The following is a 281,209-nucleotide window of genomic DNA, read 5'->3' as shown; positions in this document are numbered from 1 at the left end:
AATCTCCCCACCTCCAGCTTCATTCCATTCCCCCTAGTCCTATCACTACCTGAGATCCTGAGCAGTCCCTCCCCAGCCTTCCTGTAGGCCCCCTTCAGATACTGGAAGGCCACAATGAGGTCACCTGGGAGCCTTCTCTTCTGCAGACTGAACAGCCCCAACTCCTTCAGTCTGTCCTCACAGCAGAGCTGCTCCAGCCCTCTGCTCATCCTCCTGGCCCTTCTCTGGACACCTTCCAGCACCTCCAGATCCCTCTTGGAATAGGGGCTCCAGAACTGGAGGCAGTACTCCAGGTGGGGTCTCAGCAGAGCTGAGCAGAGGGGGAGAATCACCTCCCTTGCCCTGCTGGCCACACTTCTCCTGATGCAGCCCAGGAGCTGATTGGCTTTCTGGGCTGCAAGTGCACACTGAGAGCTCCTGTTGAGCTTCTCCTCCACCAGCACCCCCAAGTCTCTCTCCTCAGGGCTGCTTTCCAGCCAGTCACTGCCCAGCCTGGATTTGTGCCTGGGATTGCCTCCACCCAGATGCAGGACCCTGCACTTGGTCTTGTTGAAGCTCATGAGGTTGGCTTGTGCCCACCTCTCCAGCCTGTCCAGGTCCCTCTGGATGGCCTCCCTTCCCTCCAGCCTGTCTGCTGCACCACACAGCTTGGTGTCATCAGCAAACCTGCTGAGGGTGCACTCAATGCCACTGTCCATGGCACCCACAAAGATGTTGAGCAAGCCTGGTCCCAGGACTGATCCCTGAGTGACTCTGCTTGTCCCTGGCCTCCACTGGGACATGGAGCCATTGACAGCCACTCTTTGGGTGCGGCCATCAAGCCAGTTCCTTATCCATCTAGTGGTCACCCATCACACCCATGTGTCACCAGCCTGGAGACCAGGATGTGGTGCGGGACAGTGTGGAAGGCTTTGCTCAGGTCCAGGTAAACGACAGCAGTTGCTCGCCCCTCAGCTATTAATTTTGTCACCTAATGGGTGGCATTCTAAGGGGTTGTGGCTGGGCGTCCTCTGCAGGGAAGGAACAGATACCTAAGCATCGTCTCAGAGGGCAGGGTTTATTGTCCATCGTCAGTCACAGCATGATGGTTACTTGAAAAAGTCCAATAAAAAGAGTATAAAAATGAGTATTAGAAACACAGCTAACCCATTTCAGGCTCCTGTGGCACCAAAGGGAGCACGCTTCAGCACGCAGCAGCTGGGGACTCCGATTTCAGCTGCCACCAGGCACTTTGTCTCGCAGTTTCTAAAGCCTCAGTGTTATCTACCTGGGGTATCAGATGCTTGTTTGCCTGGCTGAGTTTATAACCTTGTGTAAGGCTGAGGTGGTGACACGGTGGAGTGTCACAGCAGCACGTGCCCTGCAGAAGCACGTTCCCAGGACACTCCATAGTGGCCTGCGTGGCACAAATACAACAGGCCTGTGAAGCTGACATGAAAGCAGTGCACATACATCTGCAGAGGGGGGCTATTGTGGTACATAAAAATCATGGTTGGAAGAAAAAATGAGATGTGAGTGCATCTTCCTTCACATAACGTGCATGGACAATGCAAACCAACCTTCTTCTTTGTGCTTTTCCACCTGCAAAAGAAGAAACCAGCTGACAGTCGTACATCACAACCTTCCCACAGACATGCGAGCTAGTGCTGGCTTAGGCAGGAGTGCTGTGTGTCAATTTAGAATCAGAGAATCAATAAGGTTGGAAAAGACCTCAGAGATCATCAAGTCCAACCTGTCACAATATCACCAAGGTTGGAAGAGACCTCAAAGATCATCAAGTCCAACCTGTCACCACAGACCTCATGACTAAACCATGGCACCAAGTGGCACATCCAATCCCCTCTTGAACACCTCCAGGGATGGTGACTCCACCACCTCCCTGGGCAGCACATCCCAATGGCCAATCTCTCTTGCTGGGAAGAACTTTCTCCTCACCTCCACCACCTTCCCCTGCCACAGCTTGAGACTTAACTCTGTCTCATGATTTCTCAGTCTTACCTTTGGTCTTTGGCTGACAGAAGTTAATTTCATGTTTTCTGACATGGCACTTAAGGGTGAACAAGGTTTGCTAGAGTCTCCTGCAGACCTGGGGACATTCAAAAAGAGACTGATAAAGTGAAAAATAGAAGTGCCTATTAGAACCATGTCTCAGATCCTGATTTGGCACTCCTTATTGATAGTCTTCAACAACACCCCCCCTGCCTTATAGAATAGAATAGAATTAACCAGGTTGGAAAAGACCTTTGAGATCATTGAGTCCAACCTATCACCCAACACCATCTAATCAACTAAACCATGGCACCAAGCACCCCAAACAGCCTCTTCCTAAACACCTCCAGGGATGGTGACTCCACCACCTCCCTGGGCAGCACATTCCAATGGCCAAACTCTCTTTCTGGGAAGAACTTCTTCCTCACCTCCAGCCTAAACCTCCCCTGGCACAGATTGAGACTATGTCCTCTTGTTCTGGTGCTGGTTGCCTGGGAGAAGAGACCAACACCCTCCTGGCTACAACCTCCCTTCAGGGAGTTGGAGACAGCAATAAGGTCTCCCCTGAGCCTCCTCTTCTCCAGGCTAAGCAACCCCAGCTCCCTCAGCCTCTCCTCACAGGGCTGTGCTCCAGACCCCTCTCCAGCTTTGTTGCCCTTCTCTGGACACCTTCCAGCAACTCAACATCTTTCCTAAACTGAGGAGCCCAGAACTGGACACAGGACTCAAGGTGTGGCCCAGCCAGTGCTGAGCACAGGGGCACATTGCAGGTATTTCAAATACCAACAATGGAAATTGTGAAAGAGCTACTGGACCTCTGTTCCATTTCCACAGAGTTAAGCATAATAAAGTCAGGGAAAGTCCACGAAGCCAAAGAAAAACACAGCAAATTTTCCACTGTATTTATCTTCCACTCTGTGGGGAGTCAAGACACTGCAGAAATTAAGTAGTAAAGGCTTAACTTTTACCTTCTTAAACTGGTCATGCTGGCAGGGGAACCACAATCTTCTTTAGAGCTGTCAGCTGCCACAGGAACAGACACTGCAATTGCTCTCCTTGCATTTTCTAGGCAATAAACAATAGCTTGATTCTGATGAGAACACAGCAACACTGCACAACATTCATTTGGGTTTTCCACTTTTTGAGAGACATTAACGCTTCCCAATTGCACAGAATATTCAGAGTGGACAGAAAACACCAGGCTGAACAGCAACCCCATATCCACTCTCTGAAAATAATGTTGAAAGATTCTTAGACCATGGACACTGTGCACAGACACAGAACATTTTTCCAGGGATAAACCTGGGGCTTGGCAATTACAGGCTTGGACTCCTCTGATTTCTCTACTTTGTTCTTTGAAGACTTTACCTGTTGTGCTGAAATCATAGTACACCAGAAACACAAGTGTTAAAAATGTTCCCACTGAACAAGTCACACCATGTCTACCTACATGGTCTCTCCTCCCCCTCCTTCCTCTCATAGAATCTTAGAATCAATAAGGTTGGAAGAGACCTCAGAGATCAAGTCCAACCTGTCACCCAAGACCTCAGGACTAACTAAACCATGGCACCAAGTGCCACATCCATCTTGAATATCTCCAGGGATGGTGACTCCACCACCTCCCTGGGCAGCACATTCCAATGGCCAACAACTCTCTCTGTGAAGAACTTTCTCCTCACCTCCAGCCTAAACTTCCCCTGGCACAGCTTGAGACTGTGTCCTCTTGTTCTGGTGCTGCTTGCCTGGGAGAAGAGACCAACCCCCACCTGGCTACAACCTCCCTTCAGGTAGTTGTAGAGAGCAAGAAGGTCTCCCCTGAGCCTCCTCTTCTCCAGGCTAAGCAACCCCAGCTCCCTCAGCCTCTCCTCACAGGGCTGTGCTCCAAACCCTTCCCCAGCTTTGTTGCCCTTCTCTGGACACCTTCCAGCCACTCAACATCTTTCCTAAACTGAAGGGCCCAGAACTGGACACAGGACTCAAGTTGTGGCCTAACCAGTGCTGAGCACAGGCCAGAATGAATTCCCTGTTCCTGCTGGCCACACTGTTCCTGATGCAGGCCCCTCAAGTCAACAGGATGCTGGGTTGTATCAACAAAAGCATCACTATCAGAGATAAAGAAGTCATTATCCCCACTCTAATCAGCTCTTGTCCAGCCACACCCGGAGCACTGCATGAAGTTTTGGTCCCTACTATACAAAAAAGATGTGGACAGCCTGGAAAGCCTCCAGGGAAGTGTGACAAGAATGATCAGAGGACTGGAAGCTGTATTGGGGAAAGGCTGAGAGAATTGGGTTTGTTCAGCCTTGAGAAGAGAAGGCTTAGGGGAGACCTTATTACCATGTACCACTACATAAAGGCCAAGAGGATGGAGACTCCCTTTTTGTGAGGAGTCACATGGAAAAGGCAAGGGGTAATGGGTACAAGTTAATCCTGGTGAGATTCAGTTTGGCCCCAGAAGAGAAGTTTTCACCATGAGAATTTAGACACAGGAATAATCTTCCAAGGAAAGCAGTGGATTCCCCTACATTGGGCAGTTTGAAGACTCAGCTTGAGAGAGTGCTGGGCCATCTCATTTAAACTATACTGTTACCTGGAAACATTGGACCAGATGATTCTTGGGGTCCCTTCCAAACCGGCATTCTATGGAGTCCTTCCCTTTATACATCAGCTGTGGTTTAGGGAAGGTGAAAGCACATGTGTACATGCTCATATATAGTTCTGCCTGTAATTACATAGGCTCCATGAGAAGATATAGCAACCATCCCCAGATGGAAAGTATTTTTGTTCAGAGCAACAGATGGCAGTTAATCTATGAATCCTGAATCAGTGAGGATATACCACTTGCAATTTAAGGACATTGAGAGGGAGCTGGGGTTGTTTAGCCTGGAGAAGAGGAGGCTCAGGGGAGACCTGCTTGCTGTCTACAACTACCTCAAAAGAGGTTGTAGCCAGGTGGGGGTTGGTCTCTTCTCCCAGGCAACCAGCATCAGAACAAGAGGACACAGTCTCAAGCTGTGCCAGGGGAAGTTTAGGCTGGAGGTGAGGAGGAAGTTCTATACAGAGAGAGTGATTGCCCATTGGAACGGGCTGCCTGGGGAGGTGGTGGAATCACCGTCCCTGGAGATGTTCAAGATGGATGTGGCACTTGGTGCCATGGTTTAGTAGTCATGAAGTCTTGGGTGACAGGTTGGACTTGATGATCCTTGAGGTCTTTTCCAACCTTATTGATTCTATGAGAGGAAGAAGGGGGAGGAGAGACCATGTAGGTACACATGGTGTGACTTGTTCAGTGGGAACATTTGTAACACTTGTGTGTCTGGTGTAATAGGATTTCAGTACAACAGGTAAAATCTTAAAGGAACAAAGCAAAGAAATCAGAGGAGTCCAAGCCTGTAATTGCCAAGCCCCAGGTTTATCCATGGAAAAATGTTCTGTGTCTGTGCACACTGTCCATGGTCTAAGAATCTTTCAAGAGAGGATTGGATATGGCACTTGAAACCATGGTTTAGTTAGTCATGAAGTGTTGGGTGACAGGTTGGACTTGATGATCTCTGAGGTCTTTTCCAACCTTATTGATTCTATGATTCTGTGACTGGAAGTCTGGCACTAACAATAATTCAGAAAGGCAGTCTGATGGAAAGAGCACCCACGAGAGCAACAACTGAAGTGTGGTTGATAACTGCATAATCCCTCTGCCAGGAATTTATGGAGCATGACATCAATACTTAAGTCTTTTTATAAAAGATTCTCCATCAGAGAGGACTGACTGAAAAGCCCAGTTCTGCCCATCGGGGCCTATGTAACAGAACTCTCTCCTGCAGCCAAAGAAATAGCAAAGAAGAGCTTTACCATGAAGCATGGTAGTTGCAGAAGACTAATTGTTAAAGAAACTAACTTTAGGAGAAGTTTGCCTGGCGTATTTTCAGCTCTCTGAAGTAAGGAGTACTTGTACCAAACAGTTATTAACAGCAAGTGTAGAATCATAGAATCATTTGAGTTGGAAAAGATCTTTGAGTGCAACCATTATTTAACTCTACCAAGGCTGATGCTAAACCACGTCCCTCAGCACCACATCGCTGCATCTTTGAATCACCCCCAGAGATGAGGATTCAAGCACCTTCCTGGGGAGCCAGTTCCAGTGTTTGAGAACCCTCTCAGTTGAGAAGTTTCTTCTAATAGCCAACCTAAACCTCCCCTGGTGCCACTTGAGGCCATTTCCTCTCCTTTCTATCACTTGTTACTCTTACTGCTGACCCCAACCACTGATAAGTCAGATACGGACAGAGAAGTCTCAAAGGCAGAAAAACGTTGTATTGGGTTTTGCTTCTCCTGAAGCTGGGTACTTACCAGTACAATTTAGGGATGAAGAGAGACCAGGAGATACCATGGGACGGACTGCAGCAGTGGCAGCTAGTTTCTGCTGGTCTATTAGCTGCAAGAGTTTATCACGTGCTTCTGTGCTCTGCCGGTTCAGCTCTGCTATTCTCTCCTCCAAGCTCTTCGACACCATGAGATGAGGCTACTTGGATAATTACTTCCAATTAGAAACTTACATTTTGCACCTTCCAAGGAGAGCATTTCAAGAAATTCTAGGCACTTAATTTTCAAACTGAAAGTAAACTTAACTGTACCTCACCTCCTGTGAAAACACTGATTTTAGCTCTTGGACCGTCCTGTACCGAGGCCCTTAGCTGACTGAACACAACACTATTTGAAACTGGATTTCCCACAAATGGGAAGAGCCATCTATTTTCTGTATCATTTAAGGCAAACAAACTCAATCCTAACCATCCAGTGATTTAATACTTGATAGGGTGCTTGGTGCCTTGGTTTAGTGGTGGCATTGGATGATAGGATGGACACGATGATCTTGAAGGTCTCTTCCAACCTGGTATATTCCACTCCCACTCCACTCTCCACTCCACTCTCCACTCCACTCTCCACTCCACTCTCCACTCATAGAATCAGTAAGGTTAGAAAAGACCTCAGAGATCATCAAGTCCAACCTGTCACCCAACACCTCATGACCACTAAACCATAGCAGCAAGTGCCACGTCCAACCCCTTCTTGAACACCTCCAGGGATGGTGACTCCACCACCTCCCTGGGCAGCACATCATAATTAAGAAAATAGTCAGAGTGTGGGGAAGACAGAGCAGACTTCTAGCAGAAATATCATAGAACAGTTTGGGTTGGAAAAAGCCTTAAAGATCATCTAGTTCCAACCCGGCTGCCATGGGCAGGGACACCTCCTACTCTAGATTAGGTTGCTCAACATCGCACCCAACCTGCTGTTGGGAGACTCCCAGGCTTGCAGCCTACAACACATCTTTAAACCAGGATTTTTAACCACTTGGAGCTCATCCCATCTCCCTTCAGTAACTACTTCCACAAAAACACTTTAAAAAGTTTGCATCATCTTGACTAAATATGGCACAACTCAATGGGGAAAGTGTCAACACTCTCAGCCAACATTTGGCATGAGGAAAGCTGAAAACCTTAAGGACCCTTAACTGGACAGTAATTCAGCCACTGTGATGGAATAAAAGCAAGCAAACAGCAGCAAGGGCAGGGATAAGGTAATTGTGTGGTGCTCACTCACTTGGGTGCCACTGAAGAGCTGCCTAGTTGCAGATTCAAGTTTTTCTGTGTGAACTGAAGCCTTCAAGTGGTCTCCAACCCAGAGACTGTAGGATCTATTCTCTCCCCTCTCCCCTCCCCTCTCCTCTCCCCTCCCCTCCCCTCTCCTCTCCCCTCCCCTCTCCTCTCTCCTCTCCTCTCCCCTCCTCTCCTCTCCCCTCCTCTCCTCTCCCCTCTCCCCTCCTCTCCCCTCTCCCCTCCTCTCCCCTCTCCCCTCCTCTCCTCTCCCCTCTCTCCTCTCCTCTCCCCTCTCTCCTCTCCTCTCCCCTCTCTCCTCTCCTCTCTATTCTATTCTCACCACACAGCAGGACTGACATGCCAGACCCAACTAGCACATACACTATTAATCAAGTATTCGCAAGAGATGTACCTGCACTTTAATCTCAGGGGGTTTGGGGTGACAGTAGCAGAAGAGATGTATGGTATCAGTTTAAATATGTATTTTACATGCATGACAGGAACCTGTGGCACTTGGTGCCATGGTCTAGTCATGAGGTCTGTGGTGACAGGTTGGACTTGATGATCTTTGAAGTCTCTTCCAACCTTGGTGATACTGTGATACGTTTTCCCTCCTCTATGTGTTGAGTGCATGCAAGGACTGGAGTAGGCTGTATAACATTAGCTGATCTATACAGTTGTGTATTTGACCCTTGCTGCCTGGTTGTGCTCTCTGTAATTCTGCAGGCCTCTGCATCTAAACAGGAACTAATTGCAGAGTTGAACTGTGTGTTCTTACAGAAGAGGTTCGGTTCGGTTAGGTTCGGAGAGGAGAGGAGAGGAGAAGAGTAGAACAGAACAGGCTGGAAAAGACCTTCGAGATCATCAAGTCCAACCTAGCACCCAACACCATCTGATCAACTAAACCATGGCACCAAGTGCCTCATCCAGGCTCTTCCTAAACACCTCCAGGGATGGTGACTCCACCACCTCCCTGGGCAGCACATTCCAATGGCCAGTCTCTCTTTACTGAAGAATTTCAGCCTCTTCTCACAGGGCTGTGCTCCAGACCAGGGGGCTGTCCTCCCCAGCTTGGTTGCCCTTCCCTGGACATGTTTGACATTCTGTGATACTGTGTGGGTTGGTGCAGTGCTTTCACTGTAGGCACTATCTAAGCTACAAGAGATATCCTAGATCATATTGCAACCACATCCCTCTTTGCAGTATACCTTTATTCTAAACTTACAAATGTGCTGCACACTTCTCAGGAGGTTGTATAGAACATAGGCCCAATACAAGGAACTACTGTTGAGCCCCCCAGGGAATGATAACTATCACAAGCCTCCAAGCAAATGAATGGCAAGGTAGTGATTTTGCTACTCCTTTCCTTACAACAACTGGAGAGAAAGCATTAGCAAGCTGTGGGAAAGCAGATCAGCAGAAGGGGGACAGCAGCCTTCCCTTCCTGTTAAACTCTCACCTGTCCGTGTGAAGAGGCTGGACTAGGACTGGCATTTCGTAACGAGTCTGGCTGATGTAGGCAGTCACTTGTGTCATCAGAGAAGCCTCTGAATTTGCTCAGCTGAGCTTGAATTAGAGAGTTCTGCTGTGTAAGCTCAGCTATCTGTCCCAGCACATCACTGTTATGAAATATCTCTTCAGCTGTGCTGTTTTTCCTAGTGTCACCTGCACAGGACAGGCTGACTTTCTCGTGGGAACTCTCCAAGCCTTGATCTGCAGGAAGAATTGGTTGCCTTTGAGGGATGAGAGTCTTCTTCTCAGTTGTGCTCTGTGTTCTCAGGGAGGAAGATGAGCTCCTTTCCTTGCATGGCTCTCTTTCAATGTTTTCAGGAGACTGAGAAGTGGCTGTGAACATGGCAAGAAATGAAAGAACAGTAAGGAAAGAGATGTGATCCACATTAAGGACAACAGCAATGACTTTATTGCATCAGGCTAGGAGTAACCCAGTCTGAATTGTAACATCTAGTCTGAATGGTGCTCTGGCAGGGGGGTTTGGAGAAGATGATCTTTTGAGGTCCCTTTTGACCCCTAACATTCCCTCTGTGTGCTACTGATCAAAACACTCTCTGCAAGATCCTGCTGCAAGAACTCTCCAGGTTTAGTATTTCCTACTGCAGTCTTACATTTAAATGATTTCAGTAAAGGTCAAGAGACAAGTCAGAGAGAAGAAGAGAAACAGTTTTGAATGTCTCAGCTGATCACAGTGTCACAAAGGTTGGAAGAGACCTCAAGGATCATCGAGTCCAACCTGTCACCACAGACCTCATGACTAGACCATGGCACCAAGTGCCACATCCAATCCCCTCTTGAACACCTCCAGGGATGGTGACTCCACCACCTCCCTGGGCAGCACACTCCAATGACGAATGACTCTCTCGGTGAAGAACCCTCTCCTCACCTCCAGTCTAAACCTCCCCTGGCACAGCTTGAGACTCTGGAGAGCTTGAGCCTCTCCCCAGCCTCGTTGCCCCTCCCTGGACACGTTCAAGTGTCTCGATGTCCTTCTTAAACTGAGGGGCCCAGAACTGGACACAGGACTCAAGGTGTGGCCTAACCAGTGCTGAGTACAGGGCAGAATGACTTCCCTGCTCCTGCTGGCCACACTATTCCTGATGCAGGCCAGGATGCCATTGGCCTTCTTGGCCACCTGGGCACACTGCTGGCTCATGTTCAGCCAAAGAGATCTCACCATGCTGGAGCAGAGGCAATTCCTGACTGCTCTTCTGCCGGGGGGGTGACAACAGCACAGCTGGCTGGAAGATGTGAGATGGCAAGCTTCTGCTGGTTCCCACATCACCTGAAGCATCTGACCTCTGGAGAAAATGGAAAGGAATTTCTTCCTGTGGGAATTTCAGCACACCTTCCCTGTTGCCTGTGCCAGCTCTAGGCTCAAAAGAACTCAAATCATGTTTTTCTAAAGAAAAGAGACAAAGCAGGTATAGAATTTAGAAAGGTTTTAGTGCAATAGGGAATGCTCTTAATAACAACTCTTATGTTTAGGTAGCTGAAGAGACAGAGCACAGTATGATTCCTGCACATTGCTACCTTCCTTTTGATCCCCAGGTACAGAATAGTATAGAATTAACCAGGTTGGAAGAGACCTTTGAGATCATCAGGTCCAACCTAGCACCCAACACCATCTAATCAACTAAACCATGGCACCAAGCACCCCATCCAGTCTCTTCCTAAACACCTCCAGTGATGGTGACTCCACCACCTCCCTGGGCAGCACATTCCAATAGCAAATCTCTCTTTCTGGAAAGAACTTCTTCCTAACATCCAGCCTAAACCTCCCCTGGCACAGCTTGAAACTGTGTCCTCTTGTTCTGGTGCTGGTTGCCTGGGAGAAGAGACCAACCCCCACCTGGCTACAACCTCCCTTCAGGTAGTTGTAGACAGCAATGAGGTCTCCCCTGAGCCTCCTCTTCTCCAGGCTAAGCAACCCCAGCATATGTCTGTGTTACACATCACTCAACTGGTTATTGATCTCTGCTACAGTCACAAACATCAAGCATCAGGCTAGTGTCTGATTACTTAATGAGCCTCAGCAACTACTGTTTCTGGACAGCAGCGACCTCACGTGTCTGATGGAAGGATCGATCGCAGACTGTCAGGGTGCCTCAGGCACAGACAGGTGGGGATCTTGATTCAGTTGGGCTTGTGGAGCTTTCTCAGGACCCTCAGAATGAGCCTGACTTTGTAAGCCATCTTAATCGGGGAAGGTTACTCCCCTCTTCCCTCCTCCCTTTTTTATTTTTAGTATAACACATTACATATCACTTAAAGCTCAAGCCCAGGACGTGAGTAGGAAGTTAATCCTTGGAAGCCCTAATTCAGCAGAAGGATGCCGGGGGGGATGGAATACAACCTATAATATTGTTAACAAATAACCTGTAGCAAAGCAGGTGTGCTCACAGCAGGACCCATATGAATTTCCAGGAGTTAAGATTCACACTCACGCAAGAAACATTTATTTGAGCAGTCATCTATTAAACACCAGCTTTTCCACTACAAGGGATAAGCTCTAACCATAACTCCCCTGCTTCATGGTTCACACATGCACACACACACCTTGGCCATTTGCTGGACCTTTGCTTTCAATTCCAACATTACTTGGACTTTGTTCTCTTCTAGGTTCTACCAAAGGGAGGCCTTTAAATGCTTCTGTGAGGGAGCTCAGCTGTTCATCTGTAACCATCATGTACTGGTGAAGCTTCTCCTAAAGGAGGAAGGAAAATAGAAAGGTCCAGATATTTGTATTCCAGCAGCATGAGTCAGAAAAATTCACAGAATCACCAAGGTTGGAAGAGACCTCAAAGATCATCAAGTCCAACCTGTCACCACAGACCTCATGACTAGACCATGGCACCTCCCTGGGCAGCACATTACAATGGCGAACGACTCTCTGGGAAGAACTTTCTCCTCACCTCCAGCCTAAACCTCCCCTGGCACAGCTTGAGACTGTGTCCTCTTGTTCTGGTGCTGGTTGCTAGAGAGAAGAGACCAACCCCCTCCTAGCTACAACCTCCCTTCAGGTAGTTGTAGAGAGCAAGAAGGTCTCCCCTGAGCCTCCTCTTCTCCAGGCTAAGCAACCCCAGCTCCCTCAGCCTCTCCTCACAGGGCTGTGCTCCAAACCCCTCCACAGCCTCGTTGCCTTTCTCTGGACATGTTCAAGTGTCTCAATGTCCTTCTTAAACTGAGGGACCCAGAACTGGACACAGGACTCAAGGTGTGGCCTAACCAGTGCTGACTACAGGGGCACAATGACCTCCCTGCTCCTGCTGGCCACACTATTTCTGATGCAGGCCAGGATGCCATTGGCCTTCCTGGCCACACTGCAGGCTCACATTTAGGTGGCTGTCAATCAGCACCCCCAGGTCCCTTTCTGTTTGGCAGAATTGTATACCACAAGTAGTCCTGAGAATAAATTTGACCTCTTAATAGCACTGAAAGGAACCTGTAGGATCCCAGTGAAGTATTGAGCATCAGTGTCTCCATGCTTCTCATGTATTTTCTCTCTTGACTCATATAAATTCTTTGGGTTGGATTTTCCTAAGACATGACCCCACTTCCTCTCATATGGCTGCCTTGTTGTTTCATTCCTAAACAGAAAGATTGAACAAATCTTCCTCCACGGCAAATGGAAAAAAAGAAAACTTAGTCTTGGGTTGAAGAGGGGACTGGATGTGGCACTTGGTGCCATGGCCTAGTCCTGAGGTCTGTGGTGACAGGTTGGACTTGATGATCTTTGGTCTCTTCCAACCCTGGTGATACTGTGATACTCCATTGCTCCAGTAATGTTGTAATGTTAACCAGCATAAAAGTATGGAAGAAGGTGCTTAAACATTTGTATTTTTCTAAGGTTTTGAAGATAAACATCATAAATGGTGATTGAAATGACTTTCCAAACATTCCTTTCCTCCCTCCTTGAACCTGCTATTGTAATTCTCAGGCTCCTCATTCAGTTTTGTCATTTTCTGTCTATTAAGTGTGTTGACCATGAGACAATGCATATCAGTCCATATTTGCAACCCAGCTCAGTCCCTTAACAAGTCATCCAGATGGGTAAGGAGGAAGGGGGGCTCAGTACCTGCATAGTCTGGTTTTCTTCCCTCACTAGAAGTATTTCTGCAGTCAGAGCATCAATCAGCTCTCTGTGTTCATTCAACATCTCCTCATGCTGCTGCCTCATCAGCTCTTTCTCACGCAGCTGCATTTCACTCTAGCAGGGGAGAAAGTTAAAAGCCAACACACACCAAAAAGTTAAAACACACCACGAACCAATATGCAGAAACAAAACCAGGTCCATGTGACATCATACTGCAACACTACTGCTGTAGGAAAGCAGAAAGTATCTATGGAAGGTGTCAGGACAAGAAAGAACAACAGGCCACTGATACTGGAAGGATGGCTTGATGATAAAGAAGAGCTGACTGTGGTAAACAACCTGACGTGCCAGACAAGAGGACGCTTGCCTCCATGCTGGAGAAGACCAACCTGATGTGGGATGAAGATAACAATGGACAGCTGCATATCAAAGGAGAAAACCCAATTAGCAGCAGTGGTGCAAGAATGTCAGGGAATTGCTTACCCTGCTCGATTTTTCCTACATAAGCTGCTTGTTCTGTACCAATAAACAATTCCTGCCTCACCAACATGGGAGTCCCTGCATGCTCTCCGAAATACTGCTACACTGACTTCCTTACTCTCATGACAAAAGTCCCATTTTCAGGCCTTGAGAATGGTCAGTGTTCACTGTTCTTCATTTGTTACTGCAGAATCCTACATATCTCTGTTGTTCTACCTGTGCAGTTCTTCAAGGCTCTAACTACAAGCATTTTCTCTCTGGGTGGATACTGTAGACTCTTGAATGTGTCCAGAGAAGTGCAACGAGGCTGGGGAGAGGCCTCGAGCACAGCTCTGTAAGGAGAGGCTGAGGGAACTGGGGTTGCTTAGTCTGGAGAAGAGGAGGCTCAGGGGAGACCTTACTGCTCTCTACAACTACCTCAAAGGAGGTTGTAGCCAGGTAGGGGTTGGTCTCTTCTCCCAGGCAACCACCAACAGAACAAGAGGACACAGTCTCAAGCTGCACCAGGGGAGGTTAGGCTGGAGGTGAGGAGAAAGTTCTTCCCAGAAAGAGTAACTGGCCATTGGAATGTGCTGCCCAGGGAGGTGATGGAGTCACTGTCCCTGAAGGTGTTCAAAAAGAGACTGGAGCCATGGTTTAGTAGTCATGAGGTGTAGGGTGACAGGTTGGACTTGATGATCTCTGAGGTCTTTTCCAACCTTATTGATTCTATGTAGTAAACAGGTCACTCCAACTATCCTGATGCTCATCAGTACCCTTTGCTACTTGCGCCTACTCTTCAGTTCCCTTAATTCATTAATGAAGAAAATGTGACTAAATAAAGGAGCAAATATGACTAAATAAAGGAGAAAATACTTGCTTTCTAATATTTACCCTCAGAGAGGGAAAAAGTTCTAGAGGTTTTTGGTTTCTAAATGCTTTATGAAGGGCAATGAAGCTGGTGAAGGGTCTGGAGAACAGGTCTTGTGACCTTGTGAGGAGTGGCTGAGGGAATTGGAGTTGTTTGGAGTAAAGAAGGCTGAGGGGAGATCTTTTAGGCTGGATGTCAGGAAGAAGTTCTTCACAGAGTGATTTGCCATTGGCATGTGCTGCCCAGGGAGGTGGTGGAGTCACCATCACTGGAGGTGTTTAGGAAGAGACTGGATGGGGCACTTGGTGCCATGGTTTAGTTGATCAGATGGTGTTGGGTGATAGGTTGGACACAATGATCTCAAAGGTCTCTTCCAACCTGGTTAATCCTATCCTATCCTATCCTATCCTATCCTATCCTATCCTATCCTATCCTATCCTATCCTATCCTATCCTATCCTATCCTATCCTATCCTATCCTATCCTATCCTATCTCTCTCTACAACTTCCTGAAAGGAGGTTGGCATGAAGTGAGTGCTGGTCTTTTCTCCCTAGTAACAAGTGATAGGATGAGAGAAAATGGCCTCAGGTTTAGTGGAAGGTGTCCCTCCCTGCCCATGGCTGGGGGCTTGGAACTATATGATCTTTAAGGTCCCTTCAATCTAACCCATTCTATGAATCTATGAAGTTGTGCTGAGGAAGGTTTAGGATTGCTGTTAGAAGACACTTCTGCACTAAAAGGGTTCTCAAACACCAGAACAAGGAGGTCATTGAATCCCCATCCCTGAGGGTGTTTCAAAGAGCAGAGATGTGGTGCTGATGGACGTGGTTTAGCATCAGACTCATGAGAGTTTGAGAATGGTTGGACTGGATGATCTTAAAGGTCTTTTTCAACTGGAACAACTCTGTGGTTCATTCTTACTTTTTTTAAGACAAGCAAAAGGCTTGTTAAATAGCCTACTTGAACATGAGGCAAAAGACCTTACTGTGAAGAACCTCTTTCCCTCCAAAGTTATTAACAATCTATTACATTAAGACAGACCACTGCAGTAGGCAGGCTCCCTGTACAAGACACCAAAGACTCCACTTTGCCTCTTATGGGTAAATGGAATGCACAACTGTCACTTTCTGGACCATCATGCCTAAAAAAGCAAATCACATCACATATACAGCTCACAATTAGCAGATGGAGCCCTTTCCCAGATGGTTGCCTGCAGTTACTCAAAGGGATCTGTGACCAGGAGAAACACATCCCATCTCCAAAGCACAGGGGAGCTGAATAGCCATTTGGGTCACTCTTTCCTGCTACACAGACAGAATTCAACCATGAGCTACCCATAACATACCACAGACAATAATCATAGAATCAATAAGGTTGGAAAAGATCATCAAATCCAACCTCTCACCCAACACCTCATGACTAATTAAACTGTGGCACAAAGTGCCATGTCCAATCCCTTTTTGAACAGCTGCAGGGATGGTGACTCCACCACCTCCCTGGGCAGCACATCCCATGGCCAATTCCTCTTTCTGGGAAGAACTTTCTCCTCGCCTCTAGCCTAAACTTGCCCTGCTGCAGCTTGAGACTGTGTGCTCTTGTCCTGGTGCTGGTTGCCTGGGAGAAGAGACCAAGCCCCACCTGGCTACAACCTCCCTTCAGGTAGTTGTAGAGGGCAATAAAGTCTCCCCTGAGCCTCCTCTTCTCCAGGCTAACCAACCCCAGCTCCCTCAGCCTCTCCTCACAGGGCTGTGCTCAAGGCCTCTCCCCAGCCTTGTTGCCCTTCTCTGGACACATTCAAGTGTCTCAAAGTCCTTCTTAAACTGAGGGGCCCAGAACTGGACACAGGACTCAAGGTGTGGCCTAACCAGTGCTGAGCACAGGGGCACAACAAAAACGTTTAACCCCCTAACTGCATGCAATCCAAATAATAAGCAGTGATCAGCAGGCCTCAAAGCAAACTGAGTGGGAGTCAGGAACTACAGGTTCATACCTGTAAAGTAACTTAGTAAAGTAAGTGCAGAAGTACCCTGCAGCTTTCTCACCTCTTTGAGGTAGCGCATCAAACGACAGAGAGTGTTCACCAGTGACAACGTGAAACCACCGAGGCCTTCGCTCCTCTCAGCTTTCTGAACCTCACGACCCGTACAGCGCTCATATTCCTCCAGTTCACGCTCCACTTCATGTATCATGCGGCTCAGAACATCTAGGCTGCATTTGTTGGCCCTCTGAAGGTCCGTGGGGACTGACCTGACTGGAGAATCATCTCTCCTCTGCCTTGCAGAGTTCTGTGCAGCTTGTTTTCTTTTCACTGAGGGCAGGAAAAACAACAACTGTCATTGGAATTTGAACTTGCACAGAAAGCTTTGCAGTACCAATCAAATGTCATTGTTTATTGTAGTTATTCAAAGGAAATAAGTCTCTCTTGCCCTGAGCTGAAAGGGACCATCAAAGAAGATCCCCAGTCATTTCAGATCATCACAACCCACACTTGCTGCCGCCACCACACTGGTACCTCTCAAGTATGACTGTTCAGTGCTTTTATCTTAGATACCTGTTTATACTTCCATCTCACTTAAAAGCACAGAAACATTTGCCCTGGGAACAGCCAGTGAAAAACACCAGCTGTTTTCAGGGCTGGTGTTTAGTAAGCAGCCCCTTCACAACAACCCTTTGATGTCAGCCTCCACATGCAGATGTGTCTGAAACACAGCATATGTCTGCACAGCACAGAACACAAACAGAAAGGTCCTGAACTCCATGTGTAGCAAGGCAATGTACAGCATCAAAGGGCCATGTTGATAGTTCCCAGGTTCCTATGGACTTTGCTTTGATGATGAACAGAACAGAACAAACCAGGTTGGAAGAGACCTTCAAGATCATCATGTCCAACCTATCATCCAACACCACCTAAACAACTAACCCATGGCAACAAGCACCCTGTCAAGTCTCCTCCTGAACACCTCCAGTGATGGTGACTCCACCACCTCCCCAGGCAGCCCATTCCAATGGAAAACCACTCTCTCTGTGTAAAACTTCCTCCTGACCTCCAGCCTAAACCTCCCCTGGCGCAGCCTGAGACTGTGCCCTCTTGTTCTGGTGCTGGTTGCCTGGGAGAAGAGACCAACCTCTGCCTGTCTACAACCTCCCTTCAGGTAGTTGTAGATAGCAATAAGGTCTCCCCTGAGCCTCCTCCTCTCCAGGCTAAGCAACCCCAGCTCCCTCAGCCTCTCTTTATAGGGCTTGTGTTCCAAGCCCTATGAACCTTGTGTTCCAAGGTGTCCCTTCTCTGGACACCTTCCAGCAACTCAAAATCTTTCCTAAACTGAGGAGCCCAGAGCTGCACACAGGACTCAAGGTGTGGCCTAACCAGTGCTGAGTACAGGGGCAGAATGACCTCCCTGTTCCTGCTGGCCACACTGTTCCTGATGCAGGCCAGGATGCCATTGGCCCTCTTGGCTGCCTGGGCACACTGCTGGCTCATGTTCAGCCTACCATCGACCAGTACCCCCAGGTGCCTCCCTACCTGGCTGCTCTCCAGCCACTCTGACCCCAGCCTGTAGCACTGCATGGGGTTGCTGTGGCCAATGTGCAGAACCTGGCACTTGGATGTGTTCAATCTCCTGCCCTTGGCCTCTGCCCATCTGTCCAGCCTGTCGAGATCCCTCTGCAGAGCCTCTCTACCCTCCAGCAGATCAACTCCTGCCCCCAGCTTGCTGTCATCTGCAAATCTACTGATGATGGACTCAATGCCCTCATCCAGATGATCATCATGAACAATCCTATGATTCTATGAATACATCACACTGTAGTGTGGGGAATGTCCACCCTTAGAGATGCTCAAAACTTGGCTGGAAGAGGCTCCTCTCAATCTAACTTGGAGTTAAGCCCTGTGATGACTTCCAAAGATCCCTTTCAACCTACATTTTCTTAAGATATGAGAGACCATAGCCCAAAGGAGATATGTTATGTGAAAAATTACTGAACTTTTTGCTGCAATTTGCCTTGGTTTCCTCGAGTTTGGGTTCAGCACTTGTCTCACACTGTAATTGGGGTCTCCAGCCTCTTCTTCATCTTCATTCTGCAGTCTTGAATGGATTCTCCTGACTACATCAGTAGCATTGAGAGCTGATTTAAAGACAAAACAAAAATTATATGCATGAAATATTTTAGGGGTGTTACTAATAGGTTATGAATTAATTGTATTAGAAGAGCTGGCTCTTTAGTCTGGAAATTCAGCTGAGTCATCTCTCTCTCTCTCACACCCCCACTCAGAAAAGGAATTGCACAGAGAGAGGATCCTATCAACAGCCTAGCTACTGTTAAGAAGCTGTGATTTGGCAAATCCAACCTGATTGGTCCAGTGATGGGGAAACAGTTGGAGTCAAAGGCACATTTGATGCCTGAGATAAGGCAGTTTTCCTCATATCCTTTTCAGTCTGCAACTGAGAATTCACCAAGGATTCTTCTCTCAATAACCGAAGTAGCCTACATCCAAAGCAAGCGTAAGAGTCAATCATAGAATCAGTAAGGTTAGAAAAGACCTCAGAGATCATCAAGTCCAACCTGCCACCCAACACCTCATGACTAACTAAACCATGCCTCAAGTGCCACATTCAATCCCCTCTTGAACACCTCCAGGGATGGTGACTTCACCACCTTCCTGGGCAGCACATTCCAATGACAAATCACTCTCTCATTGAAGAACTTTCTCCTCACCTCCAGCCTAAACTTCCCCTGGTGCAGCTTGAGACTGTGTCCTCTTGTTCTGGTGCTGGTTGCTTGAGAGAAGAGACCAACCCCTTCCTGGCTACAACCACCTTTAAGGTAGTTGTAGAGAGCAATGAGGTCACCCCTGAGCCTCCTCTTCTCCAAGGCTAAACAACCCCAGCTCCCTCAGCCTCTCCTCACAGGGCTGTGCGCAAGACCTCTCCCCAGCCTCGTTGCCCTTCTCTGGACACCTTCCATCAACTCAACATCTTTCTTAAACTGAGGGGCCCAGAACTGGACACAGGACTCAAGGTGTGGCCTAACCAGTGCTGAGTACAGGGCACAATGACTTCCCTGCTCCTGCTGGCCACACTGTTCCTATTTCCGCTGTTAAAAAGGTAGAAACCTGAACAGATATTTGCACTGACCTGTCAGAACTGATACTGGATTTGAATTTTGGAGAGTCATGGTGTTCATCTTCTGACTGAGAGAATGATAATGCTTCCTCTTCTACTTCATGAAGAGCCTTTTTAGGAGACAAATAAAACATAAGAGACTTCCCTGCTCCTGCTGGCCATGCTATTCTTGATGCAGGCCAGGATGCCATTGGCCTTCTTGGCCACCTGGGCACACTGCTGGCTCATGTTCAGCCTACTATCAACCAGTACCCCCAGGTCCCTTTCTGCCTGGCCTCCCTCCAGCCACTCTGACCTACAGTTAACTCTGGATAGTAAGAAAACAAACCAAATAAACAAGCATCACAGCAAAATGCATGAAAGAAGTACTGCAAGTCCAATTGCAGATGTCTGTGGACAGCAGCAGGAAACAGGCTTAGAGAACCATGAGAGTGTGACACTATCCCTTTCACACCCACAGCCCTTTTGGTCTTCATCAGTGAGCTGCTTTCCAGCAGGGCCATATGCCTGCTCTCAACCCACAGCAAGCATTCCTGGTACCACTCATGTTATGAAATGAAAACAGAATGCAAAGGCAATCTGCAGGAAATCCTAAACAACTTTTAAACAAAGCTTAATCACTATCAAAGTATGTGAAACACTGAAAGTTATACTTGGAGAACTAATCAAGGCTGTGGAGTTAGCTGGGGTACACTTAGATGTGTGTTAGCAGAAATACAGTGGAGCCCAACTGGCTGTGTTCCCACATATGCAGGAGATAATTAGAAAAGGCAGATTTTGAGACACAGCAATTAATTGACTCAAGAGTTGTTTTCCTAGTCCATAATTAATTTGTTCTCTTGCTGATAATTCCAGAGTTTAAAAGAGAGGGCCTGTGAATATCAGCAAGCTTCCATGAGACATGGTTGTTTCTCCTCTCCAAAGGAGAAGAAATCAAAACCCAATGATTCTCCAGTCCACAAAATCAACTCACCCTCATTGAGCAGCACTTTCCACACATGCCAGCAAGATGTAGAATTATCATAGTATCATAGAATCAGTCAGGGTTGGAAGGGACCACAAGGAACATCTAGTTCCAACCCTCCTGCCATGGGCAGGGACACCCCACACTACATCAGCCTGGCCACAGCCTCAGCCAGCCTGGGCTTAAACACCTCCAGGGACAGGGCCTCAACCACCTCCCTGGACAACCCATTCCAGGGCTTCACCACTCTCCTGGGGAAGAACTTCCTCCTCACCTCCAGCCTGAATCTCCCCACCTCCAGCTTCATTCCATTCCCCCTAGTCCTATCACTACCTGAGATCCTGAGAAGCCCCTCCCCAGCCAATTAGAAGTCCCTCCCCTAGCCAACAGAATTAGATAATGGTTGGACTCAATGACCATTCTATGATTTTATGGTACACAATACACCAAAGACAACTCTAGGTTTGCTGAGAAATTCTACCTTTGAACATTCTTATTTTGGCTACCCCAAAAAGTCCAAGGCCATGCATGGAACAGAACATACATTACCTGGGAATCCATGACAGACTCACTGAGGATGGAATGCTGAGTGGCAGGATCACATTTCTGTGCAATGGGTCTTTGAGATGATTCCAGGTCACAGTTAGGAGCCATTGTCACATTAGGGAAACCTAGAGGAATCAGACCAAACAGGGAAGAACACAGAGGTCTGTAGAATGGTCTGTAGTATGTCACAGAACTTTGTACCTAAAAGCAGGTTCCTGTACTTCGCATAAAAAGTGTCACAGGGATGTATGCCACTTTAAACAACTGCCACAGGCCAAGCACAGGCCAGGTCCTGCCTCTCCAACCTGATCTCCTTCTATGATCAGGTAACAGCCTGGTGGATGTGGGGAGGGCTGTGGATGTAGTCTACCTGGACCTCAGCAAGGCCTTTGACACCGTCCCCCACAGCAAACTCCTGGCCAAGCTGTCAGCCCCTGGTTTGGACAACTGCACTCTGAGCTGGGTTAGGAACTGGCTGGAGGCTGAGCCCAGAGAGTGGTGGTGAATGGTGCCACATCCAGCTGGCTGACACAGGACTCAAGGTGAGGCCTAACCAGGGCTGAGTACAGAGGCACAATGACCTCCCTGCTCCTGCTGGCCACACTATTCCTAATGCAGGCCAGGATGCCATTGGCCTTTTTGGCCACCTGGGCACACTGCAGGCTCATATTCAGGCAGCTGTCAATCAGCACCCCCAGGTCCCTCTCTGTTTGGGAGCTCTCAGCCACTCTGACCCCAGCCTGTAGCTCTGCATGGGGTTGTTGTGGCCAAAGTGCAGCACCTGGCACTTGGATGTGTTGGAATGCCATCCTGTTGGACTCTGCCCATCTGTCCAGTCTGTCAAGGTCCCTCTGCAGAGCCTTTCTACCCTCTAACTGACCAGCACCTGCTCCCAACTTGGTGTCATCTGCAAACTTGCTGATGACTGACTCAATCCCCTCATCCAGATTATCAATAAAGATATTGAACAGGATGGGGCCCAGCACTGACACCTGGGGCACACCACTGGTGCCTGGCTGCCAGCTGGCTGTGGCACCATTCACCACCACTCTGTGGGCTCAGCCTCCAGCCAGTTCCTAACCCAGCTCAGAGTGCTGCTGTCCAAGCCACAAGCTGACAGCTTAGCCAGCAGTTTGCTGTGGGGGATGGTGTCAAAGGCCTGATACAGCAGAATAACCAGCCATGGGTGGCTCACCCCCTGCCATGGGGAGTACTATCTTCATCTGAGTTTCACCCATGTCCTGAGAGACTGCTGTGCCAGGTGGAAATCCACAATCATGGACTAGATAAACTTAAACTTCTGTGCAAAAAGATAAATCCTAAGCTAGCAATAGTTATGATGCAAATGGTATGGGGTAAGGGATGGAATGTCCAGGTTTGAGCTTGAACAGAACCAGTGCTCCTTTCAGTGAGTTTACTTTCCTGCTCTTTCTATAATTAATGGCAGACTTCAGCAAGGCCTTTCACACAGCAAACTGCTGGCTAAGCTGTCAGCTCATGGCTTGGACCGCTACACTTTGTGCTGGGTTAGGAACTGGCTGGATGCTGACCCCAGAGAGTGGTAGTGAATGGTGCCACAGCCAGCTGGCAGCCAGGCACCAGTGGTGTCCCCCAGGGATCAGTGCTGGGCCCTGTCCACTTCAACATCTTCATTGATGATCTGGATGAGGGAGTTGAGTCAGTCATCAGCAAGTTTGCAGGTGACACCAAGTTAGGAGCAGATGTTAGTCAGTTAGAGGGTGGAGAGGCTCTGCAGAGGGACCTTGACAGACTGGACAGATGGGCAGAGTCCAATGGGATGGCATTTAACAAGTCCAAGTGCCAGGGGCTGCACTTTGGCCACAACAACCCCATGCAGAGCTACAGGCTGCGGTAAGAGTGGCTGGAGAGCTGCCAAACAGAGAGGGACCTGAGGGTGCTGATCGACAGCCACCTGAATATGAGCCTGCAGTGTGCCCAGGTGGCCAAGAAGGCCAATGGCATCCTGGCCTGCATTAGGAATAGTGTGGCCAGCAGGAACAGGGAAGTCATTGTGCCCTGTACTCTGCTTTGGTTAGGCCACACCTTGAGTACTGTGTCCAGTTCTGGGCCCCTCAGTTTAGGAAGGACATTGAGACACTTGAATGTGTCCAGAGAAGGGCAACAAGGCTGGGGAGAGGCTTTGAACACAAGCCCTGTGAGGAGAGGCTGAGGGAGCTGGGGTTGTTTAGCCTGGAAAAGAGGAGGCTCAGGGGAGACCTTATTGCCCTCTACAACTACCTGAAAGGTGGTTGTAGCCAGGAAGGGGTTGGTCTCTTCTCCCAGTCAACTAGCACCAGAACAAGAGGACACAGTCTCAAGCTGCACCAGGGGAGGTTTAGACTCGAGGTGAGGAGGAAGTTCTTCACTGAGAGAGTTGTTAGCCGTTGGAATGTGCTGCCGAGGGAGGTGGTGGAGTCACCATCCCTGGAGGTGTTCAAGAGGGGATTGGATGTGGCACTTGGTGCCATGGTCTAGTCATGGGGTCTGTGGTGATAGGTTGGACTCGATGATCCTCGAGGTCCTTTCCAACCTAAGTTATACTGTGATCTCTTTTAGATGCAGACACTGAAAAAATAACACCTGATGTTTATAGTTACTACTAAGGGATAGTATGCAAAAAAGTCTTGCTTACACTTGCTCCCATAGAAACCAAGGTCTCTGCTAAATCTTGTGTGCCACACTGCTGTCAGTGCAAAGTCCTAAGTGAAAAGGTTGTACTTGTGAGGAGAAGCTAACAGGACAGGTGACCCAAACCTGACCAAAGCATTCCAGTCCACATACATCTTATTCAGTCTAAAGCTGAGAGAAGAGTCTGGAGAAGAGAAGGCTCCAAGGTGACCTAATTGTGGCCTTCCAGTATGTGAAGGGGGCCTACAGGAAGGCTGGGGAGGGACTGCTCAGGATCTCAGGTAGTGATAGGACTAGGGGGAATGGAATGAAGCTGGAGGTGGGGAGATTCAGGCTGGAGGTGAGGAGGAAGTTCTTCCCCATGAGAGTGGTAAAGCCCTGGAATGGGTTGTCCAGGGAGGTGGTTGAGGCCCCATCCCTGGAGGTGTTTAAGAGCAGGCTGGATGAGGCTGTGGCCAGGCTGATCTGGTGTGTGGTGTCCCTGCCCATGGCAGGGGGGTTGGAACTAGATGATCCTTGTGGTCCCTTCCAACCCTGACTGATACTATGATACTATGACCTGCAAAAGATCACAAGGGTCAAGCTCTATGGCCAATGGCCAATGTCTGAGGAGGACTCCATCTGTTCTGCTGCCTTTGGTCCCAATCCATGTGTTCCTGAATCCCTGAGTTCCTGAATCCAGCTCCTGCATGCCACTGAGTCCAGTCTGGACTCTGGGGCAGTTCAATATTGCTTTTGTATTTATTATTTTCTTATTAATACTATTAACTTTTTATTGCTACTGCTTCACTAAAGCTATTTTAATGGACCTTTTTATCCAAGCTCTAAGTCTCTCTCCCTCACTCCCCCTTCCTTCACATTCTGACAAAGGGGCTTAAGAGAGAGCATCTGTCATTACGAGCAGCCCAGCCTTCACCCCTGATAATCCAACATGAATAGGATGAACAACACTATGTTAGAGGGTAAGATGAGAACAGCTAAAAAGAACACTGTGCAAAGCAAGGCTATTTATGCAAAGCAAGGGTATTGCCTCAAAGCTACTACCAAAAGGAAACAAGGAGGCCTACCTGTTCGTGTGCGAGGAGCACCCACAGGCAAGCCTTTAGCCACAGCCATAACCTGATCAGATCGCTCCAGAACATCCTGCAAGGGGGACTGGTCAGACAGAACCTGAAAGTATAGCATGTAAGGAAATATTTCATGTAGAGCAGACTGGTTTTAACTTTGTGAAATGTTTCACTCAAAGCAGAACAATTTTTCCTTCCCTTTTTGTTTTTTTTAATGATTTCTTTAAATGAGGGAGCTGGGGTTGCTTAGCCTGGAGAAGAGGAGGCTCAGGGGAGACCTCATTGCTCTCTACAACTACCTGAAGGGAGCTGCCAAGCAGAGAGGGACCTGGGGGTGCTGATTGACAGCCGCCTAAACATGAGCCAGCAGTGTGCCCAGGTGGTCAAGAAGGCCAATGGCATCCTGGCCTGCATTAGGAATAGTGTGGCCAGCAGGAGCAGGGAGGTCATTGTGCCCCTGTAGTCAGCACTGGTTAGGCCACACCTTGAGTCCTGTGTCCAGTTCTGGGCTCCTCAGTTTAAGAAGGACATCGAAACACTTGAAGGTGTCCAGAGAAGGGCAACAAGACTGGGGAGAGGCCTTGAGCACAGCCCTGTGAGGAGAGGCTGAGGGAGCTGGGGTTGTTTAGCCTGGAGAAGAGGAGGCTCAGGGGAGACCTCACTGCTCTCTACAACTACCTGAAAGGTGGTTGTAGCCAGGAGGGGGTTGGTCTCTTCTCTGTAGCAACCAGCACCAGAACAAGAGGACACAGTCTCAAGCTGTGCCAGGGGAAGTTTAGGCTGGAGGTGAGGAGAAAGTTCTTCACTGAGAGAGTTGTTAGCCATTGGGATGTGCGGCAGTCACCATCCCTGGAGGTGTTCAAGAGGGGACTGGATGTGGCACTTGGTGCCATGGTCTAGTCATGAGGTCTGTAGTTACAGGTTGGACTTGATGATCTTTGAGGTCTCTTCCAACCTTGGTGATTCTGTGATTCTTTGTGATTCTGTGATTAATCTAAACAGTTCAAGAGAGAACAGCCAACCAGACAATGTTTGCAAAGCTGGTACCATGCATTTAGATCCTAATTAAGACAGATCAGAAACCTTCTCCTTATAACCAATTTAGCACATCAGTGAATACTCACCTTTCAATCATAGAATCACAGAACTGTTGAGGTTGGAAGAGATCTTTGAGGTCAAGTCCAACTGCTCACCTACACCTCACAATGCCACTATTACTGCTGAGGCACTACCACATTCAAGCATCATCTAAATGCATCCAGGGATGGTAACTCCACTGCCCTCCTGGCCAGCCTGCTCCATGCCTGACAGCCTGTTCTGTGAAGACATAGGGAAGACTTTCCTGTCTCCACATTTCCACATCCACCCAAGAAGGCAAATGGCATCCTGGCCTGTATCAGGAATAGTGTGGCCAGCAGGAGCAGGGAGGTCATTGTGCCCTGTACTCAGCACTGATTAGGCCACACCTTGAGTCCTGTGTCCAGTTCTGGGCCCCTCAGTTTAGGAAAGATGTTGAGCTGCTGGAATGTGTCCAGAGAAGGGCAACAAAGATGGGGAGGAGAGCCCCCTGGTCTGGAGCACAGCCCTGTGAGGAGAGCCTGAAATTCTTCAGAAAAGAGAGACTGGCCATTGGAATGTGCTGCCCAGGGAGGTTGTGGAGTCCCCATCACTGGAGGTGTTTAGGAAGAGACTGGATGAGGCACTTGGTGCCATGGTTTAGTTGATTAGATGGTGTTGGGTGATGGGTTGGACTTGATGATCTCGAAGATCTTTTCCAACCTGCCTATTCTATTCTATTCTGTAAGAACACACAGTTCAACCCTGCAATTAGTTCCTGTTTAGATGCAGAGGCCTGCAGAATTACAGAGAGCACAACCAGGCAGCAAGGGTCAAATACACAACTGTATAGATCAGCTAATGTTATACAGCCCACTCCAGTCCTTGCATGCACTCAACACATAGAGGAGGGAAAACATATCACAGTATCACCAAGGTTGGAAGAGACCTCAAAGATCATCAAGTCCAACCTGTCACCACAGACCTCATGACTAAACCATGGCACCAAGTGCCACATCCAATCCCCTCTTGAACACCTCCAGGGATGGTGACTCCACCACCTCCCTGGGCAGCACATTCCAATGACGAATGACTCTCTTTATTAGAATAAACCTTTATTAGAATAAACCAAACCAGGTTGGAAGGGACCTTCAAGATCATTGTGTCCAACCCATCAACCAATCCAACCCACCCAAACAGCTAACCCATGGCACCAAGCACCCCATCAAGTCACCTCCTGAACACCTCCAATGATGGCGACTCCACCACCTCCCCAGGCAGCACATTCCAATGGGCAATCACTCTCTCTGTGTAGAACTTCTTCCTAACATCCAACCTGAACCTCCCCTGGTGCAGCCTGAGACTGTGTCCTCTTGTTCTGGTACTGGCTGCCTGGCAGAAGAGACCAACCTCTGCCTGTCTACAACCTCCCTTCAGGTAGTTGTAGAGAGTGATAAGGTCAGCCCTGAGTCTCCTCTTCTCCAGGCTGAGCAACCCCAGCTCCCTCAGTCTCTCCTCACAGGGCTGTGTTCCAAACCCCTCACCAACTTTGTTGCTCTTCTCTGGACTCGTTCCAGCAAGTCAACCTCCTTCCTAAACTGAGGGGCCCAGAACTGGACACAGGACTCAAGGTGTGGCCTAACCAGTGCAGTGTACAGGAGCAGAATGACCTCCCTGCTCCTGCTGGCCACACTGCTCCTGATGCAGGCCAGGATGCCATTGGCCTTCTTGGATGCCTGGGCACACTGCAGGCTCATGTTCAGCCTACCATCGACCAGCAACCCCAGGTCCCTCTCTGCCTGGCTGCTCTCCAGCCACTCTGACCCCAGCCTGTAGCACTGCTCTCTTGGTGAAGAACTTTCTCCTCACCCCCAGCCTAAACTTCCCCTGGTGCAGCTTGAGATTGTGTCCTCTTGTTCTGGTGCTGGCTGCATAGATAAAGTCAAACTATCCAGTAAGTACTGCAAATGTTGGTCTTTGTGTAGGAGCAGTTTTCTGGTACTGCAGCAGTTGTCTACTACTGCTGCAAATGACCTGCAGCAGGCTTAAGGTGCCTGTTTAGCTCTTACCTCACGCATCAGAGTCAGTTTCCTTTTCTCCAAGGAATCACCAGCCAGTTGTTTTTGTTTCTTCCACCTTCTCTTCAGTGCTTTCTCTTGCAGTTCCAGGTGTGCCAGGGCTTTGTTTTTTGATTTGTGTATCTCATGGCGCCGAAGCTATGTAACCACGACAGAAAACACTTCCTTTTAAACCAAAGGACAACCTAGAGCAAACTTTGCAGGGTAACGCTAACAGGTGCTGCTGGGTTTTATCACTCACTTGCTGAATGCTTCATGGCAGTCCTAATGACAGCCTCACAAACACCCAGCAATGTAAACTGCCATCAACAGCAGTCAAATCTAAAGTAGCTCCAAAGGGGAATGGGGAAGTTGCACTACTTCCCTCTCCCCTACACCACCTTCTAAGAGTTTTCTCAGCTGCAGAATGAGGGGAAAAGCCCTAAACACCACCACTATGATATGCATAAAAAGACATACTGCATTTCCCTGATTTATCACAAATGTCAATCAGCAGGGATATGCTCAGGCATCTTCTAATAGCGACACATATTCATTTTAGATACAAATTAAACATGGGAGGTGCTTGCTGGAGTGTCAGGAGGCTATCAGGACAACTACTTATGGACTCAAGATTCTCTTTGCTACTGTGCCCATCTGTCCTGACTAACCTGTCAAGATTTCATAGTATCATAGTATCAGTCAGGGTTGGAAGGGACCACAAGGATCATCTAGTTCCAACCCCCCTGCCATGGGCAGGGACACCCCACACTACATCAGCCTGGCCACAGCCTCAGCCAGCCTGGCCTTAAACACCTCCAGGGATGGGGCCTCAACCACCTCCCTGGACAACCCATTCCAGGGCTTCACCACTCTCATGGGGAAGAACTTCCTCCTCACCTCCAGCCTCAATCTCCCCACCTCCAGCTTCATTCCATTCCCCCTAGTCCTATCACTACCTGAGATCCTGAGCAGTCCCTCCCCAGCCTTCCTGTAGCCCCCTTCAGATACTGGAAGGCCACAATTAGGTCACCTCAGAGCCTTCTCTTCTCCAGACTGAACAGCCCCAACTCCTTCACTCTGTCCTCACAGCAGAGCAGCTCCAGCCCTCTGCTCATCCTTGTGGCCCTTCTCTGGACACCTTCCAGCACCTCCAGATCCCTCTTGGAATAGGGGCTCCAGAACTGGAGGCAGTACTGCAGGTGGGGTCTCAGCAGAGCTGAGCAGAGGGGGAGAATCACCTCCCTTGCCCTGCTGGCCACACTTCTCCTGATGCAGCTCAGGAGCTGATTGGCTTTCTGGGCTGCAAGTGCACACTGAGAGCTCCTGGTGAGCTTCTCCTCCATCAGCACCCCCAAGTCTCTCTCCTCAGGGCTGCTTTTCAGCCAGTCCCTGCCCAGCCTGGATTTGTGCCTGGGGTTGCCGCGACTCAGATGCAGGACCCTGCACTTGCTCTTGTTGAACCTCATGAGGTTGGCTTTCAATGAAGTCGATGAAGTTATGTTTCCTCTCTGCTGGAAGGACTAAAACAAAAACATAACTTCATTGACTTCATTGAAACAAAAGCTCCATTGAGATTTTAAGCTTTTATGTTGGGATAGACTTTACAGTAGTAACAACTACAGCTATGGATTCCCAAGGGAAACAGAGAAGTGAAAATTACCACTTGCTAGAGTTGCAGATGATGTCATAAACAAAGAAACAACACTGAAGAGTGTAACACTAAAGAAGCTTTTAAAAAGGAGATGAATCATTAGCAGAAAATATCCCCTAAGTATGGCAGATGCTTGTGTCAGATAATCAACTAAATCTGGGTACAAAGGAGCTGTGGTTGTATTAAACTTACAATATCATCAGGAGTTGCACGGTGGACTGTCAAATCCTGGACTGTGCTCTGCAAACAGGAACCAGAGACCACATCAATATCCAGAAGTGAGGATGAGCTGGAATTATTTCCAAGTTTCATTTAGAAAAACCAAACCTCCCTCTAAATTACTACATAATTACCAGAAAACTATACACTAGTGTGTAAGAAGTCATAGAATCACTAAGGTTGGAAAAGACCTCAGAGATCATTAAGGCCAACCTGTCACCCAGCACCTCATGACTAACTCAACCATGGCTTCAAGTGCCACATCCAATCCCCTCTTGAACACCTCCAGGGACTCCACCACCTCCCTGGGCAGCACATTCCAATGGCCAATTACTCTTTCTGGGAAGAACTTTCTCCTCACCTCAAGCCTAAACTTCCCCTGGCACAGCTTGAGACTGTGTCCTCTTGTTCTGATGCTGGTTGCCTGGGAGAAGAGACCAACCCCCACCTGGCTACAACCTCCTTTCAGATAGTTATAGAGAGCAATAAGGTCTCCCCTGAGCCTCCTCTTCTCCAGGCTAAGCAACCCCAGCTCCCTCAACCTCCCCTCATAGAGCTTGTGCTCCAAATCCCTCCCCAGCTTCATTGCCCTTTTCTGGACATGTTCAAGTGTCTCAATATCCTTCTTAAATTGAGGAGCCCAGAACTGGAAATATATCATTAAAGTTGGAAAAGGTCTTTTGATGATCTTAGATCATCAGGTTCAAATGCTAACCCAACACCATTAAACCATGGTCCCAAGTGTCACATCTCCACGTTTTTTGAACACCTCCATGAATGGAATAGAAGGGAGGTGGTCGAGGCCCCATCCCTGGGGGTGTTTAAGAGCAGGCTGGCTGAGGCTCTGTCCAGCCTGATCTAGTGTGGGGTGTCCCTGCCCATGGCAGGGGGGTTGGAACTAGATGATCCTTGTGGTCCCTTCCAACCCTGAATGAAACTATGAAACTAAGAATAGAGCAGACCAGGTTGGAAGAGACCTTCAAGATCATCGCGTCCAACCCACCAACCAACACCACCCAACCAACTAAACCATGCAACCAAGCACCCTGTCAAGTCTCTTCCTGAACACCTCCAGCGATGGTGACCCCACCACCTCCTTGGGCAGCCCATTCCAATGCTGACTACCATCTCCCTGTGCAGCCTGTCCCAATGCCTGACCATTTTGTCAATAAAATGGTACCACTTACCAGGACCACCCCTATTCTTCAGCCTCAGGAACGGGCTGCCAGCTGAGGGACCTAGCCAGGTGGGGGTTGGTCTCTTCTCCCAGGCAACCACCAACAGCACAAAAGGACAGACTCTCAAGCTGCACCAGGGGAAGTTTAGGCTGGATGTTAGAACGTTCTTCCCAGAAAGAGAGATTGGCCACTGGGATGTACTGCCCAGGGAGGTGGTGGAGTCACCATCACTGCAGGTGTTTAAAAAGAGACTGGACGAGACACTTGGTGCCATGATGCAGTTAATTAGATGTTGTTGGGTGATGGGTTGGACTTAGAATAGAATAGAATTAACCAGGTTAGTTCGAGATGATCTCGAACGTCTTTTCCAACCTGTTTAACTCTATGCTATATAGAGGAGATGCGAGGGACCGCATCCACTCTACGCACCTACAACTCCCAAGCACGGCATCCCTCCCCGCAGAAACACACGCACGAACCAGCCACCGCCAAACGTGAGCCCCGCACAGAGGACGGGGTCTTCTGGAGGCTTCCAAACTCCCCTTCCCCGACGGCGAAAAATCCACGGGGCGATCTATGCGTGCGCCAGCCCGGCGAAGCAGTGCCGCCGGCGGGCCCGCCGCGCTGCCTGCAGGGCGGAGGAGGGGCGGGCAGAAGCGCGGCGGCCGGAGCAGGCCCGGGCCCCGGCTCGCCACCCAGCAGGGGGAAGCAACTTACGTCCCAGTCTCGCTTCGCCGCCGCCGCCGGCTTCCTGGGGCCCTTTTTGCTAGCCCCGCGGGGCCGCGGCCCCCGCAACAGCGACATGGCCGAGGGAATCAGGTGGAACCGGCCCCACCACACAAACTCGAAAGCACGGCCCCGCCGCCCTACCGTTGCGGGGCGGCGCGGCCGGGCTGACTTTTCCCCGCCCTAGGGGCGGGGCGTAGCAACGGCCCCTCCTCCCCCGCCCGCTCCCGCGCCTCCCTCTAGGGCGCTCCGAACTGCCGCTGGGGAGAGCCCTGGTGCCCCCTCCTGGCCTCAAATGTCCGCCCCATTAACCACCCCCGCTCCTCAACGTCGTTCACACCGCGCCTCCCTCCGCACGGGTACATAACGCTGGGCCCTGCAGCTCTCAGGCCTCTGTCTGCCTCTGGCAGACACTTCAGGGGTGCAGGTTGGAGCCAGGTCAGGGGCGGTCTTCTTTAGAATAGAATAGAATAGAATAGAATAGAATAGAATAGAATAGAATAGAATAGAATAGAATAGAATAGAATAGAATAGAATAGAATAGATAATAGAATAGAGACTAGACTAGACTAGAATAGAATATAGAATAGATCAGACCAGGTTGGAAAAGACCTTCAAGATCACCAAGTCCAACCTATCATCCAGCACCATCTAATCAACTAAACCATGGCACCAAGCACCCCATCCAGTCTCTTCCTAAACACCTCCAGTGATAGTGACTCCACCACCTCCCTGGGCAGCACATTCCAATGGCCAGTCTCTCTTTCTGGGAAAAATTTCTTCCTAACATCCAGCCTAAACCTCCCCTGCAGGGGAGGTTTAACTTGATGTTGGAAGAAACTTCTTCTCTGAAAGAGTTCTCAAACGCTGGAATGGGCTCCAGGAGGTGGTTAAATCCACATCCCCGGAGGTGGTTCAAAGATGCAGAGATCTGGTGCTAAGGGACATGGTTTAGCACCAGCCTTGCTAGAGTCAGATAATGCTTGGACTCAATGATCTTAAAGGTCTCCTCTATCCAAAACAACTCTATGATTGTTGGTTTTCCCTATCTTCCACCCCTCAGCTTAATTTTTCATCTCACTCATTCAATTAATGTCCCCACTGCAAATGCCCTCCCAAGCCATTTCTCATTGTCCCTCTGAGGAAGCCCTGGGAATTTGCCCCATGTGAAAATGTACTTCAGATCCTATTAAGGGTGACCAAGAGCAAAATATCACATGAACTATTAAATTAAGGTGACATCAAATTAAAGAGTGGCACTTGACTGTGAATTAACAAACATCTCATTAGCTATGCCACTGAGGGTGTACCCACCTACCCACAAGGAATTTCTAGCTTCCACAAAGCAACTGGTTGTCCTGAAATGAGTCATTTAACTTACACTCCAGTGTAATATATTTCCTATAAACATGCCCCAAGAATATGCCACAGATCCTCCACTTCCCTGTCACATACCTGGTGACAAGATGTAAGCTACCCTGAAGGTTGACAGTTAGCATCCTGCAGTATAAAGTGAGCTTAGTATTTCATCTGTAGGAGCTGGAAACTGAAGACAAAGAGTTTATGACCACTGTAAGAAGGTCTGCAGGAGACTCTAGGAAACCTTGTTCACCCTTAAGTGCCATGTCAGAAAACATGAAATTAACTTCTGTCAGCCAAAGACCAAAGGTAAGACTGAGAAATCATGAGACAGAGTTCACTCTCAAGCTGTGCCAGGGGAGGTTTAGGCTGGAGGTGAGGAGAAAGTTCTTCCCAGAAAGAGTAATTTGCCTTTGGAATGTGCTGCCCAGGGAGGTGGTGGAGTCACCATCCCGGGAGGTGTTCAAGAGGGGACTGGATGTGGCACTTGAAGCCATAGCTTAGTTAGTCATGAGGTGTTGGGTGTTAGGTTGGACTTGATGCTCTCTGAGGTCTTTTCCAACCTTACTGATTCTATGATTCTCTGATTCTGTAAAATCAGCCTCTTAGTCAAAAGTCCTTCCTTACTTAAAGAGGAAAAATTCCCTTTCACCAAGTTTTCCTGGTGCTCATCAATCTAATTATGGCTCTACCAACATCACTGTAAAAAGATTTTGGTGAAGGCGCATTCTGTAGCTGTTAATGTGCTGAGAGAAGGAATTGGGGTTTGTGTGATACACAAAGAAAACACTGGATTTACTAAGAGAGAAAAACCATGACAGGAAAGTACTATCAGCAGCTGTCTTTGCTGAAGTGCTGCAAATGTGGCTAAGTGTTTTTGTTTCTTCCCCCCCCCCCCCCCAATACTAGAAGTTGCACCTGAACTTCAGTTTCCATCTGGGCACTAAACATAGATAGCATATGCAACTTGAAACTCAACATCAGAGTTCAGCCTGTGTTAAAACAAATCCTTGTTCTCACTCACATGTGGAAGGCAATGCATTCATTACTCTCTCTTTATCTGAACATTTGGAACCCAAAAGCACAAATTAAGGGCTCATCTGGAAGATGGCTTTATATTGTCTTGGAGAAGAAGGTCCAAGGTCTGCTGAAGAAGAAAGAGAGGAAGGCACAGTTAGATCAATACATTGTTCACTCTGAAGCCTCTTAAAACACTCCATTATTAATTACAATCAAATATAACTGTTAAATCATAGAATCAGAGAACTGCCAAGGTTGGAAGGGACCTCAAAGATCATTTAGTTCCAATCCCCCCTGCCACGTACAGGAACACCTCAACCTAGATCACATTGCTCAGAGCCCCATCCAGATGGGCCTTAAAAACCTCCAGGGATGGGGCTTCTACCACCTCCCTGGGCAACCTGTGCCAGTGTCTCACCACCCCCATGGGGAAGAATTTCTTCCTAACATCCAATCTGAATCCACCCATTTCTATTTTTGCTCCGTTCCCCCTAGTCCTATCACTACCCAACATCCTAAACAGTCCCTCCCCAGCTTTCTAACACAGCTCAGAGACTCATCTCATTCAAGCAGCCCATCGTCAGACACTTAAGCCACCTACAAGAAAATGGGGAGCTGGTTCTATCAGATGTCTTCAAAACCTGTTGACCTTTCAGTTCTTGCTGTTCTTCACACTGCGTTCACAGCAGAGTCTGAAAACACTGCGTTATCTCTGCAGAAGCCAGCTGAGCATCTACAGCATCAGTTAACTCACAGTGAAGCTTACATAAGATGGAGACTAAATGCTCAAACAGCAGTGATTTAAAACCATCAGGTTTTCAAACAATTTGCTCTGTAACACATGTATAGTCTTCAGCCTTCCAAGCTAGTATGATTTGGGGAATTCCTTTGTAATGAAGATCTTTCTTCTCTCCTGGATGTTTTTGCAGCCCTGGTTACCAGGAGAAATGAGATTTCTTCACCATGTGGGATTTTGTTCCCCCAATAACAATTAGAATATCCAAACAACAACAACAACAATACCCCAAACAATAAAACCAACCAAGCAATCAACAAAAAACCTGCCACACTCTTCTGGGCCTCTGGTTCAGCACACTTCCTCCTTCCCCTGAGACACATCCCTGGGCTTTGCTTATACTGGAAAAATGGATCATGTTAGGAGATATGTGCCTCTCACAGACAGAGGCAAGGGCCCTGAGACCATTATCTCTCTTTCTGGAGGTCTGGCATCCTGGGCTTGCTGCCAGCCTAGAGAGCACAGCTGAGGGCTGTCACCCTTCCCCCTGGTGACTTTGGAGGCAGGGCTGTGGGGGGATCTGTCTGTAGGAGCTACCTTTCAGCTGAGGCTCTAGTGCTTGGCTCTGCCTGAGCTACAGTTGTGTGACAGCCATGCCCGTATCCTGTTGACCTGGACCTGCTGACCAACCACCCACCAAGGCCTCAGATCTGCCCAATGCTACAGAGCTGCCTGCTGATCATGGGGTTGTGTCCATCTCCACTTGCCAGCAGCAGACCAGACTCACTAACTTATGATCCCAGATTTACCTCAGACATCCCCTTGTCATGGGCTTGTCAAGCGGTCTGGACTGCCTGTTGACACCAGCTGCCATCTCCAGGTCTGCCCTGCTTACCTTGCTCAAATCATGTGGGATGGGACCCTGACCAGTGAGATGCCTGCTCTGCTGGCTCTATTATGTCACTTGGCTCTCTGTCCCAGAGGGAGCACCTGGTCCTTGCCATCCCCTGACGCCAATGTACTGTGGCACAAAGAAGAATATCAGACTACTTCCACTGACCCAGACTCATGGTCTATCTGCATTAGCATCTTATCTCTTACAGGGACTGGTTCCTTCTTCCAAAATACATGCTGCCATTCAAGAACAAGATCCAGGTGGAAATGAAGAGAGACATTCAAGATCAGACTTGATGTAGCCCTAGCAGCCTGATTAATAGATGAGGGGAGAGCAATTGATGTCGTGTACCTAGACCTGAGCAAAGCCTTTGACACTGTCCGGCACCACATCCTGGTCTCCAGGCTGGTGACACATGGGTGTGATGGGTGACCACTAGATGGATAAGGAACTGGCTTGATGGCTGCACCCAGAGAGTGGCTGTCAATGGCTCCATGTGCCAGTGGAGGCCAGGGACAAGCAGAGTCCCTCAGGGATCAGTCCTGGGCCCAGGCTTGTTCAACATCTTTGTGGGTGCCATGGACAGTGGCATTGAGTGCACCCTCAGCAAGTTTGCTGATGACACCAAGCTGTGTGGTGCAGCAGACAGCTGGAGGGAAGGGAGGCCATCCAGAGGGACCTGGACAGGCTGGAGAGGTGGGCACAAGCCAACCTCATGAGCTTCAACAAGAGCAAGGGCAGGGTCCTGCATCTGGGTGGAGGCAATCCCAGGCACAAATCCAGGCTGGGCAGGGACTGGCTGGAAAGCAGCCCTGAGGAGAGAGACTTGGGGGTGCTGGGGGAGGAGAAGCTCAACAGGAGCTCTCAGTGTGCACTTGCAGCCCACAAAGCCAATCAGATCTTGGGCTGCATCAGGAGAAGTGTGGCCAGCAGGGCAAGGGAGGTGATTCTCCCCCTCTGCTCAGCCCTGGTGAGACCCCACCTGGAGTACTGCCTCCAGTTCTGGAGCCCCTATTCCAAGAGGGATCTGGAGGTGCTGGATGGTGTCCAGAGAAGGGCCAGGAGGATGAGCAGAGGGCTGGAGCTGCTCTGCTATGAGGACAGACTAAAGGAGTTGGGGCTGTTCAGTCTGCAGAAGAGAAGGCTCCCAGGTGACCTCATTGTGGCCTTCCAGTATCTGAAGGGGGCTACAAGAAGGCTGGGGAGGGACTGCTCAGGATCTGAGGTAGTGATAGGACTAGGGGGAATGGAATGAAGCTGGAGGTGGGGAGATTCAGGCTGGATGTAAGGAGAAGGTTCTTCCCCATGAGAGTGGTGAAGCCCTGGAATGGGTTGTCCAGGGAGATGGTTGGGGCCCCGTCCCTGGAGGTGTTTAAGGCCAGGCTGGCTGAGGCTGTGGCCAGGCTGATCTAGTGTGGGGTGTCCCTGCCCATGGCAGGGGGGTTGGAACTAGATGATCCTTGTGGTCCCTTCCAACCCTGACTGATACTATGATACTATGATACTATGATCTATTATAGTTGGAGGTGTCCCTGCTGACTGCAGCAGGGTTGGACATGATGACCTTGGAGGGTCCCTTCCAACCCAGTGCAATCTGTGAGTCTGTGTATCAGATTAAGAGATCTGATCTGTCTGCTAGGACTCATTAGTTTAATCAGTGACTTGAGTGGTGAAATTGATCTTTGACTTCACACTTCTGCAAGTAACACTCTGTCCAGCGGTACAACACTTCGGAGGCAAAGAGGTTGTAGCAAGATGGGTATCAGTCTCTTCTACCTAGTAACAAATAATAGGACAAGAGAAAATGTCCTCAAGTTGCATCAGGGAAGGTTCAGATTGGTTATGAAAAGAAACTGCTTCACTGAAAGGGTTCTCAAACACTGGAACAAGCTTCCCAGGGAGGTGATTGAATCCCTATCTCTGGAGGTGCTTGAAAGAGGCAGAGATGTGGTACTGAGGGACATGGTTTTGCACCAGCCTTGGCAGAGTTAATGGTTGGATTTATGATTACTTAGAGGTCTTTCTCAACCAAAAAGATTCTATGGTTTGAAGAAAGGTTTAACAGAAAGAGCCTCAAATCAGTGAGCTAGAATTCAGCAAGGAACATTGAAAACTTGAATTCCCAAATTCAAAATGAGGGGGAAACTTGTAGTCTTTGATAAGATACCAAAACATACATCCACTCAGGGCAAGCACTTCAAGAAATCCTTAACTCTGCATGGGAAAGCATGGACTATGTGAAGAGGCACATCTTTGTCATGAAAATGTGATTAGGGAAGGACAATGCAACAACACCATGCCTACCTCCAGATTTGAAATACCTGTGGCACCAAATAACAAACATTATTTGCAGCTGTCAGAGCTACCTTGGTTTGCAGAATGCTGACTTTGGGCTGTCAGTTTGCTCTGACCAACCACATGCAGCTGGCAGCCAGTCACTAGTGGTGTGCCCCAGGGATCAGTGCTGGGCCCTGTGCTCTTTAACATCTTTAGTGCTGATCTGGGTGAGGGCATTGAGTCCATCATCAGTACATTTGCAGATGGCACCAAGCTGGGGGCAGGAGTTGATGTGCTGGAGGGTGGAGAGGCTCTGCAGAGGGATCTCGACAGGCTGGACAGATGGGCAGAGGCCAAGGGCAGGAGATTGAACACATCCAAGTGCCAGGTTCTGCACATTGGCCACAACAACCCCATGCAGTGCTACAGGCTGGGGTCAGAGTGGCTGGAGAGCAGCCAGGCAGAGAGGGACCTGGGGGTACTGGTCGATGGTAGGCTGAACATGAGCCAGCAGTGTGCCCAGGCAGCCAAGAAGGCCAATAGCATCCTGGCCTGCATCAGGAACAGTGTGGCCAGCAGGAGCAGGGAGGTCATTGTGCCCTGTACTCAGCACTGGTTAGGCCACACCTTGAGTCCTGTGTCCAGTTCTGGGCCACTCAGTTTAGGAAAGATGTTGACTTGCTGGAAGGTGTCCAGAGAAGGGCAACGAAGCTGGGGAGGGGTTTGGAACACCGACCTGTGAGGAGAGACTGAGGGAGCTGGGGTTGCTTTGCCTGGAGAAGAGGAGGCTCAGGGGAGACCTTATTGCTGTCTACAACTCCCTGAATGGAGGTTGTAGCCAGGTGGGGGTTGGTCTCTTCTCCCAGGCAACCAGCACCAGAACAAGAGGACACAGTCTCAAGCTGTGCCAGGGGAGGTTTAGGCTGGAGGTTAGGAAGAAGTTCTTCACAGAGAGAGTGATTGCCCATTGGAATGTGCTGCCTGGGGAGGTAGTGGAGTCACCATCATTGGAGGTGTTCAAGAGGAGACTTGGTGGGGTGCTTGTTGCCATGGGTTAGTTGATTAGGTGGTGTTGGATAATAGGCTGGATGAGATGCTCTTGAAGGTCTCTTCCAACCTGGTCTATTCTTATTCTTATTCCTATTCTATTCTATTCTATTCTATTCTATTCTATTCTATTCTATTCTATTCTATTCTATTCTATTCTATTCTATTCTATTCTATTCTATTCTATTCTATTCTACTCTATTCTAACCTGGCATGGCCCTGACACGCTTTTGCTTTGTCTACGGACTGTATGCCTCTGGAAGATGTGTTCCCCAGTCCCCTCCCTCTACTGGCCCTGCCACAGGGATCTGTGGGTCTGTAGAGGGCAGCAGATGAGCAAGGAGCTGTAGGATGCAGGAGCCGTGGGCTCTACAGTGTGGTGCGAGTAAGCCACAAGTCTCCCAGGTACTGCTTGAAGTCTCCCAGGACAGGTCACACTGTGTCCTAGCATCAAGAAAGTTAAAGCCACAACAGTCCAGAGGTGACATTACACAGGTCTCCTGGCAAACTTTGTGTGTTGAAGTGCCCATCTTCCAACACACCTCAAATGAGGGTCTTTTTTTCCCTTAGTGCTACTTCTTGGGACTCTGCCAAAAGGCAGGGTGAATTGAACAGGAGCCTGCTTCAAGATCAATGCAGAAATCACTGACAACTTTTTTTAGTGGGTTTTGTGCTGTGGTGTTGTGTTTTGGTTTTCCCTTTTGATAGGGATCACACACAGACCCAAGGATCAAGATGACAGCACAATGCACCCTAGCTCATTTTGCTGATCTTTGCAGCTTTTCCTCCAAAGACCACAGCTGACCCCAGGAAATCTCTTGAGTTTGAAAACAGAACCCACAACTTGGAAAGCTTCCCTGGCCAGGGTCACCACAGTTGGAGACTGCAGGCTGGCTTTTTCAAACTGCAGCTCTTACCAGCTCATCTTCAGCCTGAAAAACCTTTCCAGTTACTTTCTAGTACAACTCTATCTTTGACATAAAAGTGCATCCCTCCACATGGGATCTGGCACATTTTCCACATGTGTTTTAAGCAGAAGAACAAAGGAGGATTAAGCCATGAAGTAAAGATTCCTGCCTGACCCTTTCACAGAGCAGTAATAGCACTCTCATCTTGCCAAAAAAAAAGAGTAAGAGTGTTTGTAGTAGTTTCATGAACAACTCACATGAATAGAAGATGGAAGGCCATGTTTGAATTAATTAAATGACATTTTGCTGCAGCCTCTCACACCTTCAGCTGAGCTAAAAGATGAAGGCATTTATCCCAATGTTATGAGCAGCCAAAAATCAAGGTTGGGGATGGTTCTTTGCAAGAACATTGCAGATGATGAGGGGACTGGAACATCTGCCTTACAAGGAAAGGCTGAGAGAGCTGGGGCTGTTTAACCTGGAGGAGACTCAGGGTGGGATCTCATTAATCTCTGGTTTGGTTTATTCTAAATAAATAAAGTTTATTGGTTTATTCTAATGCTTATAAATATTATAATAATAATAATAATAATAATAATAATAATAATAATAATAATAATAATAATAATAATAATAAACCAAGTTGGAAGATACCTTCAAGATCATCGTGTCCAACCCATCAACCAATCCAACCCACCTAAACAACTAACCCATGGCACCAAGCACCCCATCAAGTCTCCTCCTGAACACCTCCAGTGATGGTGACTCCACCACCTCCCCGGGCAGCACATTCCAATGGGCAATCACTCTCTCTGTATAGAACTTCTTCCTAACATCCAGCCTATACCTCCCCTGGCACAGCCTGAGACTGTGTCCTCTTGTTCTGGTGATGGCTGCCTGGGAGAAGAGACCAACCCCCGCCTGGCTACAACCTCCCTTCAGGGAGTTGTAGAGAGCAAGAAGGTCTCCCCTGACCCTCCTCTTCTCCAGGCTAAGCAACCCCAGCTCCTTCAGCCTCTCCTCATAGGGCTTGTGTTCCAAACCCCTCACCAACTTCATTGCCCTTCTCTGGACACCGTCCAGCAACTCAACATCTTTCCTAAACTGAGGAGCCCAGAACTGGACACAGGAATCAAGGTGTGGCCTAACCAGTGCTGAGTACAGGGCACAATGACCTCCCTGCTCCTGCTGGCCACACTGTTCCTGATGCAGGCCAGGATGCCATTGGCCCTCCTGGCTGCCTGGGCACACTGCAGGCTCATGTTCAGCCTACCATCAACCAGTACCCCCAGGTCCCTCTCTGTCTGGCCGCTCTCCAGCCACTCTGACCCCAGCCTGTAGCACTGCATGGGGTTGCTGTGGCCAATGTGTAGAACCTGGCACTTGTGTTCAATCTCCTGCCCTTGGCCTCTGCCCATCTGTCCAGCCTGTCAAGGTCCCTCTGCAGAGCCTCTCAACCCTCCAGCAGATCAACTCCTGCCCCCAGCTTGGTGTCGTCAGCAAATGTACTGATGATAGACTCAATGCCCTTATCCAGATCAAGAGGATGGAGCCAGATTCTTCTCAGTGGTGTTTAGTGACACAAGAGGTAATGGACACAAACTAGAACCCAGGAGGCTCCACATAAACATAAGGAAGAAAATTTTTCACCTGAAGGGTGGCAAAGTACTGGACCAGACTGCCCAGAGAGGCTATGGAGTCTCTGAAGGCATTCCAAACCTGCCTGGACGTGTTCCTGTGTGGTTTACTCTAGGTGATCTTGCTTTATTGGGCAGGCTCATAGATTCATAGAATAGGTTGGGTTGGAAGGGACCTTAAAGATCACCTAGTTCCAACCCCCCTGCCACAGGCAGGGACACCTTCCACTAGACAGGTTGCTTGAGGCCTCGTTCAACCTGGCCTTGAACACGTCCAGGGAGAGGGCATCTATGAGCTCTCTGGGCAACGTGTTCCAGTGTCTCACCATCCTCGCTGTGAATAATTTCTTCCTAATGTCGAGCCTAAATCTACCCTCCTCAAACTTAAATCCATTCTCTCTCTTGTCCTGTCACTAGTAGCCCTTGTAAAAAGTCCCTTCCCGGCTTTCTTGCAGACCCCCTTCAGGTACTGGAAGGCCACCGCCAGGTCCCGCCCCTCCCAAGCCTTCTTTCCTACAGGCTGAACAGCCCCAACTCTTGCAGCTTGTGCCCATGGGGGAGGTGAGGGCTGGACGAGATGATCTCCGCAGGTCCCTTGCAATCCCCACGGGGCCACGATGCTGTGTGCCCTGGCTCCAGAGGCCGGTAGGGCGCGGGAGGAGGACGGCTCTGACTCGTTGAGCCAGGGGTGTCTGAGCGCTGCTGATGCCGTCCGATGTCCCTGACGTGCCCCGCAGCTCACAGCCCGAGGGCAAAAGCTCTATAAAACCGTCACCCCAAACCCTGTTTGAGGCCGAACACAGGGAGGGGACTCTCTTCCCCGGTGCCTTCCAGCCTGCCTGCCCTTTGCCTTCCTTCTCCATCCGCTCCCCTTCCCGCTGCCTGGCCGACGGAGGCTCCTTCCCCGGGGGAAAGTTGCTCGGCATCCGCCGGGAGAGGGGCGGGGGTGTCCGGGGCTGCCTCCCCGCCTCCTGTGCGTGTCGCCGAGCAAATTATTTAAATTGCAAATAAATCGCCTCAGCGCCCGCCCTGTCGGGGACAAGCGCTCCCGGAGCTGCGCCGGGCGGGCCAGAGGCTGCCCCGCAGGGACGAGCTCATGGCCAGGCTGGCGATAGCCGCGGCCCCCGGGGCTCTGCTCAGCGCCCTGCTCTGGGCGGCGGCAGCGGCGGCGGCGGCAGGGGCCGGCCCCGGGGGCAGCCCAACGCCCGGCGCCTTCAACCGCCTTTACCGGGGAGCCGTCAACATCAGCGCGGAGCGGGTCTACGCCTTCGCCTACCGCAGAGAGCCCGGGCAGGTAGGAGCGTCCCCCGGAGCGGGGAAATTCACCGCCTCCCTCCCTTCTCTCCGCCGGTGTGGTTTGGGGGTGGTGGTGAAGGCGAACTGCTGGTGCCGCGGCCGCTGCGGCTCAGGGCTGTGCGGGAGCGGGCCGGGCTCTTCCTCCACCACCGCCGTCCTGCTCTCATTCTCCTGTGCGGTGCACCTGCAGGCTTCGCTCCCCGCGGGCTTCCCCTGCACGGCCTGGGCATGCCCGAGGTTGGAGGGGAGGCGAGGGGGTGGTGGCGTCCTAGAGGTGACGGGGTGGGCAGTCTGTTTGGTGCACCCCCTCGCCCGGGACGAGGGCTTGGTAGCCAGCGCTTCCAGCAGCAATATGGGGTTAAAGTCTAGAAGGGGATTAGGAGGAGAGTAGCACTACCTAAGAAAATAAATAAAGGGGGGTGGGGGTGGTGGCATGAGCACTTTAATAAGCCTTTTCTAATATCATTTTTCACACGAGTACTTCTCTACGATCAGGATCCTCTTTGGGAGGTGAGGAGGCTGTGGGATAGCACCACTAAAGCCGTGGCTGCTTGATGGAGAAAGAAAACCTGCCATTTCTGTGTGCCTAGCTATTGCGGGTTACCCCCCCACTTCCCTCCTCTTTTAATGCCATGTTTATCACCAGTAACTAGGTGGTACCTTGGAAACTGCCCCCGTTGTTTGGATTGGGTGTTAATTGCTGAGTAAGATGTTCTGATGTACCAAAAGATGGTGAACTGGGCAAATGAGTCTTCCCTTCTGGTTCTCAGGGCAAGAGAAAATGGAAAACATTGCTTTTTCTATATTATAGGTCTAATGTTTCACTGTGGGGGGAATTGGCAGAAAGCCTGTTAAAAGATGAGGGGGAAAGCAGGAGGAGATGGTGTTTATCAGCCCCTTGCCTTACTCTGACATTCCAAACTAGCCAGACCTTTAAATGGACTCTTGTATTATGTGTGCTACTATGTAATAAAATGCACCTGGTATTTATGGGGCAGGAGTTGTGTGTTGAGGCTATGATGCAACTGAGCCCAGCATTCATTAACTGTTGGGTGCCACCACTGAGCCCAGGAGGTCAAAAGCACTCTTTGGCCATGAGCCTCCCTGTAGAAGCTGGTGGTGATGTAAGCTAGGCGTCTTCAGGTGTAACATTGGCTGTTGTGGTGAGGGCCTGCTGGCAGACCAGCTGTTGTCTGGGGTTTGTGAGCAGAGATAGCAGGTGTGTTTACTTCAGTTAAATGAATTTAGTTCCTTCAGTCTTATGCACTCCTTGAAGACATGTGCTTTGCCTTCCAGACCTTCCACAAAGATGTTTTATCTCCTGAAGGACTAAGGTAATAATGAAGTGGGAGTAGGCAGGGAGAGAGTACACGGATGCTTGGTGGTACTTTTGGGTGTCTGACTGTGTCTTCTTCTCAATGGCTGCTTTCAGATGCTGGGCCATTCTTATGGTGTGGAGAGCCACCCAGTTCAGGCTACCTCAGCATTTCAATGGGAATTTTATTGCCATAATCTCCATGTTCTTGTATGCCAGAATATGGAGTCTCTGCAGGGATACCAAGCTGGTCATGAGCTAAGAGGAGAAACTTCAGGCTTGAGGCTTAATGTTTTGTAATACAGAACTCTTCAAGCACTGCTGTAAATGTGCTTTAAAAAGGCCATAAGAATTGCTCCTGCTATGAAAACTAACTTGGAAGAGCAAAAAACCACACTTGCATAGAGATGGACTGTCTTAGGAGGCTTTCTGGTGAAGGCTTTCTGAGGACAGAGAAGGCTTTATGGGGGAGAAGGCTCCTGGGAGGTCTTGCAGTGGCCTTTCAATAAGCAAAGAGGACTTAAAAGAAAGATAAAGAGGTTCTTCACAATGGACTACAGGAAAAAGAACAAGGGGCAACAGTTTTAAACTAAAAGAAGGTAGATGTGAGTTGGACATCAGAGAGAATTATTTTTTTATCATGAGGGTGGTGAGACGCTGGAGCAAGTTGCTGAGAAGTTATGGCTGACCTGGAATTGGAAGTGTTCAAAGTCAAGTTGGAAAGGGCTTTGAGCACCCTGATCTAATGATAGATGTTCCTGCCCATGGTAGGGTGTTTGGACTAGATGGTCTCTTCAAACCCTTCCATGATTCTTTGGTGAGAAGCCCTACAGATGCTCTTCCTGAGCTGAACTAGCAAAAAGCCTGCAAGGAGGTGCCTGACCTAATTAGGATAATTGGCTGTGGGTGTTCACAGTCCCCTCCCCAGCTGCAGCCCTCAACTGAAGCAAACGTGGCTGAGGCTTCTCTTGCCAGCCTGGTCATAGGCAGAGGTTGATCTATTCTGATGGTCCTGCATCTCCCTGTTGAGGTTTGCTCAAAGTTTAGAAGCTTGGTAGTCGAAATGTTGACTTCAATTTGGGATCATACTCTTCTTGCAGGCAAGTTTTACTTCGGCAAGTGTTGTGAACGTACTTAGGGGCATGATGTCTTTTGGGTGGTTTTTATATCCTCTAGAGGAATGCAAAAACTCAAGTGTACTAGGCTCTGCCTTTCACTGCAGCCTTTAGCCTTGAACTCCTAGCAAGTGGAGCATCAGCCAGCTTTTACCAGTTGCCTGCCATGTGTGAGCTCTCTGCTCTTCCTGATCTTTTTAGTCTCCTCTGGTCTCTGTGCTGATGGCAGGTCAGCCAGAAGACTCTGATACCTCGAGGCAGATGCCACATGGACCATTAAGCTTAGTTACAGGAAATGTAATTGAATAAAGAGAACATTTTGCATGTGGAAGGGCTGCAGTATGGAAGTTTAGCTGTTTTCCCTGTGAAGCAAAGCCAGGTTTGGAGTGGTCTGGCTCTGAAACAGGGATTTGTTTTCCTCATGCCGTAAACCTGCTGTTTTCCCCTCTCTGCTGCCCTCTCTCACGAGGGCAGGCCTACAAAGCAAAGGACAGTTTAGAGCCAAGGATGAGGTGTGAGAGCTGCCTTGTGACCCATCAGACCCTTGTAAATGTTCTGCTTGCTCATGTGCCATGGCTGCCTGGGCATATCTTGAAATGCAGCTGTACAGAGCAAATATTTGAATGGTGCTGACAGAAAGAAGGGAACAAGACTGTTAGTCTGGTTTGATCCTTTAGAATCACAGAATAGTAGGGGTTGGAAGGGACATCTGAAGATCATCTAGTGCTATTCTCCTGCTGCAACAGGATCACCTAGAGTAAGTAGCACAGGAACACCTCCAGGCAGGTTTGCAGTGCTTCCAGGGTCAAGACACTTCACAAACTCTCTGGGCAGCCTGTTCCAGTGCTCTGCCACCCTCAAAGGGAAGAAGTTTTTCCTGGTGTTTGCATGGAACCTCTTGTGTTCTAGTTTGTCTTTTGGCCCTTGTCCTGTCAATGGACACCACTGAAAGACTTCCCACTTTCTCTGGAAAGTGCTGTACTTGCTTGCTCTCAGAGGATGTTCTTCATCCATATGATCTTCCTCACTCCATGGGAAACAGGTATGCATGCACAAGGGAAGGGGAAAAGTGAGTCCTGTGAGATTGAGGAGCAGATGTATAAACAAGAGGAAGACAGTACAGCCTGGGCTCTGAGCAGAGCTGCTTTGAGGCAGGCAAGTAATTTCCCTTCTGTGCAGCTCCTGGGTGTATAAAATGAAATTAAGGGTGCTTACATACTGAGCAAATCACCTAGCAGAAACTTGCATACATTGCTAGGTCTCTTCTCTGTGTGGAATGGGGAAAAAGCCTCTTTATGTGCTGTGTAGAAATACTTCACCTCGTGTCCTGAGGCAGGGGTTTTTTGGTACTTAATGGCTAGAATTTAGGCCTTAATTCCTGAAGTGCAGCTGTAAAAGTATCACAGTATGGCCAAGGTTGGAAGAGACCTCGAGGATCATCGAGTCCAACCTGTCACCACAGACCCATGGCTAGACCATGGCACCAAGTGCCACGTCCAATCTCCTCTTGGACACCTCGAGGGATGGTGACTCCACCATCCTTGGTGACTCCACCATGTGAAGCTCTGCTGAGGAAAGCACAGCCACCTCTGCTTCTATGCTCCACTAGAGCTGGGCTGTGAACAAAGAGATGTGCTAAGCTCCTTTCTTAGAGCAGAAGGTCTCGATTTACTTAAGAGGCAGTCTTAGTCTTACTGCTTTTCTAGTTCCCTTTTCCTCCTGCTAAGCTGCAGATTGATTTTTTCCCTTCCACACAGCTGCTTGTGTAATGGTTAACTGTGAGTGTAAAACAAGACCCAAACACACACCAAACAATTAAAAACCTCTCAATAAAACCCAGCTGTTGCACTTGTTAGAGCATGGGTGCATAGTAACAGCAAAGGCAAATGTGCATCATAAGTCTGATGAATTGGGCAAACAAGAGGATCTTGTTTTAGGTTTAAACCAGAGGCATCCAGGATGGGGATGAAAAATTGAAGGTGCTCCTGAGCATTTCAAATTCCACTAGTCAACATGGGAAGTGAGGAAGGCTTTGCTGTAGCTGCCTGTGCAGCGTGTTCTTCCACAGAGGGTTGAGCAAGAGTTGTAAAACATTCCTGCTGGATTTACTATTAACTGGAGAAGGCTTAATGTGACAAGTGAGAGAACCTGCTTACTTCCATGATTGCAATAACACCAGGGTTGCCAAAAATGAAAACAAAGGTTTGTGGGAGTAGTGAGGGAACTCAAAGTAAACAACTCTTCCAAACCCCTCCAAGCTCTGGCAGTTAATGGTTAATTTGTTGGGAACACAAGTGGCAGCAGTATCATGCATGTGGGTGTCTTCTCCTGGTGTAGGAGAGCGTCATGAGGGAGATGACTGTGGGAGACAATAAAAGTTCTTCCAAACTGGAGCTCAGGTCAGCTGAATGCATGCTTTGGGAGAGAACTGTATATAGAATCTCTCAGAAGAACAAGTTTCCAGCCTCCCATTTGTGGGCAGAGCTGCTGCAATCCATACGCAGCTCTTGGATGTTCGTGCCGTGTGCCTTGGTTGCAAGGAGCCCAAAAGCTGAGCAGTGGGCTGCACCTATTTTAGGGGGAAAAGTGGGTGATATTTTCCTCCTCCTTCTCTCTTGCTAGGGCTAGGAACAGAGCCCTAGTCCCAGTCTCCATATGGCCCAGTCTTCCTGTAAGTTGTGATTGGCAGTAGATGAAGCTGCAGCTTCTCTGTTGGGCGTTGTGCCATGTGAGGATGCGAAGACCTGGAGTGAAATGTTTCCTAAGTGGAGTCTGTCAGAGGGGTAAAAATTGCCCTTAGTGAATGAATGTGCCTCAGTGGCTGTGTACCACCATGGTGGGTTGCTAACATCATTACCCTTTGTCCTTTCATGGCTGCAGATGAGAAAAAGTTGGCTGACCTAAGGGAAGAGGGGAATCAACACTAGCAAGAAGAGCAGAAGCCTTTCAATTACATGGCTTAAACTTTGTTGCCTTCTAACAGAGACCAAGTGCCTTTTGCAGCCCCAAAAGTGTGATACATTTGGGTTCCTCCAACCTCTAGTGAATGAGTCTCTTGTCTCTTAGGTGTGGATGGCAGTTGCATCTGCTTTGCTCTAGGCAAGGAGCCAGTGCTGGAATTCACCACTACGTTCCTCAGGGATTGTGTGATGAGTCACTTGCTCAGACCAAAGCCATCTGTCCTAGCTGCAGGGAAACTCCTTGTTCTGCTACACAGGACAACCAGGTTTAATAAGTGGTCAAATCTGTCTTGCTCTTCTCTGCTGTTTCCTGTGTGAATGTAGGTCCCACTCCAGTAGCACCTATGTCTAATGACTCCAGCAGCTATTTGTTCACCTTTTGCTTCTGAGGTGGTTTTGGGCTTCACATACAGAACTCTTCAAACTGAAACTAAACTACGTTAAAATATTCCCTTGCCCTCTGTTAGCCTTGGCTCTGGCCCAAGTTTCAGCCTGCTGCTGCGCCATGCATGCAATAAAACCTGTCTCTTGTGTGGAGATGGCCAAACCTGAGCTATAGTGGAGGGAAAAGGTTAGGTTCTGTCTTTCCTTAGTGCTGAGTGGAAGCTCACCATTTTGGCCACAAAGATGCAGTGAAAAATGAAGGGGGAATACTACACATGTTTGAATGAGAGGATCTCTTAAGGTCATTAGAGCTCTTGTTATTGCAGGATCTCCAGGGCCTGAACACTGTTGCTTTTGAGTTGCTGGCTCTAGTCTGCTCACCACAGGACACTGAAAGGGCCTCAGCACACCATTGCTGTAAATTCCTGATGAAGTAAAAATGCAGGCACAGTGTCAAATCAAACCAAGCTCTTGTATACGTTGTCCAAAGCTAAGCAAGGTTCAACAGCATCCCTTTGGAATAACTTTTGTATGTACAATTTATCTTTTGAAAACAAAACAAGCAACCCTAGGAGGTGACAGTGTGGGCAGTGTACAACACACAGCATTTGGAATGCTTTTCCCCCTTCTCAGTTGGGTCACTTGGCCACTCCACATTCTACACAGGGCTACATGAAACGGTCTTGCTTACAGGAGAATCCAAAAGTAAACTATGAGAGAAATGGTGTGGGCACCTGCTGAAAACATGAGCTTGACCATTTTTATATGCAGCAGTCTTGAAAACTTTATCTCTGGGGAAAAAAGAAAAGGAATAAAAGCAATATCCTAAGTGCCAGGTTCTACACACTGGCCACAACAACCCCATGCAGTGCTACAGGCTGGGGTCAGAGTGGCTGGAGAGCAGCCAGGCAGAGAGGGACCTGGGGGTGCTGGTTGATAGTAGGCTGAACATGAGCCTGCAGTGTGCCCAGGTGGCCAAGAAGGCAAATGGCATCCTGACCTGCATCAGGAATAGTGTGGCCAGCAGGAGCAGGGAAGTCATTGTGCCCTGTACTCAGCACTGGTTAGGCCACACCTTGAGTCCTGTGTCCAGTTCTGGGCTCATCAGTTTAGGAAGGAGGTTGAGTTGCTGGAATGTGCCTGGTGAGGGGTCTGGAGCACAGCCCTGTGAGGAGAGGCTGAGGGAGCTGGGGTTGCTTAGCCTGGAGAAGAGGAGGCTCAGGGGTGACCTTCTTGCTGTCTACAACTCCCTGAAGGGAGGTTGTAGCCAGGTTGGGGCTGGTCTCTTCTCCCAGACAACCAGCACCAGAACAAGAGGACACAGTCTCAAGCTGCACCAGGGGAGGTTCAGGCTGGAGATTAGAATGAAATTCTTTCTGGAAAGAGAGATTGGCCATTGGAATGTGCTGCCCAGGGAGATGGCAGAGTCACCATCACTGGAGGTGTTTAGGAAGAGCCTGGGTGAGGCAGTTGTTGCCATGGTTTAGTTGATTAGGTGGTGTTGGGTGATAGGTTGGGCTCAATGATCTCAAAGATCTTTTCCAACCTGGTTAATTCTATTCTATTAGAAGTGAGAGAATGGTATGGGAGGTGCTTTGCTTTGTGTTGGGGATGGGGTCATGTGCCCACCTGAGATCTCTTCAAACTTAAATTATTCTTTTGACATTCTAGGTTTGTGTGTGGTGGTGGGGTTTGGTTTGGTTTGGGTTTTTTGAGTTTCCCAACTTAGAAGGGCAAGGAAAGTACATTTTCAAGGACGCTATCAATTTAGAGGCTTTAGGAAAAAATGCCTGAGAACTCTGCTCTGTTTTTCTGCAGGGTGGCCCCAGAGGTCTTCCAATGGTGAATTTGGTGCTGGCAAGAATTTTGATCTTTCACTTCTAATGTATAAGCTAATGCTGCTGAGCCACATAACTTGTTGGTGAACTAAAGCATCTCATTGGACTTTGGACATTGGTCTAAATCACAAAACTGTTCTCCTCATTGGGCTGTCCTGGTTAGGTTTTAGAATAGAATAAGCCAAGTTGGAAGAGACCTTTGAGATCATTGAGTCCAACCTATCACCCAACACCACCTAATCAACTAAACCATGGCACCAAGCATCCTATCAAGCCAAGAAGGCCAATGGCATCCTGGCGTGCATTAGGAATGGTGTGGTGAGCAGGAAAGTTATTGTGCCCCTGTACTCAGCACTGGTTAGGCCACACCTTGAGTCCTGTGTCCAGTTCTGGGCCCCTCAGTTTAGGAAGGAGGTTGACTTGCTGGAAGTTGTCCAGAGAAGGGCAACAAAGCTGGGGAGGGTTTTGAAACACAGCCCTGTGAGGAGAGGCTGAGGGAGCTGGGGTTGCTCAGCCTGGAGAAGAGGAGGCTCAGGGGTGACCTCGTTGCCCTCTACAACTACCTGACAGGTGGTTGTAGCCAGATGGGGGTTAGTCTCTTCTCTGTAGCAACCAGCACCAGAACAAGAGGACACAGTCTCAAGCTGTGCCAGCAGAGGTTTAGGCTGGAGGTGAGGAAAAAGTTCTTCACGGAGAGAGTAATTTGTCATTGGAATGTGCTGCCCAGGGAGGTGGTGGAGTCACTGCCCCTGGAGGTGTTCAAGAGGGGACTGGATGTGACACTTGGTGCCATGGTTTAGTTAGTCATGAGGTGTTGGGTGACAGGTTGGACTTGATGATCTTTGAGGTCTCTTCCAACCTTAGTGATACTGTGATACCTCCCTGGGCAGCACATTCCAATGGGCAATCACTCTCTCTGTGAAGAACTTCTTCCTAACCTCTAGCCTAAACCTCCCCTGGTGCAGCTTGAGACTGTGTCCTCTTGTTCTGGTGCTGCTTGCCTGGGAGAAGAGACCAACCCCCACCTGGCTACAACCTCCGTTCAGGGAGTTGTAGACAGCAAGAAGGTCTCCCCTGAGCCTCCTCTTCTCCAGGCTAAGCAACCCCAGCTCCCTCAGCCTCTCCTCACAGGGCTGTGCTCCAGACCCCTCCCCAGCTTTGTTGCCCTTCTTTGGACACCTTCCAGCAAGTCAACATCTTTCCTAAGCTGAGAGGCCCAGAACTGGACATCCCTCTGCCATCTCTGCCCAAGTTTAAAAGATTTAAATTTCCTTTAAAATTCTGACTGAAAGTAACTCCATCACAATTTCCCCCTCTTGGTCTGAACTCTTTCCAAGAGCAGTGCAGCAGTTTGTGACAGAAACATTTGTGCTGTGAGTGCAGGCTGAAACGTCCTTAGATAACTTGTGCAGAAATTGTTGGGTGGGAAGGTATGCTTTTCCTTTACAGACCTCATCTGCTGTGTTCAGGAGATATTTAGGGAATGAAAGTGCAGCCTGTGAAAGTTGTATTGCAAGGGTGTGCCATCTGCTCCAGTTGAAAATATAGTTTAGTGTGTTTGCGTAAGCAAACCTGATTTCCTGTTCTGTGTGCTTGGAGAAACACAGAGGATTGCAGACACAGCCTTCCTCACTCTCTTTATCCTGATGTTTTCCTCTGGGCATAGGAATAGCTGCTTCACTGTGGGTGAAAACATATGAACAATGGCCTTAAAAAATAAGGAAGAAGAAAAGAAAATGGCATAGAGTGTGTAATTCAATCCACATCTGAAGTGCCACTGAGGTGAAGAACTTGGCAGCCAAGAAAGAGCCAGGTATTTGTGTTGTGACAGTAATCCCTGGGGTTAATCCTGTGAGCTTGGGGTGGTGGCAAAAGCCAGCCTCATGAGGTTCAACAAGAGCAAGTGCAGAGTCCTGCATCTGGGTCAAGGCAATCCCAGGAACAAATCCAGGCTGGGCAGTGTCTGGCTGGAAAGCAGCCCTGAGGAGAGAGACTTGGAGGTGCTGGGGGAGGAGAAGCTCACCAGGAGCTCTCAGTGTGCACTTGCAGCCCAGAAAGCCAATCAGATCCTGGGCTGCAGCAGGAGAAGTGTGGCCAGCAGGGCAAGGGAGGTGATTCTCCCCCTCTGCTCAGCTCTGCTGAGACCCCACCTGGAGTACTGCCTCCAGTTCTGGAGCCCCTATTCCAAGAGGGATCTGGAGGTGCTGGAAGGTGTCCAGAGAAGGGCCAGGAGGATGATCAGAGGGCTGGAGCACCTCTCCTGTGAGGACAGACTGAAGGAGTTGGGGCTGTTCAGTCTGGAGAAGAGAAGGCTCCCAGGTGACCTCATTGTGGCCTTCCAGTATCTGAAGGGGGCTACAGGAAGGCTGGGGAGGGACTGCTCAGGCTCTCAGGTAGTGATAGGACTAGGGGGAATGGAATGAAGCTGGAGGTGGGGAGATTGAGGCTGGAGGTGAGGAGGAAGTTCTTCCCCATGAGAGTGGTGAAGGCCTAGAATGGGTTGTCCAGGGAGGTGGTTGAGGCCCCATACCCAGAGGTAAGAGCAGGCTGGCTGAGGCTGTGGCCAGGCTGATCTAGTGTGGGGTGTCCCTGCCCATGGCAGGGGGGTTGGAACTAGATGATCCTTGTGGTCCCTTCCAACCCCGACTGATACCATGATACTATGATAAGCCCTTTTGTTTCAAGGGTTGCCCTAGCTTGGAGTCCCAGCTGCTGTGGGTTAGGAAGGCATTATTTATTACAGAGCAGTTTGTATTTTGACTAGCTGTTTGAAGAAAGGACTTACTTGTTCTATCCCCCCCTGAAGTCTGAGGTGGTCAGAATCAGGTACCTATTTCATCCAGCATAGTAACTCCCTAGTTTTTCCTTCTGGCTGCCCTAGAGATTGCCTAGTGACATTGGTTAGAGGACAGATCTCCAAAAAGGGAAAAGATAAATATTGACATGCTTTGTATTTGTCTTGCTTCCATTTTATGCTGCACAGATACTGTTGGAAACAAGTGAACTCATGGGAATGCCCAGGGCAGACTGTAAATCCACACAGCATATTTACACCCAGTGGAACTTGTAAATGAAAAATATTACCCCTGAAACAATCATGTTAATGTCAATATGACTGTGCTTGAGGTACCCAGGGTCTGTCACTTCATTGATGCTGCTTTGGACATTTAATACCCCTGCCAGAGATGATGGAAGTAAACTGTGGGGCTTTTGTCAATTAAGGCTGACTGACATTAGGGCACAGTGCCAGACAGAAAAGCTGAAAGGGAATGCTTCTCTGAGCCCCATTTGTTTTGTTGTCAGAAGTGGTGCTTATGAGAGCACAGGTAAGAGATTCTGTCAATGTCTTGGAGCTATTTTCCCTCAGAGTCTCAGCTTCCCCCTGTTGTGTGGGCAGTGGGAAGAGCAGCCAAGTTCAGCACTGACAGGTATGTGCTTCATGTGCTCTGGTCAACCTGGCTGAGATCTGCTTTACTTTATATTGAGGGCTAGATCAAAATCAAACCCCTCTTTCTTGTGCAAGAGCAGAGAGGAGCAGTTCAGGGGCCTTTGCAGACATATCCTGCACTGAGACCTTCCATTGTAACTGGCAGGCTGCGTGTTTGCTTGCCGGATGTGTTCCCTGCCCACTGCCTTGGCTGGGTGCCTTGCCAGGCCCATGACCAAGTGCTGTTGCAACGTGGACCAATAATGCCCAATGGTCTCGCAAGGAGTGGTTTGTGTGTGGGTGTGGTGGAGAAGCATGCTGGAGCCCTGGTGTGAGTTGAAGGCTTTGCTTAGCGTGAGGTGGTGGAAAGGAATCCGTAGTAAAGATCTCTTGAAACCTTTTCCTTGAAGCAGAAAGTGTTGTTGCAACCTCCTGCCTGCCCTTAAATTCACACCCCTACAGTCTTAAGCCAATGTGTAATCTCAGGGAGAAATGCACAAAGTAGTAATCAATCCAAGGAAACTCTTGAGTCAATGAGAGCCTGGCTAATTTTGATTCATGTTTGCAGCCATGTCAGTCCTGTTCAAGTGTGTGAATCTGGGACCAGCTCCTGCTGCCTGTTCCCATATAGAGAATGGACTTTTTTTATTCCTTCCCTTCCCCCCTTCCTCCCTCCCTTTATCTCCAGAGTGGTGATAGAACTGAAGTACAAATATTTGTCTTTCCTGGACTAACACGTTTTTATATAGTGCTGAGAGCTCTGTCTTTATTCAGCTGACTGCTCTATCCACCTTGAAATACAGAAAAAAGCTCAAGGGCAGTCAGGCACCTGAGAAACAAAACTGTCCTGAGCTTGGCTGTTGAGCAGAGATGCACATGGCAGAGGCTTGACCATGAGAAGGAACATGAGGAGTAGAGTTTTCTGAAACAGTCCCAACTCTGCCTCAACCCCAAAGTTCAAAGGGCAGCAGTATGGTTACTGCCATTAAATGTTGATGTAGGACCTGACTGCCAAAGGGAGCATGGGAGCATTTGGTACATGAAGTTGTTTATCAAGCTGGAGGCCAGTCACTAGTGGTGTCCCCCAGGGATCTGTTCTGGGCCCCATCCTGTTCAATATCTTTATTGATGATTGAGTCAGTCATCAGTAAATTTGCAGATGACACCAAGCTGGGGGCAGGAGTTGATCTGTTAGCGGGTAGAAGGGCTCTGCAGAGAGACCTTGCCAGGCTGGACAGATGGGCAGAGTCCAACAGGATGGCATTCAACAAGTCCAAGTGCTGGGTGCTGCACTTTGGTCACAACAACCTCATGCAGTGCTACAGGCTGGGGTCAGAGTGGCTGGAAAACAGCCAGGCAAAAAGGGACCTGGGGGTACTGGTTGATGGTAGGCTGAACATGAGCCTGCAGTGTGCCCAGGTGGCCAAGAAGGCCAATGGCATCCTGGCCTGCATCAAGAACAGTGTGGCCAGCAGGAGCAGGGAAGTCATTGTGCCCTGTACTCAGCACTGGTTAGGCCACACCTTGAGTCCTGTGTCCAGTTCTGGGCCCCTCAGTTTAAGAAGGACATTGAGACACTTGAACATGTCCAGAGAAGGGCAACAAGGCTGGGGAGAGGCCTTGAGCACAGCCCTGTGAGGAGAGGCTGAGGGAGGTGGGGTTGCTTAGCCTGGAGAAGAGGAGGCTCAGGGGTGACCTCATTTCTCTCTACAACTACCTGAAGGGAGGTTGTAGGAAGGAGGAGGTTGGTCTCTTCTCCCAGACAGCCAGCACCAGAAGAAGAGGACACAGTCTGAAGCTGTGCCAGGGGAAGTTTAGGCTAGAGGTGAGGAGAAAGTTCTTCACTGAGAGAGTTGTTAGCCATTGGAATGTGCTGCCCAAGGAGATGGCAGAATCACCTGGAGGTGTTCAGGAGGGGATTGGATGTGGCACTTGGTGCCATGGTTTAGTAGTCATGAGGTGTTGGGTGACAGGTTGGACTTGATGATCTCTGAGGTCTCTTCCAACCTTATTGATTCTATGATTCTGTGATTTTAAGATCCAGCCTGAACTGTCTCACCTCCAGCAGAACCTTAGGTATCTGCAGGAGGTGAGGGTCCCAGCTTGGAAGGTACAGATGAAATAGATATAGGTAGATAGAGAGCAGTTCTGAGGAGAAGGACTTGGGGGTGCTGCTTGAGAAGCTTAATATGAGCTGGCAATGTGTACTTGCAGCCCACAAGCCACCCATATCCTGGGCTGCATGGAAAGAAGTGTGGGTATCACATCAAAGGAGAAGATTCTGCTCTTGTAAGACCATACCTGGAGTACTGTGTCAAGTTGAGAGCCCCTAGCACAAGAAGGACATGAATGTATTAGGGCAGGGCCAGAGAAGGCCATGAAGGTGATCTGAGAGCTAGAATGCTTTTGTTTTTCCTATGAAGACAAGCTGAGAGACTTGAGATTCTTCAGCCTGAAGAGAAGGCTCCTTGCAGCAGCCTTCCTTTATTTGAAGGGCACCTCCTGGGTAGCTGGAGAAGGACTTTCAACAAAGACATGCAGTGATGGGCTGAGGGATAATGGCTTCAAACGGGAAGATGCTCAATTTAGATTTCACATTAGGAAGAAATTCTCCACCATGAGTGTGGTGAGGCACTGGAACAGTTTACCCAGAGAAGGTGTGGAGGCTCCAGTGCTGGAAGCGCTAAAAGCCAACTTGGATGGGACCTGGTCTAGAAGGAGGCGTTCCTGCCTGTGGCCTGTGCCTATGGGAACTAGATGATCTTTAAGGTCCCTTCCAACCCAAAGTTTTCCATGACTCTAAGAAATAGAGTCACCATCACTACAGGTCTTTAGAAAGAGACTGGATGGGGTGCTTGGTGCCATGGTTTAGTTGATTAGATGACGTTGGCTGATAGGTTGGACTAAATGATCTCAAAGGTCTCTTCCAACCTGGTTAATTCTATTCTATCATTGTATTACAGTAGCAATATAGACAGCCTCCTTCTGTGTGTTTACAAGGAAGGGCAAGGGAGAGGTGCAAGTATCACAGTATTGCCAAGGTTGGAAGAGACCTCGAGGATCATCGAGTCCAACCTGTCACCACAGACCTCATGACTAGACCATGGTACCAAGTGCCACATCCAATCCCCTCTTGAACACCTTCAGGGATGGTGACTCCACCACCTCCCCAGGCAGCACATTCCAATGGCTAATGACTCTGTCTGTGAAGAACGTTCTCCTCACCTCAAGCCTAAACTTCCCCTGGCGCAGCTTGAGACTCTGTCCCCTTGTTCTGGTGCTGGCTGCCTGGGAGAAGAGACCAACCCCCACCTGGCTACAACCTCCCTTCAGGGAGTTGTAGAGGGCAATGAGGTCACCCCTGAGCCTCCTCTTCTCCAGGCTAACCAACCCCAGCTCCCTCAGCCTCTCCTCACAGGGCTGTGCTCAAGGCCTCTCCCCAGCCTTGTTGCCCTTCTCTGGACACCTTCCAGCAACTCAACCTCCTTCCTAAACTGAGGGGCCCAGAACTGGACACAGGACTCAAGGTGTGGCCTAACCAGTGCTGAGCACAGGGCACAATGACCTCCCTGCTCCTGGTGGCCACACTGTTCCTAATGCAGGCCAGGATGCCATTGGCCTTCTTGGCCACCTGGGCACACTGCTGACTCATATTCAGGCGTCTGTCAGTCAGCACCCCCAGGTCCCTCTCTGTTTGGGAGCTCTCAGCCACTCTGACCCCAGCCTGTAGCTCTGCATGGGGTTGTTGTGGCCAAAGTGCAGCACCTGGCACTTGGACTCGTTGAATGCCATCCTGTTGGACTCTGCCCATCTGTCCAGTTGGTAGTTCATTGTGGTGCTGGAAATGGTTAAGAGCCAAGTGAAGGCCCTCAGCAGTGGTGGCTTTGCAGGGCTGACAACAGCTTGGTTGACCTTCTCACTCCCCAGGCAAAACTTCATCCAGCCAATGCTAGTTGTGTAGGGGTGGATGCAGAGGAAGCTAATAGTTTTTTGTTCTCATGTGTGTGATTGTTGTTATTTAAATACTGTGATTTTTTTAGCCTGAGTTCCTCTTGTCTCTACATGCAACATCATTGGGATCTTATTTCTGTGTTGGGAGGGAGGGGTGTGACAGGAGCAGTAGTTGTGGGGCAGGGAGAAGTTCCTGTGTCAGAACTGTTTGTTTTCAAAATGAAATCCTCTTTGTGAAGGTGTGGAGGAAGCATGAACTAAGTAAACCAACTTGTTTGTTTGTTTGGACTTCACCTCCTCCTTTTTTCCCCCTATTCTTCTTAAAATACTTTGTTGGAGATGATGCCCTTGAGGCAAAGGGAAGGATGGTACTACTAGTGCTGGCTTAGTGGTGAATTAATTACATCTGTTGCTTGAAGGTGTGTATGTTGTCTATGTCAAGGCTGCAGAATCTAGAAGCCAAACACAGATGAAAAGTTTAAGGCAGGTGAATTGGAACGAGCCCAAGCCCTGGTTTGTAGGAGCTATGTTGTTACCCCTGTTGCTTCTGCCAGACAGTTCACCCTGCTAAGCAAAAGGTCTTTCTTCGAGATACTGGCCTGCATTAGGAACAGTGTGGCCAGCAGGAGCAGGGAAGTCGTTGTGCCCTGTACTCTGCATTGGTTAGGCCACACCTTGAGTCCTGTGTCCAGTTCTGGGCCCCTCAGTTTAGGAAGGACATTGAAACACTTGAAGGTGTCCAGAGAAGGGCAGCAAGGCTGGGGAGAGGCCTTGAGCACAGCCCTGTGAGGAGAGGCTGAGGGAGCTGGGGTTGCTTAGCCTGGAGAAGAGGAGGCTCAGGGGAGACCTCATTGCCCTCTACAACTACCTGAAAGGTGGTTGTAGCCTGGGGGTTGGTCTCTTCTCTCAGGCAACCAGCACCAGAACAAGAGGACACAGTCTCAAGCTGCATCAGGGGAAGTTTAGGCTGGAGGTGAGGAGAAAGTTCTTCCCAGAGAGAGTTGTTCACCATTGGGATGTGCTGCCCAGGGAGGTGTTGGAGTCGCCATCCCTGAAGGTGTTAAAGAGGGGATTGGATGTGGCACTTGGTGCCATGGTCTAGTCATGAGGTCTGTGGTGACAGGTTGGACTTGATGATCTTTGAGGTCTCTTCCAACCTTGGTGATTCTGTGATACTAATTAGGGTTCCTTCACTCTGCAGCACAAAATCAGTGATTAACAGCAGATGAGAGAAGCCCTGCTTACAGTTACATGCTAATCCTCTCTCAGGTCTCCCAAGCTTCCTCAAAACTGCATCTAGATTCTCCTGAACTTTATTGCTCTGCAATGTCCAAGCTCATTTGCAAGTAATGAGGAGGATCTGGAGGGACTGTTAGTGAGGAGCTTTTTGAGTGGGTCTGGGCCACAGGCACATTGCTCTTGTTCTATTGTCACGTTTTGGAGGAATATCTGTTATGTCGGGCAGAGGCACATCGACCAAAGCGTTGTGCTACTGGGAGCTACTGCTGTATCCCTGAGCTGTGTGAGGGGTAGAGTGGAGCTGCATCCTGGGTCTGGGATTTGGCCCCTCTGCTGGAAGTGCAGGCTCTGCAGAGGGACCTGGACAGATGGGCAGGGTCCAAGGGCAGGAGATTGAACACATCCAAGTGCCAGGTTTTGCACATTGGCCACAGCAACCCCATGCAGTGCTGCAGGCTGGGGTCAGAGTGGCTGAGAGCAGCCAGGCAGAGAGGGACCTGGGGGTGCTGGTTGATGGTAGGCTGAACATGAGCCAGCAGTGTGCCCAAGCAGCCAAGAGGGCCAATGGCATCCTGGCCTGCATCAAGAATAATGTGGCCAGCAGGAGCAGGGAGGTCATTGTGCCCTGTACTCAGCACTGGTTAGGCCACACCTTGAGTCCTGTGTCCAGTTCTGGGCCCCTCAGTTTAGGAAGGAGGTTGACTTGCTGGAATGAGTCCAGAGAAGGGTAACGAAGTTGGTGAGGGGTTTAGAACACAGCCCTGTGAGGAGAGGCTGAGGGAGCTGGGGTTGCTTAGCCTGGAGAAGAGGAGGCTCAGGGGTGATCTTATTGCTGTCTACCACTACCTGAAGGGAGGTTGTAGCCAGGTGGGGGTTGGTCTCTTCTCCCAGGCAGCCATCACCAGAACAAGAGGACACAGTCTCAGGCTGCACCAGGGGAAGATTAGGCTGGAGGTTAGGAGGAAGTTTTACACAGGGAGAGAGATTGTCCTTTGGAATGTGCTGCCTGGGGAGGTGGTGGAGTCACCACCATTGGAGGTGTTCAGGAGGAGACTTGATGGGGTGCTTGGTGCCATGGTTTAGTTGTTTAGGTGGGTTGGATTGGTTGATGGGTTGGATGCGATGATCTTAAAGGTCTCTTCCAACCTGGTTTATTCTATTCTATAATTCTATAATCTGGCTGCATGAGGCCTTGCATTACTGTGTGGTGATAGCTGTAGGGTCAATAACTAGATGGGCTGGAATATCAGTTGCCATCTGTCCAACTTCTTAATAAAACTCCAGGAAAAGTAAATTAAAGTGATTATAAGTTTTATTATAAGAACTTCTGATGGGACTAGATGCTGTGATGTTCCTGATTGATCAGGGCTATGTCCAATTACTGGAAGAGCAGAGATGTTAACTGCAAGTGAATTGTTAATACATTGAGGTGAAATTTTCAAGTACATGTTAATGAGCTGCTCTGTAAATGTTGCTTCTGACTCTTTGATGTTCCTTTGTCTGAAGCACCCTGTTTGAATATGGCCTGGGGAAGCAGCTTTGCCTGTGGAGAGTGCAGAGACATGAGAGGGATGAAGGAAGTGTATGGGGATCACACCTGTGAGCACATACTCTCTCCCCAGCCTCGTTGCCCTTCTCTGGACCCATTCGAGAGTCTCAATGTCCTTCTTAAACTGAGGGGCCCAGAACTGGACACAGGACTCAAGGTGTGGCCTAACCACTGCTGAGTACAGGGCAGAATGACTTCCCTGCTCCTGCTGGCCACACTATTGCTGATGCAGGCAAGGATGCTATTGGCCTTCTTGGCCACCTGGGCACCCTGCTGGCTCATGTTCAGCCTGCTGTCAACCAGCACCCACAGGCTGTTCTCTGTGTGGATGTTGCCAGCATCTAGGGAAACAGGCTTCTCCCACCCAGATTTGGGGCTGTCTGGTTCTTTGTTGCTGTCTAACACCTCTCCATGCTCTCCCTTCTCTTTCTGCAGGTAGATGCAGTGCGTGTCTATGTGAACAGCAGCTCTGAGGACCTCCAATATCCTGTCCTGTTTGTGGTTCGCCAGCAGAAGGGAGTGCTCTCGTGGCAGGTCCCACTCATTTTTCGAGGCCTGTAAGTACTGGAGTCTTCTCCTTGTAACACTCTTGTTTGCCATAGAATCATAGAATGAAAAAGGTTGGAAAAGACCTCAAAGATCAAGTCCAACCTGCCACCCAACACCTCATGGCTGTATTTATCATCAGCCTTTCTCAAGTGCTCGATCTCGATACCTGTGTAGAGCGCAGGGCTAGGATGCAGAGTCCAGTGGACAGGAGAGCCCTTATTCCCCAGCTGCACTGGAACTCAGCAGTGAGGTGTGGTAGTTTTAGGCTATGCCTCTTAAACTTAGCTGCAGATTTCAGGCAGAAAGGTAGAAAAGCATAAGTAAATCACTCTTGGGTGTAAAAAGGAAAACAAAAGATTGCTCTAAGCAAACTCAGTGGATAAAGGTCTGGGGTAAACGGAGCTCTACCATAACAATTCTTCGCTTTTCATTCCTTTTCTCTTCTCTGATCTTGGCTCTTCTGCTTTGCCTGGGAGAAGATAATGCTTCTGGCTGACCTTGAGATAAGACCTACCCACTGCTTTTCTCTCAGCTTCTCTCTGTCTTGATGCAGGGGGGTTTGGGAGGTTTGGTGCAGGGGAGAGGGGGGCAGTGGAGCAGCTTCCCTGCTCTCCCTGACCAGGGTGGGGTTTGTATTGTTTGCTGATTGTAAATGCCTGTATAATACTGTACCTCCTGTATATTTTGTACACATTCATTGCATTCCATGGTAGAGTGTAGTTTCTGCTTGTAAATGCAGCTTCATTTGCTTCTAACTGAGTTGGTCTGGCTTAAAAGTTAATGCTGGGGGGAAACTTCAACCCACCACATTAGGGTTCAAACAGCAGCTGTGGAAATAGCAGCAATGCCATTTGGTAGACTTGCTGTCTTGGTGACCCAGGCAGATCCAGTGTGTGACACTTGGCTCAGTGTCAGCTGAGTGTAGGAAGAGCAGGATTTGGTAGGTAATCTCTTACTTGGCAGCGTGCTCTTGTCTCTTAGCTTCTCAGGTATGTGCACAGAGTACCAGGAGGCTTGTGTGCTGGGGACCTGCCTGTGTCACTGTCATGGATTGAGTTGAACCTGCTGCTGTTATTCACACCATGCCAACTGGAGCAAAGTATTATGGGGCTTGAAATTCAGACTGTAACATGGGAGGCTTCCAGTTCTGGTTGTTGCTTCTGGGTTCTGGCTGTGGGCTCTTTTCTGCAGGCAATGGCAGCAGAAAGAGTGGGAGTCAGGTAGCTGCTGGGTTTGGGTTTGTGTTTTATGCTGGGGTTCTCCCCATGCATTGCACTGCATTTCTTCTGCAGGTAGGCTAAGGTAAGGTAGTCATGCATTGTGGTTTGAATTAGCTTATTAGCTAAGGGAATTACACATTGTGCTTCTGGTATCTTATGTTACATTAAACTCTTACCTCTTTCTGAGCCCTGAGTTGTGTGTGTCACTCTTCCCCTTGCTTTTGTGCTGGGGGAGCAGGCAGGTTAGCCCTTGTGCTAAACCATTACAGTCACTAAGACTGACTCTACCACATGGCATTGCTGTCACTTCTGCAGTTGCTTATGGTGCATGTAAGTAGGCTTTGAACAAGCTCTGGGAAGAGCACCCTGACTGCTGGGTTACAGTGCATTTGAGGAACAGGGGCTCTCCTCTGTTTCTCACCCTGGGTACACCTAAGTTGAGTCTATTTTAGAGGGGTGTTTTGTGAGTGTTTTGTTTCTGAAAGTGCCACTCCATTGTATCTTCAGCAGCCTTAGCTAGTTAGGCTGCAAGTACTGAGGCTTTGCAGGAGCCTTAGACCATCTGAGATGTGAAGCTTCAGCCTGTGACTGAAATTATGGGGCTGGGCAACATCTTGCCTGCTGCAGTGCCTTGGCTGATGCAGATGATGGTTACAGCAGTGTCTGTTCTGGGTTGTCATTGCTTCCCTCTACCTCCAGCAAGTGGCAGATGTGCAGATGGCACAGGCAGCCCCAAGGGAAGTGGAGTGCTGGGGATGGCCAGTCCCTTGTGCACACCACGAGAGGCAACAGAAGTGGAGTTTGAGCTCTGAATAAAAGACTAAATGGTTTAGGGCTCTCAGTTTAGCATTTCAGTTATGCAAGGAGGGAAAAAAATGATGTTGTTATTACCAAACAACTTCTTAACTACCCATTTTCCCCTCTTTTCCCTGGCTGGTATAGCTATCAGAGGACCTACAATTATCAAGAAGTGAGTCGGACCCTTTGTCCCTCTGAGCCAGCTCCTGAGGGAGGACCTTCTGACCAGGTTATATTTGTGGATGTTGCTTCCATGGCACCATTTAATATTGCCTATGAGCTCCTAGTCACAAGGCTCAAGAGCTTCCAACTTGAGTAAGTTGAGATGTGAGAACACAAATGTAATTTCTTGGGGTATCTGCTGTGTAGGGGTTTGGTCCATCTGTCTGCCCTGCCCTCCTTTTTCCTTCCCAGAGGGAGAAAACAAATATTTTTTTCTTCTGACATTTCTTTTCCAGGACCAACAAAGCCTTTAACTTCACTGCCAGCCCTTCCCAGCCCCAGGTAAGGAGGAATCCTCTGGGGTGTTGATTGAGTGTCATGCTACATCCAAATGGTTGATGTGAGCCTTTGCTAGATATGGCAAAAACCTTTTAATAACTAGGCCTTCCCCTCTTGGTATGCAGGGAAGCTTCCTGACTCTTGAGTTTTCTGTGGATAAAGTGAATAGATAGCAGTACCTCAGCCCCTCTACAGGCACATTTGGGTCCTCTTGCAAAGCACTTAATTCAACCCAAAGCCTTGACCACAGCAAATGAACAGTGTCTGCAGTTCAGGAAAGATCAGATAAATATAGAAGTCCAGAGACCACTGGACTGCTACACTTCATGGAAAGTATCACAGTGTCACTAAGGTTGGAAGAGACCTCAAAGATTGAGCCCAACCTGTCACCACAGACCTCATGACTAGACCATGGCACCAAGTGCCACGTCCAATCCCCTCTTCAACACCTCCAGGGATGGTGACTCCACCACCTCCCTGGGCAGCACATTCCAATGGCTAACAACTCTCTCAGTGAAGAACTTTCTCCTCACCTCCAGCCTAAACCTCCCCTGGTGCAGCTTGAGACTGTGTCCTCTTGTTCTGGTGCTGGTTGCCTGGGAGAAGAGACCAATCCCTTCCTGGCTACAACCTCCCTTCAGGTAGTTGTAGAGAGCAACGAGGTCACCCCTGAGCCTCCTCTTCTCCAGGCTAAACAACCCCAGCTCCCTCAGCCTCTCCTCACAGGGCTGTGCTCAAGGCCTCTCCCCAGCCTTGTTGCCCTTCTCTGGACACATTCAAGTGTCTCAATGTCCTTCTTAAACTGAGGGGCCCAGAACTGGACACAGGACTCAAGGTGTGGCCTAACCAATGCAGAGTACAGGGGCACAATGACTTCCCTGCTCTTGTTCCAGCCAGTGCTGGCTCAGTTGCTTGAGTATGACTTGCTCAGATGCAGTCTTTCTCAAGAAAAAAAACTTGAAACCACATGCAGTAAATGCACAGCAGAGCTCAGACTGCTACTCCTTGCTCAGGGCAGCAAGTCAAGTTGCAAGGTGTTAAATGAAATGCCTGATAATTGTGGTTATTAGCTCAGAAAAGAACAGGCAGTGTAGCACATCCAGCTGAGCAGCCTTGTTTAGGGCCTTGCAGATACTACAAGTCCCCTCTTGAATAAAAATGCTGTTGGCAGTAGCTATAGTGATGAAGGAGCTCATGGAGCTGGGAAGGTATGCAATTTAGCCAGGCTGTCTGGTACTCTGTTTTTGTTGTTGCTATCACTGCTAACACCACTTAATTTTAGGTTTCCTGTTACCAGTCATCCTAGCTGATCTTTCTTTGCTGTCATATATCTTAAGATGGTTTACAGATACAGACTATAAACCTTTGATGCTTAGAATCTTGTAACTGGAGTGTAAGGACTTTAGGATCTGGCTCAGAATCAGCTTTGTAACTTTGGTCTGTGTTTGTCACAATTAATTAATGGGAGTGGTGACTTTTAATTACAGACCAGACAGAGAGAGAGTGGAAGATGAGTGCTGCTTAATTGGTATAATGCTGAGGGTTTTGTGAATCACAGCTGGGGGAGCTGGGGTTGCTTGGCCTGGAGAGGAGGAGGCTCAGGGGAGACCTTATTGCTGGCTACAACTCCCTGAAGGGAGGTTGTAGCCAGGTGGGGGTTGGTCTCTTCTGCCAGGCAACCATCACCAGAACAAGAGGACACAGTCTCAAGCTGTGCCAGGGGAGGTTTAGGCTGGAGGTTAGGAAGAAGTTCTTCCCAGCAAGAGAGATTGGCCATTGGAATGTGCTGCCCAGGGAGGTGGTGGAGTCACCATCACTGGAGGTGTTTAAGAAGAGGCTGGATGGGATACTTAGTGCCATGGTTTAATTGATTAGATGGTGATGGGTTGGACTTGATGATATTGTAGGTCTTTTCCAGCCTGGTTAATTCAATTCTATTCTATTCAGAGCCAAAATCATTGCTGCCTTCCCCAGTGAGGCTGCACTGCACCTCATGAGCTTCCCTTTGAATATATACCTCCTGGGAGCAAGAGCAAAGGCAGATCCTAGCATGCTTCTATCACCTTTGCTCTTCATTCACCCAACCTGAGATTATTCTGAGATCATTCTATTCTTTTCTAAATCCTATAACTAATACCACACATTTATTTATGGAACTCTGAACAGTTTCAACCATTTGCCCTAATACATTTCACAGTCTGTCTTTGGTGCAACCCATCTGAGATTGACTCCATTATATGTTCCTTATATAAAGTGTGGCCAGCAGTATGAAAACAGCTGGAAACTGCTCACAGCAATGTAAAATGGAGCAGGGTGTGAAAATTAAGCTGCTTTATCTTGATGAAGTGGGGAGGGACTTCTCAGGATCTCAGGTAGTGCTAGGGGGAATGGAATGAAGCTGGAGGTGGGGAGATTGAGGCTGCAGGTGAGGAGGAAGTTCTTCCCCATGAGAGTGGTGAAGCCCTGGAATGGGTTGTCCAGGGAGGTGGTTGAGGCCCTGTCCCTGGAGGTGTTTAAGCTCAGGCTGGCTGAGGCTGTGGCCAGGCTGATGTAGTGTGGGGTGTCCCTGCCCATGGCAGGGGGGTTGGAACTAGATGATCCTTGTGGTCCCTTCCAACCCTGACTGATACTATGATACTATGAAAAAGCTTAAGGGGAACAGAAGCTCTGCTGTATCTTGCTTGTAATTTACCTGTTGAAGATGTCTGTGTCTAACAGTGTGCTGTGCAAGGGGGAGACTTCTCTGTATGTATTTCCTTTGCTCTTCTGTAGTGTAAGTTCCTAACACTTGAAATATGATTTTTTTTATGGAAGCCTTCCACATCCAGGCCCAAAGCCCAGATGGGATTGGTGACAGGACCTTAGGGGAGACTCTGAAACTAATGTCAGGGATGATTTCTGGACCATAACTCTTGGCACTCTGCTTTTCCCTGCAGTATTTCCTGTACAAATTTCCTCAGGATGTCGATTCAGTCATCATTAAAGTGGTGTCTGATGCAGTCTACCCATGCTCAGTTGTCTCTGTCCAGGATATTGTGGTAAGTCTGAGTAGGGGAGGGTGAGGAGGTGCCTTCTGAAGCTTTGTTTCCTGCTGTGAGGGGGTCTGTGTCCTAGTAGAGAGAGAAAAGCCCTAGGAAGTGCTTCCCCCTGGTGTAGTGGTGGTAAAGAGAACCCCTCAAAGAAGGATGAAAATACTGTGGGAAGGAGGCAAAGTTGGAGATGCTGAGTTCAGGCATCTCATACAGAGAATGTTGTTGCAAGAAGGTGAACAGGCTGTTCTTCTCCAGCCTGTCCATAGGGCATCTGCTGTGCTCCCCTCATGAGGTTTAGCACTCTCTTACCCTGTGATGTGAGCCTGCCTCTGCCCTGAGTGGTGTTGGCTGGCACACTGCTGGTGGCTGAAGGAGGGGACAGTGCCATTCCTCTTGTTCAAGGCAGCATGGGAAGCTTCTGATGTCCAGACATGAGGTCTCTCCTCCTTTCCAGTTTGATTTCCTCTCCATGGAATGACTCATCCCTTTTCTTTGAAAGGGGAGAGCAGCTGTTCCCTGTCATTGGAAGTTGGCTGTTGCTTGCAGCTAGGAAATAGCCCCATATTTATTCTCCTTTCCCACCTCCCCTAATGATGCAGGGAACTGCAGTGTGGGAGCAGCAAGATGGTGGCAGAGGTGCAAGGTGCCTTGGTTGCTGGCTCTGAAGTCCAGGCAGTTGCTTTTAATAGCTGGGGTGAGAGTAACATCAACTCTTGCCCCCATCCCTGTGTTAGAATGGTAGGACGGCAGGAGGCAGGGTGGACAGGCAATGTTCAAACTATCAGGTAGTAAGAGCAGTGGGAAAGAATGAGGGCAAGCACTACAGAATGCAAAGGATGACACAGTGTTCAGCTGAGGGTGTGCACTGCCCTGTGGGAATGGTGATCAGTTTGGTTGAATCCTCTTCTGGGACTGAACTGCAGACCAGCTGAGAGAATGCCACCATCAGCCAGTGAATGTAGGTGACAACTGATATCTTCAAGGGCAGAACTTCTGACTTCTGAATGTGTCCTGGTTGTTTTGTTGACTTTGTTCTGCACTGTCTGTTCTCCCCCTGTCTCCCTTTGAAATCAGTTTGGATATTATTCTCCTGGTTTAACCCTCAGTTGTGTCTTAGTGCCCAGTGTATGACCTGGACCACAACGTGGAGTTCAACGGCGTGTACCAATCCATGACTAAGCAGGCAGCCATCACAGTGCAGGTGAGATGATGGGTTTTGTCACAGTGCTTCTGGGGTTTTGGGTTGGTTGTGAGTCTTCTTTCTTTTTTTTTTTGGTTGTTTGGTGTTTGTGTTTTGGCCTTGTTTTGGGTTTTCATTTCTGTTTGGTTTGGATCTGTGGCTTCCCCTGTGTTTCACTGATTCTGGTATGGCTGTCAGGCTTTGTTTTTATTCAGTCAGCCCCTCTATTCAGCAATGCTGAGCTCACACCTTGAGCATTGGATTGTTTGGGGCATTGAGGTCCTGGAGCAGGTCCAGAGAAGGGCAACAAAGCTGGTGAAAGGTCTGGAGAGCAGGTCTTGTGAGGAGCAGCTCAGGGGACTGGGATTGTTTAGTCTGGAGGTGAGGAGAAAACTCTCTGTGAAGAACTGTTAGCTGTTGGAATGTGCTGCCCAGGGAGGTGGTGGAGTCCCCATCCCTGGAAGTGTTCAAGAGGGGATTGGATGTGGCACTTAGTGCCATGGTCTAGTAGTCATGAGGACTTGGGTGACAGGTTGGAATTGATGATCTTTGAGGTCTCTTCCAGCCTTATTGATTCTATGGAGAAAATGAGGCTGAGGGGAGACCTTCTCACTCTGCAACTGCCTAAAAGGAGGCTGTAGTGAGGTGAGGTTGGGTCTCTTCTCCCTACTGACAAGTAATAGCAGGAGAGGAAATGGCCTGCCCAGGATAGTGATTGAATAATAAACCAGGTTGGAAGAGACCTTCAAGATCATTGTGTCCAACCCATCAACCAATCCAACCCACCCAAACAGCTAACCCATGGCACCAAGCACCCCATCAAGTCTCCCCCAATGATGGTGACTCCACCACCTCCCTGGGTAGCACATTCCAATGGCCAATCTCTCTTTCTACAAAGAACTTCTTCCTAACATCCAGCCTAAACCTCCCCTGGTGCAGCCTGAGACTGTGTCCTCTTGTTCTGGTGCTGGCTGCCTGGGAGAAGAGACCAACATCCACCTGTCTACAACTTCCCTGCCGGTAGTTGTAGACAGCAATATGGTCTCCCCTGAGTCTCCAATCTGCAACCTTGGAGGTGTTTAAAACACAGAAGGACATGGTGCTGAGGGACATGGTTTAGCATCAGACTTGGTAGACTTAGATAATGGTTGGTCTTGATCTTAAAAGTCTTGGGGCTGTTCAGTCTGGAGAAGAGAAGGCTCCCAGGTGACCTCATTGTGGCCTTCCAGTATCTGAAGGGGGCCTAAAGGAAGGCTGGGGAGGGACTGCTCAGGATCTCAGGTAGTGATAGGACTAGGGGGAATGGAATGAAGCTGGAGGTGGGGAGATTGAGGCTGGAGGTGAGGAGGAAGTTCTTCCCCATGAGAGTGGTGAAGCCCTGGAATGGGTTGTCCAGGGAGGTGGTTGGGGCCCTGTCCCTGGAGGTGTTTAAGCCCAGGCTGGGTGAGGCTGTGGCCAGCCTGATGTAGTGTGGAGTGTCCCTGCCCATGGCAGGGGGGCTGGAACTAGATGATCCTTGTGGTCCCTTCCAACCCTGACTGATATTATGATACTATACTATGGTTACCCAACCAAAATGATTCTATAAATGGAAGAAGCAATGTTACCTTTGCTATCACTGCTTATATTTGCTTAGGTAGGTCTGTTATGTCTTAGGTGCTGAGACTCTAGATCAGAGTGGCTGCAGCCAAGTGTCTTCCCTTGGAACCTTGGCTGTTCTACCACCAAGTGGTGGTAGCAGGGCCTCTGCAATAAGCAAATATTGGGCAGATGGTTTGCAGTAATGAAAGTCAATTAAATGCGTTAGCATTGGTTTGCTTGTACTGAGGTGCTGCTGTACTGCATGGTGATGAACTCAGTTTATTGTCAGCAAGGATGAGCAGAGCAGAGAGGCTGGACAGATGGGCAGAGTCCAAAGGAATGAGGTTTAACACATCCAAGTGCCAGGTTCTACACATTGGTCACAACAACCCCATGCAGTACTACAGGCTGGGGTCAGAGTGGTTGGAGAGCAGCCAGGCAGAGAGGGACCTGGGGGTGCTGGTTGACAGCAGCTGAACATGAGCCAGCAGTGTGCCCAAATGGCCTAGAAGGTCAATGGCATCTTGGCCTGCATTAGGAACAGCGTGGCCATCAGGAGCAGGGAGGTCATTCTGCCCTGTGCTCAGCACTGGTTAGGCCACACCTTGAGTCCTGTGTCCAGTTCTGGGCCCCTCAGTTTAGGAAAGATGTTGAGTTGCTGGAAGGTGTCCAGAGAAGGGCAACAAAGCTGGGGAGGGGTTTGGAGCACAGCCCTGTGAGGAGAGGCTGAGGGAGCTGGGGTTGCTTAGCCTGGAGAAGAGGAGGCTCAGGGGAGACCTTCTTGCTGTCTAGAACTACCTGAAGGGAGGTTGTAGACAGGTGGGGGTTGGTCTCTTCTCCCAGGCAACCAGAACAAGAGGACACAGTCTTAAGCAGCACCAGGGAAGGTTTGGGCTGGATGTTAGGAAGAAATTCTTCCCAGCAAGAGAGATTGGCCATTGGAATGTGCTGCCCAGGGAGGTGGTGGAGTCACCATCACTGGAGGTGTTTAGGAAGAGCCTGGCTGAGGCACTTGGTGCCATGGTTTAGTTGATTAGATGGTGTTGGGTGATAGGTTGGACTCAATGATCTCCAAGGTCTCTTCCAACCTGGTTAATTCTGTTCTATTCTATCATCAGAAGCCCAGCTCTGTCCAGAACAGGCAGGTCTCTGAGTCTAATACCTGTATAGCAACTAAAACCTGGTCTCTGGCCTTTGAAGCACTGCCTCTTGAGGGAGAGGCTTCTTCATATCTCATGGATTTTATCCTCTTCCATGCAGAGAAAGGACTTCCCAGGTGAGCAGTTCTTTGTCGTGTTTGTCATCAAGCCAGAGGATTATGCCTGTGGTGGTTCTGTGCCTTCTTCCATGCATGGTAAGTTGTGCTGGGAGGTGGGTTTGGTTGCTGTGTCTGGGTGATGATGCAGCAGGGGTCATTTGAGCTCCTCCTGTGGGGTAGCCTGTGGTGGTTGTATAGCTCTGGCTTACCCAGGGAGCTGTGAGAAAGTGAAGTAGACATTTTATCTTGTCAGGTAGATTAAAAGTGTTTGATCTAGGAGGTGGCTGGCTAGTAGAGCATCTGGCTTGCTGGGGTTATGGGCTTTTTGGAGGAGTCATTGGTGTTTTGGTAGACACTGGAGGCATCCAGGTAATGCTGGTTACAGTTTTTTGGTTGGTGGTTTTACTCTGGGCTTTTTTTACCCCAGTGCTGCTATATTCTCCTCCTGCCTGCATGGAGGCCCAAAGAGCAGTTCCTGCAGGTAGCCCCACTGCTGTCTTGGGATTTATGACAGCCCTGGGCTTGCGGGGACAGGAAAAAGAATCATTTGGGGAGAATAATTTTACAAGAGAACTGTTCATAGTGCTGCTTCCAGCCAGCAAATCCTCTCTACTTCAAGGAGAGTGGTAAATGCAGACCCTCCACCACTCATGGTGTAGCTGTACCTGGAGTGGGGACACTCCTGTAGATGGGCAGAGTCCAAGGGCAGGAGATTGAGCACATCCAAGTGCCAGGTTCTGCACATTGGCCACAACAACCCCATGCAGTGCTACAGGCTGGGGGCAGAGTGGCTGAGAGCAGCCAGGCAGAGAGGGACCTGGGGGTGCTGTTTGATGGTAGGCTGAACATGAGCCTGCAGTGTGCCCAGGCAGCCAAGAGGGCCAATGGCATCGTGGCCTGCATCAGGAACAGTGTGGCCAGCAGGAGCAGGGAAGTCATTGTGCCCTGTACTCAGCACTGGTTAGGCCACACCTTGAGTCCTGTGTCCAGTTCTGGGCCCCTCAGTTTAGGAAGGAGGTTGAGCTGCTGGAAGGTGTCCAGAGAAGGGCAACAAAGTTGGTGAGGTGCTTGGAGCACAGCCCTGTGAGGAGAGGCTGAGGGAGCTGGGGTTGCTTAGCCTGGAGAAGAGGAGGCTCAGGGGAGATCTTCTTGCTCTCTACAACTACCTGAAGGGAGGTTGTAGACAGGCAGAGGTTGGTCTCTTCTCCAAGGCAACCAGCACCAGAACAAGAGGACACAGTCTCAGGCTGTGCCAGGGGAGGTTTAGGCTGGAGGTTAGGAGGAAGTTTTACACAGGGAGAGAGATTGGCCATTGGAATGGGCTGCCCAGGGAGGTGGTGGAGTCACCATCATTGGAGGAGACTTGATGGGGTGCTTGGTGCCATGGGTTAGCTGTTTAGGTGGGTTGGATTGGTTGATGGGTTGGAGGTGATGATCTTGCAGGTCTCTTCCAACCTGGCCTACTCTCTGTATATTCCCAGGGAACGTCAATCGCACCTGGAACCTGCAGCGGACCAAGAACCTTCAAGTGACAATTGTGCCTTCTATCAAAAGTCAGTGTTTGGGGGCAGGACTGTGCAACTTTACAGGGGGACTTGGCACATAGCAGGGCCTGGAAGCCCTCTGATGGGGCTGGTGCAGAAAGCACTAGCAAAGGAGTCCAAAGCAGCTGGAGTCCCTTCCAGGAGGTGCTGTGTGACGCAGGGTGGTCTCAGGGGCACACCAGCTAGCACTAGTGATGAGAATGGAGACAGGGACAACAGCACTCAATATGAGTGACAGAAATCATCCAACTTTATTGTTCCACACTTCATTATTGATAGTCTTATGCACAGTTAATTCTAGTCTAATTTAACACACACTATTGGCTTCTCTCTAAAAGGTTACATCACTGTTTTCACAACTCTGTGGATTTTTTTCTACTCAGTCTAATTGCTCTTTTTCCCAGATCTTGCCTCCTCCTTACCTTGTTTGCCTCTTCTCAGGGGCAGCTTGGCCTCAGCATACCAAAGCAATCAGCACTTCCCCACAGCTCCTACTCCATTGCTATATTATCAGGAGAGAATCCTTCAAGGTCTGAATTGCACAGGTGTTCCTGGGACTCGTGTCCCCTCTTGCTTAAACCAAACCCCAACACACTAGGGGTGAAGAAATGGGGTGAGACCTTGCAGCAGGTTCTGGGAATTCCTCTGGAAGCAAGCAGCTAAGTTTTGAAGGGCTGTTTGGGGCTGGGCATTGTCAGTAGATTGTGTCAGCAAGAGCAAGACAGGAGTGCTGGCTCTGAGAGGAGCTGTCCTTGCTCTCTGAGCTGACTGATGCCTTCTCTTTCCTCAGAGTCTGTGTATATCCAAGCCATGTTCTTCAGTTTCCTGAGTTTCCTCTCCTTTTATCTGGGCTCAGTGGTGGTTGCTTTTGTCCACTACATCAGGTGAGTTGAAGGGTTTTACAGGGAGAGCATTTCTGCTTCTCATCATCCTCAGAAATGCCTCACTCTGCACTACATTTAGGGCAAGCATTGAACAGAGCAGCCACAGAAGTCTGATTACTCAGTATGCTTCTACTGGCCATCAGCCAGAGAACATTTTCTTTCTCTGCTGTGGCTGTCATGACAGTGATGAAAACTTGAGGCTCTGCCCTACAGCTGTTGTAGTGCCCCAGCTCTGGGATTCCTTCCTGGACACTGGGTGGCAGGTGGTAATTGTGTTGGGGGCAGTGTGGGATATGGGGTACCAGAACATTGGGGAACCAAGGTACTTCCCAGAGTACTGAACCATAGTGAGTGGCAGTGACCCAAACAGAGCCTTGGAGTCCCAAGAGTGCTAGTTTCCTGTTTGATTTGCCCCCTCTGTCCCAGACTTTGGTGCCTGGGCTTATGTTGAGGAGAATATCTGTATCTGAGGTGAACTTGGGCAGCTACCATGTCTAAAAGGGTGATATGGTTTGCCCCTATAGGGTAGGTAACAGTGCAGGATGAGAGCCTTGATGGGGCAGTGGGCAGATGCTCTCAAGGTGGTGGGGGATGGTGGTTGGATGGTGTTCTTGCCCTCCTCTGCTCAGCATCTGTATTGAAGGATGTGGTACTGGCTGCTGAAGCATTGTGCTGATGTGTGCCTCTAGCTCCTGCTGCCCTTCCAGTAGATTCTTATGCACTTGATCCCCTGAGCAAGGGAGTTACACAGTCTCAGGCTGCACCAGGGGTGGTTTAGGTTGGATGTTAGGAAGAAGTTCTATGCAGAGAGAGTGATTGCCCATTGGAATGTGCTGCCCAGGGAGGTGGTGGAGTCACCATCACTGGAGGTGTTCAGGAGGAGACTTGATGGGGTGCTTGGTGCCATGGTTTAGTTGTTTAGGTGGGTTAGATTGGTTGATGGGTTGGACAGGATGATCATGAAGGTCCCTTCCAACCTGGTCTATTCTATTAGGAATTCTCCATGCAGTGCTACAGGCTGGGGACAGAGGGGCTGGAGAGCAGCCAGGCAGAAAGGGACCTGGGGGTACTGGGTGACAGTAGGCTGAACATGAGCCTGCAGTGTGCCCAGGTGGCCAAGAAGGCCAATGGCATCCTGGCCTGCATCAGGAACAGTGTGGCCAGCAGGAGCAGGGAAGTCATTGTGCCCTGTACTCAGCACTGGTTAGGCCACACCTTGAGTCCTGTGTCCAGTTCTGGGCCCCTCAGTTTAGGAAAGATGTTGACTTGCTGGAAGGTGTCCAGAGAAGGGCAACGAGGCTGGAGAAGGGTTTGGAGCACAGCCCTGTGAGGAGAGGCTGAGGGAGCTGGGGTTGCTTAGCCTGGAGAAGAGGAGGCTCAGGGGAGACCTTCTTGCTCTCTACAACTACCTGAAGGGAGGTTGTAGCCAGGTGGTGGTTGGTCTCTTCTCCCAGGCAACCAGAACAAGAGGACACAGTCTCAGGCTGTGCCAGGGGAAGTTTAGGCTCAAGGTGAGGAGAAAGTTCTTCCCAGCAAGAGAGATTGGCCATTGGAATGTGCTGCCCAGGGAGGTGGTGGAGTCACCATCCCTGGAGGTGTTCAAGAGGGGATTGGATGTGGCACTTGAAGCCATGGTTTAGTTGTCATGAGGTGCTGGGTGACAGGTTGGACTTGATGATCTCTGAGGTCTATTCCAACCTTATTGATTCTATGATTCTCTCTCAACAGCCTGAGCAGTGTAGGAAGGGACTGCTTATATGTAACTGCTTGTCCTGTATGGGCACTTGAGAGGGTAACAATCCCTCTGTTATGGAAATCAGGGAGGTAGACAGCAAGCAGTTGTGGCTGGGCCATGTCTAGTCCAAACAGTAGTTTTGTTGTTGCTTCTGTGTTTCTTTTGTGCTTTATTTGTGTTGGGTTTGGTTGGAGTCTACACCATACTTACTTATTTGTGCCCCAGATGATCCTGCCATGGCTGTCAGGTGGTGGTGTTTGTAGGTTATCTCATTGGTGCTGCCTGTTCTTTTTTCAGGGTTCAGAGGAAGGCTTCAGCTGGCAGATTGAGTCCTGAGGATGGTAAGGTCACTTTTCTGTTGTGTGACAGCTTTAGCTGGCCATCACAGATCCCTGGCCAGGCTGTCAGTCAAGTACTGTGTGTCTCTTCAGGCCTTCTTCCCTGCACATGTACCACATGGTCTCTGGTGCTGAAGAAATACGTTAGAGCTTCCTCTCTTCACTCACATGAGGGCATTTGAAGCAAGCTCCCTTGAACATGGTCCTGCCCCCTACCCTGGAGAGCTGGCTTTCAGAGAGGTGGAGGAAGGGCAAGCCTTGGCTAGACTTGGCTGCAGGCTGATGTTCCTGGTGCCAAGCCTGTTCATTTCTAAGCAAGGTTGTGCATGTTTGGAGGCCAGGCAGATCCTCCCTTGCCTCCCACCAGGGCAGAAGAAATGAGACTCAGACAAATGGATTGCAGTAGTGATGGAAAGTTTAAATGGAAAGCAGTGAGTGTTGTACAGAGAGCTACAAGCACAGTGACAAAAAGGAACCTAAAGCAGACAGAGTCCCTTACAGCACACCCAGAAGCCTCCCAGCATTTCCCTTCTCCCTGCCTGAAAGGAGGTTGTAGCCAGGTGGAGATTGGTCTCTTCTCCCAGGCAACCAGCACCAGAACAAGAGGACACAGTCTGAAGATGTGCCAGGGGAGGTTTAGGCTGGAGGTTAGGAAGAAATTCTTCCCAGAAAGAGAGATTGGCCATTGGAATGTGCTGCCCAGGGAGGTGGTGGAGTCACCATCCCTGGAGGTGTTTAGGAGGAGCCTGGATGAGGCACTTGGTGCCATGGCTTAGTTGATTAGATGGTGTTGGGTGATAGCTTGGATTTGATGATCTTGAAGGTCTCTTCCAACCTGGTCTGGTCTATTCTACTCTAAGAGGCCTTGAGTTAACTCCCCTTCCCTTACCAGTTAGGGAGCATCTCCCATGGGAGCAGTGAGGGAAGAAAGAGCAAGTGAGAGACTTTGCAGATAGATTTATAGGGCACAGGACATCATGGGTATGAAATACACAGCTTCCTGTGTTTAGGAAGAGACTGGCTGAGGCACTTGGTGCCATGGTTTAGTTGATTAGATGGTGTTGGGTGATAGGTTGGACTTGATCTCAAAGGTCTTTCCCCACCTGGTTAATTCTATTCCATAAGCATACTAGTATTCAGTGAGCTGTGCTTAAGTGGTCTGCAGTGGAACTTCACTCTGGCTTGGCATTACTTGGGTTAATATTTCTGCTGAGGGACTGGGGACATGTGGGTTGTCAGAGTGGCTTCTTCAGCCACTAAGGTCCACATGTGCCTCCCTCTGTGTGGAATGTGTGTGAAAGGTTTTCCTCACAACCAAACCATCAGGGGACTGTAAAAATGTGCTTTAAAAATACTCTTCTTTTAAGCCACTTGGTGTAGATCCAGCAGTAAGACAGCAGCAGGTCTTAGGGAACTGGAGGCATAGGAAGGGCCTGTGTGTTGGAGTTTGGGAAAGCTGAAGGGACTTGGCCAAGGCCCTGGAAGAGATCCATGGTGCTGACAAGGGATCACTGTATAAGGCAAGGAGGCCCAGTCTCCATCAGGTGAGACCAGAAGCCTCAAGAAGTTGGTTGTGCTGCAGCTGAGAGTTCATGTGGTGAAGGCAGCTTAGAAGCTGTTTTTCCACACTGCCCTGGGAATATGTAGGAGTTTAATTCTAGTGCTTGGGAAGTTTCCAAAGAGGCTGCAGGGCACAGATGCTGTGCTTGATGCAGACCTGGAGAGCAGAGACTCATGGAATGTACTCAAGGCCACTCCTTGAGTCCTGTGTCCAGTTCTGGGCCCCTCAGTTTAGGAAAGATGTTGAGGTGCTGGAAGGTGTCCAGAGAAGGGCAACAAAGTTGGGGAGGGGTTTGGAGCACAGCCCTGTGAGGAGAGGCTGAGGGAGCTGGGGTTGCTTAGCCTGGAGAAGAGGAGGCTCAGGGGAGACCTTCTTGCTCTCTACAACTACCTGCAGGGAGGTTGTAGCCAGGTGGGGGTTGGTCTCTTCTCCCAGGCCACCAGAACAAGAAGACACAGTCTCAAGCTGCACCAGGGGAGATTTAGGCTGGAGGTTAGGAAGTTCTTCATAGAGAGAGAGAGTAATTGGCCATTGGAATGTGCTGCCCAGGGAGGTGGTGGAGTCACCATCCCTGGAGGTGTTCAGGAGGAGACTGGATGGGGTGCTTGGTGCCATGGTTTACTTGATTAGGTGATGTTGGATGATAGGTTGGACTTGATGATCGTGAAGATCTCTTCCAGCCTGGTCTATTCTATTCTAATGGTAGGTTGGAAGGAACCCTCTGGAGATCACCTAGTCCAACTGTGCTGCTAAAGCAGGTTCACCTAGGGCAGGCTGCACAGGAACACATCCAGGCAGGTTTTCAGGGTCTCCAGAGAAGCCTTCTCTTTTCCAGACTAAACAGCCCTAGGTCTCTTAGCCTCTCCTACTAAGAGATGCTCCAGCCCCCTAATCATTTTTGTGGCCCTGTTGGACTCTCTTCAGTAGTTCCCTTGAACTGGGAAGCTCAGAACTGGACACAAGACTCCTGGTGTGGCCTCAAAAGGGCTGAGTAGAGGGGTAGGAGAATGTCCCTTGACCTGCTGGCCCCATTTTTAATGCACCCCAGGATATCATTGGCCTTCTTGGCCACAAGGGTGCATTGCTGTCTTATGGTCAGCTTGCTTCCAAGCCTTTCTCTGCAGAGCAGCCTTACAGCAGATCAACCCCTAACTGGTACTGGTGTATGGGGTTATTCTTCCCCAGGTGCAGGGCTCTACACTTGCTCTTGAGCTTCATGAGGTTCCTGGGTAGGGAGGATTGCTGAACAGCATCACTGTGAATGAACAGAGGAGCACAGTTCATTCACAGTTTACAGGGCTCCTCCCAGAGGCACTTGCTCCTTCTGTGACCTGTCCTCTCCCTTGTACTCTAAGCCACCTTCATATGCCACATCCTTCCCTCTGAGGAGGAGCCAAATCCTACCCACGTGTGTTCCTTTCTCTATTGTGTCTCTTCAGGGTGTGTGTCTGACTAATGCCTCTAAAATGGTAATTAGCATCTTCCCTGCCCTCCAGGTCACCCAGGGCATGCTGGCTTTTCTGCAGGTTTTGTTCCCCCCTTCCCACCCACTGGAATTTCTCTTCCTCCAAAGAACAGCTGGGTCTTGCCTTTTCCATCACCCCTGTTTCCTTTCCTCTTCCCCACCAAGACAGTGTGGATGAACTTGCTGATCAATCTATCCCTGTCCTTTGTCTCTGAATATCATAGTATCAGCCAGGGTTGGAAGGGACCACAAGGAGCATCTAGTTCCATCCCCCTGCCATGGGCAGGGACACCCCACACTAGATCAGCCTGGCCACAGCCTCATCCAGCCTGGCCTTAAACACCTCCAGGGCTGTGGCCTCAACCACCTCCCTGGACAACCCATTCCAGGGCTTCACCACTCTCATATCCTTGAACTCATGTCACTCTCTGCTCCTGGCACCTGTCTTACACCTAACTTCTGTGGTTACTTCTCTAAATCCCATGGCACATGTCCCATTCCACCTCATCATCATCAGGTGGAGGTAATAGCTAGAGGAACCACACCTGTTGTGGTACATTTACTTTGCTCCCTCACTTGGGACACTGGGAGGTGGGACAGAAATAAGTGGATGAGCTGGATCTGAAGTGGTTGTGAGGGACAGGGCAAAGCACCTTCTCTCCCTGGTGTCCCTGCTTTGTCCAGATCTAACTCTTCCCTTGGTTACTTGGGAGAGAAGATTGAGCTGTTTGTTAGCCTGTTGGAGGGGAGGAGCAGAGAGTAGAGAAGCTGAAATGGAGACTACTACTTAGCCCACTGCCCAACAAGCAAAGTGAACATGCCAAGGGAAAGCAGTAATGGCATTTAATGTTTCAAGTCCAGTTTGACTCAAGCAGGGCAAAGTTAGGGGAGCTTTTGACATATGTGGCTAATGGAAATGGTTTAAAAACCTGCGTAAGGTGTTACAGAAGTGCCCAGGATTGCAAGCTGGAGAGGGGAGTCTGTGCTTTAGTGTGGGAGAGATCAAGTACTGGGAAGGCAGAAATGCAGCTTGGGAAGCCAGGCCATTGCCAGGCTGCAGGAAAGTTGCTTGGCTTTACTGTACCCTATCCTGTCTCCCTTTGCTACTGATTAGCCACATGATGTTGCAAGAATGAGGCTTTACAAGCAGCTGAACCTGTTCTGCTGTTTGTCACCACTGAAAGGCTTGGTCCTGATCCTGCTGCTCTTGTTTCCTTCCTTTTTGGGGAGATGGTTGTTTGACAGCTGTGAGAGAATCCATCTGGTTTTGGGTCTTGCTCTGTTTGTATCTAGTCCAAACACACTGCTACAGCAGGTTCACCTAGGGCAGGTTGCACAGGAGCACATCCAGGTGGGTTTTGAGAATCTCCAGAGAAGGAGACTCCACAATCTCTCTGTGCAGCCTGCTCCAGGGCTCCATCCCCTTTACAGGAAAGAAGGTTTTCCTCAAGTTGAGGTAGAACTTCTTGTGTTCCAGTCTGTGCCTGTTACCCCTCCTATCACTGGGGACCATCTTCTTGACCCCCACCCTGAAGGTATTTGTAAGCATTGATTTAAAACCCCCTCTGAGTCATCTTTCCTCCAAGCTAAGCAGCCCCAGGTCTCTCAGCCTTTCCTCATGAGAGTGATGTTCTATTCTCTTAATCATCCTCGTAGCCCACTATTAGACTCTCTCCAGTAGTTCCCTGTCTCTCTGGAGCTGGACACAATACTCCAAAGGAGGCCTCACTATGGCTGATTAGAAGGGCAGGAGAACCTGCCTTAACTTGCTGACCACATTCTTACTGCCCCCCAGGATACCATTGGCCACCTTGGCTGCAAGGGCACATTTCCTGTCTTAGGGACAACTTAGTGTCCACCAGGACTTCCAGGTCTTTCTCCACAGAGCTTTTTTCCAGCAGGTCAACCTCCAACCTGTACAGGTGCCTGGAGCTATTCTTGCCCAGGTGCAGGACTCTACACTTGTCCTTGTTGAATTTTGTTGGGTTCTTCTCCACCCAACTCTCCAGAGGCAAAAGGAGTAGATGTGGAGGCAGGAGGGGAAAGGTCCAGTGCAGTCTGACTGGGAGGTGCAGCCCTCCTTGCCTCAGGTGTGTGAGCAGAAGGCAAGGTCTTCCTAGCCCTCAAAGGCTTGCCCTCCTTGTCAAGGGGAGGTTTAGGCTGGATGTTAGGAAGAAATTCTTTCCAGAAAGAGAGATTGGCCATTGGAATGTGCTGCCCAGGGAGGTGGTGGAGTCACCATCACTGGAGGTGTTTAGGAAGAGCCTGGATGAGGCACTTGGTGCCATGGTTTAGTTGATTAGATGGTGCTGGGTGATAGGTTGGACTCGATCTCAAAGGTCTTTTCCAACCTGGTTAATTCTATTCTATGCTATAAAAATGATCACCACTTTTTGCATGGAGCACTCTCTGCTTCCTCCTTGCTTGGTGAAAACTCTGTAGCAGCTGCCTTGCCAAAGGCTGCCTAGGGCTCCTCAGAGGATAGCTGGAGGGACAGTGTTTGAGTAGATCAGTGCATGAGGAGGGGAAGGAGAAGAACTGGAAGTTCAGAAGGTTGCTGTGAATATTGTGAGACTTGCACTGGAATTTGCCAGACTTCCAGCTCCATAATGTGATCTCCAAAGGGTGTGCAGGAGGGAGGCTCAGGATTTGTGAGTGGAAGCAGCAGCCTGGTGGGGGGGCTGAAGGGAAAGGTTTGCTTCACGTTTCAAAGCAAGGTTTTCCCTTGTGTGCAGTACTCTGGAGGGAGACTGCCATCTGTTTGGAGAAACATTGCTTTGCCCAAGCTCCTCCAGCTCTTCAAGCTGTTTGTATTGGGAATAGTGTGGCCAGCAGGAGCAGGGAAGTCATTGTGCCCTGGACTCAGCACTGGTTAGGCCACACCTTGAGTCCTATGTCCAGTTCTGGGCCCCTCAGTTTAGGAAGGACATTGAGACACTTGAAAGTGTCCAGAGAAGGGCAACAAGGCTGGGGAGAGGCCTTGAGCACAGCCCTGTGAGGAGAGGCTGAGGGAGCTGGGGTTATTTAGCCTGGAGAAGAGGAGGCTCAGGGGTGACCTCATTGCTCTCTACAACTACCTGAAGGGAGGTTGTAGCCAGGTGGGGGTTGGTCTCTTCTCCCAGGCAACCAGCACCAGAACAAGAGGACACAGTCTCAAGCTGTACCAGTGGAAGGTTTAGACTCGAGGTGAGGAGAAAGTTCTTCACTGAGAGAGTTGTTCACCATTGGAATGTGCTGCCCAGGGAGGTGGTGGAGTCCCCATCCCTGGAGGTGTTCAAGAGGGGATTGGATGTGGCACTTGGTGCCATGGTTCAGTCATGAGGTCTGTGGTGACAGGTTGGGCTTGATTATCTTTGAGGTCTCTTCCAACCTTGTGATACTGTATTCACAGCTGAGATGGATTTTGAAGCACTGACATGCAACTCACTGTCTCTTTTGGCTCTGTTTCTGTTTCAGGATCTGGGATTATGACTTCTTCTCACCCCATTACAGCCAGCACCCCCGAGGGAAGCAGCTATGGTGCTATTGGTACAGTATCTTCCACAAGTGGGGGGGGCACAGGAAATGCTCTGCCTGGGGCAGAGGAAGGCAGGTTAAAGCCAGAAGGGAATAAAGCAGCAAGCTGCTTCAGTAGCAGCTTCTAACTACTTGGGGGGCAAAAAATGCAGCTTGGGAGGTTCAGGTGACAGTTTAGGGCAGAACATCTATGTCAGAGAGGTGGCACACCTCTGGAAGAGGTGCACAGAGAATCTCTCTCATTGGAAATGTTTGTTTCAGCTAGATGGAGCCACAGACACCTGGTAAATGTTGATGGCAATGCTGCTTCAGGCAGGAGGTTGACTAGGGGCTGCTAAAGGTCCCTTTCAACCAAGCTTCTAAGAGGCTCTTTAGCTCATCAATTGAATTTGAATTAACCAGGTTGGAAGAGACCTTTGAGATCATCCAGTCCAACCTATCACCCAACACCATCTAATCAACTAAACCATGGCACCAAGTGCCTCAGCCAGTCTCTTGCTAAACACCTCCAGTGATGGTGACTCCACCACCTCCCTGGGCAGCACATCCCAATGGCCAATCTCTCTTGCTGGGAAGAATTTCTTCCTAACATCCAGCCTAAACCTCCCCTGGCACAGCTTGAGACTGTGTCCTAATGATGACACAGACTAGCAAAATCTGAGATGTGCCTTTAGCTTTCATAGTTGTGTAGCCCAAGAAGACCAGAAGGAACCTAGGAAGAACACACAGAGCACTGAAATGAAACAAAATAATAGAAGCTTGCCTTTAGAACAAAGCATGCCTGTCACTGGAAGGCTGAAGGGTTATGTGCCACAAGGCAGGACAGAATTGGAGCTTCTTTTGGCCCAGAGGTTTCATCACAGTTATAACTAAGGTTGGAAGAGACCTCAAGGATCATCGAGTAAAACACCTATCAACACAGACCCCATGACCAGACCATGGCACCAAGTGCCACGTCCAATCCCCTCCTGAACACCTCCAGGGACGGTGACTCCACCACCTCCCTGGGCAGCACATCCCAATGACAAATGACTCTCTCAGTGAAGAATTTTCTCCTCACCTCGAGTCTAAACCTCCCCTGGCACAGCTTGAGACTGTGTCCTCTTGTTCTGGTGCTGGTTGCCTGGGAGAAGAGACCAACCTCTGCCTGTCTACAACCTCCTTTCAGGTAGTTGTAGAGGGCAATGAGGTCACCCCTGAGCCTCCTCTTCTCCAGGCTAAGCAACCCCAGCTCCCTCAGCCTCTCCTCACAGGGCTGTGCTCAAGGCCTCTCCCCAGCCTTGTTGCCCTTCTCTGGACACCTTCAAGTGTTTCTATTTCCTTCTTAAACTGAGGGGCCCAGAACTGGACACAGGACTCAAGGTGAGGCCTAACCAAAGCAGAGTACAGGGGCACAATGACTTCCCTGCTGCTGCTGGCCACACTATTCCTAATGCAGGCCAGGATGCTATTGGCCCTCTTGGCCACCTGGGCAGTGGGGGAGAAACAATGTGATGCTCTCAACAGGTGAAGCATGCCCTGGCAGCAGAGGAGAAAAACCTCACAAAGGTCCTGCTCCTCTGAGATGATGGGAAGTGCCTGCCTTTGCCTCAGTGTTTCTCAATCACCTTACAACAGTTTCCCCTTCTGTGGAAGGATTGGTGTTGAACAGCTTGGTACTGTGGACTTTAGGGCATAATCTTGGGGACCCAGGGTGAGGCAGTGCAGGTGCAGGGCTGTTTGAGGCAGCTGCTCAAATGAGAGGGGAGAGCACCTCTACGTAATTTTTGGTCCCTGCTCAGGCTGCATTTCCTCACTGTGGTGTAAGACCAGCCCTGACACTTGGATATCACTCAGCTATAGGACTCTGCAGGCCTTATGCTGTCTACAGCTACCTGGAGGGAGGTTGTAGCCAGGAGGGGGCTGGTCTCTTCTCTGTAGCAGCCAGCACCAGAAGAAGAGGACTGAGTCTCAAGCTGTGCCAGGGGAAGTTTAGGCTGGAGGTGAGGAGAAAGTTCTTCTCAGAAAGAGAGATTGGGCATTGGAATGTGCTGCCCAGGGAGGTGGTGGAGTCACCATCACTGGAGGTGTTTAGGAAGAGGCTGAATGAGGCACTTGGTGCCATGGTTTAGTTGATTAGATGGTGTTGGGTGACAGGTTGGACTGGATGATCTCAAAGGTCCCTTCCAACCTGGTTAATTTGATTTGAACTCTAGTCTATTCTAACTCTCTCTGTTGTTTTTCCTTGCTCTGCTCCAGATGAATCCAGCTCCAGTGGTGGACACCAGTTGTGTTCCCCTGAGCTCAAGCCACCAGCTGGTTATGACACTGACAGCTCTGTGGAGGAGGAGAGTGACTTTGACACCATGCCAGAGATTGAAAGCGATAAGAACGTCATCCGCACTAAGGTATGGCCCTGGACAGGAGGCTGGGTCATGGACACACCTGGGCCACAACCACCACTGGTCACCTGCCAGGACTTTGAGTTTCTGCTTCTCTCTTAGGTGGATTTAATCTAACAGAACTAAATATGCTGCTTTGGTGGCTTTCTACAAAGCTTTTTCTTCCTGTGCTGAGCGTGCTGCTGAAATGAGTGATTTAATGTGGAAACCCAGGAGGTATTAGGCACTGTTGAGGAAGGAGCACAGAGTGTCCCAGGAAGCACAAGGACAATAGTGTAGGGAGAAATAATATGCAGCAGATAGTTATCTGTTATAAGCAGTGGACTTGTTGCTGGAACGTGTCCAGAGAAGGGCAACAAAGCTGGGCAGGTTTTTCAGAGCACAAACCCTATGAGGAGAGGCTGAGGGAGCTGGGGTTGCTTAGCCTGGAGAAGAGGAGGCTCAGAGGAGATCTTCTTGCTCTCTACAACTCCCTGAAGGGAGGTTGTAGCCAGGTGGGGGTTGGTCTCTTCTCCCAGGCAACCAGCACCAGAACAAGAGGACACAGTCTTGAGCTGTGCTAGGGGAGGTTTAGGCTGGAGGTGAGGAAGAAATACCTCATAGAAAGCGAGATTGGCCATTGGAATGTGCTGCCCAGGGAGGTGGTGGAGTCACCATCACTGGAGGTGTTTACGATGAGGCACTTGGTATCATAGTATCAGTCAGGGTTGGAAGGGACCTCAAGGATCATCCAGTTCCAACCCCCCTGCCATGGGCAGGGACACCCCACCCTGCATCAGCCTGGCCACAGCCTCAGCCAGCCTGGGCTTAAACACCTCCAGGGAGGGAGCCCCAACCACCTCCCTGGACAACCCATTCCAGGGCTTCACCACTCTCATGGGGAAAAACCTCCTCCTCACCTCCAGCCTCAATCTCCCCACCTCCAGCTTCATTCCATTCCCCCTAGTCCTATCACTACCTGAGATCCTGAGCAGTCCCTCCCCAGCCTTCCTGTAGCCCTCTTCAGATACTGGAAGGCCACAATGAGGTCACCTGGGAGCCTTCTCTTCTGCAGACTGAACAGCCCCAACTCCTTCAGTCTGTCCTCACAGGAGAGGTGCTCCAGCCCTCTGCTCATCCTCCTGGCCCTTCTCTGGACACCTTCCAGCACCTCCACATCCCTCTTGGAATAGGGGCTCCAGAACTGGAGGCAGTACTCCAGGTGGGGTCTCAGCAGAGCTGAGCAGAGGGGGAGAATCACCTCCCTTGCCCTGCTGGCCACACTTCTCCTGATGCAGCCCAGGAGCTGAGAGCTCATGTTGGTGCCATGGTTTAGTTGATTAGATGGTGTTGGGTGATAGGTTGGACTTGATGATCTCAAAGGTCTTTTCCAACCTGGCTAATTCTGTATTCTCCAGGGGGTGTACTTTAATGGGACTTTAAGCTAGCAGCTCTCAAACTACCTTTCCTTGTTGCCCCACATGGCATGTCAAAGCCATTCCTGGAGGCCAGAGGGGTTTGCAGAACTCATTTCCCCTAGATTCCAGGGACACAATGAGCTCACTGTGGGGAAAAAAATGATACAAATAGGACCAAGCTGCATGTTGTCCAAATGCATCAAGATCTTCTACTGGCTTCTGTAATCCTCATCAGTTCTTTTCTGTTCTCTCCCCTCTTTCCCCACCCACTCATGTTCCAGGTGTTCCTCTATCTGTCAGACTTGTCCAGGAAGGACAGAAGGATTGTCAGCAAGAAATACAAAATCTATTTCTGGTAAGGCCCAGGCTCTGGACCCAGCCTCTGCTTGTGCAGTCTGTCCTCATGCCCTGCTGAACTACACTTTAGACCTGACTGTGTTCTTTGAGCCATCCTCTTACACATTCTGAACCAGTTCCAACCACTAAGTACAGATAGCACATAGCTCATAACAAGGATATTTTGACACCGCCCCCCACAGCAAACTCCAGGCCAAGCTGTCAGCCCCTGGCTTGGACAGCAGCACTCTGAGCTGGGTTGGGAACTGGCTGGAGGCTGAGCCCAGAGAGTGGTGGTGAATGGTGCCACAGCCAGCTGGCAGCCAGGCACCAGTGGTGTGCCCCAGGGATCAGTGCTGGGCCCCATGCTCTTTATCTGCATCGATGATCTGGATGAGGGGATTGTCAGTCATCAGCAAATTTGCAGAGGACACCAAGTTGGGAGCAGATGTTGATCTGTTGGAGAGTAGAAGGGCTCTGCAGAGGGACCTCGACTGACTGGACAGAAGGACAGAGTCCAACAGGATGGCATTCAACAAGTCCAAGTGCCAGGTGCTGCACTTTGGCCACAACAACCCCATGCAGAGCTACAGGCTGGGGTCAGAGTGGCTGAGAGCTGCCAAACAGAGAGGGACCTGGGGGTGCTGATCGACAGCTGCCTGAATATGAGCCAGCAGTGTGCCCAGGTGGCCAAGAAGTTCAATGGCATCCTGGCCTGCATTAGGAATAGTGTGGCCAGCAGGAGCAGGGAAGTCATTGTGCCCTGTACTCTGCATTGGTTAGGCCACACCTTGAGTCCTGTGTCCAGTTCTGGACCCCTCAGGTTAGGAAGGACATTGAGAGACTTGAACATGTCCAGAGAAGGGCAACAAGGCTGGGGAGAGGCCTTGAGCACAGCCCTGTGAGGAGAGGCTGAGGGAGCTGGGGTTGCTTAGCCTGGAGAAGAGGAGGCTCAGGGGAGACCTCATTGCTCTCTACAACTACCTGGGGGGGGGTTGTAGCCAGGAGGGGGTTGGCCTCTTCTCCCAGGTGACCAGCACCAGAACAAGAGGACACAGTCTCAAGCTGTGCCAGGGGATGTTTAGGCTGGAGGTGAGGAGAAAGTTCTTCACAGAGAGAGTCATTCATCATTGGAATGTGCTGCCCAGGGAGGTGGTGGAGTCACCATCCCTGGAGGTGTTCCAGAGGGGATTGGATGTGGCACTTGGTGCCATGGTCTAGTCATGAGCTCTGTGTTGGTAGGTTGGACTTGATGATCTTTGAGGTCTTTTCCAACCTTGGTGATTCAGTGATATTTGTGAACCAGGGCACACGTGATCCTGGAAACAGGTTCTGGTGTGCATGCTTGCTGTCATGAGTGGTAACAACTGATCTGCTGGAACATACTGGGGAAGGGGAGAGATTGGCACTCAAATGCACAAGTTTGTGGTCCACATCCTGGCTTTTCTTGTGCCATTGGTACTTGCTTCTTGTTTTGTTACCCCATTTGCTCTTTTGCTTCAGCAGATCATCACCAGAGATTCAAAGCTCAAGGAGGGGGGGCCCAAGGTTTGTGCCCTTAGGCAGAGAGGTGCACACCTTTTTCCACAGCACTTAGGGTTCTGTCCTGGGTGTGCACCAGCTGTTCTGGTGTGTGTAACTGCTGTTTCTTGTGTCCTCTGCAGGAACATCATCACCATTGCAGTGTTTTATGCCCTGCCAGTCATCCAGCTCGTCATCACGTACCAGACGGTGTGTTGGGCTCGGAGGCTGTCTCCTGTGCTTGGGTCCTCTTGCCTTTAGACTTGCTCTGTGTGAGGATGACAGTTGTGGTGAGGCTGGGATCCCCCAGGTATCCTGTGCTGTGTGAAGGGCAGTTTACCTCAGCCACTCTCTTTGCACCATGTGTTGAGTGCTGCTGCTGGCTTGGCTCCCTGAGCTTGCAGTTCTGCACTTTGTTTTGCTTGGGAAGCAGCACTTGCTCTTTCCCTGCTCATCTGATGTCTCACTTGGGGCCTGTTTCATTTTAGAGACAGGAGGAATAAGCTCTTACCTCTAAAAGATAACTGGAAGCAAGTAGGGTTTGCTGTGGTATGAGTGACTTCTCCTCCCTTCTCCCCATCCTTGCTGCCCTGCTCTTAACTCAGGTACTTGCAAGCAGATCTGTTATTAGTGGGGCTGAGAGCACCCTCCTTGCTCTGCAGACTGTTGTCAGGTTTGTGGTCTTACAGCAATGTCTTAGCCCCTCCTAAAAGCTTCACTTGAAGATGTCATTACTTCCCTGTGCCAGTGCTGGCTCTAGAGGTGTCCTGGTACACCCTGTGTAGATGAAGTGTTTGCATGAAGCAGACCCCCCAGAACAGGGAGGATAACATAGAGTGGTCCAGGCCAGAAGGGACATCCAAAGGTCATCTAGTCCGACCTCCCTGCAGGCAGCAGGGACATCCCAAGCTGCCCAGGGCCTCGTTGGGTCACTGCTAATGCCAGATCTCCCATCTCCTCTCTGTCCAGGTAGTAAATGTGACAGGCAATCAAGACATCTGCTACTATAACTTTCTGTGTGCTCATCCCCTTGGAGTGCTGAGGTGAGTGAGGCCTGCAGTCACTGCATCATGCATGCCTTCTGAGTATTTGTGCTGTGCTCAAGTCAGGAGTTCATCCTTGCCAGCTCACAGTACCTGTGTCCATAACACCACTGAGACTTGGAACTCTTGAGCTTTCTGTTCTCCTCAGCACTGGATTGCAGAGAGGTGCAAGCAGCTGGGTTCCCCTGGTCAACTTATGGCACAGCAGTGAGGTGTCCTTGTGCTTTTCTTGGATACTCTCACTTGTATCCAAGGAGCAGGAAGCTCTTCAAAGGTGTTCAGATCAATCCTTCCAGTGCAGCATTTCTCTGAACTGAAGTGGGAGTGCAGAGGGAGGACTGACTTTTGGGGGGGGAGTCTGGCAGAGGAGGGACTGACCTTGGGGGGAGTCTGGCAGAGGAACAGAATAGAATAGATCAGGTGGGAGCCTGGTAGAGGAGGGACTGATCTTGGAGGGGGAGCCTGGCAGAGGAATGGAATAGAATAAACCAGGTTGGAGCCTGGCAGAGGGGGGACTGACCTTGGAGGGGAGCCTGGCACAGGAGGTTATAAGCCTACTGGGGCAGGTGAACTACTCCTCCTAAAATCATTATCCAGGGAGCAGTTAGCAAGTGTTTAGAAGTTGCTGAGGTGGAGAGTGGTGGAGGGGAAGAGCTGCATCAGAAGTGTAGCCAGCAGATCGAGGGAGGTGATCCTCCCCCTCTACTCAGCCCTGGTGAGACCCCACCTGGAGTACTGCCTCCAGTTCTGGAGCCCCTATTCCAAGAGGGATCTGGAGGTGCTGGAAGGTGTCCAGAGAGGGCCACAAGGATGATCAGAGGGCTGGAGCACCTCTCCTGTGAGGACAGACTGAAGGAGTTGGGGCTGTTCAGTCTGGAGAAGAGAAGGCTCCAAGGAGACCTAATTGTGGCTTTCCAGTATCTGAAGGGGGCTACAAGAAGGCTGGGGAGGGACTGCTCAGGATCTCAGGTAGTGATAGGAGTAGGGGGAATGGAATGAAGCTGGAGGTGGGGAGATTGAGGCTGGAGGTGAGGAGGAAGTTCTTCCCCATGAGAGTGGTGAAGCCCTGGAATGGGTTGTCCAGGGAGGTGGTCGAGGCCCTGTTCCTGGAGGTGTTTAAGCCCAGGCTGGCTGAGGCTGTGGCCAGCCTGATCTAGTGTGGGGTGTCCCTGCCCATGGCAGGGGGGTTGGAACTAGATGATCCTTGTGGTCCCTTCCAACCCTGACTGATACTATGATAAAATGGATTCAGCTTGTTGTGGTCAAGGGTTCAGCATCCTGCTGCTGTGCTGCCTTTGTCTTAAAGCTCCTCTTTGCCTGCAGTGCCTTCAACAACATCCTCAGCAATGTAGGCCACATGCTGCTGGGCTTTCTCTTCCTCCTCATTGTGCTGCGCAGGAACATCCTCCACCGCCGGGCCATGGAGATGAAAGACATCTATACCCTGGTAGGAAACATGGATGCATGGGGCTGGGAGGAGGGGGGAAACAAAGGAGAGCTTGAAAACCAGTGATACACAGTGGGCTTCCATTTGCCTTCCTTGCTGGAGGACTGAATCCTCCCCTTTCCCTCCACTGAGGAAGAGCCTAGGTGGGACACTCATGTATGATGACACAGCCCCAGGACATGGCTGCTTATGATGTGTCCATGGGTCTGTGTTACCACAGCCTGGGCTTCTGAACACCAGCAGATCCAGCAGATGAAGAGAGGAATGACTCAAATGGCTGTGGCTTTTCCTCCAGTGCTCACTGAGAAGGAAGTAAGACAATGGAAGTGTCCCAAGATTTATAGTGAGCTTAAATTTGTACTAGGAGTTTCTTCTTGGCACTCCTATTAGCACTCTGTGCTGGGTTAGGAACTGGCTGGAGGCTGAGCCCAGAGAGTGGTGGTGAATGGTGCCACAGCCAGCTGGCAGCCAGGCACCAGTGGTGTGCCCCAGGGATCAGTGCTGGGCCCCATCCTGTTCAATATCTTTAGTAAGGATCTGGATAAGGGCATTATCATAAGGAAATTTGCAGATGACACCGAGCTGGGGGCAGGAGTTGATCTGTTAGAGGGTTGGAGAGCTCTGCAGAGAGCCCTTGCCAGGCTGGGCAGATGGGCAGAGGCCAAGGGCAGGAGATTGAACACATCCAAGTGCCAGGTTCTGCACATTGGCCACAACAACCCCATGCAGTGCTACAGGCTGGGGTCAGAGTGGCTGAGAGCAGCCAGGCAGAGAGGGACCTGGAGGTGCTGGTTGATAGTAGGCTGAACATGAGCCTGCAGTGTGCCCAGGCAGCCAAGAGGGCCAATGGCATCCTGGCCTGCATCAGGAACAGTGTGGCCAGCAGGAGCAGGGAGGTCATTCTGCCTTGTACCCATCTCTGGTTAGGCCACACCTTGAGTCCTGTGTCCAGTTCTGGGCCCCTCAGTTTAGGAAAGATGTTGAGTTGCTGGAAGGTGTCCAGAGAAGGGCAACAAGGCTGGGGAGGGGTTTGGAGCACAGCCCTGTGAGGAGAGGCTGAGGGAGCTGGGGTTGCTTAGCCTGGAGAGGAGGAGGCTCAGGGGTGACCTCATTGCTCTCTACAACTTCCTGAAGGGAGGTTATAGCCAGGTGGGGGTTGGTCTCTTCTCCCAGGTAACCAGCACCAGAACAAGAGGACACAGTCTCAAGCTGCACCAGGGGAGGTTTAGGCTGGAGGTTAGGAAGAAATTCTTCCTAGACAGAGAGATTGGCCATTGGAATGTGCTGCCCAGGGAGGTGGTGGAGTCACCATCACTGGAGGTGTTCAGGAGGAGACTGGATGAGGCACTTGGTGCCATGGTTTAGTTGACCAGATGGTGTTGGGTGATAGGTTGGACCTGATGATCTCAAAGGTCTTTTCCAACCTGGTTACTTCTATTCTAAGAGGGAGTTGACCTGCCTGTGATAACCCAGAGGAAGTTGGCTGCCTCTGGCTTTGAAGCTGAGCTCCTTGTAGTCAGTTTCTGCAGTTATCCTGTGGGAGTAAATGGAGAAGTCTGTAGCCCTGTGGGCAATGGTGCTGGTGGCATCTGAAGACAAACAGCTGTTTCCACTGGCTTGGTATCAATTAAAGGCCTTAGCAGTTTTGAGGGTCTGCTGCTTATGGGTTTCAGATGAGAGCTCAGCCAGTTTGCAGCGGAGAAGCTTTCTCACCTAGCTGGTGGACTCTGTTCCTCAGATGCTTTTAACCCTCTGCTGATCACAAGCACAAAGCTGCTGTTTTGGCTCCCTGGTGCTCTCAGTTCTGGGCAGGATGTAGTGTGGCACAATGCACAGAGCAGAGTTTCAAGAGGTCAGTACCAAGGCACTGAGATCCTGAGGTCTGTACCCCAGAAGTCTGTGTGGTTAGCTTGGGTTTGCTGGCTGTGCAGCATGGCTACACACTGAGCCCCTGGCTGCACACAGTGTGCTGTGCTGCACTGATGACTGCAGGGCATGCTGCAGGTGTTAGCAGGGACAAGGTGCTGGAGAGGGGAAGCTTGCTTGTCACCAGAGCAGTGAGGGTACTTACTGTGCAGCTCTGCTCTCTTCCAGGACTATGGCATCCCAAAACATTTTGGCCTCTTTTATGCTATGGGAATTGCTCTGATGATGGAAGGGGTGCTCAGTGCCTGCTACCATGTCTGCCCTAACTACTCCAATTTCCAGTTTGGTAAGCTGAGTCTCCTTTCACCTTTTGAGCTGGAGGTAGGATTTGCCATGCTTTGTTTCCTCCTGCTGAGTTGTTAGCATTTCCCATCCCTCTATCCTTGCAACCCTCCTTGGAGTCTCTCTGTTCCAAGGCTCACTCAGGAGGCAGTGAGGTTTTGGATGCTGGGGAGTGACACATCTTAGTATCCTCTCCAGACCTTGGGACTCTGGTAGTGCACAGCTGGCAAGATCTGCCTTTGCTTTTGCAGCTCAGTGTTTGAAGTAAGAGTACAGCCTGACTGGCAGAGGGCTCAAGCCTAGGAAGCCTTTGTCTGCAGCCTCAGTGGAAACCCCTGGGTCCTTCACCTTCCTGGGAAAGAAGACATGGGCAGCATCTGTCTGTGTGGACAAATATGAGAGGGAATGAAGATGAGTGAGCCAGGGTCACCTCAGTGGCAGCACAAGAGGCAGTGGCCACAAATTGAAACAGAGTAAAGAGGGAAAACTTTATCTGAACAAAGGGAAAGAAGGGTTTTAAACTTCCAATTTTTTGTCTTTCTCACTCTGATTGTCAAAGACTGAGGAGTTTGCCCAAGGAAGTTGTGAGGTGCTTGCAGAGATACTTGCAGAGGGACCTTGCCAGGCTGGACAGATGGGCAGAGTCCAAGGACATGAGATTGAACACATCCAAGTGCCAGGTTCTGCACATTGGCCACAACAACCCCATGCAGTGCTACAGGCTGGGGTCAGAGTGGCTGAGAGTAGCCAGGCAGAGAGGGACCTGGGGGTGCTGGTTGATAGTAGTCTGAACATGAGCCTGCAGTGTGCCCAGGCAGCCAAGAAGGCCAATGGCATCCTGGCCTGCATCAGGAACAGTGTGGCCAGCAGGAGCAGGGAAGTCATTCTGCCCCTGTACACTGCACTGGTTAGGCCACACCTTGAGTCCTGTGTCCAGTTCTGGGCCCCTCAGTTTAGGAAAGATGTTGAGTTGCTGGAAGGTGTCCAGAGAAGGGCAACAAAGCTGGGGAGGGGTTTGGAGCACAGCCCTGTGAGGAGAGGCTGAGGGAGCTGGGGTTGCTTAGCCTGGAGAAGAGGAGGCTCAGGGGAGACCTTCTTGCTCTCTACAACTCCCTGAAGGGAGGTTGACAGGCAGAGGCTGGTCTCTTCTCCCAGGTAACCAGCACCAGACCAAGAGGACACAGTCTCAAGCTGTGCCAGGGGTGGTTCAGACTGGATGTTATGAAGAAGTTCTTCCCAGAAAGAGAGACTGGCCATTGGAATGTGCTGCTTGGGGAGGTGGTGGAGTCCACATCCCTGGAGGTGTTTAGGAAGAGCCTGGATGAGGCACTTGGTGCCATGGTTGAGTTGATTAGATGGTGTTGGATGATAGTTTGGACTTGATGATTTGAAGGCCTCTTCCAACCTGGTTAACTCTATTCTATGCTCCAAAAGCCTGTCTGGTTGTGGTCCTGAACAACCTTCTTACAGCTGACCCTACTTGAGCAGGACATGTTGGGACAATCTCCAGAGGTGCCTTTCAGCCTCAGCCACTCACTGATTCTCTTCCTGTTTCTGTGCTGCACTGTTAGGCACTTTGCCCTTTGTCCCTTTAGTTTCTGTTATGCCAGAGCATGGCAGATGTGCTGCAAGATGCCAAGCACAGAGTGCTGTACCATACAGTGCAGCAGCAGGCACTGGTGCCAGCCAGCCTTGGGTTTGACCCTACTGCTGTCCTACTTTATCTGCACTCAGAGCAGCTGTCTCAGCTTGCTAGGAGTACCTGTCCTCACTGGTTTTGTTGTGTCCCCTCCATAGACACCTCCTTCATGTACATGATTGCAGGACTGTGCATGCTGAAGCTCTACCAGACCCGACACCCAGACATCAATGCCAGCGCCTACTCCGCCTACGCCTCCTTCGCTGTGGTGATCTGCCTGGCTGTCCTTGGAGTGGTATGCCTCCCTCTTTAGCTACCTGCTCCTCTGGGAGGGTGATAGTTAGTCAGTTAGAGGGCAGAAAGGCTCTGCAGAGGGACCTCGACAGATGGGCAGAATCCAACAGGATGGCATTCAACAAGTCCAAGTGCCAGGGGCTGCACTTTGGCCACAACAACCCCATGCAGAGCTACAGGCTGGGGTCAGAGTGGTTGGAGAGCAGCCAGGCAGAGAGGGACCTGGGGGTGCTGATTGACAGCCACCTGAGTATGAGCCAGCAGTGTGCCCAGGCAGCCAAGAGGGCCAATGGCATCCTGGCCTGCATTAGGAATAGTGTGGCCAGCAGGAGCAGGGAAGTCATTGTGCCCTGTGCTCAGCACTGGTTAGGCCACACCTTGAGTCCTGTGTCCAGTTCTGGGCTCCTTAGTTTAGGAAGGACATTGAGACACTTGAAGGTGTCCAGAGAAGGGCAGCAAGGCTGGGGAGAGGCCTTGAGCACAGCCCTGTGAGGAGAGGCTGAGGGAGCTGGGGTTGTTTAGCCTGGAGAAGAGGAGGCTCAGGGGAGACCTCATTGCTCTCTACAACTACCTGAAGGGAGGCTGTAGCCAGGCAGAGGTTGGTCTCTTCTCCCAGGTGACCAGCACCAGAACAAGAGGACACAGTCTCAAGCTGCACCAGGGGAGGTTTAGACTCAAGGTGAGGAGAAAGTTCTTCCCAGAGAGTCATTTGTCATGGGAATGTGCTGCCCAGGGAGGTGGTGGAGTCACCATCCCTGAAGATGTTCAGGAAGAGCCTGGAGGAGGCACTTGGTGCCATGGTTTAGTTGATCAGATGGTGGTGGGTGATAGGTTAGACTCGATCTTGAAGGTCTCTTCCAACCTGGTTTATTCAATTCTATTCAACAGGTCTCAGTTTGCTTTTCATATGTCTTTGCTTTTAGGTGTTTGGGAAAAATGATGTGTGGTTTTGGGTGGTTTTCTCCATGATCCATGTTCTGGCCTCGCTGGCTCTCAGCACCCAGATCTACTACATGGGCCGCTTCAAGATAGGTGAGTACTGGCTGCACCCTCTTGCTTGGGGCAGTGCAGGGGTATCCCTGTCCTCACTTGTGTGAGCCACCTATGCAGTGCACCTGTGAGCACAGTCCCTTGTGCTTGTCTTCTGGTTTTCCTGTCCTCTCATCTGTCTGAGACTTTCTGGCCTCTCTGAAGACATCAATGTGCACTTGCAGCCCAGAAAGCCAATCAGAGCCTGGGCTGCAGCAGGAGAAGTGTGGCCAGCAGGGCAAGGGAGGTGATTCTCCCCCTCTGCTCAGCTCTGCTGAGACCCCACCTGGAGTACTGCCTCCAGTTCTGGAGCCCCTGTTACAAGAGGGATCTGGAGGTGCTGGAAGGTGTCCAGAGAAGGGCCATGAGGATGATCAGAGGGCTGGAGCACCTCTCCTGTGAGGACAGACTGAAGGAGTTGGGGCTGTTCAGTCTGGAGAAGAGAAGGCTCTGAGGTGACCTCATTGTGGCCTTCCAGTATCTGAAGAGGGCTACAGGAAGGCTGGGGAGGGACTGCTCAGGATCTCAGGTAGTGCTAGGACTAGGGGGAATGGAATGAAGCTGGAGGTGGGGAGATTGAGGCTGGAGGTGAGGAGGAAGTTCTTCCCCATGAGAGTGGTGAAGCCCTGGAATGGGTTGTCCAGGGAGGTGGTTGAGGCCCCATCCCTGGAGATGTTTAAGCCCAGGCTGGCTGAGGCTGTGGCCAGGCTGATCTAGTGTGGGGTGTCCCTGCCCATGGCAGGGGGGTTGGAACTAGATGATCCTTGCAGTCCCTTCCAACCCTGACTGATACTATGATCCTGCTGCTGCTGCTTCCCAGACCCATGGGAGTCAGCAGGAGCTGTCTGCTTTGTGGTGCCAGAACTGGACTCTGTGCCTGTCAGCTTCAGCTCTCCCTAGCACTGTGCTCAGAAGAGTGAACTCTGTAAAACTGCCATGGGGGTGAGGGGGCAGAGGGTCTGGTGAGGAGACTGGCTCCTATGCTCTGCTTACAAATGTGTTTCTCCTTCCTCTTCTGCTCTTGCCTGCCTCAGATGGCCCTGACTCAGGTAACTGTCAGCAGCTCTCAGTGTCTTCTGAAGTGACTGAGCAGCCTTGTGTGTGTGTGTATGTGTGGGGAGGCAGGCTTGTGTGCTGCCTAGCACTGGCCCTTAAGAGGAGAATTCAGTTTGTCAGTGGCACCAGCAGTTCTTTGGCAGGAAAGAGAGGTCCCAGTGCAGGGAGAGGTCCCAGTGCAGGGAAAGGTCCCAGTGCAGGGGGCTTTTCAAGCCCTACATCTGCTGCAGAAGAAGGAGGGGGGTGTGGTGTGGGTGTGTGCATGAGTGTCTGTCCATCTCCACAGTCAAGCTTCTGCAATGATTTTTGAAAGCAGGAGTGCCTTGAGTGTGCTCTGCCCCTTTAGGGCCCTCTGAGGGCTGCAGGATCTGTTCCTGCTGTCTCCTTGCTTGTTCCCTCAAAGGGGCTTCCTACACACACATCTTTCTCAGAGGTGTGGCTGCCAAGCCAGCCTGTCTGCCTCTACAGACAGGGCCTGTTTGACTTCTGGGCAGTGCTAGTGTTGAGAGGATTATTGGGTTTTTTCCCCCACCAATTTTAACCTGTTGCTCTGGCCAAGTGCCCTCCGTGGCTGCCCTTCTGCTCAGCACAGGCTGCTGCCAGAGGGCAAGGAAGGAGTGTTCACACCTGGACCATGCACAGGCTGGGTCCTCTGTCAGCTAGTGGGTGTCAATGTCTTCCCTTGTAGGCAGATGGATCTCACTGTGCTGGCAGTTGCATACAGAAACACTGTTGTGGCTTTTTCTCCTCCTCTTTGACAGACCTGGGGATGTTCCGGCGGGCAGCGATGGTGCTCTACACAGACTGCATCCAGCAGTGCAGTCGACCCATGTACATGGTAGGTGCTTCTCAGCCCAGCAGTGGCCCACTTCCTAGGCAGGGTGCAGAGGAAGCAAGTGGGACTGTTGGGGGGGGGGGGGGGAAAACCCGATTCTCCCTGCTTCCATCTCTCTACTGGAATAGTTTATACCCCCACCCTTAATCTCAGGTTGGGTGAATGAAGGGCAAAGGTGATAGAAGCATGCTAGGATCTGCCTTTGCTCTTGCTCCTAAAGGGAAGCACATGAGGTGCAGTGCAGCCTCACTGGGGAAGGCAGCAATGATTTTGGCTCTGAATAGAATAGAATTAACCAGGCTGGAAAAGACCTTCAAGATCATCAAGTCCAACCTATCACCCAGCACCACCCAATCATCTCAACTGTGGCACCAAGTCTCACAGAATCACCAAGGTTGGAAGAGACCTCAAGGTCACCACAGACCTCATGACTAGACCATGGCACCAAGTGCCACATCCAATCCCCTCTTGAACACCTCCAGGGATGGGGACTCCACCACCTCCCTGGGCAGCACATTCCAATGGGCAATCTCTCTCTCTGGGAAGAATTTCTTCCTAACATCCAGCCTAAACCTCCCCTGGCACAGCTTGAGACTATGTCCTCTTGTTCTGGTGCTGGTTGCCTGGGAGAAGAGACCAACCCCCACCTGGCTACAACCTCCCTTCAGGGAGTTGTAGAGAGTGATAAGGTCTCCCCTGAGCCTCCTCTTCTCCAGGCTAAGCAACCCCAGCTCCCTCAGCCTCTCCTCACAGGGCTGTGCTCCAAACCCCTCCCCAGCTTTGTTGCCCTTCTCTGGACACCTTCCAGCAACTCAACATCTTTCCTAAACTGAGGGGCCCAGAACTGGACACAGGACTCAAGTTGTGGCCTAACCAGTGCTGAGTACAGGGCACAATGACCTCCCTGCTCCTGCTGGCCACACTGTTCCTGATGCAGGCCAGGATGCCATTGGCCTTCTTGACTGCCTGGGCACACTGCAGGCTCATGTTCAGCCTACCATCAACCAGCACCCCCAGGTCCCTCTCTGCCTGGCTGCTCTCAGCCACTCTGACCCCAGCCTGTAGCACTGCATGGGGTTGTTGTGGCCAATGTGCAGAACCTGGCACTTGGATGTGTTCAATCTCCTGCCCTTGGCTCTGCCCATCTGTCCAGCCTGTCCAGGTCCCTCTGCAGAGCCTCTCTACCCTCCAGCAGATCAACTCCTGCCCCCAGCTTGGTGTCAGCTGCAAATGTACTGATGATGGACTCAATGCCCTCATCCAGATCATCAATAAAGATATTGAACAGGATGGGGTCATTTCCCAGCTGTGAGTAAAGTGTCTCCCTGTGCCAGGGGAGGTTTAGGTTGGAGGTGAGGAAAAAGTTCTACACAGAGAGAGTGATTGCCCATTGGAATGTGCTGCCTGGGGAGGTGGTGGAGTCACCATCACTGGAGGTGTTCAGGAGGAGACTTGATGGGGTGCTTGGTGCCATGGGTTAGTTTTTTAGGTGGTGTTGAATTGGTTGATGGGCTGGACTCGTTGATCTTGAAGGTCTCTTCCAACCTGGTCTGGTCTATTGACTTTCATCAAATTTGGGGGGGTCAGAGCATGGGTGCTGGCAGGAGCCAGACCTCACTCTCACATAATGACATCCTGAATCTCTGAGACAAAGGCCTGTCTTTGCATTTCCTTCTGTTGCATATGATCATCAGTGTCTTCTCTTCAGGACAGGATGGTGCTGCTCATTGTTGGAAACCTGGTCAACTGGTCCTTGTGAGTAGTGGAGTGTGTCTGTCTTGTGGGCTTGTGCATGTGGCCTGCAAGATTCACTCTTGCCACAGGTGGCCTGAAGTGCTGGGGGCACCCAGCAGTGTTTGTCCAAGAACCCTGTGCTGGGGTCCTTCTGACACATTTTGGCAAGGAGTTTGCTGAGCACTGATGGTAGGGAGGTCCATGGGCTGCAGTGCAACACTGTGTGAGGCATCCCTGAGTGCTTCAGCTAGTGCTGTCCCTGGTGGCTTGCCTCTGAGCAAGCTTGTGAAGAGCTGGCCTGCTGCTGTGGTGCTGGGGCAGTTGTGCTGTGCAAGTAGCTGGGAGCTCTGTGGCACAGCCAATGTTCAGGAGACTTGACAGATGCTCCTCAATTACAGAGCCTGGCTCAGCACTAGCTTCCTGGGTGGAGGGATCAGCTCCTGGATGATACCCATCCTCTGGGGTCTCTGCTCTCAGCAGCTGACTATGGCCAAGCTTTGCTTCTCAGCAGGGAGCAGCAGCAAGCAGTGCATTTTCTGCATGGAACTGGGGGGTTGTGGCAGTGCTGCTGTATTCTGTGGCCTGGGAAGAGCAGCAGGTGGCTGTCAGTGTTGAGGGGGGTACCTTGTCCCCCATGACCAAGGCTGTCTAATGTCCTTTCTTCCCTCTCCCTCAGTGCTGTCTTTGGGCTGGTGTATCGGCCCAGAGATTTCGCCTCCTACATCCTGGGGATCTTTATCTGTAACCTGCTGCTGTATCTGGCTTTCTACATCATCATGAAGGTAAAAGGAGGCAGCTGTAGCTGTCTTTGAGGTGCCTGTTTCCAAATGTGCCTCTCTTCTGGCCTGGGTTTGGAGGTTGGGTTCCTGTGGTGCTGCAGAGGGATGTGGAGGGGTCCGAGTGGGGCTCAGAGTGGGACAAGGTGTTGGTGCTGGGGAAGGATGCTGTGCAGACATCTCAGGGGTGCCTGGGCTGTGTCTCCCCTGGGGTGGACAGCCCTTCCCAAATGCAGATGGCATAGCCTGGTGTGTCAGCCCTGTGCATGGCTCTGACCTCTGGGATGAAATTGGAGCACATTGTGAGGCGGTGTCCCTGTCTGCAGCTCCGCAGCTCTGAGAAGCTCCTGCCCATCCCTCTCTTCTGCATTGTGGCCACAGCAGTGGTGTGGGCAGCTGCCCTCTACTTCTTCTTCCAGAACCTCAGCAGCTGGGAGGTAAAATTCCCCTTTCACTGTCCTTCTGTCCACCTCTTGTCATCTTTCCTATGGGGAAGAGTCTTGGGCTGCTTGTGGAGAGCTGAATGCACCTAACTCCTTAGGCAGACTGGGAAGGGAGTGTGGGAGGCTGTGCTGAGCCAAAAATGACTGTAAGCCTGCAGCTGCAGAGAGAGTACTGATGACCCAGGTGATGTGGCAGTGACTGGTGCTCACTAGGAGACAGAGAAGCTGGGGGTCTGAAAGGAAAAGCAGGCAAATCCTGAGCAGTGCTGAATAGAAGGCTTCTCCCTGGAGGAATAACCCACAGGGGGTTGTTAGGGCTCTCTTTAGCCTGGGAGGCTCTTAAAATCCTGACTGGGTGCCTTCAAACAAGATCCTGTGTCCATCTCCATGGAAGGGCCTTGCTGGAGGGTGGTCTGGTGGAGGCTGTGCCCAGCCCCAGATGTAGAGAGCAGAGGGCTCTCCCCAGATCTGTCTCTGGGTTTGGGTATGGTGTAATGTTCCTGTCCTACTCTCACTACGTGTCTGGCAAGCACAGCACTTTTTCTTGGCTCCTGCTTGGATGCTTAGGAGGACAACCTCCAGAGGGTCTAGTGTAGCCAGCAGGGGCCCTGTGTCAGTGGCTCCAGGTCCTGACCCCCTGCCTGCTTCCCTAGGAGACTCCAGCAGAGTCCCGGGAGAAGAACCGGCCCTGCATCCTGCTGGGCTTCTTTGATGACCATGATGTCTGGCACTTCCTCTCTGCAGCTGCCTTGTTCTTCTCCTTTCTGGTGAGTCCTGCTGAGCCTCTGGCCTTATGATCTCTTCTTCATCCTTGTTCTCTCTATCTGCCCAGAGGACCCCACAAGAGTTTCCCAGCTCCTCTGCCTCTAGACAGTCTTCACGGTGGGATGCTTCTTGTCAGTGGGTTCAGGGATTAGGCTTTCTCCTTCTGCCTTAGCTGCTCCCTGGGCCTCCTGGCCTCAAATTGTTGCTGGGGGAGTGGGTCACATAGCTGTTGTAGGGAACCTGAGGGGTTGCTAATGGGGCCAACCCTTTCATGAGTTTGTCCCCAGGAAGGAACCCTGCTCCCTTTGCCCCCTGCAGTAGGGTCACTGGTGTGGGGCTTGGCTCACTCCTGAGCTCTCCAGTATTTTGGTGGTTGACTCCTGCTCTCCTCTACTTGCTTCCTCTTTCCTGCTGTGTGTGGTGGCCAAGGGGGAGATGCCCCCAGCAATGGGGTCAGTGCATGGTGTTTTGGGGCAGTGAGGAGGCAGCTCAACCCTGGCTGTGCAAGGTGCAAGCTGCTTGTGAAGGAGCTGTGGGGCCACGGGCAATACCTGGAGCTGTGGCAAGCAATCTCCACCATGCTGCCTCCTGGGTGGCTTGTCAGAGGCCAGTGCTGGGGGAGCAGCTTACAAGCAGTGTCTTCATTGTGGCTGGGGCAGGGCTACCTGCTCAGCTCCTTGCAGCACTGCCTGTCAGCTATGACCTGCCAGAGTGACTGGCTTGGGAGCATGACAGAAACAAAGTTCACCTGGCACATCTCTGGGGGCTGCTGTTGTGATTCCTGTGCATGTGGCCCAGATGGAGCTCCTCTGTAAGGAGATGCCAGCAGGACTTGTTCATTCTTCCCACCCTTGGGCTGGCCAGTGAAAGCTGAAGCTGCCTGGTGCTTTCCTCCTCAGGTCCTGCTGACCCTGGACGATGACCTGGACACGGTGCGCAGGGACAAGATCCCAGTGTTCTGAGCCCCTGGGGGATGGGGACATAGGAGTGTCCCAAACTGCTCAGCCAAAGGCATCTGTGGGGAATGACCCTGCTTCTGTGGCCAACCACCTCCTGGGAGCCATGCAGCTGGACCCCACAGCAAGCATGAAGGGGTACAGTGGTAACTGAGGTGGGACTGGGAGGAAGGACAATGTTTGCTCCTTTCCCTTTCCTCTGGGGCAGGCATGACCCAGTGGCTGAGGCCAGTCTGCAGCCCTCTGGCTTGTAGGTGCAATGGGTGCTGAAGCCAGAGAAGAGGAAGGAAACAGGAGATGTGTTTGAGACTTCTGCTTCCCTTCCTCCCTGATGATGTGCTCCACTTCCTTTCTGGTGAGAGGTCTTGACAAGTGCAACACAGTTCCTCCTGCACTGGCAGCTGGCACCTGTACCCTGAGGGCTGCTGCTCTCAGAGCCCCTTCAGCAGCCATGAGGAGAGCCTTTGGTTCCTCTCCTGCAAGCTCTGAGTGAGCCCTGGGCTCCAGACTGAGGTGGCAGTGGGGGGACTGTATTCTTTGTTTGGTTTTCTGCTTTGTTTGTTTTGGCTTGTTTTGGACCAACTCTTCCTGCAGCTGGTGGGGAGTCACAGCAACACAGCAAAGGAGTCCAAGAGGCTGCAGTGGTGGAGGGTGATGGAGGGCTCGAGTTGCCCATGAGTGCTCTGCCAGAGGCAGAACCTCCTGGCTTGCTCCTGTGGCCTCCCTCACCCATCTTGCACAGCCTCACTTCCCTCTGGTGACTGCTGTACAGGCTCTTGGCAGTGATGGTCTTCATGGCACCAGAACTGCTGTCCTCAAGTGATGCTAAGAGACACTGTGGTGAAGCCACAGCCTTGTGCAGTGGCAGCTGCTTGGCTTCTGCTGTGTGGCCTTGCTAAATGGGCCAGGTGGAATGGGAAGGCTGCTCAGCAGCCTCAGACTGCCTCTGCCCACAAGTTTGCTTTGGGCAAGCTTGGCCAAGAAGATTCCCTGGTGGGCTGGGAGCCTGGAGGGGGTTTTGAGGCAGTTGGAGTTGAGCTCTCCATCTAAAGACCTGAACCAACCTTCTTTCCTCTCCCAACTTTTCTGCAGCTGAATTCAGTTGTTTCAAATACCTCCTGCACCTATTCCTGAATTCCTTAGTTATTTAAAACCCCCAGGAGTGAGGTGTGAATCACTGCAGGCCTTGCAGCTCCAGTGTTACATGTTTTGCAGATCCACCAATTAAAAAGTATTCTTTGAGGCCTGCTGTCCTTAGTCTTGTCATTGAGCTTTCCCCTTTGGTCTCTGTGCATGTGCCCACTGATGCAAGACCTCCAGGCCACTTTTGCTTATGAAAGCAGAAGACTCCTCTGCCTCAAGCCTGTCTCTCCTAGAAAGGTTTGGCACTAACTGTCTCTTAATTTTTCTAAGTTGGAGTCTGTCAAGATGGTCAATAAAATGGAATGTTCCTGGTTATCTGCTCTGCAGGCTGAGCCAAATTCCTCTTGCTCTACCTCTCAACAGTAGCAAAGAGAGCACCTGAGGCAGAGGGGTACCCAGTGGTGTCACACAGGACCTTCAAATCCTGAGTGGAGGTGCAGATGGCCTGCTTGTTCAGTAAGTTTGCAGATGACACCAAGCTGGGAGCAGGAGTTGATCTGTTAGAGGATGTAAGAGCTCTCCAGGGGACTGTGACAGGCAGGACAGATGGGCAGAGTCCAACAGGATGGCATTCAACAAGTCCAAGTGCCAGGTGCTGCACTTTGGCCACAACAACCCCATGCAGAGCTACAGGCTGGGGTCAGAGTGGCTGAGAGCAGCCAGGCAGAAAGGGACCTGGGGGTAGTACTGGGTGACAGCAGCTGAACACGAGCCAGCAGTGTGCCCTAGTGGCCAAGAAGGCCAATGGCATCCTGGCCTGCATCAGGAACAGTGTGGCCAGCAGGAGCAGGGAGGTCATTGTGCCGCTGTGCTCTGCATGGGTTAGGCCACACCTTGAGTCCTGTGTCCAGTTCTGGGCCCCTCAGTTTAGGAAAGATGTTGAGAGACTTGAAGGTGTCCAGAGAAGGGCAACAAGGCTGGGGAGAGGCCTTGAGCACAGCCCTGTGAGGAGAGGCTGAGGGAGCTGGGGTTGCTTAGCCTGGAGAAGAGGAGGCTCAGGGGTGACCTCATTGCCCTCTACAACTACCTGAAGGGAGGTTGTAGCCAGGTGGGGGTTGGTCTCTTCTCCCAGGCAACCAGCACCAGAACAAGAGGACACAGTCTCAAGCTGTGCCAGGGGAGGTTTAGGATGAAGGTGAGGAGAAAGTTCTTCACTGAGCGAGTCATTCGCCATTGGAATGTGCTGCCCAGGGAGGTGGTGGAGTCCCCATCCCTGGAGGTGTTCAAGAGGGGATTGGATGTGGCACTTGGTGCCATGGTCTAGTCATGAGGTCTGTGGTGACAGGTTGGACTTGATGATCCTCAAGGTCTCTTCCAGCCTTAGTTATACTGTGACACTGTGAGCTTGTCGAGGTGGGAGGCTCTGCTGGGGTGATTAGAAGTGTGGATACTGCCTTGCTGTTGCCTGAGGCCCACAGGTTAGAGCATCTGCCTCCTGTAGGAACTTCACTAGCCTTCATCTTTTAACTGCCAGGTTGCTCTGGTGGCCATGCTGCAGTCATGCCTTGCAGCTGCAATTTTACCATGTAAAGAAAGCATTCCATGAAGTGTCTGTGTGAATGGGGCATGCCAGGCCAGAGACTGCAGGGTGGTGTCTAACCACTGCTGCTTGCTAGAATTAGCAAGTGCTGCCTCCCTCAGTCCCCTTGAGCTGGAGAGATAAGGAGAAGAGGAACATCTTCCCAGCAAGAGAGATTGGCCATTGGGATGTGCTGCCCAGGGAGGTGGTGGAGTCACCATCCCTGGAGGTGTTTAGGAAGAGACTGGATGGGGTGCTTGGTGCCATGGTTGAGCTGATCAGATGGTGCTGGGTGATAGGTTGGACTTGATGATCTCAAAGGTATTTTCCAACCTGGTTAATTCTATCCTACCAGTTGAGGAATCTCTTGTCTTGGCACATCAAGACAAGAACTGGAGTACCTGCAGGTATTTGAGGGGGACTTAGAGCTGGAGGGTCCAGTGTTGGGTCCTGCTGTTTGTGAGTCTAATCTGAAGTCCTCTTCACTTGCTGTGCTGCCTTCCTGCTCCTGCTTAGGGTAACCTCTTGCCTGGCAGGACTGCCCTCACCCTGTGTTTAGGTGAACAGCTTTTCCTCTTGTACAAGTGTGTTCTGCTCTTGGTGTCTTTTGCGGTGTGTAGAAGGATCCAGGGCAAGGTGTTGGAGTAGGAGGAATGTTCCTTCTGTGGCAGACTGAAGAAGGGCTTGTGTGCCTTAAAGTCCAGCCACTTTGGGGCACACATTTTCCTTCTCTGCCTTCCTGTGTCTTTCCTAGCCTGTGGTGTCAGACCTTGTTCTGAGCTTGTTTCCTTCTAGCTAGGAAGCTGAGTGAGTGTCTTCTCTACATGGGAACCTGGGGAAGAAAATCCTAATGTTGGGAAGCAGTTGGAAGTCTCAGTGTGGGAGAGCAACATATGGGCCTGCTGAGCTGAGCAGAGATGAGCACAGTATGCACATGGCAAGGTGGTAGCAGACAGGAAGAGAGGGGTTGGAGAAGAGACAGAACAAGCAGGAAAATGTGAGAGAATTAAATTTACCTCAAGCCTAAGGAGATGGAAGGGTTGGAATAGGCTCCCTGCTGCTTCTGTGCCTCCAGCCTGAGGCATCAGGTCCTGACATTGCCTCTTAGCTGTGCCCTGCCTGCTGGTTTCTGTTCTTACTTCAGTTCTCCCACTGGGTGGCTGCAGGGGTGCCTTGATGAGAGACCTGGGGCTCTTCAGCCTGGAGAAGACTGAGGGGATCTTTGAGATGCTTAGCAATAGCTGAAGGGAGGAAAGAGACTTGGGGGTGCTGGTGGAGGAGAAGCTCAACAGGAGCTCTCAGTGTGCACTTGCAGCCCAGAAAGCCAATCAGATCCTGGGCTGCATCAGAAGTGTGGCCAGCAGGGCAAGGGAGGTGATTCTCCCCCTCTGCTCAGCTCTGCTGAGACCCCACCTGGAGTACTGCCTCCAGTTCTGGAGCCCCTATTCCAAGAGGGATCTGGAGGTGCTGGAAGGTGTCCAGAGAAGGGCCAGGAGGATGAGCAGAGGGCTGGAGCACCTCTCCTGTGAGGACAGACTGAAGGAGTTGGGGCTGTTCAGTCTGGAGAAGGCTCTGAGGTGACCTCATTGTGGCCTTCCAGGATCTGAAGGGGGCTACAAGAAGGCTGGGGAGGGACTGCTGAGGATCTCAGGGAGTGATAGGACTAGGGGGAATGGAATGAAGCTGGGGGTGGGGAGATTCAGGCTGGAGGTGAGGAGAAGGTTCTTCCCCATGAGAGTGGTGAAGCCCTGGAATGGGTTGTCCAGGGAGGTGGTTGAGGCCCCATCCCTGGAGGTGTTTAAGCCCAGGCTGGCTGAGGCTGTGGCCAGGCTGATGTAGTGTGGGGTGTCCCTGCCCATGGCAGGGGGGTTGGAACTAGATGCTCCTTGTGGTCCCTTCCAACCCTGACTGATACTATGATACTAAGCTGTACCTGCCCAGAACACCTGCCCTAAGCTTTCTGTATTTGGTCTTTAAATGCTCATCTCATGTCTTGGCAAGTGAGCCTGAGACTGCTGGGTTTATAAGCAAAATCACAACTGGCCCTTGGCCTGTGTCATTTGTGCCCTGCCTCCTGCACTGCCTTCCCCAGGCCTACAGCAGCCTGGGACTCTACAGTGTCCTGAGTGAAAGCCAGTGCAGTGCTGTGCTTGGGTCAAGCAATTTTGAGTGGTGCATGGCCAGGAAACTGCTGCCCTGCAGGCTCTGCTCTGCCTCCCCCCTAGCAGCATGATCTCTCTTGCCTCTTCTGTGCTCTTCTCATCATTGAGGTCTTCTCCAACCAAAAAGACTCATCTAACTCTACCAAAGCTGGTGCTGAATCATGTCCCTCAGCACCACCCCTCTGCATTTCTGAAACACCTCCAGGGATGAGGATTCAACCACCTCTCCAGGGACCCGCTTCCGGTTCTTGAGAACCCTTTCAGTGAAGTGTCTTCTACTATCCAAAGTAAACCTCTCCTGGTGCAACTTGAGGCCATGTCCTCTCACCCACACAGAAATAGAATAGAATAGAATTAACCAGGGTGGAAGAGACCTGTGAGAGCATCACATCCAACCTATCACCCAACACCATCTGATCAACTAAACCATGGCACCAAGTGCCTCATCCAGTCTCCTTCTAAACACCTCCAGTGATGGTGACTCCACCACCTCCCTGGGCAGCACATTCCAATGGCCAATCTCTTTTCCAGGCTAAGCAACCCCAGCTCCCTCAGCCTCTCCTCACAGGGCTGTGTTCCAAACCCCTCACCAACTTTGCCCTTCTCTGGACCCCTTCCAGTAACTCAACATCTTTCCTAAACTGAGGGGCCCAGAACTGGACACAGGACTCAAGGTGTGGCCTAACCAGTGCTGAGCACAGGGCACAATGACTTCCCTGCTCCTGCTGGCCACACTGTTCCTGATGCAGGCCAGGATGCCATTGGCCCTCTTGGCTGCCTTGGCACACTGCAGGCTCATGTTCAGCCTACCATCAACCAGCACCCCCAGGTCCCTCTCTGCCTGGCTGCTCTCAGCCACTCTGACCCCAGCCTGTATCTCTGCATGGGGTTGCTGTGGCCAATGTGCAGAACCTGGCACTTGGATGTGTTCAATCTCCTGCCCTTGGACTCTGCCCATCTGTCCAGCCTGTTGAGGTCCCTCTGCAGAGCCTCTCTACCCTCCAGCAGATCAACTCCTGCCCCCAGCTTGGTGTCATCTGCTAATGTACTGATGGTAGACTCAATGCCCTCGTCCAGATCATCAGTGAAGATGTTAAAGAGCACAGGGCCCAGCACTGATCCCTGGGGCACACCACTGGTGCCTGGCTGCCAGCTGGCTGTGGCACCATTCACCACCACTCTCTGGGCTCAGCCTCCAGCCAGTTCCTAACCCATCGCAGTGTGCTCCCATCCAAGCCATGGGCTGACAGCTTGGCCAGGAGTTTGCTGTGGGGGGTGGTGTCAAAGGCCTTGCTGAGGTCCAGGTAACTACATGCAGAGCCTGCCCCACATCCAGCAGGCAGGCAGCTGGGCATGGAAGGAGCTGGGGCTGGAGCCCTCCCAGGAAGCACACAGCAGGCAAGGAGCAGTTTTCTTCTTTTTTTTAATAAAATACTATCCTGTTTGTACAAATAATTATTACAACTGTTAAACAAAGTGTTACAGCCACCAGTAGAAATCTCAGCCCCCTGACCAGGACCATGGTTTGGGATATTTACACCTGGATGCAACACACTTGTAAAAAGATGCCAAAATAACTGGAGCAGGATCTTATTTACAGCTGGGAGGTGAGGTTCCTCTTCCTTCACTCTCCCTGCCCACTGCCTTTTGTCTTCCCCCTTACACAACAGCGAGGGCTCTCCCCTGGGGCTGTACCCAAGTGATTTACAGCTGTAGAACACAGAAGCACTCAGCAGCAACCTCTGGGCTGAATATAAATAATGGAGTGTGGAGGGCAGCAGTCTCTTTGAGTAATCATCTCCTCTGGCAGCAATCCATATTGGCTTCCCCTCTCACAGTGAGCCGGCAGGAGCAGGGCTACGCCACGCTGTGAGCTTGCTTGGTTTGCATATGTGACTGCAGACACAGCAGACTGGGAAACCTCCTTGTGAAAATGCTTTGGGTGAAGCAGAAAGAAATGCCCCCTCTTTTGTTTTGTTTTGTAAAGAAAATCCTCCTGTGAAAGCTGGCCTCAGCAACTAACCGATGGCTCCTGTGGGACTAAGCAGAGAGGGCAGGGGTTTGGAGCCTTCGCCTCAAACAGTCTCTGCTCTGTGTTTCACCACAGAAGAACTTGCTGAGTACAACTACAGGGAGTAAAGTGTTGGTGCTCTGAGGTGTGAGAGGGATCAGAGAGGTGGGAGGAGGTTGGAGACACCCTCAGCATGCAAACCTGGGTCTGCGCTGGCCTGGCCTGGCCGTGTGGCAGTTAGCCGTGCTGGGGCAGTGGCAGTGGGAGAAGGGAAGAGCAGTAGTAGGTAACTGAGGTTATGTGAGGATGAAGAACAGAGCTCCTTACAGCACTGCCTCAGCAAACAACACAAATGTTACCAATGTGGTATAAATAGATTTAATGCTTTCTCTCTTTCCACTCTAAGCAAGACTGTTACCCAAGGGATGAGCATGAAACTCAGCTGGGGAGTAACAACAGACCACAGCTGACTATGCTCAGCCATCCAGACTCAGCATGAGTTTTGTGACCAAGCCTTTGAGCCAGGACTGCACCCTGACCTTTGAGTAAGGTGAGCTACTCCTTTGAGTAAGGAGACAAGAAGAGATCAGAAATAATGCACCAAGTCCTTTTCTCCAGCCATGCCCTCTGGGGGTGCCCTGCCACAGGACTTGTTTCCTGCTGCAGCACCAGTCACCGACTGCAGCAGCAGCACATGTTTAAAGTGCAGTGGGAAGTCTGTGCAAAACTTCAGAAGGCTCTGTCCTAGCACAGCATAGTTGGATAGTTTTTCTTCCAGAGAGGTGTTCTTCCTTCCACCTGGGCAGCAGCAGAGTGACTGGAGGTGGAAGCAGGAGCTAGAAAACACATACCCAGTGAGGCCCAGCCCCTGGCTCAAAGCACTTCAGTGCTGTTTCCTTAGCTGTCCTTAAATGAGGCCCTTGATGACAAGGCATATAACAGTTAGGACATTACTGTTTTACTGTGTGCTTGTTCTGATTCTACTCTTACTCTCTGAGGCTTTGTAAGGGATTAACTAAGGACTACCCTGCCATGCATGCAGTCCAGCCCTAGACAGCTCACTGAAGTCATCTGGGGCGAGGTGAAAGCCACAACAGCTTAGAGGTAGTGGTGACTGTTTCCCTTCTGCTGCTCATTTGGCTAAATTGAACAGCACTGGCTATTTGTCCTTGCTTCAAAGCCCAAACAAACCCCTGCTTAGTCTAGGTAACCCTCAAAAAGGAGCAGGGAAGAGAAAAATGCCATTCTTGGCCTAGCAAACTGCCCCTTAAACTCACAACGAGGGCTCCAGGAAAAAAAGGGAACTGTTAATTGCTAGGGAAAGATAAAAGTGGTGGGGTCATAGATGTTGGCTGAAGAAAATGTAGCTGTTGAGGGGTCTTAACAAGTAAAACAGAATCATTTGAGCTGAAAAACTCAGAGAAGCCTCTTTTTCAAACTGCTTTCAATTCAAACCAAACCAAAGCAACAACAACCACCAGGAACCACCAACCCCAAATCCCCCCCCAGAGCAAAACCCCAACACACACAGACTGAGGTCAGGTGAGCCGCCTTTAGCATCTTAGCAGCCTGATACCTGAGGCCAACAGCTTCAGGGGAAAGGGCAAGAGAAAAAAGGCAGCAGTTTGCACTCAGTGACAAAGATGTTGCACTCACTCTTCATCCCCCAGCCCCGGGCAGGGGTCAGCAGCTGGGAGCTGAAACCCGCCAGAGCTGTCGCTGGCACCAGCCCACCTGCGAAGCTGAAGGCAGGGAGCGTGGTCAAGGTGGAACAGCAGGGCTGAGCAGTTTGTGGTGAAGAGAGAACCCCAACCCCTTTCATAAGTACAGACTGACAAAAAGGACCTAGCACACCATTTTGGTGTGAACTCTAACACCTCTTTGCCTCTCTTTTTGCCCACCCACTCTTCCTCCTAAAGGCGTAGCAGCATGAAGGTGCTCGAAGCTGAGCTCTGCAGCAAACCCACGAGGTGCTCTTCAGTCAGGGGAGCTGGACACATTCAGCACCCACAGACAGTCTTGGACAGTCAGGCAAAGGAACTGCTCAACAGAGCAGTGCAAATAGCAGAATTTGGAGCAGAGTGTTGATCTGAAGCTCTCACAGCTAGGTCTGCCTACTGTGCTGTTCATTGTGGTCTCCTGATCCCACACCCCTGCCATGGGATCATTCAGCATCACTTAGGCCACTGCTGTGTGGTTGAACTTTTGACAGACACTGCTGTGCTCAGGGAGGTTAACATTCTCTTCTCAGCTGGTGTCAGAGGAAGCCCTGAGGAGGACAACAAGGGGGCATGGTGACTATGCAGAAATCCCCACACTCGTTCACAACACTGCCAGGGACACGTCTCTGGGGAAGACTGAGGATTACATGGTCATCACTTTTGAGTGACACACCACAAAACTCTGCAGTTCCACCAAACCTGCAATAGTCTTTGTGTCACTAAAGGCTGTGCTGTCACTACCTGCACCACAGCTCTCCTGTGAACAAGGCTGGCATTTTTGGTCATCTTGGTAACCAGAGAGGGGCACATGAAGGCCACTGACATCGTGTCTCTTCAGAAAGTGAGGTACAGCGTTCAGAAACCCCCAGCAAACCAAACCACAAAATCATAGCTGACATCAGCTGTTGGGGACACTCAGGATCACTTTCAACCACAACAGGACACCAGTGAAATGAATAATGAAAGCAATAGGAAGGACTAAATAGACAGGACAAAATAGAACAGGAGTATTTCAGTTGCAAGGGACCCTCAGCCTCCAACTGCCTGACCACTTCAAGGCTGACCACAAGCTATGGTAGTAAGAGCACTGTCCAAATGCCCCAAGAGGGCACTGACCACCTCACTAGATAGCCTGCTGCAATGTCACTACCCTTTTGGCAAGGAAATGCTTCCCAATGTCCAGTCTGAACCTTCTCTGGTGCAGTTTTGAACCATTCCCACATGTTCTACCACTGGGTACCACAGAGAAGAGCTCAGCACTTCCCTCTCCACTTCCTCCCCTCAGGAAGCTGTGGAGAGCAAGCCCTCAGCCTTCTTTCCTTCAAACCAGACAAGACCAGAGTCTTAATCTGCCCCTCACAGGACCTTCCTTCCAGCTGTGTTGCCCTCCTCTGGATGCATTCAAGGCCCAGAACCGCACCCAGTGTTCCAGGTGAGGCCACACAGTGAGATGATCACCTCTTTTGACTGGCTCTTTGTGCTGTGTTTGATGCAGTTTGCCCTCCTGGCTTGCTAATGGTGCATTCAATTCCTGCATCCAGATCATTGATAAACATATTGACCAGACCTGGCCCTAGAATTAAGCCCCAAGGAACACCACTGGTGACCAGTCACCAGCCAGAAGTGGCCCTACTCACTACAACCCTTTAAGCTTTGCCCTTCAGCCACCATGAAGCCACACATCCCACAGCTGGACAACTTGTCCAGCAGGATGCTGTGAGGGTCAGCATCAAAAGCCTTACTAGAAAGGGGAGCTAGATCCTGCCTTCCCTTCACCCACTGGGTAGGTGACCTTATCATCCCATATATCAATGGTATCAAATTGGGACAGGAACCCATGCTGACCAGCAGTGAATTGTTCTTTAAATGCCTTTCTTCATAATATGTCCAGGACCAGAGCTCAGACTAACAGATCTGTAGTTCCCTGGACCTTCCCTCATGCTGGAGTAACACTGGCAAGCTTCCACTCAGCAGGGACCTCCCTAGACTCCCAAGGCCTTTGGTAGCTGATTGAGAGGGCTCCTACAACAACATCCACTAGCTCCTCTGGTACTCCCAGGTGGAAGAATCCCCTCAGGCCTCACAGACCTGTATGAACACTCAGCTCTTGCAACTGCTCTGTGTAGGTTTACAAGCTTGCTCCAGATTTCACAGACACCACAAACTTTCTATCCTAGCAGAGAAAAGTAACATGGTCCTGTATGGAATGATGAGTGAGATGAACACCTTTATATCCTGAAGTCCTGGAAGCCAGAGCTTAATTTTCACTACTTTGTCTTGAAAGCCACTGTGCACATGGTGCCACTTGAGGAGAGCAGGAAGGGCTTTTGTGCTTCCCTCTTCAAGGCCACAATGAGTTACACAGCAGCACACATCACAGCTGCAGACTCAATGCCTCTACCTCTATCATCCATACCCTACAGAGCCACCCATCCTCACAGAACTCATTCCACCACCACTCTGAGACCTCCTGTGTTAGGAGAATCAGTCTGATCAAGAGTCTCGCCAGGTAACACCCAGACCTGCAGGGCACTTAGCTGGAGGTGAGGACTGACCATCATTCCTCGCCCTCCAGCTCGGCCCAGGCCAGTTGCTGCCACTGGGTTGGCCTCTGTGCAATGGCAGCCCATTTCACAGTGCAGCTCAAGGCAAGCTGCCATGCTGGGAATATCCAATCTATTCCTTTTAAGAAGTGCAGAGGACTGATGCCCCACTTAGATTGGGTGTCCTGAGATAAGTGCCACCTGACTTAAGTGATTCCCTGTTTGAATCAGAACCCTTTGACTTAACTTTGCAGGAGGAAACCCATCAGACAGCAGGTCACAAGAGTGGGGACCACAGCAGGAGGGACTACAGGCACAGCCTTTCTCTTCTGCAATTCTAAGCCTCCCTACTTTCTTGGGTCAGTGTAAAAGGACTTAGCAGAAATGAGGCAGTCAAGCTGGGGAAAAATCATTCAGGTCCCTCTTTGTGGGGCCTGTTACTGGAGACAGAGCCACATCTTCCTTTCTGCCTTTCAAAGGAAAACCAAACAACAAACCTCACCAAAAAAAGCTACCAACCAAACAAACCAACCAAGCATAAAATCCCAAGGAGTCTGCTTCTCCCCATGCCCCCACTAGGAGAGGCACTGGGGAAGGAACTGTGAGGGGACCCTAGCAGCAGCAAGATGATGCACTGGTGGGCAAGACACAACTATGGCAAGTGTACACAGCCCAGAGAAGAGGCTCCTGGGGCGGTTTGAGCCACTGCCCACCTGGCTAAAATCTGAGGTCACACTGTTCCTGCGAGGAATCAAACCCAGAGTGGTATTTCCAAGCACATAAAAATTAAAGGCAAGTATTTCTGCCTTGCTTGAAGACAAGCACACTGCAGAGCCATTAAATACATAAAACTTACCTAGTTCTTCCCTTTCCTTTAGGAGAAATGAGATCAAAGTGAGTGGAAGTACAGGAGATGCACATTCACTCCATCTCTCATACACACACAGACGCAGGCCCCTCGCTTGCGGTGCTCCAAGCACCCTGCTGTCTCCAGCCCTGACACATTCACCTGCCTCCTCCAGCCACAATCTCATGGGTTTAGACAAAAGGTGCATTCAAGTGCAGAGTACTGATAGTAATTTGGGCTGGATCCTGTCAGCAAGGTCAAGTAAAAACTGTGCCCCCAGGGCTCCCCACGGGTTCTGTGGGACGCCGCAGGCTCGGTCTGCCTCGGGCAGCAGGTGCGCTGCCTGGCACAACAACAAAGGGCTGCCCTCTCAGAAAGCTGCCGTTTGAGCATGGTCCAAAGAAAGGAAGAGGGGGGAAAAAAAACCAACCCAAAGACATTAAGAAGGTGCTAAACAAGGTGCAAACCCCACCCTGAGGTAACTTGCAGCATATGAACAATGAAATGGCAATAAATACGATCGCTGTCTCTGCTGACTACACGAGGAGGAGTCGCAAGCTACACTAAAACACCAACCGAGTTCAGCAGTAACTGAAGTCACCATTCAAACAGATCCAGCCCCAAAAGTCTTCTCAGAAACAGAACATCATGGGTTAAAGAAACCTTACATTTTCTAAGCCAGTACTTTTAATTGCTGACCATGGGAACACACAGTGATCTTTGCCAGGTAAAGGCAGCCTTACGTCAAGTGCATGCGACAAGCTTCAGACAGATAAAAGCTGCACAACAGATGCCTTTATCAATGACTGCTGGGTTAACACAGACTTGACTTGTGTTGAGGCTCCTGAAGGTATTTCCCAAAGCAAAGAGAGGAACCCAAGCCACTTCAAGCTTGTGTGTAGGTTCAGCTAAATGCATCAGAAAGCAAACAGAACCTGTGGCCTTTGTTTCCTCTCTCCTATATGGATGCTCTCCCCTCCTTTCTTCACATCCAGCTATTACAGAGGGTGGCCCTTACCCTGGAACGACCAGGGCGGCAAACTCGATCGTTGGAAAATCAACAACCAACATTTGCACAGCTCTCAATGTTGCATCCTTACTGTTTACTAGTAAGTAAGCATTGCTATAGGCACTGGTGCTTTAGAGTCAGTAAGGTGGATGGAAACACAGCATTGTCTATAAATACCAGAAGTATCCTTACACATACGTTTAGCCAAACCAACAGTGGTGCTATGGGTGGTCTCTTCAGGGATGTGAGCAAGATCCACTTCCTTCTTTAAGCATACAAACACCACACTGGACTCATAGTCAGCCTACAGGTTTTCACACAGCCGAGCTGCAGTCGTGACCTAGAATATGGCTTATATTGTGGGCAGGTCGGTTTGAGGACTGCTTGGAAGAATCTGAAGCAGATGTGTTTGCAATGGAAAGCAAAGGAGACATTGCTGAACCATCTGGAGGAAGAGCTGTGGCTATCTCTGGAAACAAAGACGTCAAGTTAAAGTTGGATAAGTGCGACGTGTTGGTCATGTGCATCGGCGGCATGTCTGGAAGCAAAGGAAAGCTCGGCTGAGCGAACCCAACAGGCCTGGGAGGAGACAAAATGGATCCAAATCGATTGTTTAGACTTCCACCGCTTGGCTTCTCCGTGCTCGGGTTAGGAAACATTTGATTGGGAAAGTAAGGGATAGAAATGTCATTGGAAAGGGTAGGGTGGGCAGGAGAGTAAGGTGGGTAGAAGGACGGCAGCGTATTCTGAGGATCCACCGGGATGAGAGCTGGGGTCCGAGTGGCACTAGGCTGAGTGACCGGTGGGATGAAAGAGGCGTTGGCATTTATTGGTGGGTTCATGCCCCCCTCTGGAATGAAAGGGAATCCAAAATTCTGAGAGAGAGTATGCTGGTCGGGGGCCGCGTTGTCGTTGGAGACTTGGGGGCCATCGGCCATGAATCGGACGATGCTTCCTCTCTTTTCTATTGCAGACTGCTGGCGCCCAAGGATCATGCTGCTGCTGGTGGAGAGGGGAAGATGGGGAAGACTAGGGTCAAAGACATTGCCATGCCTTTGAGTCCCAGAGCGGTTCCTTTCAGGCTGACGTATTTTAGACCCGGCGTTGTCTTGCAGAGGGTGCCTCGACCGCTGAGTGACCGAGGAATTTGGCTGACGCACAGAGGGAGGCCCTGGCTCGCCATTGCCATGAGAAACCGCAGGGTGAGGGTGACTGGGCCTCACGACTCCATGCATGTTGCTAGAAACAGGCGGATTCATGTGGCTCTTGGTTCCGTGACTGTCCGTCATCCTCATGGGGTTGGATTTCTGCACAGAGATGTTTGGGCTTGTATTGCGACCCTGGATATCTCCTGAGGAAGAAGAACTTGAAAAGGGAATGGTCAGAGAAGTGTTCCTTGTGTTAATCGCACCAATAGACATGTCACAGCTCTCCCTGCTCTGGCCGTCACCCTCCCTTCGGATGTGGACACCTTCCCGTGCTGGGGGACAGTTGTACTCGATTGTGGAGGAGGCACCACACTGCGTGTTCCTTGGATGATCTGGGATCGATCTTTGGCTTCCACTGACTTGATCTCCCAGGTGAGGGGCGAGTAAACTCTGCATAAAGCTTTGGTGGCACGTGTTTTCATTTTCCCTTGGCGGCAGGGTGTTCCCTGTTGGAATACCCTGCACTGGCTGGTAGGGCAATCTCTTCTGCCTCTCTATGGACGGCCCAGCGTTTTGGCCGATCCGAAATGCTTGTGACTGCATGCCTCGGAGGGATGACACAGAATTACCAATCTCACTGTTTCTTGAAGCCTGCACATCGAAATTGCTGGTTGGCTGCTGGTTGGGTGCAGCTGGCTTAAATGTCTGACAATCGGAAAGACGCTGCACGTCCGAGCCAACCGGGTGGTCGACGGATAAGCGGCCCTGCATGTTGTGAATCACCAACCCTTTATTTCTAGAAACATCGAGATAGCTTCTCATTTCCAGCTGGTCAGAGATCCTAGAGCCTTGAAGAGAGAGTCCTATTCTCTGCTCTGAATTAGAGGGCGTCTTCCCAATGAGTGCCTCAGCAGAGTAGCTGGAGACTCTGTTCCTTTCCTGCCTGTGAGGGGTGCATGTCATGTCTGATGGCCTGGTTACGATACTTGCCTGGGACACCATTTGCTGCTCTAAGCCCCTTGAGGTCATAAGTCTTTGCATCTGATTGTGCCCTGACACATGCTCAGAGGCTGAACCTTGCTGTCTGCTGCTAACCTCTTGTTGCTGTTGATGCATGATATCCTGGCTTATATGGCTCTGAGGGTGGTTATGATGGTTTCTGCTGGTCGCAGGATTTTCACAGTTCTTTTCAGGCTGGGAAGCTCCAAAGTGCTGCTGCATCTGTTGCTGCATTTGCTGGTGGTGAGGATGAGGCTGACCACCTTTTTGCCGTGTTTGGTCGCTTCCGTGGTGTTTCTGCTGCAGAGAGAGTTGTGTGGCTTGCGTTCCCTGGATGAGATTTCGTTTCTTTTGCATCTGCACCTCCTGCTGTATGGTTCGCTGCTGGTGGACACTGTGGGGTTGAGAGTGGACCGAGTTTTCCCCGTGAGCGATGTGGTGCTGCAGCTGATACAAGTGGTGCCTTTCTCTTAACTGACCAGCCTGCTGCTGCTTTAAGTACGGATGATTACTGTGGAGGTGAGATATGCCTTGAGAAGGAACATGTTGAATTGGCTGCAGGTGCTGCCCTGCCTGGCCTTGCTGCTCTGAAATTGATGGCTGAGAACCGCACTGAACTTCAGTTTGTCTCAAAGCTGGTGGCACAAAGTTGCTGTTGGATGGGAATAATCTGTTAAGGCCATCGGCGTGCCCTTGATTGCTCACCGATGCCACTGAATTGGATGAATTAGGAGGAATCTGACTGACTAGCATTTGTGCTTGCTCAGCAATGCTCTCTGGTGTTCGGTTCATCAGTGCCATCCCTTCAAGCCTTATGGGTGTTGTCTGGCACTGCTTTTGCCTCTTGGCCGTAGAGAGCAGAAGGTCATCCTGCACAGCCCGCTTGGCGGAGTCTTTGCGGCCTTCGTGGCTCTGCTGCTTTAGGTGTGATTCCTGCAGCTGGGGAGCCTGCATGGTGCTTGCCCTGATAGCATTCAGTTGTTCCTGAGCATAGTCACTCATCATAGCAGGTGCTGGAGACTGATTGATGTATGTGCTAGATGGAAGGGAGAGGCTCACAGTTGCAGGGACACTGGCTGGCTCTGAGGACCGGGCTAAACTCGAGCAGCTGACAAGGGGATGGACAATGCGGCTCTGGTGGACTAGGTTGTTCACGCTTAAACTGGTTATGCTGGGTGACTGGGAAGCAGAAATCTGCAAAGAAGTGTTTGATGTTTCCACAGCTCCTATGGAGCAGCTTGGCTTTTCAACCTGTCTATCAACATTTGTCTGCACTGTATCTTGAGCACTGAATTTGTTTGTTGCTGCTTCCAATGGTCCTGCATTGCTTTCTTTCACTGGTTGAGGTTTAAAAGGCTGCTGCTCTCTCTCCAACGGTGCAACCTCAGCTGACTTAGAGATGGCATCCCTCATGTTCACCTGTATTCCTCCCCCACCTTTCTCAAGGTTTTCCTGATCAAAAATAGCTCTTGCTGCAAGAGCTACAATGTCAGTCTGTTCTGAAAAGGTGCAGCTGTTGCATGTACTGGTTGAGGTGCTGCTAGTAACATCTTCTCTGGTGGTATCTGGTAACATGGACGCAACCGAGAAGCTTCGACTGCTGCCAGAACTGGTTGACATCGGGGAGTCTGCCTGCCTGCTAGCGATAAGGGAAGCACTAACTACTTCCTGATCAGAAATGCAGGAGTGATGCTGGGAGAGACTATCACCTTCTGTGTTCATCAGCAAGAGTTCCTGCTTCTCAGGCAAATCAACATTCGATTCTGCTGATTTATTAGAGCTTTCCACAGGAAAATTAGAATGCTCCCTCTGAACAGCAAATGAAGAGGTTTTCTCCACAGTTGTTCTTTCTTTTGTGAGATCAGACAGCATTTTGGTTAGACCCTGTCCTTCTATCAAGTCTGTATCTTGCATTACCACTGAGGAATCCTGTGTGACATTGCAGGACTCTGGAACTGTTCTTGCTTTGGAAGCATGACCTGCTGTGCTGCTCTGTGCTGCTGCTGTCCCAGCAACCTGAGAATGTGCTTCTGTACAAGAGGATGTTAAGGTGCTGGGGGGCTCAGAGGGTTTGGGAGACTCTGACAAGGCAGAGCTGGCTGGTGGCTGGCTCTGAGGCCCGTGAGGCTGCTGGAGGGGAGCAGTATCTTTGGCACTCGGTGGGACGAGTGTCAGCTGCTCTGACACGATGGTCTCTGGCGGCAAGGAAGCAGGCACCTCTGCTGAGCTGGGCTCGGGGGCAGGGTGGGTTTTGGCTGCCTGTTCAGGGCTCGCAGTCTCTTTAGAATGACAGCCAGAAAGGCCAGCCCCACTCGGTGGCGCCACGCTGCTTTCCTGGGATGTCACCGAAGCCTGCGACACTGCCGGAGCGCTTTCAAGCGGCCTCTCACCGTTTGAATGCTTTGCCACCGTTTCCACGGGAGCAGAGTCCACCTTCCCAGCATCTTTGCAAGGAAGTGCTGGGCAGGACACTTTACTGCTGACTGCTTGGTGTTTCTTTGTACTTGGCTTTTTGTTAGTCCTCTTTGATTTTGCACTGGAGGGCAAGCCAGGAACTGCTTTTTTGGGGGAAGCGTTTATGGAATTAGATGTGCTCGTTAACACCGAAACCTCTGCCGGTACTGAAGAGGCCACAGAAGTTGGTAATGACACACAGTTGACTGTGGCAATGGGGTTATTGACAGTTGTGGGATTGGTAGGGTGGCTGAGAGACAATTGTAAGCAGCTCTGTCCTGCCATTTGGGATATGCTTTGATTGAGGTTAGCTAAAGCACCAAATGTATTGAGGGCAACATTGGTATTTGGATCTTCGCTGGTGGTGGGTTGGATAATTTGCATAGGGGCCTGATTTGAAGCTCCAGATGAAGATATCACAGGCTGCAATGCAAAAAGCTGCCCATTTAATGAGATAGTTTGAGGATGCTGTTGATTTGACATTGTAACTGAAAACGTTTGGGTAGAGCTAGAAGATGGCAAAGAGGATGGTCTTGGTAATATATGGACAAGGTGCTTCCCTCCAAAAGTCTGTGGAAGAGCAGCGTTTTGGACAGAGCTGCTAGAGTTGGCTACTGCAGTCGGCCCATTCACAGGAACTCTTACAGCAGCAGCAGAAGGCTGAGCGGAGAGGAGGGGAAGAGGTGGCTGATTAGCAGCTTGTATAATTACAATCTGCTGACTGACATTTTGGCTGGGAACTTCTGCTCTCACAATTGGAGGGCACGGAGCAGGGTTTGGAGGCTGGAGAATGATGACGTTCTGGTTAGGCGGTGCCCCTGTAACAGCCGACGCGACGGGCTGAGCCATGTGAATCACCTGCATAGCTGAATTCAAGGGAAGGATATTTCCTGCAGCCTGAGTTTTAACCTGTGGCTGGCTGATTAATGGCTGCATAGGTAAGGGTGGGCACGAGGGCAACGTAACTACAATGTGCTCAGCTGCCTGACCATCCCCAGGCAGAGAAGTATTCAAACTGATACTCGTAGTCAAAGGCCTGCTGTGAGCAGAAGACACGGTACCAGCACCATTAACTGGCTCCACCAGTGCGGTCATTATACTGGATGGCGTTTGGCTTAGAGGCTGAACAGTATTTCCTGCTAGCTGCAAAGTTGTCCATGTGGTCTGTGTGTTTCCAGCTGAAGGCATCCGTGTAAGGCTACTCATGTTTTTCAAGTCTGAAGTGCCAACTCCTGAAGAGCCTGCAAAAGACCAGCAGTTCTCCAAGGGACTGGCAGGCAGGGTGCTTATTGCCGTGGCAGCCTTCACACCTTCTGCTGCGCAAGTCACCAGCGTCCCAGCGCTGCTTACCAAGTCTGCACTTTTGAGGACATTTACAGAGGAAAAACTATCTGCAGTAGACACTCTTGCAGATGACACACAAGTAGCTGTGTTTGTGGTTGAAACGACAGGGCTTTCCTGAAGGTCACTCCTAGAACTGTGTCTGTTTGTACAAGTGGCATTTACCTGTTGAACTTGGGAGGCTTCCGTCGAGGCGTTGGAAGGAAGGCTGACTCCTGGCAGGAGCGTTTTCTTTGTTAGTTTAGTGCCCTCCTCTTCATTTTTACTTCTGGGGAGATTTTGCTTATTCTGTAGTGCATTACTTGAAGAACACTGTAGGTCCTGTTCTGTTCTGGATTGAGACGTGCTCTGTGAGCTGGTGGTAGCAGCAGCAAGCACGCCGCGCTCATTCTCTGGGGTGGAAAGCTCAACAACGTTCCCTGCTGGAGCTGTCTGAGCAGATGCCAGTGGAGAAACTGTGTTTTGTGACCATGGCTTGTTTTCTGTGGGTAAAATACCAGAAATAGTCACAGGAGTCACTAGGTTGCAAGCTCTCTGGACTGGCACAACATTGGCTGTTTGCTTCTGTAAATTATGACCAATGTTAAAGGTTATTCCCTGGACAGATGCTCCGTGGTTATTTCCATTGGGCTGACTCCCATTTGAATAGACAATGATGTTCTTTTGAACCTGATCACCAGGAATAACAACAGAGACCTTTGCATTTTTGAGATTTCCTTTCCAGTGGATGGTAGGGTCATCATACAGGCAAATATCATTGGCTTTCAGTAGCTCGATGTACCTCCCGTTCTCCTTCTGTAGTTCAGCCAGCTGTTTCCGGAGTTTTTTTATCTCTTCAGCTAGAAAAGAGTGGGAGCACTCAGTTACATCAGCACCAGCACAAAGACTAGGTAATGTTCACAGAATCATAGGATCAATAAGGTTGGAAAAGACCTCAGAGATGATCAAGTCCAACCTATCACCCAACACCTCATGACTAACTAAACCATGGCTTCAAGTGCCATGTCCAATCCCCTCTTGAACACCTCCAGGGACAGTGACTCCACCACCTCCCTGGGCAGCACATTCCAATGACGAATGACTCGCTCGGTGAAGAACTTTCTCCTCACCTTCAGCCTAAACTTCCCCTGGCACAGCTTGAGACTGTGTCCTCTTGTTCTGGTGCTAATTGCCTGGGAGAAGAGACCAACCCCCTCCTGGCTACAACCTCCCTTCAGGTAGTTGTAGCGAGCAGTAAGGTCTCCCCTAAGCCTCCTCTTCTCCAGGCTAAACAACCCCAGCTCCCTCAGCCTCTCCTCACAGGGCTGTGCTCCAGACCTCTCCCCAGCTTTGTTGCCCTTCTCTGGACACGTTCAAGTGTCTGAATATCCTTCTTAAATTCAGGGGCCCAGAACTGGACACAGGACTCAAGGTGTGGCCTAACCAGTGCTGAGCACAGGGCAGAATGACTTCCCTGCTCCTGCTGGCCACACTATTCCTGATGCAGGCCAGGATGCCACATCATTTGGAGAGTAAACACTATGCAGTACTGAAACAAGCTGTTCATAATGTATGCTTTCTTCAAATGGTTAACATAATAAAAATGAAGAGACTTATCCTGAGCAGCCTCTCTAGCAAGGGGGAAAGGCAATGAACGTCACAGACTATTCCGTTACCAAGAGCAGGCCCAATTATGTAGTTAGGAAAAAAAAGCACATCAGAACTAACTCAGGTGAAAATGAACACTAATGAAATTGTTTAATTACTGAAGGAAAGACAAGCACAGTTATCTTCCTCCTTGCTCTGCTTCTTTGTAAAGACTAACCCATTCTTTAATTAATTGATCATCTCATGCCTTTACAGGGCAATTAAGTTTCATTACCTCTAAAAATGAGATGCAAAATTAAATACAAAGCACAGGCTTAGGCTGTTGCTGTTCACTACTGAATCCAAACCTGTACTGCAGCCAAGTATCATAGTATCATTCAGGGTTGGAAGGGACCACAAGGATCATCTAGTTCCAACCCCCCTGCCATGGGCAGGGACACCCCACACTAGAGCAGGCTGGCCAGAGCCTCAGCCAGCCTGGGCTTAAACACCCCCAGGGACAGGGCCTCAACCACCTCCCTGGACAACCCATTCCAGGGTTTCACCACTCTCATGGTGAAGAACTTCCTCCTCACCTCCAGCCTGAATCTCCCCACCTCCAGCTTCATTCCATTCCCCCTAGTCCTATCACTACCTGAGATCCTGAGAAGTCCTTCCCCAGCCTTCTTAATGCCTTCATTCAAAAAAGGCTCTCAAATTGTTGTTATGTGAAACCACAAAACCCAGTGCTGCTCTTGGAGACTGCTCACCTCACTAGGAGAACCACCCACTTTTTTCCACCCCTAAATACATCAACAAGATAAGCTATTTAGAATTCCATTCTGTGGGGAGAAACAGAAGCATAGAATCACAGAATCAACAAGGCTGGAAAAGACCTCAGAGATCATCAAGTCCAACCTATTAGCCAACACCTCCTGACTAACTAAACCATGGCTCCAAATAAAAATCATAAACCACAACCCTCAGGTCTGAGATGATTTCTGTTACACCTGCATCACTGAATGTTGACACATCTGTGTAAAAACCTGTTGTGTGATGTGATGCTTTATGATGATGTTTTATAGCATTTGAAAGGGGGAGAGGGGGGAATAGCTGTATGCATGAAGGGAACTCCATGGTTTTGATAGGGAAAAAAATATCTAAGTGAAATTTATCAAGGATTGCTCTGGTAAAATAAATACCAGAATGCTACACTAGAATAAATCAGGAGAGAATTTGGTTTGGTTGGATCTTTAAGACTATCAAGTCCAGTCATTATCTAACTGGTTGGACATGATGATCTTGAAGGTCTCTTCCAACCCATTCCATTCCATTCCATTCCATTCCATTCCATTCCATTCCATTCCATTCCGTTCCATTCCACTCCACTCCACTCCATTCCACTCCACTCCATTCCAACTCTACCAAGGCTGGTGCTAAACCATGTCCCTCAGCACCACATCTCTGCGTCTCTGAAACACCTCCAGGCACGGCATGCATTATGAACAGCTTGCTTCAGAACTACATAGTGTTTACTCTCCAAAATGATGTGGCATCCTGGCCTGCATCTCCTTGGGGAGCCCCTTCCAGTGTTTGAGAACCCTTTCAGTCAAGAAGTTTCTTCTACCAGCCAACCTAAACCTTCCCTGGTGCAACCTGAGGCCATTTCCTCTCATCCTGTCACTTGTTACGAGGAAGAAGAGTCAGACACCCACATCACTACAACCTCCTTTTGGGGAGCTGTAGAGCAAGGTGGTGTCCCCTCAGCCTCCTTTTCTCCAGGGTAAACCACCCCAGTTCCTTCAGCTGCTCATCACTTATAAGGTCCACAATCACTTCACACCACAATGCAATCACTTCATTATCCCATAGCTATGTGCAAGAGCAGGCATTTGAGAATTCTCTTGGCTTCCTGTTTCAGTATAAGCAGCTGCAGTTTTCCTGCATGTGCATAATATCTTGGGATTCCCAAGTTTGTTGATCCAGACTTTGTTGCCAGTCAGTACTAATGGCCAGAGAGTGGAAATGGGACATTTTAGAGCCTCCAGCAGCATCTGTACTTACCCTGTTCATTGTTCCCTCCATTCAGCAGAAGTTCGTCATTCTGCCTTTTCATTTCTGTTATGTACTTAAAAGCCTGATCCAGGATCATGTTCTTGCTCTTTAAAACAAAACATACACATACTATTAGTACATTCATTTGTTAAGAGGTTGCACTTGGCTTCAAGAGGTCTTTATTTAAAAAACAGAATAGAAACAGAATAGAACTAGAATAGAATAGAACTAGAGCAAGAACAGAACAGAACTAGAGCAGAACTACAACAGAACAGAACTAGCATAGTACTAGAATAGAACTGGAATAGAGTAGAACTGGAATAGAGTAGAACTAGAATAGAGTAGAACTAGAATAGAATTAACCAGGCTGGAAAAAGCCTTTGAGATCATCAAGTCCAACCTATCACCCAACACCTCAGGACTAACTAAACCATGTCTTCAAGTGCCAAATCCAATCCCCTCTTGAACACCTCCAGTGATGGTGACTCCACCACCTCCCTGGGCAGCACATTCCAATGGCCAATCTCTCTCTCTGGGAAGAACTTCTTCCAAACACCCAGCTTAAACCTCCCCTGGCACAGCTTGAGGCTGTGTCCTCTTGGTCTGGTGCTGGTTGCCTGGGAGAAGAGACCAACCCCCACCTGGCTACAACCTCCCTTCAGGTAGCTGTAGAGAGCAAGAAGGTCTCCCCTGAGGCTCCTCTTCTCCAGGCTAAGCAACCCCAGCTCCCTCAGCCTCTCCTCACAGGGCTGTGCTCCAGACCCCTCCCCAGCTTTGTTGCCCTTCTCTGGACACCTTCCAGCAACTCAACATCTTTCCTAAACTGAGGGGCCCACAACTGGTAGCTGCAGTGAGCAGCAAGGTCTCCCCTGAGCCTCCTCCAGGCTCAGCCACCCCAGTGGTTCTGTGAGTGTTGCTGGGAAGGAGATTTTTGGGTTGGGTGGGATTTTTTTTCAAGATGAGCCACATGTTTCATGAGTGATATTCCCCCCCAAATGCCATGCAGCTTTGCAGAACAGTATTTTCAGTGCTGGAGCTGACACTTCCCAATGTCCAAAGCAAGACACTAAGGCCACAGAACCTGAACAGCAAGCACTGTATGCTGAGCAGCCTAAAATTCTTCTTCAGCAATGTACATATACATCACATGAAATTGCAAGATGCTGCCTTGTAAATATTTTATGAGGGAAGGAGCAAACACAGAATAATTACCAAGGGAGGAGTATGCATCATTTTGAAACTAATAATACTGGAGAATATGAAAAGGCAAAATCTGCTGTAACTCCTCCACCATCCTTCCCTCATGAAACTATGCTTATTCTCCCTGCAAAACCTCTTGTTTATCTCCTAATTCCTTCTCCTGCTGTTCTGCAGGAACAGCCTCTGCAATAGAATGCTCTGTCTCAAAAGAGATGCTGCTGTGCAACAGCCTCAAACCATTGGTTTCACCTGCTCCTTTCACAAGGACACTGTTCTGAAATTACTATTATTATTATTCCCCTTTCTGGATTGCTTTCATCTCATTACATGAAAGATGACAAAAAGCAGCATGCATGCAGTTCTGTCTGCATCACAGGGCATTTGGTGATCACCAGCAAAAGGCAAAGGAGGGATTGGAGAATGACTCAAAATAATGATCATAGTATCAGTCAGGGTTGGAAGGGACCACAAGGATCATCTAGTTCCAACCCCCCTGCCATGGGCAGGGACACCCCACACTAGATCAGCCTGGCCACAGCCTCATCCAGCCTGGTTCTAAACACCTCCAGGGCTGGGGCCTCAACCACCTCCCTGGACAACCCATTCCAGGGCTTCACCACTCTCATGGGGAAGAACTTCCTCCTCACCTCCAGCCTCAATCTCCCCACCTCCAGCTTCATTCCATTCCCCCTAGTCCTAGCACTACCTGAGATCCTGAGCAGTCCCTCCCCAGCCTTCTCGTAGCCCCCTTCAGATACTGGAAGGCCACAATGAGGTCACCTCAGAGCCTTCTCTTCTCCAGACTGAACAGCCCCAACTCCTTCAGTCTGTCCTCACAGCAGAGCAGCTCCAGCCCTCTGATCATCCTCCTGGCCCTTCTCTGGACACCTTCCAGCACCTCCAGATCCCTCTTGGAATAGGGGCTCCAGAACTGGAGGCAGTACTCCAGGTGGGGTCTGAGCAGAGCTGAGCAGAGGGGGAGAATCACCTCCCTTGCCCTGCTGGCCACACTTCTCCTGCTGCAGCCCAGGATCTGATTGGTTTTCCGGGCTGCAAGTGCACACTGAGAGCTCCTGGTGAGCTTCTCCTCCCCCAACACCCCCAAGTCTCTCTCCTCAGGGCTGCTTTGATCTTGCTTAACCCACAGCTTTCACCACTCAGGCATCACAGACTACATTAAACAGCATCAGTAGAAAATGACTTGGCAAACAGGAGTTGCACAACCTAAGCAGCAATCCACTGGCTAGAAACATCCTCCTTCTGCTTAGATTGCCCCTCCTCCTACAGAGGAAAGGCTGAACAACTGTCCATATGCTCAAGGTAACAGAGCAGGCAGCACTTAAGAGAAGATTTTGACCTTCTGTCTTTACCAATGTTCAGCACCCTGAACAAGACCTACCTGTGATTCAGCTGCAGGCAGATATCAATCTACCCAAGTGCCCAGGGGCAAATTAGTTTAGCTTACATTTGCTCAAAAATATTGCATGTATGAACTGAGGAGAAAATCAGTCACAAGTCCAACTCACAGTGTTTGATTTCTTCACATTCATACCCAACACCTTCAGATAAAAAGCTCCAAAGTGGCATAATTACATTCATGTGACCTTGCACTTCCAAAAGGAATTCTATTACAAATAACATTTTAATAATAAGATGTTTGAGCATATGCATTCAGAGAGGTTTGCCTTCTTCCTAAGACAAACAGCAAAATGAGTGTGTGTATTGCTACAGACAGCATCACAGTATCACCAAGGTTGGAAGAGACCTCAAAGATCATCAAGTCCAACCTGTCACCACAGACCTCATGACTAGACCATGGCACCAAGTGCCACATCCAATCCCCTCTTGAACACCGTCAGGGATGGTGACTCCACCACCTCCCTGGGCAGCACATTCCAATGATGAATGACTTGCTCGGTGAAGAACTCACCTCCAGCCTAAACCTCCCCTGGTGCAGCTTGAGACTGTGTCCTCTTGTTCTGGTGCTGGTTGCTACAGAGAAGAGACCAACCCCTTCCTGGCTACAACCTCCCTTCAGGAAGTTGTAGAGAGCAATGAGGTCTCCCCTGAGCCTCCTCTTCTCCAGGCTAAGCAACCCCAGCTCCCTCAGCCTCTCCTCACAGGGCTGTGCTCAAGGCCTCTCCTCAGCCTTGTTGCCCTTCTCTGGACACATTCAAGTCTCTCAATGTCCTTCTTAAACTGAGGGGCCCGGAACTGGACACGGGAGTCAAGATGTGGCCTAACCAGGGCTGAGCACAGGGCAGAATGACTTCCCTGCTCCTGCTGGCCACGCTATTCCTAATGCAGGCCAGGATGCCATTGGCCTTCTTGGCCACCTGGGCTCACTGCTGGCTCATGTTTAGGCAGCTGTCAATCAGCACCCCCAGGTCCCTCTCTGTTTGGCAGCTGTCAGCCACTCTGACCCCAGCCAGTAGCACTGCATGTTGTTGTGGCCAAAGTGCAGCACCTGGCACTTGGACTTTTTGAATGCCATCCTGTTGGCCTCTGCCCATCTGTCCAGCCTGGCAAGGTCCCTCTGCAGAGCCCTTCTGCCCTCTAACTGACCAACATCTGCTCCCACCTTGGTGTCATCTGCAAATTTGCTGATGATGGACTCAATCCCCTCATCCAGATTATCAATAAAGATATTGAACAGGATGGGGCCCAGCACTGATCCCTGGGGCACACCACTGGTGCCTGGCTGCCAGCTGGCTGTGGCACCATTCACCACCACTCTCTGGGCTCAGCCTCCAGCCAGTTCCTAACCCAGCTCAGAGTGCTGCTGTCCAAACCACGAGCTGACAGCTTAGTCAGCAGTTTGCTGTGGGGGATGACAAGGAAACACAGGAGCATTCTGCAGGTAGCTTGTATGCACCTCTGACAGGACACTCACCTGCTTAAGTGCTGGAGAGCAGGGAATGAGTTCTCCAATTCTGTTTATCCCAGCATTAATCTTCTTCTTTCGATGTCTTTCCACTACAGAAAAACAGCATGTGCTGTGACAGCTGGTTGGCAAGGTGGCAGTTGGCACAGCAGCAGCAGAACTCAGACCAGTGTAAGGGCTCATAAATGGATTCTCCTCCCCCAGCACCCCCAAGTCCCTCTCCTCAGGGCTGCTTTCCAGCCAGTCCCTGCCCAGCCTGGATTTGTGCCTGGGGCTGCCTCAGCCCAGAAGCAGACCACCCAGGAAGGCAGAGTGTGCTCCTACCTGCATTGTGTGTCTCCCGGTTTTTCTTTCTGTGAAACACAAAGAGAGAAGAGTGGTGGGAAACAGAAGGGAGAAAAACCTGCACATCAACAAATATGTCTTGCATTGTTTCCATTGCAGCTAACAACACCAAGCAATACTACATTCTGCTCTGTGAAGAAGAACACAGCAGATGTGACACCCACAAGGGTTTGTCTTAGACTTTGATATTAAATCACAGTCTCACAGTATCACCAAGGTTGGAAGAGACCTCAAAGTCCAACCTGTCACCACAGACCTCATGACTAGACCATGGCACCAAGTGTCACATCCAATCCCCTCTTGAACACCTCCAGTGATGGTGACTCCACCACCTCCCTGGGCAGCACATTCCAATGGCCAATCTCTCTCTGTGGGAAGAATTTCTTCTTAACATCCAGCCTAAACTTCCCCTGGCACAGCCTGAGACTGTGTCCTCTTGTTCTGCTGCTGGTTGCCTGGGAGAAGAGACCAACCCACACCTGGCTACAACCTCCCTTCAGGGAGTTCTAGAGGGCAATGAGGTCACCCCTGAGCCTCCTCTTCTCCAGGCTAAGCAACCCCAGCTCCCTCAGCCTCTCCTCACAGGGCTGTGCTCCAGACCCCTCCCCAGCTTTGTTGCCCTTCTCTGGACACCTTCCAGCAACTCAACATCTTTCCTAAACTGAGGGGCCCAGGACTGGACACAGGATGATACTATGAATAAAGGCTGGAGGGAGAGGCTCAGCTGCTCTTTGATTCCCATTATCAACACAGAATGCAAAATACTCTATCAGGAGGGGGAGAGAGAGTCATGAACTCCACAGAGACTGAAAACATTTCCACAGAAGAAATCAGTGTTCTCTCTGACCTTTCCTTACCCTACACAGCCACCTAGCTTAAGGTGGGTGTTGAATTTAAATAGGGAGGGAAAGATCTGGGGGGTTGACTAGATGACCAGAGGGGTTCAAGAGGGGATTGGATGTGGCACTTGGTGCCATGGTCTAGTCATGAGGTGCTGGGTGACAGGTTGGACTCAATGATCTTTGAGGGCTCTTCCAACCTTGGTGATTCTGTGACCTTTGGAGGTCCCTTCCAACCCAACCCATTCTATGATTCTATGATTCCCATGCCCCTCAGGCGTTAGATCAAGGACAAAAGATCAAAAACCTGGAAAACTTGTCATGAGCTCCAAGTCCCTTGGCTGCCAGTTTGGGTCAGTGTTGCTTTACAACCTCGAGATGCACTTGGTGTTTCAGCTGAGATTTGAGATGCAAAATCCAGATTCCACTGAGAGCTGAGGGAGAGCTCTGAATTACTTTGCCAAAATCTCAGGATGCCAGGCTCTCAGGGAGTGACAGGACTAGGGGGAATGGAATGAAGCTGGAGAGATTCAGGCTGGAGGTGAGGAGGAAGTTCTTCCCCATGAGAGTGGTGAAGCCCTGGAATGGGTTGTCCAGGGAGGTGGTTGGGGCCCCATCTCTCGAGGTGTTTAAGCCCAGGCTGGCTGAGGCTGTGGCCAGGCTGATCTAGTGTGGGGTGTCCCTGCCCATGGCAGGGGGGTTGGAACTAGATGATCCTTGTGGTCCCTTCCAACCCTGGCTGATACTATGATACTATGAAAATGCATGTAGTGACCTCCCAGTGTCTACCAGGACTCAGCAACAACACAGCCTGCACTCTGAGGTGATGACACAGCTTCATACACATTGGAGCAGTCACTGCAACAAAGACTCTCTGCTGCTTAGGTGGCCCAAGGAGGCAGGTCTTAGGCAAATAATTCAGCATACACAGGGCAGAGAGAGAAAGGGAGTTTTGGAACACAGTTCCCAAACCTTTAGATCAGTCCTGGGCCTCAGAACTTCTTGACAACAGCCTTGTTACCAAAGTTTCAGCTGGAAATTTCTCAACTGTGACATGCCCCCAGAGTGGCAAACCAGGCAGAGGGACTCACCGATGCTGCTTCTTCGTAGGTGTCTCATTCTCGGTCATCTCTGGCATGGTTTCAGAGGAGAAAGCCTGAAGAGGATTGTGGAAGCAATTAGCAACTTCTACACTCTTCTGAATTCAAAGTACACACAACATCTGCTACATCATTTTGCCTTTGACCACACAGCACAGTGAGTGCAGAGGTCCGAGAGTAGAACAGCAGGGTCATCTGAGCATTAGAAGTGAAGTCTCACAGTATCACCAAGGCTGGAAGAGACCTCAAGGATCATCAAGTCCAACCTGTCACCACAGACCTCATGACTAGACCATGGCACCAAGTGCCACATCCAATCCCCTCTTCAACACCTCCAGGGATGGTGACTCCACCACCTCCCTGGGCAGCACATTCCAATGGCCAACAACTCTCTCTGGGAAGAACTTTCTCCTCACCTCAAGCCTAAACCTCCCCTGGCACAGCTTGAGACTGTGTCCTCTTGTGCTGGTGCTGGTTGCCTGGGAGAAGAGACCAACCCCCACCTGGCTACAACCTCCCTTCAGGTAGTTGTAGAGAGCAAGAAGGTCTCCCCTGAGCCTCCTCTTCTCCAGGCTAAGCAACCCCAGCTCCCTCAGCCTCTCCTCACAGGGCTGTGCTCCAGACCCCTCCCCAGCTTTGTTGCCCTTCTCTGGACACATTCCAGCAACTCAACATCTTTCCTAAACTGAGGGGCCCAGAACTGGACACAGGACTCAAGGTGTGGCCTAACCAGTGCAGTGTACAGGGGCAGAATGACCTCCCTGCTCCTGCTGGCCACACTGTTCCTGATGCAGGCCAGGATGCCACTGGCCCTCCTGGCTGTCTGGGCACACTGCAGGCTCATGTTCAGCCTACCATCAACCAGCACCCCCAGGTCCCTCTCTGCCTGGCTGCTCTCAGCCACTCTGACCCCAGCCTGTAGCACTGCATGGGGTTGTTGTGGCCAGTGTGCAGAACCTGGCACTTGGATGTGTTCAATCTCCTGCCCTTGGACTCTGCCCATCTGTCCAGCCTGTCGAGGTCCCTCTACAGAGCCTCTCTACCCTCCAGCAGATCAACTCCTGCCCCCAGCTTGGTGTCATCAGCAAATGTACTGATGATGGACTCAATGCCCTCATCCAGATCATCAATAAAGATGTTAAAGAGCACAGGGCCCAGCACTGATCCTTGGGGCACACCACTGGTGCCTGGCTGCCAGCTGGCTGTGGCACCATTCACCACCACTCTCTGGGCTCAGCCTCCAGCCAGTTCCTAACCCAGCTCAGAGTGCTGCTGTCCAAGCCAGGGGCTGACAGCTTGGCCAGGAGTTTGCTGTGGGGGACAGTGTCAAAGGCCTTGCTGAAGTCCAGGTAGACTACATCCACAGCCTGCCCCACATCCAGCAGGCTGTCACCTGATCATAGAAGGAGATCAGGTTGGTCAGGCAGGGCCTGCCCTTCCTAAATCCATGCTGGCTGAGCCTGATCCCTTGGCCATCCTCTAAGTGCTGTGTGATTGCACTCAGGATGACCTGTTCCATCATCTTCACAGTATCACAGTATAACTAAGGTTGGAAATGACCTCAAAGATCATCGAGTCCAACCTATCAACACAGACCCCATGACTAGACCATGGCACCAAGTGCCACATCCAATCCCCTCCTGAACACCTCCAGGGATGGTGACTCCACCACCTCCCTGGGCAGCACATTCCAATGACGAATGACTCGCTCGGTGAAGAACTTTCTCCTCACCTCGAGTCTAAACCTCCCCTGGCACAGCTTGAGACTGTGTCCTCTTGTTCTGGTGCTGGTTGCCTGGGAGAAGAGACCAACCCCATTCCTATCCACAACCATCTTTCAGGTAGTTGTAGACAGCAAGGTCTCCCTGAGCCTCCTCTTCTCCAGGCTAAGCAACCCCAGCTCCCTCAGCCTCTCCTCACAGGGCTGTGCTCAAGGCCTCTCCCCAGCCTCGTTGCCCTTCTCTAGTCATGTTGAAGTCTCTCAATGTCCTTCTTAAACTGAGGAGCCCAGAACTGGACACAGGACTCAAGGTGTGGCCTAACCAAAGCAGAGTACAGGGCACAATGACCTCCCTGCTCCTGCTGGCCACACTATTCCTAATGCAGGCCAGGATGCCATTGGCCCTCTTGGCCAGCTGGGCACACTGCTGGCTCATATTCAGGTGGCTGTCAATCAGTACCCCCAGGTCCCTCTCTGTTTGGGAGCTCTCAGCCACTCTGACCCCAGCCTGTAGCTCTGCATGGGGTTGCTGGGGCCAAAGTGCAGCACTCGGCACTTGGACTTGTTGAAGGCCATCCCATTGGACTCTGCCCATAACCACCATAACTCTGCCCAGTGGAACTGAGGTAGACCTGAGTGGCCCTGAAGCACATCCAATACTAACCTAAAGCTGCTGGACAGCCTGTGGGGCTCGTACACACGGCGTGGCGGCGCCTGGCTTGCGGCATGCATGGAACGGTGTCGCTTGGAAGAGGCTCAGTGCCATAATCTGAAACATGTGGGCAGAAAAGGAAGAAAGAAGTGAGGAGTCTTTCAGAGGTGGCAATAGAAGCTTCCCATTTGCTGAGCATCCAAAAATGATTACAAACTGCAGCAATAAATTTCAGCACACACCTCCACTAAGGCCTGGCCTTGGCTTCCCTAGCACTGTGGACACTGTAGGGCTGGATCATTCAAGGTGTCTGCTGGGCAGGAAGAAAGAAGGCAACTGGAAATCTGTGTGGATGAGGACTTTTGGAGACAGGGATGCTGCTGTTAGCTTGAAGAAAGTTTGCAGCTGAGGGGGGACAGACCCTGGGCAGAAGCAGCAGCCTGGGAAGGGTATTTGTGGGCACCTGATTTCTTACAGCCTTTACCTTGACACAGTTGTGCCTCACCTGTAGCCTTGCATGGTAAATGGCCACCTAAAGGCACAGATTCTGCATGAAATACACTGCCATACAGAAACAATCCTCTGCTCCTGAAGTTGTATGCATTTCACACTATCACAGGATCACCAAGGCTGGAAGAGACCTCAAAGATCATCAGGTCCAACCTGTCACCACAGTATATTACAGGTTGGAAAGCACCCCAAGAGATCATCAGGTCCAACCCCCTGCCAAAGCAGGATCACTTAGGGTAGTCTGCACAGGAATGCATCCAGGTGGGGTTTGAGAGTCTCCAGAGAAGGAGACTCCACAACCTCCCTGGGCAGCCTGTTCCAGTGCTCTGTCACCCTCACTGTAAAGAAGCTTCTCCTCATGTTGAGGCGAAATCTGTGTTCAAGCTTGAACCTGTTGTTCCTTGTCTGATTACTGTGCAGGAGCCCCCTCCACTTGACCCCCACCCCTCAGATATACACCTTGATGAGATCCCCTCTCAGCCTTTGCACAAAATACACATTCCCAAGGGAAACCAGCTGGTAGGTTCCTAGGGCAGCCAGACTGTTCCCAGAGCTCCTGCAAGAGTTAAGACAACCAATGCCAGTAAGCTGAAACTTGTTCCACAACCCACTCTGTGTGGGGCATGCAAAAAACCAGCAGATGGAAAAAATAACATCACTGCTGATGGAATTGTTTTCTTTACCAACCTTGTCTGCACGGCCTGAACTCAAATACAAACACAGGGATGTTTGTCCTCCTCATGACTGAAAGCAATTACATCTCAGTAAGGCTGTCAGCATAGAATCACACAATCAGTGAGGTTGGAAAAGACCTCAGAGATCATCAAGTCCAGCCTATCACCCAACATCTCATGACTAACTAAACCATGGCTTCAAGTGCCACATCCAATCCCCTCTTGAACCCCTCCAGGGATGGTGACTCCACCACCTCCCTGGGCAGCACATTCCAATGGCTAACAACTCTCTCTGGGAAGAACTTTCTCCTCACCTCCAGCCTAAACTTCCCCTGGCACAGCTTGAGACTGTGTCCTCTTGTTCTGGTGCTGGTTGCCTGGGAGAAGAGACCAACCCCCTCCTGGCTACAACCTCCCTTCAGGTAGTTGTAGAGAGCAATTCTGCCCTGTACTCAGCATTGGTTAGGCCACACCTTAAGTCCTGTGTCCAGTTCTGGGCCCCTCAGTTTGGGAAGGACGTCGACTCGCTGGAGCATGTCCAGAGAAGGGTAACAAAGTCGGGGAGGGGTCTGGAGCACAGCCCTGTGAGGAGAGGCTGAGGGAGCTGGGGTTGCTTAGCCTGGAGAAGAGGAGGCCCAGGGGAGACCTTCTTGCTCTCTACAACTCCCTGAAGGGAGATTGTAGCCAGGTGGGGGTTGGTCTCTTCTCCCAGGCAGCCAGCACCAGAACAAGAGGACACAGTCTCAAGCTGCACCAGGGGAGGTTTAGGCTGGAGGTTATGAAGAAATTCTACACAGAGAGAGAGTAATTGGCCATTGGAATGTGCTGCCCAGGGAGGTGGTGAAGTCACCATCACTGGAGGTGTTCAGGAGGAGACTTGATGGGGTGCTTGTTGCCATGGGTTAGTTGATTAGATGGTGTTGGATTGGTTGATGGGTTGGATGCGATGATCTTGAAAGGTCTCTTCCAACCTGGTCTGGTCTTTTCTATTCTATTCTATTCAAGAAGGTTTCCCCTGAGCCTCCTCTTCTCCAGGCTAAGCAACCCCAGCTCCCTCAGCCTCTCCTCACAGGGCTGTGCTCAAGGCCTCTCCCCAGCCTCGTTGCCCTTCTCTGGACACGTTCAAGTGTCTCAATGTCCTTCCTAAACTGAGGGGCCCAGTTATGTAAGACATTGCAAGAGAACTAAAAAGAAATGACTGGTTTTTTAGTAACAGCACTGCAGGAAGCAGCAGGTTCTCTCCCAAGTGATGTTCCCCTCCTGTCTACATAAATTTTAGTTTTCATTTATAATTTTCATCCATGCCAAAGACATGATTGCTCACAGCCACTTTCTGACATGTGGTTTCAGGACAGCATAGTTGGAGGGTGATCCAGAGAGATCTTGAGCAGGTCTGCTCAGAAAACTTCAGGAAAAAAATTGAAAAGTAAACTTCCTCACCACAACCTACAAGTCCAGCTCCCGTGTTTGCACTACTTGCTCTACCACTGGTGCCCCTCGAGTTTTCCTAGGCTAACACAGCCTCATTTACAAACCTCAGAGGAGGGGCAAGAGAGAGACAGAGAGATCACAACTACCAAACCAAGTCTCTTACTTGCTGATGTATAGAATAGAATAGAATAGAATAGACCAGACCAGACCAGACCAGACCAGGTTGGAAGAGACCTTCAAGATCATCAAGTCAAACCTATCATCCAACACCACCTAATCAACTAACCCATGGCACCAAGCACCCTGTCAAGTCTACTCCTGAACACCTCCAGGGATGGTGACCCCACCACCTCCTGGGCAGCACATTCCAATGGCCAATCACTCTCTCTGTGTAGAATTTCTTCCTCACCTCCAGCCTAAGCTTCCCCTGGTGCAGCTTGAGACTGTGTCCTCTTGTTGCCTGGGTTAAGAGACCAACCCCCACCTGGCTACAACCTCCCTTCAGGTAGTTGTAGACAGCAAGAAGGTCTCCCCTGAGCCTCCTCTTCTCCAGGCTAAGCAACCCCAGCTCCCTCAGCCTCTCCTCACAGGGCTGTGCTCCAAACCCCTCCCCAGCTTTGTTACCCTTCTCTGGACACCATCCAGCAACTCAACATCTTTCCTAAACTGAGGGGCCCAGAACTGGACACAGGACTCAAGGTGTGGCCTAACCAGTGCAGTGTACAGGGGCAGAATGACTTCCCTGCTCCTGCTGGCCACACTGTTCCTGATGCAGGCCAGGATGCCATTGGCCCCCTTGGCTGCCTGGGCACACTGCAGGCTCATCTTCAGCCTACCATCGACTAGAATAGAATAAGCCAGGTTGGAAGAGACCTTCAAGATCATCATTGTGTCCAACCCAGCATCCAACACCACCTAATCAACTAACCCATGGCACCAAGCACCCTATCAAGTCTCCCCCTGAACACCTCCAGTGATGGTGACTCCACCACCTCCCTGGGCAGCACATTCCAATGGACAATCACTCTCTCTCTGTAGAATTCCCTCCTAACCTCCAGTCTTTTTAGGAGAGGTATCTTTGGACATTTTACATCCGGAGCTGAGATGCTGCCACCCTCACACACTGTGTGGATGAACTTGGTCCTACAGACTGAAGTGGTACATGGTGCTAGTAAAGGAAGATGCCTACAGGCAAACTATCTCCTGTGGTCTGGATGAGTTACATGGAAGCAAAGAGCTGTAATTACACAACCAAGTGCACAAACCAGAATGACAAAGACCAGAGCTGTTACCCTGAAGAGTATCTTCAGCTACTTCAGATAAAAAGAAGGGGAATGCAGTTCTTTCCTTTAGGAAAGCTAAAGCAATGAGCAGGGAGAGTCTCCTGACCTGCAATGTTCTTAATGTATTTTCATAGAATCATAGAATCAGTAAGGTTGGAAAAGACCTCAGAGATCATCAAGTTCAACATGTCACCCAACACCTCAGGACTATTAAACCATGGCACCAAGTGCCACATCCAATCCCCTCTTGAACACCTCCAGGGATGGTGATTCCACCACCTCCCTGGGCAGCACATTCCAGTGGTCAGTAACTCTTTCTGGGAAGAATTTTATCCTCACCTCCAGCCTAAACCTCCCCTGGCACAGCTTGAGACTGTGTCCTCTTGTTCTGGTGCTGGTTGCCTGGGAGAAGAGACCAACCCCCACCTGGCTACAGCCTCCCTCCAGGTAGTTGTAGACAGCAAGAAGGTCTCCCCTGAGCCTCCTCTTCTTTTGTTAAGATTCACCAGTCACCACACACCAATGTCATGAACAAAGTGAGGACATAGGAGGAAAGTGTCCTACATTGCAAGACAATACTCATCTCCCTGGCTTTCAACACCTGGTGATCCACAGTCCACTTCAAAACAAAGACTTCTTTGCTAAATAGAAGACAGATATGTGATTGTGCTATGCTTGACAAGAGAGTCAAAGAACCTGTTCTGATGGTGAAAGCCAAGTGAATACTAAGTGGATTGCAGACAACTTCCTGTACCAGGTCATAATCTCTGTGTGGGTTAGATGATGAGAATTGGATGCCAAAGGCATGGCTGGGGATGAATGTGTGCACACTCTGCTGCAAGCACGTCTGTGCTGAGCCAAGTGGGGCTTGCAGCATGTTGCCTAAACCACAAATAAACTGATTTTCCTGAAAAAAGCCTTAGTATCACAGTATCAGTCAGGGCTGGAAGGGACCACAAGGATCATCTAGTTCCAAGCCCCCTGCCATGGCCAGGGACACCCCACACTACATCAGCCTGGCCACAGCCTCAGCCAGCCTGGGCTTAAACACCTCCAGGGATGGGGCCTCAACCACCTCCCTGGACAACCCATTCCAGGGCTTCACCACTCTCATGGTGATGAACCTCCTCCTCACCTCCAGCCTGAATCTCCCCACCTCCAGCTTCATTCCATTCCCCCTAGTTCTATCACTCCCTGAGATCCTGAGCAGTCCCTCCCCAGCCTTCCTGTAGCCCCCTTCAGATACTGGAAGGCCACAATGAGGTCACCTCAGAGCCTTCTCTTCTCCAGACTGCACAGCCCCAACTCCTTCAGTCTGTCCTCACAGGAGAGGTGCTCCAGCCCTCTGCTCATCCTCCTGGCCCTTCTCTGGACACCTTCCAGCACCTCCAGATCCCTCTTGGAATAGGGGCTCCAGAACTGGAGGCAGTACTCCAGGTGGGGTCTCAGCAGAGCTGAGCAGAGGGGGAGAATCACCTCCCTTGCCCTGCTGGCCACACTTCTCCTGCTGCAGCCCAGGATCTGATTGGCTTTCTGGGCTGCAAGTGCACACTGAGAGCTCCTGTTGAGCTTCTCCTCCCCCAGCACCCCCAAGTCTCTCTCCTCAGGGCTGCTTTCCAGCCAGTCACTGCCCAGCCTGGATTTGTACTTGGGATTGCCTCAACCCAGATGTAGGACCCTGCCCTTGGTCATCATGGTCTTGAAATACTGTGACCAAGATTATTATTTATAGCTGAAGAAGGCATCCACACACAAAAGCTGTATTTGAAACACCAAAGTGGACAAGCACAGAAGCTACAGCTTCAAGCAAGAGCCAGTCTAATTCAGCATCCTAGTGTGACTTCACCTTCAAATGAAATCTCCACTCAAAGGACATTACATAGTCACAGGGCTTGAAAGCCAATTTAGAATCAAAACATGAAAGCATTCATTTTGGCCACAATACTATTCTCTACTTTGTTGTTTGAGATCTTAGGATAGGATAGGATAGGATAGGATAGGATAGGATAGGATAGGATAGGATAGGATAGGATAGGATAGGATAGGATAGGATAGGAATAGGAATAGGAATAGGAATAGGAATAGGAATAGACCAGGTTGGAAAAGACCTTTGAGATCATCAAGTCCAAGGAAAAAGGAAGCTACAGGCAAGGCTACACAGCAGTTACAAATGAGGGGGGGACAAGGTGAGAAATTAATCACTTGTTAATTTGGCTCTGCCTCCCTCATAACTTAATACAAAGGTCAGAATAGAATTAACCATGTTGGAAAAGATCTCAGAGATCATCAAGTCCAACCTATCACCCAACACCATCTAATCAACTAAACCATGGCACCAAGCACCCCATCCAGTCTCTTCCTAAACACCTCCAGTGATGGTGACTCCACCACCTCCCTGGGCAGCACATCCCAAGGGCCAATCTCTCTTTCTGGGAAGAATTTCTTCCTAACATCCAGCCTAAACCTCCCCTGGCACAGCTTGAGACTGTGTCCTCTTGTTCTGTTGGTGCTTCATGGTCTGTTATGTGTCTCTTAAGCCAACTACTCATGGCAGATTACAGATGCAGGCAGATGCCCCAAACAGGCAATGCTATTTTCACTTCAAATTTCAGTTACACACAGAAACACGAAATGGCAGGGGTTAGAGGGGAGCTCTGAATATCATCTATTCCAACCCTGGTCCAGATCATCTAGACTAAATATCTGTATTGATGATCAGGATGAGGGAATTGAGTCCATCATCAGTACATTTGCAGATGACACCAAGCTGGGGGCAGGAGTTGATCTGCTGGAGGGTAGAGAGGCTCTGCAGAAAGAACCTTGCCAGGCTGGACAGATGGGCAGAGTCCAAGGGCAGGAGATTGAACACATCCAAGTGCCAGGTTCTGCACATTGGCCACAACAACCCCATGCAGTGCTACAGGCTGGGGTCAGAGTGGCTGAGAGCAGCCAGGCAGAGAGGGACCTGGGGGTGCTGGTCGATAGTAGGCTGAACATGAGCCTGCAGTGTGCCCAGGTGGCCAAGAGGGCCAATGGCATCCTGGCCTGCATCAGGAACAGTGTGGCCAGCAGGAGCAGGGAGGTCATTGTGCCCCTGTACACTGCACTGGTTAGGCCACACCTTGAGTCCTGTGTCCAGTTCTGGGCCCCTCAGTTTAGGAAAGATGTTGAGTTGCTGGAAGGTGTCCAGAGAAGGGCAACAAAGCTGGGAAGGGGTCTGGAGCACAGCCCTGTGAGGAGAGGCTGAGGGAGCTGGGGTTGCTTAGCCTGAAGAAGAGGAGGCTCAGGGGAGACCTTATTGCTGTCTACCACTACCTGAAGGGAGGATGTAGCCAGGTGGGGGTTGGTCTCTTCTCCCAGGCAACCAGCATCAGAACAAGAGGACACAGTCTCAAGCTGTGCCAGGGGAGGTTTAGGCTGGAGGTTAGGAAGAAATTCTTCCCAGAAAGAGCAATTGGCCATTGGAATGTGCTGCCCAGGGAGGTGGTGGAGTCACCATCCCTGGAGGTGTTTAGGAAGAGGCTGGATGAGGCACTTGGTGCCATGGTTTAGTTGATCAGATGGTGTTGGGTGATAGGTTGGACTTGATGATCTCAAAGGTCTTTTCCAACCTGGTGTATTCCATTCTATTCTATTTGATTCGATTCTATTCCATTCCATTCCATTCCATATCACAGAAGAACACATCCAGGCAAGTCTGGAATGCCTCCAGAGTCAGAGACTCCACAACCTCTCCGGGCAGCCTGGTCCAGTGCTGTCACCCTCAAAACAAAGAGGAAACTTGGTTTTTTTAAGGTAAGCTTTCCATAATACCTTTATGGTGCTTTTAAGAGCAGCAGCAGCCTAAAGAGAAATGTTTTCAATAATCTCCTCATGGCACGGCCCATCAGAGCAATGACTTAGGTGCTCAAGTGGGGATAGGTGTTCAAGAGGGGATTGGATTTGGCACTTGGTGCCATGGTCTAGTCATTACAAGAGGGATCTGGAGGTGCTGGAAGGTGTCCAGAGAAAGGCCACAAGGATGAGCAGAGGGCTGGAGCACCTCTCCTGTGAGGACAGACTGAAGGAGTTGGGGCTGTGCAGTCTGGAGAAGAGAAGGCTCTGAGGTGACCTCATTGTGGCCTTCCAGTATCTGAAGGGGGCTACAGGAAGGCTGGGGAGGGACTGCTCAGGATCTCAGGGAGTGATAGGACTAGGGGGAATGGAATGAAGCTGGAGGTGGGGAGATTGAGGCTGGAGGTGAGGAGGAAGTTCTTCCCCATGAGAGTGGTGAAGCCCTGGAATGGGTTGTCCAGGGAGGTGGTCGAGGCCCCGTCCCTGGGGGTGTTTAAGCCCAGGCTGGCTGAGGCTGTGGCCAGGCTGATGTAGTGTGGGGTGTCCCTGGCCATGGCAGGGGGCTTGGAACTAGATGATCCTTGTGGTCCCTTCCAACCCTGACTGATACTATGATACTATGATACTGTGAGGTCTGTTTTGACAGGTTGGACTTGATGATCTTTGAGGTCTCTTGCAACCTTGGTGATACTGTGAGACTGTGACTTTCAGCTCACAAGATCAGAGGAACCTGCATTTAGGCCTAAAAGTCAATACAGCCATACTCTGACCATTCCAGCTACAGTAGGGATGGAGCAGGAAGAAGTTACTTTGATAGCAGACTACTGGCATAACTGAGATGTGCATTTAGATGGCATTGATCTCATTTCATGCTCTTCATGTCACTCAATGAACCTGTCAGGAGTTCATGTGAAGGTACTTGTCAGCAGGAAGCATGAAACACTGCAGCCTGCTGCTGTCTGATCTGAACCACACTGGCACACGGTGTGGCTGATGTAAAAGATGTCATGGTTGCAAAAGTCACTCAGCTCAGAAGCCTAATGGCATAGCTTGTGCTACAGGAAACAAAGCAAGTGTGCACACAGTTGGTCAATGCTGTGCATACAGCACAACCACCTCTGTGCTTACTCAAACCACGAGAGCAGAGCTGCACTTGTGAGCTCAAGCCAAAGGACACTTCTGACATGTGACATGCATATAGAAAAGCTGGAATTGTGTTTTAACTGGCAAGTTAGGTCAGCATTATGTAACCTGGGCACTGCCCAATGTTTCTTAACTGGGGACTTGTGACCTTTACACCTTTTACTATCACCTTACACAAAGGAAGCTCTACTACTCAACCACGCAGCTTGGAAGGTTTTCACTTGACTTTCCCAGCAACACACAGAGTCAGGCTGGGATTGAGATCCTTCAGAACAGGCAAATGTGCTCCTGAGGGACTTCACTTTAAAAAAGGACTCACAAATATGATCAAGATGAAGAATGCACAGGAACTAAATGATGTCCATTTCAGCAGGAAGCTCTCTTGGGAACACACCGCGACCAGCAGCCTCAGAGGGCATTGACTGCCCCATGCTCTTTAACATCTTTACTGATGATCTGGGTGAGGGCATTGAGTCCATCAGTAGTACATTTGCTGATGACACCAAGCTGGAGGCAGGAGTTGATCTGCTGGAGGGTAGAGAGGCTCTGTAGAGGGACCTCAACAGGCTGGACAGATGGGCAGAGTCCAAGGGCAGGAGACTGAACACATCCAAGTGCCAGATTCTGCACATTGGCCACAACAACCCCATGCAGTGCTACAGGCTGGGGTCAGAGTGGCTGAGAGCAGCCAGGCAGAGAGGGACCTGGGGGTACTGGTTGATGGTAGGCTGAACATGAGCCTGCAGTGTGCCCAGGCAGCCAGGAGGGCCAATGGCATCCTGGCCTGCATCAGGAACAGTGTGGCCAGCAGGAGCAGGGAGGTCATTCTGCCCCTGTGCTCAGCACTGGTTAGGCCACACCTTGAGTCCTGTGTCCAGTTCTGGGCCCCTCAGTTTAGGAAAGATGTTGAGTTGCTGGAAGGTGTCCAGAGAAGGGCAACAAAGGGGAGGGGTTTAGAACACAGCCCTGTAAGGAGAGGCTGAGGGAGCTGGGGTTGCTTAGCCTGGAGAAAAGAAGGCTCAGGGGAGACCTTGTGGCTCTCTACAACTACCTGAAGGGAGGTTGTAGCCAGGTGAGGGTTGGTCTCTTCTCCCAGGCAACCAGAACAAGAGGATACAGTCTCAAGCTGTGCCAGGGGAGGTTCAGGCTGGATGTTAGGAAGAAGTTCTTCCTAGTGAGAGAGATTGGCCATTGGAATGTGCTGCCCAGGGAGGTGGTGGAGTCACCATCCCTGGAGGTGTTCAAGAGGGGATTGGATGAGGCACTTGGTGCCATGGTTTAGTTGATTAGATGGTGTTGGATGATAGCTTGGACTCGATGATCATCATGGTCTCTTTCAACCTGGTTAATTCTATTCTATTCTACTAATGATACATCTAGGTAGAGCCTAACAGGAGGTCAAACTATTATGTGAATGCAAAAATAATGCTGTGTGACTTTCTGTGTAGTTATGGTCAGTGAATCAATGCATCCCTATTCATCTCTTCTTCATCTTACTTCCACTTCTTCCCTACAAAGTGCTCTGGATAGATGGCAGCATGTGCTACAGCTGCATTCAGCCATGAGTATGCTGATGGACTAAGGTGACCCCATGGTACCTGCAACAAGGAGAGGGATTTGAGGTGCCTTGGTCCTTAGTGTGAGCAAGAAGTACAATCTTCTACATTCTATCAGGTGTTGGTTTTCATGGAACTAAAGACTTCACTCCCTGGAAGAACTCTGTAGTTAGCAAACTTGACTGAAATCAGCCAGGGAGGAAAAACAACCAGACAGAGCACATCCTTAAGCCACCTTTCTTTAGGAGACCAAACTGCAAACACATCCAAGAGGAAATGGCAGTTTACAAGGAGCAAATTCTCATTTAAAGAGCTGCACTTTCACACTGTACTCTGAAGCTGACTAACTTCCAGGTGGAGACGTCACACAAGTGCATGCAGAGGTGATGCACAGCAGCTTCCCTAGGCTGGACTACACTGGAAAGGTGTTCCAGTAGCACAACAGTGCCCACCTTTTGCTCCCTCCAAAGCCAGCTTTCCCAACAGCCATTCATAGCCAGTTGTCTCAGATCATCAAAATTTCACTCTCCAAACCCCTTACACCTTCATCTTTACGCTCTCCCCAATCACATGCACCAACACTTCGAGCCCTCACCAGCGCAGGTCAAGGAGATCCCAACCCTCACATCTGAAGCAACAGAAACTTCTCCAGAGCAGAACCTCGGCCATCCTCCCTGTGGCGGTGCCCGCAGGGAAGCCATGGGGCAGGCACCAGCCGCACCACAAAGGGCCGGCCGTCCCCTCGGGGGGCTGCAGCGGCCCGGACTGCTCCGGCTACGCGGTCCAAACCCCAGCAGGAGGAGCACGGGGAGGCCGGGCAGGCACACCTGGACGCACCGAGCAGCACCAGCAGACAAAGGGGCGCCGGCTGCCCCCCACAGTGATGCCGCCACGGACAGCCCAAGGGAGAAAGGGCGGGGAGCGGCCCCCGGCCCAGTCCGGCTCCCCGCTGTCCCCTCACGGCTCCGGAACCGGCGGGGCGTAGAGGCCGAAGCTCCCCCGGGCGATGCGGGCCCGCGACCCCGCCGTCGCTACAGCGACAGGTCCGAAGCCCCGGGCACGTCTTTTGCCAGCCGGCTTCTCATAGCAGCAGTAGCCCCCAGGGAGGGGAGGGAGAGCCGGGCCGCGACCACCGCCAGCCCCGTCCCGCGCCCCCTCAGCCCCGGCACCAGCTGCAGCGCCACGGCCGCTCCTCGGCCCACCCCTCCTCCTCCTCTTCCCCCCTCCCGCTCACCAGACTCCGCTCCGAGCGCGGGCAGCGGGCCCACCCCCGCGGCAGCGCTCGGCACTCACAGGGGGGGTGAGCGGCGGCAGCCCCACGGCGGGGACCATCCTCCGAGCGGACAGCCGGTGTCAGCGCTCCGCCGCTGCCTCCGCTTCCATCCCCCCGCCTTTCCCCGACCTCCCGCGCAGCCCACCCTGCTGCTCGCACGCGCGGCTCGGGTCAGCCAATCCCAGCGCAAGCGTTGCGCCCCCCAGGCCAATCAGGAAGGGCAGAATGAGAGGGGAAGGCGTTGCTTGCCGAAACTGGACGGGGCGGAGCCGGCACGGACCAATCGCCAGCACAAACATTGGCGGGGCGGCCCAATCAAAAAGCAGGGAGGTTGAGACTGGCGTGTGCGCCATCAATAAGTTGAGGTGGCCGAAAGAGGAAGTGCCGCAGAGCGGCACCTCAGCCGACCAATGGAAGCGAAAAGCCGAGGGTCGAGAGGCGGGCGGGAGTCGTTAAGGGGGAAGCGGCCGCGTTACCCAGCGCCGGCCGCAGCTGCCTGTTCCGCGGCCGCTGAGATCCGCCCGCTCTACCCCTCGCAGGCTGCCAGCGCTCCTTTACTGGTGGCCGGGCCCCGTCTCGCTGTCCTTCTCGCTTGTTCCTTCCTTCCTGCCGGCGGCCGTCTGAAGCGCCGCAGCTGCCGGGACCTCCCGTCGGCGATGGAGCTTTAAGAAAGTCCGGCCGCGGCCCTGGGTGACCTCTGGACGGCTTAAACTCAGCGATGGGAGAGGAGGCAGGAACGTGCAGGGCTGGCCGGTAAAAACACCCCAACACGACACACACCCCAGAAAAAAAAACAACCAAGAAAGCCACTCAAGGATGGTGCAAAGTTCAGGGGTAAAATGTCATCCTTTCAGAGCAGCAGCGGGACAGAGGCGGGATTGAAGGAGAAAACTTCACCCAGGGGCCGGCGGTCAGGGCTGAACGTTGAATGCAGCTGCTCAGGTGCCGAGGAATCATCCACAAGAAGCTGATCTCCCTTTTAGCTCCTTGACAATAGCACACAGCCTCCCTCGGAGGCGTGGGTAGACGTGCAAGAGGGGACTGGACGTGGCACGTGGGGCCGTGGTTTAGTAGTGAGGAGGTCGTGGGTGACAGGTTGGATCTGATGATAGTTGAGGTCTTTTCCAACCTTGTTTCATCTATGATCCTAAAAGATAAATACTTTTACCAGTAACGTCTATCTTGAAGTGGGGGAGGGTCAAAACATTTGAGAGAAAACAAAACACAAAGAAGAAACCCCCACAAAGCAGCTAGCTCAAGACTGTCCAAAGCTTTAGAGCAGGCAGCTGTTTAGCAGGGACCTGCCCTACTGCGGGAGCTGTAATTGATCCATTAACAGACGCAGCTGTTTTCAGTGCAAGCTGTGGGACACACTGTGCCTATTTAGGTTCTAGCAAGTAAGACTCTTCATTCTTCTTCCTCATAAAGTAAATGAGAGCTTAAGCTAAGTGTTCACAGTATAACTTAGGTTGGAAAGGACCTTGAGGATCACCGAGTCCAACCTATCAACACAGACCCCAGGACTAGACCATGGCACCAAGTGCCACATCCAATCCCCTCTTGAACACCTCCAGGGATGGGGACTCCACCACCTCCCTGGGCAGCACATTCCAATGACGAATTACTCTCTTGGTGAAGAACTTTCTCCTCACTTCCAGCCTAAACCTCCCCTGGCACAGCTTGAGACTGTGTCCTCTTGTTCTGGTGCTGCTTGCCTGGGAGAAGAGACCAACCCCTTCCTGGCTACAACCTCCCTTCAGGTAGTTGTAGAGGGCAATGAGGTCTTCCCTGAGCCTCCTCTTCTTCAGGCTAAACAATCCCAGCTCCCTCAGCCTCTCCTCACAGGGCTGTGCTCAAGGCCTCTCCCCAGCCTCGTTGCCCTTCTCTGGACACATTCAAGTGTCTCAATGTCCTTCCTAAACTGAGGGGCCCAGAACTGGACACAGGACTCAAGGTGTGGCCTAACCAAAGCAGAGTACAGGGCACAATGACCTCCCTGCTCCTGCTGGCCACACTATTCCTAATGCAGGCCAGGATGCCACTGGCCCTCTTGGCCACCTGGGCACACTGCTGGCTCATGTTCAGGCAGCTGTCGATCAGCACCCTCAGGTCCCTCTCTGTTTGGGAGCTCTCAGCCATTCTGACCCCAGCCTGTAGCTCTGCATGGGGTTGCTGTGGCCAAAGTGCAGCACCTGGCACTTGGACTTGTTGAATGCCATCCTGTTGGCCTCTGCCCATCTGTCCAGTCTGTCGAGGTCCCTCTGCAGAGCAGAGGGCTAAATTAGGAACCCCTTGGCTAAATTAGGAACCCCATCACAGGTTGGACTCGATGATCTTTGAGGTCTCTTCCAACCTTGGTGATACTGTGATACAAAAATTCCCAGTACCTGCATTGATATTTCACTCTAACTCCTCTGTAATTCAGGTGCAACTCCTGAGGTAGGTTCCCATTTGCAAGCTCCATAGTTCCTTCCATATCCATTCTGCAACAGGTACTTTTTGGAACTCCTCAGACATACTTTACATGTACTCTGTAGGTGATGTTGAGCTTGCAAAGCTTTTTCTCTCCACAAGAGTCAGAGCTGTGCTGTTCAGGCTTTAAAGGAAAACATAGCTACCTTTTCCCTCTCAGCACCCTGAACCAAAACACTTTGTTAAAATACAACACAGAGTGTAAAGAGAACCTTTCTGCTGCTGAAATGTGTCACAGTGGCAGTTAAAACACAACCCCTCACACATTTAACTTTGGATGGCTGCTGCTTAGAAGATAATCTTCCATCTGACATTCAGTGGAAGACCCCTGGGAAGAAATCTGTGGCTGCTGTGAAGTTGCTGCAAATACCAACCTCACAGTGTGAGGTATAAACATAAATGCTCATTTCTTCTTTCAACCTGACATTAGACAACCAAACCAGAAGAACAATCTGAAATCCCTGCCCTGGGTCAATTTCTTCAAACATCAACCATGCTTTGCAAGTCTTTTTTTCTCCTTTTGAAGGAGAGTGTACTTTTTCAGTGTAGGTTGTCACTAATAAGTCACACCCCCTGTCCAAAGCAGCCAAACTAAATTTACCTTCTGCCCCCTTCCTCTGCTGTGGCCTGTTTGAACTCAGTTTTTCAGATTACTAGTATAGTGTTAGGTACTTGAAGACCTAATTCCAACACCCCCCTCCACCTCCCCAGGCAGGGACACCTTCCACTAGATGAGGCTGCTAAAGGCCTCATTCAGTCTGGCCTTGAACATCTCCAGGAAAGGGGCATCCACAACCTCCCTTGACAACCTGTTCCAGTGTCTCACCACCCTTTACAGTAAAGAACTTCTCCCTAATATCCAGTCTAAATCTACCCTTTTCAAGCTTCAGTCTATTCTCTCTCATTCTATCACCATGAGCCCTTGGAAAAAGTCCCTTCCCAGCTTTCTTGCAGGCCCCCTTCAGGTACTGGAAGGCTGCTGTAAGGTCTCCCCCAGAGCTACCTATCCTCCCAAGATGACCAGCCTCAACACTCTCAGCCTGTCCCCATATGAGAGGTTCTTCAGCCCTCTGATCATCTTCAGGGCAAGGCAGCTTCTTAAACAAAAACACCCCAATAAACAAAACCAAACAAACCAGCAAGCAGGTTTTGCACAAATATGGACATGCTGAGATGATCTGCTGCTGGTGTGACAGCTGAAGAGGAAGAGCTTCTGCAGCTTCATTTTACATTGTCTTAATTTGAGAGCCTTTTTTGAATGAAGACATTAGGAAGGCTGGGGAAGGACTTCTCAGGATCTCAGGTAGTGATAGGACTAGGGGGAATGGAATGAAGCTGGAGGTGGGGAGATTCAGGCTGGAGGGGAGGAGGAAGTTCTTCCCCATGAGAGTGGTGAAGCCCTGGAATGGGTTGTCCAGGGAGGTGGTTGAGGCCCTGTCCCTGGAGGTGTTTAAGCCCAGGCTGGATGAGGCTGTGGCCAGGCTGATCTAGTGTGGGGTGTCCCTGCCCATGGCAGGGGGGTTGGAACTAGATGATCCTTGTGGTCCCTTCCAACCCTGAATGATACTATGATACTTGGCTGCAGTACAGGTTTGGATTCAGTAGTGGACAGCAACAGCCTAAGCCTGTGCACAGCAGCTGTCAGAACAGTGATCAGCAGACTGGACAGTGCTGCTTCCCCCACATGCAGAGGTTTCTTGGACTGCAGGCCATACACTCAGAAGCTTAGCCTTTAGGCAAGAGGGTAACAAAACTGAATGCTTTTATAGCACTGGGGGACGGGAGGGTTAGCCCTGGAGGAAGAGGAAGTCAGGATAAAAAGACAAGGAAAAAGTGACCTTTCCATTGCCTAGTTTCAGTGATACTTTTCTAGAGGCAAAAGCACATAAGCAATACTGAGCTTCCATACAAAGTATGTTCCATACAAAGCATCTGGACTAGATGCACTGAACAGACTTGGAGAACTGTTACAGGGGGAAAAATATTGGCAGGAACAGAGTTCAACACCCAGCTCACAGGTAGGTTGGATAGCTAGTCAACAGGACTTCAAGTAAAAGGTGCCTGTCCCAAAGCTCTTCAGTAATCTAGGCTAGTACAGGATCAGAGGACAGCATCCTCACAGGGATGGAGTGCTGACAAGAGAGAAATCACAGGGAAGGGGGCAGGGAAAGAGTGGCTGTCAATGGCTCCATGTCCCAGGGGAGGCCAGGGACAAGCAGAGTCCCTCAGGGATCAGCCCTGGGACCAGGCTTGTTCAACATCTTTGTGGGTGCCATGGACAGTGGCATTGAGTGCACCCTCAGCAAGTTTGCTGATGACACCAAGCTGTGTGGTGCAGCAGACAGCTGGAGGGAAGGGAGGCCATCCAGAGGGACCTGGACAGGCTGGAGAGGTGGGCACAAGCCAACCTCATGAAGTTCAATAAGAGAAAGTGCAGGGTCCTGCATCTGGGTCGAGGCAATCCCAGGCACAAATCCAGGCTGGGCAGGGACTGGCTGGAAAGCAGCCCTGAGGAGAGAGACTTGGGGGTGCTGGTGGAGGAGAAGCTCAACAGGAGCTCTCAGTGTGCACTTGCAGCCTGCAAAGCCAACCAGATCCTGGGCTGCATCAGGAGAAGTGTGGCCAGCAGGGCAAGGGAGGTGATCCTCCCCCTCTGCTCAGCTCTGCTGAGACCCCACCTGGAGTACTGCCTCCAGTTCTGGAGCCCCTATTCCAAGAGGGATGTGGAGGTGCTGGAAGGTGTCCAGAGAAGGGCCAGGAGGATGATCAGAGGGCTGGAGCACCTCTCCTATGAGGACAGACTGAAGGAGTTGGGGCTGTTCAGTCTGGAGAAGAGAAGGCTCCCAGGTGACCTCATTGTGGCCTTCCAGTATCTGAAGGGGGCTACAGGAAGGCTGGGGAGGGACTGCTCAGGATCTGAGGTAGTGCTAGGACTAGGGGGAATGGAATGAAGCTGGAGGTGGGGAGATTCAGGCTGGAAGTGAGGAGGAAGTTCTTCCCCATGAGAGTGGTGAAGCCCTGGAATGGGTTGTCCAGGGAGGTGGTTGAGGCCCCATCCCTGGAGGTGTTTAAGGCCAGGCTGGCTGAGGCTGTGGCCAGGCTGATCTAGTGTGGGGTGTCCCTGCCCATGGCAGGGGGGTTGGAACTAGATGATCCTTGTGGTCCCTTCCAACCGTGAATGATACTATGATACTATGAAATAAAATACCAGTCTTCACACTAGGGGGAGGTCAACCATGGAGTGAAAGATTGGGGCTGGGGTCTATACTCTCAACAGTGCTTTATTAAAAAGGAAGTAGTGAGGGGAAAATGAGCTGGGGATCAGTCAAGATAATGAGGAATGACCTGTGTGTAACTGCATGTTTTATCTGGTGTAGGCAAACAGGGTGATTCACACACTGGGGAAAACCCCCACCAACCCCAGTGAGTGAGTTAATTTGCCACTCAACAGATCCTGGCATGGTAACTGTTCTTTAAATAATCTCCTCAGTAAGATAAAGCAGACTTAAGTAACAGATAGTGGCACATCCTAAGTTATTACATGGATCCCATGAATAACCAACTTCAGAATACAGTGAGAGGAATGGAACAGCCAGTCTCAAAACCCTGTTGGGACCAGCAAAGCTTTGGGAAAGGGCAACAAGAGCAGTCAGGGGTAATCTGCTAGTTTCCATATAAAGGAGTAACTGAATTGCCTACAACTGTAGGTGTGACTGGGATGGAGGTGGAGAAAAAGCAACATGAGAGATCTACAAGAGCTGCGTGGTTTGGAGAACAGCTGTGGCAGTTTAAGCACAGCAGAAGTTTTCCAGCTTCTACAGCTGCTTGTGAGGCCAGAGTGATGAAGGCTGCACTCCTGGTAGCAGTTCTCCAGCTGTTCCTTCCAGGCCTTCCAGCAGAGGTCACAGAAGACAGATGGTAGCAGCAGTTTAAGACCACAGTCAAGTATCAGAGCCCAAGCTCTGCTTTTGCATGCTGGCCTAATGAATGCAGCAACTTCATCTATTGATAGAACAGCTTCCAGAGCATTTTCAAGGAGCTGATAAACATGCTACAGAATACTTAGGGCAATATATCTTTTTCCCTAGAAACTGTCTCACAGTGCAAATTTATCACTTCATAAACCACACTTCCAAGCAGGACTGGAGCAAAGGGAAACTACAGGCAAAAAGAAAGAAGACTGAAACAGAAGAGATTGAAATAGCTGAGAAGAGAACTAAGTTTTACTTAAATAACCCTTCTAAGGAAAGCCAGCATGGAAGAATACTTGCATATTTAACACCAATTGCTTTTAGTGTATCACAGTATCACCAAGGTTGGAAGAGACCTCAAAGATCATCGAGTCCAAGCTGTCACCACAGACTCATGACTAGACCATGGCACCAAGTGCCACATCCAATCCCCTCTTGAACACCAAAACAAAAAGCAAGTATAGACCATAGTTTTTCAAAGACTCTTACCAAGATTTGCAACAGGTAGCAATTCATTTGAACACTTGGAAAGAGCATGTGAAGGCCAAACCACAGGGCTCTTGATGATTCATCTGTTTGGAGGCTGCTCACTAGCTGATGCAAAAATATTCCAGGGCAGTTCACTTTACTCTTCTCCCTCCTTTACACAGAATCACCCAGGTTGGAAAAGACCTTTCAGATCGAGTCCAACCCATCACCCAACACCATCTAATCAACTAAACCATGGCACCAAGTGCCTCATCCAGAGCTAGAGCGTGTCCAGAGAAGGGCAACAAAGTTGGTGAGGGGCTTGGAACACGAGCCCTATGAGGAGAGGCTGAGGGAGCTGGGGCTGCTTAGCCTGGAGAAGAGGAGGCTCAGGGGAGACCTTATTGCTGTCTACAACTACCTGAAGGGAGGTTGTAGCCAGGCAGAGGTTGGTCTCTTCTCCCAGGCAGCCAGCACCAGAACAAGAGGACACAGTCTCAGGCTGCACCAGGGGAGGTTCAGGCTGGAGGTTGGGAGGGAGTTCTACACAGAGAGAGTGATTGCCCATTGGAATGGGCTGCCTGGGGAGGTGGTGGAGTCACCATCATTGGAGGTGTTCAGGAGACTTGACAGGGTGCTTGGTGCCATGGTTTAGTTGATTAGGTGGTGTTGGATGATAGGTTGGACACGATCTTGGAGGTCTCTTCCAACCTGGTTTATTCTATTCTATTTTAAACACTTCTAGGGGTGGTGACTCCACCACCTCCCTGGGCAACCCATTCCAATAGCCTACAAGACAGAGGACCTCTGAGAAAAGGCTCCTAACTTCAGGGAAAACAGATTGACAGCTGAGGAGAGCGGGGTCCGACACCCACAGCATTCATCACATCGGCCCAACTCGCAGCTCACGTCAGACATCTTTTGAGTTCTGGTTTAGGAAACATCTGAGGAATTTTCTAGATCTGATTTCAGAGGGATGCAGCTGGACTGCCAAGGAAAAAAAACAAAAGAGAGAAGCAGCACATGACAAGTCATAACTGACATAACTCAAATAGTGCACGTTTATTGGGAACGGTATTTCTAAAGAGATTGAGAAAAACAAACCCATGCTCCTGATGTACAACAAGGGCAATGAGAAGAGATCAAAACTGGACCATCTCATTGGAAAGAATTTGCTTCCCCCCCCTGCAAACGAGCTTACAACATTGAGAATGCATCCGTGAGCTGCGTACAGCAGACCTTCCACTAAACCTTCAAGAGACCAGGGGTGGGATTTAGCCAAATTAAGAACAATCAGGAAGCAGTTGCAGAGTCAAAAGAAACATCAAAAGTCAGCAAACACTTTACAGAACACAGACTTTGTGCATAGCAGCTGACCCTGGATTACAACATAGGGGGAAGAAGAAAAGAAAAAAAAGAAAGAAAACCCAAACAACGTGGGGGATCAAATTTTTACTGGACACAGGGCACCATCAAGACTTCAGGAAATATCACATCAGTTTGTTTGGATTGTAACAGTACATCCTAGTCAGTTGGCAGGTTTAACCATTAGCTGCATCGTGTAAACTCAGCCAGTTTCTGCATACACAAAATAAAAGTCTCTCCCTTCCCCTTCCCCCAAAATGAGGGATCCCTTTCCTGGATGATCCTCTTTTTTTTCCCCCCCCACCCCCTGTACCATGGTTTCCTCTAGGAGGAGTCTTTTTGTAGATGCTATCTTCATACTTCAACAGCTGTATGACCAAAAGGAAAAAAAAAAAAACCAGAAAGCAAAACAACACAAATCAGTTGCAGAGATTGAGGAATAACTCTTATATACACAATTTCAACTCTAAAGCCTGTTAATTGCAGACAGTTTTCTTGCTAGATCTTCATCCAGAACAGGAAGCGATGCTGGTGGTTTGGTTTTGTTTGGTGGTGGTGGTGGTGGTGGTTTCCCCCCCCTCCTCCCCCCACTGAAGCTCTCAACTCTACAAAAAGAACAATTAGTTGCTCCTAAGATGATGTTTCCAAGCTAAAAGGAGGTCCTGCTGCAGCACCAACCAAAAGTAACTGAAGTTCTCTGCAGTAACTTCATACAATCTCCGTGTCAGCGCTGCACTAAGATACAGCATTCTCCTCCCACACTCATAGCTGATAGATGAATAAAACACAACTCTCTCACTGGGGACTCCTGTCCCTCACACTCTCTCTCTCTCATCCATGCACAGGGAACAGAGCTTTCTACAAGATCTAGATTAAACCTCGAATCCAAGATTCAACAACCGTTCTCCAGGATTAACAGTCTGGGGAAAAAGGAGCCTCAGATTTGTGGCGACTCTCTTCCACCTCCTACAAAACACTTCATCAGAAGGTACAACCAGGCAGGTTTGCTGTGAAAGAGGAGCTTTAAGAACTGGTTTCAGGGATACATTCATAGAATGATGGCAGCCCAAAGCAAAACAAGAGAAGGAAGAAAAGAAAAAAGAGAGACAACAGAAACAAAGGTTAATCCAAGTAAGTTGAGACATCAGACTTGTACTTTTAAACCTGAAGGAAAACTCTCTTGTGAAACACACTGATTTGTGGAAGCCTACGACAACAGCAAATCCTAAGAGTTCATATCCCCACACCCATCTACCCCACCCAAACATTTACCACTTAGTTCTAGAAGAATGAAGAGCACTTTGCTTGGCACCAGAGGCAGCTATGGTCTGAGTTACAGCTGTGCTGCATGAACATCCCAGGATACAAATATTATCTCTCTCTCTCCCCCTCCACATACTTCTCCCGGTCTACAGATGGCCAGGGAAACTATGTTGGCATATGACAAGCTAATTGTGCTTCAACACATCCCCTTGTAGAAGGATGCTGGAACTGACAACAAAACCAGCACGAGCCGGTCCTAGCAGTACTGAAAAGAAGCTTTTGTCAGAACTAGGCTGCCCCTGGCTGAGGAAACCGTTTGCACCTTTCTAGCCAGAGTCTGCCACTGAGTGTTGCCAACACAGGTGCTCAGGCCATGCAGAAGGGCTTTTGTTGTTAACGATCTGCCCATCTGCAAGACTCAATTAGTGCAAACCCAGCAAATAAAGTAACTGTTTTCCAGCATAGGTCTGTCGAGGTGCACTCCAACCAACACTGGGTAAGGTCGAGTAATGCTGGAGCAGCTCATTTAGTCACCCCTAGGGCATCCAAGACCACAAAATGTGCAATGAGGGGTGCCGTCACTTGCCTCACCACAACTCCCACCTCGAAATCCTTGGTTCCCCAGTCACCCTCAACTGACTGGACAGCACCTACTAACCAGATGTGCACTGCAATGTGCTATAGGTTGGAGGCTTTCAAAACAAGGTGCAGATTGAACTTGATAAAACAAACCAGGAAAGGAATGCAGTTCAATTATCTACTTGGGGGATGGGGAAGCTTGGTGTTGTCTCAGCTCAGTGCACTTTCCCAGGTGCTTGGAGAAGAGCCCCAAGCTCGAGTTGGTATTTGTATTGGCATACATAAAAATCGCTGGCAACAGTGCCCAGAAAGGAGCACTGATAGGCAGCAAACAAAGCATGAAAAGATGCAAAGCAGAGCTTAGTAGAGTTCACTGTTGCTTTGAGGTTACAGTACCAGGAAGCAGCCAGTCAGCCTATTTTCCAAACCCATTAAATGCTCTAATAGATTCCACTTTCTCTGGTGCTCCATGGACACCCTCTCATGAGATGAGAACTGCATTGTTACCATTGAAGAGGGAAAGGGAAAATAAGAGGACCAAACTGTGCAGCTCTTCACCACCTCCTCCCAAAGGAGCACATAAACACAGCAAACCAAAGCCAATCCCAAGCAGAGCCAGGAGACCCCTGCAAAACTATGTGATTAGGGGGTCAGATTCACGGTTGCCTTTTCAGCCTTGCTGCCTGGTTTCCTTGCCTCATCTCAGAGGTGTCACAACAGATTTGGTAGCTGTTAAAATTTACCTGGAGATAGGTGCTTGCCCTCTGTAATCAAAACACATAAGGTGGTCACAGTCACTTTTCCTACCCCAACAACACCTAAAAAAAAAGCTAACTCTCAATGAGCCCTACAGCATTTCACCCATTTTCAAAGCAAGGCTCTTGCCTCAGGATTCCTAGTTTCACCATGTTACTCATGCCAGCACCAGATCTAGCTCTTACTCTGGCAGAAGTCTGCTGGGAGTTAAGTAAATGAAGAAGAAGAAAAAATCAAAGACCACTCTAAACCCTCCTCTCAGTCAGTTAAGAAGTGTAGCACCAGCTTGGGTGAGGAGTATTTAACAAAAGAAAGCATTCAAAAAGGTCAGCCCAGGCAGAGTGAAAAGGTGTGGTAAAGTAGCCCACCCTTCTCAGCAAGAGATAGAGAGGGGGGGGAAAAAAAAGAGCCATACTCAAAACTATTGGGAAGAACTAAACATACTTCTTGGAGGCAGGGGAAAATGAAAAGGAAGAGTGGGAAGTACTGAAGCAACATTCAAAAAGATGGTGGGGGGTGGGGGGGTAAAGTACCCTGTAGGTTATAACAAAAAAGACACACTAAATGTAGGAGTCAAAGGACAAGATATTGCTGTTCCTTTTTGCCCCCCACTGGATTTACATTCTGCTTACCGAAAAGAGATCGTTCTGAAGGACGCTTGTCGTCAGGACGCCCTGCTCAAGCCCTCCGCACCTCAAACTGAAAAGTTCTCTCCACACCTCTCCCCCCAACCCCATCAGAACCAAAGAAAAGCCCCTCCCCCCCAAAAAATAAAACCAAACCCCAACAAAAGAGAAAGGGGAACTTGGGGGGGAAAAAAACCCAAACAAACAACCGACCCAAAACAACCCAAAACCCCCAACCGCGATCGGACGATCCTTGGAAGAAGCATTACATTGTTGGAGAGAGGTAAAGAAAGGAGGAGGGAAAGAATCAAAAGAGAGAGGATGGAGGGGTGGAGTTAAAACAAAAAAACCAAAACAAAACAGAGGAAAAAAAAAAAGTCAAGAGGCCTCTCTTTCCTTATTTGGCGACAAGCAAGTGCAAGAAAGTGTTCGTTGGGGTTTTGCTCAGTTGTCGGTCTTTTGCACCTCTGCGTTCTGGCCCAGACAAAGGGCCTTGAGGTTCTTCTGCAGCACGTGCGCGTCCGCCGGCTCTATCCGCTTGTAGTAGTTCTTCTTCGTCTCGATGATCTCAAAGCCAAACTTCCGGTAGAAGTCAATCGCGGACTCGTTGCTGATCTGGACGTGCCTGGAACAGACGCGCACAGGCGTCAGCACATCCCGCCTTCACACTCGGAAGGGTTAAAGGCAAGATAAAAGGAGCTAGCTAGACACAGACAGCAACAACGCTGTAAGCGCAGGACTGGAAGTTTTAGCCTTCCCAAATCAATCCTGAGCTAACACATACAATAGAATTAGCAAGGTGGGAAAAGACCCCAGAGATCATCAAGGCCAACCCATCACCAACACCATCTAATATGATGTTTATAGGTTGGACTCGATGATCCTCGAGGTCTCTTCCAACTTTAGTGATACTGTGATAATCAACTAAACCATGGCACCAAGTGCATCATCCAGTCTCCTCCCAAACACTTCATAGTATCATTCAGGGTAGGAAGGGACCACAAGGATCATCTAGTTCCAGTGATGGTGACTCCACCACCTCCCTGGGCAGCACATCCCAATGGGCAATAGAATAGAATAAACCAGGTTGGAAAAGACCTTTAAGATCATCACATCCAACCCATCAACCAATCCAACCCAACTAAACAACTAACCCATGGCACCAAGCACCCCATCAAGTCTCCTCCTGAACACCTCCAGTGATGGTGACTCCACCACCTCCCCAGGCAGCCCATTCCAATGGCCAATCTGTGAAGAACTTCTTCCTAACATCCAGACCAAACCTCCCCTGGGCACAGCTTGAGACTGTGTCCCCTTGTTCTGGTGCTGGCTGCCTGGGAGAAGAGACCAACCCCCACCTGGCTACAACCTCCCTTAAAGTAGTTGTAGAGAGCAAGAAGGTCTCCCCTGAGCCTCCTCTTCTCCAGGCTAAGCAACCCCAGCTCCCTCAGCCTCTCCTCACAGGGCTGTGCTCCAGACCCCTCCCCAGTTTGTTGCCCTTCTCCAGAACCGTTCCAGCAACTGAGGGGCCCAGAATTGAACACAGGATTCCAGGTATGTCCTAACCAGTGCTGAGTAGAGGGGCAGAATGACTTCCATGTTCCTGCTGGCCACACTGCTCCTGATACAGGCCAGGATGCCGCTGGCCTGTATCAGCATAACTCCTGGATGACCAAAGGCCAATATTTGGGGAAGTGGCAAATGCTTCCCCTCAGTAAAGCTCTTTTAAGGAATAAACAGCAGAAGCAGTGAAGCATTTTCAGATCAGCAGTTTCCATTTTTCTTATTCAAAGTGGTAGATGTTTTATGAAAATATATAGCAAAATTACACTGTAGAGGAGATTTTAACTTCCTGTAGTGACACTTAGTATCATAGTATCTTTCAGGGTTGGAAGGGAGCACAAGGATTATCTAGTTCCAACCCAGCCTGGCCAGAGCCTCAGCCAGCCTGGCCTTAAACACCTCCAGGGACAGGGCCCCAACCACCTCCTTGGACAACCCATTCCAGGGCTTCACCACTCTCATGGGGAAGAACTTCCTCCTCACCTCCAGCCTCAATCTCCCCACCTCCAGCTTCATTCCATTCCCCCTAGTCCTATCACTACCTGAGATCCTGAGCAGTCCCTCCCCAGCCTTCCTGTAGGCTACCTTCAGATACTGGAAGGCAACAATGAGGTCACCTCAGAGCTTTCTCTTCTCCAGACTGAACAGCCCCAACTCCTTCAGTCTGTCCTCACAGGAGAGGTGCTCCAGCCCTGTGATCATCCTCGTGGCTATTCTCTGGACACTTTCCAGCACCTCCACATCCCTCTTGGAATAGGGGCTCCAGAACTGGAGGCAGTACTCCAGGTGGGGTCTCAGCAGAGCTGAGCAGAGGGGGAGAATCACCTCCCTTGCCCTGCTGGCCACACTTCTCCTGATGCAGCCCCAGGATCTGATTGGCTTTGTGGGCTGCAAGTGCACACAGAGCTCTTGTTGAGCTTCTCCTCCCCCAGCACCCCCAAGTCTCTCTCCTCAGGGCTTCTTTCCAGCCAGTCCCTGCCCAGCCTGGATTTGTGCCTGGGATTGCCTTGACCCAGCTGCAGGACCCTGCACTTCTCAGATGACCATATGATTGAACAAAATTTTAACTCCTTGCTCACTTTTAAGTACTCCTGTCTCCTCACAAAAAGCTACAGCAGCAGAAAGAAGCTCTATGGATTATGAAGGCCTTTCACCCTTATGTCTGTATCTCCCCCACTGATCTTGCTAGCATATTCCAAGAGGCCTCCAAAGCAAACAGTGACCAGTTCTTCATTCTAAGTGACTAGGGCTTTTTGGGTTTTTTTTGCACAGGTTCTGTCAAACAGAGAAAAAAGAAAAAGATGTTTGCCTCAGCAAAAGGCATTCACTACACACTCTCAGAATTCAGGGGATGCTGCACAAGCCTATGAATCACTTTGTCATGACAACATACTGCATAACCAAAGTAACTCTGGAAGCAACAGCAGAACAAAACAAAAGATCTTAGTGTTAAGCCCCACTAGCAGCACATAGCTCAAAGGGTACTTCATGGTAATGGCAAATGTAAGCACTGCTATCAAGTCGGGTGCTAAGCAGCACAAGCCATTCAAACAGAAGATGCACAAGCAGCAGATGTAGCAATAAATTCAACAGGCCACTAAAGGAGCTGTGTTATAATCCAGCTTTGTGGGCTATTTACTGTCATCCCAGAATCCTGCTCTGGGAAGTGGAAAGAAAAAACTACAAAGGAAATGTCTTCTGCTTTAACACCAGCCAACAGTTCCTTCACTGTGCACACAGTATGTGCAAAAGGGAAAGGGAAAGCTTATGCCAACTAGCAGACATCTGAGAGGGAGTTTAGTACTACCTCTTCTGAGGCAGAGCAAATACAAGTTAAAAGCAGCTTCATGCAAATTCCTCTTTAAAACACCTCTTCCTCCTGCAGGGACAGAACAAAGCTACAACATACAGGGCTTGGAAGAGTTTTTACCTCCTTGGCAGAAGTGGGCTAAGCCTGAGGAGGAAGTCACTCCATTTATAGTTACATGAGTGTGTGAAACTCACTAAGCATCTTCAACAGTCCTGGCAGGGTGCAGTTCTATAGCAGCATAAGTTCATCCAAGCTGTACCTGCTGTGGGAGTAACCCTAACAGTGTGCTGTGCCTGCACTCATGTAAAGCCACATCAGCTCACTTGGTAACCAAAGACACTAATGCACAGGAAGAAGTGTGCAGCCAGCAGCAAGGGGAGGCCAAGCTTTAGTATGTGTGGATTTCAAGCTCTATTTCCATAGGATTGCAGTGCTCCTTAAAGCAGCCCTGTCTTCTAGCCCAGCGCTTGTTCCAATGCCTGCCAAGTCCTTATGCAGTTGATTTAAAACAAACAAAACCCTAAACAATTACACATGAAGCCAACCCCAGTTCCTCTCACCCCTCCAAAACAAAAGAAACAAACAGGAAAAAAAAAACCACCACCACAAACCAAAGCCACAACAGGGAGAAAAAAAAACAACAAAGACAGACCCACAAGAGAACAGCAGCCAGAAACAAAACTGAGAACACCTTCCCCAGCTGAGTCAGGTCATTGACCTAGTTTACTGTGTTGCTGCACAAACAGCTGACCTGGCAGAGTGTAAGAATGGGAATAAGCACCAGAACAAGAGGACACAGTCTCAAGCTGTGCCAGGGGAAGTTTAGGCTGGAGGTGAGGAGAAAGTTCTTCACTGAGCAAGTCATTAGCCATTGGAATGTGCTGCCCAGGGAGGTGGTTGAGTCACCATCCCTGGAGATGTTCAAGAGGGGATTGGATGTGGCACTTGGAGCCATGGTTTAGTCATGAGGTCTGTGGTAACAGGTTGGACTTGATGATCTTTGAGGTCTCTTCCAACGTTGGTGATACTGTGAAGCAGTTGGGCCTTGCTACTGGACATGAACAAAGTGCTTTCAAGCACCTCTGATCTGATGTTCTGTCCCACACAACACTATCATAGAAATACAGCAAATGCATCAAAACTGCAAGAAAGACTTGGTGTAATTTCCATTCTGAAGATGTCACTATATGGCCAAACCCCAAAGCCACCCAAAGTCTTGAACAATTGGGTTTTTTTTCAGTCATATTGTTTAATTCTGCTATGGAACATAGTTTTCTAGCCAAACTACTTTCAAATTCAGCAAATTTGCAGGAGTCCTAAAACATGCAAGCTTTTGGTTTTCTGAGCATCACACAAGCAGCCCAGGACATCATAGTATCAGGCAGGGTTGGAAGGGACCACAAGGATCATCTAGTTCCAACCCCCCTGCCATGGGCAGGGACACCCCACACCAGATCAGCCTGGCCACAGCCTCAGCCAGCCTGGGCTTAAACACCTCCAGGGATGGGGCCTCAACCACCTCCCTGGACAACCCATTCCAGGGCTTCACCACTCTCATGGGGAAGAACTTCCTCCTCACCTCCAGCCTCAATCTACCCCCCTCCAGCTTCATTCCATTCCCCCTAGTCCTATCACTCCCTGAGATCCTGAGCAGTCCTTCCCCAGCCTTCTTGTAGCCCCCTTCAGATACTGGAAGGCCACAATTAGGTCACCTCAGACCCTGGACATGAGGCCCAGCTTTCTCCCTTGTACTTTACAAGAGGTCCCATGACCCCACTTAAACACATACTTAAATGTTCAGTATTCTTAAGGTTGGAAGGGACCTCAAAGATCATCAAGTCCAACCTGTCACCACAGACCTCATGACTAGAGTAGGGAGGACATTACTGCCAACTGCAGGCTTGACCTCACAACCTTCCCATTAAGGGTCTGAAGCACTACCAACTGAGCCACCTGATCCTGATCTTGGATCCCCCTCCTTTTGCTCCCTCTATCACCTCTCCAAAACCAGAGGGAAGTTGTTTACTTACAGATAGATGTTGTCAAAAGTGCCATCTTTTTCACAGATGTTTAAGACATGATTCAACATTTTAGTTCCTGCCAAAAGGTAAAGAGAGAGTTAGGAAAACAAGAAATGCACAATCAAGCCTGTACTTAGCTAATGGCTTTCTGTAGGAGAAGCAGGTTGGCCACAGGTAAACTGAAATGACAGAGCCTGTGAGAACTAAGAATGGTAAATAAAACATGGTGTGGAAGTATTTTGCTATCTTTCCAACTGGTCACACAACTTAATTCATTCTTTCTTTGGAGGGGCCAGAAGCATATAGCAGCTTATTTAAGTACTACCTAGTAAAACAGTTTTAAACTGCTATCTTTTCATTCATTAAAACAAATAGGTGACTAATGTCTTGATTAATCAGACCTATGGATTTGCAAAATGAAGAGAAGTAATTGCAGCACAGCCAGAAAGCAGGTCCTACCTTTGTGCAACAGAAATCAGTAGTGAGAAAAACACATTGCTCTCTACAACTACCTGAAGGGAGGCTGTAGACAGGTGGGGGTTGGCCTCTTCTCCCAGGCAACCAGCACCAGAACAAGAGGACACAGACTCAAGTTGTGCCATGGGAGGTTTAGGCTGGAGGTTAGGAAGAAGTTCTTCCCAGAAAGAGAGATTGGCCATTGGAATGTGCTGCCCAGGGAGGTGGTGGAGTCACCATCACTGGAGGTGTTTAGGAAGAGCCTGGATGAGGCACTTGGTGCCATGGTTTGGTTGATTAGATGGTGTTGGGTGATAGGTTGGACTTGATGATCTCAAAGGTCTTTTCCAACCTGGTTAATTCTATTCTATTCTACATTCTACCAGGACATTTAGAAGAGTGAAGTGATGACCCAATGAAAGAATAGAATAGAATAAAGCAGGTTGGAAGAGACCTTCAAGATCATCATGTCCAATGTTGTGTTTTACTTATCCATGACCTGCACACTGGCTGCATATCTCTATTTGCTATCTCTGTGCATCAATGCTCACATCTATGGGAAGCAGAGTATTTCCATCACAGATTAAAATAATCTGAATTAGAAACCCCACAAGAAATGCATTTCTGAAAGGCAGGTTACAAAAAGTGAGCGTGTCATCCATCACATTCTTTCCCCAGAGTCCCTTCCAAACAAATAAATGGTGTACGAGTGCACCAGCTTGGTTAAAGCCTTTAGAAGGCTGCAGAGAAATGTGGTTCCTTGCATGACCTGGATACAAAGAGAAGATCCTCCTTACCTATCCCTAGCCTTCGGTACGGTGCCAGGCATCCAAGTGTCATGATGTACAGTCTCTTCTGGTTCTGGGAGTGATCCACCCTACAGCACACTGCTCCCACTGCAATATCATTGAAATAGGCTGCAGGGAGGGAAACAAAATGTTACCAGTCAAGACTCAAACCATACATAGAGCTTCTTCATTTATACCCTGTACCTTCCTTCCCTCTTGCCAATTCTCCCATCCAGGTAAAATATCATATATTGTGGCTCAACACAACATGTGCTCTGACACAATGGCTGGATCACTGCAGCTCAAACAAACTAGCAAAGGCATCAGGAGGTAACTGGCAGCACACATCTCAAGGTCTCTGCTGTAACAAAAAACATGCCTATTCTCAGTAAAATGGAGTCAGTTTAGTATCATAGTATCAGTCAGGGTTGGAAGGGACCACAAGGATCATCTAGTTCCAACCCCCCTGCCCTAGGCAGGGACACCCCACACTAGATCAGCCTGGCCTCCTTCAGATACTGGAAGGCAACAATTAGGTCACCTCAGAGCCTTCTCTTCTCCAGACTGAACAGCCCCAACTCCTTCAGTCTGTCCTCACAGGAGAGGTGCTCCAGCCCTCTGATCATCCTCCTGGCCCTTCTCTGGACACCTTCCAGCACCTCCACATCCCTCTTCTAATAGGGGCTCCAGAACTGGAGGCAGTACTCCAGGTGTGATCTCAGCAGAGCTGAGCAGAGGGGGAGAATCACCTCCCTTGCCCTGCTGGCCACACTTCTCCTGATGCAGCCCAGGATCTGATTGGCTTTCTGGGCTGCAAGTGCACACTGAGAGCTCCTGGTGAGCTTCTCCTCCCCCAGCACCCCCAAGTCTCTCTCCTTAGGGCTGTTTTCCAGTCACTGACTGCCCAGCCTGGATTTGTGCCTGGGATTGCCTCGACCCAGATGCAGGACCCTGCCCTTGCTCTTGTTAAACCTCATGAGGTTGGCTTGTGCCCACCTTGTATTTAGAATACAAACCCTCTGAGTTTGGGACTATGGCTTTCTGAGGTTCCCAAATAGTTATTTGTGATTATGTAGATCAAGAAAGTAGAAGGATCTGCTGTCAAGCTGTGCCAGAGGAAGTTGAGACTCGAGGTGAGGAGAAAGCTCTTCCCAGAAAGAGTAATTTGCCATTGGAATGTGCTGCCCAGGGAGGTGGTGGAGTCACCATCCCTGGAGATGTTCAAAAAGGGATTGGATGTGGCACTTGAAGCCATGGTGCAGGCAGTCACGAGGCGTTGGGGGATAGGTTGGATTTGATGATCTGTGAGGTCTTTTCCAAGCTTACTGATTCTATGATTGAAAACCCTTCTGGCTAGCACAGATGAGCACTTCTGTCACCACAGCCCACAGTTAGTGGCAAGAACATTTGTACCTAATTTGGCTAGCTCGCCAACCTCCAGCACGTCCTTGTAGAACTTGTCATTGTAGCTGACAGGGAAAATGACCTGGTTTAGCCTCTTCAGCTGCTTAATGTTGTGTGGTGTCACATCTCCCAGCTCGATCCGGCTACTGGAACAAAGCAAAACATGCTTAGCACCTGACACACGGCAAATTGTGTGAGGACAGCCAAACACACCCCCCACCCCCCCAAAATGTAGTTTTATTCACGCTTAAAGAACCATAGTGTTCAACCCACAGAAAAGAGTCTTCTGCTGGTAGCTGATTTAACTCCCAACCCAAACTTCAGTTGGCACTACACAGCTGGAAGTTTCTGAGGCTGCACCAATGCCTCACCACAGCATGTGTGCTGTTTGATCGGGGGGGAGACAGCAGAACACAAACCTGTGTAGGAGTATAGCTTTACATTTTACTCCACTAATTTCCTCACCAATCAGCAAGATCAGAAGGGAGGGAGGGGGAAGATGGGAGAGAGAGGTGATTAGTATCACAGTATCAGTCAGGGTTGGAAGGGACCACAAGGATCATCTAGTTCCAGCCCCCCTGCCATGGGCAGGGACACCCCACACTACATCAGCCTGGCCACAGCCTCAGCCAGCCTGGCCTTAAACACCTCCAGGAACAGGGCCTCAACCACCTCCCTAGACAACCCATTCCAGGGCTTCACCACTCTCATGGGGAAGAACTTCCTCCTCACCTCCAGCCTCAATCTCCCCACCTCCAGCTTCATTCCATTCCCCCTAGTCCTAGCACTACCTGAGATCCTGAGCAGTCCCTCCACAGCCTTCTTGGAGCCCCCTTCAGATACTGGAAGGCCACAATGAGGTCACCTGGGAGCCTTCTCTTCTCCAGACTGAACAGCCCCAACTCCTTCAGTCTGTCCTCATAGGAGAGGTGCTCCAGGCCTCTGATCACTAGGATTGGGATAGAATCCCCCAGAATGAAGCCCTTATCCATGCTTCAAAGACAGGCCTGCTTTTACCACTTATCAATACAAAGCTTATGCTCAAAGGCTAAGCAGTTACCAGACATCTGTCTCTAGAACACAACAATGCTCTATGAAAACTCATTAACAGGCTTAATATGCAAGAGAGCCACTGTCAAGGTGATATCCATCTCTGTTATCATCACTGAAATCATTCTTCCTGCTGACTAAGCAGAATCACAACCTTAAAACACCAGTACCACAGTGAATCCTACTGAAGAGAAATTGACCAAGCTTCTCCCTTTCCTAAGGCGAAGTTCCTGGCAGAAACAAAGAGCTATTAGGTATTCATCTTCCCTACATCAGTTTCTTGGGTGCAGATAGTTTTCAGGATGACTACAAGAACGGAAAACTGAACCAAACAAACCCAAGATAATCAAAATGCTTTCCCAAATGTCACCAGAACCAGCAGGCACAAAGCCAATGCACACCTGAGCTTGAAACACAAACTCCAGCTTCACCTCAGCCTTCTTTCACCAAATACACGCAGGCAACCAAATTGTTTTCTGCCCAAACCCTGTAAAGACAATGCTTGCTTTTTGAAAGACAAACACACAAACTACAACAAAACACACAAACAAAAGAGGGTGACATTTTGTTCTCAGATTGGCAGCTTTCTACAAGGAGAAGTCAGGCTTCAAAGTCTGTTACTGTAACATGCAGGGGCTGTTCTCTACCCCCAGCGCCACACATACCTAGGCAGCTTGTTTTCACAAACAGATTTGATTCCTAGGACACAACTGCTCAGAATAACTCAGAATCGAATCACAGAATCACCAAGGTTGGAAGAGACCTCAAAGATCACCAAGTCCAACCTGTCACCACAGACCTCAGGAATAAACCATGGTACCAAGTGCCACATCCAATCCCCTCTTGAACACCTCCAGGGATGGTGACTCCACCACCTCCCTGGGCAGCACATTCCAATGGCCAACAACTCTCTCAGTGAAGAACTTTCTCCTCACCTCCAACCTAAACCTCCCCTGGCACAGCTTGAGACTGTGTCCTCTTGTTCTGGTGCTGGTTGCCTGGGAGAAGAGACCAACCTCCTCCTGGCTACGAACACCCTCCAGGTAGTTGTAGACACCAATGAGGTCTCCCCTGAGCCTCCTCTTCTTCAGGCTAAGCAGCCCCAGCTCCCTCAGCCTCTCCTCACAGGGCTGTGCTCAAGGCCTCTCCCCAGCCTCATTGCCCTTCTCTGGACACCTTCCAGCAACTCAACATCTTTCTGAAACTGAGGGGCCCAGAACTGGACACAGGACTCAAGCTGTGGCCTAACCAGTGCTGAGTGCAGGGGCAGAATGACCTCCCTGCTCCTGCTGGCCACACTGTTCCTGATGCAGGCCAGGATGACTTTGAAATGCATTTCTTGTTCTCCCTGGTTAAAGTCACCTTTACCTACTCTGTGACTCCTGTTCATAGCTTATCATCATGACCACTGCCTGATCACCAGCTTTTCATTGTGAATGGCATGAAGTTTAGAAGCCAGGTTCAGTGACTTCAGAATAATGATTCAGATTGGTTATGCACATGAACTTTAACCTTCTTTGTCATCCCCTTCTGAAGAGACACCAATGGCAGCTGCAAACACCAGTGAGAAAATGCAGATTTCCCTCCAGCACAATGTTTTCAGACACCAAATTGAATGACAGAACCACCAACTTTTTCTTGAACCAGACAATGTGGAGTATAACCTGTCTCTGCTTTGATAACTGAGCTTGATTATATACCAACCCCCCTTAAATTATTAATGCCCCAAATACTGTACCAGTTTATCCCTGCCAGTAAAGGGCAATTACATACAATGCTTTCTAGGCATTGTGCTGTGGCCTGCAAAGCTATCACAGAATCACCCAGATTGGAAGACACCCCCAAGATCATCAACTCCAACCAATCACCTAACCCTAACTAATCAACTACATCACAGCACTGAGTGCCTCTTCCAGTCTTTTCTTAAGCACCTCCAGGGACATCAACCCCAAGACCTCCCGGGGCAGCACATTCCAATGGGCAATCAATTTCTGTGAAGCCTGAACGTCCCTCTACACAGCTTGAGGCTATGTCCTCTTCCTTTGTTGCTGGTTGCCTGGGAGAAGAGAACCAACCCCCACCTGGCTATAAGCATCCTGCAGGTAGTTGTAGGTGGCAATAAGATCTCCCCTGAGCCTCCTCTTTTCCAGGCTAAACAACCTTTCAAGAAACCCCGAAGAATGCAGCCTTTAACATTTACTTCAAGCAGCATAACTTGCTGACCTGAAGACTGTAAAAGGAAGAAAGAGCGAGCGTGAGGGCAAGGACATCAAGAATCACCATTGCCCCCTTTCTGGTATGATACAGATCAGATAATCCACCTGGTAAGCACTGAAGAAGTTAAAATGGCAACATCAATCGACAGCCAGCTGAACATAAGCCAGCCATGTGCACAGGTGGACAAGGACAACAGTATCCTGGCCTGCATCAGGAACAGTGTGACCAGTAGGAACAGGGAAAGGATTGTCCCCCTGGACTGCCTCACCCCCCCACTGGTGAGGCCATATCTTGAATCCTGGGTTCAGTTTTGGGGGCTCGCACTACAAGAAAGATCTTCAGGTGCTGGAGTGTGTCCAGAGAAGGGCAAAGAGGCTGGTGAAGGGTCTGGAGGACAGGTCTTGTGAGGAGCACCTGAGGTCATTTAATCTGGAGAAAAGAAGGCTGAAAGGAAACTTCCCTGCTCACTACAAGGAGGAGGCTGGATCCAAGGGGGTGCTGGCCTCTCCTCCCTAGTAACAGCAGGAAATGGCCTCAAGCTGCATCAGGGGAGATTTAGATCAGCTATTAAAAGAAACTTCTCAGCTGAAAGGGTTCTCAAACACTGGAACAGGCTCCCCAGGGAGATGGTTGAATTCCCATCCCTGGAGGTGTTTCAAAGAGGCAGAGATGTGGTGCTGAGGGACATGGTTTAGCACGAGGCTTGGTAGAGGTAGAGAATGGTTGGACTCAATGACCTTAAAGGTCTCTTCCAACCAGAACAATTCTATGACCCTACAATTCTAAACACTTTGTAAAGAGGGGCTACCTTCTAGAGGAGCAGCTAGCATTAACTAATGAACTACCAATGTAGTTCAGTTAAAATTCTGCCTTGCAATGCCATATTGATCTTTTTCATCTTCCACTGCAGAGGCAACTGCCAAGCAACAAATCCCCTGAGCTCTGCCCAGTTGTACAGAAACCTCGTAAGACACCCTTCACTACAGCCCTCACAGTAGGTACCCCAATAGTGATCCCAAGAATGACAGAAGCAGCAACAGTCTACACATGGACAATGGCATTGAGTGCACCCTCAGCAAATTTGCTGATGACACCAAGCTGTGTGGTGCAGCAGACAGCTGGAGGGAAGGGAGGCCATCCAGAGGGACCTGGACAGGCTGGAGAGGTGGGCACAAGCCAACCTCAGGAGCTTCAACAAGACCAAGGGCAGGATCCTGCATCTGGGTCGAGGCAATCCCAGGCACAAATCCAGGCTGGGCAGTAACTGGCTGGAAAGCAGCCCTGAGGAGAGAGACTTGGGGGTGCTGGGGGAGGAGAAGCTCAACAGGAGCTCTCAGTGTGCACTTGCAGCCCAGAAAGCCAATCAGATCCTGGGCTGCATCAGGAGAATTGTGGCCCCCAGGGCAAGGGAGGTGATTCTCCCCCTCTGCTCAGCTCTGCTGAGACCCCACCTGGAGTACTGCCTCCAGTTCTGGAGCTCCTATTAGAAGAGGGATCTGGAGGTGCTGGAAGGTGTCCAGAGAAGGGCCAGGAGGATGAGCAGAGGGCTGGAGCACCTCTCCTGTGAGGACAGACTGAAGGAGTTGGGGCTGTTCAGTCTGGAGAAGAGAAGGCTCCCAGGTGACCTCATTGTGGCCTTCCAGTATCTGAAGGGGGCCTACAGGAAGGCTGGGGAGGGACTGCTCAGGATCTCAGGTAGTGATAGGACTAGGGGGAATGGAATGAAGCTGGAGGTGGGGAGATTGAGGCTGGAGGTGAGGAGGAAGTTCTTCCCCATGAGAGTGGTGAAGCCCTGGAATGGGTTGTCCAGGGAGGTGGTTGAGGCCCTGTCCCTGGAGGTGTTTAAGGCCAGGCTGGATGAGGCTGTGGCCAGGCTGATGTAGTGTGGGGTGTCCCTGCCCATGGCAGGGAGGTTGGAACTAGATGATCCTTGTGGTCCCTTCCAACCCTGACTGATACTATGATATTCCTGCATCTCATCCATGTCAAGATACTCAGGCATACTACAAGCAACATAAAGGCATGCATTTCTACGTTTCAGCTATAAATCATTCTATCATGCTTAAACAGTCTGCAGTGTCTCTTTTCCACAGCTTTACCTCCACCAGCCCTTTGTTTGACAGCCCTTTCTATCTCGTGCATTATGCTTGCTCTCAGCGTTCCTTTCTTCATGCATCACAAGTCTCTTTGATTCTGTTTCAACATCAAATAAATAATGGGCTAGTACAGATGATCTCCTCACACCACAGAGCTACACCCACTGTAAACAAGCACACTATTCAAGTTATTGGACTGTGGGATCGCTGTAGTATTTGTTTTACACCCATCTTAGCAGAGCTGTTCAGCCTAGCATGGCAGGACTTCTTCAGCCTCCCAAAAAGCAAGTCATGCCCTTTTCTAATCCCAGTCAGACAGGCTGCTAGCTTTGCCTCACAAAGAGTAGGTATAAAACTGTGGCATGTGGGATCACAAGTTTAGTTGTGTCTGGGAAAGAGTTTTGCTGGACTAAAGCACCTCAGTAATCTCAGGCAAGAAGCGAAGACTCAGCAGCCTCTTACTCTGCAGTCTGCATTGAAGTGGCAACGCCAGGGAGCAGCTCTCAGCTGCCCAGTTAGAACAAATCAGCTACAGAGTAGGAGGATGCTCAAGAGTTGAGAACAAGAACAACAAGGAGGACAACAGTATCCTGGCCTACATTCACACTTAGTCCCTTGAAAGCCTTTGTTCAATAGGATATTAAGCTGAGTGATATTTTCTTTTGATCAGTAGATTTCAGCTTCAGTACATCGGTAGCATGAGCACAAACATTTACCATCAACCAAGCAGCAAAAACCTCCAACACAACATTACCAGGTCCTTTATTTCCTAAGATTGTCTTCCAGTTAATTAGTTACTAATGAAGCAAGAAGTCAGGCATTAGAACACAATCACTATGGGATGTTTCTGATGGCAGTGCAGTAAGACAAGGATATTGTAAGGGGCAGCCAGGACAAGATGTCTGAGAAAGGGCCCATGGCCAGAAGATAGACCTTCACCAAGAAGGTTTCAGACAGGGAATGAATAAGTGCAGAAGCAGAGTCTAAGCCTGTTCATAGTTGCTCAGCCAAGACATCACCTCTGGCAGCTGGCATTAGGCCAGAGAAACAAGTTCCAAGTAGATGGATAAAAGGTGTTGAGAGATCTCCTACAGCCCTTGGGCTCCTCCTCCCTCTCTCACCGCTTGCACATTCATTGCTGCTTCCTGCCATCTCCTGGTGCACTGTCACTAACTGTCTTCTTATTGCTTGAGAGTTGCACCAGAGCCAGCTATTTATCCTGGAGGATAATAGGAAAGGAGCTTGACAAAGACTGCAGGCAGCATAACTCAATATGCTAAACTTGTCTTTTTAAAGAGCAGGTACTCAAACCACAATTTAATGCATAGCACTGGCTGATTGAATCAGTACCACATCTATTACACAAAGATATTGACTAAGTAAACTAAATGAGGATGTGAACAGCAAAACCCACATAATGAGAGTTCATCACTGCCTGAGGACAGCAGGGCAAAAAGTGCCACTATGGCCTTGAGTGAAAACATAGGAAGCCAGCACAAAAACTGTTTCCAAGCCACTCATTGCCACCCTCTCGCTGGAACAAATATTTCATAGTATCATAGAATCAGTCAGGGTTGGAAGGGACCACAAGGATCATCTAGTTCCAGCCCCCCTGCCATGGGCAGGGACACCCCACACTAGATCAGGCTGGCCACAGCCTCAGCCAGGCTGCTATTAAACACCTCCAGGGATGGGGCCTCAACCACCTCCCTGGACAACTCATTCCAGGGCTTCACCACTCTCAGGCTGGATGAGACAAGGAGGTTCTTCACCATGAATCTCTCCACCTCCAGCTTCATTCCATTCCCCCAGTCCTATCACTACCTGACATCCTGAGCAGTCCCTCCCCAGCCTTCCTGTAGGCCCCTTCAGATACTGGAAGGCCACAATGAGGTCACCTGGGAGCCTTCTCTTCTCCAGACTGAACAGCCCCAACTCCTTCAGTCTGTCCTCACAGGAGAGGTGCTCCAGCCCTCTGATCATCCTCCTGGCCCTTCTCTGGACACCTTCCAGCACCTCCACATCCCTCTTGTCATAGGGGCTCCAGAACTGGAGGCAGTACTCCAGGTGGGGTCTCAGCAGAGCTGAGCAGAGGGGGAGAATCACCTCTCTTGCCCTGCTGGCCACACTTCTGATGCAGCCCAGGATCTGATTGGCTTTCTGGGCTGCAAGTGCACACTGAGAGCTCCTGTTGAGCTTTTGTCCACCAGCACCCCCAAGTCTCTCTCCTCAGGGCTGCTTTCCAGCCAGTCACTGCCCAGCCTGGATTTGTGCCTGGGATTGCCTCGACCCATTGTGCAACAATGTGGTGAATAAACCCAAATTAAAGCTAACCTTGACAAAAAAAGGGGAAGTCTAATTTAAACCCACATCAGTCCCCCTGATTGAGTTCACCACACGAGTCTTGTGCCAGCACAAAGAGAAGAAAAAACATTGCCAGAGGCAGAAGCAGTTGGTTCTTAAGCAGAAGTGCCAGCCTAGCCCAGTTTAAACTGGAAGTACTGTGCAAGAGGAGGAGCTCAGGGATCATTCAGAGTTGAGATGAGTTTGTGCTACCCCTTCTTATTTACAGAACAATGTGCATTTGGAACCCAAGGACTTAAAACCTAGCCTCTAAATATGTAAGACAAGGCACCTGTAACAGAAGACAGAGGATGGTCACTCCTTTCTTTTAGCTGGAGTAGTGGAAATAGAATAGACCAGACCAAACCAGGTTGGAAGAGCCCTTCAAGATCACTGCATCCAATCCATCATCCAACACCATCTAATCTACTAAATAGCTTTGGGGTCTGTCTTGTTTAATAGTTCCATGGTTTAGTCATGGGGTCTGTGGTGACAGGTTGGACTTGATGATCTGTGAGGTTTCTTCCAACCTTGGTGATTCTGTGATTCCTCATAACTAGATCTGCTTTTACAAGTTACCTCTCAGCCAAATCAGTAATATAAGTTCACTGTATCAGCTCAGATCTGTTAAGCCAGTCCTGTGCATTCCAGCTCATTACAGGCTGTACCAGAGAAACCCAGCCTCTGCTGTTGCAAATGGAAAGCAAAAACCTTTTCAAACCATAAGCTCAAATTAACATGAGAGAACAAAGATATGTAAAGAACCTGAAGTGCCTGTAATTGGATGTGGCACTTGGTGCCATGGTCTAGTCATGAGGTCTGTGGTGACAGGTTGGACTTGATGATCTTTGAGGTCTTTTCCAACCTTGGTGATACTGATGATGCTCTCTAGAATATACATCTTACTGACATTCTACGTTGCAAACAGCATTCCATGGAGCACACTATTCAGCCCTACTCATCTCAGATGTGAAAACTCCTGGACCTTGGGATGGAGTCAGCCACTCCATCCAAAGCAACTGCTTTAAACATAGCAGGGTGAAAGACTCTTGGCTCTTACTACTACAGTCTTCTACAAAACTGAGATGGAGAATCAGTCCTCTGAAGTCACTTAAACATATTCACAGTATAACTAAGGTTGGAAGAGACCTCGAGGATCATCGAGTCCAACCTATCAACACAGACCCCATGACTAGACCATGGCACCAAGTGCCATGTCCAATCTCCATTGCAAGGTTATTCCCAATCTGTCATTTTCATAGCTAGGCTTTCTTCTGATTTCAAGCCCAGATGTGCCATCTCTTGCTGCTCATGGGTACCACTACAGCCTATCCCACATGACTTTTCAGAGAGCTGAATGACTCTCCTTCCAACTAAAGCCAAGCTCTTGACCTCCTCCTTTAAGACAGGCTCTTAATACCTGCTATTGTCATACTATTGCCTTCTTTCCATTCCTTCAGATTAATTTTGCTAACCCCAACTGCTTTCAGTATCCTAAATACCACTGCCCTGTACAAAGGCACTAAGTTTTCCCCATCTCTTCTGGAAGCCTTTTCCTGACACATCCTACAGTTATGCTTGTGTTTCTCACAACTGTAACACACCACAACTCAATTACAGGTGAAAAAAATGCCCCAAACCTTCACTGATTAAGAGAAATGGTTTGTGTTGTGTGGGGGTGCTGTTTGTTAAAAGCACACAGTGACACTGCCCAGCAATGTAAGAGCAGAAGAGTGATCCACAAAATCTGAATGGAAGTGGGACCTCATTGAGGTGACATGCATCAGTTATTGAAACTGGATAAATGCCCAGAATGTCAGCATTAACACTCCTGCTCCTGCATGCCAGTGCCCTAAGATACTTCAGGCAGTTGCCAGAAAAACCTCTCACGTTTTCTGTAGGGCCAAATGCAATCCAGTTAGTCCTACTGCAGCTGCATTCCCAATCTGCTACAGGACTGCAATTGGATCTGTGTTTCCTATAATGTGTTACATTTTGTGCTAGTGAAAATACCAGGCTAAATGAGACACAGCCAAGGCTGTGTTTTGCCCCTCATGTACTGAAGGAGCACTGCTACACACAATGAGACCTCAAAGAGGAAGCAAATTCCCAGAGTTACACAGAGGAACACAGATTCAGTCCCAGGAAACAGCAAGTGTTGGACACTAGTTTAGAACCAACACCAAGGAGAGAAAGGGGTGAATTTGCAGTTTAACACACTAAGAATCTCAGTCTCATTCAACTTTAAATAGTGCAAGCCTCTCCCCAGAGGGATGTGCCTGGCTGAAACAGATCTCAGTGTAACCGATAGCTGGGCTCAGGCTTATTGAAGGCATCTGGCATGCTAAATTTATCAGAGCTGTATTTGCAACTCACAAAACTTACCAAGGTATCCTCAAACACTCAGGAGAGAGAAGAGGGAAGAAAAGGGTGATAGTAAGGCAGAGGACTTCAGAAAAGGTTTGTCACCTGCTAAGCAGCCAACTCCCTTTATTGCTTCTACTTGGCTTCCAAGGCAATGCAGGAGTCTAGACAGGATAATCCACTCATAAAATAAAACCAAACCAGAACTATAGACCTGAAGGGTGTGGCTGTGTTTAGATTCAATTCCTAAGCCAGAAGAGTCTCTGTTTTTTTGGGACTGGAGTTGGGTTTGTGTGTCTTTGGGGTTTTTTTAACCAGATGAGCTGCCTTGCTAAGCACACAAGTTAATCTATTTCTTGCGGGGAGACCCTTATGTTTCCAATTACCTCGAAGATCTGTGGGCTGCAAATCTACTCTGCTTCACTTGTCAGAAAACCAGAAGGATAAACACAAGCCTAGCATGCAAAAAAACCTTACCAATTTGCTTCTGAGCCGGCCTGATCTTCTTCAGCTCCACTTGCTACTGCAAACCTATTTGCCTGACACCTGATAGCCTGCTGGAAGTTGCCCCCAGCTGTGTGCTTCACTGCAGACTTGCAGTGGTGTACAGAACACTAAACCATTTTAGAGTCATAGTTAACACAAGACTGGAGATTCAAGTGGACCTGAGCATGAACAGGTTTCACTGGCATGCATCATAACTTCAAGACATACTTCTGGCTCTCCTTGCCTCTCTCCTTTGTGACAAAAAGTGTCTCACAATCAAGGTTTCATCATTATATTCAGGTAATTCACAGTATCAGTCAGGGATGGAAGGGACCACGAGGATCATCTAGTTCCAACCCCCCTGCCATGGGCAGGGACACCCCACACTGGATCAGCCTGGCCACAGCCTCAGCCAGCCTGGCCTTAAACAGTTCGAGGGACAGGGCCCCAACCACCTCCCTGGACAACCCATTCCAGGGCTTCACCACTCTCATGGGGAAGAAATTCTTCCCCACCTCCAGCTTCATTCCATTCCCCCTAGTCCTATCACTACCCGAGATGCTGAGCAGTCCCTCCCCAGCCTTCTTGTAGCCCCCTTCAGATACTGGAAGGCCATAAGAAGGTCACCTGGGAGCCTTCTCTTCTCCAGACTGAACAGCCCCATCTCCTTCAGTCTGTCCTCACAGGAGAGGTGCTCCAGCCCTCTGCTCATCCTCCTGGCCCTTCTCTGGACACCTTCCAGCACCTCCACTGCTTCAACCTGGAAAACCTGACCCCTGCACAAAAGTGGCCAGTCTTCATATATACAAAGTAAAGTTATGCTGGCACAGCCTCACAATTTGCCCAACTGCAAACTGTCAAGTTGCACTAAACCTGAAATCCAGACTCAACTTTGAACTTAATAAAAGGCAACCCTAAAGCTAAAGGAGCAGTACAATCACAAAGCATCTCAGCTGATTATGCAAGGGCACAGGGGAGGCAGTGAGGTAATTTCAACAAGTGTCTAATACAAATAAACTTTCCCAATGAAATTAAAAGCTATCTTATTTTGCAGATGGACACAAACATGAGCCAGCAGTGTGCCCAGGTGGCCAAGAAGGCCAATGGCATCCTGGCCTGCAATAGGAGCAGGGAAGTCATTGTGCCCCTGTACTCTACACTGGTTAGGCCACACCTTAAATACTGTATCCAGTTCTGGGCCACTCAGTTTAAGAAGGACATTGAGAGACTTGAACGTGTCCAGAGAAGGGCAACGAGGCTGTGGAGAGGCCTTGAGCACAGCCCTGTGAGGAGAGGCTGAGGGAGCTGGGATTGTTTAGCCTGGAGAAGAGGAGGATCAGGGGAGACCTCATTGGTCTCTACAACTCCCTGAAAGGTGGTTGTAGCCAGGAAGGGGTTGGTCTCTTCTGCCAGGCAATCAGCACCAGCACAAGAGGACACAATCTCAAGCTGTGCCAGGGGAGGTTTAGACTGGAGGTGAGGAGAAAGTTCTTGACAGAGAGTCATTCGTCATTGGAATGTGCTGCCCAGGGAGGTGGTGGAGTCACCATCCCTGGAGGTGTTCAAGAGGGGATTGGATGTGGCACTTGGTGCCACGGTTTAGTCCTGAGGTCTGTGGAGACAGGTTGGACTCAATCCTCGAGGTCTCTTCTAACCTTAGTGACACTGTGATAATGTGATCAGGAATCCCCATGCCCAGTTGACAGGGTTTCCAAATTCCAGCACACCAGAAAGGGGTAGAACACATACATTGCTTAGCAGACTGTAACACTTCGGTGCTTCAAAGCACCTCACTGAGGTAATGGCTTAGATATTAGATCTGCCTATCCCAGGTGCTTCAAAGCCAGGCAAGAGGAAATAAACTTGCCCATGATCAGACAGCAGATAAAGAGCTGCCAGAAATCTTAACTCCCCACTGCTGGTCTAACCACTTTTATTAGTCAAGTAACCTCAAAAGAACATTTGGATTTTGAGCCATGATTGCAGAGAAGTACTTCACCAGAATGAAGCCACTTAGTTCAAAACTAGTTTTGTGCCTCCATCACCAATATCCTGAGACATCTTACAAGTTACTGCCCCTTTCCCTATTTCCAATTTCCCCTCTGTAACTATTCAGTTATGTCCCCAAATACAACAGCTGCAACCCTTAATTGCCTCCCAGGAGACCATGAACCTTTGCTAATTAACATTGATGAAGTACCTGATGATCCCCAGGTGAGGAGAGAGGCTTACCTTCAAATTCAAAATACAAATGACACTGGGTTCACAAAGTGCCTTTATTTACACAAATCTATACAGCTCTAAGGCATTTCTTGTACTTATATTAGGCAGCAAAACAGAAATGACATGAGGGGAAAGGCAATTCTCTGCCCAAACCGTTTTGGTAAGTCACCAAAATGCCTTTCTTTGCAAATGCCTGTGTCCATTAGATTAGTAAGGAAAACATGGCAGGTCATTATGGGTCTCCTCTCTAGACTGTGGATCTCAATCCCAGGGCTGGTGGGGTGTTTGGAGGTGTTCAAATCATGCATTCCATAAATAGCACACTGAAAAATTAACAGACTGTGTTACCAGTTTTATGAACTCTCCTTCAAATCAGTCTAAGGCAAAAAACCACTGCAAGCCCCTAACATCAAGCACCAAAAGCTATTTTCTCCTCTCTCCTTTTCCAGGTTGCCAGTAAGAATTGTCCTCAAATGAAAATCAGTGCTGAAGAGCTACTTATTAAAAAGCAAATCATCTTTAATTTCAATTTTCAACCTCATTTGTGACTTTTACTGACAAAAAAACTTCAAGTGCCACGTAGTGAACTTTCACAAGCCTTCAGTTGCTGCCCTGGGTCTTACCCCATACTCTCAAGAGAAGTTAAGTACAATTGCCAGATGATGAGAATGGGAAACGTTTTCAGGGATTGAGATTCCAGTCTGCCCAGGGCCAAAACTCACATGGAGCCTGGAAAGGCACAGGGAGAGGGAGGAGGAAGAGGAAGGCCAAGTGAGTTCAGGAAGTACTTCATGCACCAAGGTCTTACCAAGAAGCATGGTACTGTCCATGCATTAAAAAAAGTTCACTTCTCTCCTCCCATTTAGGGAAGGAGACAATAACCTTGATGCTGCTGCCCTCACTGAGGGCACAAGAGATGCAAGGAAGCATGGCACTTCTTTTATTGATTCCAAAGCAAAGATGCAACTTGCCCTGTTCTCTCCTCCTCCCTGTAAAAATACCTTCTCAGATTATTGGTCTGAACACTTCCAGTGCTTGCCAAATGGCAGGCTCTTCAAGCTTTAAATCACTTCCACTTGAATAAAAGTATTTTTCTGGCTCAACCATCAGCCATTATTCCACATTTCAGAGGAGATTTCATGTAGCAAAGGAGGATGTATCATTTATCTCATCCTCAGGAGATGGCAGCAGAGTCTGGCATTTGGTGATACTACCATTCTTCACAGAAGAAATGTCCCAACCTGGCAAGCCAATCTAACAAGGCACACATACATGCAGCAAGAACTGGATGTCCAAATACCACCCAAAAGCAGGTTCTACAGCATTTCAGTACAATGGCTGCAATCCCTATGCTACCTTCCTGTTCTCCCAATCCCACTTCATGGAATGTCTTAATCTTGTTATGGCATTAAACTCAAAGTGGTAAGAGTTATAAAGCAGGTTAAAGTCCCTGTAGTAAAGCACACTGAGTTCTTATAAAATAGACACTACTAAGCCATCTGTAAGTATGGATACAGGCAAAGTCTAACTTTACTATCCATTCATGCAGAAAGTAGAGCTCATGCTTTAACATTTTTATGCTCAGAAAAACCCTAAAACCAAACAGAAACTTCAAGCTCAGCTGCCTTTTCTGTCTCACCACCAGCACATAATTCAGCAGTTCTCAAACTTGGAACTTCCTCCCATACACGTTAAAGCTTAGCTCTCTGCCTTGCAAATGGAAACAAACCAAAGGCTCTCTACAAACTCTGTGCTATTAACTCAGACGTGGAGAGAAACTTTCCTGTGCTCCTAAGAAACAGCTTCAGAACTCTCAAGCATTTATTTAGTAGAATTAACCAGGTTGGAAAAGACCTTCGAAATCATCCAGTCCAACCTATCACCCAGCACCATCTAATCAACTAAACCATGGCACCAAGTGCCTCATCTAGGCTCTTCCTAAACACCCCCAGGGATGGTGACTCCACCACCTCCCTGGGCAGCACATTCCAATGGAAAATCTCTCTGTGAGAAACTTCTTCCTAACATCCAGCCTAAACCTCCCCCGGCACAACTTGAGACTGTATACTCTTGTTCTGGTTGCCTGGGAGAAGAGACCAACCCCCACCTGGCTACAACCTCCCTTCAGGCAAAACAAGCAGAGAAATCAGAGCTTGCTTAACCACACTTTAAAAACACTATTGTTATATCTCTGTGCTCAGCATTCCCCAACTGCAACGTCTCTTCTACAAAGGCAGCTACAATAGCCCCAGCCTGCAAAGGCTCTGGGTTCTGAAGTCCTCTGTGGCAGCACCTACCCTGGTGTGTAGCACGTAGACTGGAGGGCTCTTCCACAGCTCTTAAAAACTCTTAAAAGCCACAATGCATAAGACTTAACTGCAAATCCCCGGACGTTTAGAAGAGTCTCCTGGAAGTTTCTTACACAAAAGCAATGCACATTGCTGTCTAAGCAGTGTAACACAGCACTCTGCTCCCTGTTTCAATCACTTCATCATGCGGCTCAATTTGTGCTGCCCCCTGACAATGCCACAGGTGTTTCCCACCGAAATTGGAGAGGTGTTTGATCAACTTGACAAAACAGAATGTAGGGACACTGCTCCCTAGGTAGGCCAGAATACAGAATTAGCCAGGTTGGAAAAGACCTTCAAGGTCATCGAGTCCAACCTATCACCCAACACCATCTAATCAACTAAACCATGGCACCAAGTGCCTCCTCCAGGCTCTTCCTAAACATTTCCAGCAATGGTGACTCCACCACCTCCCTGGGCAGCACATCCCAATGGCCAATCTCTCTTGCTGGGAAGAATTTCTTCCTAATATCCAACCTAAAGCTCCACTGTCACAGCTTGAGACTGTGTCCTCTTGTTCTGGTTGCTTGGGAGAAGAGACCAACCCCCTCCTGGCTACAACCTTCCTTCAGGTAGTTGTAGATAGCAAGAAGGTCTCCCCTGATCCTCCTCTTCTTCAGGCTAAGCAACCCCAGCTCCCTCAGCCTCTCCTCACAGGGCTGTGTTCCAAACCCCTCCCCAGTTTTGTTGCTCCTCTCTGGACACATTCAAGCAACTCATCCATCTTAAACTGAAGGGCCCAGAACTGGACACTTGTACTGTGCACTACCCTGTATGATACACACTCTATATACCAGATATTCCCAGATACATAGCAAGTACAAGCATACAGTGTAGCATGCATGCTCTGCATCACACCCCAGAATAATGTGGGGTTTAGGCAAGAGCACCACAGAAAGGCTGAATGAGCTACTCCCACAGGCTTCATCTGAACTGAAACAACTCAGAAAAGCATCGTTACTGCAAGGCAGCAAACGCTCAAGAGCAAATGCAAGATTTTGTTACTGGCTTTAAAGAAAGAAAACAACTCTGTTGAAGCTTCAAATCCACCGAGCAGCAAGTGAAAACACTGCTAAAAGAGTAAAGCACAGGGAGTATTGTTTACATCTGCTCTACAAGAGCAGGCAAATTATCACAGACAGGAGAACCAGAGTCCCTCCCGCCGCTATTTTTCCTAGTGCAAAATCGACTTTCAAGGTCCAGAACTAACAGCAACAACATTTAGGAATGCAATAAAAGATATTAGTTGCTAGACAGTCATGAAGTTCACCAGCAGAACCACGAATTATCTTATATTTAAGGAAAAAAAGTGGAACAGAAGCATCTAAACCATTAAAATCACTCAGAAGACAAGGATACAGTGACCATAAAGCCATGTCTCTCAAAAGTAGGTGAGAGGTGATAGCAAGTTCAGAAGCTGGTATTTAAACCACCACAAAATTTTAAGCAGCTGAGAAAATGATAAAAAACCCCAAACACCTAAACAACACACAACCAAGAACACAAAAGACCCCCAAACTTTCACCACTTCAGAAACCAGAGGTCCTCTGTAAAACGAGTCACCTGATTTCTAACACCCTGATGACAGACACACTACATCACCCCATGCTTTAAGCCACTTTGAATTCAGAGGGCTAAAGAGAAGGCTGCAAGCAGTGAACCCTGACTCCAGAATGTTTCACCTCTGAAATCTCAAAACACAGTTGAACTCAGGAGTTCCTTTTTAAGCCCTCTCCCTGCCAAAGCAGGCTGTTCGTAATTACAGACGATGCTATAGGTCTCGGTGCTCCCAAAACGAGCTCAGCACTTTGTGGTGTGGGTTACTATGTGACACACACTGCCAGAAAAAGTACTCAGATGGAGGCATTTTATATCATAGTATCAGTCAGGGTGGGAAGGGACCACAAGGAGCATCTAGTTCCAACCCCCCTGCCATGGGCAGGGACACCCCACACTACATCAGCCTGGCCACAGCCTCAGCCAGCCTGGCCTTAAACACCTCCAGGGATGGGGCCTCAACCACCTCCCTGGACAACCCATTCCAGGGCTTCACCACTCTCATGGGGAAGAACTTCCTCCTCACCTCCAGCCTCAATCTCCCCACCTCCAGCTTCATTCCATTCCCCCTAGTCCTATCACTACCTGACATCCTGAGAAGTGCCTCCCCAGCCTTCCTGTAGCCCCCTTCAGATACTGGAAGGCCACAATGAGGTCACCTGGGAGCCTTCTCTTCTCCAGACTGAACAGCCCCAACTCCTTCAGTCTGTCCTCACAGCAGAGCAGCTCCAGCCCTCTGCTCATCCTCGTGGCCCTTCTCTGGACACCTTCCAACACCTCCACATCCCTCTTGTAATAGGGGCTCCAGAACTTTTTTGTTCAGAAGAACTGATCCACAACTTGTATTCACTACCAAAGGAGGATCAAACCCCTCCAAGCACCACACTAGTTTCTGCATGGTGAGAGTTGAAGCTTTAGATCTATTTTAAGACCCATCTTCTGACAGGACTTGTTTTTTAGGGGATCTTCTCCAATCTCCGTAGCCTGACAAACAGTTTGATTTTGTTCCAGAGCAGCTCTGTAGAACTGAACATATTCCTTCTGAAATCTTTGTTTAGTCCTTTGATTCTCTCATTGCATTTAAATCAGGGTATTTCTCAATTTGACTTCTATTGGTCTGTTTGCCTCAGTCATAATTTTTAGAGAGCACCTGGGTTCAATATGAAGATTTTATTCTGCAAAAGAAACTTGCTGCACAGTGCTCTCAGTGCTTTGACAAAAGAAATATGCTGCTCTTCAAAGAGAAATACACAAGAACAGAACCCAAAGGGATCAGTAAAGCTGTCTCTAAGTGAAAGAAAAGTAACAGAACTGAAGTTTGGTGTTCTCCAGAAGCAGAGGAGGGGTATATGGATTTGTTGTGGGGTTTGGGTTCCTCCTCCCCCTTAAAAAAACATAAATTACAACAAGTAAAAAACTCCCCTCAAGGAGAACTCCTTCCCAGCACAAGCAAAGCCAGGGGTCAACCCTTCAGGGAGTTCCACAGCACGGTGGACAGCTCAGGCTGTGTGACCTGTCAGGAGACTTCCACAGCTCTAGCCTAACACGCCTGGGCTACTTTCCACCTCATGCATCCAGGTTCCAGTATCCCTACTACTCAACTCATGCCTGGCATACATCCAAAGCAGAGCTAAGCTGGAGAAAAACCACAGAACAGTCAACACAGTATAAAAAGAAATCTAAGCTCATCAGGAGCCCTGCTGAAAAACAATCATAACCACTGCCACTTCATCGTGGCCTGATCACTGCCATCAGCCTTCCTGCAAATTCTGTCAGTCTCACTGTAGAGTGACTCAGAGGTGGGGTGCCCTGTTTCATGTACAGGCACAGAGAAGATTGGCTGATGCCCAACACACCCCTATTTAATGCCTGAGAATCAATTCCTTCGCAATCAGCTGAGTCTCTACAGACACCTGCCAGCCTCTCACGATGCTAGAAGCCGGTTACACGTTGTAAGAAACAGCTAAGTATATGCTATAAAGCAGTTCTGCCATGTGACCTCATCCCAATTGCTAACGAGCTAAACCCCTTACCATTTCTTAGTAAAAGCTTAAGTGCTTCAGCTTCCACTCGCTCTGCCTTAAGCTGCCAAACTGGAATAATACCACCCAGCATTGCATAACACCAGTTTCAGGAGGACTCACTTCACACTCCTTTGAGAAACAGCCGTGGAAAAAACTTCTCTGGTAGGCAGGAAGAAACTCAAGCACGGGGCGGAAAGCTCACATTTTGTCACACCGAAATCGATAAATATTAGGCGATTTGACCAACTCTGAGAAACCTGTTCCAAAGTGACCCGTGCAAGGTCAGGCAGATCACCTGCCTCAAGAGCCCAGCAGGCACTCCCAAGGCCTTTCGTCTTCCTCTTCAAACGCCGCACCACGTTGCCTCCACCCCGCAGGAAATCCGAGTGTCTCAGCCAACCACACCTGAAATCTCTGGCTTTTCCAGAGCCACCGAGAAGTGAAGCCAGGCCCAGGGCAACGTGCTACAGAAAGCAGACACGAAACGCAGCTCCTTCCCATCTCTCCTCACTGTGCAGCCTCTACACAGACAAACGCGATAAACACACCAGGAACAGCGGGAGGACATCGCGAATAATAGCGCGCAAAGCCACGCACCCGAGGCCGGCGTTTTTTCCCCCCTCACAGACTAAACAGTGCTGCTTTACTTGTACCAGGCAAGCACGGCAGGCCAGCCAGCATCCCCGCAGCCCGCCGCCTCCTCCCGCGGCTTCACCGACTCCGCTCGGGAGCAGAAACCCCTCAGAAGCACCAAGAGCCGCCACGTCCCGCGTCCTCCTGGCGCGGCGGAGCGAGGCTCAGCGCTGACAGAGTTTTGGCTCCGGCACCACAAAACATTTTCCGGTGAGGAGGGAAACTCCTGCAGGGAGCTCCTGCTCAGCTGAAAGCCATCACCGGCTCCCCACCCCCTCGGCCGCCAAGAGAGCTCCCCCAACACCAGACTCCACAGACCCCTCTCCCGGAGACGCGGCAACATCCCGCAGCGGTCGCTCCCCACCGGCAGCTGGAACACAGCGGCGGCACCGCTCAGCCCCCTCCACCTCCCGCCGAGCCGCGGCACCGCCCGCCCGGCCGCCCCGCTCTCAACCCGCCGCGCCTGGGCCGCGCCGCCCGGGCCCGCCCCGCTCCCCATACCACCCGCCGGCCAGCAACGAGGAGGCGCGGCCGAAGTGGGCCCCACCGTTCTGACACGGCCGGGCCCGGGCCAAGCCCTCCGGGACGCGCCAGGCCCCATACTCACCCCTTCATGGTGCGGCCGCGGCCTGGCCAGTATCCGTGCCGGCTGCGTACAGGACCCGATGATGCGGTTCCGCCTTCCCTCTCCTCTGCCCGGGCAGCACAGCCTTTTACTCCCGCGCCCGCTCCACATGGGCCTCCGTCCGCCCTCCCGCCCGCTTGTCCGTCCGCCTGCCGCCCCGCCCCCGTGACCCCTCACCTCACGCCGCGCGCGCGCCCCCGCCTGCTGCCTCACCGCCATGACTCCCCACCCCCCCCCCTCCCTCTGCCGCGCACGCCCCTCGCCTCACCGCGTGACATAGCGGGAAGGCAGGGCACGAGGGAAAGAGGCGGAGGGCTCTGATCACGTTCGCGCGGTCCAATCGCGCGGTCCCTGCGCCCTGACGGGCAGCTGGAAGTAACTAAAGGCCGGGGGAGGGGGTGGGTGTTAAAGCGCCCAGGAGGGGGCACTTCCGGTGTGGGCTGCGGTGCATGCGTGCGTGTGGCCGGCATCAGCTGATCCAGCGCCGCTGCCGGGGAGAGAGGAGAGCTTCGGGTGTGCCGGCGCCGGACAGGTTAAGACATCTCGTTCCCCTTTTTCCCTTGCTCAGCCGTGCTCTGCTCCATCCCCCTTTCTTCTTTCTGAGGCACTGCCCGGTGAATCGCGATGCGATGGCGGCGGGGGGGTGGTGGTGGGGGGAGAGGTACCTCACGCTCCCCTTTGGCAGCTCCCTGCCCAGGAGAGGGGGCGGTCTCGTCTCTGAGGTGGCCCTCACCGGCCACCCCCGCCGCGCGGTGCGCTGGGGGTCGGAGGGAAAACGGCAGCAGTGTTATTTCTTGGGCGGTGGATAGGGCCCTTAGGGCTGCTGGCCTTCATCTCCCTCGCCGCCTGCCCCGGCCACAGTGAGGGCAGGAGGCTGCGCTCGGAGCGGAGGCTGCCTGCCGCCTCTTGGGCTTTGGCTGAAGCGCAGCGCTGCGTGCGCGGCCGCTGCGGAGCCGTTTCACAGCGCGGGAGCCCGCTGACAGCGGCCGTGACCTTCCTGGGCTTATTTCCCAGAGAAAAGGCCTGGAAAGCAAAGCAGTCCCCCCTGGATGGAATCATAGAATCGTTGTGGTTGGAAAAGACCTTCAAGATCGAGTCCAACCATTATTTGACTCTGTTGAGGCTGGTGCTAAACCACGGCCCTCAGCACCGCATCTTTGCGTCCTTCAAACGCCTTCAGGGATGGGGATTCAACCATCAGCCTCGGGTGCCTACTACAAAGTCTGAGAACCCTTTCAGTGCAGGCGTTTCTGCTAATGTCCAATCCAAACCTCCTCTGGTGCAGCCTGAGGCCATTTCTTCTCATCCTGTCACTTGTTACTGGGGAGAAGAGACCAACACACACCTGTCTTCAGCTACCTCCCAGGGAGTTGCAGAGAGCAAGAGGCTCTCCTCTCAGCTTCCTTTTCTTCAGACTAAACAATCCCAGTTTCCTCAGCTGCTCCTCACAAGACCTGTTCTCCAGACCCTTGATGGGCTTCCTCCCCCTTCCTGGATCTGCTCCAGCACCTCCAAACCTTTCTTACAGTGAAGGGGTTAAGAGTTTTGTCGAATAAGAAACCTGCTGAGCAGTCTGAAAGATGCCCAGTGAGATATGCTAGGGATATGCCAGAATCTCTTTTAAACAGAAGTGGTGACAGTGGTTCAGTTTCTGTATGGGGTCACTCCACCATCTTGAGCTGGTGGAAATGAACCTTTCTGTGTCTTCACTGTATCCTTGCAGTGAGGCTGTAAAACAGAATAAACCTTTAGTAGAATAAACCAAACCAGGTTGGAAGAGACCTTCAAGATCATCGTGTCCAACCCATCAACCAATCCAACCCACCCAAACAGCTAACCCATGGCACCAAGCACCCCATCAAGTCTCCTTCTGAATGAACAGGAATGCTGCTATGGGCTTCTAACTGCAACTCTTCTGTAGTGAAAAGGCCCAGCTGTTTGTTTGGGGTGTTTTTTTGCAGGTGAAAATACTAATGGGAAATTAAATGTTTCCTCTCCCTGTAGCCAGTGACAAAATCTTGATTTAGAAGTGGTGTTCCAAAGGTCACACTTAGAATTGGAGTCAAAGGCAGGAAAAACTTAGTGTGACTGGGTTCTGGATGATGCTGTGTGTGTTCCAGATGGCTGTGACATTGGAGTGTATGACACATGTCAAGAGCTATCCATTCAGTACAGTTGCCCCAAAGTAATTCCTTCTGAAGATTTTACTAGCTTCACTCAAAGAATTTGCACTCCAGCTGGGAACAAAACCAATTTGGTGATAATTTTATTCATTGTAATGCAATACTTCAGCAAAGTGCTTTGGCTATTTGATCTAGCACGGTATTTCAAATGCTAATACCATGACATGAAGTGGAGAGCAGGTGGAAAAGGAGGAAAACCTGCTCATAGGATGCTACAGGTGGTTTGTTTGCCCATCCATATGGTAGGCTGAACATGAGCCTGCAGTGTGCCCAAGCAGCCAAGAGGGCCAATGGCATCCTGGCCTGCATCAGGAACAGTGTGGCCAGCAGGAGCAGGGAGGTCATTCTGCCCCTGTACACTGCACTGGTTAGGCCACACCTTGAGTCCTGTGTCCAGTTCTGGGCCCCTCAGGTTAGGAAGGAGGTTGATTTGCTGGAACGAGTCCAGAGAAGGGCAACGAAGTTGGTGAGGGGTTTGGAACACAGCCCTGTGAGGAGAGGCTGAGGGAGCTGGGGTTGCTTAGCCTGGAGAAGAGGAGGCTCAGGAGAGACCTTATTGCTATGTATACATAGCACCTGAATGAATACTACCTGAAGGAAGTTTATATCCAGGAGGGGTTTGGTCTCTTCTCCCAGGCAAGCAGCACCAGAACAAGAGGACACAGTCTCAAGCTGCACCAGGGGAAGTTTAGGCTGGAGGTGAGAAGAAAGTTCTTCCCAGACAGAGAGATTGGCCATTGGAATGTGCTGCCAGGGAGGTGGTGGAGTCACCATCCCTGGAGGTGTTCAAGAGGGGATTGGATGTGGCACTTGGTGCCATGGTTTAGTCATCATGAGGTGTTGAGTGACAGCTTGGACTTGATGATCTGTGAGGTCTTTTCCAAGCTTATTGATTCTATGATTCCAAACCATTCTGGATAGCAAAGATGAGCACTTCTGTCACCATAGCCCACAGTTACTTAGTGATTCTATGAATCTATGATTTGCTGATTTGGGCACTCTGCAGGTCAGCACCTGAATGTTTGGCTCCCCTGTGCAGTACTTTTCAAGGAGTAGCTAATCACAAACTATATAACAGTATCTATATTTTGGGTTTTTTTTCAACTAAAGAGTATATGAAGTGTGATCATTGTCTCCAGGTTAAAAATATTACAGATTATTTTTGCATGCTTGTCAGTTTATTGTGAAGTGCTCTTAAAAACACTTTTACACTCTTAGATGGGCAAAACAATAGTCTTAAATCTATAATCAGGGGGCAGAGCATGGCATTCAGAAATAATAAGCTGCCATAGATCTCAGCTTGAGAGGAAGAGGAAGGAGAAATGAAGGCAGTGCTGGAAAATGACTGCTAGCATCAGCTGACTGTTCAAAGGCAGGCTGAAGTCTTGTGTTGCAAGAAGTAACACAAGACCTCTTGTTTCCTGTCAATGTAACTTTTCCATGTTCCAAACCAACAACAATTTGCTGGTGATAGTGCTAATGTTAGCTTTGAAGCCTGAAGGATTAGTGCTGCTTCCTTAATTTTTATCCAGCATTAGCTTAAATTTAGGGGATTGGAGGGGTTTTTGGTTTATCTTTTGTTCTACATATGTATATTGAGTGCACCCTCAGCAGGTTTGCTGATGACACCAAGCTGTGTGGTGCAGCAGACAGGCTGGAGAGAAGGGAGGCCATCCAGAGGGACCTGGACAGGCTGGAGAGGTGGGCACAAGCCAACCTCATGAGCTTCAACAAGAGCAAGGGCAGGGTCCTGCATCTGGGTCAAGGCAATCCCAGGCACAAATCCAGGCTGGGCAGGGACTGGCTGGAAAGCAGCCCTGAGGAGAGAGACTTGGGGGTGCTGGGGGAGAAGAAGCTCAACAGGAGCTCTCAGTGTGCACTTGCAGCCCAGAAGGTCAATCAGAGCCTGGGCTGCATCAGGAGAAGTGTGGCCAGCAGGGCAAGGGAGGTGATTCTCCCCCTCTGCTCAGCTCTGCTGAGACCCCACCTGGAGTACTGCCTCCAGTTCTGGAGCCCCTATTCCAAGAGAGATCTGGAGGTGCTGGAAGGTGTCCAGAGAAGGGTCAGGAGGATGATCAGAGGGCTGGAGCTGCTCTGCTGTGAGGACAGACTGAAGGAGTTGGGGCTGTTCAGCCTGGAGAAGAGAAGGTTCAAGGTGACCTCATTGTGGCCTTCCAGTATCTGAAGGGGGCTACAGGAAGGCTGGGGAGGGATTGCTCAGGATCTCAGGGAGTGATAGGACTAGGGGGAATGGAATGTAGCTGGAGGTGGGGAGATTGAGGCTGGAGGTGAGGAGGAAGTTCTTCCCCATGAGAGTGGTGAGACCCTGGAATGGGTTGTCCAGGGAGGTGGTTGGGGCCCTGTCCCTGGAGATGTTTAAGGCCAGGCTGGCTGAGGCTGTGGCCAGGCTGATGTAGTGTGGGGTGTCCCTGCCCATGGCAGGGGGGTTGGAACTAGATGATCCTTGTGGTCCCTTCCAACCCTGACTGATACTATTATTCTATGATATTCAGTGTTGTATTCCTCATTAATCCTGACTTACAGTCTGCAGGCTTCAGTGTGCTCCTGTTGTCTAAATTTTTCCCCCTCAACGTGTCTTTGTGCATTTATCTTCCAGGCACACATGGCTACTGGTATTGCACATTATCATCCAAAGCCTCTATAAACTAGGAGATTAGTGGATGATTCCCCTGGAGATACATTTAGAGGCACTGTGCTGCACCTCCTCAGGGTTTTGATACCATAATACTTCTTTTATTCCAGAGCCCTGAAAATTCCTACTGGTGTTTTCAGTATTCAGTATCACTAAGGTTGGAAGAGACCTCAAAGATCATCGAGTCCAACCTGTTTTTTCCCTTGTGCTTTTAATTTGCTTGTTTGTGAGCTAAAGCTGTGTTCCTAAGTGCTCTTGTTAAGAGCAGAGAGATTACAGGATAACCCAGCTGATGTCTGTGGTTACTTTGATGTTGACCACAAAGTATTGTCTGCTATTGCTGGTCAGGTAATAGTCCCTCTTCTTCATTCCCTTGAAACAAAACCAACAAACAACTCTTATCATAGACTCAGTAAGGATGGAAAAGACCTCAAAGATCATCAAGTTCAACCTACCACCCAATACCTCATGAATGACTAAACCATGGCACCAAGTGCCACATGCAATCCCCTCTTGAACACCTCCAGGGATGGTGACTCCACCACCTCCCTGGGCAGCACATTCCAGTGGCCCATAACTTTCTGAGAAGAACTTTGTCCTCACCTCCAGCCTAAACCTCCCCTGGTGCAGCTTGAGACTGTGTCCTCTTGTTCTGGTGTTGGTTGCTTGGGAGAAGAGACCAACTCCCTCCTGGCTACAGCCTCCCTTCAGGTAGTTGCAGACAGCAAGAAGGTCTCCCCTGAGCCTCCTCTTCTCCAGGCTAAACAACCCCAGCTCCCTCAGCCTCTCCGCACAGGGCTGTGCTCAAGGCCTCTCCCCAGCCTCATTGCCCTTCTCTGGACACCTTCAACTGTCTCAATGTCCTTCTTACATTGAATGGCCCAGAACTGAAGACAGACTCGAGGTGTGACCTAACCAGTGCTGAGTACAGGAGGAGAATGACCTGCCAACTTCAACACAATGCTACACTGCCCAGAACTGAAACAGATTTTCTTTCCTTCTTACTTCTGTCATTGGTTACAAAGAAAACTGGGAAATTTTAAGCCTGGAAATATTGAGATGATGTTGAACAATGGTATCCACATGATTAATACTTTTTTTAGACTGGAGCTGTACCAGAGATAATAGCCAGAGTAGTCAACTGGAATATCATGCTCATTCACACTTACTCGCCATCCTAAAACATATGACAAGAAGCTCACCAGGAGCTCTCAGTGTGCACTTGCAGCCCAGAAAGCCAATCAGCTCCTGGGCTGCAGCAGGAGAAGTGTGGCCAGCAGGGCAAGGGAGGTGATTCTCCCCCTCTGCTCAGCTCTGCTGAGACCCCACCTGGAGTACTGCCTCCAGTTCTGGAGCCCCTATTCCAAGAGGGATGTGGAGGTGCTGGAAGGTGTCCAGAGAAGGGCCAGGAGGATGAGCAGAGGGCTGGAGCTGCTCTGCTGTGAGGACAGACTGAAGGAGTTGGGGCTGTTCAGTCTGCAGAAGAGAAGGCTCTGAAGTGACCTAATTGTGGCCTTCCAGTATCTGAAGGGGGCTACAAGAAGGCTGGGGAGGGACTTCTCAGGATCTCAGGTAGTGCTAGGACTAGGGGGAATGGAATGAAGGTGGAGGTGGGGAGATTCAGGCTGGAGGTGAGGAGGAAGTTCTTCCCCATGAGAGTGGTGAAGCCCTGGAATGGGTTGTCCAGAGAGGTGGTTGGGGCCCCGTCCCTGGAGGTGTTTAAGCCCAGGCTGGCTGAGGCTCTGGCCAGGCTGATCTAGTGTGGGGTGTCCTTGCCCATGGCAGGGAGGTTGGAACTAGATGATCCTTGTGCTCCCTTCCAACCCTGACTGATACTATGACATTTTTAGCTTCCCAGCTGGTCAGAGAGAAATGAGGACCTACTGCAGCAGAGGAAGTGGACTGAAGCTAAACTTTTCAACTTTCTGTTCCTGTACAGGTCGAGCCAGTAACCACCTCAAGGCCCACCACGCAAAACTGTGTTAGACTAGATCTTCTGGTTGTCACCATTTTGCCTTCTTTCATAGTCTGAGGAGTTTCCTTTGTTCTTTTTGTTGTGTTCAGTCCTTCCTCCCCTCTGAAAGGGAACAGTTTAGGAGGAGTGACCATTTGCTCCTAGTTTTCTTAACTCCATGTATTATGGCTGCTATAACTTTGCCTTATAAGGTCTGTTTTTGCTGAAATAATGCACTCCCTTGGAGAACTGGCAAGGGGTACATGGATCCAGTTTTGTGTTGACTTGATGGGGTGCTTGGTGCCATGGTTTAGCTGTTTAGGTGGGTTGGATTGGTTGATGGGTTGGACACAATGATCTTGAAGGTCTCTTCCAACCTGGTTTATTATTCTATTATTCTATGTTCTTGAATGAATTTTCTTGGTTCTTTGTCTTGATTATGCCTCTGAGCTTGTTGAACAGTAAGTTTCAGTGTTGCTGCTCCCTTCAGTCAGTAGTGGAGTCCCCCAGGGATCAGTGCTGGGCCCCTTGCTCTTTAATATCTTCATTGATGATCTAGATGAGGGCATTGAGTCCATCATCAGTACATTTGCTGACGACACCAAGCTGGGGGCAGGAGTTGATCTGCTGGAGAGTAGAGAGGTTCTGCAGAGGGACCTGGACAGGCTGGACAGATGGGCAGAGTCCAAGGGCAGGAGATTGAACATATCCAAGTGCCAGGTTCTGCACATTGGCCACAGCAACCCCATGCAGTGCTACAGGCTGGGGTCAGAGTGGCTGAGAGTAGCCAGGCAGAGAGGGACCTGGGGGTGCAGTGTTACCTGTGCTCTGTGCCATCCTTAGGATGCTCTAAGCTGTGCTTGCTTGCTGAAGTGGAGGGGATGTTCAGGAGGAGACTTGACAGAGTGCTTGGTTGCATGGGTTAGTTGATTAGGTGGTGTTGGGTGATAGGTTGGACACAATGATCTTGAAGGTCTCTTCCAGCCTGCTCTGGTCCGGTCCGGTCTATTCTATTCTATTCTAGAGTGACTGGGCTGGTTTGTAATACTCTAACCAATAATTACCTCTTTCAGGAAGGTCAGGGAGTGGGACAAACTTGATCCCCCTCATTACCACTCTACCACTGCTTTGTTTCTCCCTGGGAAAGCAATCCCGTACAAGCAGCTCTTCTGAAATAACTCAAGTGCTGTTTCTGACTAAATGCAGATAGCATGGGAAAGGACTTCTGAAAAAGGCACTTCTGTTCTGTGAATCTCCTCTGGATCCTTTAAATCTTGGGGGTTTGTTGTAAGGAGAGGAATTTGCTTCACCTGGTAGATATTTGGGCAGCTACCACAGTGTGTGCTGTAAACAATGTTAGCATTTAATATCTTGGAGTGGTTCTGGCTGTTCCAGAAAAGGCTGTAAATACTTCAGGTAATTGAACATAAAATCTCCAAATGTGGCTTCACTTGCTTTCAGACATGAAGGTGAAGTTTTCCATCACAGGAAAAGTTGACTTCACCTTAATTTCCTTTTCTGAGGACCCAGTGCCAGCATGTGTGGTGATTCCAGCCAGGTGTTTCATTATGCCCAAGTGCTGTAAAAGAGTACTTCTGTCTGCTGGGGATATTAGAACTGTCTCAAAGACTTTCATACAAGCTTCCTCCTGGTGCAGCTCTTCAAACTCTCTGTGAAATGCCTCACATAATAAACTGAAGATGCCATAACATCCCCCCTCTCCAGACTGCTCTCAGGTGAAGTGTGACGTTGAAAAGCTTCTTCCAAACTCGTGCTCAGTGGTTTAGCTGTTGCACTTAGGGTTAGGCAGTGGTGGTGCTCATGGAGGAGCCAATGTGTTTTCATGAGCCCAAATTAGTGCTATGTGTCTGCATGTAAAACTGAGCCTCTCTTAACAAATCACAGAATCAACAAGGTTGGAAGAGACCTTGAGGATCATCAAGTCCAACCTGTCACCACAGACCTCATGACTAGACCATGGCACCAAGTGCCACATCCAATCCCCTCTTGAACACCTCCAGGGATGGGGACTCCACCACCTCCCTGGGCAGCACATTCCAATGGCTAACAACTCTCTCTGGGAAGAACTTTCTCGTCACCTCAAGCCTAAACTTCCCCTGGCACAGCTTGAGACTGTGTCCTCTTGTTCTGGTGCTGGTTGCCTGGGAGAAGAGACCAACCCCCACCTGGCTACAACCTCCCTTCAGGGAGTTGAGAGCAAGAAGGTCTCCCCTGAGCCTCCTCTTCTCCAGGCTAAGCAACCCCAGCTCCCTCAGCCTCTCCTCACAGGGCTGTGCTCCAAACCCCTCCCCAGCTTTGTTGCCCTTCTCTGGACACCTTCCAGCAACTCAACATCTTTCCTCAACTGAGGGGCCCAGAACTGGACACAGGACTCAAGGTGTGGCCTAATCAGAGCTGAGTACAAGGCACAATGACTTCCCTGCTCCTGCTGGCCACACTGTTCCTGATGCAGGCCAGGATGCCATTGGCCTTCTTGGCCACCTGGGCACACTGCTGGCTCATGTTCAGCCAGCTGTCAACCAGTACCCCCAGGTCCCTCTCTGCCTGGCTGCTCTCCAGCCACTCTGATCCCAGCCTGTAGCACTGCATGGGGTTGCCGTGGCTACACTCATGCTGTGAAGTAGTGAATGCCTTTTGTCTGTCGAGGTAAGAATCTTAAGCTATTTAGAAGTGACTCTGCTGGGACTGCTCTAATTGCCTACAGTATTGCATTCATCTTGTTTTGGTATCTGCCGTCTTCAGGGTTACAGCAACAAGAAGTATTTCAAGTAATGATGCCAAATACTCCTAAAAATAGAGTGACTTTTGTTAAACAATCAAAGCAAGGGTGGGTTTCAGCTTTGTGGTTACAACAGCATCATAGAATCATTCAGGGTTGGAAGGGACCACAAGGATCATCTAGTTCCAAGCCCCTGCCATGGGCAGGGACACCCCACACTACATCAGCCTGGCCACAGCCTCATCCAGCCTGGGCTTAAACACCTCCAGGGATGGGGCCTCAACCACCTCCCTGGACAACCCATTCCAGGGCTTCACCACTCTCATGGGGAAGAACTTCCTCCTCACCTCCAGCCTGAATCTCCCCACCTCCAGCTTCATTCCATTCCCCCTAGTCCTATCACTACCTGAGATCCTGAGCAGTCCCTCCCCAGCCTTCCTGTAGGCCCCCTTCAGATACTGGAAGGCCACAATGAGGTCACCTCAGAGCCTTCTCTTCTGCAGACTGAACAGCCCCAACTCCTTCAGTCTATCCTCACAGGAGAGGTGCTCCAGCCCTCTGCTCATCCTCGTGGCCCTTCTCTGGACGCCTTCCAGCACCTCCACATCCCTCTTGCAATAGGGGCTCCAGAACTGGAGGCAGTGCTCCAGGTGGGGTCTCAGCAGAGCTGAGCAGAGGGGGAGAATCACCTCCCTTGCCCTGCTGGCCACACTTCTCCTGATGCAGCCCAGGATCTGATTGGCTTTACTGGGCTGCAAGTGCACACTGAGAGCTCCTGTTGGGTGAGATTGATGAAAATGTTGCTTTTCTAGAAGAAATGACCAAATACTGCACTAGGCAGATGGCTGCAGGACTTTTCTGCCCTAGCAGTGGGGTGACAAGATCAGGATAAGAAGAGAAAGCTACCATGGGGCACAGCAATGAATTCTGTATTAGTATTCTCTCTTGTTGGCTATGTTTGAAAGGCTGTCAAGCCAAGTGAGGGGCAGGATGTGTAGCAGGCTGAAAGGAGCAGCATCACAGAATCACCAAGGTTGGAAGAGACCTCAAAGATCATCAAGTCCAACCTGTCACCACAGACCTCATGATTAAACCATGGCACCAAGTGCCACATCCAATCCCCTCTTGAACACCTCCAGGGATGGTGACTCCACCACCTCCCTGGGCAGCACATTCCAATGGCTAACAACTCTCTCAGTGAAGAAGTTTCTCCTCACCTCCAGCCTAAACTTCCCTTGGCACAGCTTGAGACTGTGTCCTTCATGTTCTGGTGCTGGTTGCTTGATAGAAGAGGCTGACCCCCTTTTTCTCTGTGTGAAACTTGTGAAACAGTGTAGCCTGTGAAAAATAAAGGGAGAGTCATCCAATTCCACCTCTAGAGCTCCTCTGGAGAAGCCAAGTGGAAAGTATTGGTGATGAAAACTCTGCTGTGGAAAACTCCATAGCATATAGGCAGTCATCTGATGAAGATTTATTTTTTTTCACATGAACAATGTGATTTTGTCTAGTGATAGGAGCATTGTACTTGATGAAACTGTAATCTTTATCAGCATGCTACCTGTGTTTAAAGTTTGAAGGCTGGTTCCCTGCTGAGCTCCTCAAATCGTCACTGGGTCAAAGCAGCCATGCAATGAATGCCTTGCCAACCTTTCTGACTGGTTTTGTTGCTGCAGCTAGTTTCCCAGTCATAATAGAATAGAATAGACCAGGTTGGAAGACACCTTCAAGATCATTGTGTCCAACCCTTCAACCAATCCAACCCACCTAAACAACTAACCCATGGCACCAAGCACCCCATCAAGTCTCCTCCTGAACACCTCCAGTGATGGTGACTCCACCACCTCCCCAGGCAGCACATTCCAACGGGCAATCACTCTCTCTCTGTGTAAAACTTCTTCCTGACATCCAGCCTGAACCTCCCCTGGCACAGCCTGAGACTGTGTCCTCTTGTTCTGGTACTAGCTGCCTGGGAGAAGAGACCAACCCCTGCCTGGCTACAACCTCCTTTCAGGTAGTTGTAGAGAGCAAGAAGGTCTCCCCTGAGCCTCCTCCTCTCCAGGCTAAGCAACCCCAGCTCCCTCAGCCTCTCCTCACAGGGCTGTGCTCCAGACCCCTCTCCAGCTTTGTTGCCCTTCTCTGGACACCTTCCAGCAACTCAACATCTTTCCTAAACTGAGGGGCCCAGAACTGGACACAGGACTCAAGGTGTGGCCTAACCAGTGCTGAGCACAGGGCACAATGACTTCCCTGCTCCTGCTGGCCACACTGTTCCTGATGCAGGCCAGGATGTCATTGGCTCTCCTGGCTGCCTGGGCACACTGCAGGCTCATGTTCAGCCTACCATCAACCAGCACCCCCAGGTCCCTCTCTGCCTGGCTGCTCTCAGCCACTCTGACCCCAGCCTGTAGCACTTCATGGGGTTGCTGTGGCCAATGTGCAGAACCTGGCACTTGGATGTGTTCAGTCTCATGGCCTTGGACTCTGCCCATCTGTCCCACCTGTCGAGGTCCCTCTGCAGAGCCTCTCTACCCTCCAGCAGATCAACTCCTGCCCCCAGCTTGGTGTCATCTGCAAATGTACTGATGATGGACTCAAGCACCATTTCTTTTAGTGCTGCTCTGGGCTAAGTGAAAGATTCCCCCACACTTCTGGATAAAAGCATGGGTGCTTGAATAAGAGTTGGTGGTGGTGGTGCTTCCTGCATGGACAGGCCAGTGTGCCCTGTATAGCTACATTTCAGTGTCTGAAGGGGACATACAGGAAGGCTGGAGAAGGACTGTTTAGAAGGGCTTGTAGAGACAGGACAAGGGGTAATGGTTTGAAACTTGAGCAGGCTATATTTAGGTTGGACACATGGAAGAAGTTCTTTACAGTGAGAGTGGTAAAATACTGGAACAGGTTGGCCAGGGATGTGGTTGAGGCCTTGTCACTGGGACATTAGGCATTAGGGATCAGACTCAATATGGCCCTGGGCAGCCTGATCTGGCTGGAGGTGTCCCTCCTGAATTGCAGGGGTGGTTGGGCACAGTGACCTTTGAAGGTCAATCTATCTGTGACTTTTCTGTGCAGTGTTGTAGTAAAGTTATAACTCTGCATAATATGGAGGAGCAGGTTTCCTCAGAGTAGTGTTTTGCTTCTTTTCCAAGTGAGCAGTGTCAGAGGTCAGGACCTGCTGGTTCTTTGGGGACCATATCCCAAATATTAGATGCAGAAATGCTTCCCAGCTTCTGCTTTTGTCCAGTAGCATAGGCACTGCAGACTTTTCATGCTTCCTCTTGAAAATGTCTGTTGGAAGGGGAAGTATGAACTGTCCAAGTTACAGGAAATGCCTGCTGGGGATTATCCTGTTATTTATGAGAGCCTTGCAGCACATCCTCATGCAGTGAGCACTGCACACTGTACCAAAGTCTGCTCAGGTGAGCACAGTGTATGTTGGCAGTCTTGATTCTGAGTAGTCTCAAATGTGATGCTAAACTGGTTGTCCGGTGTGGATTGTGATCTTGTGATCTTTACTATCCTGTAACTAGGTTTTTACTGTGGGGGGGGGATGTGTCCAGAGGAGGGCAGCGAGGCTGGGGAGAGGTCTGGAGCACAGCCCTGTGAGGAGAGGCTGAGGGAGCTGGGGTTGCTTAGCCTGGAGAAGAGGAGGCTCAGGGGAGACCTTATTGCTGCCTACAACTACCTGAAGGGAGGTTGTAGCCAGGTGGGGGTTGGTCTCTTCTGCCAGGCAGCCAGCACCAGAACAAGAGGGCACAGTCTCAAGTTGTGCCAGGGGAAGTTTAGAATAGAATAGAATAGAATAATAAAATAGGTTGGAAGAGACCTTCAAGATCATTGTGTCCAACCCATCAACCAATCCAACCCACCTAAACAACTAAACCATGGCACCAAGCACCCTATCAAGTCTCCTCCTGAACACCTCTAATGATGGTGACTCCACCACCTCCCCAGGCAGCCCATTCCAATGGGCAATCACTCTCTCTGTATAGAACTCCTTCCTAGCATCCAACCTAAACCTCCCCTGGCGCAATTCTGAGACTGTGTCCTCTTGTTCTGGTACTGGCTGCCTGGGAGAAGACACCAACCTCTGCCTGTCTAAAACCTCCCTCCAGGTAGTTGTAGAGAGCAATAAGGTCACCCCTGAGTCTCCTCCTCTCCAGGCTAAGCAACCCCAGCTCCCTCAGCCTCGCCTCACAGGGCTTAGGCTGGAGGTGAGGAGAAAGTTCTTCCCAGAAGGCTTAATTGGCCATTGGAATGTGCTGCCCAGGGAGGTGGCAGAGTCACCATCCCTGGAGGTGTTCAAGAGGGGATTGGATGTGGTACATGAAGCCATGGTTTAGTCCTCAGGTGTTGGGTGATAGGTTGGACTTGATCTCTGAGGTCTTTTCCAACCTTATTGATTCTATGATTGTTTGGAAAACTTTATTTGATTGCCTGTATGCCTGTGAAGCCTTCCTGGATATCAAATGCCAGGACCTGTATTCTAGTTCCATATTTCTACCCTAGGAAACCAAAACACTAGTCTGGTTCAGGTATGGTAAAAATCTATGACCCTAGTTCAAAGTTAACTCAGCAGAAGGAATCCTGGCACTGGTGACTTACCAGTGTAGTGCTGCTGCTTCTGACTGGTTGCTCTTGTGCTATTTACTACAGTTTGGGATAGTGTATTTAAAGTTTTGAGCCATTTTGATGTGTTGCTAATCCTAGAACTTGCAAAGATAGTCTTGAGAAGTTGTGAAGGCTGCAGGGAATTCATTCAGCTTCCTGAGGGAGAGACTGCGGAGCTGCCTGCCTTCTCTGTGACACAGAGGGTTATGTCAGTGCCTGTAGGTCTTCAGCAAGAGACTCCAGCAGCTGTGACACATCAGTCTGCTACGCTAAGGTGTTGGATATTGTGCAGTTCTCCTAGATTCATACAATTCCAGGTTGGAAGAGACCTCAAGGATCATCTAGTCCAACCTTTCAGGGTCAGAATCTAGTTTAAATGAGATGGCCCAGCACCTTGTCAAGCTAGGCCTTGAAACTGCCTAATGTGAGGGCATCTACCACTTCCCTTGGGAGTTTATTCTGATGTTGAACATGCTTCTGCTGACTGGGGGAAGGAGTTCTTTGCTGTCTACAACTACCTGAAGGGAGGTTGTAGACAGATGGGGGTTGGCCTCTTCTCCCAGGCAACCAGCACCAGAACAAGAGGACACAGTCACAAGCTGTGCCAAGGCAAATTTAGGCTTGAGATGAGGAGAAAGTTCTTCCCAGGAAGAGTGATTGTCATTGGAATGTGCTGCCCAGGGAGGTGGTGGAGTCACCGTCACTGGAGGTGTTCAAGAGGGGATTGGATGTGGCACTTGGTGCCATGGTTTAGTTGGTCATGATGTGTTGGGTGACAGGTTGAACTTGATGATCTCTGAGGTCTTTTCCATCCTTACTGATGCTATCATTCTTATATTAGCTGAAGCAAGCCCCCAAAGCTTCTGTGTTTTGATAAGAATCAGTTCCTGTTCCACATACTCAAGCAATTAGTATCCTGGTGTCTTCAGGGCCTCCCCATGCAGCCTGCTGTGAAATGGTTGCTTGTTAAGCTCTTCAGAACAGAGCACACGCTGACATGAAGGACTGCTGGGTATCACAGTATCACCAAGGGTGGAAGAGACCTCAAAGATCATCAAGTCCAACCTGTCACCACAGACCTCATGACTAGACCATGGCACCAAGTGCCACATCCAATCCCCTCTTGAACACCTCCAGGGATGGGGACTCCACCACCTCCCTGGGCAGCACATTCCAATGGCTAACAACTCTCTCAGTGAAGAACTTTGTCCTCACTTCAAGCCTAAACTTCCCCTGGCACAGCCTGAGACTGTGTCCTTATCGGCGACAGAGATTGGAATCAATACAGCTGACCAATATGATCGAGTATTGTTCCTTTATTGTTCCAGTGTTGCAGGCCGATGGTGCAGGCCTGTAGTGCCAGTACAAAACAGTAAAGTGTAGAAGAAGAAGAGACAGGAAAGGCAGAAATGTGTATCAAGGGAACTGCTACAACTTATCTAAACTCAGAGAGCCTCGTTGGCATGGCTCCATTGGTTCCCTAGGAGCGACCACACATGGCACTGCTATAGATCATTGGTCCAACTCCTAACGACACACAAGGTTTGTTGATGCAGGTGCATGTCCTGTTGTCCCAAGATAACTGTCCATGTTTATAGCTACCAGTGCCCTGTTCTAGTTCCATGCTGCAGGCACAGCACTGTTTTGCTCCACTGCTAGCTGGCTCTGCACTTATGCTGAGCATGGCCTACCACCATGCCAGGCTCTAGGCCTGCACTGCCAGATTGCTCACACTGCTCGGCGCTGGCATTGCCACATGTCCTCTTGTTCTGGTGCTGGTTGTTAGAGAGAAGAGACCAACCCCTTCCTGGCCACAACCCCTTTTCAGGTAGTTGTAGAGGGCAATGAGGTCTCCCCTGAGCCTCCTCTTCTCCAGGCTAAGCAACCCCAGCTCCCTCAGCCTCTCCTCACAGGGCTGTGCTCCAGGCCCCTCCCCAGCCTCATTGCCCTTCTCTGGACACCTTCAAGTGTCTCAATGTCTTTCCTAAACTGGGGGGCCCAGAAGTGGTTCCAGCAGAAAGCAGGCATCCTGATGTTAAGGATTTTAATGCAGTGGTGCAGCACCCTTGGGTCGCTGGGGTGGCCTGCTCTGTAGGAGCCCCTTCCCGCCGGGGCTGAGCGCTGCTTTTGATTTTTCCCGCTGGGCTGCGTGGGGCTGGGAGGCGCCGCTGGGAGCTCAGCGGTGCTGGGGAGCTGCTATTGCGGCATTCCTCGCTGCTGGTGGGAGAGAGAGAGACAGACTGATGACTCATCAAGTCAGGTGGTTATGCCTCTGCTGTGTGTCAGAAATTTCTTTCCCCTCTGCAGCAGGCTTTCTCATCCCTCTGTGCAGGGACAGAGGAAGGACAGTTGCTTCCTTAGTGGTGCTGCTGCTTGCCTGCTGAATTCTGGCTTTGCTACCTTGGGGCTGGGGATTGGGGTTTTGGTTACTGCCTGCTTCTGCAGATTAAGGTAAGAATCTGTGTTTGTGGGATAAAACAGTCTTGTTTGTTCTTCCTTGCTGGAAGAAGGCTCCTTCTGAAAAACCTCTCTGGAGCCTTAATCTTGAGGAGATCTTTGTGGAGAGGCAGTTCGTGTGGTGAATTCTTGGTCTGACCAAATGGTTGAGGCAGAACCAAAGAGAAAACAGGCTTCTCCAGCATTGAGATCAGGGCAGTGCTTGGCATTAATGCCTAGCTAAAATTGCTGTGCTGGGGAGAAACCAGGAGAGAAGACTCAGGGTCCTTGGTCCTTTCCTGTTTGATTATGACTAAAAAACCAAAGCCTTTAATAAATCACCTCTCAGGAAGAAATAGTTCTGCAGCATGTAATGTTTGCGGGGGGGGGGTTGTCACTGTTAGGCAGCATACAGCAATGTTAGAGCTTAAGAGCATGTTGAAAATCAGTTGGTGATCTGTTTCAGATGAGGAAGGCTCCTGTATATAAGCTGTAAAGATGCATCTTTCCTCCCAAGGGGATAAAATTAAGGGGATAAAATTAAGGATCTCAGGTAGTGATAGGACATGGGGGAATGGAATGAAGCTGGAGGTGGGGAGGAGGTTCTTCACCATGAGAGTGGTGAAGCCCTGGAATGGGTTGTCCAGAGAGGTGGTTGAGGCCCCATCCCTGGAGGTGTTTAAGCCCAGGCTGGCTGAGGCTCTGGCCAGGCTGATCTAGTGTGGGGTGTCCCTGCCCATGGCAGGGGGGTTGGAACTAGATGCTCCTTGTGGTCTCTTCCAACCCTGACTGATACTATGATATCCTGTCTAGGCATGCTAGTGGACTTTTGAAGGAGGGGGGTTGCATATCCTGGCTTATATCCTGTGTAGGCAGGAGGCCTCTGCAAAGATGTAGAAGCTCAGAGCTTTCCAAAATGGCTAGCTGCCCTGGCCCCTGGGCTAAGTGCATCCTGCCTGCACACACTGCATGTCAGTGTCTGCTAAAGGTAACATCCTTTAGGGGATTTAATTTTCTCTGAGCACTGATAATGAAAACCTGTAACAGAGTGGGTAGGTAAGGCAACATTTCTGCCCTCAAGGACTCTTCCCTGTAAAATCAAAATGCTTCATACTCAGTCATGAGACAGCTATGTAGAGATAAGTAACAGGGTTTTCATTTCCCTTCCCTTAATTTGTGTTCCATGTTAGGAGGTGCATAGCCCCTTGAAGAGTTTTGCTTGGCTGGGTGAGCAGTGGCTTTCTAGGCTGTGTGTACTTTGCTTGGAAGCCTATAGGAGATGGAATAGAGAAAAAGGAGGAAGACTTCATCTTCTAAGCTTGGGATAGTTAATAGGTATATGTCTCAGGCTGCTCCAGGGGAGGTTTAGGCTGGAGGTTAGGAGGAAGTTTTACACAGGGAGAGTGATTGCCCATTGGAATGGGCTGCCTGGGGAGGTGGTGGAGTCACCATCACTGGAGGTGTTCAGGAGGAGACTTGATGGGGTGCTTGGTGCCATGGGTTAGTTGATCAGGTGGTGTTGGATGATAGGTTGGATGTGATGATCTTGAAGGTCTCTTCCAACCTGGTCTGGTCTATTCTATTCTAAATAGAACAGAATATTCTAAAAGCAGTTGATGCAGATGCTAAAGATCAGGAGAAAGACAAGATTTATTGGTGTGTTGCTGGGTGGTCTAGCAGAGTAATCCTGCTCTAGAATAGAATAGAATAGAATAGAATAGAGTAGAATAGAATAAAATAGAATAATCCAGGTTGGAAGAGACCTTCAAGATCATCAAGTCCAACCTATCATCCAACACCATCTAATCACCTAAACCATGGCACCAAGCACCCTATCAAGTCTCCTCCTGAACACCTCCAGTGATGGTGACTCCACCACCTCCCTGGGCAGCACATTCCAATGGCAAATCACTGTGTAGAATTTCTCCCTAGCCTCCAGCCTAAACCTCCCCTGGTGCAGCTTGAGACTGTGTCCTCTTGTTCTGGTGCTGGTTGCCTGGGAGAAGAGACCAACCCCCACCTGGCTACAACCTCCCTTCGGGGGCTGTAGTAAGAGAGAGGGAGTAGAGCAGGAGAGGCAGGTGCTGGGTGTCAGGATGCAGTTTTGACTGTGGAATGCCTGCTCTGATCTCCTGATTTGTGTCCCTAAAAAATCAACAGTAGCTTCAAGTGGTGGTCAGCTGACCTGCAGGGCTTGGGTATGAAGAGGAGTGAGTTTGGTACAAAGCAGGGCAGTGTGGTTCCTTCTTTTTCTTACCTTTTTGAACTGACTTTCATGTGGGACCCTGTGCTGTCTAATGTCCAAACAGCATTGCTGATTGAGTTACAGGAACCTGGTTTAACTCTACTGGGCTTCTGTGGAAGATTTTGGTAGTAGTGCTCTGGGGATCATTCCTGATGGTGTGCTGAAGGAAATGCTTTGGGTGGATTTAAAAGACTGCCTGCTTTTTCCAGTGTGAACAGTAATTGTGCTTGAAGGAGTTAGGTGAGCCTGAGCAGAGCCAGCTCAGGAGCTGCAGATTGGTTTGTGAGGACCTCCCCTCTGCCAGATGAGACTGCTGAGAGATGAGCAGTGAAACTGCAATTGTCTTCTGAGCCTAAACACCAGGCAGCTTAAAGGATAAACTGCCTTTATGGAGAGTAGAGAGATCTGGTAGAGCCTTTGGGCTTAAGAGCAGTTAGCAGTTCCACTTCAGGCTGGTGGTGACTGAGTCACGATCAACTGCTCGGGCGGCTGTTGTGAAGTGAATCAGTGGTAGCCATGTTACACAATCCACTCCAGCAAGACATGGAGCCTGGAAGAATCTGTTCCTTCAGGTTGAACAGGAGTTTGGAATCATCAGAGACCCTGTTCTTACACAGCAGAGACACCAACTGAAAACATTCAGATGAGTAAAGAGGCCAAGGGGCAGAGAACTTGTATTGAAACAATGCAAAACAAGAATAGCAGATCTCAGCTACCTTCTGCTGCAGAGGAACAGGCAGGAAAGCATCCTCTGCTGGTTGATGGTAGGCTGAACATGAGCCTGCAGTGTGCCCAGGCAGCCAAGAGGGCCAATGGCATCCTGGCCTGCATCAGGAACAGTGTGGCCAGCAGGAGCAGGGAAGTCATTGTGCCCTGTGCTCAGCACTGGTTAGGCCACACCTTGAGTCCTGTGTCCAGTTCTGGGCCCCTCAGTTTAGGAAAGATGTTGAGTTGCTGGAAGGTGTCCAGAGAAGGGCAACAAAGCTGGGGAGGGGTTTGGAGCACAGCCCTGTGAGGAGAGGCTGAGGGAGCTGGGGTTGCTTAGCCTGGAGAAGAGGAGGCTCAGGGGAGACCTTCTTGCTCTCTACAACTCCCTGAAGGGAGGTTGTAGCCAGGTGGGGGTTGGTCTCTTCTCCCAGGCAACCAGCCCCAGAACAGGAGGACACAGTCTCAAGCTGTGCCGGGGAAGGTTTAGGCTGGATGTCAGGAAGAAGTTCTACACAGAGAGAGTGATTGCCCATTGGAATGTGCTGCTCAAGGAGGTGGTGGAGTCACCATCACTGGAGGTGTTTAGGAAGAGACTTGATGGGGTGCTTGGTGCCATGGTTTAGTTGATTAGGTGGTGTTGGATGATAGATTGGGTGCAATGATCTTGAAGGTCTCTTCTAACCTGGTCTGGTCTATTCTATTCTGTTCTGTTCTATTCTGTTCTGTTGTATTCTATTCTGTAATAGTGGTGGAAGGGCAGGCAATGTAGCTGTTGTCATCCTCACTGTGCATGGGGCAAGTTTTCAAGTCCAAGTCTGCCTCTCATCTCTCTACAACCACCACTAAGGAGGTTGTAGTGAGTTGGGGGTCTGTCTGCTCTCCCAAACAACAAGTGATAGTACAACCCAAAATGTCCTCAGTTTGTACCAGGTTTAGAATGGGTATCAGGGGGGGAAAAATTTCACCAGAAGGGTTGTTAAGCACAAGAAGAGTCTGCCCAGGGAAGTGGAGCCACCATCCCTGAAGGCATTGAAAAGCTATGCAAATGTGGTGCTTGGTGACACAGTTTAGTGGTGGTGGACTTGTATTTGCTGTCTTGCAGAAGATGGTGAGTTAGGTTAAGCTTCTCACAAAGGCTGCCAGCATCAACAGATGCCTTGCACAGTTCCTGTCACTGAGGCATGGACGTGCTGGATAGGCCTTGTTGGTACAGAGAGCATTGTGTGCTGGGGCTGCCATACAACACCTTCCACCAGCTCTGGGTGTCAATGCAGTAGGGATGGATAGAGAGTTGCCTTTAGTGCTCCAACACTAACCAGTTTCCAAGGTAACACTGAGGATGGTGAGGCCTGACAAAGCAAAGCCATTAAATACTCCAGAAATGCACCAGGAGCAGCACAGCCCAGGACAAACATGGACTGAAGAGGTGTGTCTCTGTAACAGCTTTTCCTGTGCCAGTTCAGCTTCTCTGAGCAGTGGCAGGCAGGAAATGTCCTTCTGCTGTGTGACTGTTGCAACTTGAGGGCTTTGGCCATTTTGCAGCACAACTCTGTGACGCTCCGCAGGTTCCACAGAGAGCTGAGGTTGTGCAATATCTGTCTGTGAGGCTATGGGAAGGGCTCACATGCCTGTGTGCTGATGCTTGTGAAGGGGGGTGTGTGTTCCTCTGAACACTCTGCTCCAGCAGCCTACAACAGCAAAACACAGTTTTCCCAATTAATCTTTGCAGCATTGCTTTTCAGTGACTGGTGGAAAGGAAGCAGTCCCACAGCACTCTCTTGCTTGCTCAGAATCACAGAAAATGCCATATTTGAAGGAGGGTAGATGAGGTGTGGAAGGCAGAAGAGATTCTCCCTTGTGTAAATACCCTTGAAAACAGTATTGTGGGGTTATGGCACCTTTGGAGGGCAGTTAGAACAGAATAGCATAGACCAGGTTGGAAGAGACCTTCGAGGCCATGTCCAATCTACCATCCAACACCACCTAATCAACTAAACCATGGCACCAAGCACCCCATCCAGGCTCTTCCTAAACACCTCCAGTGATGGTGACTCCACCACCTCCCCAGGCAGCACATTCCAATGGGCAATCACTCTCCATGTAGAACTTCCTCCTAACCTCCAGCTTAAACTTCCCCTGGCACAGCTTGAGACTGTATCCTCTTGTTCTGGTGCTGGTTGCTAGAGAGAAAAGACCAACCCCTTCCTGGCCACAAGCCCCTTTCAGGTAGTTGTAGACAGCAATGAGGTCTCCCCTGAGCCTTCTCTTCTCCAGACTAAACAACCCCAGCTCCCTCAGCCTCTCCTCACAGGGCTGTGCTCAAGGCCTCTCCCCAGCCTCATTGCCCTTCTCTGGACACCTTCAAGAGTCTCAGTGTCCTTAAATTGAGGGGCCCAGAACTGGACACAGGACTCAAGGTGCAGCCTAACCAATGCTGAGTCCAGGAGCACAATGACTTCCCTGCTCCTGCTGGCCACACTGTTCCTGATGCAGGCCAGGATGCCGTTGGCCTTCTTAACAACAATACTTAAAACCAGTTTCAAGCTGATGCAGCCTTGCTTTCCTGAGAAGTGGGGAAATGTAGTTTTGTATAAATGTGTGAACCTTGTGTGCAAGACTGGTATAAGAGAATAGATAGGCTGTGTATATAGAATATAATAGAACATATGTATATGGACAATATAATAGAAGAAATGAATATATATATAAAATTGTTCCAAACCCCTCCCCTTTGTTGCCCTTCTCTGGACACCTTCCAGCAACTTAACATCTTTCCTAAACTGAGGGGCCCAGAAGTGGGCACAGGACTCAAGGTGTTTCACTCAGCAGTGGTTTGCAGAGCGTATTATGGAGTGATCTTCCACTCCTGTGTTTCTGCAGTAGGGGCTGTTAGAGGCTGTTAGTTCTTTTGTTTGTTTAAATGAGTTACTTTTAAACTTTTTACAGCTTTCAAAACAGTGGAGTGATGGTGGTTTAGGCTGTGTGGGTTCAGGAGTTTTAGGCTGTGTGGGCTCAGGTGGTTTAGGCTGTGTGGGCTCAGGTGGTTTAGGCTGTGTGAGTTCAGGTGGTTTAGGCTGTGTGAGTTCAGGTGGTTTAGGCTGTGTGGGCTCAGGTGGTTTAGGCTGTGTGGGCTCAGGTGGTTTAGGCTGTGTGAGTTCAGGTGGTTTAGGCTGTGTGGGTTCAGGTGGTTTAGGCTGTGTGGGTTCAGGAGTTTTAGGCTGTGTGGGCTCAGGTGGTTTAGGCTGTGTGGGCTCAGGTGGTTTAGGCTGTGTGGGTTCAGGTGGTTTAGGCTGTGTGAGTTCAGGTGGTTTAGGCTGTGTGGGCTCAGGTGGTTTAGGCTGTGTGGGTTCAGGTGGTTTAGGCTGTGTGGGTTCAGGTGGTTTAGGCTGTGTGGGCTCAGGTGGTTTAGGCTGTGTGGGCTCAGGTGGTTTAGGCTGTGTGGGCTCAGGTGGTTTAGGCTGTGTGGGCTCAGGTGGTTTAGGCTGTGTGGAGTGATGGTGGTTTAGGCTGTGTGGGCTCAGGTGGTTTAGGCTGTGTGGGCTCAGGTGGTTTAGGCTGTGTGGGCTCAGGTAGTTTAGGCTGTGTGGGTTCAGGTGGTTTAGGCTGTGTGGGCTCAGGTGGTTTAGGCTGTGTGAGTTCAGGTGGTTTAGGCTGTGTGAGTTCAGGTGGTTTAGGCTGTGTGGGCTCAGGAGGTTTAGGCTGTGTGGGCTCAGGTAGTTTAGACTGTGTGGGTTCAGGTGGTTTAGGCTGTGTGGGCTCAGGTGGTTTAGGCTGTGTGGGCTCAGGTGGTTTAGGCTGTGTGAGTTCAGGTGGTTTAGGCTGTGTGGGCTCAGGTGGTTTAGGCTGTGTGAGTTCAGGTGGTTTAGGCTATGTGGGCTCACGTGTTTGAGGCTGTCTGGGTTCAGAATTCGTTCTAATTGGGAGCACAAGAGGGGAGGAAAAGGAGGAACTTACTACATGGGTGTGTTCTTCAAGGCTGACTCTCACTTTGTTTCATTCTCTGCAGTTGAAGAGGCAAAATGGACTTCTCCAAGCTACCCAAAATCCGTGATGAGGACAGAGAAGCTTTTGTTGGCTATGTCCATGGAGTCTCCGGACCTGGTAGGTGGTGGTTTTTTGAAGGAAATCATAGCTTCTGTTTCATCTTGTGTGTCATTAATCTTCTTCACTTGGAAGGGAAATAACAGAGCTCTGGGTGGGGCTTCTTTTAATTTTGGAGGGGAGAGGCTTTTTAAGAAGCATCACTGACTTGTAGTCTAACATATGAAGAGAATAGAATAAACCAGGTTGGAAGAGACCTTCAAGATCATCACATCCAACCTATCAACCAATCTAACACCACCTAATCAACTAAACCATGGCACCAAGCACCCCATCCAGGCTCTTCCTAAACACCTCCAGTGATGGTGACTCCACCACCTCCCTGGGCAGCACATTCCAATGGTCAATCACTCTCTCTGTGTAGAACTTCTTCCTAACAGCCAGCCTAAACTTCCCCTGGCACAGCCTGAGACTGTGTCCTCTTGTTCTGGTGCTGGCTGCCTGGGAGGAGACCAACCTCCACCTGGCTACAACCTCCCTTCAGGGAGTTGTAGGCAGCAGTAAGGTTTCCCCTGAGCCTCCTCTTCTCCAGGCTAAGCAACCCCAGCTCTCTCAGCCTCTCCTCACAGGGCTGTGTTCCAAACCCCTCCCCAGCTTTGTTGCCCTTCTCTGGACACCTCCCAGCAACTCAACATCCTTCCTACACCGAAGGGCCCAGAACTGGACACAGTACTGATGAAATACACTAAGAAGATGTTGCTGCCAATTAATCTCATGTAAAGCAGAGGTAGGCTGATGAGTAATAATAATAAGAATAAACCCAAAAGCTAGTCATCTTTCTGGGTGAGATAAAGCCCCTTGGTCAGAAATCTTCAGGCCCATTGTATTAGGCTTTTCTGAAAAGGTGTGAGATACACAGTCCATTCTCCCTGAAGTGCAGACTGACCCTGTGCCTTCTGGAGTGCTCAGTGTCCCCTGCCAGTGTCAGTCTGTTCTGGAGTACTGCACCATGTGCTGGAGGAGCTCAGCAAGGAGCTGCTTAGAGTCAGAGAAGCTGGTAATGCAGCTGGGAGAAGGACTCCTCCTCCTCCTCTTCCTTTATCAGCTTAACTTTCTTCATGCTCTGATGGTAACAGCTGTTGAATATGTGCAGACTCTGCCAGCTTTTCTGCCTCCTCCTGCACTCTCTTCAAGAGGTGAAGGGAAGGATGGGAATGCAAGAACAGATTTTTGGTTACTGCAGCTTATTTGATGAATAAGAAACTCTTTGAATAAGATCCTTGGCTTGTGTCTGCCTAAATAAATACCTGTACTTTAACTGCCAGGCCCTTAAGTGTACAAGTAATAGAATCACAGAATCAATAAGGTTGGAAAAGACCTCAGAGATCATCAAGTTCAACCTGTCACCCAACACCTCAGGACTAACTAAACCACGGCTTCATGTGCCATGTCCAATCTCTTTCTGAGCACCTCCCGGGATGATGATTCCACCACCTGCCTGGGCAGCACATTCCAATGGCCAATCTCTCTTTCTGGGAAGAACTTTCTCCTCACCTCCAGCTTAAACTTCCCCTGGTGCAGCTTGAGACTGTGTCCTCTCGTTCTGGTGCTGGTTGCCTGGGAGAAGAGACCAACCCCCACCTGGCTACAACCTCCCTTCAGGGAGTTGTAGGCAGCAGTAAGGTTTCCCCTGAGCCTCCTCTTCTCCAGGCTAAGCAACCCCAGCTCCCTCAGCCTCTCCTCACAGGGCTGTGTTCCAAACCCCTCCCCAGCTTTGCTGCCCTTCTCTGGACACCTTCCAGCAACTCAACCTCCTTCCTAAACTGAGGGGCCCAGAACTGGACACGGGACTCAAGGTGTGGCCTAACCAAAGCAGAGTACAGGGGCACAATGACCTCCCTGCTCCTGCTGGCCACACTGTTCCTGATGCAGGCCAGGATGCCCTTGGCCCTCTTAAAAACAATACTTACAACCCATTTCAAGCTGATGCAGCCTTGCTTTCCTGAGTAGTGGGGAGCATGTAGTTTTGTATAGATGTGTGAACCTTGTGTGCAAGACTGTTATAAGAGAATAGATAGGCTGTGTATGTAGAATATAATAGAACATATGTACATGGAGAATATAATAGAATATGTATGAAAATATATATATATGGAGAATATAATAGAATATGTATACAAATTATATAATATATATGGAGAATATAATAGAATATGTATAAAAATTACATATTATATACTTAATATAAGATATATAATAGATTTCAGCAGGGCCTAGCAGCTTTAGGGCAGAATCTAACTGAAACCAACAGGTGTCAGGCCCAAAATGTGCTGTAAGCCACTCTTCATCTGTTTAAACTGAAGTGCCCTAAGATACACATCACTGTTATGACAAGTGAAATATTAAAGTACTGTTCCCTTGGGAGCTCTGTGGGCATCTGTCCCTCAAGATACAAGAGCATGTGTTGCCCTTGGCAGGTGCCTTGGCTTGCTCTATGTATGGCAGTAGGTTGTTGTGTGAGCTTTCAGGTGCTGCCATGGTTAACAGAGGTTTGAGGGCCTTGCAAATGCTGGTGCCCAGCCTCAGGTTTATATGCCTGCCAGGTATCAGGTGGGCTTTTGGCATTGTCTTGTATGCTTTACTTAACTGGAAGGGAGATGTGCCAATGGGTCATGTGTCAAAGCTCACCCTGTTTCTCAAACCCTAAGCATTTGCCATCTGTCAAGATAGGTAAGAGAAATGAGAGCATGAATTGTCTGTGAGCTAAGATGTTCTGATAGTGTCCTCTTACTGAGCCCTACAGAAGAGTGTGGAAAGCACAGGGAAACTTTCCCTGTTGGCTTTGAAATGAGAAATAGCAGCTAGAATAGAATAGACCAGACCAGACCAGACCAGACCAGACCAGACCAGGTTGGAAGAGACCTTCAAGATCATCACATCCAACCTATCATCCAACACCACCTAAACAACTAAACCATGGCACCAAGTGCCTCATGCAGAATAGAATAGAATATATTTCACGCTATCACAGGATCACCAAGGCTGGAAGAGACCTCAAAGATCATCCAGTCCAACCTGTCACCACAGTATATTACAGGTTGGAAGGCACCCCAAGAGATCATCAGGTCCAACCCCCCTGCCAAAGCAGGATCACATAGGGTAGTCTGCACAGGAATGCATCCAGGTGGGGCTTGAAAGTCTCCAGAGAAGGAGACTTTACAACCTCCCTGGGCAGCCTGTTCCAGTGCTCTGTCACCCTCACTGTAAAGAAGCTTCTCCTCATGTTGAGGTGATATCTATGTTCAAGCTTGAACCTGTTGTTCCTTGTCTGATTACTGTGCACCACTGAAAAGAGCTTGGCCCCCTCCTCTTGACCCCCACCCCTCAGATATACACATTGATGAGATCCCCTCTCAGTCTTTGCACAAAATACACATTGAATAGCATAGACCAGGTTGGAAGAGACCTTCAAGATCATAGAATAGAATCATAGAATCAATAAGGCTGAAAAAGACCTCAGAGATCATCAAGTCCAACCTATCACCCAGCACCTCATGATTAGCTAAACCATGGCTTCAAGTGCCACATCCAGTCCTTTTTGGAACAGCAATCTCATTGGGTAGGACAGCATGAAAGAGGCAGAGTTAGGTACAGAGGAAAGCAAGAGAAGCTGCAGCAAGGTGAAAGCTATGTAAGGGAACACTGAATGTAGTCGAGGGGTTGCTAGGTGGATCACAGAGCAAAGGACACCAAAGGAACAGGACCCAGTTCCAACCTCTTCTAGCAGCAACCATGAGCCAGCTGGGATTGTCACCATGGACATTTCCCCAGTGCCACTGACAATGCCCAGGAATGCTCAGGAGTCCCATTCTCCAATCTCCAGCACTTTCTGTTCTGCCTCTACAGAAGTGACTCTCCCAGAAGGTTTACCCTCAGCATCCTCACTCCACATGCCATGCCACCATGCAGGACACCCTCAGGCTCTCCAGGGATGTGCCTCCATGATCACTTCCCACCCATAATCCTCAGCTGAAGGTCTGCTGGGCTTTGCTAAGCCCAGCAGAGCCACTGCAAGACAGGTCACTACCAACTCAAAGGCCACAGCATGAGGAGTAGAGGAAAACAGTAAGAAGTTGCAGAGGCTCCTGCTTCACCCTCAGAGCCCAGGCTGCCCATGGGCTGAGAGCTTCTGGCAGTACAGCTCATGCAGGCTCTGTGCTATCTTCTGTGTCTCTTGAAAGGCTTCACAGCTCTGCTCCCAGATCATCACATCCAACCTATCCACTAATCCAACACCACCTAATCAACTAACCCATGGCACCAAGCACCCCATCAAGTCTCCTCCTGAACACCTCCGGGGATGGTGACTCCACCACCACCCCAGGCAGCACATTCCAATGGGCAATCACTCTCTCTGTGTAGAACTTCTACACAGGATTTATGACAGTCTCTGCTCTGAGTGAATATTAGGCTTATGCTGTGCAGTTCTTACTGACATCTGTGTAGTAGATTTCCTGAGGTACAGGATAAATGGTCACCTTTTGCCTGTCTCTTACAGTGGTCACGGCCTGCAACATGGCAGGCGCCGCTATGTACGAGCTGGTGCGAGTGGGCCACAGCGAGCTGGTGGGGGAGATCATCCGCCTGGAGGGAGATTTGGCAACTGTCCAGGTGTATGAAGAAACATGTATCCTTTCCACTGATCCCTCTGCAGCTGCCAGGCTATGCAGTGGGGATTAGGGTGAAGACAATGAGCAAAGCTGACTGTAACCAGCACTTGTTGCTTCCAGTGCCTGCAGGATGTGGTTTCTGCATGCCTGTTTGTGATCTCTGGTGGCTTTGAGGTGAATGGTATCTTCATGGCTGTTCCTGAGGAGACTGCTTCTGATGATTTACTTCTTCTTAAGTGAAAGTCAAATAATATGTACTGTAGAATTTAAATTAATCCTATTTTCAGTATTATGTTAAGGAGTTGTTTGACCAATGTCAACCAGGAAATGGCAAAACTACCAAAGCAGTATTTGTTGCATTTTTTTCTTTGCCTTTGAAAACTATGCTTGTAGAATCATAGAATCAGTGAGGTTGGAAAAGACCCCAAAGATCATCAAGTCCAATCTGTCACCACAGACCTCAGGACTAACTAAACCATGGTACCAAGTGCCACGTCCAGTCCCCTCTTGAACACCTCCAGGGATGGTGACTCCACCACCTCCCTGGGCAGCACATTCCAATGGCAAAAAACTCTCTCTGTGAGGAACTTCCTCCTCACCTCAAGCCTAAACCTCCCCTGGTGCAGCTTGAGACTGTGTCCTCTTGTTCTGGTGCTGGTTGCCTGGGAGAAGAGACCAACCCCCACCTGGCTACAACCACCTTTCAGGCAGTTGTAGAGAGCAAGAAGGTCTCCCCTGAGCCTCCTCTTATCCAGGCTAAGCAACCCCAGCTCCCTCAGCCTCTCCTCACAGGGCTGTGCTTGAGGCCTCTCCCCAGCCTTGTTGCCCTTCTCTGGTCATGCTCAAGTGTCTCAATATCCTTCCTAAACTGAGGGGCCCAGAACTGGACACAGGACTCAAGGTGTGGCCTAACCAGTGCAGAGTCCAGGGGCAGAATGACTTCCCTGCTCCTGCTGGCCACGCTATTTCTGATGCAGGTCTAGGAAATGTAAAGTGAGCAGAGTATTTTGCCAGACATAACAGATTACATTCTTGCTTCTCCTGTGACTTACAGAGTGTTGGTCCAGCTAGAATAGGCCATGCATTCTAAAATACATGTAACTTAAAATGTATTTTCTATTACCCATGCATGAGAGAATGTCAGAAGAGAAGTCATAAAACTTCAAGGCTTGAAGCCAGACCTTCTCCTTTTCTGTTTTCCATGTTCCTTTTAACTTAAAAGTTGGCTCTGGGTATCTGTAGAGGCCATGAATAAGCCTGTGCCGACTCCTAAAGCATTGTTTTGAGGAGCTGGAAGGTAAACTGGTGACAAACCCCTCTCTGTACCTAGTAACTCATCATTTTAGGTGTCATCCTCATTGTAGTATCTATTAACCTTCTGTTGGTACATGAAACAAGTCTACTTAAGTATAGTTTACTCTTAGGTTACTGATTAAGAGGCCTGTCTTACAAGGCTCTTTGAAGTCAGCTTGCATTTAATCTCTTGACTGTTGCAGAGGGGTTTGGAATTTACTGTATTCTGGCAGGGCTTTTTGCCAAACTGCTGCCTCTTTGCAGAGGAGTCTGCTGCAGAGAAGTCCAAAGCATCTTTGGAGCTTACATAGTGCATGGACTGGACAACTTAATAGCAGCCAGGAGGGAAATGGTGGTCTTGGACTAACTCCCTTTAGAATTAGACTTATGTCAAGAAAGTCCATTCCAGGCTCAGGGTCAAAAGTCATATTCTTATGTTAGTTTTGAAGTGACAAATTACACATTTAATAACATTTTCCAAGCTTAACAATCAATCCTGCTTGCTGGGTGTGAAGATTTAAGCAATGTCTTGATGCTTTGTCATCCCAGTGGCTGGCACTCCAATCAGCTCATCCCCATAGCTGGCCTGAGCTGCTGCTGGTGTAGCAGAATATTCACCCCTACTTTGCCTCTCTGGAGGATGAGCAACTTTGCTTTAGCAATTTCAGATTGAGTTTAGGCTAAAGCTTACATGCCTCTGTATAATATAGTTGGAATAGAATAGAATAGAATAGAATAGAATAGAATAGAATAGAATAGAATAGAATAGAATAGAATAGAATAGAATAGAAAATAGAATAGACCAGGTTGGAAGAGACCTTCAAGATCATTGAGTCCAACCTATCATCCAACACCACCTAATCAACTAAACCATGCAACCAAGCACCCTCTCAAGTCTCCTCCTGAACACCTCCAGTGATGGTGACTCCACCACCTCCCTGGGCAGCACATTCCAATGGGCAATCACTCTCTCTGTGTAGAACTTCTTCCTAACCTCCAGCCTAAACCTCCCCTGGCGCAGCTTGAGACTGTGTCCTCTTGTTCTGCTGCTGGTTGCCTGGGAGAAGAGACCAACCTCTGCCTGTCTACAACCTCCCTTCAGGTAGTTGTAGAGAGCAATAAGAATAGAATAGACCAGACCAGACCAGGTTGGAAGAGACCTTCAAGATCATTGTGTCCAACCTATCATCCAACACCACCCAACCAACTAAACCATGCAACCAAGCACCCTGTCAAGTCTCCAACTCAAGGTCTCCCCTGAGTCTCCTCCTCTCCAGGCTAAGCAAACCAAAATACTATCTTAAGGTCAGAGAGGTGGTTTAAGGGCATGGTGTTGTGAATGTGATGCCTTCTGCCTTGTTTCTTCCCTCTTCTCTGGCTGAAGTTTTTTTCCTCAGCAAATCTGTAGCTGGCGTCTCTGTAGGAGATCCTGTACTCCGTACTGGCAAACCCCTGTCAGTGGAACTAGGGCCTGGCATAATGGGAGCTATTTTTGATGGTATCCAGAGGCCTCTCTCGGACATCAGCACTCTGACCAAAAGCATCTACATCCCTCGAGGTGTCAACGTGTCAGCGTTGAGCCGAGATGTCAAATGGGACTTCACACCTTCCAAAAATCTGCGGGTAGGTCCTGGCAAGCCTCTTGCACCTCTTGCTCCTCTTTGCCCAGAGCTTAGGCCTGGAGTAGAATGCCAAGACTGTGACTGCTGGGAGCTATGGTGTGGGAGTGAGAGAAGTTCAGTTCTCCCCTGTGGCAATGCCAGCGACGAGCAGTGTGAGCAATCCGGCAGGGCAGGCCTAGAGCCTGACGTGGTGGTAGGCCATGCTCAGCATAAGTGCAGAGCCAGCTAGCAGTGTAGCAAAACAGTGCTGTGCCTGCAGCATGTGACTAGAACAGGGCACTGGTAACTATAAACATGGAAAGTTATCTTGGGACAACAGGGCATGCACCTGCATCAACAAACCTTGTGTGTCGTTAGGAGTTGGACCAATGATCTATAACAGTGCCATGTGTGGTCACTCCTAGGGAACCAATGGAGCCATGCCAACGAGGCTCTCTGAGTTTAGATAAGTTGTAGAAGTTCCCCTCATAGGCACTTCTGCCTTTCCTTTCCCTTCTTCTTCTATGCTTTTCTTTACTGTGCTACACTCACACCATAGGCCTGCAATACTGGAACCATAAAGGAACAATACTCCATCATATTGGTCAGCTGGATTGACTCCAATCTCTGTTGTCCATACTCCCCCCTACACACACACAAACCACAGCTGTCTAGACTCAGACTGAAACAGACTGAGACTGACTGCACAGAGCAAAACCTTGAAGCTACCTCCCCACTGATCTACCAAGGCAATTCCTTTAGAATTATCTTTGTTTTCCTTTTTACACCAAAACATTCAGCTAGAGTGTTTCAGTAACTGTCCCTTCCTTAAAGGCACAGCCTAAAACTGTCACACTGTGGTTAATGTGAGAAGGGGTGCTAGGAGGACTGGATCACTTACTCACTGGATCACTTACTCAGTGTGACTTACTGTGTGCTGCAGCTGCACTATGAGAAACTTGCTGAGTTTTGATGTAGTTGCATAACCATGAAGGAGCTGGTAGAATTGCACTAAGCCTTAGCAGGAGCAGGTGTTACCTCAGCAAAAAGAGTGGCTGCAGCACACATTGCACAAATTGAGGTAGCTTCAGAGCTGGAAAATGTTACCCCTGTGGTGGCATCTTTTTTCCAACCTTGAAGTTTAGCATATGTTGCCCTTTCTTTACTGAGGTGCTGAGGTGAGAGGAAAATGCCTTGCATCAGCCTGAGCCTTGGAATCATAGAATCAATAAGGTTGGAAAAGACTTCAGAGATCATCAAGTCCAACCTGTCACCCAACACCTCATGACTAACTAAACCATGGCACCAAGTGCCACGTCCAGTCCCTTCTTGAACACCTCCAGGGATGGGGACTCCACCACCTCCCTGGGCAGCACATTCCAGCAGCTAACAACTCTCTCTGTGAAGAACTTTCTCCTCACCTTCAGCCTAAACTTCCCCTGGCACAGCATTCCAAGTCCAACCTATCACCCAACACCTCATGACTACTAAACCATGGCACCAAGTGCCACGTCCGGTCCCCTCTTGAAAGGTGCCTGACCCCAGAGAGTGTTGCTTGCAGTGTGCTGTTAGTGTAATGAGCTGTGCAAAAGGGCTGCTCTGCTCTGCCAGTGAATTCATAAAGGGAGTAATGAGTGCTAGATGTAATAGATAGAGTTATTTGTCAGAGTGCATGCAGGGACTCCCTTGTTGGTGAAGCAGGAATCGTTTATTGGTACAGAACAAGCAGTTTATAGAAGGAAAAATCGAGCAGGCTAAGCAATTCCCTGACATTTCTTGCACCACTGCTGCTAACTGAGTTTTCTCCTTTGATATGCAGCTGTCCATTGTTATCTTCATCCCATATCAGGTTGAGCTTCTCCAGCATGGAGGCAACCATCCTCCTGTCTCGCCCTGCAGGTTGTTTAGCCCGGTCAGCTCTTCTTTATCACCAGGCCGTCCTTCCACTATCAGCAGCCTCTTGTTCTTTCTTGTCCTGAAACCTTCCATAGATACTTTCTGCTTTCCTACAGTGATTTTTGCACAGTTCTCTTCTAAAACTGGCATTTTCACTTACAAATAATGGTCCTGTTGTGATTTTAGGTCGGCAGCCACATCACTGGCGGAGATATCTACGGCGTGGTGAACGAAAACTCCCTTATCAAGCACAAAATCATGCTGCCCCCACGGAACAGGGGGACAGTGACATACATTGCTCCACCAGGGAACTATGACACTTCAGTAAGTCCCTCTAAACAGCAGTTGCTGGTATATGCCATCTCCCTTTCATGATGTTGGTGTGGTGTTTCCCATTCTGCATGATGCCAGCTGGAAGGTGTTTCATGCAACAAGATGTCTGAGTTAGTGACCACTCCTGCGAGCCTGCCTGCGGGGATGACACGATTGTCTTGTGCAGTTACTTTCTGTGGATATGGTTCCCCAGTGTGACTTCTGTGATGATCTCTAGTACCTTATGAATATGAAAAATTCAGTTGCTTTTCAAAAGCATGTTCTTAATTGAAGCTTTGGCTTGCACTTTTCCACACGCACCCCTCCCCAGTGTCGTTGTAAGTAAGGGAAAGAGTCACAGTCTCACAGTGTCACCAAGGCTGGAAGAGACCTCAAAGATCATCAAGTCCAACCTGTCACCACAGACCTCATGACTAGACCATGGCACCAAGTGCCACATCCAATCCTCTCTTGAACGCCTCCAGGGATGGTGACTCCACCACCTCCCTGGGCAGCACATTCCAATGGCTAACAACTCAGTGAAGAACTTTCTCCTCACCTCCAGCCTAAACTTCCCCTGGCACAGCTTGAGACTGTGTCCTCTTGTTCTGGTTGCTAGAGAGAAGAGACCAACCCCTTCCTGGCTACAACCACCTTTCAGGTAGTTGTAGAGAGCAATGAGGTCACCCCTGAGCCTCCTCTTCTCCAGGCTAAACAACCCCAGCTCCCTCAGCCTCTCTTCACAGGGCTGTGCTCAAGGCCTCTCCCCAACCTCGTTGCCCTTCTCTGGACACGTTCAAGAGTCTCAATTTCCTTCTTAAACTGAGGGGCCCAGAGCTGGACACAGTACTCAAGGTGTGGCCTAACCACTGCAGAGTACAGGGCAGAATGACTTCCCTGCTCCTGCTGGCCACACTGTTCCTGATGCAGGCCAGTTGAGGTGGTAGTATCAAAGACCAAGCTGTGCAGACTGGTTGAGATGAGGATTTGCCCTGCTGGTCCAGTGTGCAGCTATTGCTATGAAGTAAGCTATTCTGTCTGGTGCTGTCTCTTAGGATGTTGTCTTGGAGCTGGAGTTTGAAGGTGTAAAGGAGAAGTTCACTATGGTGCAGGTGTGGCCTGTGCGTCAAGTTCGTCCTGTTACTGAGAAGCTGCCAGCCAATCATCCTCTGCTGACCGGCCAGCGGGTCCTGGATGCCCTCTTCCCGTAAGTGCCACCTTTTACCTTCTGGTATGCATGAAATCTCCCTTTTGGGGGCCTTAATTTCTTTCTAAGGACAAACCAACCCCAAGCTTCCATTGTCACAGCATGATCTCAAAAAATACTTAGTAGAATTGCTCAGCTTGCTTTGTTTGACAGGAGAACCTACTAGTGCTAAAAGGGAGATAGTTACAGTGCATGAATCTAGAAAGGAATGGACAGGTTACACAGCCATGCCAAATCTACAGGAAGGCTAGAACTTCCAAGCTGAATAGAATAGAATGGAATGGAATAGGAATGGAATGGAATTGGGATGGAATGGGAATGGAATAGGAATGGGAATGGAATAGAGTAGAATAGGAATGGAATAGAATAGGAATAGGAATGGAATAGGAATAGACCAGACCAGGTTGGAAAAGACCTTTGAGATCATCAAGTCCAACCTATCACCCAACACCATCTAATCAACTAAACCATGGCACCAAGTGCCTCATCCAGGCTCTTCCTAAATACCTCCAGGGATGGTGACTCCACCACCTCCCTGGGCAGCACATTCAATGGGCAGTCACTCTCTCTGTGAAGAACTTCTTCCTAACATCCAGCCTAAACCTCCCCTGGTGCAGCTTGAGACTGTGTCCTCTTGTTCTGGTGGTGGTTGCCTGGGAGAAGACACTAACCCCCTCCTAGCTACAACCTCCCTTCAGGTAGTTGTAGAGAGCAAGAAGGTCTCCCCTGAGCCTCCTCTTCTCCAGACTAATCAACCCCAGCTCCCTCAGCCTCTCCTCACAGGGCTGTGCTCCAAGCCCCTCCCCAGCTTTGTTGCCCTTCTCTGGACACCTTCCAGCAACTCAGCATCTTTCCTAAACTGAGGAGCCCAGAACTGGACACAGGACTCAAGGTGTGGCCTAACCAGTGCTGAGTACAGGGGCACAATGACTTCCCTGCTCCTGCTGGCCACACTGTTCCTGATGCAGGCCAGGATGCCATTGGCCCCCTTGGCTGCCTGGGCACACTGCTGGCTCATGTTCAGCCTACCATCAACCAATACCCCCAGGTCCCTCTCTGCCTGCCTGCTCTTAGCCACTCTGACCCCAGCCTTCATTTGAACACATGAGTAGGATCTCTTTCTCTGGTCTTGAGGGTATATAATCTCCAATGATTTTGGGGTCAGCACTTAGGAAAGGTGTTGCACTTACCTGTAACACAGAATGCTCATTTCAGCAGCTGATGCCCAAGAGGCAAAATTCAGTAATTTTGGTCCTAAAAACCTGTGCTGCTTATTCTTACAGTGCACAGCTGTTCTTTTCTTAGCATTTGCATTCCATCAGTGCTTCCAGCTGTGAAAACTGCACTGTTTCAAGCCTGAAAGTCATATACTTCAAGGGCAGCAGATGAAAAGAATAGCTTAGTCCCTCAGTCTCTGGGTTTAGTGAAATACCTCTGTGCTTCTCACCCAGAACACTGAGTGTGACTCCTGTTGCTCTGCTTTTAAGATGAAGGAGCTTTTTTGGAAGGCATTGTAGAATAGAATAGAATAAACCAGGTTGGAAAAGACCTTCAAGATCATCGCGTCCAACCTATCATCCAACACCACCTAATCAACTAAACCATGCCACCAAGCACCCTATCAAGTCTCCTCCTGAACACCTCCAGTGATGGTGACTCCACCACCTCCCTGGGCATCACATTCCAATGGCCAATCTCTCTCTCTGGGAAGAATTTCTTCCTAACATCCAGCCCAAACTCCCCCTCGTGCAGCTTGAGACTGTGTCCTCTTGTTCTGGTGCTGGTTGCCTGGGAGAAGAGACCAACCTCTGCCTGGCTACAACCTCCCTTCAGGAAGTTGTAAACAGCAATAAGGTCTCCCCTGAGCCTCCTCTTCTCCAGGCTAAGCAACCCCAGCTCCCTCAGCCTCTCCTCATAGAGCTTGTGTTCCAAACCCCTCCCCAGCTTTGTTGCCCTCCTCTGGACACCTTCCAGCAAGTCAACCTCCTTCCTAAACTGAGGGGCCCAGAACTGGACACAGGACTCAAGGTGTGGCCTAACCAGTGCAGTGTACAGGGGCAGAATGACCTCCCTGCTCCTGCTGGCCACACTGTTCTTGATGCAGGCCAGGATGCCATTGGCCTTCTTGGCTGCCTGGGCACACTGCAGGCTCATGTTCAGCCTACCATCAACCAGCACCCCCAGATACCTCTCTGCCTGGCTGCTCTCAGCCACTCTGACCCCAGCCTGTAGCACTGCATGGGGTTGTTGTGACCAATGTGCAGAACCTGGCACTTGGATGTGTTCAATCTCATTCCCTTGGACTCTGCCCATCTGTCCAGCCTGTCCAGGTCCCTCTGCAGAGCCTCTCTACCCTCCAGCAGATCAGCTAAGCTGGGAGGGAGCTGGCTTTGAGTCCCTTGCAAATGAGAGTCCCTTTTCCTTTCCTCAGGTGTGTCCAAGGGGGTACGACAGCGATTCCCGGGGCGTTCGGCTGTGGCAAGACTGTGATCTCCCAGTCTCTCTCAAAGTACTCCAACAGCGATGTCATCATTTATGTAGGCTGCGGGGAGCGAGGCAATGAAATGTCTGAAGTACTGCGAGATTTCCCTGAGGTCAGTATGGAGAATTCATGGGGAGTGAACCTGCCTGGGCAGAGCTGAAATGTTACTGCAGCTGGGTTAAGTACCGTGCTGGGAGAGGGACTTGAAATGATCTTCTTTGCCTCCCCACTCTGGGTTCTGGCTGTAGTAGCAGAAGTCTCCTTTGGCTCATTCAAGAGTGGTTGCAGTGCTCCCTCCATAAACATCTGGCCTAGTTTTTGGGTGTACAGTATCACAGGATCACCAAGGTTGGAAGAGACCCCAAAGATCATTGAGTCCAGTATGATCACCACAGACCTCATGACTAAACCATGGCACCAAGTGCCACATCCAATCCCCTCTTGAACCTCTCCAGGGATGGTGACTCCACCACCTCCCTGGGCAGCACATTCCAATGGTTAACAAGTCTTTCTGGCTTTCTGGGAAGAACTTTCTCCTCACCTCCAGCCTAAACCTCCCCTGGCACAGCTTGAGACTGTGTCCTCTTGTTCTGGTGCTGGTTGCTAGAGAGAAGAGATCAACCCCTTCCTGGCTACAACCACCTTTCAGGTAGTTGTAGGGGGCAAAAGGTCTCCCCTGAGCCTCCTCTTCTCCAGGCTAAGCAACCCCAGCTCCCTCAGCCTCTCCTCACAGGGCTGTGCTCAAGGCCTCTCCCCAGCCTTGTTGCCCTTCTCTGGACACCTTCAAGTGTCTCAATGTCCTTCCTAAACTGAGTGGCCCAGAACTGGACACAGGACTCAAGGTGTGGCTGAACCAGTGCTGAGTGCAGGGCAGAATAACTTCCCTGCTCCTGCTGGCCACACTGTTCCTGATCCAGGCCAGGATGCCATTGGCCTTCTTGGCCACCTGGGCACACTGCTGGCTTGTGTTCAGCTTACTGTCAAACACTACCCCCAGGTCCCTCTCTGTTTGGGAGCTCTCAGCCACTCTGCCCCCAGCCTGTAGCTCTGCATGGGGTTGCTGTGGCCAAAGTGCAGCACCTGGCACTTGGACTTTTTGAATGCCATCCTGTTGGACTCTGTCAAAGCAAGTAATACAGTGAAAAACCAAACCACAACAGAAACCACATAACAAGAAACTCTTGCTATTCTCACCTTCCTTTTTTTCCCTTTTCTTGCATTTTAGTTAACAATGGAAGTTGATGGCAAGGTAGAAAGCATCATGAAGAGAACAGCTCTGGTAGCAAATACCTCCAACATGCCTGTTGCTGCCAGAGAAGCCTCTATCTATACTGGTAAGATATACAGGAGGCTGGAGAAGGCTGTGTGTGTAGAGAGAGCCATCAGGCTCTGCCTGCCCCAGGGCTCCAGTACCCTCCCAGTAAAGAGGTTTTTCCTCATGTTGAGATGGAACTTCCTCTGTTCCAGCTTATACCTGTGGTTCCTTGCCTACTGGTCCCCACTGAAAAGAGACTGTCACCTTCATCTTAACACTCACCTCTCAGATATTTATAGACCTTGATGAGATCCCCTCAGCCTTCTCTTCACAAAATTAAACAGCCTCACTTCTCTCAGTCTTTAGAGAATCACAGAATCAGTCAGGGTTGGAAGGGACCACAAGGAGCATCTAGTTCCAACCCCCCTGCCATGGGCAGGGACACCCCACACTAGATCAGCCTGGCCACAGCCTCAGCCAGCCTGGGCTTAAACACCTCCAGGGATGGGGCCTCAACCACCTCCCTGGACAACCCATTCCAGGGCTTCACCACTCTCATGGGGAAGAACTTCCTCCTCACCTCCAGCCTCAATCTCCCCACCTCCAGCTTCATTCCATTCCCCCTAGTCCTATCACTACCTGAGATCCTGAGCAGTCCCTCCCCAGCCTTCCTGGAGCCCCCTTCAGATCCTGGAAGGCCACAATGAGGTCACCTGGGAGCCTTCTCTTCTCCAGACTGAACAGCCCCAACTCCTTCAGTCTGTCCTCACAGGAGAGGTGCTCCAGCCCTCTGCTCATCCTCCTGGCCCTTCTCTGGACACCTTCCAGCACCTCCAGATCCCTCTTGGAATAGGGGCTCCAGAACTGGAGGCAGTACTCCAGGTGGGGTCTCAGCAGAGCTGAGCAGAGGGGGAGAATCACCTCCCTCGACCTGCTGGCCACACTTCTCCTGATGCAGCCCAGGATCTGATTGGCTTTGTGGGCTGCAAGTGCACACTGAGAGCTCCTGTTGAGCTTTTTGTCCTCCCCCAGCACCCCCAAGTCTCTCTCCTCAGGGCTGCTTTCCAGCCAGTCCCTGCCCAGCCTGCATTTGTGCCTGGGATTGCCTCCACCCAGATGCAGGACCCTGCTCTTGCTCTTATTGAAGCTCATGAGTTTGGCTTGTGCCCACCTCTCCAGCCTGTCCAGGTCCCTCTGGATGGCCTCCCTTCCCTCCAGCTGTCTGCTGCACCACACAGCTTGGTGTCATCAGCAAACTTGCTGAGGGTACAACTTACATCAAGTCCAACCTGTCAGCCAAGCCCTCATGACTACTAAGCCATGGCACCAAGTGCCACATCCAGTCCCCTCTTGAACACCTTCAATAAATCAGTGTGTTTTATCTTTGTGACAAGATGCAAGCATTGAACTCCTCTGTGAACTGAATGCTGCAGCAGACTTTGCTCTCTCTGTTCTAGGCATCACCCTGTCTGAGTATTTCCGGGACATGGGCTACCATGTCAGTATGATGGCAGACTCCACCTCCAGGTGGGCTGAGGCCCTCAGAGAGATTTCAGGGCGGCTGGCTGAAATGCCAGCTGGTGAGTAGTCTTTCTCTCAGTCCAGTGTTGTAAATGCATTCTTTTGAAGTCTTGAGCTTGGGACTCAGTTTCTCTGTGTTGCTGTTTGCAGACAGTGGTTACCCAGCCTACCTTGGTGCCCGTCTGGCCTCTTTCTACGAGCGAGCTGGCAGGGTGAAGTGTCTGGGGAATCCTGAAAGGGAAGGCAGTGTCAGCATCGTTGGAGCGTGAGTGTTGCACTTCTTTGCCTTGGCTGCAGTTCTTCCTCTGTGTTTTTGTATGTCACAGTATCACCAAGGTTGGAAGTGACCTCAAAGATCATCAAGTCCAGCCCGTCACCACAGACCTCATGACTAGACCATGGCACCAAGTGCCACATCCAGTCCCCTCTTGAACACCTCCAGGGATGGTGACTCCACCACCTCCCTGGGCAGCACATTCCAATGGCCAACAACTCTCTCTGGGAAGAACTTTCTCCTCACCTCCAGCCTAAACTTCCCCTGGCACAGCTTGAGACTGTGTCCTCTTGTTCTGGTGCTGGTTGCCTGGGAGAAGAGACCAATCCCTTCCTGGCTACAACCTCCCTTCAGGTAGTTGTAGAGGGCAATGAGGTCTCCCCTGAGCCTCCTCTTCTCCAGGCTAAGCAACCCCAGCTCCCTCAGCCTCTCCTCACAGGGCTGTGCTCAAGGCCTCTCCCCAGCCTTGTTGCGCTTCTCTGGACACCTTCAAGTGTCTCAATGCCCTACTTAAACTGAGGGCCCAGAGCAGCAGTGTGAGCACGGGAGAGCATAATGAATTGTGATTCTCTTGCTTAAAGAGTAGAATTACATGGAGCAGTGTATCTGATGTGCTGTGAGAAGCAGGTGGTCCCCAGACATTCTTCTGGGCTGTCTGGAATTGTATCTCATACTGTGGGGCAAAGTGAATTGCCCACCCACCCATTTTCAGGAGGTGGTCTGGCAGCTGCAAGCACACCTGGAGTCCATTCTTCACAGAATCACAGAGAACATTAACAGTTGGAAGGGACCTTGAAAGATGTCTAGTCCAACCCCCCTGCCAGAGCAGGGTTCTCTAGAGGAGGTCACACAGGAAAGTGTCCAGGCAGGTTCTGAATGTCTCCAGAGAAGGAGACTCCACAGCCTCTCTGGGCAGCCTGCTGCAGTGTCTGTCACTCTCACTGTGCTTTACTTAGTTCTGCTGCCCACAGTGGGGGGACACTGCCCACAAATGTGTTGTGCTTTCGAGGCTGGAAGATTTTCCTCATCTCTGGGAAGGCATGCATTAGGGCATCAAGACCAAATGAAGTGGAAGTGGTTACTGTGTAGGTGACTCTCTGCCATAATGTCCCTTGGGGGTATTGTTCTCTGTAAAATAAGCATGGCCCTGTTTTGCAGTTGCTGAATCTGTCCCACTGGAGATAGGTTTAGTAGTCCAAGCTGCAGTTGCTACCTGGGGCCAAAGTGCCTGGAATCATAGACTCAATAAGGTTGGAAAAGACCTCAAAGATCATCAAGTCCAACCTGTCACCCAACACCTCAGGACTACTAAAGCATATCTTACCATGACTCTGTCAGTCAGTCCCCAGTGTAGTTCATGGTTTGGTGGCTATTACACTATGCAGACATGTATCCAACACTTCCTGCAGTGGAAGCTTGCAGTCTGGTACTTGAAGTTGTATCATAGTATCAGTCAGGGCTGGAAGGGACCACAAGGATCCTCTAGTTCCAACCCTTGTCTGTGATCCCAGAGCTGTGCAGTCCCATGTTCAGTCCTCCAGTGGAAGCAGTGGAATCAATTCTCATGACTTTTCCTTATCTTTTCCTGCTCAGTGTCTCTCCTCCAGGTGGTGACTTCTCTGATCCTGTCACGTCTGCTACTCTGGGCATTGTTCAGGTATGTTCCTTAATGTTGCAGCTCACTTACCCACTTGGTTAGACATAAAATGATTTGGCTTCAGTGTCCTTGTGCCAGTGGCTAGGCTGAGAGAGCTTGGATTTGACACAGAGATCTGTAGGATGCTTTGGAAAATATTGTATCACTGTGAAAGGCAATCACTTGGGGATATAGACTGACAGCTGGCTGGGTATGAGCCAGCAGCATGCTCAGGTGGCCAAGAAGCCATAGAATCTATGGGCAGCACATTCCAGTGGCTGACAACTCTCTCTCTGAAGAACTTTCTCCTCACCTCCAGCCTAAACCTCCCCTGGCACAGCCTGAGACTGTGTCCTCTTGTTCTGGTGCTGGTTGCTTGAGAGAAGAGCCCAACTTCCTCCTGGCTACAACCCCCCCTCAGGCAGTTGTAGAGAGCAATGAGGTCTCCCCTGAGCCTCCTCTTCTCCAGGCTAAGCAACCCCAGCTCCCTCAGCCTCTCCTCACAGGGCTGTGCTCCAGACCTCTCCCCAGCCTTGTTGCCCTTCTCTGGACACCTTCAAGAGTCTCAATGTCCTTCTTAAGCTGAGTGGCCCAGAACTGGACACAGGACTCAAGGTGTGGCCTAACCAGTGCTGGGCACAGGGCACAATGACTTCCCTGCTCCTGCTGGCCACACTGTTCCTGATGCAGGCCAGGATGCCATTGGCCATCTTGGCCACCTGGGCACACTGCTGGCTCATGTTCAGCCTACTCACAACCATTACCCCCAAGTCCCTTTCTGCCTGGCTGCTCTCAGCCACTCTGACCCCAGCCTGCAGCACTGCATGGGGTTGTTGTGACCCAAGTGCAGCACCCAGCACTTGGACTTGTTGAATGCCATCCTGTTGGACTCTGCCCATCTGTCCAGCCTGTCCAGGTCCCTCTGCAGAGCTCTCCTACCCTCCAACAGATCAACTCCTGCTCCCAACTTGGTGTCATCTGCAAATGTACTGATGGCTGACTCAATCCCCTCACCCAGATCATCAATACAGATATTGAACAATATCCAGTCTAAACCCACCCTCCTCAAGCTTCAATCCATTCCCTCTCTCACAAGCCCTTGTAAAAAGTCCCTTCCCAGTTTCTTGTAGGCCCTCTCTGAGGCTTTTATCTGTGACAGCCTTTCCCATGTTGTATTCACTCAAGCTTAACTGTATTGGGATTTGTTTCTTTTTTTATTGCCTTGGGTTGGTTTGGTTTGTGTGTTGTTTGGAAGCCTTGTTGATCTGCCTGTGCCCTGGCAGGTGTTCTGGGGCCTGGATAAGAAGCTGGCCCAACGCAAGCACTTCCCCTCTGTCAACTGGCTGATCAGTTACAGCAAGTACACCCGGGCCCTGGACGAGTACTACGACAAGCACTTCACAGAGTTTGTCCCCCTCAGGACAAAGGCCAAAGAGATCTTACAGGAGGAAGAGGACCTGGCAGAGATTGTACAGCTTGTGGGGAAGGTGAGTAACGAGTCAGTGAGCCATCCTTCCATTTCCTTACTGTCACTGCAGGCTTTTGACTATGCCTTAGGCTGGGCTTGATGGATACAGTGTGCCCAGGCAGCCAGGAGGGCCAAGGGCATCCTGGCCTGCATCAGGAACAGTGTGGCCAGCAGGAGCAGGGAGGTCATTCTGCCCCTGTACACTGCACTGGTTAGGCCACACCTTGAGTCCTGTGTCCAGTTCTGGGCCCCTCAGTTTAGGAAAGATGCTGAGTTGCTGGAAGGTGTCCAGAGAAGGGCAACAAAGCTGGGGAGGGATTTGGAGCACAGCCCTGTGAGGAGAGGCTGAGGGAGCTGGGGTTGCTTAGCCTGGAGAGGAGGAAGCTCAGGGGTGACTTTCTTGCTCTCTACAACTACCTGAAGAGAGGTTGTAGGCAGGCAGAGGTTGGTCTCTTCTCCCAGGCAGCCAGTACCAGAACAAGAGGACACAGTCTCAAGCTGCACCAGGAGAGGTTTAGGCTGGAGGTTAGGAAGAAGTTCTACACAGAGAGAGGGCTGTGTTCCAAACCCCTCACCAACTTTGTTGCCCTTCTCTGGACACCTTCCAGCCACTCAACCTCTTTCCTAAACTGAGGGGCCCACAGGTCTCAAGGTGTGGCCTAACCAGTGCAGTGTACAGGGGCAGAATGACCTCCCTGTTGCTGCTGGCCACACTGTTCCTGATGCAGGTACTGAAAGATAATGCTTCTTGGCCAGGAGGTACCATGTTCTCATGGCCTTGAGTCCTGACCTAACAGTGCACCTTCCTTTTTCAGGCTTCCTTGGCAGAAACAGATAAAATCACCTTGGAGGTTGCCAAGCTGATAAAAGATGACTTCTTGCAACAGAATGGTTATACACCTTATGACAGGTAAGATCCACCTGGCCCCTGCCTCTCAGTCCTGTGTAGTCTGGATTAAGACAGCTGTTTTATTTGGAGCCAGATCAGTGCAGAAATGGATTTTACTCCAAGTAACCAAAGGGGAGAAGTGAGCAGAGTGTGTTCAGGTTGTCTTATCCAAGATGGGCAACCTTCTCCAAATGGATTCTCACCCTTGGAGTTCCTGGGGCCCTCATCTGTTGCTCAGTTAGCCATTAATTCTGCAATAGCTTCTCTTCCTGAGGAGGGGGAGGAGGAGAAGAGAAGGACTTTATTGTCACAATCCACACCCAAAGCCTTCCTGTTTGCTCTAGCAATGCATGGAGAACTGCAGGAATCCCCTTTCAGTTACTGTGGTGTAGGGAATTTGATCCCTCAGAAAACCTTACTGAATCTCTTGTTATCCACATCTGCTTTGTTTCTTCCCATGCTGTCCTTGTGTTTGGACAGCCTCACAAGGGGCCTTTGGTGTTTCATCTCCAGTAGATCAGGAGCTCTTGAGTACTCCATCACTACAAATGCAGGCATACATTGTTCTGTAACAGGGTGTGCTCTTCAGTAGTGCACTGGGGCAGGGGTACCTGGGTACAGTAGGGAGGCACAGGAGGTGCCACAATGTGGTGTGTAAATAGTAACAAGAGGCCTTCCACAGCAGTCATTTTCATAGTATCATAGGCATCAGTCAGGGTTGGAAGGGAGCACAAGGAGCATCTAGTTCCAACCCCCCTGCCATGGGCAGGGACACCCCACACTAGATCAGCCTGGCCACAGCCTCAGCCAGCCTGGGCTTAAACACCTCCAGGGATGGGGCCTCAACCACCTCCCTGGACAACCCATTCCAGGGCTTCTCCACTCTCATGGGGAAGAACTTCCTCCTCACCTCCAGCCTCAATCTCCCCACCTCCAGCTTCACAGTATAACTAAGGTTGGAAGAGACCTCGAGGATCATCAAGTCCAAGCTGTCACCACAGACCTCATGACTAAACCATGGCACCAAGTGCCACATCCAATCCCCTCTTGAACACCTCCAGGGATGGGGACTCCACCACCTCCCTGGGCAGCACATTCCAATGACCAATGACTCTCTCAGTGAAGAACTTTCTCCTCACCTCCAGCCTAAACTTCCCCTGGCACAGCTTGAGACTGTGTCCTCTTGTTCTGGTGCTGCTTGCCTGGGAGCAGAGACCAACCCCCACCTGCCTACAACTTCCCTTCAGGTAGTTGTAGAGGGCAATGAGGTCACCCCTGAGCCTCCTCTTCTCCAGGCTAAACAATCCCAGCTCCCTTATTCCATTCCCCCTAGTCCTATCACTACCTGAGATCCTGAGCAGTCCCTCCCCAGCCTTCCTGTTAGAAGTGGAGGTGTCTGTGCAGTGCTCTTGTCATAGTGATCCTGTGAGCCAAGAAACCTGCAGAGCTGTCAGGTCATCCCAGGCCGCCTGGAGGAAGCCTGCTCCCGTGATGGGCAGAGCAGGAGGGAGGGATCCCGCTGGCTGCTCTGCTCTTTTCCCTTTCTCATTAGTCTTGGCACAGACTGACATGGGAGACTTTGACAGTCATGGTTCCTCTTCTCCCCTGGCTGCCCAGTGTTTGGGTGCTGCTTCAGAAATCTCACTTCAGGAAGACTCTCTGAGCCTTTGACTGATTTACCTGTTTCACAGTGCCAGAGGCAGTCTCTCTCTTGGTAGTGTTTGTCACAGACAGACTGGGTAAAGGTGAAAACACAGAGCTGTGGTGAGGTCAGGAGCATCCTATGTAGCAGGATGTCATGGTAAGCCCCTCTCAGATCTCCAGAGTGATGGAGAAGTTCAGGAACTCATCATGGTGACAAAAGAAGCCTTGCAAGCATAAATATTACCACAGTATCGCCAAGGTTGGAAGAGACCTCGAGGATCATTACTTTGCTTCTTCCCCTCAGTCTGAGGTGACACTGGTATGGCATTTGTTCAGACCTTGTCAGCACTGGGGCTGTCCAGGGATGAAAACAATGATGAAGAAAAACACCCTTTGCTCTTGTGAGCCTCACCTAGAGTACTGAGTGCAATTCTGGTGCCCCCAGCATAGAAGGAACACGAAGGTGATCAGAGGTCTAGAGCACTTTCCCTCTGAGGACAGCCTGTGAGAGGTGAACCTGTTCAGCCTGGAGAAAAGAAGGCTCCAGGGAGACCTTGCAGTGGCCTTCCAGGACCTGAAAGGGGCTGACAAGAAAGCCAGGAAGGGACTTTTTACAAGGGCCTGTAGTGAAAGGGTGAGAAGGGATGGATTGAAGGAGGGTAAAATTAGACTGGATATAAGGAAGAAATTCTTTCTAGTAAGGGTGATGAGACACTGGAACAGGACACCCAGGGAGGTTGGAAAAGACCTTGGAGATCGAGTCCAGCCTATCACCCAACACCATCTAATCAACTAAACCATGGCACCAAGTGCCCCATAGAGGCTCTTCCTAAACACCTGCAGTGATGGTGACTCCACCACCTCCCTGGGCAGCACATGTGATGAGTGCCCCCTCCCTGGAGGTGTTTAAGGCCAGGCTGGATGAAGCCATGGGCAACCTGGTCTAGTGCAAGGTGTCCTTGCTCATGTCAGGGGGTTGGAACCGGATGATCTTTAAGGTCCCTTCCAAGCAAAGCCATTCTATGAAGCTATGAAAAGCTAGGCCTGTTACAATTGTTCCAAGATACCTGAGGCTCCTCCTCTGTTCCCTCAGGTTCTGCCCCTTTTACAAAACAGTGGGGATGCTTTCCAACATGATTGCGTTCTACGACATGGCACGGCGGGCCGTGGAGACCACCGCCCAGAGCGACAACAAGATCACCTGGTCCATCATCCGGGAGAACATGAGTGAAATCCTCTACAGACTTACCTCCATGAAGTTCAAGGTATGCTCATGGGGAGTGAGGTAGTGCTGCTGGTGGTGAGCTTCCAGTGCCTCCAGCTGCTGCACTTCGGCCACAGCAACCCCATGCAGTGCTACAACTTGGGGTCGGAGTGGCTGGAGAGCGGCCAGGCAGAGAGGGACCTGGGGGTGCTGATTGACAGCTGCCTAAACATGAGCCAGCAGTGTGCCCAGGTGGCCAAGAAGGCCAATGGCATCTGGCCTGCATTAGGAATAGTGTGGCCAGCAGGAGCAGGGAGGTCATTCTGCCCTGTACTCAGCACTGGTTAGGCCACACCTTGAGTCCTGTGTCCAGTTCTGGGCCCCTAGGTTTAAGAAGGACATTGAGAGACTTGAAGGTGTCCAGAGAAGGGCAACAAGGCTGGGGAGAGGCCTTGAGCACAGCCCTGTGAGGAGAGGCTGAGGGAGCTGGGGTTGCTTAGCCTGGAGAAGAGGAGGCTCAGGGGTGACCTTCTTGCTGTCTACAACTACCTGAAGGGAGGTTGTAGCCAGGTGGGGGTTGGTCTCTTCTCCCAGGCAACCAGCACCAGAACAAGAGGACACAGTCTCAAGCTGTGCCAGGGGAGGGTTAGGCTGGATGTTAGGAAGAAGTTCTTCCCAGCAAGAGAGATTGGCCATTGGAATGTGCTGCCCAGGAAGGTGGTGGAGTCCCCATCACTGGAGGTGTTTAGGAAGAGCCTGGACGAGGCACTTGGTGCCATGGTTTAGTTGATCAGATGGTGTTGGGTGATAGGTTGGACTGGATGATCTCCAAGGTCTTTTCCAACCTGGTTTATTCTAGGCTAACTTCAGTAGCCATCTTTTTAGTAGTAGTGAATAGTCTCCAAATCCAGTTGCTTTTCAGTGAAGTGACCACTGCTCATAAAGCTTCTCAGCCCAGTACCCATTCAGCCTGCTCACTGAACATGTAAAGAGGATGAGATTTAAAGCTTGTGGCTGTTGGTGAGGCAGGCAGAGGTGGAGGTACACCACTGGCTCTGCAGTTAGCAAGCTTCATTCTGAGCACTGACACATGACAGCACTGGCAAAGGGTTGTCCTAAGTACCCCAAGCTTTTCCTGGTGGATCTGCTCATTTGCTGTGTTGCCTTTCAGGACCCTGTCAAAGATGGTGAAGCAAAAATCAAGGCAGACTATGCTCAGCTGTTTGAAGACATGCAGAATGCATTTCGCAGTCTGGAAGACTAGACTCAGCTCCTGTGACCACTCCAGTTTGTCCTCTGAATTTCTCATCTCAACTCCTCTGCTTCCCTACCTTTCAAGAATGATGCAACAGTACTTGATAAATAGCCCTGTGTTTTCCCTGTTCATACTCCAGAGACTGTCCTTATAAAACATTCCTCTTAGTTGTGTTTGGCATTGCTTTGTGTGTCTGAGCGGGTGAGTGATGTGTGAATGGGCCCAGCTGAGTGAGCAAACGCTGTTGTACACTTCTAGGGTGGGAAAATGTTCACCTTGCCTCTCCCAGCTCTCTTGGTAACTCATCTTTCACCTTGAGATGTAACCAGTGGAGCTGTACTAGCAGAGGAGGTGCAGGTCTGGCTGCAGTCGCAGGGTAGGTTCTGAGCTGGCAGTGGTGAAGGCAGTTCCAGCTGGCACTTTGCTGAGTGACTATCATGACACACAATTCCCTCCTCTCCAGCAGGGTTTTGGACCATATTCTGATGACATGTTGATACAGCCACAGATTCTTCACTGCTCTGCAGTGCTCAGCTGAGTCTCAATGAAATGTGGTAGTCCTGGGTCTCCCCAGGAAGGGACTAGCTGGAAGCTGAGCACCTACATGCAGCCACTAAGCTTTTGTACACTGGAGAAACAGAACCTTCTTTTCCTACTCCTGACAGAGAGGACTCTTGGCATCAGGTGAAATCGAAGCCATAGGTGCTCAGCTTCCAGCATAATTTTACCTTCTTGCCTCCTGCTCACCCCATAACATTTCCTGACCCTCAGTTGCTTTAGTTTGTGCTGCCTTTGGGTGTTGCTGTGTAGTGCAGGGCACAGCAAGCGGTGGTGCCACACAGGCACACTGGGAGCGTGCCCCTAGCTCTGGTGCTCTGTGTCCCCACCCAACGCCTGGGTCACCTGTGCTCAGCCTTCCTCCTCCACCTGTGCTCATGGGGCCTGTTTGGTGGTGGCACAGAAGGTCCCCAGTTCTTGCATAAGATGAATGTATGATACTAAACTGGGGGTAGGGGATGAACAGGAGGAGGACTGCCAAGTACAAAATCTATTGACTTCTACCTTAATTAGGATGCAAGGAAGCCCAGTGACTCTGCTCTTCTGCTCTGGAAGTGCTGGGTATCAGCCTAAAAAGTGTGAGAATTTCAGTGTCCTGCAGTCTGGGTGCTTGGGAGAGATAATGAAGATGCAGTGCATCCACACACCCAAGTCCTCTGTGTTTCCCAACAGCTGCACTGATCCAGGGGAAGGTAGTGCTGTGAGGGCAATGGAGGAGACACTGACCAGATTGCACAGCCTGGCAGTTCATGCCTTCTACCTTATTAATTAGGATGCAAGAGAACCCAGTGACTCTGGGCTTCTGCTCTGTGCTCTGGAAGTGCTCTTCTGGCTTGGGATTGTTTATTGGTATAATCAGTGTGAGATGAGGAAGGAGCAGGGGGTAGTACTCAGCCCTCACACCACTGCTGCAGCGAGAGAACTGCTGGGGCATGCTCTCCGGTCTCTCCCTCTCACTGGTGTCAGGGGGCACCCTGAGCTTCTGGGTTCCAGCTGGCATCTGCTGCTCTTTGTTACAGCCAGGAAACAGTAACCCTTGTGGGTGACAGTGTGGCAGCGAGGTGGCTAGATGAGCATTCATGTGTGCACTGAATCATTTCCACCAGCTGCCAGCTTTGAACAGAAGCGATGCGAAGGGATCTGACGCCATGGACCAAATGCTGCCACTTCCCTTACGGTCACCACCTCGCTGTTGGCCAGGGAGAAACCTTAAAGGGACTGACTATTTGGGGCTTTCCCCAGAGAAACTCCTCCTCCAGCTGACATCCTGGTAGTGAATGGTGAAGTTTACAGCTCACTGAACTCTTGGTGTATGCTGCTTGTTTTACCAATGAGCCTGTGTGAATGAGTAGTCACTACCCAAGCCCTCGCTGGACTCTTGGTGGTTCATACCCTTCACCACTTGTACTATGTAGCATTTCATGCTAGAAACCAGATGTTCTGTCTCTTTCAATAGAGGATGTTATAAACTTTCCAGATGTTTAAGATGATGCAGTTCTACTATTTATTGTGCTGTACCTGGCCCTGCAGTGTGACCAGTTCAACCAGTTCCACGGGTTTGTCTCCTTTTGTTTTGTGTCTGGTTTTCAGTGTTGAGATTCTGATGTTCACTGTGTCCTGCAAGTCTTCCCTCCACAGCTAGGGGAGGAACTGAAGAGAGGGGCAGAACTCCACCACCTCCTTTATCTCTTGTATATTTCATAATGTATGTTGCTGGAAATTGTGTAAAAAAGAAAAACCTTTAAAAAATTTGTTGAAGTCAAGGAAAATAAAATTGATTTAAAGTAGGTCTTCTCTGTCTTAGTATCACAGAATCAGTCAGGGTTGGAAGGGAGCACAAGGATCATCTAGTTCCAACCCCCCTGCCATGGGCAGGGACACCCCACACTAGATCAGGCTGGACAGAGCCTCAGCCAGCCTGGCCTTAAACACCTCCGGGGATGGGGCCTCAACCACCTCCCTGGACAACCCATTCCAGGGCTTCACCACTCTCATGGGGAAGAACTTCCTCCCCACCTCCAGCTTCATTCCATTTTGGCAGAGATGCTTTACTTCAGTTCTCTCACTCTGGTACAGCTTGCCTAACTTCACATGGAAGAGCTATAATGTAGGCAAATGTTCTGGGGGCAGATATTACTAGGACTATTTTTCTGGCAATGAAAGCATACCTGGGTATGAGCATTTCACTGCTGGTGGCTGCCATCCAGCCTCATGCAGCAGTGGTAATTGTACTATTTTATGGCACTTCACTAAGCTTCAACATCCTTCCCTGCTGTGTACCTTGTATTGTGGGACTACACCTCCTGAAATCTCAGCTGTGTTGTTTCGAATGAATCTATTTGAACTCCTGGATCTGAAGGCAAGCAGCAGTGCTGGTGCAGCCTGAAATGGGAGCACACTGCATTGGGTTAGGAACTGGCTGGAGGCTGAGCCCAGAGAGTGGTGGTGAATGGTGCCACAGCCAGCTGGCAGCCAGGCACCAGTGGTGTGCCCCAGGGATCAGTGCTGGGCCCTGTGCTCTTTAACATCTTTATTGATGATCTGGATGAGGGCATTGAGTCCATCATCAGTAAGTTTGCAGATGACAGCAAGCTGGGGGCAGGAGTTGATCTCCTGGAGGGCAGAGAGGCTCTGCAGAGGGACCATGACAGGCTGGACAGATGGGCAGAGTCCAAGGGCAGGAGATTGAACACATCCAAGTGCCAGGTTCTGCACATTGGCCACAACAACCCCATGCAGTGCTACAGGCTGGGGTCAGAGTGGCTGAGAGCAGCCAGGCACAGAGGGACCTGGGGGTACTGGTCAATGGTAGGCTGAACAGGAGCCAGCAGTGTGCCCAAGTGGCCAAGAAGGCCAATGGCATCCTGGCCTGCATCAGGAACAGTGTGGCCAGCAGGAGCAGGGAGGTCATTCTGCCCCTGTACACTGCACTGGTTAGGCCACCCCTTGAGTCCTGTGTCCAGTTCTGGGCCCCTCAGTTTAGGAAAGATGTTGAGTTGCTGGAAGGTGTCCAGGGAAGGGCAACAAAGTTGGTGAGGGGTCTGGAGCACAGCCCTGTGAGGAGAGGCTGAGGGAGCTGGGGCTGCTTAGCCTGGGGGAGACTCAGGGGTGACCTTACTGCTGTCTACAACTACCTGAAGGGAGGTTGTAGCCAGGTGGGGGTTGGTCTCTTCTCCCAGGCAGCCAGCACCAGAACAAGAGGACACAGTCTCAGGCTGTGCCAGGGGAGGTTTAGGTTGGATGTTAGGAAGAAGTTCTATACAGAGAGTGGTGGAGTCACCATCACTGGAGGTGTTCAGGAGGGGACTTGATGGGGTGCTTGGTGCCCTGGGTTAGTTGTTTAGGTGGGTTGGATTGGATGATGGGTTGGACACAATGATTCCAACCTGCATTATTCTATTAAGTTCTACTCTATTAATTCTATTAATTCATTGTCATTCTTTTTAAGTGGGGAGTTGAGACCTGTAAATAGCAGCAGCAGAAGTGAAAATACACTAAAACCATCACATTGAGGCATTTTTGCATGTTGTTTGACCACTGTATAACACTCTTGGATGCACTGTTGTGGTGTTTTATAAATACTAGAGATACATCAAGCAGCTGTTTAAGGAATCCTCTCACAGAGCAAAGTGGTCGAGGGCACAAGCTCCCTCCTGGGGACTGCAGACTAGCCAGCAGTCTTCTGCAGCCATTAGGAATCCCATGGAGGGCAGTGACAAGTTCAGGTTTTGGCAGTCTGGAAGTTCCCAACTGGAAGTGTCCTCACTTCATCCACTCGACTTTTGTGGATCTGGAAGGCAGGCGTCACCCAGCGGCCACAGGAGCACTGCTCGCCCCGCCAGCTAAAGGAGCCCAGCTTCGACGTGCACTTGGGACACAGAAGCTGCAAGAAGGAAACACAACTCAGTGCAGTGTACAGAGCACAATGACCTCCCTGCTCCTGCTGGCCACACTGTTCCTGATGCAGGCCAGGATGCCATTGGCCCTCCTGGCTGCCTGGCACACTGCAGGCTCATGTTCAGCCTCCCATCAACCAGCACCCCCAGGTCCCTCTCTGCCTGGCTGCTCTCAGCCACTCTGACCCCAGCATTAGGAAACAAAAAGTTCATTCTGCCTTCACAGTCTCACAGTATAACTTAGGTTGGAAAGGACCTCGAGGATCATCAAGTCCAACCTATCAACACAGACCCCATGACTAGACCATGGCACCAAGTGCCACATCCAATCCCCTCCTGAACGCCTCCAGGGATGGTGACTCCACCACCTCCCTGGGCAGCACATTCCAATAGTGAACAACTCTTTCTGTGAAGAACTTTCTCCTCACCTCGAGTCTAAACCTCCCCTGGCACAGCTTGAGACTGTGTCCTCTTGTTCTGATGCTGCTTGCCTGAGAGAAGAGACCAACCCCTTCCCGGCCACAACCACCCCTCAGGTAGTGGCAGAGAGCAATGAGGTCAAACCTGAGCCTCCTCTTCTCCAGGCTAATCAACCCCAGCTCCCTCAGCCTCTCCTCACAGGGCTGTGCTCAAGGCCTCTCCCCAGCCTCATTGCCCTTCTCTGGACACATTCAAGTGTTTCGATTTCCTTCTTAAACTGAGGGCCCAGCACTGGACACAGGACTCAAGGTGTGGCCTAACCACTGTATATATATATTGGCCTTTGCAAAAACCAAACCAAAGCAAACCACCCAACCACAAGAAAACATCCAAGCAATGAAGCAGATGCTCCCCTTCACCTGTCCTTCCATCACTCCAAGCAGGGCTGGCTCCATCCACTGCACAGGCTCAGTGAAGTAAGAGGTGCACTTCTCAGGGCCGTCTCCGCGGAGCTGAGCGGAGTCGGTGAGCCTCTTGTGGGCAAAGGCCGCGGGCCCACCTCCCGCTGTGTGGGACAGAATGCTGGAGCTGCGGAACAGAGCACGCCTGTCCTCCCCAGCACAGGCAGGGAGAAAAGGAAGGACAAATAGTTGTGGTTTTTCCCACTGGTGTGATGGTTTAACCCACCCACATCAAACAGAAGCTCAGCTGAAGTCAGTGGGAGAAGCAAATGAAGGAGCAACAACGGAATGCAGTGAGTGTGTACCAAATATACAGCATTTACATGATACAGGTATGTACAGAGGGGAAACAGCACACTTCCTCCTCACCTCCAGCCTAAACCTCCCCTGGCACAGCTTGAGACTGTGTCCTCTTGTTCTGGTGCTGGGTGCCTGGGGGAAGAGACCAACCCCCCCTGGCTACAACCTCCCCTCAGGTAGTCGTAGAGAACAAGACGGTCTCCCCTGAGCCTCCTCTTCTCCAGGCTAAGCAACCCCAGACTGAACAGCCCCAACTTCTTCATTCTGTCCTCACAGGAGAGGTGCTCCAGCTCTCTGATCATCCTCCTGGCCCTTCTATGGACACCTTCCAGCACCTCCACATCCCTCTTGCAATAGGGGCTCCAGAACTGGAGGCAGTACTCCAGGTGGGGTCTCAGCAGAGCTGAGCAGAGGGGGAGAATCACCTCCCTTGCCCTGCTGGCCACACTTCTCCTGATGCAGCCCAGGATCTGATTGGCTTTCTGGGCTGCAAGTGCACACTGAGAGCTCCTGTTGAGCTTCTCCTCCCCCAGCACTCCCAAGGCTCTCTCCTCAGGGTACAAGGTAAGTAAGCAATTGCATAGAGCCTGTACAACAAGGCAGGTCTCATTTTGGTCTCATTTTTTGTGGCACACATAGTACAGAAACATAAGCAAGAGCTCATCCCTGTCCTTACTATGATGAGAGGCCCACTGATTTGCATAGGATATGTTCCTCTGGAGTCAATTTCACAATTACTCTTTATGGAGAAACATAGAAGGCTCAATACCTGCATTTCCTGCACCTGTAGAGAACCTCTGCATTTGGAGTTTGACAGACATTGGTTGGATCAACAGCAAAGACTTCTCGGGGCAAGTCTTGAAGTTCTGCAGAGGGTTCAATATGAAGGTGTGAATAGAATAGAATAGACCAAACCAAACCAGGTTGGAAGAGACCTTCAAGATCACCAAGTCCAACCTATCATCCAACACCATCTAATCAACTAACCCATGGCACCAAGTACCCCATCAAGTCTCCTCCTGAACACCTCCAGTGATGGTGACTCCACCACCTCCCCAGGCAGCCCATTCCAATGGGCAATCACTCTCTCTGTGTAGAACTTCTTCCTAACCTCCAGCCTAAACCTCCCCTGGCACAGCTTGAGACTGTGTCCTCTTGTTCTGGTTGCCTGGGAGAAGAGACCAACCCCCACCTGGCTACAACCTCCCTCAAAGTAGTTGTAGTGAGCAAGAAGGTCTCCCCTGAGCCTCCTCTTCTCCAGGCTAAGCAACCCCAGCTCCCTCAGCCTCTCCTCACAGGGCTGTGCTCAAGGCCTCTCCCCAGCCTTGTTGCCCTTCTCTGGACACCTCCATGTCTCTCAATGTCCTTCCTAAACTGAGGGGCCCAGAACTGGACACAGGACTCAAGGTGTGGCCTAACCAGTGCTGAGCACAGGAGCACAATGACTTCCCTGCTCCTGCTGGCCACACTCTTCCTGATGCAGGCCAGGATGCCATTGGCCCTCTTGGCCACCTGGGCACACCAGATCATGCAGCCACGCTGCAGGTCTGTGGGACACAACAGCACTGCCCCAGTCACAACATGTAGAAGCCACCTTCTTTACATGTTTTTCTACTCACTAATTCCATTGGATAAGCTAAAAATTGAAGAGCTTCATTCCACCACACCTAAGATTGGGATTCACTTAATGCAAGGATGAGATCTAGACTCTGGCTTTAACAGTAAAATAGTTACATTTTGGTTTATGTTCTTGCTTGAACAAGAAGTAAAGGCTGAGGGCAAGTTAGAGCAGTCCTGGCAATCTTACAGCGCAGACAATGCAGCAAGTCAGCTTACAAATGGGTACTCCTAAGGGGAGGGACATGTGAAGGAAGACAACACTGCCATGCTGAAACTGCAACCCTGGGATCTTGCAAAGCTGCAGGTTACTAAAGGCACACATGTGCACATCTATCTGCTGCAGTCATCCCTGCAAGATAAACTGTGAAAGTTTACTTCATATCCTGACTTCTACTTCTGCTCTGTATTTCACATTTACCTTCTAAATGCATTGACTTCTTTCAAGAGGATGTTCAAGTTTGCTCAGCCAGCTGCATGCAAATCAGGCAACACAACAAACTGACCTTTGCCATGCCTGGATCTGGCTGAAAAGAACAATTCCTTACCCGTCTCATTTCTCCCCTATCTCTCCAAACCACACTTTCAGCCCCGCTGCTGAGCTAGAATTCTTTAAGGCCAGTTCGGTGTGAGTGTTTGTGTTGCCCACTCGAGGCTTGGCTGCTTTGAGGGCAATACTCAGCCAACCACCTCTGACATAGCCTCCTGTGTTCATGTCAGACCTCTGACATAGCCTCCTGCGTTCATTTCAGGCCTCTGACATAGCCTCCTGTGCTCGTTTCACACCTCTGACATAGCCTCCTGTGCTCGTTTCAGGCCTCTGACATAGCCTCCTGTGCTCGTTTCACACCTCTGACATAGCCTCCTGTGCTCGTTTCAGACCTCTGACATAGCCTCCTGTGTTCATGTCAGACCTCTGACATAGCCTCCTGCGTTCATTTCAGGCCTCTGACATAGCCTCCTGTGCTCATTTCACACCTCTGACATAGCCTCCTGTGCTCATTTCACACCTCTGACATAGCCTCCTGCGTTCATTTCAGGCCTCTGACATAGCCTCCTGTGCTCATTTCACACCTCTGACATAGCCTCCTGTGTTCATTTCAGACCTCTGACATAGCCTCCTGCGTTCATTTCAGGCCTCTGACATAGCCTCCTGTGCTCATTTCACACCTCTGACATAGCCTCCTGTGCTCATTTCACACCTCTGACAGCCTCCTGCGTTCAGGTCAGACCTCTGACAGCCTCCTGCGTTCATGTCAGACCTCTGACAGCCTCCTGTGTTCATGTCAGACCTCTGACATAGCCTCCTGTGCTCGTTTCAGACCTCTGACATAGCCTCCTGTGTTCATGTCAGACCTCTGACATAGCCTCCTGTGTTCATTTCAGGCCTCTGACATAGCCTCCTGTGCTCGTTTCAGACCTCTGACATAGCCTCCTGTGCTCGTTTCAGACCTCTGACATAGCCTCCTGTGCTCGTTTCAGGCCTCTGACATAGCCTCCTGTGTTCATGTCAGACCTCTGACATAGCCTCCTGCGTTCGTTTCAGGAGCGACTGCTCCCACCCGGGACCAGCCTCCCGGGAGGACTGCTCCAGGGTGCACTCCGAGCGTGGTTGCTGGGCTCCCGGCCGCTGCTCGGCTCCCGGCCGCTGCTGCCAGAGCCCAGCTGGGCCCCGCCACTCACCGGAGTACTGCTCCGTCAGCACCTGCAGCCGGTACCGCTTGTAGAGAGCGCTGCTGCTGTCCACGGCGCAGCCCATGGCCTCGTAGAGCTTCAGCTGCTCCTGGAAACCCGGGTTCAGCCTGCGGCGGGGGCGAGAGAAGAGCGGGGTGAGCGGGCCCCGTGCGGGAGGGGAGCGGGAGGCAGGGGGCAGGGGCCAGGCACCCACTCGGCGTCGGGTTTGGCGGCTCTGACGGCGGCGTAGGCCTGCTCCCAGCCCAGCCCCTCGGTCTTCATGAGGTAGGCGGTCACCACGGCCACGCTGCGGCTCACCCCGGCCTGGCTGCGAGACAAGGAGAGGCCAGGCGGGCCGTGAGCAGAGCCGCCTGCCGGGCCGGCCCCGCACGCCGCCGCCGCCCGGGCCCTCACCAGCGCACCAGCGCGGCACCGCCGCCCGCCCGCGCCGCGCCGAGGAAGGCGGCGCACTCATCCAGGTGGCTCAGCAGGTCGGCGCCGGGCTCGTCCCGCGCCCGCACGTGCATGGCGCGCACCCCTGGCACCGCCGGCGCCTCCTCGGCGTCCACCGTCAGCACCGCCACCACCTGCGCCGCCGCCAGCGATTCCGGGGACGAACACGACTCCGCACCGCCAACGTAAAGCCCCGGCAACACCGCTACCATACCGCCGCTCGGCGCCGCCGACATAGCTGCCGGGCCCCCTGCGCCTGGGCAGCTCACTGCCGCTCCCAACATGGCGGCGGGGCGGCGACGGCCGCTCCCAACATGGCGGCGGGCCTCGGCACGGCGCGGGTGCCCAGGGCGCCATGGGAAGGCTGTTGCCACGGAGACGGTGGGGCCCGCCTTGTCGCCGGGCGGCGGCGCGCCGGCTCCGCCTTTCTCAGCTCCCCGCGGCCCCGGCCCCGGCTCCGCCGGCAGGGGACAGCCAGAAGCCGCCTCGGGAGGGCGGCGGGGCCGGCATCCGCTTGTGGGCCGCCCCGCGACGTCTGCAGCCGTGATGGCTTTGGAAGGTCCCGCAGGGAAGCACTGCAAGCCGACAGCCTTGGCAGGCACAAGAAGCCTTGGAACTGACCTCCCGGCACTGTGTTCTTTTTCCCTCGCCGGTATTTAAGTAATAATTAACATCACAATCCTCACACATCTGGAGAGTGCTGGCGCAGTCCCTAGAATTAGAAAGGTTGGCAAATACTCATAAAGTCATCAGACCCCATCGTCAGCCCCACACCACCGTGGCCATGCCCCCAAGGGACGTGTCTGCATGGTGTCTTGGAACGCTTTCAGGGATGGTGACTCCCCTGCCTCCCTGTGCAGCCTGTTCAAATGTTTGACCCCTCTCTCAGTAAATAAATCCTTCCTCATATCCATTATAAACGTCTCCTGGTGCAATTCGAGGGTGTTTTAATCTTACCACTTGTTAAGAGCAGGCTGGATGAGGCTGTGGCCAGGCTGATGTAGTGTGGGGTGTCCCTGCCCATGGCAGGGGGGTTGGAACTAGATGATCCTTGTGGTCCCTTCCAACCCTGAATGAAACTATGAAACTACGAAACTATAATACAGAGAAGAGACCAACCCCCACCTGGCTCCAGCCTCTCTTCAGGGGCTTGTAGGGAGTGAGAAGGTCTCCTCTCAGCCTCCTTTTCTTCTGACTAAGCAATCCCAGTTCTCTCAGTCACCTCTCACAAGACTTTGCTCTCCAGACATTTCCCTACTTCTGTTGCCCTTCTCTGGACCCTGCTCCAGCACCTCAGTGTCCTTCTGGTAGTTCTCCCTGTGTCCACGTGTGTCCCTTTTAAAACCAAGGGATCTCCTGGCTCTGTCTCCTGTCTCCTTACCAACCTTCAGAAAACAAATAGATACCATTAAAGAATCTCCCAACAGGTTGTCATTAAAATCCCATTATATTTTTTTAACGAATTCTGTGGGTTTGAGGCCCCTGTTCGCTGCTGGGTTTGTGTTTTGCATTGACAAAACAGAAGCAGAGTACTGGCCCACTCTTAAAGAGGAGAGGTGAACTAGTCACCAACAACACTGAAAAGGCAGAGGTCCTCAACACCTCCTTCACCCCTGTCTTTAGCAGCACTCTTGGGTCAGGGAAACAAAAATCCAAACTGATATGGACATAGACTTGCCATCAGTGAAGGAAGAGTTCATAGAATCATAGAATCAATAAGGTTGGAGGAGACCTCAAAGATCATCAAATCCAACCTGTCACCTAACACCTCATGACTACTAAACCATGGCACCAAGTGCCACATCCAATCCCCTCTTGAACACCTCCAGGGATGGTGACTCCACCACCTCCCTGGGCAGCACATTCCAATGCCTAACAACTCTCTCAGTGAAGAACTTTCTCCTCACCTCCAGCCTAAACCTCCCCTGGTGCATCTTGAGACTGTGTCCTCTTGTTCTAGTGCTCATTGCCTGGGAGAAGAGACCAACCCCCTCCTGGCTACAACCACCTTTCAGGTAGTTGTAGACAGCAATAAGGAATTGGTGTGTCAACTATTACAAGAGCTTGACCTGTACAAATCAATGGGTCCAGACACTATGCACCTGAGGGTGTTAAAAGAAAACTGGCTGATGGCATTTGGGAGGCTGCTCTCCATAGTATAAGAGAAATTGTGGAGGTTGGGAGATGTGCCTGAAGACTGGAAGAAAGCTAATGTCATCCCTATCTACAAAACAGGTTCCAAGGAGGACCCAGGTAATTAAAGACCCATTAGCCTAATGGCAATCCCTGGGAAAATTATGGAGCATATCCTCCTGGGGACCATTACAAGTCAACTGAAGGTGGTGATAGGGAAAAGCCAACATGGAGTCACCAGGGGCAAGCTGTGCATGACAAACCTGATTGCATTCTATGGCAAGGAGACAAGCACAGTTGATGCAGGGTGAGTGGTGGACATTGTCTGTCTGTATCTCTCCAAGGCTTTTGGCAACGTGTCCCACAGCCTCTTCCTTGAGAAGCTGACATGCTATGACCTGGACTGTGCAGTGGGTGAGGAACTGGCTGACTGGCTATACATAGAGTGTAATAATAAAGAGCTATTTCTGGGATTGGGAACCTGTCACTAGTGGGGCCCCCCAGGGATCAATACTGGGCCCAATACCGTTTAATATCTTCATTAATGATTTAGATATTGGAATTAAGAGCACCCTGGTGAAGTTTGCTGATGGCACAAAAATAAGTGGGGAAGTTGAGACCCCAGAAGGGAGAGCCACCCTCCAGGAAGATCTTGACAGGCTGGTTGAGGGAAAGAAGGAACTGTATGAAGTATAACGAAGCGAAGCGTAGGGTCTTGCACCTGTGAACACACAACCCAGGAATGCAGTTCAGACTGAGACCCACCTGGCTTGAGAGCAGCGCTGTGGAGAGGGACCTGGGGGTCTTGGTGGACAAAAGGCTCAGCATAAGTGAACAGTGTGCTGCTTGGGCAAAGAAAGCCAACAGGATGCTGAGCTGCATTAATAAAGGTATCACAGCAGGGATAAATATGTCATTCTCCCACTCTATCCAGGGCTGGTCAGGCTGCACCTTGAGTACTCTGTACAGTTTTGGTCCCTGCTATACAAGAAGGATGTGGACAGGATGGAAATGATCCAGAGAAGTGCCACAAGAATGATCAGAGGAAGGCCTGTCATATGAAGGAAGGCTGAGAGAACTGGGTCTGTTCAGCCTTGAGAAGACAAGGCAGAGGGGAGACCATAGATTAAAGCTATCTCCTCATGTAGGACTTGTAACCTTATCCTACCTCCTCTCCATAAGACAAACAAGCCTGAAACTCCTGATTTCTGTCACTGGGAGGACTGTTGTAGTGCAGTTCTGTATAAGACAGCTGTAGATAAAACTTGTGAAAATCATCTGCAAGGGACTCTTAGATCCTTGGAGGATGCTGGCTGGCCACAGAGGAGGTGAGACTGGCTGTTACCTCAGACCTGTTAGGGTGAGACTGAAACCTGTTGGGAAGGGAGGTTGTTATCCCCTTCCTGCATGAGAGGCAGAGGGAGCTGTGGAACTGGGGAGCAGCTGTCATGCTGCAGAAGAGATGGGCCAATGCATAGATCCTGCTGGGGATATCTGTGTGCTTTTCAAGGGCTTCCTCACAGAAGAAGATGGACAGTGGGACAGCAGTTAGAGTTTCTATGCAGTGCTGGTGGCCTACTGACCAGACCAAGACTCTTCTTTGTAGTGGAGATGAGTCCCAAGGCTTCTGAGACTGCCATCCCACAACATCTCAAAGTTCTCTGTCATCCTAGAGACTTTCAAAACCCACCTGGATATGTTCCTGTGCAACCTGATCAATGAAAACCTGCTTTAGCAGGGGGTTGGATGGCATGACCTCTGGACCACTTCCCTACCATTCTGTGATTCTGTCATCCTGCCTCACCTTCTCTGCTTGCCTTAGTGCCTGTGTGATTGTGGGGGGCTGGGCTGGCAGTTTGCTTCAGCCAAAGGCAAATCCCCAAGAATTAACTTGAAATCACATAAAGGAAAGAGGGTGACTGTGGGATACCTGAGAGCTCTCATTTGTGTTATTTTAAGCTACCTAAGTGCATTATCTATCCAAACCCTCCTTTTCCAGTTGCCATTGTCACCAGCTAGAAATAAAAGCTGCACTGAAAAACCATTAAAGAATTTAGACAAGTTTGTTTATAAATATATGTAAAGGGTGAGGGCCAAGAGGTTGGAGCCAGGTTCTTCTTGGTGCCCAATGACAGGACAAGGGGCAATGGGTGGAAGCTGAGGCATAGGAAGTTCCTAATGATGAGGAAAGATGGGCTGCATCAGGAGAAGTGTGGCCAGCAGGTCGAGGGAGGTGATCCTCCCCCTCTACTCAGCCCAGGTGAGACCCCACCTGGGAGTACTGCCTCCAGTTCTGGAGCCCCTATTACAAGAGGGATGTGGAGGTGCTGGAAGGTGTCCAGAGAAGGGCCAGGAGGATGATCAGAGGGCTGGAGCACTTCTCCTGTGAGGACAGACTGAAGGAGTTGGGGCTGTTCAGTCTGGAGAAGAGAAGGCTCTGAGGTGACCTCATTGTGGCCTTCCAGGATCTGAAGGGGGCTACAGGAAGGCTGGGGAGGGACTGCTCAGGATCTCAGGGAGTGCTAGGACTAGGGGGAATGGAATGAAGCTGGAGGTGGGGAGATTCAGGCTGGAGGTGAGGAGGAAGTTCTTCCCCATGAGAGTGGTGAAGCCCTGGAATGGGTTGTCCAGGGAGGTGGTTGAGGCCCTGTCCCTGGAGGTGTTTAAGGCCAGGCTGGCTGAGGCTGTGGCCAGGCTGATCTAGTGTGGGGTGTCCCTGCCCATGGCAGGAGGGTTGGAACTAGATGATCCTTGTGGTCCCTTCCAACCCTGACTGATACTACTATGATACTAAGTGCATGTTATGGAAGGTGCAATTTGTTTTATGGGGGGATTATATTATCCAGGGAGCATCCTGGCATGTATCAGGAATAGTGTGACCATCAGGATCAGGGAAGGGATTGTCCCCCTGTACTCAGCACTGGTGAGGCCACACCTTGACTACTGTGTTCAGTTTTGGGGCCCTCACTACAAGAAAGACACTAAGATGCTGGAGTGAGTCCAGATGAAGACAATGAAGCTGGTGAAGAGTCTGGGGAACAGGTCTTCCGAGGAGCAGCTGAGAGGACTGGAGTTTTTCAGCCTGGAGAAAAGGTGGCTAAGGGCGACCTTCTCACTCTCTACAAGTGGCTAAAAGGAGGTTGTAGTGAGGTGGGTGTCACTCTCTTCTCCTTAATAACAAGTGATAGGAGAAGAGGAAATGGCCCATAGGGGTCGGTTCAGTTGTGATGTGACCACTACACTCCTCTGCACTGGTTCCTAGAGACATGGGTGACAAGGGAATGAGAAAGAAAACATGCGATTTCAAAGAGAAAACCTGTGGTGGGGGAAAGAACAAAATCTATGCTGCAGAACCTCTAGGCAGCTCAGCACTTAAGAGCTCCAAACAACCCAGGCTGCACTCCTGAAACAACCTCGCTGTTTCTCTGTACCCTTTTTGTGAGTTTGCCACCTGCAGCCCGAGGCAACGTGTCCCCAGTTTACTCACAGGGCCAAAATTAGAGGAAATATCTTTTCAGTTTGACTTGCAAACCCTTGTTTTTCCCCCACCTCTGCATCTCCCCATCAGCCTTTGTCTTCTCCTGCACCACCAAAAAATTCTGACAGTTCATTCTTCTTCAGGTTCCAGGAAACCCTGTGACTAATTAAGCACTTGGGGTGAGCTCAGGTGCAAGGAAAAAACAAGTCAGATGACAGACTGCTGCCCACTCGTTCCAGCAAGCGCATTCCATCTCAGCGTGTGTCTGCCCTGCTGCTTTGTAAGGGAAAGGAAAATGCTGAGCTTCCCTGGGGAGCCTGCTCTGGAGCCTCATGGCACAAGGGGATTGGCAAAACCGAGTCTCCTGCTGCGGAAGCAAAAGCGCCGGCGGTGTGGGCAGAGGTGTAACCGCCTCTCCCCTGCTGCAAGAATTTGGCTCGGCTACTTTGTCACAAATTCGAGTGGCTCTGTTCTTTTCAGGCTTTTAAGCAGCGTGGGGCACATACATCAGAAGGCTTGTGAGAAGGGTTTAAAGCAGCCCACAGTTCAAACTGCCAGAGGTGGCACGCAGCAACAGGTGGGAAGGCTAATGACATCTTCAACAGGACTTTTGTGAGAGACAACAGCTCTGGGGTGCTGCGTGCTCCTCCTGTCTAAACAAAGCAGGAGCTTGGACCTCTCACTTTGCAGGGGTGCTGCTGGTGGTGGGGCCTGGCAGCATTTCTTGCCTCTTGGAGGAACATCTCTTCCAGATTTTGCTGAACTTGCAGCTTGGTGGCAGCTGTGAAGCCCTCCATGGTATCATCTCAGCCCTTGGAGCAGGAACTTTTCCCTTTAGTCCCCTAGGGCTCAGTGCTGGGCCCCGTCCTCTTTAATATCTTCATTGATGATCTGGATGAGGGGGTTGAGTCAGTCATCAGCAAGTTTGCAGGTGACACCAAGTTAGGAGCAGATGTTGGTCAGTTAGAGGGCAGAAAGGCTCTGCAGAGGGACCTCGACCGACTGGACAGATGGGCAGAGTCCAATGGGATGGCATTCAACAAGTCCAAGTGCCGAGTGCTGCACTTTGGCCACAACAACCCCATGCAGAGCTACAGGCTGGGGTCAGAGTGGCTGAGAGCTCCCAGACAGAGAGGGACCTGGGGGTACTGATTGACAGCCGCCTAAACATGAGCCAGCAGTGTGCCCAGGTGGCCAAGAGGGCCAATGGCATCCTGGCCTGCATTAGGAACAGTGTGGCCAGCAGGAGCAGGGAAGTCATTGTGCCCCTGTACACTGCACTGGTTAGGCTGCACCTTGAGTCCTGTGTCCAGTTCTGGGCCCCTCAGTTTAAGAAGGACATTGAGACACTTGAAGGTGTCCAGAGAAGGGCAACAAGGCTGGGGAGAGGCCTTGAGCACAGCCCTGTGAGGAGAGGCTGAGGGAGCTGGGGTTGCTTAGCCTGGAGAAGAGGAGGCTCAGGGGTGACCTCATTGCCCTCTACAACTACCTGAAGGGAGGTTGTAGCCAGGAAGGGGTTGGTCTCTTCTCCTAGGCAACCAGCACCAGAACAAGGGGACACAGTCTCAAGCTGTGCCAGGGGAGGTTTAGACTCGAGGTGAGGAGAAAGTTCTTCACCGAGCGAGTAATTCATCATTGGAATGTGCTGCCCAGGGAGGTGGTGGAGTCCCCATCCCTGGAGGTGTTCAAGGGGGGATTGGATGTGGCACTTGGTGCCATGGTTTAGTCATGAGGTCTGTGGTGACAGGTTGGACTTGATGATCCTTGAGGTCTCTTCCAACCTTGGTGATACTGTGATACTTGGTGCCATGGTTTAATTGATTAGATGGTGTTGGGTGATAGGTTGGACTTGATGATCCTCGAGGTCTCTTCCAACCTTAGTTATACTGTGATACTGTCACTTCCCAGCTGTTGCTGTGCTTCTAGCAGCAAATTTAACCTCGGTATTTCTGAAAGAGTGCTGTTCCCTGCATTAGTACACTCTGTATGTCTATACTGGACTTCATGTGTCTACTTTTATCCCTGCATCTGAAGGAAGGATTGCTGCATCTCAAGGGTAGTCAAAGCCGCCAGAAACAGAGAAAGGAGCCCACTCTTGATACTGTGCAGGAGGATTTCACTGTAGTCCCGTGTGGGTGGGATGTTCCTACCTGTCTCCACATTCTCAGCACCTGCAGACATGCAGTTACTCCACATGTCAGACACAAAAGAAGTTTCCCAGCAATAGATTTGATGCTCAATTACAGAATGAAACTTGACAGCTACTACTACTGGGTATTAATAACTCCTCTTTCCTTTACGGCTTAAACAGCTGTAGCAAGCGAGATTTGTAACGACATGCTACATTCGGCAGTGCATCACGTAGGGAAGCTAAACTGACAGTGCCAGGTCACTGAGCTGACTTACAAGTTTTTAAGTGTGTTTCTTCTGCCAAATTTACTGCCCTATTTACTGGATTAAAATGAGTAAGTTACACTGTGTTCATCAAACCCTGCACTTGCCTCTGGTTTGGCATCTCCCAGACTGTGTTTTGCCCTGCTGCCCTGCTGCCATTCTAGGAGTAATTTGGTCCTTCTTCCTTCCCCATACTCTCTTTGAAAACCCTTTGAAACAGGTCCCACAGTGTGTATCCCAAGGGAGGGTGCACCATAGGACTGGAGAGGAGGGTCTATAGCTGAGAGGAGGTGCTGGGGACACAGCAAGAGATGAAGGATGGAGTGGCTGTGGAGGGCAAGATGGTGTTGTCCAAGGGCAGAGAGGAACTGTGGCTGCCACCTCTCAGCAGCCGTTTGTCTGTATCCCAGTTACTCTTGCAGAAAGGAAAGCTTCAAAGATTAGGATCATCTGTTACATCTCCCTAGACTCAGCATTACAGATGACAGTGCCAAAGTCATTCCTAAATGAAGGTTAAATGTTAAGACTGTACCCTGGACCTGGGTCTGGGCCCATATCAGAGCTACTCCAGCAGCCACAGCACCCATCCACACTTCTGAATCCCTTGTCTTGCCAGTGGGCTGTGAGTTTCCACATTCTCTATCCTCATGGCCCAGTAACTCACTGTGCAGACACAGGCAGATGCACAGCAGAAGGCTGGCTGTCATCAGGGGGGAGTGAGCTCATTCTCCTAGCCATACATTACTCAAAGAATATTTCTCACTATTCCTGCAACCTACCCAGGAGGTCCAGCGGGATTTAAATGGCATTTCCAAACCCCATCCCACAAACCCCTTTCTGCAGGACCAATAAACAACGTATTGAAAGGAGGACTAAACTTAACTGCAGAAAGTGCTGAGCTTCCCCTGTCAAGTACTCAAGGTCTGCAAGTCAGGGGAGGCACAATACACCTCAGTTATCTGATCTCTAAGACAGACAGAGTTCAAATACCTTTGTTTTTACAAACATTTTTGTGCAGGAAGAATCTATAAACAGCTCATGTAGAGTGTGACCCTTCCATTAGTACTTTAACATCTGTGACAGCAGTACATGCTGCAGCTCATCTTTGCCATAATTGGTATAGAATGAGTATCCCAAGTAGAAAATATTTGTCAACATGTCATTCATTCATAGAATCACAGAATTGAAAAGGTTGGAAAAGACCTCAAGGATCATCAAGTCCAACCTGTCACCCAACACCTCATGACTACTAGACCATGGCACCAAGTGCCACGTCCAATTCCCTCTTCAACACCTCCAGGGATGGTGACTCCACCACCTCCCTGGGCAGCACATTCCAATGCCTAACAACTCTCTCTGTGGAGAAATTTCTCCTCACCTCCAGCCTAAAGTTAGCCATTCCAATGGCTAACTACACTCCCTGTGAAGAATTTCTTCGTAAAATCCAGCCTAAACCTCCTCTGGCACAGCTTGAGACTGTGTCCTCTTGTTCTGGTGCTGCTTGCCTGGCAGAAGAGACCAACCCCCACCTGGCTACAACCTCCCTTCAGGTAGTTGTAGACAGCAAGAAGGTCTCCCCTGAGCCTCCTCTTCTCCAGGCTAAGCAACCCCAGCTCCCTCAGCCTCTCCTCACAGGGCTGTGCTCAAGGCCTCTCCCCAGCCTTGTAGCCCTTCTCTGGACAAGTTCACGTCTCTCAATATCCTTCCTAAACTGAGGAGCCCAGAACTGGACACAGGACTCAAGGTGTGGCCTAACCAGTGCTGAGCACAGGGGCAGAATGACCTCCCTGCTCCTGCTGGCCACACTATTCCTGATGCAGGCCAGGATGCCATTGGCCTTCTTGGCCACCTGGGCACACTGCTGGCTCCTGTTCAGCCAGACCTCAGCATATTGCTGGCTCATAACTGATCAGGCTGCTCTCCAAGCTGAACAACTTCTCAGCCCTTCTTGGTAGGGGAGGTTGTCCAATCAAGAGGGGATTGGATGTGGCACTTGGTGCCATGGTCTAGGCATGGGGTCTGTGTTGATAGGTTGGACTCGATGACCCTCGAGGTCTCTTCCAACCTAAGTGATACTGTGAGACTGTTGTGTTTCAGTCTGCTTTTCCTTGGAGTCGGCCTCCCTGTTTTCCATCATTCCCTGGAAATGTTTAGGCCGTCGCTTCCCTTTCCATGTGCAGTTTTACACAGAGGAAGCAGGGGCAGGCAGGGGGCAGGCGGGGGGGGGGCAGGCGGGGGGCAGGCTGCGACTGTCGGCTGCCCCTCGCCGCCGCCTCGAAGGAGCAGGCGGCTGTGCTCCAGGACACCCCTCAGGGCCGAGGGCAGCTCGGGCTCGGTGGGGCGGCGAGCAGCCTCACTCTCTTCCAACACCCCCATCCCTCGGGCTACCCGGCGGCCTGAATCGCCGCCTCAACCAGCTCCCCACAGCAGGAGGGCTGGTGAAAGGAGCGGGTGGTGATAGGCGGCGAGCTGCACCACCGTTGCCGGTGCCGCCGCCTCGCGCCCCGCCCCGCGGTTACCTCACGGCGGGGGCGGGCGGGGCGTGGCGGCGGCGGCGATAAAGGGCGGGAGCCGGGGCGGCGGGCTGCGCGCGCGAGGCTGGCGTGGGCGCTGCGGGTGCGTGGCGGGGCCGAGCCGAGCTGCCTGGTAAGCGGCGGGAGCGGGGACGTGAGGGGCTCGGGGGCCGGCTCGGCTGCAGGGTGGGGTCCCGCAGGCGAGCAGCTGCTCGGGGCGAGGGCAGCGGCAGCGCTTTTGCGGCGCTGTCTGTAGTTTAAAGCGCCTGAGCTGCCCCTTCGGCAGGGCTTGGGCGCGCCCTGCGTGCTGCCTCGGCTCCGCTCTCCGGAGGGAAGCCGGGCTTGGGGTGTGGAGGGGGCTTGCTGTGGGGCAGTGTCACAGGGGTATGGCTCGCTGCAGGTGCAGCCACCCAAGTCTCTTCAGGTGTCGTGTCAGACTGTGTGTCTGGTAAGGCAGGAGCTGCTGCTGCGGTCAGGGACTCAGTCGTGATGGAGGTGAGGGGGTATCGTCCTCGCTCCTGCCTCAGCTTTGAGGCAGTGAAGTTTCCAAGTGACACTGCAGGTACTCTGTGTACCTCTTCTGGGAGGCAGGCAGTGCTTGCCCTGGCTTCTCTTTGCTCCTCTCTGCACTGAACGAGTGACTTCAGACACTAAATGCTCTTCTGATGGGAAGCATTGGCAGTGAAGCTGAGTGCTGGGTTCAGTTTTGCAGACCTCAGCGTCGGGAAGGCATTGAGGTGCTGGAGTGGATCTGCAGAAAGGCAGTGAAGCAGGGGAAGGGTCTTGTGAGGGCTGGCTGGGGCAGCTGCATCCAGCTCTGGGCTCCCCAGTTCAGGAGGGACAGGGATCTACTGCACAAGAGCCCAGTGGTGGGCTACAAGGATGACTGAGGGACTGGCATGCTTGGTTTATGAGGAAAGGCTGAGAGACCTGGGGCTTCTTAGACAGGAGAAGAATGAGGGGAGATCTAATAAATTCATATGAGTGTTTGAGGGCTGGGTGTCAAGAAGGAAGGGGCAGCCTCTCCTCACTTGTGCCCTGTGATAGCACAAGGGAAAATGGATGGAAACTACAGCACAGAAAGTTCCACTTCAACATGAGGAAGAGCTGCTTTTCTGTAGGGGTCACAGAGCACTGGAGCAGGCTCCCCAGGGAGGTTGTGGAGTTGTCTGCTCTGGAGACTTTCAAGACCTGTCTGTATGTGTTCCTGTGCAACCTGCACTAGATTCCATGGCCCTGCTCTGGCGGGGGGGTGCTCTTGAAGATCTCCAGTCCCCTAACATCCTGTGAGCTGGGATTGCTCTGTCTGAAGGGGAGGCTGAGCAGAGACTACCTTGCTCTCTAAAACTCCCTGGAAGGAGGCTGGAGCCAGGTGGCTGTTAGTCTCTTCTGCCTACTAACAAGCGACAGGACTAGAGGAAATGGCCACAAGTTGCACTGGGAGGTTTGGATTTGGTATTAGAAAGAAACCTTCTTGACTGGAATGGGCTTCCCATGGAGGTGGTTGAATCACCATCCCTGGAGGTGCTCAAAATATGCTGAGATATGATGCTAATGGAGGTGTTCAAGAGGGGTTTGGATGTGGCACTTGGTGCCATGGTTTAGTCATGAGGTCTGTGGTGACAGGTTGGACTCGATGATCTTTGAGGTCTCTTCCAACCTTGGTGATACTGTGATGTTTCAGCATCAGTTTTAGTGGTGTTAGATAATGGCTGGCTATATCTTAAAGGCCTTTTTCAACCAGAATGGTTATGTGAAATGTGATGCATGCAAACTGCTAACATCCCAAGTAATTTAAAGTTGATGAGATCCTGTTGTCACTAACTTAAATCTTGCAGAGGGAAGTCTTGCAGGAAAACATATGAGTGGTTTGGAAGTGGGAGGCTTCACAGGCTGGCAGCCTGAAAATTTAACTCTCCCCTGAACTGGCAATGAAAGACTTCGATCTTCCTGACCCAAAGAGAGGGGTGTGCATTATTCTTCTAGGTGAGGATCACCAAGCAGAACCAAGTGTGTGGTGGGGTGGGAAGCACTGCTTCCAGTCCTTTCTGGTTGCTGGGTGGGATGTCTGTGTTGTCCTACCTGCTACAGAAGAAAGAGGGAAAGCTTTCAGAGCTGAAAGCACTTGCAGCTTAAGGTAGAAGTCATAGTATCATAGTATCAGTAAGGGTTGGAAGGGACCACAAGGATCATCTAGTTCCAACCCCCCTGCCATGAGCAGGGACACTCCACACTAGATCAGGCTGGCCAGAGCCTCATCCAGCCTGGGCTTAAACACCTCATGGCAGACTCTTGTGTTATTTGGTGATCTGCAGAATTTAATGATAGTGCAGTGTTTTTAAGGTGCAGGTGTACTTTACTGTGTTTGGAGTGCCTGAGGACAGCTGCTGGCAAGCTTCATGCCTTTGGGTTTATGTTGCTTTGCAGCCTTAAGGATTGAATTTGAAGAGTCCCTTGATTTCTTGTTGATTGATTACCTTCCAAATCATAGGTTTGTTTTGTGCCTGCTGGAGCTGATGTGATTCACAGCAGCAGGGCTTATAATGCAGCAGATCGTGCTCAAGGGCAGAAACTGCTTCCTCAGGAGCATTATTACCTTACTGTATATTTTGTCTAGACTTTTATTTTCTTCTGTAAGAGAAGGTGACAGGTCAAATGAGCTGTTCAAAAACTGAAACCTGGAGGAGGAGAGCCATGAAATGATAACAGCTGTTCTTTGACTCTTGCTTGAAAAGTGTTCCATGTGCTATATTCCTGCATCTGGGTCGAGGCAATCCCAGCACAAATCCAGGCTGGGCAGTGACTGGCTGGAAAGCAGCCCTGAGGAGAGAGACTTGGGGGTGCTGGTGGACAAAAAGCTCAACATGAGCTCTCAGTGTGCACTTGCAGCCCACAAAGCCAATCAGATCCTGGGCTGCATCAGGAGAAGTGTGGCTAGCAGGTCGAGGGAGGTGATTCTCCCCATCTACTCAGCCCTGGTGAGACCCCACCTGGAGTACTGTGTCCAGTTCTGGAGCCCCTATTACAAGAGGGATCTGGAGGTGCTGGAACGTGTCCAAAGAATGGCCACAAGGATGATCAGGGGGCTGGAGCACCTCTCCTACGAGGACAGACTGAAGGAGTTGGGGCTGTTCAGTCTGGAGAAGAGAAGGCTCCCAGGTGACCTAATTATGGCCTTCCAGTATCTGAAGGGGGCCTACAGGAAGGCTGGGGAGGGACTTCTCAGGATCTCAGGTAGTGATAGGACTAGGGGGAATGGAATGAAGCTGGAGGTGGGGAGATTTAGGCTAGATGTGAGGAGGAGGTTCTTCCCCATGAGAGTGGTGAGACCCTGGAATGGGTTGTCCAGGGAGGTGGTCGAGGCCCCGTCCCTGGAGGTGTTTAAGAGCAGGCTGGATGAGGCTGTGGCCAGGCTGATGTAGTGTGGGGTGTCCCTGCCCATGGCAGGAGGGTTGGAACTAGATGATCCTTGTGGTCCATTCCAACCCTGAATGAAACTATATTGACGCATGTTAGGAAACCATATGGTTGAGTTTATGGTAGGTAAGTTTAGCACATTAACTTTGACTAGTCTGGTCTTGGCAGCTTCAACCTTCACAAGTACTTGAGGCAAAAGGTGAGGCATCCCTTGATCTGTAGCTTTCAGGAAGCACCTGTCCACAACAGGAACCTGAACACTTAGAAAAGTGTAGTAATGCCAGTTGGAGTTGTGTGACTGAAGGACATATCTTAGTATATACTGGGTACTCAAACACAAGAGAATGACCTGGTCAGCTGTGACAAGACTCTTCAAAGTTCAAAAGTTCAAACAAGGCTGTGACCAAGTCTGTCCAGTGAGGCTTTTAAGTCTTTAAAATGCATCATTAACATGATGTGTGCCTTAACCTCATCTGAGTGCATGCCACCTCTTAAAAGCTTGTTTACCTTCTACAAATGACGTGAAAGGTTGGGCCAAGCACGAATAGTTCATAAAGGTAGTCTATGCATTGTCTGAAGAAGAGTAAAGAGTTGCTTACAAAGGCTGGAGCACAAATGGAGTAGTTGTGTTACCTGACTTCATAGCTGAAATTCTGTCCAGGGTGCAGAAGTGCTGTAGCTTTTTGGGGGAGCAAGATCTGCTTCACCCTTATGCCATGAGTGATGGGCATTGGATAGTTAAGAAAGGAAGGAACTTGTATGAAGGGGAAGGAGTATCTGTAGTTAAAGCACTTTCAGCAGATTGGATGTCTCTCTTGAAGCTAACATCTGAATGTCTCTTGCTGTTGTGTTAGTTGGAGAGATTAGTTTGAGCTTTATGTATAATGAAACAAGTTCAAAACTTAACTTTTGGAAGTGCATTGTGCTGATGCATAGCTCCTCTGACATCTTCTGGTGCTGCAGATAGTAAATTTAGGTAGCGTTGTTACCATCATCATGAATAGAATAGAATAAACCAAGTTGGAAGAGACCTTCAAGATTGTGTCCAGCCTATCAACTAACCCATGGTACCAAGCACCCTATCAATTCTCCTCCTGAACACCTCCAGTGATGGCGACTCCACCACCTCCCTGAGCATCACATTCCAATGGGCAATCACTCTCTCTGTGTAGAACCTCTTCCTAACGTTCAACCTAAACCTCCCCTGGCACAGCCTGAGACTGTGTCCTCTTGTTCTAGTACTGGCTGCCTGGGAGAAGAGACCAACATCCACCTGGCTACAGCCTCCCTTCAGGTAGTTGTAGAGAGCAAGAAGGTCTCCCCTGAGCCTCCTCTTCTCCAGGCTAAGCAACCCCACCTCCCTCAGCCTCTCCTCATAGGGCTTGTGCTCAAGACCCCTCCCCATCCTCATTGCCCTTCTCTGGACACCTTCAAGTCTCTCAATGTCCTTCAACTGAGTGGCCCAGAACTGGACACAGTACTCGAGGTGCAGCCTAACCAGTGCAGTATACAGGGGCAGAATGACCTCCCTGCTCCTCCTGGCCACACTGTTCCTGATGCAGGCCAGGATGCCATTGGCCCTCTTGACTGCCTGGGAAGATCATTTCTCTGACACAAGATTAATTGTTGAAGTACTTACCTGCCTCATTAAAAAAAAAAGGACAATGACAACTAGAATTTTGTGCCTGTGGCAGGAGAGGAGCTGAGTATCCTTTCAGGTGAAAGGATTCTGGTAATCATTTTTACATGAACTGTTTGTGTGTGTAGACAGGGAAGTAGAGCATAGAATATATCTGGGAAGCAACACTAATTGTGACTCTTTTATTCCACCCTGCTGCAGTTCCTTTGGAGAAGAAAAGCATCGAGATGGCAAGCAAGCGACGTAACACAGACTGCATGTCGTGCAGTGTACTGAACTGGGAGCAGGTCAGCCGTCTGCATGAGGTTCTTACAGAGGTGGTTCCCATCCATGGGCGAGGTAACTTCCCAACGCTGAAGATAACTCTGAAGGACATTGTTCAGACCGTCCGGAGCAGGCTGAGTGAAGCTGGCATTGTGGTACACGACGTCCGTCTGAACGGCTCTGCGGCCGGCCACGTCCTGGTCAAAGACAATGGGCTGGGATGCAAGGATCTGGATCTCATTTTCCAAGTTTCTCTTCCAAGTGAGGCAGAGTTTCAGTTGGTTCGAGACATGGTGTTGCGCTCCCTCCTGAACTTCTTGCCGGAAGGAGTAAGCAAGCTGAAAATCAGCCCGGTAACGCTGAAGGAGGCCTACATCCAGAAGCTGGTCAAAGTGTACACAGAGTCTGACCGCTGGAGCTTGATATCGCTCTCCAACAAACACGGCAGGAACGTGGAACTGAAGTTTGTGGACTGCATACGGCGACAGTTTGAGTTCAGTGTGGACTCCTTCCAAATCATATTAGACTCCCTGCTCTTTTACTATGACTACTCAGAAACCCCCATGTCAGAGCACTTCCATCCGACTGTGATCGGGGAGAGCATGTATGGAGACTTTGAAGCGGCTTTTGATCACCTCCAGAACAAGCTGATAGCTACCAAAAACCCCGAAGAGATCCGAGGTGGTGGTCTGCTGAAGTACAGCAACCTCTTAGTGCGAGACTTCAGGCCCATGGATAAAGATGAGATCAAAACCTTAGAGCGCTACATGTGCTCCCGCTTCTTCATAGACTTCCCTGACATCCTGGATCAGCAGCGCAAGCTAGAGACCTACCTCCAGAACCACTTCTCCAAGGAAGAGAGGAGCAAGTACGACTACCTCATGATCCTGCGCAGGGTGGTGAACGAGAGCACAGTCTGTCTCATGGGGCACGAGCGGAGGCAGACTCTCAACTTGATTTCTCTGCTGGCACTCAAAGTCCTGGCAGAACAAAACATCATCCCTAATGCCACTAATGTCACCTGTTACTACCAGCCAGCACCTTATGTTAGTGATGTTAACTTCAGCAATTACTACCTTGCCAGTGCCCCTGTGTCTTACAGCCAGTCTTACCCCACTTGGTTGCCTTGCAACTGATTGTTCCACTTCACTGTTGAGTGGAGGCTACTGAAGGCCAAGATGCTGAGTGTGTATGTATAGACAAGCAATAACTGTCAGTTGGAGGCTTTCTAATGGAAGTATGACTGCATTGGACTGTCCATTTCCTGGTGTGCAGGAGGAATATGCAACCAGATGACCTGCTATGAACCTTTCAGTATGTCTTTCCAAATGCCAAGAAGCCTTATTACCTCTTCACTAGGAGAAGAGAACCAGCAGCCAAATGTTGTATTTACAAAATGGAGTGGTTACAAAACTCTCTACTGGTTCTGGAAGCAGCTGTTAATGTGTGTGTGTGTTAAGTGGGGTGTTCAGTAAACTGGGTTAGTTAATAGAAGAAAGACTGTAAAATGTCTTGAGCCAGGCAGAAGCCAGTCCTGGAATAGCAGCTAGAAAACCCTGCTTTCTATTGCTTAACCTCATTACTCTACACTTCCTCACTTCAAGTGCTGGCCAACTTTCTATTGAATTAATTGTGCAAGAGTGGGCTCATGTTATGCTTGGGCTGCTTCTGCTTTCTGGCTGTGTAGAACTGGTAACTGTTTGGATACTGTCTGTCTTGTAGAGGGCCTAAATGTTGTATCCTGTTTTACCGAGGGATTTATGGGCCTGCCTCAAGTTCAAGATTAATTTCTTGGCAGTTGAAGATGAATTAAGTCTCTCTCTAAAGCATCAGCTGGCTAATTTTTTTTTTCCTTGAGTGCAAAAAGTGTGATTTGGATGGTGGGATCTCTAAACATGCACCAAAACACAACCTAAAACATGCTAATGTGAGAAGCCCTGGAAATTAGGGGCTGGAACCACAGTTGGAGTAGTTAGGGTGGGAAAACTCTAAGTGCAGGCTCAAGATAAAGCCTTTGTGAGTGCATCTTTCACAACAGTTTTTGGCACACTTGCTAAAAAATCACTGCAGCTCTTACACTGAGGTTTGATGCAACTTTTCTCACAGGTCCACCACAAGAAGAAAAGGGGGGGGGGGGGGGAAAAGCCCCACAAGAACAAAAAGCAAACCCACAAACCTCCCCTGAGCCACTGTAAGTAGCAGGATGATGTGCATTCATTCCTCCCACAGTATGAATTCCTGAAGTGCATCCTATAAACTCAGGCAGGTCCTGAAGGTTTGTCTCTCTGATAGCACTTATGGGTTGAGCTTACTAGTTTATCACTATCACATGCTCACTGAGGTGGTATTTTGAGTGTTTAAAGTCTAGATTTTCCTCCTTACTGGGTGTTAACCCTCATTTGAAGAGGTATATAAACCCTAAGCAGAGCTCTCCACAGAGGTCATATTGATGAAGGTCTGTCCCTGTTTTCAGAATAGCCTCTGGAAGAACATGTACTCCTTGGGAGGTGTAGGGGGGCTGAAGTTCCCAAAGGATATGTGCTGAACTTCCTGCTTTGAAACTCCTGATTTGCCTTATATGGAAGGTTAGTTTCCCCACTTATATGTATGTAGCAGTACTACTTATTAACTGGATAATTACCACTGAATTGCAGTAGTAAAATACATGCAGCAAATGATCTTGAGTTTCCTCTGCTTGACCAGAGAGGCAGAATAAATAGGGGAATCTTGGAGCTATTTCATCTGTGCTGGTGCAATGTTTAATGCTTGTTTGCTGAACTTTTTGTGACTTCTAGCTGTCTCTGCAAGCTTGTGAGCCCAAAGTGACTGACCAAGTGAAGGATTTCTGCTTAGAAGGTAAAGCCAAACCTGGGCAAAACACCAATATGTAGCTGCTGTTCAAGGTGGAAAAGAGTAGCAGTGCAGCATTAAATGGCAGTTAAAACCTGCCTGTTGCTTGGAGGACCAACACTTAGATTGTAGGTTCCTCTCACTTAACTACTTTATAGAGACTGGCAGAATAGGGAAGCTACTCTTCTGTTCAGATTTCATTTAGCTCAGAAGGCAGGGAGTGATCAAACAGAAAGCAAGACTATGGCCAGCCATGCTTTAGCTCAGTGTTGTGGTTTTTTGGAGCAGCCTTGTAAACAACTTCAGCTGCCATTAGAAAAATAATTTGGTGTCTTCTGTTTGTGCCTTTTTTCATTAAAGGCTTCCAGAGTAGCCAGCCAAAGTAGCTAAAGTTGAGAGTGAGCTCAGCCTTTTTTATTAAGTGTGGTTTGGACTTGACAGAGCCAACAGACAAGACATCTCTCACCCAAGACTTTGACTGTTTGGAAGGCTCTTTAAAAGCTAACATGATGCCAGCGTTGTCATGAATGTTACACTCAGTGCAGGCTTACTGCTGGAATGCAGAGCTGGGCATGAATAATTTCTGCATGCAAAGCAATGCTTGGCTTAGTGCAGAGTGTCACTAAAAAGAAGGATGTCTTTTGCTTAAGAGTTTGTAATTCCAGTTGTCTCTGAAGTAGCTGTTTTTAAAGCCAACCTAAGCTACACCCATTGCAGAAGTGAACCAGTGCCTAGAGGGATGTGCCTTATTTGCATATCAAATAGCTCAGACTTGTGCATCTGTCTTGTGCAATCCTGAGGCTGTTCCTGTGCATGAGCTTGGGTGGAAGAAATGGTCAGATGCTCAGGAGGAGTCTTTGCAAGCTTGAAATAGGCTTGTATTTTACTAGTCTTTGAATGCCTTGCCTGCTGAACACCAGGCCAAATGCCTCTGTTGGAAAAGGGAAGTATTAGATGGAAGGCTCTAATGTATTCCTACTGAGATTGAGCTATGGAGAGTTTAAGCTTCCTGCCATAAAGGTTGTGGCTTTGCTGGTGTAACATTGCTCAGGCCTCTGAGGAAGCTTTATGTTGAATGACTGTTCTCTGAACAGCTGACTTGCTGGGTTTAAGCTTTGCAGTCCTGCTGTGTGCCCTGCCTGCCTGTTAAATTGCTCTAGTGTATTGGAAGTCTCAATGTTGTGGCCTGGATGTCAAGCTCTTGCATAGTTAAACTGCATGCTGAAGCTGCACACTACCTTCTGCATTGGCCCTTCAGTATAAGGGATTGTTGGGACAATTGATCTTCTTGCCTTCAAACAATCCTGGCTTGACACTCAGTAGCACTATTGCAAGCAGTCTACCCCTTTCTGGTTTAAGTTGTCCTAGCAGCCTGATGTTGCATGTGACAGCAGCTTAACTTTGATGTACACAAGCTGGTTTGAGTTCAAATTTATGGTGGCCTCTGTAACAAGGAGTAACAGGAGAATGAATGCCAGGTTAAAGTTAGTAATGACTTTGGGCTGAGTCTAGGGTGCCTGCTTGGTTCTGTCTCCCATCAGTACTTAATGCTGCTGCTGCAAACCTACTCTATGCTCTGTTGCCCACTTGTGTTAAGTGGAGGCTAGAGGAAAAACTGCTCCACTTCAGACTGTTAACCCTAACATGTTACCTCTAGGCAGTGGCATCAGATCCAAGCTGCAGTAACTCTAGACTCCAAGTCTTGTACCACAGCATCATTCCTCAGGACTAGGCTTCTACTAAACTAGACTGTGTGGTTCACAATAGTTATTTTCTTCCTGTGGCTTAATTTCTGGTGGGCTCAGCCAGTCTGAGGCTCAGCATCTGTTGTCAATATTTATTGCCAAGTTCCTCTTGAGTTCCAGTTTGTTGGACTAACTTCCTCATAAGATTTTTTTACTGGATAAAGAAGCTACTGAGGCTAAAGATTGGCTGAAGAAGCTAGCAGTAGACTGGGGTTTAGCCACCTTTGTAAAATCCCAGTGTTGATCCATGGTCACTCAGACAAGTTGTAAGGTTAAAGCATACTTTATACTCCCTTGGCTCAAGATTTAATTGTTGCTGTGTTTTTTTCTTCAGCTGGTTCAGTCAGTCATTAAGTCAGGGGCTGAAGACCACTGCTTGCTTTTGAGTAACCATTTTTTTGGGAACCTCTTCACAGTTTTACCATTAATACCTTCTCCACCAAGCAGTAGGTCATATTTAAGTCTCATCTATTTGCCTAAAGATTTTTACTGGCCATGTAAAGACTCATACTTGGGGAGTGAGTTCTAGGGTTAAACACTTGGTATGTTTTGTGTCTAGGCTTTGTGGCTTTCTGATCACTAGAATAACTACCAGTTTGGGTAGTAATCTATGCTTGTTACTTGGGAAAAGGCCTCTTAGGTAAGAGAACTTGGACAAATTGCTTCAGTTTTAAGATGCCAGTGTGCTGTTAGGACTTGTTTACTATCCTTCTCACTCAACCCATGCGATCCAGGGTGCTTATTTCCCTGCAGGAATAAGCAGTAAGTTGACCATGGCTACTGGAAAGTTTGGCTAGTTTGGGCCCTGGGAAGGCCAGATGGATAGTAATAATTCTAGCACTTGCATCTAAGTTGTACTCAAGCAGCTGTTAAATATGGTGAAATGCATTTTGTGGTGTTGAATTTCAGTGGAGCTAGTTACATGGTGGAATGCTGTGCTATAGTTGGAGAAGCTTTGTGGGGAAGTCACTGGAGCACTCTCACATATATGGGAAGAGGCCACTCACTGCTGTGTCTGAGTTGGGCTTGGCTTTCAGATTAAAATGGTACTTTCTGTTGAAATGTAGAAGGGTTTCTTCTGTTTCTTTTGTTTAATTGTTAAAAGAAGTTTTTGGAGGAACTGAGTGAGCCTTTTGTTTTGCCAACTTAAAAAAAACCAACCTAGAAACACTTGGATTTGTGATGAGCCCAAGTATGAGACTGGTCACAGTGATCTTATCTACTGATCTGCACTGTGGTGATCACTTACTGTTCTTGGGAACTGGGGTTCAGACTTTAATGAATCTGAAATTCTTGTGCAAATAAACTTATGCTAAACATTGCTTGCCTCAATTCTTGCATCAAAATAGTGCTGGCAAAGGATTTGTGGAGCTTCTTGGCCAATGTGTGTCTAGATGCACTGTGGGGGGGACAAATACTGATGGAGTACACAGTAATGCTTGGGTTTAGATGTTATTCAAGGTACTCTTTCTTCATGAGTGTGCACACCTGCCTTGACTTAATATTAAAGGATGATCTTTGAGGTCTCTTCCAACCTTGGTGATACTGTGACTGTGATACATGATTCATCATGATTCTAGTGGCAGTTTCTAGAGAACCATTTTTGCCATCTGAATATTACCTGGTCTCGGCTTGACTTTAAAAGTCCTAGGTCTGTTAAGTAGTGTCTGGTCTGACTTGGAGCCTGCCAGTTTGTTCTGTGATGCAGTTCAGTTCATGCTGCTCCAAGTGAGGGATCTCTGCATACCTACATTTACAAGCCAAGGAAGTGAGAAACAATGTCAGCAATTACTCAAGTTACTTGCAGGTTGAAATCCTCATGGTTTTGCTCCATCCTAAAATCTGATACTTCTTTGTACCAATGGTCAGTGGAGGTTGAGCTGGTCAAAGCTAAATAAGAACTAGGGGGGTGTGGCAGTCTACTCACTGGTGGTCCTGCTCCAGGATCAAAAAATAATGGGCAGTAAACAGTGTGATTGCTTCTAGTTCCCTCCAGAGCTTGGGCATTCAGTTAGGCTGGAGAAATTCCAGCCCTCAGGACCTTGTAACACCTGCAGTGGCAGCTTGCAAGGAGATTAGCAGAGGCACTGTGATCCTGTGGAAGTAATCATGAAGCCTGGGTAGTTTGTTTTCAAGCTGCAATTATTTCCCTCAGAACCTAAATGGAGAGCTGATAATGCAGCTGGGCAGCAGGAACCATCTGTCTGTCACCTGAAACTCCTTACCTCAACTCCCCAGTTTATCTCCTCTGAGTTATTTTGGGCAGCACCCTGAAGTTTCTAGAATACCCATCTTAGCTTTGTGGGGTCAGATACCAAAACAGCAATACTGAAGCAAGGTACTTTTGATTCCACAGGGAACTTACATAATGGTGGAGAGTGAGGGGAGCTAAGAAAGATGTTCTTGCTCTGTTGCTGTTGTTGTTAGTGAATGTCCTGTTCTGTTGTACTGCTGGAACCCAGTCTAGTCATGCCATGCAGGATGAGCTCAGTCTTGTAATGAGGGAGTGGGAGGCATTAGACAAAAGGTTGTCTAAATTGCTGCCATTGTTTGGCAGATACACTTATTTTCCTCTTTCCTTCCAGGATGGAATATTTAACACCTTCAAGAGCACTCAGTGTGCCTTTACAGAGACAGAATAGATGCTCTTGAGAGAGAGCTTTTTCTCTGCATGCTTTGCATTTCTTTGCCCTTTTTTTGACTCTTGCTTACTACATATTTAGTGCATGAATACCCTGAACACCTGAAGCTGCTATCTTTAGCAATAAAGTAGGGTTTGTATTTATCCACTTAACAGGGAGAGACATGGAAACATCACACCTTCTGCATATGTGCTAGAAGTTTTCAAGAGGGTCAAGTGAATTGGAAGAGTCTCTTCTGGTGCTGCCCTTCTCCTATGTCCCTGACCTGCTCAAACTCTTGAATGAATATATTCAGCTGGGTTCAGATGTTGAACAGCTGTGCCGAGCTCTCCTCTTCCTGCTCAAGTGAGTTCCACCTGCACAGACAGATCTGCTGGCTTTAGAGCCTGGGCCTGAGCAAGGCCTCACAGGGCTCTGGTCAGCAGTGGGCCTGCTGGTTGCTCTGGGCCCCCCATGCTGGTGCATGTCTTGAACTAATTTTGTGCCAGTTATGTGACCAGAAGGGTGGTGTGGGTCAGGGCTTAGGGACAGCACAGAGCTGGAGAACTGGGAGGTTTAGGCTGGAGGTGAGGAGAAAGTTCTTCCCAGAAAGAGTCATTGGCCATTGGAATGTGCTGCCCAGGGAGGTGGTGGAGTCACCATCCCTGGAGGTGCTCAAGAGGGGATTGGATGTGGCACTTGGTGCCATGGTTTAGTTAGTCCTGAGGTGTTGGGTGACAGGTTGGACTTGATGATCTCTGAGGTCTTTTCCAGCCTTGTTGATTCTCTGATTCTCTGCCATATCAAAGGGTATAATATGCCACTGGAGCATGGGTGTTACATAGAGTGGCCATGTAGTAGCAGTGCTGTCATCTGTTGAGCTTCATATCAAGGAAATGATGAGTGCTGTATCCCACAGGCAAAGGAAGCAGTTAACCTACCAAGTCTTAGTTATTTTCCTGGTAGGAAAGAGTTGAATTTTGGTGCTGGGAAAAGAGTCTTTCAAAGGGAGAAGTTAACCTACCAAACCTTGGTAATTTTCCTGGTAGGAAAGAGTTGAGTTTTGGTGCTGGGAAAGGAGTCTTGCCAAGAGCTCTGCCCAAACCAGCTGCTAAATCCTGAACTGATAGTGAAGGAAAGCTTTACTACCTATTGTGCTCTTTATGCATTGATTCTCAGGTTGGTTTGGTTTAGTAAGCCAGCAGAGACTAGTTTCCTAGGCTGGTTGATCCCACAAAATGCCATGCTTCATCACTGGTAAGGAGAGCAGGGCAGCCCATGCCAACCCCCTGTTTAGAAAATGGCAGAGTGCAGACTCCTGGAGTGGTCAGGCCACGAGGAAGTTGGCCAGCCAAATCTGTAGCAATAACTCTGTTGTAATTGGTAGACTCCTATAGCTGCCCTGCTTATTTCAGCAGTGTCCATATGTCAAGGCATGAACTGCTTTAGGAAAAAGTCTGTCCCTCTGTATTCCCAACAAGCTAGTGATGATTTGGTTCTGTAGAGGCAGTTCCACTGTCAAAGCTAGAAAATGCCCTTCTGATGTTATGTGCTTGATTGTGCTCTGTTGTGGCATGTGAGTGCTACAGACAAGGAATGTGCTCTTACACCCCTGAAATGTTAACTTCACTCTACCTCCTCAGCTAGCAAATGTGCTTCAGAGTACAGGGAAACTTGTGCCACTCAGGGTTTATATGGATTGCATCTCAAAGTGGAAATTGTTTTCCCTGCAGGAGAATGGTTGAAGTGTGAGCCTTATGATTCACTCACCACCTTCATGCAGCAAAGCAAGCCTTCTGGGCCTGTTTGGTGTGGGGTATGTGACTTATACTCACAAGCTGGCCCCTTGGTGGATGTTTTCCATGCCTCTGAATCCACTGTCCACCTGCAGCAGTTCCCCTCTCTACCCTCTGTCTTGCTTATCTGAATAAGTCATTCTGAAAGCTGTATCTCACTGTACCTCCTGGAAAGTTCCCAGTCTTGCCCTGAAGGTGCTCAGTAATGCAAACTGTGTACTTGGAGAACCTGTTCTAATATTTGATTGTGGTTGTTACTGTGAGCTTCATTTACATTTCCACACAGGTCTCTGAAAGTCATCTTTGACCTGGGGATTACTGCATTCTTATCACAGTCTGAAAAGTCCCAGGCTGTGCCATGCTTTCCACTGATCCCTTCAGGTTCTTGTATAAATGGTGGGCTCAGAAGCTGGAAGGTTTTTTTTCTTGTGAACCTTTGTGGTTCCTGCACATCTCATGAGCAAGCACCAGTGGCTTAGCCCACTGCTCTGTGCACCACAGTTAAATAGTCCTAAGTGGCATCCCAAGTGCTCATCCTGATTTCAAAGTCCATCTGCTGCTTCTCAGGACAGCCTCTCCCATCTGCTATCGACAACATCTGTGCTCCTGCTCTCCAGATGTAGTACTTTGCAGTTCATGGTAGTAGAAAACACATTGAATCCTGTGGAGAAATAGTCACAGTGTTGATGGACAGAGGACACTAAGCTGGGAGGGATCAGTGATCTGCTTGAGGGTAGGAAGGCTCCAGGGTAGGACAGGCTGGATCAATGGGCCAAGGCTAATTGTATGAAATTCACCCAAGTGCTTGATTCTGCACTTGGGTCACAGCAACCCCATGAAATGCTCCAGGAAGCTGCCCAGCAAAGACCTGGAGGTGTGGATTGACAGCTGGTTAAACATAAGCCACCGTGTGGCCAGGAAGGCCAACAGCATCCTGATCAGCAGAAGGGAAGTGATTATCTACCTGGCCTTGGCACTGGTGAGGCCACCTGGAGTACTGGTGAAGAGTCTGGAGAACAGCTCTAGTAGAATAGAATAGACCAGGTTGGAAAAGACCTTTGAGATCATCAAGTCCAACCTATCACCCAGCACCATCTAATCAACTAAACCATGGCACCAAGTGCCTCATCCAGTCTCTTCCTCAACACCTCCAGGGATGATGACTCCACCTCCCTGGGTAGAAGCAGCAAAGAGGATTGGAGTTGTTTAGCCTGGAGAAAAGGAGGCTGAGGGAGATCTCACTCTTTACAACTCCCTGAAGGAAAGTGTAGCCAGGTGGGTGTTGGTCTCTTCTCCCTAGTAACAAGTGATTGGACAAGAGAAAATGGCCTCAAGTTGCCCCAGGCCAGGTTTAAGTTGGCTATTAGAAGAAACTTTTTGACTGGAAGGGTTCTCAAAGACTGGAAGAGGCTTCCCAGAGAGGTGATTGAATTCCCATCCCTGGAGGTGATTCTGAGATGTGCTGGGAGACATGGTTTAGCAGCAGACTTGGTAGTCAGATAATGGTTGGACTCTGATTCTTTGAGGCCTTTTCCAACACAAATGATTCTATGATTCTGAGACAGAGTAACTCATCTCTATTTACTACCTTATTAACTTAAGTATCGCAGTATCACCAAGATTGGAAGAGACCTCGAGGATCATCGAGTCCAACCTGTCACCACAGACCTCAGGACTAAACCATGGCACCAAGTGCCACATCCAATCCCCTCTTGAACACCTCCAGGGATGGGGACTCCACCACCTCCCTGGGCAGCACATTCCAATGGCGAACAACTCGCTCGGTGAAGAACTTTCTCCTCACCTCCAGCCTAAACCTCCCCTGGCACAGCTTGAGACTGTGTCCTCTTGTTCTGGTGCTGCTTGCCTGGGAGAAGAGACCAACCCCCACCTGGCTACAACCTCCCTTCAGGTAGTTGTAGAGAGTAAGAAGGTCTCCCCTGAGCCTCCTCTTCTCCAGGCTAAGCAACCCCAGCTCCTCAGCCTCTTCTCACAGGGCTGTGCTCAAGGCCTCTCCCCAGCCTTGTTGCCCTTCTCTGGACACATTCAAGTGTCTCAATGTCCTTCTTAAGTGTTTCATAGTTCCAGGAGTGCTCAGCTTTGCATTGTTCTTGCATTCTGAAGGGTACACAAGGTTGTTGAGGGCCCTTTGAAACCTGCAGGTGGTTTAAAGGCAGCATCAGCGCAAAGTCCACACAGGTACTGGATGCAGATGATTTGGGGTGATGTTTGTTTTCCTTCTACAAATACAGAGTAGAGAGGCAGGAAAGCTTGTGTCCTGTCACTGCTGAGCAGCAGCTCCTTAGTCCTTTCCTCTGTGCTGCCCCATCTGAAGCACCAATGACAAGTATCCTTGGGACACAAAAGCTCACAGCATGACTGAAATGAGGAGCTCCACTTTTTTCCTGCTCTTGCCATCACAATCATCTGCTCATGTAGGGCTCTCCAAGTGTTGTGTAGCCCTGTTCCAGGACTGATGGAGCTCTCTAGACCTCCTGAGTCTCCTTCCACTATTTTCTCCAGGACAGCTTTTCTTAAGAGTAGGGACAAGAGTCCAGAGAAGGGCAACGAAGTTGGTGAGGGGTTTGGAACATAAACCCTATGAAGAGAGGCTGAGGGAGCTGGGGTTGCTTAGCCTGGAGAAGAGGAGGCTCAGGGGAGACCTTATTGCTCTCTACAACTACCTGAAGGGAGGTTGTAGGCAAGCAGAGGTTGGTCTCTTCTCCCAGGCAGCCAGCACCAGAACAAGAGGACACAGTCTCAGGCTGTGCCAGGGGAGGTTTAGGTTGGATGCTAGGAAGAAGTTCTACACAGAGAGAGTGATTGCCCACTGGAATGGGCTGCCTGGGGAGGTGGTGGAGTCACCATCGCTGGAGGAGTTCAGGAGGAGACTTGATGGGGTGCTTGGTGCCATGGTTTAGTTGATTAGGTGGTGTTGGATTGGTTGATGGGTTGGACATGATCTCTTCCAACCTGGTCTGGTCTATTCTATTCAAGCTGGTTTTAGGAGAAGAGGCTGCCATGGGTCTCACTACCCAGATTCTCTGCAACACTCATGGGAGTTTATCAAATGGTGTGGGAGATTTGCTAACTGTCTGGCATGTGCTGGTGGCTGTGACTGTCCTGCTGTCCAGCTGCACTGGAATATGTTTCTGTGGCCCTTCTCCATCAGTGGAAGCAACATGTGTGCATGGGGCTCAGCCTCTCACAGCAAGTTCAGGAAATGATTCCAGAGAAATGCTGCTTGTGCAAAGAAGTGTCTGTTTTGGAACAGAGGAAACTTTGAATGGAGTAGTATTCCAGCTTTAGTGTGTCAATGCTTCACAGGGGTGGTTGGCTTCCTTTCTTGCAGGACTCTCTGACAACAGGTTTGTATGCACTACCATTTCCCAGACCAAAACATCACAGTATCACTGAGGTTGGAAGAGACCCCAAAGATCATCAAGTCCAACCTGTCACCCAGCACCTCATGACCAGACCATGGCACCAAGTGCCACATCCAATCCCCTCTTGGACACCTCCAGGGATGGTGACTCCACCACCTCCCTGGGCAGCACATTCCAATGGCTAACAACTCTCTCTGGGAAGAACTTTCTCCTCACCTCCAGCCTAAACTTCCCCTGGCACAGCTTGAGACTGTGTCCTCTTGTTGCGGTGCTGGTTGCCTGGGAGAAGAGACCAGCTCCTTCCTGGCTACAATCCCCCTTCAGGTAGTTGTAGAGAGCAGTAAGGTCTCCCCTGAGCCTCCTCTTCTCCAGGCTAAGCAACCCCAGCTCCCTCAGCCTCTCCTCACAGGGCTGTCCTCCAGACCTCTCCCCAGCCTGAACAGGGGCTTAGGTAACACAGGGACGTGCTGGCAGGGTCAGAAGCAGGTGTTTTGGAAGATGTGCCTAATGCTGGAGTGGGAAGGGAAAGGGGATGGACAGTACTGGGACACTTCAGAAGCTGGATAGCTTGCAGGTGTTTAAGAAACCCCACAGGTGAAGTGGGGAGCCACAGTTTTGAAGCAGAGGTGCCCCATGTTCTTGCAGGCATGTCTGGCTTAACACTGCAGCAGTGTGCAGCAGAACCTGCAGGGTGCCTGTGTTACACCCATGTTTGGGGTGCCATTTGCATGTAACTTGGAACTTCTTGCAGTAACTACAGCACAAAATCAAGGAGTGTCCAAGTGCTGCTCTGTTGTGTGCTACGTGTGGAGTTCTCAGGGGGTGAGCTCTGGTCTTTGGTATTCCCAGACAGATTTTTTGTTCTCTGGTTGGAAGGAAAAGAGGGAGGAGAGCTGCTCTCAGCCTACTGACCACACCCTTCTACTACACCCCAGGATACCATTGGCTTTCTTGGCCACAAGTGCACATTGCCAGCTCAGGGTCAACCTTCCATCCATTAGGCCCCCCAGGTCCTTTTCCCCTTCCCTAGTATCATAGTATCAGTCAGGGTGGGAAGGGACCACAAGGATCATCTAGTTCCAACCCCCCTGCCATGGCCAGGGACACCCCACACTAGATCAGCCTGGCCACAGCCTCATCCAGCCTGGGCTTAAACACCTCCAGGGACAGGGCCCCAACCACCTCCCTGGACAACCCATTCCAGGGCTTCACTACTCTCATGTGGAAGAACTTCCTCCTCACCTCCTGCCTGAATCTCCCCACCTCCAGCTTCATTCCATTCCCCCTAGTCCTATCACTGCCTGAGATCCTGAGTAGCCCTCCCCAACCACCTCCCTGCACAACCCATTCCAGGGCTTCACCACCCTCACGGTGAAGAACTTCCTCCTCGCATCCAGCCCTGGTCTCCAGCAGGTCAGTCCCCAGCCTACTCTGACCCATGGGGTTGGACTTGATGATGTCTGAGGTCTTTTCCAACCTTATTGATTCTATGGTTTGAGGAGAGTATTTCTGCCCATGGGCCGAGGTGGAGAGGACCCCGGTGCGCTGCCGAGCGCTGCACAGCAGCATGGGGCCCTCTAAGCTCCTGCTGTGCTGGCTGCACGATGACGTGAATGAAGCATGGAGCTAAACCTTACCTTGAAATTGAACCAGGCTCCCTAGCAACCCAACATACTCTTTTTATTTTTCCCAGGGCTTTAATTTCCTTTTAATTTCCGTAGTGATGGATTCTTGGGAATCCAGACATGCCTCAGTGCTGGCAGCTTACCTAGACTTCCACCAGATCTGCCTTTTCACAGGATGGAGTTAGCAGAGGACTCAAGCACTGGGGAAAATAAGGTGTAAATGCTGGGTGGCCACTGTAAACAAGCTTGGAAAGAGCTGGGTTTAACTCTCAGAGACCTCCCATGACCTAAAATGTGTGGCTTTTAAAACCTGACTGCTATTATATAGTTGCAGTTTTATGTATTCTTTGGGGGAGTGCCAATTGTAGCCTGGCTCCCAGATATCGAAGCAATAGAATCAATAAGGTTGGAAAAGGCCTCAGGCCCGGTTTGCCAGGGGGAAAATGCCCTGCAGGGAGGGCAAAGCACTCAGAAGCCCCCCACACCTTGTTTTCTGGGTGGGCTTTAAACCTTCACAGCCCACCATGGCAAACAACATCTTTTACCTTCCCCAAAGCTTGCGCTCCTCACACCACATCACGCTCAGCCCATGCATACTGCACCAGCCCCTTCTAGAAGCAATGACATTAACTGAGTCAGTCATCAGCAAATTTGCAGATGACACCAAGCTGGGAGCAGATGTTGGTCAGTTAGAGGGTAGAAGGGCTCTGCAGAGGTGAAGGTGTTCAGAAGGAGACTTGACGGGGTGCTTGGTGCCATGGGTTAGCTGTTTGGGTGGGTTGGATTGGTTGATGGGTTGGACACGATGATCTTGAAGGTCTCTTCCAACCTGGTTTGGTTTATTCTAATAAAGGTTTATTCTAATAAAGGACTGGACAGATTGGCAGAGGCCAACAGGATGGCATTCAACAAGTCCAAATGCCAGGGGCTGCACTTTGGCCACGGCAACCTGATGTAGTGCTACAGGCTGGGATCAGAGTGGCTGAGAGCTGCCAGGCAGAGAGGGACCTGAGGGTACTGGTTGATAGTAGGCTGAACATGAGCCAGCAGTGTGCCCAGGTGGCCAAGAGGGCCAATGGCATCCTGGCCTTCATCAGGAACAGTGTGGCCAGCAGGAGCAGGGAGGTCATTGTGCCCCTGTACTCAGCACTGGTTAGGCCACACCTTGAGTACTGTGTCTAGTTCTGGGCCCTTCAGTTTAGGAAGGATGTTGAGACACTTGAATGTGTCCAGAGAAGGGCAACAAGGCTGGGGAGAGGCCTTGAGCACAGCCCTGTGAGGAGAGGCTGAGGGAGCTGGGGCTGCTTAGCCTGGAGAAGAGGAGGCTCAGGGGTGACCTCATTGCCCTCTACAACTACCTGAAGGGAGGTTGTAGCCAGGTGGAGGTTGGTCTCTTCTCCCAGGCAAGCAGCACGAGAACAAGAGGACACAGTCTCAAGCTGTGCCAAGGGAGGTATAGACTCAAGGTGAGGAGAAAGTTCTTCACCGAGAGAGTCATTAGCCGTTGGAATGTGCTGCCCAGGGAGGTGGTGGAGTCACCATCCCTGGAGGTGTTCAAGAGGGGATTGGATGTGGCACTTGGTGCCATGGTTTAGTTAGTCATGAGGTGTTGGGTGACAGGTTGGACTTGATGATCTTTGAAGTCTTTTCCAACCTTATTGATTCTATGGCTTCTCCCTTGGCCTTGTTGAGTCAAGTTTGATGTAGGGAGGGGCTGCTGAAAACCAACCAGATAAATTTCTCCTTAAAGGTAATGGGGAGGTGTTTCTTTATTTGGAACAAAACTTCCTGTGTGGGGGGCATACACCCTTTGGGGTTTTGGAATCAGATCTGTTAATAAAGATCAGAAAGATGGAGTCCTGTTTCTGATGCAGGAGCTTGTCCTGCTTAGAGGAGAAATGACTTTTGAGCCTATGAGCAAGAGGGGAAAATCATTAGAACACAGCAAGTTGTGAGAGAAACTGGCTGGAGAGCCTTCTGGTATGCAGATCTTAGTGCTAATGCTTGAAATGCTGGGTGAATTCCAGGGGAATGAAAGCATGCAGCCTCTTGTCCAAGGCTGGAAGAGGGGATCTGGGAAGAGCCACATTAATCCTCCTTTCTGACGCTGATTTTACAGTTTAGTGGAGGAAATGCCTCGTACATGCGAGGGAGTGATCCTGGCATGGGAGGTGACTTAGTGAACTCTTTCCCATAAGCTTTGGAAGATAATATGAAGTGAGGTCCAAGGGGAAGCATGGTACTGACTGTGAAAGATGAGAATTGGAAAGATTGGCATCTTTTTATTTCACTCTGCCATGGGCCACACCTTGAGTCCTGTGTCCACTTCTGGGCCCCTCAGTTTAGGAAAGATGTTGAGATGCTGGAAGGTGTCCAGAGAAGGGCAACAAAGCTGGGGAGGGGTTTGGAGCACAGCCCTGTGAGGAGAGTCTGAAGGAGCTGGGGTTGCTTAGCCTGGAGAAGAGGAGGCTCAGAGGAGACCTTCTTGCTCTCTCCAGCTACTGAAGGGAGGTTGTAGCCAGGAGGGGGTTGGTCTCTTCTCGCAGGCAACCAGCACCACAACAAGAGGACACAGTCTCAAGCTGCACCAGGGGAGGTTTAGGTTGGATGTTAGGAAGAAGTTCTATGCAGAGAGAGTGATTGCCCATTGGATATCAGGAAAGGTTTCTGTACTGAAAGAGTGGCCAAGCACTGGAGCAGGCTAGCCAGGGAGTGGTGGAGTCCCCTGGAGGTGTTAACAAACTGTGTAGACACAGTGCTTCTGGATGTGTCTGGGCATGGTGGTGTTGGGCTGACAGTTGGACTTAATGATCTTAGAGGTGTTTTCCAACCTTAGTGGTTCTGTGATTCTTGGCAGTTTGTGGAGCAGTTAGGCAAATGCTCTTCTGCTGCATCACACTTAGATGTTCCCCTTGCTACACCCTGGTGATCACTGTTGCAGTGAGCAGACCCAGTGAAACAGTCACCACTGGAGCAACAGTGCTGAAGTATTCCACAACTAGCAATAAGCTTTCAGATCAAACTGCTCAAAACAGACTTGGGGCTGCCCCCTGCAAAACCCACTGCTCCCTCTGCAAGTGCCTGAAGGGAGGTTGTAGCCAGGTGGGGGATTGGCCTATTCTCCCAGGCAAGCAGCACCAGAGCAAGAGGACACAGTCTCAACCTGGTTTAATCTATTCTGTTCTAATCTATTCTATCCTTGAGAGTGTTGTTTTGGCTGAGGGCAGGGGTGATGGACTCCCTGTGTCACTGCAGAGTGTGGGATGATCCAGACTCAGACCTGCAGCTGCAGGTAACAGCTTCCTTTGCATGTTTCCGCACTGGCAGCAGAGCAGAGCAGTCCTCACTTGCTTCAGTCACACGTGAGAGGATCTGGACCCAAGCTGAGGAGCCCGGACACAAGACATGCCACTTGCATCACCAGTATAAGGGGCTCAGGAGCTACCACTGGCCTTCTCCAGACTTAGCTAGCAAACACCTTCACAAAGACAAAAATCACTTTTCTCTGCCAATCCTGTGTCAGGCCAGTAGGAGTCTTCAGGAAACCAGCTGCTCTGTCTTCATGGAACCACAGGGTCCTTCTATGAGGATCCTTCACCCTAACCATCAGAGCCATCCTGATGGTCACTAATGAATGAAAGGCTTTCAGAGGGACCCTCTTGAATGACAAGGTAACATGTGAGGACCCTCACAAGTGTCTTGATGAAGTCCAGGCTTTAATGTGTGAGCGATGGTGGTGCAGTATTTGCTGCCCAGGATGACCATTCCAGCTTTGAAATCCAGTTTTGGCTTGTAAGAGAGGCATGTAAGAACCACCTGGACATGGTCCTGGGCAACTGGGGGCCCTGCTTTACCAGGGCAGTTTGGACCAAGTGATCAGAGAATTACCAAGGTTGGAAGAGAGCTCAAAGATCATCGAGTCCAACCTGTCACCACAGACCTCATGACTAAACCATGGCACCAAGTGCCACGTCCAATCCCCTCTTGAACACCTCCAGGGATGGTGACTCCACCACCTCCCTGGGCAGCACATTCCAATGGCCAATCTCTCTCTCTATGAAGAATTTCTTCCTAACATCCAGCCTGAACCTCCCCTGGCACAGCTTGAGACTGTGTCCTTTTAGAACAGAACAGAACAGAATTAACCAGGTTGGAAGAGACCTTTGAGATCACCAAGTCCAACCTAGCACCCAACACCATCTAATCAACTAAACCATGGCACCAAGTGCCTCATCCAGGCTCTTCCTAAACACCTCCAGGGATGGTGACTCCACCACCTCCCTGGGCAGCACGTTCCAGTGGCCAACAACTCTCTCTGGGAAGAACTTTCTCCTCACCTCCAGCCTAAACTTCCCCTGGCACAGTTTGAGACTGTGTCCTCTTGTTCTGGTGCTGGTTGCCTGGGAGAAGAGACCAACCCCCACCTGGCTCCAACCTCCCTTCAGAGAGTTGTAGACAGCAATGAGGTCTCCCCTGAGCCTCCTCTTCTCAGGCTGATCAACCCCAGTTCCCTCAGCCTCTCCTCACAGGGCTGTGCTCCAAACCCCTCCCCAGCTTTGTTGCCCTTCTCTGGACACCTTCCAGCAACTCAACCTCCTTCCTAAACTGAGGGGCCCAGAACTGGACACAGGACTCAAGGTGTGGCCTAACCAGTACAGGGGGTCACCCCTGTTGTTGCTTTTTGGTTTGGTTTTTTTCAGTGGGTAAGGTAGGGGGAGGAAGTTCTTGCAGTGTCTTCTTTTGCCCTCTGTCTCCAGCCTTCACCCAAGGAGCAGACACTTTCCTCTTGCCTGGCAGCGTCCCTCCGTGCCCCCAGCCAGCCCTGGGCTCAGCACCGTGGACAGCACTGGAGGGGGAAGAAAATTTGGGTGTGGCAGCCATCCATGGGTTAATTAACTCTCTTAAGAGCTTCCTCCCCTCGTGGAGAAATTTTACCCCCCCAAAATGAGGCAGAAGATGCTGCAGGGATAGCTAGCCAGTGAGCAAGAAGAGGGGCAGTCCAGTGAGTTAAGCTGCCAAGGTCCTTGTGTTCCCAGTCAGAGTAAACGGCTCTAGAGGCAGTGCTTATTGTGCAAGACCTTTTTCCCACCAGTCTTTCTGAAGACAGCCTTCTCCTTGAGCTCAGGGACTGATCAGGCAGCAAGTGATGGAATCTGAGTCTTCCCTCCCTGACCCTACAGCTACTGAAAGGACTAATGCAGGCTTGTGTCGAGTCCAAAGAGCGGTGGTCAATGACGTCAGGTCCAGCTGCAGAGCTGGAACTAAAGGAGTCCCCCAGGATGAGTGCTGGGTCCAGTCCTGTTCAACATCTTCATCAATGACATTGATGAGGGGACAGAGTGTCTGCTCAGCAAGCCTGATGATGATACCAAGCTGGGAGGCTTGGCTGAGACACCTGAAGGCTGTGCAGCCATTCAGCGAGACCTGGGCAGACTGGAGAGCTGGGCAGAGAGGAACCTGATGAGGTTCGGCAAGGAGAAGTGCAGAGTCCTGCACCTGGGAAGGAATAATACACTGCCCCAGCACAGGTTAGGAGGTGACCTGCTGGAGCAGCCCTGTGGAGAAGGACCTGGGAGTCCTGGTGGATAAGAAATTATCCATGGGTCAGCAATGTGCCCTGGTGGCCAAGAAGGCCAATGGGATCCTGGGGTGTGTTAAGAGGAGTGTGTCCAGCTGATCGAGGGAGGTTCCCCTCCCCCTCTACTCTGCCCTGGTGAGACTCCACCTGGAATATTGCATCCAGTGCTGGGCTTCCCACTTCAAGAGTGACAGGGATCTGTTGGAGAGAGTCCAATGGAGGGCTATGAGGATGATGAAGGGACTGGAACACTGCCCTATGAGGAGATGCTGAGAGCCCTGGGGCTTTTAGAATAGAATAGAATAGAATAGACCAGGTTGGAAGAGACCTTCAAGATTATCGTGTTCAACCAATCCAACCCACCTAATCAACTCACCCATGGCACCAAGCACCCCATCAAGTCTCCTCCTGAATATCTCCAGTGATGGTGACTCCACCACCTCCCTGGGCAGCACATTCCAATGGGCAGTCACTCACTCTGCATAGAACTTCTTCCTCACATCCAACCTAAACCTTCCCTGGTGCAGCCTGAGACTGTGTCCTCTTGTTCTGGGGCTGGTTGCCTGGGAGAAGAGACCAACCTCTTCCTGTCTACAGCCTCCCTTCAGGTAGTTGTAGAGAGCAAGAAAGTCACCCCTGAGTCTGCTCTTCTCCAGGCTAAGCAACCCCAGCTCCCTCAGCCTCTCCTCACAGGGCTGTGCTCCAGACCCCTCCCCAGCTTTGTTGCCCTTCTCTGGACACCTTCCAGCAACTCAACATCTTTCCTAAACTGAGGGGCCCAGAACTGGACACAGGACTCAAGGTGTGGCCTAACCAGTGCTGAGTCCAGGGGCACAATGACTTCCCTGCTCCTGCTGGCCACACTGTTCCTGATGCAGGCCAGGATGCCATTGGCCTTCTTGGCTGCCTGGGCACACTGCCTACCATCAACCAGTACCCCAAGGTCCCTCTCTGCCTGGCTGCTCTCAGCCACTCTGACCCCAGCCTGTAGCACTGCATGGGGTTGCTGTGGCCAATGTGCAGCACCTGGCACTTGGATTTGTTACAGGAGAAGAAAAGGCTGAGGGGGGATTTGATAAATGCTTATAGATGTCTGAGGGTTGGGTGTCAAGGAGGGGACAGGTTCTGCTCTGCTGCACCCTGTGGTAGGACAAGGGGCAATGGATATAAACTCCACCACAGCAGGTTCCACTTCAACATGAGGAGGAACTTCTTCACTGTGAGGGTCACAGAGCACTGGAGCAGGCTGCCCAGAGAGGTTGTGGAATCTCCTTCCCTGGAGGCTTTCAAGACTCATCTGGATGTGTTCCTGTGTGACCTGTGCTGGATTCTATGGTCCTGCTCTGGCAGGGAGGTTGGAATCAATGACCTTCAGAGGTCCCTTCTAACCCCTAACACCTTGTGAAGGGTGTGACACCAGCATGTAAAAGACAGAAGAGGAAATATGTAACTAAGAATGGAGAAGCCAGGACTAGATCAGCCTGACTGTGGAAATACCAATGGGAGGAAGGAGATAGGTCAACAGATGACTTGGGCTGCTTGTAAAAGCTCTGGCTTGGGCATGTGTCCCACCATGCTGGTGCACCTAGTCAAAGCAGACTGAACTGCCCACTTCAGCTGCCTCCCTCCAGTATATCCTCTCACAGGGCAGAAAAAGGGTGAGAGGGCTTGAGGGCTGACCTCAAAACCTGAGTTTGAGTGATCTTTGACTCTGGGGGGAATCACAGAATTATAGGGGTCAGAAGGGCCCTCTGGAGATCCTGTAGTCCAACCTCCCTGCTGGAGCAGGTTTGCCCAGGTCAGGTTGCACAGGGATATGTCACAGTATCACCAAGGCTGGAAGAGACCTCAAAGTCCAACCTGTCACCACAGACCCCATGACTAAACCATGGCACCAAGTGCCACATCCAATCCCCTCTTGAACATGTCCAGGGATGGGGACTCCACCACCTCCCTGGGCAGCACATTCCAATGGCTAACAACTCTCTCTGGGAAGAACTTTCTCCTCACCTCCAGCCTAAACTTCCCCTGGCACAGCTTGAGACTGTGCCCTCTTGTTCTGGTGCTGGTTGCCTGGGGGAAGAGACCAACCCCCTCCTGGCTACAACCTCCCTTCAGGTAGTGGTAGAGAGCAATGAGGTCTCCCCTGAGCCTCCTCTTCTCCAGGCTAAGCAACCCCAGCTCCCTCAGCCTCTCCTCACAGGGCTGTGCTCAAGGCCTCTGCCCAGCCTTGTTGCCCTTCTCTGGACACCTTCAAGTGTCTCAATGTCCTTCTTAAACTGAGGGGCCCAGAACTGGACACAGGACTCAAGGTGTGGCCTAACCACTGCAGCGTACAGGGGCACAATGACCTCCCTGCTCCTGCTGGCCACACTATTCTTGATGCAGGCCAGGATGCCATTGGCCTTCTTGGCCACCTGGGCACACTGCTGGCTCATGTTTAGGCAGCTGTCAATCAGCACCCCCAGGTCCCTCTCCAGGTGGGTTTTAACAGTCTCCACAGCCAGGCTGGGAATTCTGGCCCAGTGCTCCCTCACCCTCCAGGTGAAGCAGCCTACGCCCAGCCTGGGCTGTCAGCAGCTCCTCTCGAGTTTCTGGTGTGTGCTGGCATGGTGGTGGTGTAGAAAGCCTGAGGACAGCATTTGCCTTGTCCCCAGGAGCCTGTGTCCCTGCAGTGTGGGAGGATCCCAGGCAGCTGTGAGTGCTCCCTGGCAGCTGTGAGTGCTGCCTGGCAGCCGGAGGGGGGCACGTTGTGTGCACAGGAGTGTGTGAACTCAGTCAAACTTCACAAACAAGGATAAGAACAGAGCCAGGACACAATCAGTGCTCAAATATAGCAGCTCAAGGTTTCTTCAGAGAGACAAGCCAAACAGTGAGGCCGAGCAGGTGTCATGGGCTCTGTGGCTTTCACTTCCCATTACCTTGGCTTCTCAGCAGTGGAGCTGGGGCTGGCCACAGAGCCTGATTTAGCCTGTGAGCAGTAAAATAGCACTGCACAGGCAGCTTTGTTGCTGTGCAGGACAGGAAATGTACTGTCCCCTGCATGGTGGTGTCCCCTGGTGCCATGCAAGTCCCTCACTTCTGGCAGAGTTGCTACATCTAGCCCCCACCTTCTCATCTCCACGGCTAGCTCCAGTGCTGCTACCAAATCAACTGAGCCTGATCCCAGCCAGCAGTTTTGCACAGCCTCATGGCTGGCTCATGGACTAACAGTTAAGGGGCTGTGCCCCTCTTCTTCACAGCCCAGAAGTAACTGGCAGAGCCACAGAGCCAGCTCCCCATATCACAGGAGATTGCAGTGCCTGAGAAAGGTTTGCTGGGTTGAAATAAAGCTCTGGAGCCTTGCCTCTAGAACAAGCCTAGGCAGCTGGAGGACTTCTAGATTTTGTTACCAGAGTTTCATCCAGTCCATTGCTGCTCAGTGAGAAGATGAGTAACACTGTATCACAGTATAACTTAGGTTGGAAAGGACCTGGAGGATCATTGAGTCCAACCTATCAACACAGACCCCATGACTAGACCATGGCACCAAGTGCCACGTCCAATCTCCTCTTGAACACCTCCAGGGATGGTGACTCCACCACCTCCCTGGGCAGCACATTCCAATGGCGAACGACTCACTCGGTGAAGAACTTCCTCCTCACCTCGAGTCTAAACCTCCGCTGGCGCAGCTTGAGACTGTGTCCTCTTGTTCTGGTGCTGCTTGCCTGGCAGAAGAGACCAACCCCTTCCCGGCCACAACCACCTTTCAGGTAGCTGTAGAGGGCAATGAGGTCTCCCCTGAGCCTCCTCTTCTCCAGGCTAAGCAACCCCAGCTCCCTCAGCCTCTCCTCACAGGGCTGTGCTCAAGGCCTCTCCCCAGCCTTGTTGCCCTTCTCTGGACACCTTCAAGTGTCTCAATGTCCTTCTTAAACTGAAGGGCCCAGAACTGGACACAGGACTCAAGGTGTGGCCTAACCAATGCAGAGTACAGGGGCAGAAAATACTTCCCTGCTGCTGCTGGCCACA

The 281,209-nt window shown here is 50.1% G+C and overlaps 7 protein-coding genes across 16 annotated transcripts; 3 read left to right on the top strand and 4 right to left on the bottom strand.

Moving 5' to 3' along the window:
* Positions 1–1,038: 1,038 nt before the first annotated feature.
* On the bottom strand, positions 1,039–31,913 carry SPICE1 (spindle and centriole associated protein 1). The gene is made up of 17 exons (XM_068165946.1): positions 31,755–31,913; positions 29,833–29,880; positions 27,999–28,145; positions 24,874–24,976; positions 21,161–21,282; positions 19,660–19,757; positions 18,873–19,009; positions 18,509–18,649; positions 16,567–16,832; positions 13,177–13,308; positions 11,658–11,805; positions 10,276–10,500; positions 9,046–9,431; positions 6,337–6,508; positions 2,958–3,054; positions 1,999–2,086; positions 1,039–1,581 (listed from the first exon to the last, which is right to left on the bottom strand). The coding sequence occupies exons 1-17, from the start codon at positions 31,839–31,841 to the stop codon at positions 1,528–1,530; spliced, it is 2,451 nt and encodes an 816-aa protein (XP_068022047.1). The 5' UTR covers positions 31,842–31,913; the 3' UTR covers positions 1,039–1,527.
* Positions 31,914–42,738: 10,825 nt separating this feature from the next.
* Positions 42,739–103,196, top strand: SIDT1 (SID1 transmembrane family member 1). Of its 3 annotated transcripts, XM_068165928.1 has the most exons (26): positions 42,739–42,936; positions 61,152–61,273; positions 63,428–63,598; positions 63,742–63,787; positions 66,721–66,822; positions 67,934–68,017; positions 70,838–70,931; positions 72,317–72,388; positions 73,170–73,263; positions 75,296–75,339; positions 81,819–81,890; positions 84,117–84,265; positions 85,938–86,011; positions 87,657–87,723; positions 88,483–88,556; positions 89,880–90,003; positions 92,098–92,215; positions 94,009–94,145; positions 95,068–95,176; positions 96,208–96,222; positions 96,991–97,067; positions 98,773–98,819; positions 99,475–99,580; positions 99,901–100,011; positions 100,671–100,784; positions 101,682–103,196. In XM_068165928.1, exons 1-26 carry the CDS (start codon positions 42,739–42,741, stop codon positions 101,742–101,744), a joined length of 2,484 nt encoding a protein of 827 aa, XP_068022029.1. In that variant the 3' UTR covers positions 101,745–103,196. The 3 variants fall into 3 exon arrangements, with proteins under 3 accessions (XP_068022029.1, XP_068022030.1, XP_068022031.1); XM_068165929.1 differs by lacking the exon at positions 96,208–96,222 and having other exon boundaries at positions 42,832–42,936; XM_068165930.1 differs by lacking the exons at positions 42,739–42,936; positions 61,152–61,273; positions 63,428–63,598; ... (2 more) ...; positions 67,934–68,017; positions 96,208–96,222 and having other exon boundaries at positions 70,832–70,931.
* A 4,703-nt stretch (positions 103,197–107,899) lies between these two features.
* USF3 (upstream transcription factor family member 3) lies at positions 107,900–152,564 on the bottom strand. 3 transcript variants are annotated; one of them, XM_068165989.1, is made up of 7 exons: positions 152,487–152,564; positions 133,009–133,113; positions 130,616–130,680; positions 128,665–128,693; positions 128,350–128,432; positions 124,266–124,362; positions 107,900–121,474 (listed from the first exon to the last, which is right to left on the bottom strand). In XM_068165989.1, exons 3-7 carry the CDS (start codon positions 130,660–130,662, stop codon positions 115,008–115,010), a joined length of 6,723 nt encoding a protein of 2,240 aa, XP_068022090.1. In that variant the 5' UTR covers positions 130,663–130,680; positions 133,009–133,113; positions 152,487–152,564; the 3' UTR covers positions 107,900–115,007. The 3 variants fall into 3 exon arrangements, with proteins under 3 accessions (XP_068022090.1, XP_068022088.1, XP_068022089.1); XM_068165987.1 differs by lacking the exon at positions 152,487–152,564 and adding an exon at positions 144,662–144,821; XM_068165988.1 differs by lacking the exon at positions 152,487–152,564 and adding an exon at positions 144,721–144,821.
* An 81-nt stretch (positions 152,565–152,645) lies between these two features.
* Positions 152,646–184,365, bottom strand: NAA50 (N-alpha-acetyltransferase 50, NatE catalytic subunit). 2 transcript variants are annotated; one of them, XM_068165994.1, is made up of 5 exons: positions 184,191–184,365; positions 164,252–164,388; positions 162,848–162,967; positions 161,604–161,670; positions 152,646–156,825 (listed from the first exon to the last, which is right to left on the bottom strand). In XM_068165994.1, exons 1-5 carry the CDS (start codon positions 184,196–184,198, stop codon positions 156,645–156,647), a joined length of 513 nt encoding a protein of 170 aa, XP_068022095.1. In that variant the 5' UTR covers positions 184,199–184,365; the 3' UTR covers positions 152,646–156,644. The 2 variants fall into 2 exon arrangements, with proteins under 2 accessions (XP_068022095.1, XP_068022096.1); XM_068165995.1 differs by having other exon boundaries at positions 164,252–164,385.
* On the top strand, positions 183,122–234,728 carry ATP6V1A (ATPase H+ transporting V1 subunit A). 3 transcript variants are annotated; one of them, XM_068165993.1, is made up of 15 exons: positions 183,122–183,793; positions 207,742–207,836; positions 212,335–212,463; positions 215,148–215,362; positions 217,423–217,560; positions 218,604–218,755; positions 221,187–221,349; positions 222,463–222,571; positions 223,950–224,072; positions 224,164–224,278; positions 225,881–225,944; positions 227,207–227,410; positions 228,207–228,301; positions 231,018–231,189; positions 232,300–234,728. In XM_068165993.1, exons 2-15 carry the CDS (start codon positions 207,755–207,757, stop codon positions 232,390–232,392), a joined length of 1,854 nt encoding a protein of 617 aa, XP_068022094.1. In that variant the 5' UTR covers positions 183,122–183,793; positions 207,742–207,754; the 3' UTR covers positions 232,393–234,728. The 3 variants fall into 3 exon arrangements, with proteins under 3 accessions (XP_068022094.1, XP_068022092.1, XP_068022093.1); XM_068165991.1 differs by lacking the exon at positions 183,122–183,793 and adding an exon at positions 184,644–184,740; XM_068165992.1 differs by lacking the exon at positions 183,122–183,793 and adding an exon at positions 200,658–200,797.
* A 1,199-nt stretch (positions 234,729–235,927) lies between these two features.
* Positions 235,928–242,065, bottom strand: DUSP12 (dual specificity phosphatase 12). Of its 2 annotated transcripts, XM_068165954.1 has the most exons (6): positions 241,724–242,065; positions 241,524–241,637; positions 241,319–241,437; positions 238,788–238,884; positions 237,677–237,863; positions 235,929–236,824 (listed from the first exon to the last, which is right to left on the bottom strand). In XM_068165954.1, the coding sequence occupies exons 1-6, from the start codon at positions 242,044–242,046 to the stop codon at positions 236,663–236,665; spliced, it is 1,002 nt and encodes a 333-aa protein (XP_068022055.1). In that variant the 5' UTR covers positions 242,047–242,065; the 3' UTR covers positions 235,929–236,662. The 2 variants fall into 2 exon arrangements, with proteins under 2 accessions (XP_068022056.1, XP_068022055.1); XM_068165955.1 differs by lacking the exon at positions 241,524–241,637 and having other exon boundaries at positions 235,928–236,824.
* A 10,299-nt stretch (positions 242,066–252,364) lies between these two features.
* TENT5C (terminal nucleotidyltransferase 5C) lies at positions 252,365–263,729 on the top strand. 2 transcript variants are annotated; one of them, XM_068165910.1, is made up of 2 exons: positions 252,365–252,413; positions 257,538–263,729. In XM_068165910.1, the coding sequence occupies exon 2, from the start codon at positions 257,564–257,566 to the stop codon at positions 258,734–258,736; it is 1,173 nt and encodes a 390-aa protein (XP_068022011.1). In that variant the 5' UTR covers positions 252,365–252,413; positions 257,538–257,563; the 3' UTR covers positions 258,737–263,729. The 2 variants fall into 2 exon arrangements, with proteins under 2 accessions (XP_068022011.1, XP_068022012.1); XM_068165911.1 differs by lacking the exon at positions 252,365–252,413 and adding an exon at positions 252,782–252,842.
* The last annotated feature ends 17,480 nt before the right edge of the window (positions 263,730–281,209 follow it).

This window comes from Melanerpes formicivorus, unplaced genomic scaffold (genome assembly GCF_026170545.1).
Source record: "Melanerpes formicivorus ecotype bairdi unplaced genomic scaffold, bMelFor1.0.p_v2 SCAF_95, whole genome shotgun sequence".
NCBI lineage: Eukaryota > Metazoa > Chordata > Aves > Piciformes > Picidae > Melanerpes > Melanerpes formicivorus.
The sequence above is the reverse complement of the archived record's forward strand: the minus strand, read 5'-3'. Positions and strand labels throughout refer to the sequence as shown.

What these genes read in the sequence shown, in the direction of transcription:
- ATP6V1A (XM_068165993.1), top strand. Translation starts at nt 207,755, where the DNA reads ATGGACTTCTCCAAGCTACCCAAAATCCGTGATGAGGACAGAGAAGCT. An exon ending in AGTGTCAGCATCGTTGGAGC is followed by an intron (nt 224,279 to 225,880) that starts GTGAGTGTTGCA and finishes TTTCCTGCTCAG; the next exon opens with TGTCTCTCCTCCAGGTGGTG. An exon ending in TTGTACAGCTTGTGGGGAAG is followed by an intron (nt 227,411 to 228,206) that starts GTGAGTAACGAG and finishes TTCCTTTTTCAG; the next exon opens with GCTTCCTTGGCAGAAACAGA.
- SPICE1 (XM_068165946.1), bottom strand. Translation starts at nt 31,841, where the DNA reads ATGTCGCTGTTGCGGGGGCCGCGGCCCCGCGGGGCTAGCAAAAAGGGC. An exon ending in TGCTCCTCGCACACGAACAG is followed by an intron (nt 21,283 to 24,873) that starts GTAGGCCTCCTT and finishes TGATTCCTCTAG; the next exon opens with GTTTCCCTAATGTGACAATG. An exon ending in CAGCCTCTTCACACGGACAG is followed by an intron (nt 6,509 to 9,045) that starts GTGAGAGTTTAA and finishes TTATCCAAGTAG; the next exon opens with CCTCATCTCATGGTGTCGAA.
- SIDT1 (XM_068165928.1), top strand. Translation starts at nt 42,739, where the DNA reads ATGGCCAGGCTGGCGATAGCCGCGGCCCCCGGGGCTCTGCTCAGCGCC. An exon ending in AGAACGTCATCCGCACTAAG is followed by an intron (nt 84,266 to 85,937) that starts GTATGGCCCTGG and finishes CTCATGTTCCAG; the next exon opens with GTGTTCCTCTATCTGTCAGA. An exon ending in CCTTGTTCTTCTCCTTTCTG is followed by an intron (nt 100,785 to 101,681) that starts GTGAGTCCTGCT and finishes TTTCCTCCTCAG; the next exon opens with GTCCTGCTGACCCTGGACGA.
- NAA50 (XM_068165994.1), bottom strand. An exon ending in GTACCGAAGGCTAGGGATAG is followed by an intron (nt 161,671 to 162,847) that starts GTAAGGAGGATC and finishes ACCTTTTGGCAG; the next exon opens with GAACTAAAATGTTGAATCAT. An exon ending in ACTTTTGACAACATCTATCT is followed by an intron (nt 156,826 to 161,603) that starts GTAAGTAAACAA and finishes CGTCTGTTCCAG; the next exon opens with GCACGTCCAGATCAGCAACG.
- DUSP12 (XM_068165954.1), bottom strand. Translation starts at nt 242,046, where the DNA reads ATGTTGGGAGCGGCAGTGAGCTGCCCAGGCGCAGGGGGCCCGGCAGCT. An exon ending in GGTGCCGCGCTGGTGCGCTG is followed by an intron (nt 241,638 to 241,723) that starts GTGAGGGCCCGG and finishes CTTGTCTCGCAG; the next exon opens with CCAGGCCGGGGTGAGCCGCA. An exon ending in TACAGGTGCAGGAAATGCAG is followed by an intron (nt 237,864 to 238,787) that starts GTATTGAGCCTT and finishes TGGGGAGGACAG; the next exon opens with GCGTGCTCTGTTCCGCAGCT.
- TENT5C (XM_068165910.1), top strand. Translation starts at nt 257,564, where the DNA reads ATGGCAAGCAAGCGACGTAACACAGACTGCATGTCGTGCAGTGTACTG.
- USF3 (XM_068165989.1), bottom strand. Translation starts at nt 130,662, where the DNA reads ATGCCAGAGATGACCGAGAATGAGACACCTACGAAGAAGCAGCATCG. An exon ending in CCTACGAAGAAGCAGCATCG is followed by an intron (nt 128,694 to 130,615) that starts GTGAGTCCCTCT and finishes TGTGTTTCACAG; the next exon opens with AAAGAAAAACCGGGAGACAC. An exon ending in GCTCTCCAGCACTTAAGCAG is followed by an intron (nt 124,363 to 128,349) that starts GTGAGTGTCCTG and finishes TTTGTTTTAAAG; the next exon opens with AGCAAGAACATGATCCTGGA.